Source organism: Pseudorasbora parva, chromosome 22 (assembly GCF_024679245.1).
Source record: "Pseudorasbora parva isolate DD20220531a chromosome 22, ASM2467924v1, whole genome shotgun sequence".
Taxonomy (NCBI): domain Eukaryota; kingdom Metazoa; phylum Chordata; class Actinopteri; order Cypriniformes; family Gobionidae; genus Pseudorasbora; species Pseudorasbora parva.
The window spans coordinates 33,666,515-33,899,265 of NC_090193.1; the positions used below are offsets into that span (position 1 = coordinate 33,666,515).

Sequence of the window (232,751 nt, forward strand, 5' to 3'; positions counted from 1 at the left end):
TGAGCTGTATGCCAAAATCATCAGTATTAAAACAATAAAAGACCTGAAATATTTCAGTTGGTTTGCAATGAATCTAAAATATATGAAAGTTAATTTTTTATCATTACATTATGGAAAATAATGAACTTTATCACCATATGCTAATTTTTTGAGAAGGACCTGTGGGACATGTTTTTTTAACTGATATTTTTATTTTATTTCTTTTATTTTATTTCCCGTATTTATTTCAATTACAAAAATTAAATACTATTTAATAATTAATTTAAATGTATATATTCATGCTTGTTAAAATACGCTAACTTAAATAAATGTAATCATTTAGTAAATACATTATTTCTTAAAATTATTAACATGAACTAATGCAAACTAACTGAAACTTATTATAAAGTGTCACAAAATTCCATAATTTACTGCTAAATGTACACTCAAAAAGATCTTTCTAACAATAAAGTACAGATCAATCTTTTTTCACGCATTTGTTAATCAGCACAGACAACATTTTCCCTGCAAATTCACTAAAAAATTAAAACTTTTACTTTTACTTCAAAATTAAAAATATGGTACACTTTATTTTACAGTGTCCTTGTTGCATGGCACATGTCCTTACCATAGTAAAAACAGTAAATGATGCATCCTTAACCACACCCTAATCCTACCCTAACCCTATAGTAAGTGCATTTTCTTAAAAATAATATTTGTATATAACCAAGTTTTATACTGGCCCTCAAGATCCACTTTCCTGCAGAGTTGAGCTCCAATTATATAGTTTAACTAAACTCTGCAGCAAAGCCCTGCTTTAAACATACATTTCTAATCCCAAGTCATTAGAACACATTCTTAGTTTAGTTTAAACACTTTTTTAATGGAGAACTGACAAATCTAATGGTAAAAATCCTGAGCAGTTTGAAGCCCCACAACGACAGACTTTTTTCTGTGGTATTTTGTCACCGCCAGGCCCTGTGTGAGTCCCGCTTGGCAAGTTATCCCACGTCAGAGTGTCTGTGCTGCTGTTCTGTCCACCTGCATAGTCAAACGTCAGCTCTTCGTATCTTTCTATATCTCGATTCGCAAACAGAGCAAGTCTGGGCAACAGTGAGTGCACTCGTACAGGCAACATAAGCAGGTTGGGCTGGCAGGAGTGGTTGATGAACCTCCCCACATTGCCTACCGTGATGGGGTCCACAAACATCTGGCTGACCCTGTCCCCTCCGCTGTGCTCTTGGACAGCGATGATGTAGTTCATATCTAGGGGAGTCTGGGAGAGCTGGCGGCGCTGGGCCTCATGAGGCCCGATTATTTCCCCGGCGTACTCGCATACGAATCGGCCGCAAGGGAGGCGTTCGAGAGCCTCCACCCCCAAACCCCTGTCCTTGGTGCTGAAAACACCCAGGCGAACTTCAACGCCATTTTGAACGACGCGGTTCTGGCAGGAGTCACTGCAGGCGCATAAGGCGTTGCATTCGAAAACAGGCCTGCTGTGGCCAACGTCCTCTTGCTGTTGGTTCAGACGTCCCTCGCTGTCATACGTCTGGCCGAACCTCAAGCAGGGGCAGCTGTCGGGCAGGCAGGACCGGGCTCGACATGAGCATCCAGGGAGGGTCAGCGCACTAGGGTCAAGGTCACAGCCTGGTCCTTGTACATTCTCTGGCACATACTAAAGGATTGACTCAGGTTAAGACTTACTGTAAGCTGGAAATCAGTGTGAAGTATGGGTAAGTGCTGACATCTAGTGGCGGTGTGAATGAACTATTCATGCCGTGTAAATCTCATTAAAGTCAAATTAAGAGCTGTTTGTAGCCACTGTTAGATTACAAAATGATGAAAATGTCAATAACGTTATATCTTTAAAGACTATACTGTAAGGTGAGTAAAATATTTTATCAACGTTACCTGAAAGTTGGAAAAAGCCTCTTTGGGGATACTGTTCTCAATCAAAACAGGAACATTTTCGACTCCGCCACTCATATCCGGCCTGTATGATCGCATTGTGTCTTTTTTGAGCATTTATGTATGATTCTGATGTGAAAGAGAACATTATGGACTTGGGGCTTGATCATTGATATACACGGCCATATGATAACCGGAACCGGAAATGCTACTAAACACGCGTAAAAGCTCAATGCAAAATAAAAGTCCAATCGTAAAATATAAAATAATAAACAAAAACAATAAAATAAAATAAAATAAAATAAACAAAAGCAATAAATAAAGCAAATTAAAATAATAATAGCTCAATCATGAGTCATTTTCACCCTGTAGTGTAAAGGCGGAAGAATTTCTATTATTTTCATTGAGGGCGTTTTAAGGATTTTATTGGTTTGGACTCTATATCAATTATGATGTTCATGCAAATGTTACTTTGAGGTGAATTAACGAAAAGTTTAAGGACGGTTAAGGAAGCAAATTGTATATTTAATAAAAAAACGCAAGTCGGGGCTGAATTTGATAGATATAAACAAAGATAGAATAACGTTGTTATACATTTCAGAGAGTGAGATGCTATTAAATGCAGTTGTAACCGATATTTTAAACAGCGTATCCATTTATTCTAATGTCCCAATTGCGATATTAAATCAGTTTTGTATGCGTTATGTGAATTTTCCTTTTTGTTGGAATATTTATATAATATTTGAGACATTATACCATTAATGTTTCTCACACGCACACACACACACACACACACACATATATATATATATATATATATATATATATATATATATATATATAAATGTTAATCTTTAAAACGTAAGTACATTTTGTTCAAATATTGATATCAATGTCACTATCAAAAACAACAACAAAAAAACAATGTACATTTAACAGTTTTTTATTTTTTTTATTTAATGTTTAACCACAAAAACATTTAGACATAAAATTGTGTAACTGGAGAGAAGCACTAAACACTTTAAAACAGTCTGATTGGCACGTTAGTGCTTTCCATCCACTTCCACCTCTAACTGGCATTTCTCATGATGTTTTGTTGCATGATAAATGTACAGCAGGTAGCAATGTACTTTAAACACATACTTTTGTAATTTAACAAGAACAGAATAGACTCTGGTAAAACACAGGAGCTAAAACAAAAATTAGTTATCAATAATAATAAAAAACAAGGCATTATGTCTGTTTATCCATGGTGATTTCAATCTGTATTTGTATGACCGTATATTTTGCATGGATTGTCAAAGACAATCCAACAGTTGTTTAACAGCTGGCCAGAATCAAACATAAAAACATAGGGCTGTTTGCATGAACAAGCACCACAGAGACAGTAACAGGTTGCCTGACAGATTTTTTTAAAAAATGGGAGGACCAGATACAGCATAACCTCAGCATGAAATGAGGAAGAACCAATATCTGTTTATAGCATAGACATCATCACAATGGTCCCATACTGAAATTAACTGAGCCAACTAATAGAAATTTAGGTTGAATAATTAAAGTAAATAATAAAGACAGGAGGTGAGTGTTCGTAGCCATCATCTTGTCCTCGGCGGCTACCGGGACAATGTTTAAGTCAAGGTTTCCCCTTTTGTGACCTAAAGAGACAAAATGGAAAACAAATCAGGGGTTTAATTCAAAGGATTTTTAAATAAGAGGGTCACAAACTCTTGTTTTTGACATTCTAAAATCATAAAAACATACTCTGGCTTCAATGTACTCAATCCTCCTCTCCAAAGCAGTCAGCTTCTCATTCAAAGTGGCTAAACGGGACCTGCAGGACATATCTGAAGAGAGAGAAAGAGAAAAAGAGACATTTCAGTATTAGGAAACATGAGAATAGCAATAATATAGAAAAAGTTTTCAATTATTAATGTTAATAAAAATTACAAAATAGCATAAGTATATATCTGATGCATAATAACAACTCAGAATAGATTTATAAATAAATAACTTATTTGTTAAATTTGTGATTCATATCATTGAAGTGTACTGACACTGAAACTGGGGATGGATATCAAAACAAACCAATGTCTCTGCATTACGTTAACGTTAGCTAACCAAACGCGTCTGGCCCTTTACCACACGATTATTAAGGTTTAAAATGTGTATATAGCCATTGAAAGATGCACATTTCCTTGTATCAGTAAGCGAAACCATTATTTAAACACTATATTTAATGTAAACGTAAACATGGACGACAAGACCAGCATCAGACCAACACAACGCCCTAACGTTACATGTTTTCCTGGTCATTAACGTTACACTACGTTATTTATATTTCTAATAAGCCCCGTCTTCAAAATGCACACTCTAATTTAATACGGTATGATTTGTCCCTAAACGACATTACATTCAAAACCACTGAACTAACCCACATATTTTCTACATTTAAAGCAGTCGAATGACCCACTGATCTCGATTAGCATGCTAGCGCGATGAAATGCCGTAATAAATTAAGCTAAATTAAACGATTGCCTCGGCTTCTCCGTCTTACCGAAGGAATTGAGGAAATCGGCTATTTTCTTAATGCTGCTGGTGATCACTTCGATATATTCACGGTTCGCCCAGTCTTGGTGAATTTCCCTTTGCACTGGATCCTCCTGTCCGGCCATCGTGAGCTAGTTAGCGTTAGCCGCCAAGTATGTATCGCTGTCGGTCTGTGTGAGAGGAAGGAGCAGCAGCGCCCCCTGATGGACAAACGGCGAATCACAGTTCATTCTGGACATCACGGGCTAAAGAATGTTGGAGAGTTGTAATATGAAATCAAACACAAACATGGAGACTGTATAAGCCTGTATTAACCTATATAAAGATGGATGGCAAAATAAATAGACTATACACAAACAGGCATAGAAAATGTTATATAAAATGTTGTTTTCTGGCTTGACTAAAATCTCTCGAGCTTTGAAATAAACTAAACTAAATTAAAAATGGTTGTATTTGTATTATTGCGTGATATTCGTAACACTTTAGAATGCAGCCAGCGCGTGTGAACGGAATAAACGGAAAATGAACTGATTACAAAAAAAAACATAAACAGAAAAATAATAACATTCCGATGCACGTTATTAACAGACATTCAATTCCTCGGGTACAGCAATATTCATAACGAATCAGCCTTCAGCCCACTGAACAACAAAGTCTATCTGGAGAAGAACTTCCTATTCAGAGCAGGTTAAGATCAATATAATTATGTATTATTTATAGGCTATTAACATTTTCGACCGATGTTAAGTGTCCGACCGTATAGATGTGTTACCTTTTTAGCAAAGATTATTTTTATTAGGCTACCAGGCAGTAATATAGTAATAATTATCTTCAAAGTCTTTGAATGGAGCAGTGTTATATCGTGATAATAGCCTACCATCTTTTTTTGGACATATTTTTAAGATTATGCCACTTTTTTTGTTGTTTATCGTGTAAAAATGTTTTGGCCCTTTGACCTGTATTGTGCAGATACAGTTCACTAAAAAAGCACCACTTGCCAATATAGTAGTTTTCAGTGTGAATTTTGATGAGCTGTATGTGCTTATTTTGTAACATATTGTTCCTAATTAATTTAAATCAATAGAGACATGTCAACCAAGATAAGAAAATGTAGACGAGGCCTTGCGGCAGCTTTGGATCAGGCAGCAGAAGAGGTTCCCTATGGCTCATCGTCGTCTCCAGACAGTGTCTCTTCTCAGCATAACTACAGCCTGGTTACAATATCACACAACGACACATATCTATTTGACCACTGGACAGAGAGGCCAGACTACATGTGTTTTAGGTGCGTATACACTGATACATGTGCTGCAGCTGTCCTGATTGTCATGTCTGCCACTAATAATTAGGCCGTGTTCTATAAATAGGAAGGAAGACTTTTTATGCTGCACACAGTTTGCAAAGATGCGAGATCTACATGGGCTGCTCGGTCAGTGATTTCACCAAGGGTCAAAATCATGTCAGGTGTGACAGTCATGCCAACTCTTGTGAATAATCCCCTCCTCTATTTTCAGACATACAGATCTTGGAGGATCTCGTGGCAAAGCTGGAGTTTGAAAATGAGCTGAACTGCGTCTGCAGTAGATCCTTCCGGAGTAAAAACCCTGAATCCTCAGAAAATGCTAATAGTGATATGGAAGAGGGAGGTACAGATCACGATAATGGAGAATATTCCTTCTTGCTGGACACGATTCTTGAGATTGAGCGGGACGGTGACTTCCCTGCTGACTGCGATGTCAGTTCTTTGGAGCTGGATTTACATTTAGTTTGATGATCTCAAGCATTTTATGTTATACTTTCCTGTTCCGAGGGAATTAGATCATTTTTAAAAGAAAATATGTGCTTTAAAAATGTGTATGGTACTCATTGGGCATTTCATAACGTATGTTTGTATAGCAGAGCTCATAGAAATACAGTATATGCATGTCTTTCTCATCTACTCCTTGTTTAGATTATTGCTTAGATTATCATAAAGGATGCATGGATCTATACACTGTATAAAATTATTTACACTCTAAAAAATGCTGGGTTAAAAACAACCCAAGTTGGGTTGAAAATGCACCGACCCAACAATTGGGTTGTTTTAACCCAGTGGTTGAGTTGTTTTAACCCAGTGGTTGAGTTGTTTTAACCCAGTGGTTGGGTTAAATGTTGCTTAGGACAACCCAATTGCTAGGTAAAAACAACTCAACCATTGGGTTAAAACAACTCAACCACTGGGTTAAAACAACCCAATTGTTGGGTTGGTGCATTTTCAACCCAACTTGGGTTGTTTTTAACCCAGCATTTTTTAGAGTGTAGAAAAAAACTTACCTGGTTGCATTAAAATTTTGAGTTCATTGAAATAAAATTTTGAGTTAATACAATGAAATTTTTTTTGAGATTCAACAACCTTTATTAAAATATTATTAAAAGATTTTGTAAGCATATTGGGTATTGTGTGTGTTTTATTTCTGATGACACAGTGAAACATGCCAAATAGTGCTATTTACATGATTTATCAAATTTTTAATGTGATTTAGATACAATAATATTTTGAGTTTCTAATTATTAAACAAATTTCTTTCATTGTATCAACTCAAATTTTTAATTTCAATAAACTCAAAATTTTCAGGCAACCAGGTTACTTACTTTTTTAAGTTAAATCAACAAAAAACAGCAAAAAATGTTTACAGTGTAGTTTTTTTTCTTTGTTATTGTTTGTTTTTTTGTTTAATATGTATATACTTAAAAACTAAATAAAATACTCATGTGTCATGGGCATTGGCTTTAAAAATATTATTGTTGTTCAGAATGGTAGAAATATTGCTATTAATCTATACAATTTTCATTATTGTTATAATATGTATAATACTAAGAAAATACTCATAGGTCATTGGCTGTAAACGCATTGTCCAGTTTACTTAATCATATTATTTTTTATCTACGCAACACAACTGTGTTTCTTTTCTAAACGTGAAAATGATTTTTGCTGAAACTGTAGTTCCCAGCATGCTTTGTTTGGGACTTCACTCTAAAAATGCTGGGTTAAAGACAAACCAAGTTGGGTTGGAAATGGACAAACCCAGAAATTGGGTTGTTTGAACCCTAAATGGACCCATTCAAACAACCCAATTTCTGCGTTTTTCCATTTTCAACCCAACTTGGGTTGTTTTTAACCCAGCATTTTTTTAGAGTGTTGATGTGAAGACTAAAATTGTGGAACTTAAGTGTTATTTTATGTTTTTTGGACAAAATTATAAAGAATATGCCATATTCGTTATGTGTTATTGCTGGCTAATATAAAGCTAGTTAGTACAGTTTTATAAATCAGACAAGTGACCACAAAAATATTTTAAAAAACCAAAATAAACTTTGATTTGATTAAAGAGGCAGGGTGTCAAGTCCCCCTCTGCACACTGTTGTTACCGAGTCATATTAAAATCATTTTTAGACTACTCAATTGGGTTACTTAAAAATGACTTAATTCCATGATGTTGAAGTTATGTGCAAAAAGTATGTATGTTTAACTTAATTGAGTCATGTTGAACCGATGTAAATGACTAAATCATGTAAATCTAACACACCTTTTTTCAGTGTATAATATATATATATATATATATATATATATATATATATATATATATATATATATATATATATATATATATATATATATATAATACTCATGGGACATTAACAGCAAATTTTATTTTATTAAATAAAATACTCATAGGTCATTATAGGAGTAAAAATATTACCTTTTGTTCAGAATGGTAGAACTATTTCTATAGGCCTATGTAGTTTTATTTTTCATTATTTTTTGTTATAATATTGTTATTTATAAAAGTAAATAAAATATTCATGATCATTGGCGATAAAAACTATTATTTTTGTTTAAAATGGTTACTTTTGATCTATACAGTTTTCACTACTTTTATTTTATTTTTTGTTATAATATCTGCATATAACACTAAATAAAACGTTTATGTGTCGTGGGCATTAGCTGAAAAAAAATATTTTTGTTCAGAATGGTAGAAATATTAGCATTAATATAGTGTTACATTTTTATTTTATTTTCATTATATAAATTCTCATGGGTCTGTGGTGAGGTAGGCGAGCGAGACGTGGGAGTGAGCGAGAATGAGCGTCACCTCTGCGAGGCACACCGGTCTCGAGTCCTCTCATGAGGGAGCTCGGAGGCATGAAGGACACCAGTGAAGGACGAGAGGACCAGGCCTGGACTTACGTTGTGTTGTGTGTACGTTTTATGTGTGTGGACTGCCCGCGTTATTCCCATATCAACGAATTGCTGCAGGGTCATAGCAGAACATATATTTTTTAAAATTTTTAGAATAGGAGACATTTTCTATAGATTTTTATTTTTAATATCTATTTATTTTTTGCTGCAGATTTTGGCCTATAAAAATATTAAACAACAATGAAAATAGTGTGTCATTCTGATTAGGTGAATGTCTATATTCCACAGAAGCATGACATGACAATACTTCAGTGTTTTTTTGCTTGGTCATGCTGACACAGGATTCAGATTTCTGCTGATTATTAAAACCAATATTATTTAGAGTATAAATAAGTGGGCATTATAACATAGTACTGAACTTTTTAAAAAGGCATGCACAGTTGGGGGAAATAATCTCATGCGTGACTTGAAAGACAAATGTGGAAGTGAAAATGTGTCTTATTAACTGCTTCTGTTTTTTTCAGTGTTGTAATGTGAAATAAGGAACAATGGGATTTTTTTAAATGTTTATTTTCGTTTAACAATTGAAAGATAAAACCTGAGCAGTGCAGTTCATGGATAAAATACAACTATTATAATAAACGTTTACAGTTACATCAGAAACTTCCCTCAGAAAGGTTTAGGAAGCATCTTCATTAGATAAACAGTCTAAAAAACAGTCACACTTTAATCATGTCTGCACAGTCGGCCTGTATCAAACAATTTTATTTTAGAAGCAACGGCTTCATTCGATATGCAACGGACGGTCTATCTTGCACGGCCAGGTTTACTTCCCCCTTTTAAGAAGCTCTTTGATATCCGCTTCAATGTCGCTGGTGAGGAACCTTCTGCTGTACCGCTTGAACGGTTCCCCGTCCGGGCCGATGAGGAACTTCTCAAAGTTCCAGGAGATGTCATTCCTGCACACGGGACTCCAGATGATGCATTTGGGATCGCCCATCAGGGACACAGCGTCGTCACTGGGCTGAGGCAGCTTCTCCTTCAGGAACACAAACAGAGGGTGGGCGTTCTCACCGTTCACTTCCAGCTTCTCCAAAAGCTGAAATTTGGGCTCGAAGCCATTTCCAGGACGGACGTACTTCAGAGACCGCAGGATTTCATCATTCTTGCAGTTCTCCTGTTAAGTGATTAAAATTGCACAATATGTTATGCAATTATGCAGATAACAGCATATGAGCATGAAATCAGTTAATAGTCAAGTTTGTCCATAGCAGAGGTCAGCAACCCTTTGAGATTGTGAAATATTTTTATCAAAGCAAATATCAAAGCATTATCAAAGCAAACTGCTGAAAGCTTTCCAGATATACAGAAATTAAGAAGATAAGAAAAAGAACTACGTTTCTTATGCTTATCAAGCTTGAATTTATTTGATCAAAAATACAGAGAGGAAGACAAAAAGAAAAAACAGTAGGCTAATTTTGTGATATTATTACTATTTAAAATAATGGTTTTCTATTTGAATATACTTGAGTATTTTATTTAGTATAATAAAAACATATATATAATAACAAAAAATAAAATGAAATGAAAACTGTAGATTCAAATGAATATTTCTACCAGAACAAAAATAATATTTTTACCACCAATGACTTTCACAATATTACACAACTTTTACATTTCACAATTCATTTTAATTGCTGTTTTAATTTTTTACAGGCACATTATATATATATATATATATATATATATATATATATATATATATATATATATATATATATATATATATATATAAATGTAAAAAAAACTGTTAAAATGAATATTGCATATTTAATATATTTTAAAGGGATAGTTCACTTTAAAATGAAAATTCTGTCATCCTTTACTCACCTTAGAGTTTACACTTAACTGGAGCCATTGACTTCCACAGTATTTTTTTTTTCCTACTATGGAAGTCAATGGCTCCAGTTAAGTGTTTGGTTACTGACATTCTTCAAAAAATCTTCCCTTGTGTTCAGCTGAAGAAAGAAATTCATACAGGTTTGAAACAACTTGAGGGTGATTAAAGGATGACAGAATTTTCATTTTAAAGTGAACTATCCCTTTAAGTAGTTAAAATATTACAAATATTTACAATATATAACCAATATATTGTTTAAATTTAATAAAACATATTTTTCACAAATATTAGGCTAATACATGAAGAAGAAAAATATATAAAAAGAATGTATCTGATCAAAAATAGATATTAAATGTATCCTGTAAATCATCAAAGAGTAGACTACAGACAGACAAAAAATGAGTGGCTGGGGAATGGCCCATTACTGTTGGAAGTCTCACCTGATGTCCGAACTGGTTGCAGGGAGCGCCCAGAATAACCAGCCCCTGGTCAGCATACTGGCTGTGGAGCTCGTTCATCTGAGTGTAGTCCCTGACTGTTGTGCCTCAAAGCGACGCCACATTTTCAATAAGCACAACTTTACCTTTGAGAGACGAAAAATTCAGGAGGTCTCCTGACAAAAGCTTGGCGGACAGATCATAAAACTTCTTCATGGTCCCTGCCATGCTCGAACACGCCGTTTACTCTAAAGTTCGAAAAGCGAAACTCTGTTTTATCAACGAACCTTGAGTTGAACCTTGAGTCACAGGAGAGGGAGGGAACTGCGTAAATACAATTCAAGGAAGTGCATGCGGGGACAGCATGAAGGTAAACAGTGTTAAACACCGCCATCTTCTGTCAAACAACGGCATTCTTTCCGTACAAATGAACGTTTATGTTTTAATTTGAACTTCAGTCCGTGTGGACATTAGCGGTAAAAATAGTATGGTAATGATAGAAGAAATATTACTTCTAATCTATACAGTTTTAATTAAATGTTTTATTATAACATCTTTTATTCTACTTATTGTACTAAATTAAATAGTAGGCTAATGGGTAATTGGCTGTAAAAAAAATATTGTTTTTGTACAGAAGGGTAGAAATATTAGGCTACTATTAAATTAATAGTAATTTTTACCATTCTGTACAAAATTAAAATGAAAAAATGTATAGATTAATAGTATTAATCTATACATTTTTAATTTTATTTTTATTATAATATATATTATATATAATTATTATAAATATAATAGTCATGGGTCATTGGCGGTAAATAAAATATTATTTTTGTTCAGAATGGTAGAAATATTACTCTATACAGTTTATTTATTTATTTATTTATTTATTTATTTTGTTAGAATATCTATATATTTACAATACCAAATAAAATACTCATGGGTCATTTGTGGAGCCGGTGATCGAGTCTTGAGACCGGTTCAGTCCAAGTGAACCATTAATTCAGTTCAGTCCGGTTTTGTGAACCGATTCGATCTGTTCATTAAAATTATCCTAGAAAGATTCATTAACAAATTGAGTCCCTATTTATTCTCTTCTGTGCAAATTAATAAAATAAAAAAGAAACATAAAAAGCTTAATATAAACAAAGGACAGCCCAAGGTAAATACTTCATAAAAGTTACAGATCTATCACATGTCTAATTTGCGTGTTCAGTTGGTTTTTACATGTATGTTTGCGTAAAGCCAGTTCGAACCAAATAATAAATTAATAATAATAATAATAAATTTTATTTATAATGCACTTTATATTAAACAAAATCTCAAAGTGCTACAGAATTTAAAAAAAAAAAAAAACAATGAACAACAATAAATAAATAAAACCGAAAAATAAAATAAAATAAATTAAACAAATACCATCAACCCATCGGAATACAAATGTGAAACATTTAAACTATTTCGAAAACCTTTCTTTATTAAATTATGAATGACTTATATATTTTTTAAATGTGTTACTAACGTTTTAGACACGACACTCGCTTTTATTTAAGCGGTAATAATCTCCCACCCGTGTAAGTAGCGAATGGTTGCGTCCAGGAAGCTCGAGCGCGACCCGTTCTGTGTATAAGGAAGTGAATCTGCGCTTCTGAGTGTGTTGAGTGCCATCTTCAACTAAGTTTTGATTTCTAGTCAAATCCTCTCATCTGAGTCAATTTTATATGTAACCAATGCAGTCGCTCTGCAAAACCCACACAGCCTGGATGGTTTGCTGAATAAATGAACTAAAGAGTCTGTTATTTTCGTTAAAAGCAGCTCTTAACACTTTAACTCACAATACAGCACTCAGCTGACATGTGGGAATGGCAGATTTTAAGTCTCATAGGCTTTATCTGTCTAGTCCTTTTTCTCATAGCTGTCAGTTATATTTTGTATTCTGGACTGACCAGTGAAATTCAAATCAGGACTGGTTTACCCCCGGTCAGGAGCATCACTATAGCCTATAAATACAAAGTTGGACCTTATAAACACTCTGGGTCACTGTTCAAAGAGAGCTGCAGCATTGGACCCAAGCTGTCCTGCATTGGGATCTTCTATGATGATCCAAAGAAGGTGAGTAGACTAGAATGAATGAGGACACTAGTGTACCTTGATGGGGATTGTATGATTGATTGATGGGTATTGTTTTACTTCTGTAATGATTAATTGTAATGTTTCACCGTTAAGACCAAACTAAGTGTGACAGGTGAATCGGTGGTTGAATTACAGCAAACAGTAACTGATTCAAGATAAGCTAAAAGATGTACTTTTTTTCCATTTATGAATGTGTGTGTGTGAGTGTATTTGTGTGTGTATTTGTGTGTATATATACGGTACACTATACACACTTTATATTATATATATATACAGATCAGGCATAACATTATGTGAAATGACCATATATTGTTCTAAAGCCACGTGTTGCCGCTTTTGGCGTTGGACAGGGGTCAGCATGGGCACCCTGACTGGTCTGCAGCTATGCACCCCCAAACACAACAAACTGATGCACTGTGTATTCTGACACCTTTCTAACAGAACCAGTATTAATTTCTTGAACAATTTGAGCTACAGCTCCTTTGATCGATCAGACCACACGGGCCAGCCTTCACTTCCCACGTGCATCAATGAGTCTTGGCCATGACCCTCACCACTGTTTCTTCCTAGGACCACTTCTGATAGATACTGACTACTGCACCCCACAGAAGCTGCAGTTTTGGCTGCAATTTGGCCCTTGTCAAACTCGCTCAAATCCTTACGCTGGCCCATTTTTCCTGCTTCTACCACATCAACTTTTAGGGAAAAAAATTCACTTGCTGCCTAATATATCTCACCCAACAGGTGCCATGATGAAGAGATAATCAAAAAAAAAAAAAAAAATATATATATATATATATATACACACACACACATGTTGTAAGTGTTAGCACCTTACATTCAGGAGAAAATACTGCACGTTAATTGCATTGTTATTTGAGCTGTATTAATTTGCATTAATTTTTGTATATTGCAAAGATAGTAAAATCACCTGCAGAACACATTTAAAAGGTACATAGAGTACTTCAGCTTGTTATTCCCACAGCCTTTAATAACTCTCATTATTTCTGACTAATACACACATCATGTGTAAATAACACAATTATATTAGTAGCTGTGAAGTCTGAGTTGTGGCTTCAGAGAAACCTGCGCTTCCTGTTTTTCTGAACGCTCAGTATGCAGAGATCAGCCTCAGCACATCTAACACATTACACATGCATTAAACTTTAATTCCCTCATGAAAGTAAATGGGTTCAATTAGTTTAGTGAATTAATTTCATTTAAGTTTGCTGTTTAGTTTGCTTGGCGCTGTAATACATAACATTTCGACCGCCATCTGTGTATGAATTGGTGAATGTGAGGCAAAATGTAAAGCGCTTTGGATGGCCATAGGGTCTGTTGAAAGCGATATATAAATGCAGTCCATTTACCATTTCTCCTTAAGTAGGCAAACCACTTACAAAAGTCTCACGAGGGCATTTTAGAGAGTATTAAAGATTTTATGCACACTTTCTGATATTTGTTCTATTCAGGTTTATCCATTTATAGCTATTTTATTGTTTTTTTATATTGAAAATTATAATTTCTATTAGCAAATGTCCATAGATATTTGTCCTCATACACCACTAGATGGAGGTGTTGATATATATATATATATATATATATATATATATATATATATATATATATATATATATATATATATATATATATATATATATATATATATATATATATATATATATATATATATATATATAATGTCATGTTCTGCTCTAATGTTTATGCTTTTGACCATGTGGGGGGTGTGGAATATGTTTGTATGTTCTGATCATTTTATATAATTAGTTTATCAGTTATTGTGTGGCTCTTTTCGCATATTATCTCATTTTATCATATATAATCATGATAAATGTTGGTACATATTCTATTTTGCCTGCTGTGCACATTTTATTGTATCACGCTGTGTAAATGCATCATTACTAAAGCCATAGAATTAGTCATGGCTATTAAAACCCGTTTTGACTGATTATGTTTTACATGTATTTGTGGCAGAGGTGCTCTTATACCAAAGTAAAAAGTGGTAACATTAATGGAATAGAACAAAAACACTTAGCTTAATGTAGTTCCAAACCAGTCTGACAAGACATTGAGGTGCTTTGATGATAAATTGAAAGGTTAAGTTGATATACACCAGAATGACTCGTAAACAAATCTTTCCAACCAGTTTTATTAAGCGAATCAGCCAATTGATTCTCAAGATCTTACTCAAAAGAATGATTTACTCATGAATCTGGCATCGCTCCTTTTAAAGCTTGAATGTTTCAGTTCAACTTCAAAAGTTTGGCATTCTTTTTAATTGCTTGGGAAAGACCACATTAATCCAAAATCTTTCTTGTTCCAAGAAGAAAATCCTCTAAAAATGAGACCATTTATGTTTCACATCGGAAAAAAACATCGCTACAACTTCTGAAAGTGACCAGCAGTGTTTTAGCAACAAAAAAAAGTCACAAATCTGACAATATGATTTTAACATCAATGTAAACAAACAAAGAATGTAATGCCAATACTTAAATACGAAAAACTCTTTGCTTGACTTGGTAATATTTATAATCAACCTAAAACTTAACATCAAGAACATCCAGGCAAACAAAGACTCCTGAACTAGGGGTGGATGATTATTATTATTTTTTTTAAATTTATTTGTTATTAATAATAACATCTAAAAACAGTAGTCTTCACATGAATTAAATACACACTGATGCATAATAAAGATAAAAAAGGTTATTCAACCAAGAGCACAAGAGCACCACACAACTTCTTTTGGCAGGTTTACTTTACAACGGCAGGTTTACTGTATTAGCCACCTGTCACTTTAAGATCTAATGCACGGATCCCATTGACACACATTTGGTTTCTTTTCCCAACTGATATCGTTCACTTAAAGCATAACCAACATGAATACTTGTCAAGAGAGCCGATATAACTGTGTGTGTGTATACTATATTCACAATGTTGAAGTTGCCTATTAAAATCATTGAGATATTGCGTGCCGTTGCGATATGCATATTACGATATGTACATTTGCGATATTTCGATAATTTATATATTGCACAGCTCTAATTCTGATGTTGTCTGTCTTCACAAATAGTTGAGAATGAGGATGCAGAAGTAGCCGATTCAAAACGGTTTAGTTTTGAATTTAGAAAAAAGCACTGAGGTTATTATTGCATGAACCTGAGTATGGACCTTTATCCCAGAATGTCATAAAGAGGAAAGCAGAAAGGGTAAAATCTGTCAGAGTGGATGCCCAATACATGCTCCGCTTGACCTTAGTAGCCTTACACTTTTAGGGAATATAAATGAGCTCATAACACAACTTCTGGGACTTTTCATCTGACCTTCAGTGGCTCCAGTTGCCCCATGGGTTAAATTAATTTTTCATGTTGTTTAGTTCTAAAAAAGTTTGCAACAGTGGGGTTTTGGAATGTATTTATATTTATCTATTTATGCATTTATCTGGCAAAAAAAAAAAAACTCAACAGAAGCTGTTGCAAATGGAGGTTCAGTAAATATCTATTTTTCTGTAGCAGAGGCAGAGCAGAAACCCTCCATTCTGTTCGAGAAGATACTCAGTTTGTGTAGGTTGACGGTGTTGCTGGAATTATTTCTTGGCTCATTTGACAAGAATATCTCTTGGTTTTCCTGTTTGTGCACAAGACCTTCTTGATGCAGAACTTGCATCATCACATTTCTCACACTTCCAGCCCACCTTTTTCTCAAGCGGTCAAATCCGTTTTCATAGCGCTAATGTGTACTCAACCTCCCACCAGAAAGCCCTCCTGGAATGGAGTCGGACTCTTGAGTGACAGCTCGGCCTTACTTTCAAAGCCTCATTGTCACCGACAGACTGTTTTTTTCCTTCCCCAAGTCTCCAATTAGCAACTGTCCAAAGCTCCACGCATACAGCCATGGCCAAGTCCTGATCCAGTTCAGCTAATTGGCATAATGATCTCAACTCGTTAAGAGAGGAGCCTGGGGTGCTAAACCCGGAGGTCAGAAGCTCCCAAAGGCTGCTGATACAAAGTAGAGAGAGGCAGGAACAGGATTGGAAACAATGAACTCCTCTGGGATGAAAGATTTTTCCAAAAGGATTGGTGTGACTGCCCGGCTCCCTCAATTTCGAATTCACTGACTGCTACTGTAGTCTGCAAACCCTCAAGCTTTTGGGAACTTCCTCTCATCAGGCCAAACAATGCGGTGGAAGTGGAAGCCCATGGGTCTGAAGATGGTTGCCATGGATAAGAAGAGCCGTGAAGACTTCTTCACATGCTGGATTCTGTGAAGGGCCATGAAAGGCATTCCAGTCCCTAAGTGACGGAGAGTTTTAGGGTTTGCACTTTCTCTGTTCTCTATGTCGGCTTTTTGAGAGTCAGTCAAAAAGATGAAAAGGAAAAAATAGGCACAGTTGATATTTGTGGCGAAGGCTTTTAGAGTAGGTGATGGTGACTGCAGAATTGTAATTTCAGAAGAATTTCTGCTGGATGCTTTTTGGTGCTAGCATTGCCCATTCCATAGCACAAGAGAAGGGATTTCCAATGGTTCTGTGATGGTCTATAATATTAAGACAAAATTTGATGACATATGTCAGCATGTTCCAATACTGCACTATCAGAGAAATGTCCAAAAATGTTATATTTAGGACTCTTTACCACATAAGGGTACATATGAGTAGCTTAAAGGGTTAGTTCACCCAAAAATGATAGAAAATTCTGTGATCATTTACTCACCTTCATGTCATTCCAAACACTGTTACTAACTAAAAATGATTAAAAATAATGTTTCGTAAAAAAAACCAAAAAACTTTTAGTTAAACCTAAAAAAACAAAATGCATCATTTGGTTGATGCGTTAAAATGACATACTAAAATTACTAAAAACTAAAACTGAAATAACAAAATGGATGCTATATAGAAATATATATTAAAAATAAAAAGTAATCAAATAAATGACGAAAAGCACAGCAGAATTAATAAAAAATGAATGTAAAATGCAAATTGAAAATGTGAAAACAAATGTTAAAAATAACAATGGTTCACAAACGTTTTGACTTTAGTCCCTCTGTGGAACACAACACCTATATTTTGAAGGTAATTGGGATTGAAAACAACCATTGACTTTCATTAAATGGACAAAAAAGTCCAGCAGGACATGATTGATTAAAGAATTTGTGGGTGAACTATTAACCTGTGAACCTTCAATGGTACCATTAGGTATTAATTTTCACCCTTTAAAGTACAAAAGTGTGTCTTTGAGGGTACGTCCCCAATGCTAAGCTAAAAGTACTTTTTTTTTTTTTTTTTACATATTTTTCTGGCAGTCTGACGTACTGTTACTCAAAAGTTTGTATTTTAAAATCACCAATGAATATGGTACACACTTTTCAAGCTCAGAAGCACATTGTGTGTTCTGTGATACCAGGAAGTTAACTACAGAATTTTGATTGACGCTAATTGTATGTTCTGTCTTGCTGAGATGCCTTTAACTCATGTCAAAGATAGGCCCTAACTGAGGGTTTTCTGTCCTCAGTGACTGAATTATTTGATGAGCTTGATAGCTTATTTTGATCATCTTTACAATCATCTTTCTCTCCTGATGAAGACTGACTTGAAACAGAAAAGATAATTTGCTAAAACAAACTTCCGTTTTCAGTAAGGAGATTAAGCATCCTGTTGTCAACAGACGTCTTAAAACAGAATTCCAACTGGCTCTCGCCATCAAAACTATTAGTATTTTCGCTGCGTCCTGGCTGTCTGAGGATGGCAGGAACATGAAAAGGCAGTCCACTGTGAAGATGCGGATAGCGGCAGTGACAGCGAGGGGGAAGGGAAAATGCGAGAGCTTTTTAAAGTGCATCTGAAGTGATGAATAAATGAGTCTGCCTTCTAAGGTATTTTGGAGTCGATTTCCCAGAGGACTTCTGCAACACCGTAACCTCAGTGACATTTTCGCAAATTTGCCTGAAATGGATTTGACTGCTGCTTGACAAGTAAAAACGACAAAAGTAAAAGCGAACCGCTACGCTGACAGTTACATATGCTCATCAGTACTTCTGTCTTTCTGTCAGTTCAGTGTCTTGAATTATCTTTTATCGCCATATTTCAATGTCTAAAAGCTTTCTTTTCAGATGTTTACCTAAGTCGGGACTAAACATGCCACCCTACGGTTAACCCTCCTTCCAGTATCCACGTTGCAACTCCTCTTTTCAAAATCTGTATGAGTTTTTACAGCTGTCAGCAGGAACAAATTATTTTTGTAGTATGACTTACTGGTATTTTGATTGGTAGTTTGTTGTAATGTGTGGTGTGATGTTGTGGTTAAGACTCAGTCAAGACTTAAGCTGATGATACAGGGGGTAACTTTTTGAGCAATGTTGCTGAAAGATGTTGCTTGGGCACTTTCCCATTGAGAATGGGCAACGCATTTCTATCTGGATATCCAAAAAGAAATGTGTCGCCCATTCTCAATGGGAAAATGCCCGCAATATTGCTCAAAAAGTTGCCCCGTGTATCATCATAAAAGTCATTAGGTTGCTGCCTGGTTTGGGGCAGTCGTGGCCAAGACAGTCAGACTGGTAACTTGAAAGTTGCCGGTTTGATTCTCAATACAGGAAGGAAATAACTGAGGTGCCCTTGAGCAAGGCACCAAACCCCAATAACTCCTCGGATGCCAGTTCTGTTAAATCTGAACAGATTGTGAAATTTGGTTGCATCACACATACGGAAAATCTTCACAGAGTTTCATCTCAAACCTGCACATACTACAAGATTTGAAAATCATGTTGCATCACAACACTACAAGATTCTTAAGGTTATCATGCCAGATTTAGTACTTCACAGGGAAACGTATGTAAACAAAGTGGATACTGCACTGCAGCAGCTTGCTGTATCAATACTTATTTTTTGTAAGGAGAAAAAACTAAAGAAGAAAGTCTTTTGAGGAGACATTATAAAGGCAGTCATGTTATTGCCACATTTCAACCAGCCATTCCTCCATGTCCGATTGTCTACCGGTCCCATACAGCTGCTTGTTGTATTCCAACACCAGCTTTTAGCTTTTCCAGTAAAAGAGTGCATGTGTGGTAAGATATTAGTAGCTGAACATTTAATATTTGACCATTGTTTTACAATGGATATGTTTAACAACCCACAGTAACATACAGTGGTGCAAATTATCAGCTATTTTAATGTAATTTCATCATTTTTAATTGAAAAAATAATTGAAATGACGAGACAAACCTTTAAAAAAAATTGACCTATTAGACACAAACGAGTGAAATAATATTATTTTTAAAATTAATAAAATAAATTATTACTAAAATAAAAATATTTTATTATTTTTAAATAAAATATTATTTGCAAAGAGGTTAAATGGATTATTTCACTACTATATAGGCTATAATTAGACCTAGAACTTCTTTTACTTTTCCTACTACTAATTTATTTAACTAAATCCCCTTTTAATACTTTATTTCATTTCTTTATTCTTCAAACATGTGTGATATTGTCGGTGCGGCCCCAGATTGGGAGGTCACATTCCAGATAATCACATTCCAGATAATCCTGACAATTTTGATGTTTCCACCTTATTTTGCAATTTAGAAGTAAGTATTTTCTTTGAATATGCAAGACTTCAGATTAATTAGCTGGTATAGGTAAATAACTACGATAAAAACAAAGTGCAGTAAACGATAAAACTTTGTTTTACCACATTTTCTCACATTGACAAAGAAGCGTTTGCAGTAATTTTCGTCAAACTTTTAAATCAGAAGTAGTAGGCATCCCCAAGAGTAAAATTACAAAATTTGAAAATCATATAAAAAATATTCTTTGGAACGATGCATTACAAATTAGTGACCTGGACAAAAACGGTACAATTATGACGAGAACCATTGAAAAAAATTATTTAAAAGTGTACACAACCCTTAAAATGTAGACAAAATAGTACATCCTAACTATGGCTAAATTCAGACATGTATTAACTAATGAAAACGAGAGATTTTGCTTACAAAAATACAGACAGATATTCTAAACTTTAATAAAGCAGTGAAATGAGAAAGGTGAAACCAGGCTATTTTGAGCAACTAATTGCAGAATGGGGAGGAAATAGCTCATCTCTTTGTAAGTGCATTGACAAACTTTTCTTAACAAGAAGGGAAAACCATTGTTGGAGCTGAATATAAATGGAAGACTTAGTAGCACCAAAATTGCTAATGAATGTAATATATATATTATCTGTGGAAGAACTTGCTATATGTTTTAAACCTGTACAATTGCCTTAATATGCAATAAAAGACACACCTCATCCTTTTATATCTCTGAGGTTGATGAAGATAAGATACCCCAAAGTATTAATCAATTCAATAATCCAAGAGGTTATTGGAATTTGGAATAGATGCAGAATTTGTTTATATATATATATATATATATATATATATATATATATATATATATATATATATATATATATATATATATATATATATATATATATATATATATATATATATATATATATTAGTGCTTGTTTGCTAAAGCCCTTGGTAAATTTGATAAATTCATCTATTAGAGAAAATAAATTCCCCTCAGATTGGAAAACTTCTATTATAACCCCAATTTTCAAGGCAGGACATATCAACTATCTAGAAAAATAGGTCTACTTCACTCTAATCAGTTTGGTTTTAGGCTTTAGTATTCAACAGAAACTGCTATCTCGCAGAATTTATTAAGGGAGCTTTAGATAATGGTAATGTGTTAGGCACAGTATTTTTAGACCTTAAAAAGGCATTTGATACTGAATCATGAAATACTCGTGCATAAATTAAATCTGGTTAGTTTCTCTCAGCAGGCAATTGGTTATGAATTAATTGGTTTAGATATTAAAAATCTCGAGATAAGTGTGCTAAGATACATAGTTAAAATCATCTTTAAAAAACAGAGATGGGTCAACCTCTAGGGACAATTTTAGGCCCACTGTTGTTTTCCTTATGTCAATGATTTAGCAAATTGTTGTACAGAAACTAAATGTCAGTTAAATGCAGATGACACAGTAATTTATGAATCAGCACAGACTCCACACTTAGCTGCAGATATATTAACAAATTAAATGACTGGTGTGTCACAGTGGCTGCAAAAACAGTTTGACATCAAATTGTTTTAATTATAAGAAAGGAAATTAATGGTTTTATAATTAAGATCAATCAAAAGCAATAGAGGCAGTTAATGAATTTAAATATTTAGGTGTTATTTTAGATTCTCAATTATAATTTTATGTGCATGTAAAAAGGTTGTGTAGAACCATCAGAACAAACTTGAATTGTTTTTAAATGATTAGGCCATATGTATCCCTATCCCTCCCTGATAGAAGAGCAACTTTGACTGAAATAACCACTCATTACAACCGAGGTATGCAGCAAAGCATTTGTGGAGCCACAACACGCACAACCTTGAGGCGGATGGGCTACAACAGCAGAAGACCCCACCGGGTACCGCTCATCTCAACTACACATAGGAAAAAGAGGCTACAGTTTGCACAAGCTCACCAAAATTGGAAAGTTGAAGACTGGAAAAATGTTATCTGGTCTGATGAGTCTCAATTTCTGTTAAGAAATTCAGATGGTAAAGTCAGAATTTGGCGTTTAACAGAATGAGAACATGGATCCTTCATGCCGTGTTACCACTGTGCAGGCTGGTGGTGGTGGTGTAATGGTGTGGGGGATGTTTTGTTGGCACACTTTAGGCCCCTTAGTGCCAATTAGGCATCGTTTAAATGCTGTACTAAAATGGCCCCACAGTCTCCAGATCTCAACCCAATAGAGCATCTTTGGGATGTGGTGGAACGGGAGCTTCGTGCCCTAGATGTGCATCCCACAAATCTCCATCAACTGCAAGATGCTATCCTATCAATATGGGCCAACATTTCTAAAGAATGCTTTCAGCACCTTGTTGAATCAATGCCACGTAGAATTAAGGCAGTTCTGAAGGCTAAAGGAGGTCAAACACAGTATTATGGTGTTCAGCAGTACAGCAGTAGTGTGTGTGTGTGTGTGTGTGTGTGTGTGTGTATATATATATATATATATATATATATATATATATATATATATATATATATATATATATATATTGTGTATGTATGTATGTATATGTTTGTGTGGTTGTAACCAGTTAGATTGTAACTAACCAGGGACTGGAGCAGCAAATCAGCCTATATGTGTGGAGCATCAGCTGCTTGAAATTGTAGCAATGTTTGCCTTTGAAAAAACTGTTGACAGAACATGGTCTCTGGCAGTTCAGAGTTTTTATTGTTGTGGTCTCATTTATTTATAATATAATTCTGTGTTGGGAGAGACTTAGTCACAATCTCTGTCAAAGCCTCTGAGCAAATGGAGGCTTAGTGACAGGCCAGTCTGTTAGAACACACTCCCCGTGAGCAACACCTGCTGGGAGTGCACCAGGAAACAAGACCTCCCACAGACCTGGGCTGCAGAATGCTCCAGCTGTGAGTAGACTACTTAAGAATTATGTTATGCTGTAGAAGGATCAGAATCGATAAGCACTGTGATATAAACACCAAACAATGGCACATATGAAAGAGAACTAAAACCTTCAACTCATCTGGTTTTCTGACTGATGTTTTACCTGTCTGGCAGTGCAATTTATTCCTGGAAGGCTCGGCAGGAGGCCGAAAGTGACCCAGAAGACTATGAGATGAATGAACGCTTTCCTCCAGTTTAAAAGATGGATGTTCTGGAAATTGTTGTAGCCTCTTTTCTATACAGACCTTCATCTGTCACAGTCTGCCTTCAGCGACCTAGCCCTCTTCTCACCGAATCCTCAAGGGTCCTGAACCCCAAGCTGAGACTGGGGCGTACAATCCATCTCAAATTTACCCGGCGCCCTCATTTGCAAGCGTATATACCTTCGGTTGGTAAAAAGCAAGAGGCGTGCATGAAAAGTGTTGGGCATCCGTCCACAGTGGTCTCGAAGCTGCCAAACACGTATCAACTATACACATCTCATCAAACTACAGCTTCGTTGTTTTAGGTTTTTTTCATCACAATGCCACCTGCTCATGCAACTCCATCTAATCCTGTATTTATATGCTTTTTTCAGCCATGGCTTTGTTTATACTCATTAAGCTAGCTTTTCCTATGTGACTCACTGAATCATGGACGCTCCCCGTTGTCTTTGAACACAACTGTGCAAGCAAGAGTGAGGGAGTTCTTCCTGCTTATTTGTTGCATAAGATAAGCTATATGAGAGGTGTATGGCTCTTTTTGCTGATTATTGCAGGCAGCTGATGGGTTTTAATGAGTTTGGGGAAGTTTTTTGTGGATATGCTGTTTGGAAAGATCAGTGTTTGTTGGCTAGAGAAGTGTTCATTGGCTTTGATGTAAGCCTGCTATAATCTCTTCTTAAGATCACCATTGCTGCATTTATTTGATAAAAAAAAAAAACAATAATATTGTGAAATATTATTATAATTTAAATTTAACGGGTTTCTATATGAATATATTTGAAAATGTAATCTATTCTTGTGATGCAAAGCTGAATTTTAAGCATCATGACTCCAATCTTCAGTGTCACATGATCCTTCAGAAATCATTCTAATACACTGCTTTGGTGATACAAGTTGAAAACATTTGTGCTTTTCAATATTTATGAGGACACTGTGATGCACTGTGAATTTTTTTTTTAATTGTGTTTACTGTTACTTTTTGTTTAGTCATACATCCTTGCTGAATAAAAGTATTAATTTAAAACAATACAAATATAGTTTGATATGTTTTAGCTGGCTATATAACCTGCCAACAATGCAATGTTTAATTTGAAATGATTTATACTATGACAATACTATGACTGTAGCTCAACCAGTAGAGCGTGTTCTAGCAACGCCAAGGTCATGGGTTCGATTCCCAGGGAAAGCAAGAACTGACAATAATGTAAAATGTGTACCTTGAATGCAATGTAAGTCGCTTTGGATAAAAGCGTCTGCCAAATGCATAAATGTAAATGTTTAGGCATTATTTACTGTATATCTTGCAGTGCTTTTTTTTTTTTCTTGTCATATGTTTACTTATTGTCATGGTGTCTTTTTCCTTATTGTCTTCATTGATGAAACAAAATTAAGTAATTCCAAGATTTACACAGGTTCTACACACTAAAAATGGCTGGGTTAAAAACAACCCAATTGGCAACTCAGCCCTGGGAAAATATTGGACAGAACACATGCTGGGTTAAATTAACCCAGTGGCATTTTAACCCAGCAGGCTGGGCTGTTGAGAAAACCCAAAATGTAGTAAATTTTTACCATTCATGGATTTGCTACTCTGGGTTATTCTTGCTGGGTTGTTCTTAAATTTTCTCCTGTGCATTAGCCTACTGTAAAAATAGACAATCATGAAAGAACAAATGAAGAATGCATGTTTAGACTGTTAAAACAATCATTTTTATTGCTTGACAAATGGTACAACACGTGACCTTCGAGTGTCTGTGTTCATGATATGACAGTTTTCTCAAATGAAACGTAAATTCTCATGTCCTCAGTCACAGTGACACGGCACACAGAGACGCAAAACATGGAAGAGTAATATTTAAATAGTATTTAATACAGACACTGGTATATATTCGGCTACATTCTGGAGCCCTGTGTGACGCGACTGAAGGCAGATGCGGGACCGAATATAGTGTACTTGTGAGTCGATACTATATTACAGATAGCGTCACATTTTTTTAATTTCAGTATGTACTTGGTACCGAAGTGACATCCCTACAAAAAACAATGTTTAATTTTCGTAACGGGATCATGGGTTCCGTGTAATCACAAACTGTATTAATCTATCGTCTCACATGCCTACCTAAACTAACACGAGTCAGTAACGTTACATTGCATCGGATTCTGAGGTAAAACTTTTCTCGTCTTAACAAGCTTAAGAATTGTTGCCGCAAAGAAAAGAAAAAAGATAATTATGCTAATTAAAATGATTATTAATGAAAACATATGAACTTATCTTAAAACATCTGCAACCAGTGGATTTGCCTTTTGCATTGTCCTTTCAAAATGACAGTTTGGGAGCGAATTTAAAACGAATCAAGGTGGGAAGCACGTGAAACAACCAAGCGCTGGGTAGAATCAACCAAGCATTTCAACCCAGCAGGTTTAACCCGACTGGAAATTTGAAACTACCCAATGGTGTTTAAAATGTGATCAAATAAACCAACAAAAATTACCCAACAGTCTTAACCCAGCATTTTGGGTTAAAAAACAACCCAGCATTATTTAGAGTGTACTTTACGAAATGTGTGTTTGTGTTTGTTGTAGGTTCCACCACAGAAGTGTCGCTGTGCTGTAGGCAGTATTTTGAGTGAAGGTGAGGACGGACCCAATGAGGACCAGCTGCAGTTGTATGAGAAGCACGGCTTTCAGGTTTTCTCTTTCCCAGAGGTTACACATGTCGTCACAGCCTCCTTCCCTCACCGAACCCCTCTCTCTGTTTTCCTGGGGGTGCAGAGGGTCTATCCACAACTGAACTACTACATCAAGGTAACTTCCTCTTCTTTATCATTCACCAACTGCCTGTTCTCGAAAAGCTTTACCAGTTCTCTTGAATGTTGTGTTTGTGCAGTAACTTTGCCTAATTCAGGTGTGATTCTTTTAAGTCGTCCCTATAGTGTGATTGATTTTGACAGCGTTCTTCCGCATCCTTCAACATGATTGGTGTATTGGTGCGTAAAGGTTGTGAGGGAATGAACGCTTAGTTTGTCAGTGTCATTGTGAGGGAATGAACGCTTAGTTTGTCAGTGTTTCTGGCCTCTATCTAGAGGGATGGAGACAGTAATTATTAAGCAGTAGACTTAATCATAGCAATTAAGGACAAAGAGAGAAAAGTGCAGGGGATGAGGGCAAAAAAAAGCAACAAATGAGAGTTGCAGGACTGTGAATTGGGAAAGAGGTAAGTGGAGAGATGGTGCATAAGGACAGAAAACTTTGGTGTTCAGTTGAAAGCTGTTTTGAAAAGAGCTCAGCGCAAAGATTCACACCCAAGAATTTGGGGACGTGGCTTGGGGCCCTGATATACTCACAGCAAAGTTCTGTTTCATTTAGGGGTAAAACCAAGTTTGAAATACCTTTGCAGCGTTATACTGTTAGCAAATATCCCTGAGAGCAGCATTTAGATGAATACGTAAATATCTTTCCTTTCAAAAATGAAATTAAGACAAACAAAAATGACACCGGTGCAAAAACAGCCATTAAGAAAGCATCTGATCAAAGCGATGTACATATGTTTGCACCAGCTCTTTAAGTCAAGTCACAACACAAATATTTGTATAGCACTTTATACAATAGATTGCTTTAAAGCAAGCAGCTTTAGAGTATTAAAGGATTAGTTCAATCAATTAGTTTAATTAGTTCATGTTCAATTCAAAGACATGCACGTCTTGGATGTCATGGGGGTGAGTAAATTAGCAGGAAATTTAAATTCTGAAGCGAACTAATCCTTTAAACATGAAAAAAATAGTGTCTGTCGCTTTCATTTAGAAATGCATAAAAAGCATCTCTGACTTTTTTACTTGTTCTGCCTGGATTCAACAGAAAAAATGAACCAGAGAACATTTCCACATCAAGGACCAATGGACCAATTAGTAGTTTGCCGAGCAAACTTTTCTGGAAATTTGGCTTTGGTAAGCTGTTTCGAACTCCTGAAAGACTCCAAGTGAACTTAATTTTATCCTTCGTTCTTTAATTTCACTTGAAGTATATCAGGGCCTAGGTTAACTTGCATGCTCTAGTGTGGTCATTGTGGTCATAGTCATTTTCCAATAGCACCCCCCCCCCCCCCCCCCACCCCGTCATTTCCTGTCCTCTCACAACTCTAAAGGTGTGTTTAAACTCGTAGTACTGTTCACTACAAGTCACTATTCCGGACCAAAAAAAAACAGCAAGACACCTAACCCCGGCTGCTCCCGACGAGCTGGATGGTGCCTTACATGGCTGACATCGCCGTCGGTGTATGAATGGGTGAATGTGAGGCGATATGTAAAGCGCTTTGGATGGCCGTAGGGTCTGTTGAAAGCACAGTGGCAGGAATCCCTCCGTCACGGGCACACAATGAAGATGTGCTGCGAAGTCTTTGGTCCATCAAACCGCACCAGAGTTCGTTTGGAAGCAGAGAGAGACCCATCTTTTCAGCGGCCTCAGTCCATGGATGGCAGCGTTCTTACGTGTTCAAATGAACCATACTAATAGAGAAATCGCACAAGGGTTTGTTTTAATCAAACCAAACTTAAATTTAAACAAACATGCCAAGTGTGACCACACCGTTAATTGAACTGGACTTAACTAAACTGGACTTTAAAAAAAAAATCACTGGCACCTAGTCACTGGCTCATTGCTAGGGCGTTGCTAGGTTGTCAAGGTTTTTAAGGTGTTTTTAATGCCATCACATTTTCTCCATATTTTTGGCACCATCTGTGTGCATGTATGTATGTAAGAGCCTCCTCAACTCTCCCTACCATCTGCGCTAATGCAGCCTCAGCGTGAACGCAGCCATCAGGCTCATGCTCCTGTCTCCTCTAGCATTAAGGTCTGTCTGCTCAGCTGCTAGATAACTTATCGCCTCCTGTTTGAGTCCTTCCCCTTGGTTTTTTCATGCATGTGTCTACTTTCTGTCCCTTATAGAAATCTTGATATCATCAGCTTGCAGTTCTAGGCTTAAGAAAGTCTGAAGAACATTTGTGTAGACCAGTTGGAGTTAAATACTGACATCTATTATCTCAACCACTAGGGATCATCATGATATTAGATTATTCCATCTGTTTGGAGATTGTTTCATTAAATTAGGTCTAAGACCAAGCTTCAGATTGTTTAAATCCTCTTTCACATTATTCCAGTACATATCTGTGGTCTTTAAAGGGTTAGGTCACCCAAAAATGAAAATGATTTAATTAATTACTCACCCTCATGTCGTTGGACACCCGTAACACCTTCGTTCATCTTCAGAACACAAATGAAGATATTTTTGTTGAAAGCTGATGGCTGAGAAAGGCTTCAGAAAGGCCTCCATTGGCATTCAGTACATTCCCATTCACAAGACCCATAAAGGCACTAAAGATGTCGCTACAAAGTCCATCTCACTACAGTGGCAATAACTTTACGAAACAACGAGAATAGTTTTTGTGCTCAAAAAAAATCAAAATAATGACTTTTTCCGCCAAGTTATTGTCTTCCGTGTAGGTCTCGGACGTGAACTCACGCGATAGCGGCGCTCCTCCTCTTCCGGGTCATGTATTGAACAGCGGATATGCATCATATTCTCGCGCATGCGTCGAGTCCACATAAATAACTATATATATAATGGATAAGGTTGTTATTTTGATTTTTGTGCACACAATAACTATTTTCTTCGCATTGTAACATTATTGTACAGCCACTGTAGTGAGATGGACTTTGTATCGATGTTTTTAGTGCCTTTATGGGTCTTGTGAGTGGGAATGTACTGAATGCCAATGGAGGCCTTTCTGAAGCCTTTCTCAGCCATCAGCTTTCAACTAAAATATCTTCATTTGTGTTCCGAAGATGAACGAAGGTCTTACGGGTGTCCAACGTCATGAGGGTGAGTAATTAATGATATAATTTTTGGGTGAACTAACCCTTTAATGTATCTCGTGTTGTTTGGTTAAGTGAAGCACTTAATTTTTAGATCCCCCAAGAAGATATATTTATGCAGTGGTACGTTTTTGAAGAAAAACGGATAATGTATTTGTCATTGAATTACATGTCTGAATAATCAATCAATTATTAACGTTTGCTTATTAACTCTGCAATCATTCAGTGTTGTTTGTCTTGATTGAGTGCAGCAAGAAGTTAGCCGTGGAATAATGGAGGATTTTGCGTGTGCGTGATGTCTCAGAATTGAGACGTGGATTTTTCTAGAAAGGTGGGCTACAGACGAGTTGGGGATAGTTCACCCAAAAATGAAAATTTGATGTTTATCTGCTTACCCCCAGGACATTCATGATGTAGGTGTGTTTGTTTCTTAAGTAGAACACAAATTAAGATTTGTAACCGTTGCTCATATAATGCATGTCAATGAGGTGTAGTTCTACGAGAGCCACTATGAGAGTAAAAAACACATAGACGTACAAATCCAGATTAACTCTGTGGCTTGTTGCAACACACTGATGTTGAGACATGAAATGATCGGTTTCTGCTATGTTTTATGTTTTACCTCATATCAGACGAATCTCATCTAGTATTCCCTGGCGCCATTACTTCCGCCGAAGAAGGTCAAAATACCTGCGTGAGCATAGAAATATATTTACGTAGATTCCTCATTTGACATTAGCACAGGCACAAATTAGGCACCTATATATTTATCTATGATCACGCCGGTATTTCGACCTTCTTTGGCGGAACATCAATGTGTCGCCACAAGCCACAGGGTTTAATATGAATTCGTATGTCTGTGTTTTTTACTCTGACAGAATTACACCCCAATGACATGCATTATACGAGCAACGGTTGGAGTAATAAATCTTCATTTGTGTTCTACTGAAGAAACAAACACACCTACATCTTGGATGCACTGGGGGTAAGCAGATAAACATCAAATTTTAATTTTTGGGTGAACTATCCCTTTAAATAATTTCTATATTAGGGTGACCAGACATCCCGGTTTTCCCGGGACAGTCCCGTATTTCCGCTCTCTATTTAGTGTCCTGATTAATTGAGAAAAAAAACACCCCAGTGACAGAGTTTTCAGCAGTTTTGTTTTTTCTGAACTTTTGCTCTCAGAAAAAAAACATTTGCAAAAACATATGTCACTGCTGCGGTAACCTTTCAAAAGGGTCACCTTTTTTTATTGCTAAAAGATGCATATTATTAGTACCTTAAAAATGCATTTTATTACCTAGAGTGTAAGTGTATAGTAGTACCTAAAGTATACATATTAGTACCTTTGAAAAGGTACTGAACTGATCGAGTAACAGGTTTTTTGTACCTTTTTTTTCTGAAAGTGTTTCTGAAATCTCATTTTCACCAATGACATCTAGGCTCATTCCCATTAACACATATTTTTACATTTCATCTTCCCCGATTATAGTCCTTAGCTTTGGCAGCATGCTAGCAGCTAAGAATTTTAAAATATAAATAAAAACTACTTGTTGCATAGTCTGTTTCTCTGTCAAAGTCTTTGCTTCAGTATGCTGTCGTGTAGCATGTTCAGTTGCTTTAAACAACATCTGAGGCGAAAAACTGATTTGAATCAAACAGAGATTCAGATACAGCATGCCTTTGTTTATGTTACATAACACAATTCATGCAGTATATCAACATAGATTGCATATGCATCAAATCACGAGAGACCCGCGGATACCCGGCCCTAATCGACACCTAGGAGCCTGCCAAACTGTTTTTTTAAAGCGCCTACATTCGTTCTGCTCTCTTGAAGCTTCACAGGCGCCGTTTTCAAAGTCACTCTTAAATATATCTTTTAGAAGCGAATTTCCATTTTAAACAGCCCTCTTTTTACTTCACCAACAAAAGGCAAATATTTCTCGTCATGAATAATCCATGGCCGAGGCCGTCTGTCCGTAGCTTGTGTGGGCTGCAGATGATTGAACTTTGCGTATAGTCAGAATGAGTAATTTGAAGGCAGTTGGTGATGTGAGACGGAAGGTTGGTCCTCTCTTGTTCGTGGGCAGATTGCACAGAGACGCTGCTAATTCTGACGGGGACAGTATAAGGGAATCCCTATGGCAACCAGACCTGTTCCTGGAGAGGTTGTTCAAGTGCAAACCTTGTTTTGCTTTCTTTGTGTTTTATAATGTGCAGTAAAGTGACATTACGCTATCGCTTACCCATGCATGCATGACCAGAAAATAGAATTCTTCACTCTTGATTTAACAGAATTGTGCATGCTTTTTGGTCACAGTTACTTGCGAAGGCAGACATCACTGTACTGTTCTTAAGCTTAGGGTTTATGGATTTAAACAAACCTATAATACATTTAATAACATAATCTTTTCCATGCAATTAAATGAAAGCTTTTCAACACAGAAGAATCTTATTGAACATATTTGTTGCTGTGTTGTATGATTTCATGTTGTTACACATACACTGTAAAAATATATTTTTTTTAAAGTTGTAATTTTTAAGTACAATCAACTTGGATGTTTAAGTAATTTAAACTTAAATTACATTAAACTGACTTGTAACTTAAAAAAACAGTTGATGCGTTAAAGCAATGTTAAAAAATGTTTTCATGACATATATCATTTTATATAGTGTATAATGAAAATGTTTTTTTTTTTTTTTTAACTCTGATATTTTTCTGCCATATTTAAATGCATAACTATATATATACTTTTTTTTTATCATTATTATTAATGATTAAACAATATTAGTGTCAGGACATTATGGACAGTTAAAATTATTCATACCAATGCAAATATATTCAGTAAACTAAAACAAAATGCAAGTGTTAACTGTGTTATTATTTACATAATAATAATAATAATAATAATAATAATAAATTATCACATTGTTGAATTTTCTCAATAGAAAGTATTTTAATTAGATAAATATATCTTTTAACTAATAATTTTGCATTCACTCTAAAAAAAAGCTGGGTTGAAAAAACAACCCAAGTTGGGTTGAAAATGGACAAACACAGAAATTGGGTTGTTTGAATGGGTACGGTCCATTCACTGGGTTCAAACCATTTGTCCATTTTTTAGAGTGTTGAAGGAGGGATCCAAGTATTTTTTTGCTTAAAATGTTATATTATCTATAGAAAATGTAACAACAAAAGAAAGTTTATAATGAAACTCACCACACACGGTCTTACTAGACATGCGTGTCTGGTGTCAAATTCAAGCTCATATTGTCACTTAATCCCAGACAACCCATTAACAACAGTTTCTGATACGCTGACCTGAGTTTAGCACTTCTGGGAATCATCACACCCATCAGACATCCTGACAGCATAGAGAACAAGCTTTCACATCAATCGTATAACTCACACATGTCACGAAGAACCCCAGCGGTCCTCATCAAAAGGCAGGAAGGGCGAGAGATGGCAGAACGTGTCTGGAGATCATTATTGAATGAATGGGATCAATATTTGGTCAGTCTTAGCCTTTCATTTTCTCTTACGTGAGTACACAGGAGAAACGACATCTTTTTTAGACCCTGCTTGCTTCCCTGTTCTCCTGCTGGTCTGTATTGATCCAGGAGGTTCAGGTTACCTGTGATAAGATAACACTTCATGCTCATTATGACATGGCTGTTTCTAACCTCAGTCCTGCCATTTGATTTCTTCTCGAAACACAGCGGTCATTCATTGATCCAGATCAAATCTAAGATATTTGTTATTATGGCCAATTTTGAAGATTGTTTTGTACTTTTTGACACTGCAGTGCCTCTGAAAAGTTCAGTGTTTGGTATAATGCCCTCATTATACTTTATTTAAAACTCTAAGTTGATGTTTTGTTTGCTGGGATAGTTTTAGTCATAAGCACTGAAAATCATAATTATTTTAATATTCCATTGTTTATGTTCAAAATGTTCTTAGTGAGAATAGATCACTGAGCTAGGTTGTTTTTAGTGTTGCAGAAGCCATAATGAGGACATGCTTGCTGTTAAATTGGCCCGTTCCAATTTTGGGAATCTTTAAAGTAACAAGCACATATTCTACATTGAACCTTCCTAATTAAGGTGTCATTATTAAAATTGCGAACTGTGAAAATCACGACTTAAGTAAAGAATAAAGTAAAACAAATGCATTATTATTATTGAATGTTCCACTAAGGCACTGTGTACAAATTTAAAGAGGGGCTCTAATGCTATTTCAAGCATTTTGATTCATTTACACTAAAAGAGTTGGATTCTCCTGCTAAACATGGCCAAAATAAAATAAAAATAAAAGAGTTGGACATATGACTGTGCCAAAAACACTCCTTCAGGATTCAAATAAGTTTTGGGGAAAAAAAATATTCAGAGTTTGGCCCTGTATGATGTCATAAAGGCCAGAATTCCTTATATGGGCACTTCTCCCGGATGAGTGTCTTTAGCTCCGCCCACTGCATGCCTCCACAAGCTCGGCTGTTTTCGGAAATAAACGGTACAGTGTATCTGTCTTTTATAAATATGATAAAACTAAAGACTCTTCTGAGATATGAAGGATGCAATACTACTCTATAGGTACTCAAGATTAACATGAGATTAGCAGAAACTGTGTGTTATGTACCCTTTAAATGATCAAAAAAAATGCCAAATAGCATAATAGTGATCCAGTTGCAATGTGGGAAATATTTTTTGTTGGACCAGCCAAAATTCTTTCGCCAAAAAATGTGTGGTGCAAATCTAACACCTCAGAAAACACCACTTACTGTGAAATATGGTGTAGTTAAGCATCATGCTGTGGGGTGGCTTTTCACTATCTGATACTGGGTATCTTGTTAAAACACAAGGAAGGACAAATGGTGAAATATCCTGGACATTTTTTGCAAGATAACCTAGATAAACTGACACTTGGGCGAAAGTTCGTTATTTACGCTGATGAATAGTGGCTGACAGACAATCCAATTTGAGAATCTGTGGCACCATTTGAGATCTCCAGTGCACAGGTGACATTCGGATAACTAGAACAACTGTTGCAACATGAGCCAAAATTACATCTGAACTATGTTAAGCGGTTATATACTTGTCTCAGATGATTTAATCAGAACTCCTGAACTGTCAGAACCGAATACTCCAGATTTTGTAACATACAACGTCATATTAAAGGGTTAGTTCACCCGAAAATGATCCCATACTTACCCTCAAGTAATCCTAGGTGTATATGACTTTCTTCTTTCAGCCAAAAACAATTGAAGTTATATTAAAAAGTATCCTGACTCTTTCAAGCATTATAATAGGAGTAAATGGTAACATAAAATCATCCATCCATCATAAAAGTAATACATACGTCTCCAGGGCCTTTGAAAGAAAAATATTCATATTTTTAACTTTATGAACTATATACACCTAATCCTATAGCCCTAGCATGGCTTGATGATTAGGAAATTATGGGATCATTTTTATTTTTGGGGGAACTAACATTTTAAATTCAAATCAACTGGTTAGTTTGTCATCATTTACTCACCCTCATGTCATTCCAAAGCTGTATGAATTTCTATCCTCTGTTTAAAAAAAGATGTAGATTTTTCTCTACAATGTATTTAAAGAGAGTACACTTTCGTGACTATATAAGTACACTTTTGAAAGTGCACTTTAGTCAAGTTTTACCTTAATGTACAGTTTTGCTTTGTTGACTAACACGCTAATGCACATGTAAAGTACTTGATTAAAATCTTAACTGTTATTCAAAATTACATTTAACTAAATTTAATATATTTTGAATGTATTAAATTGCAACTCCATTGCATTACACAAATTACAAATATATTTGATTACACTTTATTTTAAGGTAATGTAGTTAGAACATTACAACATTTACTTATAGTAATAACTGTAAATTATGCATAATTGCTAGTAAGTAACTATAACCGTAACTCAATAGTAAGTACATGTAGTTAATTAATATTACTCAGTACTTATTTGAGTAAGTACAATGTAACTGAGTCCCCTCAAAATAAAGTGTAACCATATATTTAAAAACATACTAGTTTCAACAGAAATTACATTTTATACCAGAAAGGCATGTCAGTACATTTAGCAATACGCTTTAACCATATTTCAAAAGACATTAGAAGTAATTATGAATTTACATATCAAGATGCACTTTAATTAAAGTTCACCAAATTGCATTTAATATAAATTTAAACTATAATATATTTTCATTTAATTTAAATTAACATCAAATTAAATATCTGGAAAATTACATTCATTTTGTATTTTAAAAACCCAACATAACCTAAATTAGCAAAACACTAGTAAATCTTCCACTTAACAGCAATCTTGCACACACTTAATTTTAGCATTTACTCTCCCTTTTGAGTGTCATGGCAAAGCAAAATAGAAATCTCAGCCCTGTTTCAGTTCAACTTTATCTAATTAAATGAAACAAGGTCATAAAACTCAAAATAATGAAACAACTCAGATTACTTAAAATGTGTCAGTTTTGTGAACTCAAAAGAAAATGAAAGTTAGGTTACAGATTATATATTTAAGTACTGAGTAATATTTAGAAACTAAATGTACTTACTATAGGGTTAGGGTAGGATTAGGGTTTGGTTGAGGGTTTGTTGCATGTAATTATGCATAATTTACAGTTATTATATGGTAAGTACATGTAACAAGGACACTAAAATACAGGTTCTAAATACTCATACAATATTATTAGATTGAACTACTTTGTTAAATTTAAGTTTACCATTCTCCAATCAATGAATTATTTTGAGCATTAGGGTTTACAGAATAACGTATATTATTTCCATAATAAGCATTATTTTAAAAAGTATGTTAAAGTGTACTTAGTTTTCACAGGGATATAATAAAACATATTATTTTATTTTCCCAGTGTTTTCAAAATCAAAATTATCATAATTAAAGACAACAACGTTTGAAGAAAAAAACCTCTCCATAAACAAGGTTGTTGCATGTAATGTCGTTTGTGGTTTCCTGCTTTGATTGGTAGGTTGTCATGAACTCAAACTACTCAAAATTCTTGATCGTGTGGGCAACTGTCTGCCTTGTCATCTGTAATATGTATTGCAATGTCTGATCGATGGTACATCAGCATTGGAATGTCAAATACTTTTGCTCTGATCAGAATTTTGATATTGTTCCCATTGTACCACCGCACATTTATGTCTATCTAGCTGCTTTCACTCTCTATCCTACACAACCAAAATGGGCATGAACTTCTTGGACCAGGAGAAATGCTCTTCCAAATGCCACAGTGACATTTTAGCTCAAAAGCTCCCTCTAAAGATTATTGGAGAAGGATGACAACACGAACCAAACCTTCCCGCTGTTTGCTCATGAAAAAGCTTTATGTTTGATCATCTCTATTGTCACGCTGCAGGAGAGATGCAACATATTTTTTCGCAGCCTTTCCTCAATCTTCACAGAGGTGCACAAAATGTGAACATCTGAACAAGGAAAAGTTTAATTAAGATTAAATTCCCATCCAGAGTATGTTATTGGCATCTGGTTTAGATAGAATTGACAACCGGGTGTCCCGCTGTGTGTTTTCACAGTCTCAGTTGCCTGGTTTCTTAATTAGCTGTTTGGTATTTCAGGTGAAGGGGTGTCATATTAGCAGAATGTGTGATTAATTTTACACAAGCTACTTGTCTATCCTGCTCCCCTCTAAAAAAAATAAAGCAACATTTCCATGTTTTTTTAGTTAAAGCTACACTGTGTAACTTTTCTTTGTTTATTCTTAGCTAAAACACTTAGTTCTTTCAGAAATATATGTGCTCATTAATGTATATTTACTTCTTTCAAGCTATAAAGTATTCTGGTAAGTTTATAATATGCCATTGAAAATACATACGGGTGAGGGGTTCGAATGCCGGTCGTCATGTTGCCCCTCCATCTTGAAAGTACATTAGCCAAAGAGAGACATACCCGTAAATTCAAGCTTCGCCTTTCGCGTTTTAACACTCGATAGCACCGTGTCGAATGTGAAGAGGGGATTGCCATGTTAAAGGGATAGTTTACTTTGAAATTAAATTTTGAAATGTTTTAGCTTACCTTATGGGCATCCGAGATGTAGGAGTATTTGTTTCCCCAGTAGTTTCAATTTTGATCATTTTAGGTCAAACCGTTCTTGTCTGTGCCTCACATAATGCAGGTCTATGGTCACCACCTCAAAGAGCATACACAGAGAAGTCCAAATTAAACAATCCCCCATCGTAAGTACACACTGATGGCCTAAGACATGAAACAAGCGGTTTGTGTGAGAAAACGAACAGTATTTATATCCTTTTTACCTCTTGTACACTACGTCCGACTGATCCGAGGGCGCGCGTGCGTGTTTCCTGTGGTGTACAAGAGGTATAAATACTGTTCGTTTTCTCACACAAACCGCTCGTTTCGTGCCCATGAGGTAAGCTAAAACATATCAAAATTTAATTTCAAAGTGAACTATCCCTTTAATCTTGGACTAAATCGGCCACTGTAGGAGTTAAAACGAAATCGGAATTGAGAGGAACAGAAACTATTATTCACTGGATGGTCATATACCTTTACACCGCTAGATGGGGGAAAATATCACACAGTTTAGCTTTAAGCATTTTTTGAAATAGAACTTTTGGCAAAAAATTTACAGATTTTCAGTCTCAATTGTTACAATGTCAGTCATATAAATGTGTTACCTGCTATGATTTCTATCTTTTAACTTGTCAGCAAAGGTATTTTGAGAGTTCCAGGACCATATTTTCCTCTTTTTTTTTTTGTATCCCTGCTCACTGACAGTCAGATCGTGCTCAATGCATCATGGGTGAAAAGGGAACATCACAGCCCCTTTTTTCTGTTGCATACAGCCGAGTTTTGTTAAAAGCCCATCTTGCCAGTGTTGAATTTCCCCTTAAAGTGCCGTTTGATCGTCTTATTGAAATGATGTGCACTTAATGCGTTTTTAATAATACCCTTCAATTGGTCAATTGGTCAGCTGCATTGAAAGTCTTACGGCCATTGTATGAAATTGAAGTCTACCACTATATTAAATAACCATAATTAGTTAACTTTATAGATTTTAAAACCATTAACCAATCAATCAATCATGGAACAGCTTTGAAGGTGTTTCAGTCTATAGAGATCATCCTTGATGAATAATTTATATAATCTCCAAAAATTCTGATTATTTATTTATTGATGTAGAACTTATTTCTTTTAGTAAATAAAACTTAGTCAAAAACTATCTATCTATCTATCTATCTATCTATCTATCTATCTATCTATCTATCTATCTATCTATCTATCTATCTATCTATCTATCTATCTATCTATCTATCTATCTATCTATCTATCTATCTATCTATCTATCTATCTATCTATCTATCTATCTATCTATCTATCTATCTATCATTTACATTGCCAAAGCATTAATTACACTTTATAATAAAATATAACATGGAATGCAGATGAAATGCTGTCTGTCTGGACGTGTCAGAGGAAACATCTTAGCCTGCATGAAACAAAGAGGTTGAGACCCACTGATCTCGAATGATCCCTCACAATTGTCTTGAACGAGGTTAAATGGATCATACTAATATACACTTACAGAAATACTTTATGATTATTAAGTTGTTTAGTTGGTCAGTAATCATATTTATTCTGACTGAAAAGTGTCTGTTGAGTAAGGATGCTGTTCACAAGATTGTTAGAGGTGCCCTCAGCATCCGCAGAGGCTGCTGCACAGCTGTTGGACTTGAGGGCATTTTTGGGCACCCTGCAGGCCTGAGCCAAGATCATTGCTGTTAAAGGGCACAGACGGATACATGGAAAACCTGAAAGGTTGACTGGATAGTAGGTGTGTATGTATTCTGTGTGTATTGACATTGCTGGCCTTTACCGCTGCCAGTATTTGTGTGTTTCCCTGTAGACGGTCCACTGCCCACTCAGCCATATGGCCTTCCTGACCGCGAGCCAAACCTGATTGTGACCCATGACTAGACTCTCTGATGTGGCTGAGAAGACGTATCACGCACACACATCACGAGTGTATTTTTATAGTTTGCTTCCAGGTGCAGACAGAGACACTTATTATTAATTTGTGCTTTGAATCGTTTGTTTGTTTTCTATTCTTTTTTCACCAGTTTTCGCTGCCCGTGGCTTTGCTGTTCCCCCCGTGTCATGAAATATTCATTAGTTTACTTCCTCTGTCACCTTATATTCCTTGCTGAATCATTAACACTCATTACTCTAGAGCATTGAATATTTAAATCAGGCAGGTGGGCTTTTTACCCTTAAAGAAAGCCACTGTGGTTGTACCATGCACTTAATGATTACCATAATAATGTACCATGGTATTTAGGTTAGTGATTGAAATAAGATACATTAGTTTTTTGGTTTTTGTTTTAAATTGCTAATTGGGATATGATGTTCACATTTTAACATTGTTTCTTAAAAAAATAACTTAACTGACCACAAACTTCTGAACAGTAGTGGTCTACAGCTATTGCATATATCATATGTTGACATTTTGATAGTATACTCTCTAGTTATGAAGTGGAAGTGTCTAATAAAGGTAATAAGATCATTCTCTCCAAATTGTGACATTCATATATGTCAGATGTAATTAAAAATCTAGGAAGAGTTGAGAAAGCTTATGTAAAATGGGTTCCTGGCAGAGTTAGGAATAGGGCTGCCGTGCGTGCGTGTGCGCGTGTGTGTGCGCACGTGCCTGTCGGGACTGTGCTATATGAGACATTGGCGAGCGGTGGATGTCTGGTCAGGCCACAAGAGGGACGCCAGCAAGTCCCTCTGCCTGGCCTGTTCCGTTCCAGCAGTTCAAACATGACTTTTGTCCCAGAACCTGGGGGAGTCCAGGAACATTTGCGGGAGGTAAATGTCACATTTGAATATGATTGATCAGTCCTCTGTGCGAAAGTGGCTGAGAATTAAGATAAGATGAATCCGAAATTACTACGGGGAGGGGCGACAAGATGATATTTGCATGGTTGTGGTGCTGAAAATTGATTATTTTTAGTTTTTGAAGATTCAAGATGCTGTTATTATCATCATGCATTAAATTACAAGGAGGGTGAATAATCTTTCTAAACTCGAAGCTGGGGGCTTATTTTGTCCAGCTTCCCTCAAGGGGTGTGTGTCAGTCAAGCTGAAAGAAGTGTTATAATTCAGGACCCAAGGCCAGTAATCTACCATCAGCTATTGCAGGACACATGATCAACCCTGAATTAAAGAGGTGTCCGTCGCATCTGCAGTGACTGTGGAAGGAGATGCTAATGTGGCACAAACAATAGAGAGAGTCCAAGCTTTTGATTAGCTTAAATATTTTATGGTAGATGAATGTATTTTTTGGGGTATGTGCCTGTGTGAGGCGATAATAGATGAAGCGAGCTAGCTCATATGTGTCGAAACGGCGTGCTGGAGGTGGTCAAACTGTGGCTGGAGGAGTGTGTGTTGAAAGGATCGTATGTTTGTGTGTGTTTGTGTGTGTGTGTGTGTGTGTGTGTGTGGTTATCGAGGTGTAAATGAAACAGCACTGACCCATGCAGCGAAAATGAACTAGGGGTTCACGGCTTGTCCTATTAGTCTGGTTGTGGCTTTCCCCCCCTCTGTGTTTATCGTTCTTGCACTTTTTCCCTCTGGTTTTCTCTAGCCAGATCCCAGCTGGATCAGTCACACCTCTAGAGTGTTGACCGGATTCCTGTACATTCATTTTAAAAAGCTAAGAGGATTTTGGTATTCTTCCTGTGTTCCCAACCACAATCCACATTAGTACTGCTAAATATTCTTCACTTTTTTTTTACATGCATGTTCACCTTTTGGGCCTATGGTATGAAACACATGGCACAGGTGTCTGAATCCACTTTTATTTTTAATATTTAAAAATGTTTGAGTGGTGTTGAGTAAAAGCAGAGTAAAAAGCAGAGTATATGCATGTTGTGCACCCGCCTATAGGTGCATATTACTAGCGTGCCCTTTAAATAACACACAAAATACTTTGCTATTGACTTTAGACCAGGTTTTTGTCATAGACAGTAAAAGAAATGGACTGAGCTATCCCATTAACGTCAACGGTGGAATGTGATGTCAGTATAGGGGCACTCACTTCCTGATGGCTGAGCGAACTGCGCAGGCTCAGACTGAGCTTGACGACGTAGATGTGACGTGAGCCTCCTGTCTGACGGCTGTAGGTCTTCTAGTAGTTGTGGAAAGCAAAAGCTGAATCTTCTCCCGTTGCTTTTGGCTCACTATGGGCTTCTCCCCATTCTTCCCCCTTGACTTTATCAGACTTTATGTCTACACGTCCCCCCGACTGTCTCATAGACAGTAAAAGATTGCCTGCGAGCGTCTCCTCAGGTCTATACGGTAATTTCTCAACTGTGCGACAGAGTCGCGTTGGTTATGACGCAATCGTTAGCCTATTTTTACAAAAACAGCTTATGCGGGGCGATAGTGTAAGATACAAGGTAGCGGAGCTTTTTATGCATTGTCGTGTTTCTTTAGAAATAAACAATGGACAAATGGAGTCTTTAAACGCCTCAGATGTAAAGTTATTCACTGTCAAAGTGACTCAAAAATGAATGGGAGTCAATGGGATGCTAACAGCAGGTGATGGCTCGGTTAGCAATGGCCGCCCCTAGGGGTGGAACGCTTTCCGAGCGCTAGATTACCCCCTTGGTTTTTGTTGGAATATGTGCAGTCGTTTTCAGTTCCCCAAAATAGCAACACGCCAACAATGCGCCTGAACACAACTCCTTTTCAGACCAGCACGCCCATAGGCAAACAGATGGGCGCGAGTGCATTTGCTAAAATGTGCACATTTCAAAAAATGTGGCGAATGGACCTGAAAATGATAACTGCGTTGGGCTAAAACTAGCAAAAAAACACGTGTCGGTTTTACATTATATTTTATCAAATAAATCCAGCCTAGGTGAGCATAACAGACATGTTTTATAAAACATTAAAACATCTTTCTGCCCCAACTAGTGTAAATAATGATATCCAGATTATGTTTCTGTTCTTAGAGATGATAGAGGGAGGAGCCTGTAATTGTGTACAGGTTGTAAACAAATTCAATTCAATTCAAACTTTATTGTCATGTGAACCGGAGACAGTCGTCACGCGGTACAATGACAATCTTTTTCTGTGAATCCTCCCAGCAGCATTAAACATCAATTAAACAAATAACAAATGACAAAAATAACAAAGAAACATACAACAACAATATATGTGTGTACATGTGTTCAGTGCAAAATCCGCATAGGTAGGTTGTCCGTTATGTTGGTTATGTTGTGTGTGTGTGTGTGTGTGTGTGTGTGTGTGTGTGTGTGTGTGTGTGTGTGTGTGTGTGTGTGTGTGTGTGTGTGTGTGTGTGTGTGTGTGTGTGTGTGTGTGTGTGTGTGTGTGTGTGTGTCCAAATGATTAATAAGCAGTGCAACAATCCCCTATTAAGGATGAATAGGTAGATATTTATTTATTTTCAGCAAAGAAATTTTCCAGACATACTGATTAACATCCACGAATACAATATGTCCCTTCTTTTTTATTAATGTCTTTGATGTTTTAATTCAAAGCCTTCTAGTTGTTTCTTGTATCATCAAAGTTCCTAAAACATTTGGGTTTGTGAAAGTTGACTTTAAGATTCTCAGCGTTGTTTTGTCTCGGTAAGGTCACCGTGATCTTTCATGTCTAGCCTTCCTTTACTCAAAATCTGACCTTTCTATTGTATGAAAAATAACAAAACCGGTTTTTAGATCCAAGTCAAAGCAACTTTGAGGTAGTTGCCTTTCATCTATGGTTAAGAGAAATTTAATTGCTGGGGTTGATTGGAGGGCTTCCCCATTAGCAAAGTAGGCTATTGTGAGTTTGAGTAGCCCATGTTGAAGACTGGAATTGCTCAGTAATGATATGCACTGATTCCTTGTCTTTCTTTCAGATAAAAAAACAACAACTCTCTAATGATGGATTTTCTCATAAGATCTGTGTCTTCGGATGCTTCCCTCTCTCCCATTCCTTTTCTCTTTGGAATATCAAAGGATCTAATCTCCATGGAAATCTTTCCGAACGTTTCCTTGGTAACCATGGAGTTTCACATGGTTCAGATTTTCTTGTCTCAGTTTTTAATTTATAACTTTTATCTTTGGAGGTTGTGAAAGTGAAAATGAACGCAAATTTCAGTACCATATTATTTGATATCCACCGACAATATTTGGTGCAGCCTCTCCTGGAAAGAGGCTAGAGCCTCTTAGAGTAAAATGTCATGTTTGATGCACACTTTGGGAAGATTTTGGACAACGTAATGATAAGGTATCTTGTAAGATCTCTTCTTTCAGGCTGTTCCCTAAAATTGACTTTTATCTTGTCCTATGTGAAATATGAACACCTGTGTTTTACCTTCTCTTGGATTACGTCCGTTGTTCCCTAGAGCTCCTGGGATGTTCCATTCATCATGGAGAGTGATTCTACCATTTCCCAGCAAATAAGAAATGGTCTGAAACACATACTTTTTTTTTAATCGTTCTTGTCATACTGCCTATTTTTCTATACTGGTGTATTTGCAAGTCCTCCTCTTTTTAAAAAAAAAATTACAAAGTGGACCCTGCCAAACCAGTGAACCTCTCCTTCAAGATAACGCATGCAAATTTCAGCTTTCCTTCTTGCCTCCTGCCAGGGGATTTTCGGCCAGACCTGTAATGAAATTTAGGAGCAGTGGACTGTGAGTTTGGAGTCTCAGGAGCTTGGGGGAGCTTAGAGGAGGAACCAGAACCATTTAGCTTAAGGAAATGGCTTTAACAAAACCGAACACTGACACGTCTTTCTCGGGTCAGTGATTTACAAGGAAAGACCAATTGAATGTATTTAGCAAGCGCAAATAGCCCGCACTAATCTGAGAGCAAGTTTCTTTGAACAAAGTTGTTTGTGAAAAAAGGATGAAGTGAGTTCTTAGTCGCAATATATTATAGACAGCATTTTAGGCAAAAACGGGCAGATATTTGTGAGAAATGTAAAAAAAAAAATATTTTCTTAGCAGTAGATAATATTTACAGTATGCAAATAGATGTATATGATATTTACTAAGTGAAATATCATACTAAGTGAAAATAGTGATATATGCAATATGTGTAAATAGTGATTAGATAATATTTATACTTTATTTTGGCAAATACATACACCATGTGCAGATTTATCAGGCACGTTGATTTTGGACTCTTGAAGGACCAGCACCACATCCTCTCGTACCACTGTTTGAAGAATTCATCTTCCAGAATCTGGCCGTAAGTTCATTTTTAGTCCGTCTCTGCAAAACAAACTTCAGGAGATTAACATTAAATTGCTGTTATTTGGGAAATTTTGTTCTAATAGCTTCCACACTGCACAGGGAAGCTTTATTTGAATCATTGAACTAGTTTTACAACAAGTAAATTGTCAGTAATAAAATAAGAACAAATAAACAAAGAGCAAACAATAGCACAAATACAATATAATAAAGAAACAAATTTTAAAAAAAAGCTGGTGGGTCCGACAGTTCAGATAAGAAATACTAAACTGTAAAAAAAAAAAAAAAAAAAGTGTTAGTTTTACTCAAAAAAGTAAGTAACTTGGTTGGCTTAATTTTGAGTTTATTGAAATTTTAAAAAATTGTTGATACAGTGAAGGACATTGATTAAATAAATAGAAACTAAAAATAGTATTGGATCTGAACCACATACAAATTGATAAATCATAAAAATAGCACAATTTGACATGTTTAACTGCGTCATCACAAATAAAACACACACAATTAACCAATATGCTTACAAAATCTTTTAAAGGTTGTCGATTCTCAAAAATGAATTGAATTAAAAAAATTTAAGGCAGCCGGTTAACTTTTTTTTTTAATACTTTTTTTTTACAGAGTACTGAAATGAAAGCAATTAAATGCAAAATAACACTGGATAGTTTTCAATGTATAAATTAAATAGAGATTAAGTTTCAAAGGTTAATCAGTCAAGAGCAGTGAGTGAACTGATTTTCTCTGTCTTTTTGTTTTTGATTAACATGACAGACAGCAGCAGGTTTATTAGGCTGCTGTCACTTTAAGGGCTTATGCACTGATCCAATGCACTGTTACACATTATGAGTATTCTCTCAACTTCTTACATTCTAAAGCAGACTTTATTTACCTGAATACTCAGCAATTTTGTCAAAATAGTACATTTGATCAAGAAAACCTTACCTTTTGATTTTCTTTTTATGAAAGTGTCAAGATAAGAGAATCCAAGACCGTTAAACGTATTTTTAGAGATTGGCAGATAATGGTGATGGTTGTCTACTGCTGGTAAAAACACACTTGCTGTCTTCCCCAGTATTTTCAGTGACGTCTGAGAGTTGTCCACCCCATAATTCTGTAGATTACTGTCATTAAAGGAGGAGGACAAGAGCGGGTGTCAGAAGAGAAGAGTTCCACTGGACAGCAGCAGCAGTCTATTACGGAATATTGGGATATGATGCGTCTGGAGAAAGAACAGAGGACTGGTTTAGGCCGTGTGCGGTTTGTGTGCGCACAGAATGTGGATCCTCTCAGATGGTCTAAAATCTTAAGATACAATGAAATATTTTATTTGTCACAGTTTTGAGGGTGTTACTATGTAATTTCTATGGTGTTGCTCTGTGTTCCCCAATATATTATTGGTAGTTGCTAGGAGGTTACTAGTGTGTTTTTGGTGGTTAATTGAAAGTAGATGGGGTTTTCTGGAAAGTTGCTAATAGGTTACTATGGCGTCAAGGAGGTTGTTAAGTTGCCTGCGTGTTTTGCTGGCTGCTTGAAGGGTAACTGGGTTGTACTAGGAAGTTGCTAAGAGGTTACTAGGGCGTTCAGGGAGGTTTTTAGAGTATTCGTGTGTTTTGCCGGCTGCTTGAGAGTAACTGGGGTGTTCGGGGCAGTTGCTAGGAGGTTACTAGGGCCTTCAGGATGGTTGTTAGGTTATGAGTGTGTGTTTTTGCAGATGCTTGAGAGAAACCAACACAGTCTCACTCCCTACTCGTCAAATGTCTGACGCATCAAGGGGACCTGGAGTCACATTTTAGCGCACGGGGTACCGCTTTAGCATAATTTTGTAATGAGCAGGGTGCTTTATTCATTTAATTTGTTTGCCTAATGCGTCCGATTAAGACGCATTCAATTCTTTGCATTTGTAAAAGTAAAGATGATTTTATGAATATATAGGCTACTTTTATATTTTGGAGCAACTAACCTACCTCCTACCCTAAACCTACCCACTTCTAAACAATATAAAACACATAACAGGCAAATCAAAGTACATGTCACAGGTATTTTTTGCAAAGACTGACCAAAACGGTATAAAAGTCTTAAATCATGTTGGATTCCAACTCTTCTGAAGTCATACAAAGTCTTCATGTAAAGAACAGAGTTCATTTTAATCGCTGATTTAATCGCTGAAAATGATGATCCTGCTGCTCCGTGAATGCACTCTTCATATCTCATTCAAATGATACACACGACTCTTTAGCATGAAGCAGTGGGTCACAACAAGACATACAAGTGCCAATGAAATTTCACAATCAGTTCTGATGTAATGACGCAATAGGTCACGAGACATACGAGAGCCAATGGAATTTCACTATGAAATCTGACGTAAAATTTCTTCGGGCGGCAATTTTTAAAGGTCCCATGGCATGACATTTTTATTTTATGAGGTTTTTCAACATTAATATGAGTTCCCCTAGCCTGAATGTTGTCCCCAAGTCACTATAAATTTTGATCGGTGTAAAACGAGTTCAGGCTGTCTTTCTCTGCCTTTGAGAAAATGAGTGCTCAGAGGAGCTGATCTTGAATTCTCCTGTTATGACGTCATACCAGGAAAGGTTACTGCCCCTTCCTCTGCTTTGACCAGAGAATTAGTAGAGAAAGGAGTCAGTTTTATCAGTGGATGTCAGCACTGCACAGGCTTTACCATACGTATTCAACAGCACCGCCACAAACAGTGAGTAACAGTGTTCAGTAATGCCTGATCTGGGATCAGTGAGTTCTGATGTGTAGCTAATCATTCAAGTTCACACAGACTTTCTTTCTAAATCGTTTAAAACTGTCAGTCCTGCAGCTGGCCGTCTTGATGCATCAGTGAATCAAGCCAGTGACTAAAACCATCAACTTCATGTCGTTTCTGTTAGCAGCATGAAACCAATCTGTTATTTAAATGATTAAACTACAGAGAGCACTCAAAGAACACTCTTTATAATGTTCGGATCGGTCAATCACACGTTTGAATGACGCTGCTCATTATGCTCAAGAGAAGCTCTTACTGTATTTATGTCGATGTCGTGTTTGTTGTTAGCTGTGGTGAAAGCATTTTGTGAGAGAAATAACGTTGCAAAGTTAACTTGTGTTTATTCAGATCTCTTAGATACAAACAAAATAAACTCGCGCTCTCAAAAACTAGGTACAATAACACTTCCTCAGCAATCTTTCCCCAGCTCCGTTTCTCTCCGTCTCTCCTGAGTAAACCACGCCCCCTCCGCACGTAAATGCAATGTATTTCAAATGCAAAGATTTAGGCCAATCACAGCTGTGGGTGTTTTCACTGAAGACTCACAGCAGACACGCCTCTTGAAATAGAGCATTCTAAACGGAGGGCTAATATCAGTATATAAAAAAGGCCTTTTATTTCTAAATTATGACATTTTTTGATGTAAAAACCATACTAACAATATAAGTACACCCCAGGAAACAATATAAAACAATAAAACAACCCATGCCATGGGACCTTTAACATTTTATGTGCGCATGATCTTTGGCAGATGGAGACGCTGATCGCTTTTGGGGATTTCTTTTACACAATAGTTTGTCCTCTGAACGCTTTGAATATTTGTACTTTTTGAATAAATTGTGCATGCAGTCGTATCTGCCTATATTCTGTGTTTTATATCATATAATACACAAATTGGTAGGTTTAGGGATGGGATGGGGTTGGGCTACATGTTAAAACGTGTCTAACTAACGTAAAGAAAAATAGATGTAAATACTCCAACATGTCATTATGGCAAAATCATAACCCAATATATAATTTCATTATAATGATATGCCCAACGCATCTGTGTATGACACCAAAGGTTTCTCATTGAAATCAATAAAGCACCTTGCTTGTCGAAAAATGCCACTAAAGGGGTACCCTGTGCGTTAAAATGTGACGCCAGGGTCCCTTGACCATGCGTCAGTCATTTGATGAGTAGGGAGTGAGAATGTGTTGCAGAAACTGGGGTGTTCTGGGCAGTTGCTAGGAGGTTACTAGGGTATTTAGAGTGGTTGTTAGAGTACTGGTGTTTTGGTAGTTGCAAGTTGCTTGAATATTACTCTGTTCTGAGCAGTTGCTTAAAGAGGGGATATAAAACATTTGGGCAGCTGCTAAAAGCTTAGTAAACACTAATACTAATATTTTTTTGGCTGCACCATTGTTCATAAGGCAGAACATCTAGTCATAAGCTCTCTGTAAAGTAATGCATAGTAGCATAATAGCCTTAACCTATGACGTTTACACTCAATGATCCAATAGCAGAAGTTGTTAAATGCTGTGACTTTCAGTTTATCCATCATTCTAACTTTTACTTCACATAGCTAACGGAAAAAATAAGCTTCATAACATAAGTATTTTTATATGTAAATAACATTTTAAATTAATAAGGCACAAAAAATAAAAACTAATACAAAAAACCCCCCAAAAAACTAATGAGATTTATCATGACATGCACAACCTAAGCGCTGTTTAGGACAGATTCATGTGGAAGAACCACTAACAAAGTATCTAGTCACATAACTTTCACATAACGTATGTCGGGTGAAACAAGAACGTATTGATGCAGTTCAGTCAGCCTGCTATTTTATTCCAACTGTTTGTAAATATTTGTTTATGTCTAGTTATGCTTCGACTACGTTTGTGCAAAGCAAAACTATTTACTAGTGTGAACTGTGTAACTTAGTGCCTATTTAAGTCAAAACTAGGCTAAGTTCAAACTTATGCAGCTGGTGCAACCGGCCCCAGTTTACTAGTGTGTTTTGGGTAGTTGCTTGTAGGTTACTGTTCAAATCTACCTTAAGTTTAAGCCTGAGCAAGCACCACGAATTAATGTTTGTTCTCTCAGACCTCCGATAGATTTCTTTCTGATTGATCTGTGACATTTTCACTTAAGATGATATCACCTCTGAGAATCTTCTACAGAGGAAAAATATTAGTTCGGCAAAGCAGTTTAGACATGATTAGGCCATTCATCTCAAACAGTAACACATCCATGAAATATGGAAGATCAGGGATCACCCATCTACATAATTGATTTTAATAACAAAGACATAAACCGTTCCAGAATCAGCACTTCAGAAATGTGCTGACCTTTTTTATAGATTTTGGTTTGTTGCTGTTCTTGGCACATTCATCTCTTTGTGGCACTTTCAGCCCACGATGAATGCACTGTGGTTACCCAAGACAAAGCACATGGCGATGTATGTGTGTGTGAGATGCTAGTGACAGGAAAATGTGTTTAGAAACAGTACATTTGTACGTTGGACCATGAGGTCTTGTTTAGTCCTAAATTTATCCTGAACACTTTTGTTTATTTTTCCAAAAGCATGTGGTATATATTTGGAAAGGGTTTTCCTTTACAGACTGACGTCCCATGAGATGTTTATCCCCAGGCAGGGAACTTACCAAAGAAAAGAAAACACTCCTCCATTCTCACATGAAAACCTGTGGCATGTGTGGGAGAAATAAGGCTATATAAATACATCAATAATATTTTATTTCTCACAGGCATTCTCTGTTGGTGGTGGCCCGATTGAACTCCTGCTTCCTTTTTTACTTTCCAATTTGTGTTTCTGGGATTTTAGTATCAATGCTTTATGGAACAAGTAGTTTGCAGCATTTTTTTAATAAGTGGTTGTACACACAATCGACTGTTTCTTTTGCAAAAGAAAAACAACACCTTTCGAAATGCAGAGCCAGTTTGAATTGCAATGGAGGGACGTCCCAGACAATTCTAAAGCTATTCAATCACCAAGCCAAATATTTGATGGGCTTCTCCAGCAGTCACCTCAGGGGCCTTTCCTCCTTGTCACTCATGTCTTTTTGTAAATAGCATGGATTCTCGCTCCGCGTCTTATCTTTATTCTCTCATGAGATGTGCCATCCCTGGAGACACTGAAAATAGTGGGGATATTTTATGCCAGTGGTCCATCACTATAAAAGAGTCTTTCTCCTTGAAGGAGCAATATGGCATTTTGTTATTAAGTTAATTACCATTTTGTTGCTGCCGGTTAAATGTGTGATCTGTGAAAAGGGTAATCTGGTTGCACAATCAAGTTCTACAAGAGAAAAAAAAATATATTGCTCAGAGGTTCCTTTTTTTTAGCTGAAGCGATTTATTTATACTACTGTACCATTGAGACATTTGGGGTTCAGCAAGATTTTTAAAATATATTTCAGCAAGGATTCAGTCATTTGATCAAAGGTGACAGCAAAGACATTTATAATGTTACTACAGATTTAATTGGATGAGAAATCATGTTCTTTCTGCGTTTGTTGACTTTTGACTGCAGACATTGGTAACGACAGTTAAGACGTGAGGTTATAGGCTCTGTTTCTCAGAAAAACAACAGGATTTAATTTCTATTAAATTTATTTGCTTTTTATGGGAAGCAGTGGATATATTAAAGGGGTCATATAATGCCATTTTTGTTAATATGTTAAGTTAATATGATTCTTTAATGTCTAATTGAAAACTTTGTAATATACTTTAAAGGAGTACTTCAGCGCTGGGAAGATGAATCTGTATTTAAACTGGGTCGTTAATGTCGTAGAAATGTGAAATTATTTTTTTATTTGGTGCTTTCTAGACTGAGAAAAGACAGAAAATGTATTTTTGTTTCATGTGGATGAAAGACAACAATTCCCAGAATGTTTCGCTGCCCTACGAGGCCACTCCCAAAGCTACCGCTACTAGATTACTGAATCACTGATCACTTTCCCACCGCGACTGTGTTCATTTCATAAAATCAGTTCAGTTAGAGAACAGACACTACAATTAAAAACTGAACTTGTCTGTTCAACATGTGATTCAGCCGCTGAGGGAGTGTCACAGCCCAAAATGCTGCAGGAGTCAGATTACATTGACAGTCATGGGCGAGCTCGTGATGAGAGTTCGACCACTACCAGAGGTAGTTGAAAACGCTTTCGACCGGTTTACTTTTGTAGTGTAAACGTGGTTGATTGGGTTCAAACAGCCACAAAAGATCTCCGCCTACTGACCTAATGTATAAACATTATGGGAAACACACTAGCCAGATGGGATTTGAACAATGTTCTCTCACCATTCCAGATTTCAAACACACACTCAGAGTGTTCAGAATGGTCTTCTAGATATCAGAAAGATGCTGCTCTCCTTATGTTTTTCAGTGGTCTCCTAGTTTGCCCATTAGATTGAAAGATCTGAAAAAACTTGTACATTTACACCCCCATAGACCCTGCCCTTGAAGAAATCAGGACAGATGTGGTTGAAAGCCGACGAGAGATGGATTAAAACACCCGGTGTGAATGGAGATGTCTCCCTCGTCTACTTGTGATCCAATCGAACAAAAGCGCAGCTTACGAGGAGTAAACAGGGCCTATCACGTCTCTTTCATAGTATATCAAAGCACACATTTGACACCTTTTCATTAGGACTATGCCCGTCCTTCCATCCAGATCAGTATTTCTGTGATTCTTTGAATGAATGAAAGCCTGGAAACAGATCTCAGGGCACTCACCGAGTTCAAGATCCTTTTCATAGTTGTAGAAAGGCAATCCTTGCTTATCATACCCTCCGCTACTGTTGAGAAGAAGAAAAGTGGAAGGCATTTCCATCATGCCCTGGTTTCTCTTTCTGTCTCTCTGAGTCTAGCGAGACTGAATCTATATGAGGGAACGTTAATTAAAAGTATATACAGAGAAGAACAGCGGTGTGAGATAGAACCTTTCCTCTTGAATTTGGATGAGACACTTTGACAGCTTTTCATCTTCGTCTCTGGCTTACCCAGCCACCCCTCTTCTTTTCCTCTCCATCTGTTTTCTTTTCTTCTTCGAGTTTGCGATGGAGCCTTTTCTTGCTCTCTGTTTTTTTCTTACATTCCCCTGTCATTAATTTAGTTTTCTACATTGTTATTGTACACGAATATCCCATGTCTCACCTTGAAATGTCAGTCAACAGTTGAATTTAAGTCATATACTTATTTAGCACTAGTTAATAGCCCACAATTAAATGTCTTAGAAGTAATATGGACTACTTTTATGGTAATTTAATGACTTTTTTGTCATTTTGAAGCTTGATAGACTCTAGGCTTCTAGACTGAAAAGAGTGACTATTCTTTCAAATATAGGTATTGTTCAAAAATTCACCTTTTGTGCTTCTCTGAAGAAAGAAAGTAATACGGTTTGGAATGACATGATAAAAAATAATGACTGAATTTTCTTTTTTGCTATGAACTATTCCTTTAAATCACATTTGCTTTGTACTGTAGAGCTGAAGGAGCTACCACAGGGTTGGCGGCAATAGAGCTCAGCAGCAGATTTCCAAAAGTAAAAGTGCCAAAGTATAATATATTTTGATAAAAGTTAAAATTTTGATAAAAGTATTAAAAAGAGTATGATTTACTTCACAGCTCTTTATGGCATTAGTAGCTCTCTGATTCCTCTATAACCCTTGTCTTTCCCCCCAGATTTTTGGCTTTAAATTTATATATTTAGGTTGATTGGTTTGGTTCTCCTTATTGAGGAGTTTTTGAAAACTCTTTGGGGAAAAATATGAAAAATACAAACCCAGGCTTCCTCAAAACGGGACGGTAATTTTATGGGACCTATTTTAAGGATCTAAGCACATGGTCTGAAGCACGTGGAGCATGTGCACTTAGGACGTGTCCAAATCCACTTGTGCTAGTTTAACGACGGAAAAAACAGTCTGCGCATGGTCCAACAGGGTTGTATCTAGGCTCTTAACGAGTAATGGGTGTGCTTTGGGTGTAACATGCAATAAACCAATCAGAGTCTCATCTCCCATTCCCTTTAAAAGCCCTTTAAAATGTGCACAATAATAATCTTTAACATTGTTTATTTGTAATATTTGGCAGGGAGCAGAATCTCATTGAGTTTGGCACAGATTGTGGTTTTGGTCTATACAGCTAATTTTGCCCTTCATGACAACTGTGAGGGGGTGATTTTTTATTTTTTTTCTCATTTGTTTGCATTTTATAAAGCCTTAAAGTTCTGCATAATTAAGAGCGTGGCCACTTTGATTGACAGGTGGATAGCCATTTATCCGCTGTCTGTTAGTCATGGCGTCACCTCAGCTCCGACCACGTCCCACTTTTTTGCCCATTTTCTGTTATCCGGGCGTGACGTGTGATGACGCGCTGCCAAGATGGCGACGGCCAGCTCGTCTCTACTTTACACTTCAAATCTGCACTTCAGAATCCTATGGGTGACGTCACGGACACTACGTCCATATTTTTTACAGTCTGTGGGCAGAACACACCTCATTTTCAGACCAGCAAATGGATGATCATAGATAAACAAATGGGCGTGAGTGCATTTGCTATTTAAACAACGTGATGTGAAAATGATAACTGCGTCAGGCTGAAACTAGCAAAAAACAGTTGCGTTGTGCCTGCCGTCGCATTGCTCCGGGTGTGTGATAGGGCCCTAAAGGTCTGCATTAGTAGGTATATGTTAAAACAATGGGAACCATTGGGATCAATGGCTGATTCTTTGAGGGAAAGGAATGATAGGAGAGACTATTTATTATATGATGATGGTGGATATGAAACTTCTTGCCCTTCAGCTTTGTTTTGATTGCAGAGTGTTACAAGAGACTGTAAGCTGGTTAATTATCTGGAATCAATAGTTCAGCCATAAACCAATTACAAAATCCCACTAGTGAGACCAGGACAATACATCAGCATTTTAAGTTGTACTAGATGGACTTTTAAAAAAAAGCCAAAACTTCTAACAATGATAAATTAACCAAGGTTTTTTCTTTTTCTTTTTTTAGTGTAGATCCTCTGCCTAATTTCGTGACTTAAGAGTTTGAATCAATGACTGAATCAATCATTGTTTAAACTTGCTCATCTGTGCATTTTTTCCTTTTTCAGGTCTTGAGGGACCGCAAACAGTATGGCACGGATACATTGTTTATGAAATTAGAATATTTATAGCGTTACGTAATCCCCCAGTTTCTAGTTCCGTCTGCCTCCTGTCTCCGTTTACGACACCAATCCTCCAGCTTTGTTCGTGGCGGCGCACGTCAATCATCTGTCAGATGTAGAATAGCGCCGTGTCGAGGAGATCAGGGTTTCAGATCAGGCCTTTTCCTTTTCAGACCTTGAATTTGTTTGTGAGTTTAATGGTAGGAGCAGCATGTATGCTAATGCTAAAGGCAGGACAATGGGGCGTTATTCAGGTAAGAATGAATGTGTGTTTTTGGTAACACTGTAGTTCACTTTGGTCCAATTCTCACAATTATCTAGTTGCTTGTTAGCATGCATATTACTAGGATATAGAGTGGTGCAGGTATAAAATCACTTTGTAGGTCAAACGCAGAAGCGAGTTAGCATTTTAGCAATTCCGGTTCTTTCGTCCCAAAGTCAATGGCATTTTTGAATGGGGTTTAGTTTAAATGGCTGAAGTAAGGTCTGTGGTGAACACAAGCTCAAGACACGTCCACATTTTATTCTACGACATAAAATACATCAATATTACCCCACACATGATTTTTTTTTTTTTTTTTAAAGCTACACTGTGTGATATTTTCCCCCATCTAGCGGTGTAAAGGTATATGACAATCCAGTGAATATTAGTTTCTGTTCCTATCAATTCCGATTTCGTTTTAACTCCTACGGTGGCCGATTTAGTCCAAGATTAACATGGCTTCCAGTTTGACCTCGTTCATGACTGCCGCTTTTCTGAGTGTTAAAACGCAAAAAAGCGAAGCTTGAATTTATGGGTTTGTCCCTCTTTAGCTAATGTACTTTCAAGATGGAGGAACAACATGGCGACCAGCATTCGAACCCCTCACCTGTATGTATTTTCAATGGCATATAAACTTACGAGAATACTTTATTACTTGAAAGAAGTAAATTTACATTAATGAGCACATATTTTTGAAAGAACTAAGTGTTTTTAGCTAAGAATAAACTAAAAAAGTTACACAGTGTAGCTTTAAGCTGTTATGTGTTTCTTGAAAAAGACAGTTGCTAACAAGTGGCTAAATAGAACTTCAGAGGCTGTTGAGGAGATTAAACGTCATCACACCAAACAGGTTAAGACAGTTCACTTTTACAGCCTTGTTCTGCTTATAATTGTGCTCTTATAAACCAGTCTAACTCAAACGTTCTGGGAAAATGCTTTGATATTAAAAACAGAAAGTGTTGTCTCGGAAGCTTGATGTTGAAATCGTGGGTCTGTGGTGTCTGTTTATAGCCTACCGTCAGCTTTTTAATTCTGACATTTAGGCTTCAAAATTAATACAATTTGCATTCATCTGTAATAATTATCTTGATGGACAAAATGTGGAAGGATCTCAAAGATGATGCTAACTGCCGGTTGGCCTACAAAGTGACGTTGCCACTTTATTGGCTGTTTATTAATACTTATAAAGCACATATTAATGCCTTATTCTGCATGACCATTTTCTACACCCCTTAATCTTACCCAAGACTTAATAGCTACCAAACTACATATTAATAAATAGCAGTAATTAGGAGTTTATTGAGGCAAATGTAATGGTTAATAGTGAGAATTGGACCCTAATTTTAAGTGTGACCATATTTTTACATGCATATCTATCATTTTTAGAGAGAATCTGGGTCATAATTAAGCTAAAAATCAGAATTAGATTAGACATTGCAGTCTGACTGTGTCATACAGCTGTTGAAAGCCTTTGTCTGTGAGGAACAGATGGTGAGATATTAAGTAAAAGTGGAAGAACAGAGACATCCCTAATGTGCCAGACTCTTTAAGCACATGTAGACAGCTAAACGTAGGGGGGCTCTTTTTCCAGGGGAGCTGTTGTCTGACTTTTGTTTGTGATTTCTACAAACTAATTCATCCAAATATAATTTTTGTCTAACCTGGTGATCAATCATCTTATATTTTTGCACTTCAAACCTGTTCCTGATTTACATATTCAACACTTCACTTTAAAATATTCATCAGCTTAATGAATATTGATGTAACATTTGACTACTGTGAACTACACCCTGCCTGAAGTTAAAGCAACACATACTGGCAACAGTTTGGACAAAAGGTTTTTTTTAAGGGTTTGGAAAGAATAGAGTTATCAAAATTATGCTTTTAGGATGTCTCTGACACATGTATTTTACATTCATACATTTGGTAGACACTGATATCCACAATGTAGTGTGGATTCAGGTTGATTTTGATACTTTTTGCCATTGAAATCCCAAAGTAGCCTCTTTTTGTTTTTTGTATATTCCTGGTTTGAAAATGTCTGTTTCAATTAGTGTGATTTAGTGCTCGTAAGATTTTAATGAAAAGATCACAAGACAGATTTGTCTGAATAGGAGGTTTAACAACTCTGTTGGGGGCTCCTTAAATTTGATTGAAATGAAGCACGCTTTGAAGTGTGTGTGTGCGTGTGCATGTGCGCGTGCATGTTCAGAGTAAGTGTTAAAACCAGTGAGGAATAAGGGTAAAAACTGAGGAGAGGAAGGAGGAATATGAAGCGTCAGTGGGTGGACACAGCTCTTTAATCTTAGTGTCTATGGATAACCTGCTTTTAGCTTTTCAACTTTTCCTTTTATTTGCTCTCTTCCTTCCAATTTTCCTCTTGACTTTTGATAGCATACAGCTAGCTAGCCATTATCGCACAACAAATCAGCATCTACTGAAATAAATAAATAAATGCACATTAAATGTTTACTAGAGTTCAAATTATTATGAGGCTGTCAGGATGGATGATGGACGGACGGATTGATGGATTTTTTTTCCTAATATGCTGATTTGCTGCTTAAACATTTTTTATTGTTATCAATGTTAAAAACAGTTGTCAACAGTTATCAATGTTAAAAACAAAATTAATATTTTTGTGTGAACAGTCATATAATTTTTTCTGAGGATTATTTTATGTAAAGGAAGTTCAAAAGAACATATTTATTTTAAAATATACGTCTTCAGTGCATTTAGTGCACAAAAATGTATGTATTTTGTAAAAGTGTTTTGAAAGACATCCTATATATCATATATATACTGTAAAAAATTGTTGGTTTAATTAAAAAAAGTAAGTAACCTGGTTGCCTTAAAATTTTGAGTTGATACAATGAAGGAAATTGGTTAAATAAATAGAAACTCAAAATATTATTGTATCTGAACCACATAAAAAATGTGATAAAACATGAAAATAGCACAATTTGGCATGTTTCACTGCTTCATCACAAATACAATTAGCCAATATTCTTACATATTTAAATAAAATTTAAATAAAGGTTGTCGATTCTCAAAAATGTTCATTGTATTAACTCAAATTTTTAATTTCAATGAACTCAAAAATGTAAGGCAACCAGGTAACTTATTTTTTAATTTTTTTTACAGTGTATTTATTTATTTTGTATCAAGTAGTTGGATTGAAATAACTTTTATTCAAAGACTTTTATTTTATTTTTTTATCCTTCTGTGTGTCTCTCTCTCTTAGGAAAGAAAATTGTGCGCACATCCCTTTCTAGAGATCTACCGAGGGAGGATGATCCACTATATGAGTCCGCTGGCTCGGCAGGGTGATTTCTATGTTCCTGAAGTTAGAGAGGCCAAAAGATGGTTACTGGGAAAAGAGTCTGACGAGGACAGGAGGACGGACATCACAGGTATACCAATTATTCCTTTCCTATTGATGCTTTTGTATCTAAAGTAACTCACAATACACAGAATAAAGGAATTAAAGTTTAACAAAGGTGTCCTTTTGGTTATCTGCATACTTGTTTTGGCTAAGAACTGACAAGACAGTCTAACTGACATGTAAGCTACCAAGCATAGTTTCTTCGGGTTTACCATGACTTTAGTACAAACTTGTTGCCTCCCATCTGAGATTTGTAACCCTCCTACTGTTTATTGAGCACTATTAGTAGCCTATTGTAAATTTAACAAGTTCAGTGCAACCAGTGTATTCCAGTGTTTTAATATGCATTAACCACCACCTTATGGAGTTTTGATGTGGACGCGTCATATTGGCTGAACTTACCTACACCTGCTCTAGTGATAATGAGACACAATCTGTGTGCGAATGGCGTATTGCCCTGGTCAGACCAAAGCCCAGAGGTACCACCGAGCAAATATGAAACACGGGTGAGCTGTTTGTGAGGGGTGTGTTGTCTACACCAGCTGTCCTGGACTGTGTGTGAGTGCCTGTTCCACCTGTTAGTCTGTTACCTTGAAACAAACACATGATATTAACTATAATATATGATAGAGGAAGAAGATTAAAGCAGAGAAGACGGAAGATTAAAGGACAAATGTGAAGCCTGGCTGGTGTATTGGGTCTAAATGTGCTACTAAATTGAATATGTTTTAAAGCATGTCTCATTCCTACTGTCCTGTTCAAATGCATGTTTGATCTTCCGTGCATTTCCTGGGAATCAAACCCATGACCTTGGTGTTGCTAGCAGCAGGCTCTACTATTTGTTACATTACACAGACCCTCAAATCAAGCACAAAGTTAGCTGCATTTGGCTTATATCTTTAGAAACTAACATGAAATCGTCTCAATCAGAAAACTCGTTGAAAGTGCCCTATGCAAATAAAGTGTTAACAATATATTTTCAGTATTGGTTTCTAATAATAAAAATATAATAAAAAAGCAACACAAAATACTGTTTTATAAGTGTTTAAGGAATAAGTTAAATGGATGGGTCCTCCAAAAATAAAAATTGCCCTTGAGCGAGGCATCTGCAATTGTTCCCCACAGCGAAAATGGCTGCCCACTGCTCTGTGTGTGTGTGCGTGCGTGCGTGTGTGCGTGCGCGTGCGTGTGTGTTCACTACTCACTGCTCCTAAAATTTGTACGCTAACTAGGATGGGTTAAAATCAGAGGACACATTCGAATAGCAGAGGGTTACCAAACTTTCTAGTAAATGCACGAATGTGTTGTTCACACAAGCAGCGATGTTCTGTCTTTCTTCTTACCAGTTAGATACCATTCACACATCAGTACCAAAATACTGGTAAACTCTGTGATGCCAATCATTAGAAATGACCTTTAAACGCTGAGCTGTTTTCTTCCTCCGCCTTGATGAGGAGAAGCACTTTAGTTTCATCATAGTTACATTTTGTTACTTCTGAGCGACAACCTTTATGGGATGATCAAGGCATCCATCTAGTGTATGTTTACATCTGAGAAAAACAATTAAAAGCAGCAGAACTTAAAGGGATAGTTCACTTTGAAATAAAATTTTGATATGTTTTAGCTTACCTCATGGGCATCCGAGATGTAGGAATATTTGTTTCCCCAGTAGTTTCAATTTTGATCATTTTAGGTCAAACCGTTCTTGTCTGTGCCTCACATAATGCAGGTCTATGGTCACCACCTCAAAGAGCATACACAGAGAAGTCCAAATTAAACAATCCCCCATCGTAAGTACACACTGATGGCCTAAGACACGAAACGAGCGGTTTGTGTGAGAAAACGAACAGTATTTATATCGTTTTTATATAAATAAAACAGACAAGAACGGTTTGACCTAAAATTATCAAAATTAAAACTACTGGGGAAACAAATACTCCTATATCTCGGATGCCCATGAGTTAAGCTAAAACATATCAAAATTGTATTTCAAAGTGAACTATCCCTTTAACATAAACGGCTCCGACAGAGCTTTATGAATGGCCCAAAGCAAAACTTCTCAGTACGTTCTGATCTTGTACGTCATGCTGGTATTTTACTGGTGGAAATGTTACAACTTCTCATAACGGGAAATTGCAAGAACTGATTTACCACTATTTTTGAAAAGGTCTTGGTCACACATGATCTCTAAATGGTAATTTACCAGTAAACACTGTTTTTATGCAAGTATGTATTTTCCATATAGAAATAAATGTATTGTACTTTTCAGGGTTCCTACGCAGTATGGAATATGATTTGGGTAATTTCCAGGTCTAGATAAGTATGGGAAAACCGTACAGAAATATATTTGTTTCCAGACGATTGCCCCCATTCAGTTTTCTAAAAAATAAATGTCATAAAAGCAGAGTGTTTTCTTAGCAATAGTTTTAGTGGCCCTTTAGGGTTCACACTTGGTGTGTTTGGTTCGAACATATAAATTAATCCAAAACAGGACATGTCACAAAATGTGACCCTAAAAAGGACCGAATGCTTACGCATATCTGTTTTTCTTGGCATATTCACGATTTTTTTCCCATCACAGCAAATCTTTGCTTGTGTGTGTGATGGACAGCTTCCTGCCACTCTTTTGATTCCTTTACACATCTTATAATCTCTTCACAAGTTCTCAACTGGTCAAAATGCCATCATATGTAGGCTATACACAAACAATGAGCGTGTTTATCCCAGCAGACAGCATTATTTTGGAGGTTTGGTAAGTTCCGTCATGAAATATACGTAATAAAAGCCGACCAATCAGGTTTTGAACATATCCCTACTGTTTTACAGTGAGGAAAATAAGTATTTGAACACCCTGCTATTTTGCAAGTTCTCCCACTTAGAAATCATGGAGGGGTATGAAATTGTAGGTACATGTCCACTGTGAGAGACATAATCTAAAAAAAAATCCAGAAATCACAATGTTTGATTTTATAACTATGTATTTGTATGATACAGCTGCGAATAAGTATTTGAACACCTGTCTATCAGCTAGAGTTCTGACCCTCAAATACCTGTTAGTCTGCCTTTAAAACCTCCACTCCATTTATTATCCTAAATGAGATGCACCTGTTTGAGGTTGTTAGCTGCATAAAGACACCTGTCCACCCCATACAATCAGTAAGAATCCAACTACCAGCATGGCCAAGACCAAAGAGCTGTCCAAAGACACTAGAGACAAAATTGTCCACCTCCACAAGGCTGGAAAGGGCTACGGGGAAATTGCCAAGCAGCTTGGTAAAAAAAGGTCTATTGTGGAGCAATCATTAGAAAATGGAAGAAGCTAAACATGACTGTCAATCTCCCTCGGACTGGGGTTCCATGCAAGATCTCACCTTGTGGGGTCTCAATGATCCTAAGAAAGGTATCAGAAGTCAGCCTAGAACTACACAGCTGGGACCACCGTTTCCAAGGTCACTGTTGGTAATAGACTAAGATGTCATGGTTTGAAAAAGCAGGGTTCCCCTGTTTAAACCAGCACATGTCCAGGCCATGTATTGTGAGATTTTGGGGAACAACCTCCTTCCCTCAGTTAGAGTATTGAAGATGGGTTGAGGCTGGGTCTTTCAACATGACAATGACCCGAAGCACACAGCCAGGATAATCAAGGAGTTGCTCTATAAGAAGCATATCAAGGTTCTGCCGTGGCCTAGCCAGTCTCCAGACCTAAACCCAATAGAGAATCTTTGGAGAGAGCTCAAACTCTGTGTTTCTCAGCGACAGGCCAGAAACCTGACTGATCTAGAGAAGATCTGTGTGGAGGAGTGGGCCAAAATCCCTCCTCAAGTGTGTGCAAACCTGCTGAAAAACTACAGGAAACGTTCGACCTCTGTAATTGCAAACAAAGGCTACTGTACCAAATATTAACATTGATTTTCTCAGGTGTTCAAATACTTATTTGCAATTGTATCATACAAATAAATAGTTAAAAAGCATACATTGTGATTTCTGGATTTTTTTTATTTTTATTATGTCTCTTACAGTGGACATGCACCTATGATGACAATTTCAGACCCCTCCATGATTTCCAAGTGGGAGAACTTGCCGAATAGCAGGGTGTTCAAATACTTTCCTCATTGTAATAGACCAGGACTAAATGGTCCAAGCGAACCAAGCGAACCGAAACTGTGTGAACAACACACCCTTAGTGATTGTCGAACACGACTGAATAAATTCAAGGTGCACATTTTCATTACACAAAGCTCTTTGTCTTTTACCATAAGTGACTCTCTTTTGAACTTTACTAAACGAATGTGTGTGCCACTTGAACAAGCAGCAGATAAAAGAGCAAATAATAATCTAAATCTGAATGTACTTTGCTGTTTGCAAACATCATTCAACATCAGCGTCAGAGGGGAATATAAGCAGCTTATAAAGAGTTTTAGGTTTCATCTCATCATGTAAACTCATGTTATCACTTCAAGAAAACCAAATAAAACAGAGAAAATAAGAATATTTATAGATGACTACTATATACCAAATGTAATGCTGACATGTTTATGTTAAATATGATCTTCAGAGAGGAAATTAGAGTATGGAATTTACACTTGTATTTCTGTCAGTTTTGTCTAACTGCCATCCTAGTATTTATTTGTGCACACAACATTATTCTGAAAAAAATGACACTTTATTGTGTGAAATGGTTTTCGACTTTTTTTTAATGAGCGGATGTCTGCCAGCAGTGTGCCTGTAGTGACACAAAGTGCAGAGAACAGATGTGAACAGAAGACGACAGATTTTCCAGTCCTTGATTTTGAAGTACTTCTGGTTGTCTCCGAGCAGATGTCTGCGCCGTGTTTTGAAATTGCCAGAGAAGTTTCACTGCAGTTGTAATGTCAGAAATGACTGACCGTTTAATTATTAATATGCACTATCATCTCTTTTTGAAGATTGAGTTAAATTGCAATAATTTGCAAAAAATAACTTTGTCATGTTACAGCACTGTGTCAGCTATGCATTCTAAGCAGATATCGCAGACGATGTTGTCAAGCGGTGTTTTAGTTGTCACGCTGAAGAAATCGCTGTGTTTTGCTGAAGTGGTATGAAGCTGACCTTGCTGCTCAGATTTGAGCATTCAACATCTGTTCCCCTGTGAAAGATGCTGTTCACGAACGGCTACAAAATGAGTTTTGTCAAAGCGGCATATTGCACTGAAATGCGCTTTAAATGGCTGGGGCTGTGTGGGTGAAGTGCCGTCACATATGGGAAACCAAGGGGAATTGTAACACCTTAAATTTCTTTAATTACAAAAGAGTGAGGGCCAATAGCATATACTCGCTAAGGTTCTCTCTTTGCTTGAGAAAACGAATTGCATTACGTTGTGAGAAATTTACAACAACAACAAAAATTGATGTATACAAATTAGTTTTTATTTTACAATTCTTTTTCTTTGAATCCTGTTATTAATACCTATTTTATTTATTGCCATTAATTATCAGTTAATGGATTTTAAGCTCTGGTAGCAGATTCTGTGAGGTCGAAAAATATGTGACACTGGTTGCTAGTAAAATAAATAAATAAAAACTGTTCTTGATTTATCAGCTAATACCACTTGCAGTCCAGTTTAACTAGGCACTAAATATGCAGAAATAATGCCACGTAGTAAGTATTCAAATTAAGCCATTGTCTTTATTTTTAGTGAAATCATCTGTCATTTCTATGTAAAAGAGGCTCATTATAAACTATAGATTGTGCAAATTCAAACCTCAGCATTATTTGAATGGTGCAGTTACTACTAATTTCTGCGGAAAATCAGGTGGTAAACAAATTTTAAAAAGTGATGAGCACATATTTGCAATGCCCCCACGCAGCATATCCAACACCAAGTATTATTTTGAATGAGGGAATCCTGAAATCCCAATTAAATCATATATCAACTCGGCAACAAAATCTGACATTAACTGTTACATGTTTCTTTAGCTCAAATAGCGCTATAAAAAGCTTATTTTTCAGTCGCAGGTTTTTATGGGAACCAGAGCTTCTAACGGCAGCTGCAGTGAAGCAAAGTATTTGCCAAGCAGCGATTGGCTTTTTAATTTAGAAGGCGAGAGATGTATTCTGCCATATTGTGTGTTGCAGTTTCTCCCATTCAGAATAGGAGTGGTCCTTGTATATCTATAGCTTTTGGCCCATTTCATCCTTAATTCCCAACTCCTAAAAAATTAATAGATTCTGTTTTGCTAAAAGGAGTCGTCAAAAATTCCAGTCTTACTTCCTGTTTCATACCTATGTAACAATTTAACAAATTTGCATAATGGGAGCTTTTGGTCTTCATTGGCTGCCCATAAACAACATCTAGTTTGCCCTGCCCTCAAACACTGTAGTTGGAGCTGAGGTCTGGAAGAGTTTGTTTCAGGTTGCTGACATGTCGTGAAGATGCTTTTTTTCTAAACTTTTCATGCAGTTCAAAAGGACGAGGACTCAGATTGACACAAAAAAAAAGGAAGGTTTCATTTCCGACACGCATTGTGAGAGGTAGACCAATCACAACAGACTGGGCCATTTGACCAATCAGAACAGAGTAGTTCCACAGAAAATAGGAGGTTAGAGAGACTGAATATTCAAATAAACCGTTTTCAGACTCGTTGAGAAATTAGGAGATGTGCAATGTTTATTATGAGATTTTTGTTTTGGACATTGCATGAATGTAAACCTATTGCAGCCTCCAAAACAAAATTAGGAACCTTTAAAATGGCATAATAGGGCACTTTAAACCAAGTGTTTAAATGTCTTTAAATATAAATATTTAAATAGTATGATTACTGTTGGCACATAAATGTATAAATGCTCGTAAATACCAAAAGACAGCAGGTACATTTGTAGTAGTTTGGGTATAGTAGTTTGAGCAAAATATATAAAAAGTTAGTTTCCGAGCAGCCTCCGCTACGCATGCTGATGGCATTTGAAGGACACTTTGTTCTCTCTCTCCAGCACCATCAATCTCTTCATCTTCATTCCTCTCTCTCTTATATGCTCACTTCCCTGTCATTCTTCACTATTCCCCTTTATCTAGTCTGTCCGTCCCTACTTACAAAAATGCCACATTGACAGGAGGAGCAGGAGGCAGATAAACACTAAGTGAACGGTCATCCAATAGACACACAAAACATCCCTTCATCTTAGAAGCACTGACATAAGCAGAAAAAAAGCTGAGACGCAGGCGGTCCTGACACGTTTGTCACTCCGCCACGCTGTGGGAGCGTGTGGGGTCTCCTTCACAAGCAGCATGAGCGCACACACACGTCTCGGTGAAACTCACCTCTCTCAATCTGTTAGTCTGTCTGTTCTCTCTCTCATACTGTGTGTGTGTTTGTGCGTGTGTGTGTGTGTGTGTGTGTGTGCGTGTGCGCGTGTGTCTAAAACTCCTGATACAGAATATTAATGAAATGCCTACAAAACATTTTGCTTTATGCCTCAGTGGGATGTATTGAAATTTGTATTGTGCATGATCATTTCCTCAATTTTTACACACTTTATAGTTAGTAGATTGTCCGACGTGGACTATCCAAATAAATCAAAATAAAGAGTAACAGTATCAGTCATTTATTTGAATATTCGCCGCACTATCTCTCTCTCTCTCTCTCCCTAAAAAAAAAGTACAAAATTGTACCGTTTAAGGGTACATTTTTGGACCTTTATGTCAGGGGTAGGCAAGTTCGGTCCTGCAGAGCTCCAAGCCAACTAAGCCACCATAGTATAAAACTCATGGCTCCCATTGCAGTATATTGCAATGGCCACTGTTGAGTTGCATACTCTGATTATGGGTATCTGTGAGCGTCTAAAAAATGTTTCCCCTTAGAATGTATTTAAAAATCTAAAGTCTGATCTTTGGGTTTCTTCATGACAATTTTTGTTGAAACGCTTTTCATTTGAACAGTTTAAGTGTTTTGTTAACACTGTAACAAAAACCACAAACTCACATAAAAAGCCAGGAGTCAATCTGCCCAACTAAATGAAACACTGATCACCATAATGGTGATCAAACATTTTCAATAAAACATCAAAATCTAAACCTGTTGATTCTCAATAAGCGCTTCTATAGATGTCTTTCAGTGTTGGAGCCAAAATCTGCAGGACAGCGACTCACTATGACCCAACTTGCTCTAAGTATGTCATTGTACCTTAATAAAGACCAATTGTATACCTTTAAAGGTACAGTTATATTAATTTTAAAGTAATATTTACATTTTATTTAGGCTTTTGTCATAATTTTAACAATAACACTGGTGTAGCATTTAAAACTTTACTTGTAAGCATTTTTTTTTACAAAATAGTATAGAATTTGAATTTCAGCAAATAATTGGTTGTGATCATAATAATTATTGGATTATCAGCATTGGCCTGTTTTTTAGTATTGGTTCATCCTCATATTTCAGTGTTCTTTTTCATGCAGAAAAAATAATGAAAATCTAGATTTGACTTTTGTAGAGAATATATTGAGTGTGGTCACCATGTTACTGTGTGATTTTTTTTTTTTTTTTTTTTTTTTTTTTTTTTAAGGATGTTCAAGGTGTTTTTTGCATCTTGCTATGCCGTTTCTAGGGCGTTCTGAATGGTTGGTAAGTGGTCAGATGAGTTTAGTCACATAAATTATTTAGACAAGTGCTATTACTTTTCTTAACAATCAGATGTGCAGTTTCCTCCTGGTAGATGATAAAACAGCTTAAAAAATGCATACGGAGGGATCCTGAGCTCTTTTGAAATGTTCAGTTAACAACCAACTTGTAATTTATGCTAAAAGAGCCTAGCAACTACAGAAACCTAGTTATCTGCAAAGGTTTTTGTTCACACACTCCAATGCCAACACGTGCAGTTCAACACAAACACTCCTCATCTCCTTTCCACAAGCACAACCGCTAATTAGTAAGTAGCACCAGTGCAGAAACAATCTGGAATTGCTGATTAAACAGTAGGGAACGCGTGTCTCATTTTTTACTTGATGTTATACAAGCTTTTGTGTGCTAGCCATACAGGAGACGCTTTCATTTGCGGAGGTGCTGCTTGCTTACTGTGACACTATGGCGAAGATAATCACCTTTTGTTTTTGGTGTGGCCGTGTAAACACACAGGTGCTGATTCCCACAGCGAGTGCAGTTCTGTGAGCCGGGACACCTCACCTGCCCCGTCCACCACCAGGACACACTCGCACGGAGACCAAGACAGACACTGGGACTTTGAGCGTGTGGAGAGATGCGACACCTCCAGCGTTTCTTCCTTCGAGGAGCTGGACCTCGACTCGGACAGGACGGACAGGTGTGAGCACACACCTTCAGACCTCACAGGAAGTGGCAAAAACCACCTGCAGGCCCAAGACAGAGAGATGATGGTTGAGGAAGAGTGAGAGAGCGAATGGAAAGAGGATTTGTGGGTGGTTTTAAAGGGATAGTTCACCCAAAAATGAAAATTGTTCTTGTAGTTTCAAAAGCTGAATTAGTTTTTGTAGAATCTTTACATACTCTTAACAGCTTTTAAAAGTGGTCCATATGATTGTTTCCTAGCAGTGTTATTTTAGTATTATTTATATACTAGCATAGTATTTATTCATATTTTAAATGTTTTATTTCATTTTTAATTTGAGTTTGAGTTATTTTGTAATAAAATATGTATTCTAATATATCTTTTTAGCTTTATTTTCGTTGACATTTTTCATACAATGTTATTTTTTTATTTCAGCTTAATTTCAATTAACAGAAACAATTTTTAATAGTTTTTGTTAACAATAAAAATATTGATTCTAAGTCTTCTGAAGCCATTTGATAGGATTGTGTAAGGAGTAAAATAATCAATAAATGGCGTTTTAGTGGGAAATAGTTTTTTTATCAGTGAATAACTGCTTTATTTTGGTCTGTTTCTCATAGAAAACTATAAAGAATATATTAATTATTTTTATGGTGATTTCTTTTTTTCTTTTTCTTTTTTATCCTTTTTAACACTTGACAATAAACTGCTGAAATTCTTCTATTCAACTACAGAAAAAAGAATGAAGTTCAGGAAATAATGACCATTTTCATTTTCACAAATGAAGATTCTGTCATCTTTTACTCACCCTCAAGTTGTTCCAGACCTCTATGAATTTATTTGTTCTGCTGAACTCAAAAGAAGTTATTTTAAAGGATATGGTTAACCTAACAGTTGAAATACCATGGAAGTCAATGGGGTCCATCAACTGTTTGGTTACCAACATTCTTCAAAATATCTTTTTGTGCGTGCGTGTTCAGCAGAAGGAAGAAATGCATACAGGTTTGGATCAAGTTGAGGGTGAGAGTTTTCATTTTGGGTGAACTATCCCTAAGTTACAAAGTGTTATGGTGTATTTGTGTGTAAAAACATGCTTCCGTTCATTAATAGACAAGAAGGGCTGGTTTAGCGAGGACTGTTTTCTTTAGCAAAGGGAATCGGCAGGTACAGAATTGTGTCTGTAGACAAATAAATTGAGCCAGGTAACCTGAATATCTTGAAAGCATCTTCATAATTTGATTTAGTGCATCCTCATTAGTATTTCAGTGTTTGTTTGTTTGCTTGTTATTAATCGTAAGTTCCTAATGACTAAAGTTAAACTGACATTGATGTTAGTGATTATTCAAGTGAATCTATGTTATGTTATGTTCAGCTTTCAGGTATTTGAGTCTAATTTATTATTTTCTATCTTCACTTCCTTCAGTAATTACTAATTTGCGCCCAAAGATACTCCCAAAACTGAAGCATTATGTGGCTGGAATATTGATTCATCAAAGCCATATGTTTATAGACAAACCAAATCTTTATTTGCAGCAGAAACTGACATTTCCTCAATCGGGACACGATTGCAGCATCCAGCACTTGTTTATTTGTAGTTTGCATTTTAAAAGAGTTTGGAGCACATAATTACATGATCATATTTTATCATATAAATGGTATTTGCCTATGCTTGATTTTCCACTGAGTTTACAAATTACACTTTATCAGTGTATTTCTAGTTGTTACTCTATAGACAATTTCATTTTTGTTCCAGGTTGTGCAAGTTCTCACAAATTTCAAAATAAACTGAATATACTGTTAGTTTAGAAAAATGTACTATTTTATACCTATGTCTGATTAAAATTTGTAATGATTTGTTCTGTTGCTGAGCAACTTAATAAACTGTTTTAACAGAACTAACTGGTTCTTATTTTTTGTAAACTTTTGGGGGTGTATGAATGTTATATTCGCTCATAATACTGCCAATGTTGTTTTAGTATAATTTATAAACTGTAATTATATGATAGATAAGTTTTGACTACATATGTTTGTTTTTTTGCATTGCTTTAATTCTTCAAAATAAGTTAAGCAATGCTCAACTTTTTGTCATTTAAGTTGACATAACTTAAACATCCATGTTGCTTGAACTTAATTTAAGGCAGCAACTTTTTAACAGTGTACAGTTATGTAAATTATTTATATTTTGAATTAGCTTTTATATTTTTTAATTTTAGTTTTAGTCACTGTGCTTTTGTCATTTTTACTAAGTTTATTACTATTTTTATTTTTCAATATTCTCTTTATATTTTTAGTTTTAAGTAATTTTACTGCATCACTTTAACTTTTAATTCTATTTAAACATTTTATTTTCATCTTTTTTTAAAGGCACAATATGTAATTTTCCGCCGCTTTAACACAATAGCGTTGCTTGCTGATGCCGAGATTGAGCGCGGGCAGAAATCATGTTCATGGATGAGATTATTAACTGCTGCTGGAGCGATTGCTAATGAAAGACGAGCGCGACACATGCGCGATAGCAGCGGAGCTTTTATTATGCCACAGTCGCCACCTTTGCTTTTTCCGGTCAAGCATATGTGGGGTAGCTCAGCGCTGTTTGATCATATTAGATACATTTGTGTGTGTTGAAAATGGTGTTATAACGTTGCTCTGTGCATTCACTCGGCAGCTACTATACGAGACACTCTTTGCACGCTACAGTAAGCTAGATTGATATTAGGCATGGTAAAAATCATGGTAAATCAAGAAAACAAGATTTAAACAATAAGACTAACTGTGTTGAGCTGTAAAACAATGGTTAGCTTTCTGTCAATGAATGATCCAAACAATTGTTCCCTTGTCTAATAAAACATTGAATATATTAAAGTGTCTGGTGTTTCCATGATTTCCATAGACACAAAATATAACTAGAAATCGAGGGTAACGGGTATGATGTCATTGGTTTGTGAAAGGTAAAAAAAAAAAAGATTCCTCTGGATTTCAACATAATTGGCTAATGTAAGTAGACAAGTCAACAAAATGTATAATTCTTCATATTGTACATACCATGCCTTTAAGTTACGTCTATTAACATTTTTTTTTATAGTTTTAGTTTAAGGCCCTGCCTAAAACTCTGTAGTGACTCCAAAAAACTTCAGAACTTTGATATCTTGTTTCTTTATTGCCCTCACAGACACACACACACACAAAGTGTCTGTCGGGAGTACTGTGTCTTTACTGTACTGTAAATCCCTCTCTGTATTATGCCTGGTAGCTTTCTTTGTTTTCTGTCAAATCAAAACAATTGCTTGGTCTCCCAAGAGATCCATTTATGTTGTGTCTGTGCATTGAAGTGCCATGTACACAGAAAACTTCAAAGTGTCATTGTAATCCACATTGTCGCTGATACTATAGGCTTTAATTGAAAATAATAGATCACAACACTGCCTCTTGAGACAGTTAAAGAAGTTTTGAAAGCACAAAGGGTCAAGAGTATAAAATACTCCCACTTCTTTCAAAGTCTTGTTGGAGTCACCACCAAATCAAAATGGTCTATTCTTGTTTTTTATGGACTGTTCGGGTATTTGATATAAAGTATTTATTCCGTGCACAACAGTCTTTTTTTAAATTCATGTGCCCTCGTAATCTTCAATCAAAATACACTGGCATAACATTATGCCTAATACTGTGTTGGTCCCCCTTTTGCTGCCAAAACAGCCCTGACCCATCGAGGCATGGACTCCACTAGACCCCTGAAGGTGTGCTGTGGTAGCTTACAGAAAGATGTTAGCTGCAGATCCTTTATGTCTTGTAAGTTGCAAGATGGGGCCTCCATGGATCGGACTTGAGGTCTGGGGAATTTGGAGGCCAAGTCAAACACCTGGCGGGGCGCATTATACTGCTGAAAGAGGCCACAGCCGGAATACTGTTCCCATAAAAGGGTGTAAATGGTCTGCAACAATACTTAGATAGCTGGAAACTTGTTAAAGTAACATCCTAGGACCCAAGGTTTCCCAGCAGAACATTGCATAAAGCATCACACTGCCTCTGCCGTCTTGCCTTCTTCCCATAGTGCATCCTGGTGCCATGTGTTCCTCAGGTAAGCGACGCACACGCACCCGGCCATCCACCCAGCAATCCCCAATGTTGCCGCTTTCGGCCGTGGACAGGGGTCAGAATGGGCACCCTGACTGGTCTATCGGCTATGCAGCCCCATACGCAACAAACTGTAATGCGTTTATTTTGTACTTTCTATCAGAACCAGCATTAAAGTGTGATGATTTGAGAAATCAACTTTCCCTTGAGCTTTTGCTATATAAAAGGTCATGGTAATATAAGAATATCCTCTAAGTTTCAGAGCTGAAAACTTCCTTGTTAGTCGAAGAAAAGCTTTTATAGATCAGGCTCAGCAAACGGTCCTGTGCTTTATACTGACGTCAGTGCGCGACGAAACACCGCCTCTACAGAATCTACAGCGCGTCTAATCCAAGAGCCACGCCCACCGACTCATGGAGGGCAGCTGATCAACAACAATTTCATGCCGAGAAAGATTAAGATATTGCGCTATTCCTGGTTGTGGAAGAACAGAGTCGCTGAATAAGCTTCCTTCTGATCCTAATATTAGGAATGTGTGGTTGAACTTTATTTTTAATGAAGCTCCAGCTCATGTGGGAAAAACATATTTACTTCAGTTCACTGCGAGATCGTTTCTGAACAAATCTCCATCGATGCAGGATTTGGATCCGATAGGAATGGTGCAACACACCGATGTGAGTAAAACGTGTGTTTATATGTGATAGTACTGCATTGTTATAGATCGTTTTGCTTATGTGTACGTGTCTATCTGAAACATACCTTTAGCACGCTGGACAGACACCTATGGGCCGATGAATCTCTATTCTCCATTCTTGTTCTGCTATTCTCACTCTCAAGTTGACATCTGAAGGGTGCGCTTATATTGTCCAATCTTGCGGGCTATGTGAAGTATAAAAATAATAGTCCAATCAATCCACCGCGGGTGGATGAAAAATAAATAAATCATTGTGTTTGTTTGATAAAGACATTTACGAGCCCTGTGATCGAGAAAATCATTCCGGTTGCTGCTTCTTCCTTTATTCTCTCCTCTCTCATGTCACTGAACTGACAGCGGAGCTGAAGCTCATTAAATATGCAAATCTTCTCCAATGCTAGCCGTGGGCGTTTACTTCCAAGTATCCAGTGGGCACGCCCATCAAAACCAGCGTTCAGGAGAGAGCCTCAAAACCAGTGTAGAAAATAGCCTATTACTTATTGGTTATGATGTTTTTGAATGTAAAAACCACACGAACATCATTAGTTGACCTCAGACAACAGTATAAAAAAAATGAAAAAAGCGGTTTCATGACACCTTTAACTCCTTGAGCAACAGCTTCACCTGTCATAATGTTATGCCTTCCCCTCACTCTTTCAGCAACCTCTCTTCTGTTCACTGACGTGAGGGCGGAGATCAACCAGTAGCAAATCACAACAATTCAATTATTTCCCCATTGACAAAATCAAGTCCTGCCCTACATATTTTCTTGTTTAAGAAGCCGTTTCACTTGGATATGCATCAAAATATAGAAAAAGCACTTTACGTTTCATGGCAGTATGCCAGAGAAAGTATATACAGAATTTCAGTCTCTCTGAAAGTAATATGTTTATTTCACAGACAGAAAACAACAGAATATCTAATTATCAAGTTTCAATGTTCCTCAACTAAACACTAATAATCTTCCAAGATTTAAAGCCGTGATCTGGAATTTTGGAAAATATAGTGTAGTTAATGTACCTCGTCCCTTTGCCTGTGACTTTGATTGATTGATAACTTTTGACCCTTACAAATTTACTGACCCAAACCTGCACAGCATCAGCAATTAATTTGTGTAGCATTTTAGAATGCACTCTGACTCAATTATTATGGCTGACCTATTTATAAACTTCACTTTCATGCTTACTTTACCTCCGAATATAACAAATGGATGTAATTTTTGCATGAATGCATCACAAGCTTGTTATTTAGCATATCAATAGACGGTTTTACATGCTGTTGCATCATACAAACCTCGAAACCGTTTTTTCCAGAGGGCTGACCAGCTTTCAGATTGATCTAAAATTTGACAGAATTATATTTCTGTTTTAGTGGAAAAGTTTGGTGCAATTTCTGATAATTATATCACAGAATCCTTGCACTCCCCAAAACTATTTGTCTGGATTGCTCTGCCATTATGATGTTCAACAGACCTCTGTTTCAAGGCAAAATTGGTCCCTTTGTGTTAGAGGTGGTTATTATATAATCTATTGCGAGTGTTTGCTGCTCTAATCACCACTGTGGGCATGTGCATTTCTCTCCACCGTCCTCTGAAAATATCCAAATTACTTGTGTGTATGGAAGACAAAGCAAGCTTTGTGCTCCCGTCGGTGTGTGTGTCTGTCCATCAGTGACCAACCCCCTCCTGATTCCCCTTTAATTGGTTGAGAGTCTGGGAGAGCAGAACTTGGGCAGCGCTTGAGGGGTCTTAACAGTGTTCTGGAACTTGGATGTTAAGGACTTCTGCTGAATTATACTTGCAGTATCTCAGAGAGCCATCACCAGTACATTAAGTTTCGTTCTGTAATTATACCTTCACTTGTGCCATCTCGCACAGATGAATAGCCTCATCATTAAAAGCTCTTTCTTAATAGTTTGAATCCACCCTGCAAATCAGAACCTGCAAGTGGGCAGCATTTCCATGACTTAAATGTAGCCTAAATGTAATTAGATTTCTATGCTTGTAACATTTGTAAGGCTATAATTCGCTGCATACATTTGTTGTTGTTTATTTTATTTTATAAATACAAGCACTTTTCAAGCAAAGCATTAATCAAAAAGAAGTTTAGCCTATGTTCTTAGATTTTTTAAAATAATTTTATATTTTAAAAAATGTATTATATATATATATATATATATATATATATATATATATATATATATATATATATATATATATATATATATATATATATATATATATATAATTATATTATATTAATGTAATAATATTATTTTTGCTAATTAAATTCACTATCCTGTCCTTTGCACTGTAAGCAAGAAAAAAACAAACATCCAATTATAACCCGCCTCTATACTTACGTCATTAAATATCCACGCCTCGAAAATTTCCAAGAAATTCGCATAGTTTGGTTTTTAGCGTCTGAGGGGAAAAATTGCCTTTCTTTCTGTGGTTTGTCTGCTATTTTCTTTTTTATCTTTTTGTAGTTTCAGGCGAATAGAGTGAGTTATGTGGCCACATTTGCTGCGTGCTAGCAGACAACCAATCATAAACTGCCGCAGTGGTTGCCTCATTAAATATTCATAAGCATAAGTCAAAAACGGTCTCGCGATTATTTTGTTTTAACCGTCTAGGCTAGGGTTTTAACGTCTGAGGGGAAATTGTAAAAAAAAAAAAATTCGAAAAAAATGTTTTTTTTTAATTTAATTATTTTATATATTTGTTTTTTATATTGTAGTACTGTTGTATATTCAAAACAACAGTGATTGTATCTTACATGATGATTACGTGACAGCGATTCGCGTGCTTAACGTCTTCTTAAAGTCAACTAGATACCGTGTGAAATTCCGAAACCTGTCTGCTAATTATAGGCTACTTACCAAGTATGAACAACACGGCACAAAGATACCATTTAAGCTACTCATTATTAAATGGGTATTATTAGGTAAACAATTTAAGCGAGAAAAGCGCTGTTGACTCCACCTATCTTCACAGAAGAGAGAGAGAGAGAGAGAGAGAGAGAGAGAGAGAGAGAGAGAGAGAGAGAGGGCTCAGGGGTTGTTGTTTCACCCAAACCTCACGAATGCACGAAGCGCGAACCCTGAACACCAACATCCATTATTTGAAATTAAAAGATCAAATCGTAGGGAGACCAGCCATTTGTTCCTGAGGCGCCACTTAATATATCTTGGCAATATTGTTCAATAAAAATCCTCTTAAGTTTCAGTAAAAGACGTTTGGAAAATCGTGACCGAACCATGGATCCGTGGAGATTTAGTTTGAGTTTATTAAACCTCTCACGATGGCAGGTGTGTGGACTGAATTCTTGCGCTCTCACAAAACCCTGAGACTGAGGAGAAAGCACCGAACTGACCATTAAGTGGACTTAGCTGGTCTGAAGAAGGTGTTTGTTGTGCACGTTGCTTTTAATGAGAAGGCATTCATCTTCCGAGTGATTTACGCTGTGCACAGGTAAGATCTTCCTCCTCATCCTCGTCATCATCATCTGCGCTTCATCAGGTCTTTGTTTCAGCACCGAGGACAGATCCAAACACCTGCACCTGTGGGAACATCATGAATGGACGCTGATTTCTCACCGATTCCAAAGCTAAATCAACTTTGCATCCTTAAACAAGTTGCACAAGGTGTTGAATTTCTGCCACATCAATTTTTCACAGGTAAGCTAGCAAGCCTTTTTATTACGCGCAACACTTGGCTGGCATTTACGCGCAGTTTGGTCCATTTTAAAATCATTTGCATGATGGAAATAGCAGACTAGCTGTGAATACCACCACAGAGGAAGTGTTTATTGTATTAGAGAGCAATTTATTTCATGCTGCAATAATCAGAGCAAGTTAAAGTGCCGGAGAATTGGCTTGTCGCGCGCGTGCACGGATGCTTTGGCATTTCTTGAGCACAAACCTGTCGTGTGATAGAATGCAAACAGGTCAGGCTTGCGTTTGAATGACATTGAGATGCTGCTTCTTTGTTGACTATAAATGCATCTGATATTTGAGCACAAAAGAAATGTGATTGACAATCTCACGCGCTCAACTCTCTGATCAACTTATTTTACCTCTTACAGAAACGCATCACAAAGAGAGAGTCATTCAGTCATTCAACATTACGCATTATGCAATATAATTGATTTTGGCTTCGAGATTTATTCTAGTATTGCACATTTAGGTGAGCAATAATTGTTTATTTTATACTAAAAATGTCTCAAAAATGTGTGTTCTGTAACCCAGTATATTTGTGTTTAATATTCCATCCAGACAGATGTTGCCCAGAAACATTTTCAGACTTGTTGAAGCGTTTCATAACGGTGCTTATGAGCTAGATTTCTTTAATAAAGTGCATTAATTATGCCAAGCAAACATTCAAACTGTTTATAAAGTCAGTGAATGTGGGTTTTGCTGATCCCAGATCAAGCCAGAGAGAAATAACGAATACATGTATTCATACTCGCATGAATAGCATAATCCTTGCCTTTCAACACCTTTCAGATTTCACAATCTGGCCATTTAAATGGCATTTTCTTGTCGAGGAGGAAACCTCTTGGAAAACTTAACACTGACACTTTGAATCTGAATAGTGTAAAGCATCCATAGCAACTCATAGAGCCAAGCTGATTGGACATGCTGAGATAAACATCTCATAGTTCATTTACTCCATGTCTGTGAATGCCTCCGTCCTTGGCAAACTAACCGAGCCATTCAACTGGTCTGGATGTGCTCCAGAAGTTATCAATGAAACCAAAGCGTGTCTTAGGACTGTATATTTAAGGACCTTGTGTGGGGAACAATACTATTATAGAAATGTAATATTTTTTTACTGATATATGCCAGGTATTAAATGATTTATACTTTAAATTTATCAGCAGTCAAGCTGATGGTGAGCCCAGACTGGTAAAATCCCATCTGGTCTCTCAGTGTACACATAAATTCAGCCAAAACAAGAGGATCAAGGGAACTAATTCTCCCACAAGCTCCGAATTCCAGCATTATAATGTGGTTTCTCTTACACAGTTATCTATAGATTTTAATGGCCAAAATAACCTGGGGTTAGAGATGGGGTCCATGCTCTTAAATCAGATTACACTGAAAAAAAATGCACTGAAATTAAGCCCTTTAATCATAATTAGCATGGCGCGACTTGATGGAAAAGGTTCATTCCCTATCAGATGTGAGCATGATTTAACTGTTTATATACTGATGTGATCATTCATTTGTAATTAATTATATAGGTAAATATATATATAATCATAATTATAGAGCTTGATATCATCGTCACATCTGAGCAGATTTGTTGGACTGTAGACTTTATTAAAGTTTTAATTTCTCACTATAGATAGTGCAAAAGTCTTAGGCATGTTAGTATTTTCACCACCAATTAAAAAAAAAAAAGATTTATTTATTTAATTTGTTGTTGTGTAAAAAGAAAAAATAAGTGTGCATTTCCAACCATTTATTTTGCCATTAATTGTAATAATCCAGTGAGATTTTAGTATGCACAAGGAGTCTGACAACAGCCGGTATGATCCATGCGGAGATCCGATCTCTCCATCATCAGGTCCTTCTGTGACAGATTAAATCCAGAGACAAAAAACAGAGACAGATTAAATCCAGAAAAACAGCTGTAACGTCTCTAAGACGCTTGAAGAAACCGACCTAAAGTGTAAAAATGGTGTAAAGTGAGGATGCTTTCAAAAATAATATCATGAATAGAATTTATTGCAAAAAAAAAAAACTTCTATTAACTAAATCAAATCAAAGTTCGGTGTGATCACTCTTGACCCTATTTTAAAGCTCTGAAGCGATGGCACAGGTGTACTTAGGGCATTTCCGAATCGACTTTTTCTCGTTTAATGACAGAAAAAAACGGTTGGCACACCAGGAGCATGGTCCAAAAGGGTTGTACCTAGTCTAATTCATAAATGTGTTTTGGGCGTAAAATAAAATTAAACCAATCAAACCAATCATCTCCCATTCCCTTTAAAACCCAGCTGTGCATGCAACATGGCATGTATGTGCATTGTGCACCCGCCTTTTGTGCAGTCGCTAACACAAAAAATACAGTCGTTTTCAAAATAGCAACTTGCCAACAATGTGCCTGAACACACCTCCTTTTCAGACCAGCACACCCACACTGTAAAAAAAAAACATAATGGCTCCAATTGAGAATTTTCTAGTGACTGATTACACATCTACATTTTTCAGTTGGCCGAATTTAAATTCTGTGAATTGATGCAATTTAAAAAAAAGAAAAATGTAGATGTGATCAGTCACTTGAAAAAAAATTTGAAACCTGATTTTGTGTTTTGCGGCAACTGAAATCGACGATAGTGCAGTATTTTTGTGTTAAAGGGTGAGCTAATAATATGTGCCTATAAGAGGGTATTAGACTACGCAACACGCATATTTATTTAATTTAGCATTATTTAATAGAAGTTAATTGATCAATAAAATCTGTTTATGAAATTATTTTCTCACTTTACAGATTTTTCCTACTGACATACAGCAAAATATATAAATTACTGGCTTAAAAACTTTAAAAACTTTTTTTTTGTGAAAATACTAATGTGACTTGTCATTTTGCTCATGCTTTCTTTCTATTTTGTGATTTATAGAGCGCTGATTGCAGCGCTGTGCCCCTGGAGCAACCTTGGTTGAAGTGCCTTATTCAAGAGCACAGTAATGATGCTCCTTTAAATAACTCTTCAGTTAACCTTCTTCTCCTAAGTTTCAAACCTGAGACATTGACTTTAAAGCTACACTGTGTAACTTTTTTAGTTTATTCTTAGCTAAAAACACTTAGTTCTTTCAAAAATATGTGCTCATTAATGTTTATTTACTTCTTTCAAGTAATAAAGTATTCTCGTAAGTTTATAATATGCCATTGAAAATACATACGGGTGAGGGGTTCGAATGCCGGTCACCATGTTGCCCCTCCATCTTGAAAGTACATTAGCCAAAGAGGGACATACCCATAAATTCAAGCTTCGCCTTTCGCGTTTTAACACTCGATGGCAGTCATGAACGAGGTCAAACTGGAAGCCATGTTAATCTTGGACTAAATCGGCCACCGTAGGAGTTAAAACGAAATAAGAATTGAGAGGATCAGAAACTATTATTCACTGGATGGTCATATACCTTTACACCGCTAGATGGGGGAAAATATCACGCAGTGTAGCTCTAAAATCTAAAAAATACTTTATGTATTTTTGGGAACATTATGCAGCTTTAAACGTATTATTCAAGTGAGACTACCATTGTTTTACTAATGCACTAATGTCCAGACCTCAGTTCATTACCATGGGACCGGTCCATTACCTTGACTCTTTTCTGTTGTCCAGCGAACAGAGGGTGCCTGTTGCTTCCATCTGTTCCAGAGGAGAAGGAAAAGCCATGATTGGTTTTTAATGTCATTTAAATGTTTTTGTAGCTTTGGTCAACTGCTCCTTCTGTTGTTAGACATATCTATAACCCTTCATGTTGTTTTTTAGGACTGCGAGATGCCAGTACCCGTTTTACACACCAAAATCAGATTGATACCCCATGACTTTTCATGAATCTTTGAAATACCATCAGTTCAACTATCACAAAATGTATTGTATGAAAAAAAGATCAAGTATAATTTCTCTGCAAATATGTGTCAATCAATAACTACAAACACACATTTGGTCCCGAACCAGCCAGCTCGTGAATCAGAGTTTAATGAAGGCTAAATCTGTAGCCTTGTTATCATTCTGGCATAGGGTCTATGCTTGGATGTTTATTTATTTATAGTTACATTTTATATTTTTGTCTTCATGGAAAATAAAAAAAATCTCACAAATCAGGGATTAAAACTGTATTTATATGCCCTAAACAACAGACCTCACTGAAAATGAATAGAAAATAAAAAGTGCATATAATAGTTAGATTGACATAGCTGAAGGTTAAGCATCTCTTTCCATTGACCATTTGTTTAAAACCTATTTGTAAAAAAATAATAATAATAAATAAAATAAAAAAGGAACACTTTCGTTTTTAAAAAAAGCATTTCAAGCCCTATTTTGTACCTGGTTAGTGCAATAATAAATATGACCCTTGTGTCAATCAAAGGCATATTGTTTTAGAAAGATAATATCTTAGAGATACATTAAAGATTAGACATTATTATTCTGATCAAACCTTTTACCAATTGTATATTTTTTCCCTTGACACACTTGAAGATTGAGGGACTCGAACAGTGCCCGGCATTACAAAGAATAACTTTATTAGATTGCTATAATCATAACTCAGTTTAATGCACCTATGATAACAAATCTCGTTTTAATTAGAATACATGTATGCATCTTTATCACAGTGCCTTTGCCACCCCAATCCACCCACTTTTTCTTGTTTCCATGGTAACAGAAGTTAAGGAAGAGAAACCTAATAAACAAGATGTTGCCTCATTACGCCAACAGGAGGGTACGGCAGGGGAAACACCGGTAACATACATGCTTTGTCTTAAATTAAATCTCACATGGCATTTTTGAAAAGTTAGAGGTGAAGCTGCCCAGTGTCCAGAGGCTCAGAGGAACATCTTCCTCACATTCAAAAGATTATATTTATCTAAGGCAATAAAATGATACAGTGTCTAGTTTACACATACTGTATTGTTAATAAATGATACTTAATGTCTTGCTATTGGAGGAGGGTAAACATATTAATGACTCAGAGAAATTGGAATAAAAACAACATTTCAGTTTAACATGTGTTAGATGTTATAATTACTTGCTAGCTAAGAAAAGCTTTATTATTATTTACTAATATTTTTTTAAAACAATTATCACTAGCAATTAAAATTTGGCACGTAACTCATCCTTAACCATATGTGCTACAGAAGCAAATGATACCTCAAATTGTGTCGCTTGTTGAGGCGATATATGCTGTTACTCTTCAAAGCAATCTGACTTACATTTTTTTTACATTGGGTTTACATTGAATGATGAGTCATATCTAGACACCTCAGGCCTCATTTATAAAATGTTGCGCAGAAACCGCCCTACATTTGATAGGTTCTCAAATATGCAAGTGCGTGATTCAGAGAACGAATGTATGCACACAAAAATGTGCATACATGCGTACGCCTCTCTTCCAGATGTGAAATCTATAAATCGCAGATGAGCCTGAACTTGTGTTGTCTGGCTATCACCAGACCAAACTCACTATAGGAGTGAACATTGGTCTGGGGAGTCTGTTCTGTATTTTCTACTGCACAAGAGGCGTGATCACCGAGCATTATTCAAATGACTCTGTACGCAATTGGATAGTCCTTCAACCAATCAGACCACAAGAGGCGGGATCAACTGCAATGACCCATCGCTTCTTTATCCGTCATCGTGTTAAACCCGCCAAAAGTGCGCCGGGTGGATAACCCAGTCTGTGATTGCCATAGTGAAAAAAAGCATGCTAAGTACACTACCGACTAGAGTAATTTTCGGTGTGTTAATGACTAGTTAAAGGGTTAGTTCATCCAAAAATGAAATTGATTAATGACTCACCATGATGTCGTTCCACACCCATAAGACCTCCGTTCATCTTCAGAACACAGTTTAAGATATTTTATATTTAGTCCAAGAGCGTTTGAAAGTGTATGCACACTATACTGTCCATGTCCAGAAAGGGAAGAAAAACATCATCAAAGTAGTCCATATGTGACATCAGTTAGTTCATTAGAATCTCTTGAAGCATCGAAAATACATTTTGGTCCAAAAAATAACAAAAACTACGACTTTATTCAGCATTGTCTTCTCTTCCACGTTGTTTTCAAACCTCAAATAAAGATTCAAACGGTCATGAATCTAATAATCTAATTTTGTACTTAGTATGTTTTAGTTGTAATTAAGTTGTGTTAAAGCATAGCTTTAAGTGTATTTAGTGTACTTTTGTGTGCTAAATTGGAACAACTTTAAGTATACTTAGTACACTTTAAGTATAGGGACTAATTACATGCTTAATTAGGGATATTAAATGTGCTTTATTTGTATATTTTATTTGTGTTAAGTATATATTATTTGTATTATAAGTATACTATATTCGTGTTATAGTATACTTTATTTGTATTATAAGTACATTTTGTTATAGTATACTTTATTTGTATTATAGGTATACTTTATTTGTGTTATAGTATACAAGTAATGCTATATATAGTTAAAAAAAATGTCTCCAATTGAAAATTTTCTAGTGACTGATCACATCTAAATTTTTCAGTTGGCCGAATTGAATTTCTGTGAATTGATAGAATTTAATTCACAGAAATTCAATTTGGACAACTGAAAAATGTAGATGTCCAAATCTAAATCACTAGAAAAGTCACTAGAAAAAAGTCACTAGTCACTAGAAAAATTTCAATTGGGGCCTGAGTTTTTTCAGTGTACAAGAAACAAAGATCATTTTATATTTACATCTCACTTCTCTTTTTGAGGATTAAAATACAGGGTACAGCATAAGTAATGCCAAGCATCAATAAAACAAACAAAAAAGGAGAACTATAGCTCAAACAAGTGTGGGAAAAGGGCTCTTAAAATCATATGCCAAGTGAAAAATGTGTAAACACACATCTTTGCAACTGTGTAGTAGACAAGGAACGGAGATAGTCTGCCATCTCTGAATTGAGATGAAAGCTCTATCAGTCTGTATGATATGTAGTTGCGAAAGACTTTCCTATCAGCTGAAATTATTTATCGTTTCATCTTTTCATCCTCTTCCCTCAGGTTGTAATTTTTCATAACCTAAAAGATGATATCCATCACCTTTGACACCTTGAGAAAATTACGTAGTCACTGGGAGTTATTGATGTATCTGAATTAATGAAGCTAGAAAGCGGAGCCTCACCTCTGAAATGTTGAGTTCAATCAGGATGAATAACTATCTAGACATGCCCGCCTCCTCATTACAAGCACAAAACCTTGTGAAAATTACATTTCTTATGTAATATTTGACTGTGAATTATATGCTTCTGATATCAGATGTATTAATCATGTAAAAACAGTGCTGTATTTTTGCACTATAAGCTGTAAAGTCAACGAGTCAATGATATTCGTATCTATTTTTCAGGTGCTGAGAAGATATCGAGATGTGTCCACAATCAGCGGCAGACTTAGTAAATATTTCAGCCAAGTAAACCGCACAGGGTAGCTATAAGGGTTCTTGACCTCTCATAAACCCTGACATGGCTGGGGTTACGCACATCTTCCTGTTCCTGTTAATTCCTCTGGCCCAAACGAGTCCCAGGTACACCCCACCCCTGGCCGGATCAAAGCGGGAGATCATCATAGATGGAGACCTGGTGATCGGAGGGCTGTTCCCTGTGCACGAGAAGGGCGAAGGGACGGAGGATTGCGGTAAGATCAACGAAGAGCGTGGGATCCAGAGGCTGGAGGCCATGTTGCTGGCGCTGGACGAAATTAACCAGGACAAACGAATCCTGCCCGGCTTGAAGCTGGGAGCCCATATACTGGACACCTGCTCTAAAGACACGTATGCACTAGAGCAGTCGCTGGAGTTCGTGAGGGCTTCTCTCACGAAAGTGCATCAGCCAGGGTTCATCTGTCCAGATGGGTCGAATCCTGTGCCGGACGAATTGCCTCTGGCCATCTCTGGTGTGATTGGAGGATCATATAGTGATGTTTCTATACAGGTAAGGTAGAGCGTACATCGATCTAAACACTATGCAAAACAACCCATACTGGAACATCTAAATAAAAAAAATCTGGATTACAAGATGGACAGTCAGCAGGTTTTGACTCTTAACCAATAGACCTGGCACGCCACCTTGAACCGGCTAAAAAAACACATCTTAACCACCTTCATAATGCATCAGGTCATTTTTGACCAGGAAGAGATACATAAAATATGAATAAATGCATAGTTTGTAGTATAGTAGCCAAACTTTGTAAAATGAGCCAAGATTATCCAAAAGTGCATAGTTCGTTCGTTCGTTCGTTCGTTCGTTCGTTCGTTCGTTCGTTCGTTCGTTCGTTCGTTCGTTCGTTCGTTCGTTCGTTCGTTCGTTCCGTCATTCATTCATTCATTCATTCATTCATTCATTTATTCATTCATTCATTCATTTATTCAAAAGATATAGCCTGTATTTTTAATGCATTATGAAAGGGTGTTAGTTTAGTAACATTTATATACTATTATAGTTTTTGTTAATATTTTTAATTAGATTTTATATATATATATATTTTTTTTTTTCATTTTAGTTATAGTAATTTTGTTGTGTTTTGTAATTTTTATTACCTTTTTTCTTTAAATACATCTGCATACTTTTTATCAAGCTTAATTTTTTTTTTGTTTTAATTTATTTAGTTATGTATTAGTTATTTAGTACTTCAACTTAAATTAAATAACGATAAGAAATGTTGTCAATAGCTGAAATCAAACGCTTTATATATATATATTTTTTTTATTTCAGATTATTTTTATTTTTATTTAAAATAATGATACATTTTTTTTTTTTTAGTTTTTAGTTTTATTTTTAGTTTTAGCTAAAAAATAATATTACTGGAAGGTTTAGGTGGTAAAAACATTTTTTTTTCTTTGCAGAAGGTAAATCTTGAAACCCATCAAGAACATTTCCAGTCAAAAAAAACAAACAAACAAAAAAACACTCAAATAAGAAATGTTTTAGGACCATTGTGTGATCATAAAATTAAGCACATTCAAAACTTAACAATACAAAGCAAACACTGTGCTATAATATTTAAATGACTTGGCTTATGAATATTAAGATGATGTAACAATCCCTCAGTACTTAAAAGGCAAGTAGACACTAGCAATAGTAGATTACCCCTTGCGCATGTGTTCAATCCATTACCAGAGTAAACAAAGGCTGCTGATTGGTCTTAAAATCGTTGTTTTCTACACTGTAAAAACATATTTGTTGGTTTAACTTAAAAAAGTAAGTAACCTGGTTGCCTTAAAATTTTGAGTTTATTGAAATTAAAAATTTGAGTTGAAACAATGAAGGAAATTGGTTTAATAAATAGAAACTCAAAATATGATTGTATCTGAACCACATAAAACATTTAATAAATCATGAAAATAGCACAATTTGCCATGTTTCACTGCATCATCACAAATAAAACACACACAATTACCCAATATGCTTACAAAATCTTTTAATAATGTTTGAATAAAGGTTGCCGATTCTCAAAAATTTTCATTGTATTAACTCAAATTTTTTATTTCAATGAACTCAAAAATTTAAGGCAACCAGGTGACATATTTTTCAAATATTTTTTTACAGTGTACAACCGGCTGCAATTTTCAATTTGCACAAAGGCATAACTCTTTTCAAAATAATGTGGGTTCATTGCACTATGAAAAGTGGTTTCTACGCCCCTGCAAATACATTTTGTTCAGTTTGTTGTCTGAATAATCTCAGACTATCATTAATATAGTTTCTCAACTTTCCAAATGTTTATTTGCATTCTCACACATAGATAAGGTTATGAAATACGATCAGTAAGTGTTATCACAGCAGTAAGCACAACATACCGAGGAAGCACTTCTGACCGCGTCTCTTTAGTTACAGTACACTCAACTCCTCCCTATCAAACCCAAGCAACATATACACCCGCCCGTTGCTCTGTCAGCACAATAGCTTCCTCCGTACAGACTGACCTCCTGAGCGAAGCGCCCAGGGAATGCGAATCTACAGCTTGTTAATTACGGTTCTCTACCTTTAGGCAGTGATTAGCATGAGATAACTGAGCGCTAATTGCCCTACGCTCATGTTTTATATGGTTGGAATCGTGGCTTAATTGTTACATCAGCTGTGCTGGAATTTACATTGCTAATCGTACACACACATTGGAGACAGATGGTCGTGATTTTAAGCTCACTAGTAAGATAGATGCCAAATGTTGGGGGGTCATTTAATGAGAAATAACATTTTCCCTGATAAAAGAGTTATAGATAAAGGCGTTCAACATAATATGAGAACATACTGAATGTAAAAAAGGGTGTCAGAATTGTACCTTTAGGGGTACAGCAGCTTGTCGCTGGGGCAATACCTTTAAAAGGACAACTTTGTACCATTTTTACCACAAAAAGGTTCATTGTAGTACCTTAAGGTATGCATTTGTACTCAAAGGTACTAATATGCACCTTTTAGGAGTAAAAAAAGGTACAAAGATGTCCTTTTAAAGGGACTGCTCCAGCAACAAGCTGTTGTACCCCTAAAGGTACAATTTTGACATCCTTTTTTTCTGTGTTGGATTGTTACATTGTCAGTATATGTAAAAGAACAATGTTTACCTGTTCTTCGTCTTACCTGGACTGAGAAATTCATGTTTATTTGTCAGTAAAAGTCAGACTTTAGACAGCTACAGGGCTTTTGTGAAAACTGATTATACTTTTAAAGTTTTGCATCCCTGCTTACGGACAGTTGGATCAACATGGGTTTATTAACAGAACTAGATTTTTTTTAGAAGGCTAGGTTTATCACTGAAAATTGTATATCATACTTTATCTGCTCTTTAAACAGCATTATGTAAAAAATGGAAAGCTATGGCAACAGCGTTGGGCGGAACTGACAGAACAGCAGTTTCTTGCAGTTTTCCCCTCCGATTGGCCTAAAACAGCAGTTTGTCGTCACCCAGTTTTTGAAATGTTGACTACAAACATCAGTGTTTTACAGATTTTCTCTTGCAACGTTCTCTCTGCGTTACGGTTCTTTGCAGCCTTTAGCTTCTGCCTACACATACTGGATCCTTCACTGCAAACCTAAATAACTCATGCCCGCTAAACTTTTACTCTTTGAATTCCTGCACCTGGGAAGTCAACATCATTATGACTAAAAATTTACTAAGAAGTTTTCCTTCTAAAGGAAGGTGGTATTTGACTGGTCAGGTGTATCCATAGAGACGGAGCTTATTTAGGCCACGCCCACACCGGGGGGGGGGGGGGATCCAATGCTCTCCATTGCCTTTGTATTGCGTGAAATGGTCGCCTTGTCTTTTCTTATTTATAACAAGAAACAGAACAATGTCTAAAAGCTGATATGTGACAAGGTGTGCAGCAAACAAGCCAAAAAACAAGCTTTTAAGGAGAAAAAAGTGCATACAGGCAATAAGACATGAAGCTTCCGCAGGAAGAATGGGTCCATTTTGGGATCCTGACACTCAGCATGTCTCAGTATGCCTACATGTGCAGTAAACATTTGGTCAAATATCCAAATGTCAGTTTTCTATATAATATTTCCTGTCGCTGATTACTTTCCCCTCCAGTGGCCGCAGTTCTCAGTGTAATATAACAAGTCGCGCTCTGACTCAAGTGCCTGTATCCACTTTTGTGTCCTTAAACGTTCGTTTTTTTTGGCTCAACAACTTATAAAAACTTCTGGCTTTTTGTTCCTGGGTTTTTTAGCTTGTTTTCTGTACACCTTGTCACATATCAGCTTTTAGACATTGTTTGTTTTTTTGTAATAATTCAGAAATGACAAGGAGGCCGCTTCCCGCAATAGAAAGTCAATGGAGACGGTTGGTTTGTTCCCAAAATCAGCAAATCAGCCAATCGCTATGACATAATTCAATGACTAATAAAATGGCATTTACAACCCTTCCGATTGGTGCAGAGAAACCGGAAATGAAAAAATAATTTATGTTAATATTAGCATAAATTTATCTTTTTGTCAGTCAACAAATATATAACAAAGTGTGGACCTTTATATAAGGTGGCCTTAACTACTATGTACTAACATTTGAATTAATAATTTGATACAATGCACTTATTGTGTACATACATGGTTTTACATTGCACTTACATTTTTTAAAATACCTGCAGGTAATTACATCTCTAATTAATTTCTGTAGTTACATTTGTAATTACACTTTTGACACTTCCCTTACATCTAACCCTACCCTTAAACGGACCCACAAACCACACCTGTCCCTAACTCTACACTGTAAAAAAAAAAATGTTGTTTTTTGTTGGTTTAACTTTAAAAAAAGTTCGTAATCTGGTTGCCTTCAAATTTTGAGTTTATTGAAATAAAAAAATTTAGTTGATACAATGTAGGAAATTTGTTTAATAAATAGAAACTCAAAATATTATTGTATCTGAACCACATAAAAAAATTGATAAATCATGTAAATAGCACTATTTTGCATGTTTCACTGTGTCATCAGAAATAAAACACACACAAGTACCCAATATGCTTACAAAATCTTTTAATAATATTTTAATAAAGGTTGTCAAATCTCAAAAAATGTTCATTGTATCAACTCAAAATTTGTATTTCAATGAACTCAAAATTGTAAGGCAACCAGGTAACTTTTTTTCTAAATAATTTTTTACAGTGTATGTATCTCACCTCATTATCAACAAAAGTGTTTTGCAATACAATTTGACCACAGTAGGTACATTGTACGTATTTTTTGATGTAAGTACATAGTAGTTAGGACCACCTAATATAAAGTGGGGCCCAAAGTGTTTTATGCTTTATAAACATACCAAGAAACTGATATGCACACAATATATTATGCAGAGAAATACACAAACATCTCAGTTTTCCACTCTTGTGGGAAGGATGTTGCAGCCAGCGACAGCAATTGAAGATCTCACAGGAGCTCCTCCAACTGTGCTGGCCAACAAGGCCATGCCAAAGCCCATGCCACCTGTCCAGCCCTGGGGTGAAAGAGCTTTGAGGGGTCTTCAGGCAGCCTGGAGCTTGTTCAGCCCAGTGCTAAATGAGACGCTCTTGGCAGGGAACCTAAAGAAGCATGACACGACTGAACATGAATATAAAGGAGATAACGCACGGGGTAGCACATGTCCTCACTAGTTTTCTCACACCTGTTTTTCACCCATTGCCATCTGGATTGTGAGACGGAATCAGGGCTGACATATTACCATTCATCGGTTGGTACAAAGCTTAATGTGTGTGTGTGTGTGTGTGTGTGTGTGTGTGTGTGTGTGTGGGTAATGGCGACGGGAGGCAGAGCTATATCGAGTGCTGGAGTGGGTGGTGGTGATGAGATTGGCAGGCTATCCTGCTAATTTCGTGAGTGACAGGTCCCTAGAGAGGGAATAAACAAAATCGTCATGGTTTAACAACTCGCAACGCTGTCATTCTTGATAGCTTAATTATCTCATGGTTAAATTGAACTTCAAAATATAATGCACATCATTACAAGCAAACATCTTGGAAAATGTGGATTTTATTTGGATATTAAAACAAATAGTTACGCTCACACAAACATTTCTTTAATTTTATTTAATCACCTTCATGTCAAACCTGTTTTTAATTGCTTTTGTCAATGACAAAGCTCCAATGCAAAATAAGCTCCAAAAAGGCACCATAAATGTGTCATGAAAGTAGACACTTCTTCATTTCTTTTTACGTCATATCATTTGTAGTGACATGAGAAAAGATTTTGCGAAACTCTGAATCAAATTGCACCTGCTGCTCAAAATGGTGTAAATGCAATGAAAACTCGCAAACATTCTCAATGGGGAGTTTAAATCCAACATAAAAACAAACAAATTGCAAGTTTTTTTGAATGTGTAATTTATTATATGCAAGCTACAAATGATCAAATACCATTAAATATGAAGTCTGTGTTCTTTTGTTAATTTGTATGGCTTGGTTAAACAGGACAATAAGAGACAATTACATACTGATTTTCCTATTAGTAGTTGATTGTCTCTTATTGGCCTGGTTAACCAAGCCATACAAATTACCAAAAGAACACACATTATACAGACTTCATATTTAATGGTAATTGAACCAGGACAACAAGAGACAATTAACTACTAATTTTCCTATTTATTATACAAATGCGTCATTAAAAATGTCTGCAAAATTACAAAGCTCCTTATATAACCATATAGACTCTGGTTTATGGGTTCACTGAGCTTATCCCCAGTTGAAAATCACTGAAATGTTGACATTTTTTGAAAGAGTTATGAAAGAATCGACGTGACTTTGGCACAGATGAATCAACTGTTTATTAACTGAAAATCTCCTTAGAGTTCATTAGTGATCTGGCGATGTATGAATTGTGGCTGAATCAGAAAATTTGGGCTCACAAAACTAGTCAAAATGATTCATTCACAACCAGATTAATCAGGCTCTCAATGTCAACTCACTGGACTGAAAGATCATCTGTGAATAATGGCATAAATGTTGGTCACACAAAGCTATCATATGACTTTAGAATGACTTATAAATAAATACCACGTGATAAATGGGCCTCATTTTTGGTGCTTTTGCATCCTTTTTGAAAGCTTGAAAAATCCCGTCCCCATCGTTGTTCATTTGTGATTGTTAAAAATGAAGGTTTAAAACAACAATAGGGTGAGTAAATCATTTGGTAACACTTTATTTTAAGGTAACAGTTACACGTTACTATATGTACTTACTATAGTATAGTAAAAAAAACTAACACGAAAACCAAACCCTTAAATATGTCAAAGGGTTAAAGGGTTAGTTCACCCACAAATGAAAATTCTGTCATTAATTACTCACCCTAATGTCGTTCGACACCCGTAAGACCTCCGTTCATCTTCGGAACACAAATGAAGATATTTTTGTTGAAATCCGATGGCTCAGAAAGGCCTTCATTGACACCAATGTCATTTCCTCTCTCAAGACCCATAAAGGCACTGAAGACGTCATTACAAAGCCCATCTCACTACAGTGGCTCTACAATCATTTTATGAAGCGATGAGAATAGTTTTTGTGCACAAAAAAAGCTTAATGAATCAGCGTATCGATTAATGATTCAGATCGCCGAAGTCGTGTGATTTCAGCAGTTTGGCGATTTAACACGCGATCCTAATCCTGAATCGATACGCTGATTCATTAAGCTCTGAGACTTCAGGAAGCAGTGCTTTGAAATCGGCCCATCACTATATAAGTCCTTATTTACTATTTTACTATGTACTACCTACTATTCTCGTCACTTCATAAAATGATTGTAGAGCCACTGTAGTGAGATGGGCTTTGTAGCGACATCTTTAGTGCCTTTATGGGTCTTGAGAGAGGAAATGACATTGGTGTCAATGAAGGCCTTTCTGAGCCATCGGATTTCAACAAAAATATCTTCATTTGTGTTCTGAAGATGAACAGAGGTCTTACACTGCAAAACATACTTTTCTTACTTTTGTCTTGTTTCTATTCAAAATTTCTATAAATTCTTACATTATGAAGCATTTACTAGACAAGTAAAAAAGTATTGATGCCGAAACACTACTGACTTTGTGATTGGTAGATCGGTGGAGGGCGGAGCTTCAGGCCAAAACACAACATGACAACATCAACATCAGTTGAGGGCTGCAACAACAACTTTTAAATGACAATATCCTGGCCGGACTACTGTTGTCAGTGATATAAGTATTTGAAATTTACATGATTTCTTAATGTCTGTGACATATCAGGGCCATTTTATGATTCATTGAAATACATTCCTTTAAGCAAAAACTCTCCTAATTTTAAATGATTTTTTCCCCCAAAAAATAAGAAAATTACTTTTGCTTGTCTAGTAAATACTTCTTGTTTTAAGACTTTTTATTTTAGATATTTGGACTAGAAACAAGACAAAAATACTAAGTAAGAAAAGCATTTTTTTGCAGTGTACGGGTGTCGAACGACATGAGGGTAAGTAATTAATGACAGAATTTTCATTTTTGGGTGAACTAACCCTTTAACCTACAATCGTAATTTAATGTTTTTGTCAGATTGCACTAATTAAAAAGAAAAATAGTTTGTTGAGATTTTGTGTATGTGAGACATTTGGACAGTTTGGCACTTATTGGGGAATGCGTTTGATAATGCCAACCAATCAATAGCCACAATGCTCCTTTCATCGCCAGCACATTTTCTCTCCCGCACAAGGTGACGGAATATATTATCATATTTCTCCAGCACAAAATGTGTGTGTGTCAGCACACAATTATAAATAATAATAATGACATGCATTCAAAAAAGTGACAAAATGGTATCCTCAGGTGCTGTGTGAGATTAGGAGCAAGTATTATCTGACTATTTCATGCTTGTGATTCTCTTAAGATGTGGAAGTTGTTTGCCAGGAGTCACAGTTTGTTAGTGTGTGTGTGTGCGTGTGCGTGTGCGTGCGTGCGTGTGTGTGTCTCAAGGTCACTCATTTGGAGATCTCCACTGTGGTCTGAGACACTGAAAATGTTAATACGTTGTAACTGCATGTGGTGTTCTTGGGATGCCAAAACAACAGACAAATAAGGCTTATAATTTATGCCATATAAATGCCAAGTCATTTGCATTTCCCACATAATTAAAGAGAATTAGAACTAAATTATAATTAACACTCAATTAAATAAACCAATTTCAGACCACTATCTTTTTTTACTTGTTTGTCCTGTTAAGTCATTTGCCGTTCTCTAGTTCCTACCATAGACTGAAGACACTGCTGGCTCTGTAGCACTTGGTGAAGAAGTGTCCTGGGAAAAAACAGATGGTGTTGTTATGTGAGTAGGAGGCTGGGAGAGCTTGAAAAGGGGTTTTGCTGTCACAGAGCATCACTTGACCATCACTTGACCCTGTTTAGCCTTTCACTTGGGTGTGCAGATCACATTCAGGACCGGGTTGAACACTTATTCATTCTTTTTTTACATCCCTCTCAAACTCAACAGATAACGGACGCTTTGGTTTGACCAGCTTTTGAAAACCATTTGGATTGGATTATGATCTATTTAATATGTAACAAATAAGAATTAAATGTCAGCAGGCACAGCTAAATGTTGTCTAACGAAAATGTGAAAGTTATTTGCCCCTGAAAAAACTAGCAACCATAATGCTATGTGTACTTTTTGCCTGGGGGTTGCTATAGTTACTAAGATGTTTTGTTGTTAAGACATAAGATTAGATAATTGCTTGGTTGGTTGCTAAGCTGTTGCTAGGTCAGTGGTTCTCAGCTTTTTTTAATCCGAGCTCCCCATTGAGAAAAGATAATAGATATTTCTTGTGCTTCTGCTGCTCATTTTCAAACTTAATTTAAAGATGTGTAAAAATCAAGCGGCAACCTCCCGCGATCTCTCTTGAAGCCAATACGGAAGTAATGTAAACTGTAATTCCTTAACTGGCCACTAGAGGCAGGCTCCAGAAGGGAGCAGAATCTCATTGAGCCCCATGTTAAAATTCTCAACTTTAAAGCAGAAAAAAACATGTTTACAGCCTGGTACAAATTGTGGTTTTGGCTTATAAGGCTAATTTTGATCTTCATGACAACTCTGAGGGGGGTGAATTTTTTTATAACTCATTCGTTTCCGTTATATTAAGCCTTAAGATTCTGCATAATTAAGGGCGTGGTTACAAGTGGATAGCCATTTATCCGCCGTCTATAGTTATTGCGTCACCTCAGCTCCGCGCACATCCCGCCTTTTTGCCCATTTTCTGTTATCCGGGAGTGACACGCGTTGACTCGCTCACAAGATGGCAACGCCCTGCTCGGCCATACTTTAAGCTTCAGAACGGCTTATCAGAATCCTATGGGTGACGTCACGGACACTATGTCCATATTTTTTTACAGTCTATGGTAAAAATAAGTAAATACAATTTTTGGGATTCAGGCTTTATGACCAGTGAATTTACTTTTGAATTAGAATTTTCTTTTAACCAACAAATAGCAATTTCCACCCAATAAAATATTTTAACACTTGCAAAAGCATGGCATGGCTTATTAAGATTTTACTAATCTCCTTACTTTTCCAGAAATTACAATTTTACAATTCCTTTATATATCCAGGTTTTCTATGTAAGACACTGAACCCTGTTTCTTAAAATTGATAGTTGTCTTATTTAAAAGAAGAAGGGAAAAAAAGCCTTTTTTTAAGATTTACCCAATTTAATAGTAAAATTCCATCAAATTTAATTGAATCCTTACGATAATACTTCATTTTACTATTAATTAAATTGTGTAAATCTTTTAAAAATAACAAGTGTAGATGGTTAAGGGTGTTCTGGGTCATGCTCAGATGTTGCTTACTGGCTCGAGTAAAAAGAAGCTCATGTCTCTATGATACACTGGCATCCAGATATGACGTGGGATCCTTCCTCCAAAAACAATGTTTGCTTTAGTCTGACTGAAATCGCATTTTCAAAGTGCACTTTCAGTGGCAATGACAATGTCACGTTTTGCTGCTTTTTAGAGTCTCGCAGGAACTTTATCTTTATGCCATTATGATTTGCAGCAAAAACCTCCCCTTAGAGTGGGGAATGCAGCGAGGTCTGTATCTCCATGTTCCGCTGCCCGGGTATAGGGCAACAGTACTCACACCAGAGTCAGAGTCCCTGTCAAATGCTTCAGCTGTGTTCTGGCAGTTTCTGCTTCCTGAAAAAAAAAAGAATGTGTTGATAGGCAAACTGGAATATCAACATCTGCTCGAGCTTCTAAAGCGTGGCCAGTGACGTCTAAGAGGTGTTGAAGACTGCATTAGATTTCCAGCTCTCACACATTAACAACACAGCTTATTTAAATCTCTACTTTTCTAATGGGTGGGTGGTATGCCAACTCCTTTGTAAAATGTTAATACCAGGAGAAACACAGGGCTAATTCAATGTCAATATAATTTAAGTAACAACGGATGCTTATTTTAGTTCCACATTCCACTGATTTTCTCACTTTTGTTTACGAATTAGCCTGACAATTGTCAAATTTAGAAGAGGTGAGATGCCAAACTAGCGTTCTTCCTCTTTGGAAAATTGCACTTGTCTAAATGAATCAGATTTCCTCAATTTCACCTCTTAGTAGACTGTCTGCTCTCCCTCAGGCTTGAATGAACTGAGCTTTTTAAGTGTGCTTGTCAGAAACTGACATGTAAGTGCACCACCCATCAGCTCTAACATCTGCCAGCTAAGAGCTAAACCCAACAGCTACAACCAAATAATTCAGTTCAATTATTTAATCAAGCTATCCACCTTATTGGCCCAAAAACATGTCAGGCTTCTATGTCCTTTACTCCTCTTGTGATAATAATTAATTAACATTACAATAGAAATAGAGATTTTATGGACTACAACTTTGAACAAAATTTGGGTAACACTTTAATTTGATGGTCCCTTTTGAACATTTTGTTGTATAAGTAACTTTGCAACTAGATGTCACTAACTTAGAAGACATGTACGTGCAATGTCACTTAGAGTCAACCGAATGTGTTAAAAAATATTTTTTCAATGTCCTCACATATCAGTTTTTGAAGGTGTCATGGCCTGAGGAAAACTTTCACCATATCTAACATTATCATTTTGTCTGCTAGCACAGTTATCTTACGTGATCCGAATTAGGTCTGTCTGAGTCCCATGAAACTATGGCCTGAAACGATAAGCTCAGATGAGAGAGATAGGAAATCAGGACAGAGGTAAAAGCTGTATCTTTCCCCCCTCCCACACTCAAAAGAATGTTATGGGACATCCTGCGCTTACCAAGTTTGCAAAGAGCATCTGTGGGTCACAGACTCACTGGGAAACTGGGGTTTTACATTTATGGCTGAACGGTGAAAACAAACCTATTTCAGTGACATAAAGGGCACTTTGCGCTGTGTATTTAAATGGAAAAACTTGCATCTTATTCCATAACTGCCCACAGTCCCACATAACCTGATAAATGCATTGAAATGGCATTACACCAACATTCATTTTAAACTGACTACTTTCATTCTTTTCAGAGCAAAAAGGATGTAAATTAGGTTCATTATAGATTACCCCATATTCAGGAAACCCAGCACTATTTGTCAGGGGCAATTACCATTGTACTACTGCGACCCATAGAAAGCTGGCAGTAAACAGAAATTAAAAAGAGATTAACATTTGCTACAATTTACATAATGAATGGATGGTAAAATAGAGTAGATAATGTGCATTTTCCTATTTCCTTTAATGAAACGGCTACTAAAGTTAAATTTGCTACATCTTGTGGAAATCTTAGGTCTTTGTAAAGTGTGGTAACTTGGTTGCATAAAATGGTATTATACAAAAGTGTTACTGCCTAATGATCAATTATTTTTCCTTTCTTTGCAGGTGGCAAACCTTCTTAGACTCTTCCAGATCCCACAGATAAGCTATGCTTCCACTAGTGCCAAGCTCAGCGACAAATCCCGTTATGATTATTTCGCTCGAACTGTCCCACCAGACTTCTATCAGGCTAAAGCCATAGCCGATATCATACGGTACTTCAACTGGACCTACGTTTCCACTGTAGCCTCAGAGGGTGACTATGGTGAGACGGGGATCGATGCGTTTCATCAAGAAGCCAGAGTACGCCAAATCTGCATCGCAACTTCAGTAAAAGTCAGCCGCTCAGTAAACAGAGGAAATTATGAAAATGTTATTCGCTCACTTCAGCAAAAAGCCAATGCCAAAGTGGTGATTCTCTTCACCAGAAGTGAAGATGCAAGGGAACTGCTCGCTGCCGCGGCCAGGATGAACGCTACCTTTATTTGGGTGGCCAGCGACGGCTGGGGAGCGCAGGAGAGCGTAGTCCATGGAAGCGAGAAGGCCGCTAACGGGGCTTTCACCATTGAGCTTGCCTCATACTCCATTAGGGAGTTTGAAGACTATTTCACCAAGCTAACACCAGAATTGAACACACGGAACCCATGGTTTAGGGAATTCTGGGAGCACAGGTTTGGCTGTCGTCTACATGAGCACGGCTGCGCCAGTAATAGCCTGAGGAATGGGTCGTTTAAGCCAGAATCAAAGATCATGTTTGTGGTGAATGCAGTCTATGCCATGGCCTATGCCCTGCACAACATGCGGCAAGCTGTGTGCCCCAATACCACAAAGGTGTGCGACGCCATGAAGCCAGGCAATGGAAAGAGGTTCTACCGTGAGTTTATTCTAAAGACTAAGTTTGATGGTGAGTAGAATTGAGAACTTTCAAGTTAACGTTCAAATATCTCCTCCCAATCTATGACGAAGCTCTTCAATCATCTACCTAAAATTGGATCTAACCGATAAGGCTTTATACATTGAAACTTCATTTGCCACAAATTCATTATCAAATTATCATAGAGCTCACAAAAGATCTTCATGAGAATGCAGTCTCAGAGAGGATATTAGTTTGACAGACCTTGGACAATATGCTGATTTACTGTATGCGGTTTCAACAGATTTAAAGGGGTACTTCAGTGTTGGGAAGATGAATCCGTATTTAAACAGGGTCATTAATGTAGTAGAAATGTGAAATGATTTTGGAATTTGGTGCCTTCTAGACTTAGAAAAGACTAAGAAAATGTATGTTTGTCTCATGGGGATGAAAGACTACAATTCCCAGAATGCTTCGCTGCCCTACGAGGCCACTCCCAAAGCCACAGCTACTGGATTACTGTGGCTAAGTTAGAGAACAGACACTACAATTAAATACTGAACGTGTCTGTTCAATATAATAATCGTGTCGCCGCACGAGTGTCACAGCACAAACACAGAAGGAATCAGATTACATTCGTCGTGATGAATGAGCTGAAGGAGCTCTCGTGAGGAGAGCTTAGGTAAACGCGACCACGCTCGCAGCATATACATTCACAGCGCGTGTTCAGTCTGGCGCGTTTTCAGTTCATGCCTTTGGAAGCTTAACTTTTATAGAAATTCATTTGAGAAGTTAAAACACTTAAAATGCTCAGCATAGCTCCGTTTACCTACATGAGTGCCTGTAGCTGCGAGCTGAGCTGTGAGTGAGATCTCTCATCCCCCATGCGCGGGTTGAAAACATGTGGAAATGGCTCCCTCTGCTGGCTGTAGTCTTTAGCCTTTGGCCAAGGAATTTTTCCAGAAATAAAATGCATAAATCTCTTCAATCATTCGAACACAATCATTTGAATATACTCCAGGGTTTCTACTGATACAAAGCCATATGCTAATCGCTGAAGTAACCCTTTAATCTTTCAGTTTAAATGTTGAGAAATTAATCTGAGAGATTAGCTACTATTACATCAGTAATATTAGTTTCTGAATTGAGATGAATTGCACATTAACTTTAAAATGAATTAATGTTGCATGTACTCTGTCTGTAAGCTGCTAATAAAAGTTCTGTAATGTTTTTGAACCTTTTTCAGCCCCTTTCAGGCCTGCTGACACTGAGAACGTGGTCCGCTTCACCTCATTAGGTGACTGTCTGGGTCGCTACAACATATTCCACTACAGCCAAGAGGAAAACAAGTTTCTCTACCGGAAGGTAGGCTACTGGGCACAGAGCTTAGTGCTCAATACCAGTCTGTTGCCTTGGGCTGGTGGAGCAATTCCTACATCTCAGTGCAGTGACCCATGCCAACCCAATGAAGCTAAAAGCATGCAGCCTGGGGACGTGTGTTGTTGGATTTGCATCCCATGCCAAACCCACCAATATCTTCTAGACGAATTTACCTGTATGGACTGTGGATTTGGAGAATGGCCCCTTGCTAACCTGACAGGGTGCTATGAGCTTCCGGAGGAGTACATCCACTGGTCGGACGCATGGGCAGTAGGACCCGTCACCATTGCCTGTCTGGGGATGCTGTGTACACTCGCTGTGGCTGGGGTTTTCTTACAGAACAACGACACTCCGGTGGTGAAAGCTAGCGGTCGAGAACTTTCATACATCCTGCTACTAGGTGTACTCCTTTGCTATGCCATGACCTTCATTTACATTGCCAAACCTTCGCCGTTTGTGTGCACCCTGCGACGTCTTGGCCTTGGCACCTCCTTTGCTGTTTGCTACTCAGCTTTGCTGACGAAGACCAACAGGATTGCTCGGATCTTTGGAGGGGCAAGAGACAGTGCCCAACGACCACGCTTCATCAGCCCTGCCTCTCAGGTAGCAATCTGTGCCGCACTGATCTCTGCCCAGCTGTTGGTTGCTCTTGTCTGGCTGCTGGTTGAGGCACCTGGGGTGAGGAAAGAGGTGGGTCCAGATCGAAGAGATGTGGTGACTCTGAAATGCAACAGCCTGGACTCAAGCATGCTGGTGTCCCTCACCTACAACTGCATCCTCATCATCCTCTGCACCTTCTATGCCTTCAAGACCAGGAAATGTCCAGAGAACTTCAATGAGGCCAAGTTTATTGGCTTCACAATGTACACCACCTGCATCATCTGGTTGGCCTTCCAGCCCATCTTCTATGTCACGGCCAGTGACTACAGAGTAAGTAGGAGACATAGTTCAAAGTTCTGTCTTTTGTAGTGATATCATCTATTTCAGTGGTTCTGGAGTACTCCCAAGAACACACTTTTTGGATGTCTCCCTTATCTAATGCACCCAGGATTTGGAGTGTCTACTTGTGAACTGATAAGTTGAATCGTGTGTTGATTAGGGTAGGGGTGTCCAGTCCTGCTCCTTAGCTCTAAACACCCCTGTCTCGGACAATCCTGGAGACCTTGATAAGGTGGTTCAGATGTGTTTAATTAGGGTAGAGCAGAACTCTGCAGGACAGTTGACCACCAAGAGCAGAAGAGCATTAGCGAGACAATGAGCAGTGTTGAGGATACTTCATAACTAGGGGTGGGAACCACAGAACTATTTTACATAGACACGCTTCTTAAAGGCACATAAAATCAAAAAGCAATGATCAAAGTATACATGAAACATTCCCTTCCTTTTTATGTGCACAATTCTTAGCCAGAACAAGCTGCAAAATGATCCAGAATGTATGACAAGAGTGAAAAGTCTGGCTACACAAGACTGTCTTTGAGGTTTATGCTAAAGAGGAAATGCTTCATGAACCTCCACACAATGATCCAAACAGATATAGTTTCTTCTGAAATGTAACAAAAAAAGTATTTGATTTTATTATACTATGTAGTGAATACCTTATTACCAAATGGCAAAACATCCTTGATCATGTTTGATTCGAAGATTTAGCGTTTAAAGAAGACAGAAAGCAGTTGAAAGATATGCTAAAAAATGTCATATAATGTTTTCATATAAAAGTTTTCTGCAAGTCATGACTGCAAACATGAGATTACTTTTAGAGCTGGCCTCTGGCTCGCATAACCAGACAAAGTCAGTGTGCCAGCTCAAACATTCAGTGATGTGAATGTCTAGTCGATATTGTGGCATTATCTGAGGGATGAGGGCTGCCTGTCGCATGTTATCAGGAGGCTCTTATCGCTGTGGGGTGAGAGATGTCAGAGCTCTGTTAGTGACACGGTAATCAAGAATGCCCCCTGGCTGAGGGTGGCAATCCCTGCACTGCAGCAACAATTCTACAACACAAACACACCATCCACAGAGAATTACACCAGTTATTATACCAGAGAATGATATCAGTTTGGTGCTGTCAATATCAGTGCTGGAGTGCTATGTAGTATCAGCCAGTTAACCTTTGGAGGGAGAGGAGATGGGACAATACCTAAAGGTTAAGTGTCAGGAAAAATATTTATTTTACCACTTATGAAACAAAAGTTGTTGTTTTTTTGCTTGAGAGGTTCTCTGTCTGAATAAACTAGAGATCCTGCTTCTGGAGACCAAATGTCCTTCAAAGTGTATTTCCAACCTGTTTCAACACACCTGCCTAGGATTTTCAAGTGATCCTGAAGACTTTACGCATGTTCAACTTGATCTGCGCTGGGCAGACCGATCTGTGTATGACATCAAAGTAGGCTACCACAAGAGTGAATCGAAAGCTATCGCTCTCGCAGTACTTTGATGTCACACACCATGGGGTGTCAAATCCTGCTCACTGTCCTGCAAAGTTTAGCTCCAACTTGCCTCAATACACCTGCCTGGAAGTTTCTAGTATGCCAAGACCTTGATTAGCTGGTTCAGGTGTTTTAATTGGGATCAGAACTGAACTCTGCAGGATGGTGGCCCTCCAGGAGCAGCATTGGACACCCGTCATACACCGGTTGATCTGCGCAATGCAGCTGTAAGTCGAAAACACCTAATGATTAGCTGGATCGATACTCTACAGGACAGTGGTTCTTCAGGTACAGGGTTAAAGAACACTGAAATAAACAATAGGGAAATTATTTCTTATATTAAAACTTCATAGCTTGCCAAGCATAGCAACTTTAAATTTTTTTTTTTACAAAATGTCTTGTAATCGTTGATTTATCCACATTTTAATATGCCTCTGGTAAAAGAGCTTTTTAGATGTATGCCAAGGCTTTTTAGATCGGGGAGAATCTGCGATCTCTGACCCAGTTCATTCACTGGCTTTCATGGCTGCAATACGTTGTGTTTTTTGCCAACTGGCAACCTGTGGTGTCAAAATACTATTGGTAAATTGTCAGTGGGCTGGATCACTCAGACCAAAACAAAAAGAGACATTTCAACCGGGGGTCCATTCTTTGTACCTCGCTTAATACATCTGAGATGATTTGACAGATCCCAGATCCCTTTTAATTGTGAGAACTGATCTCTGGCTAATTTGACTTGAATATGCAGATTTAATTAAAATGTCTGGAACAAGTTGTCTGAGATTACTGCACATTTTTGTGTTCCCTGAAACCACAATTAGCAATGCAGATTGGCTGACGAGACAGCAATGTAATAACATTAAATCATTTTAAAAAGACACCTGATGAAAAACTTGACAAATTTCTGGACCTTTATAAGGAAATAGCCAAGCAACCAAAACGACAAAAAAGTTATGATAAATTAAATGTGCACTTTGTCACACATTACATACAGCACCTTTAAACCTGGTATTACCTAATATTACTTGGACATAATATTATGTTAACGTAGCATATTTCCTACATTTCTGCAAACATGGCATTTGTATGCTTTAGTTCAGCCAAAAAAAAAAAATATATATACCTTAAAGAAACACTCCACTGTTTTTAGAAATTTGTTTTTAGGCTTATTCAACTTCTTTCCTCCATTAAGATATGAGTGCAAATGCATTTTTGTCTCAGTGCATGCATTGTTTTAGTTTGGCAGGGTCACCGCTAGCTTAGCATAATGAATGGAATTATATGTTGCCAGCTAGCATGTCCCGAGTAAAAGTGATCCAAAAACAAAAACTTGTATTAAAACAATGCATGCACTGAGAAAAAAAAATGCATTTGCCCACTAAATGTAGTAAAGAAGTTGAATTAGCCCTATTTCTAAAAATGGTGGAGTGTTCTTTTAAAACCTGGCATTACCTCACTGTTTGAACATATGATAATAATACCATATTTTTGGACATGTATCGCCAATGCATTATTTAAAGTACCAATGTAAATACCATGGTAGATGAATTTAGTAATCACTTGGTAGTACAATGGTAAATATCAAAGTGCTAGGATATTATCTTATATCATTATTTTACAAAGCTACCAACTTAAGGTGTGCCAACTCCCATTTAACCTCAAAGGTTTTAAAGGATTTTTTAAGAGGCTTTTGGTCCATGCTATTTTTTTCCTTTTTAATTTGCAGTGAAATCTGACCATGGCTGATGCTCATAAGATTCACATAAAAGTTTTTAACATAGTTGCCCAAATACATAGTAATAAACATTTGCGAGCCAGTATCTGAACTCGTTCAAACCGGTTCATCTCTGTACAGGTGCAGACCACAACCATGTGCATCTCCGTCAGTCTGAGCGGCTCTGTGGTGCTCGGCTGCCTCTTTGCCCCCAAGATCCACATCATCCTTTTCCAGCCGCAGAAGAACGTGACCACTCTGAGGGCCAAAGAAAACCGATTCTCCACAGCAGTCACCGCACCGAGCTCCACCTACTCACAAGGTAACCACATTCACTCCTAAAGCTTGAGCTAAGGGTTATCGGCCACTTCTTTTATTGCAATTATCTTATTCCACAGCTTCAGCCTCTACTATAGTACCAACTGTGTGTAACGGGCGAGAGGTGGTGGACTCCACGACGTCATCGCTGTGAAGACGCGTTTAAGCGAGATGGGGCCAATTTTTTATCACATCATCAAAATCAGGAGTTGAATGCAATTTCTTAGACTTTTGCTCTTTATTTGATACTCAATTCTAATATTTGGAGTTTATCTCATGATCTTATCCTGGACACCTGTGCATCATTTTTGATGGTGTCCCAAATGATCCTGTGGCCACCTCTATTTTGACCAAGCATGTTTTTGTCTTTCAGTTTCACAATAAAGCTATTCTTTATGATCGAGCTTGGAAAGGACAAAGACCATTTTAAATGTGATTATAAATCCATGTGCCAATGTGTTAGTGTAGTAAATTTAAAGCCACTTGACAGGAATGGAAGTTTTTTTTTTTTTTTTTAACATGATGCTGAAGCTAGACATGGCGATATGTGCTCGATTTATGTACACTACAAAAGATATTGACTAATTTTAAGTAATGTTAACAGTAGACTTTGTTTTCTCAGTCTTTATAACTGTATTTCGTTGGTCTTCAGCAGGCATGATAAACGAATGTTTCAGTCTCGTGATACATCCACAGGACCTTGATCACCAATGAGACTTGCACATAATATATTATGATTTATTTTATGTACCCCAGGGTATGTGATTTTAGATGCTGTATTCTCAGTAAATGGGACACTGTAACCAACTTCTCGTTTTAGTTTGGTGGTAAAATAGTCCAATTTCATTTGGAGATGAGTTTGTCTTTTTAGTGCTGTGGTAAAAAGTATCACGTTTGGTCCTCATGGATTAGTTTAGGTGTCATTGCAAGATGGAAAAACTAACTATATTATTATGTATTTCCCTTTTTTGAACTTGCATTTAATTCTTAGTGGTCAGTTTTGGAGAAAAAAAAAATGTAGGTAACAATACAGATGTTTTAATGTGAATTTTGGTGAACCGGTCAGTGTTATACTTGTAATATATGTAAATAAATTCTTTTTAAAAAATAAAATAAAACAAATCACAGAAGTCTTCATTTGGCTCTCATGTTTCTCTTCTAACCCTCTACCAAATCAATAAAAATGCATTATTTCATTTGAGTTTAACATGTACAGACTCACAGAGCACAAATTTGTTATTAGTGGTAAAGCTTTTGATTAAATTTCTATGGTGTTTATCCGTTTCGCTACGCATCTGTTGAACTCTATATCTAGACATAAGCAGGGAAACAGGTTAACACAATAGAAATGTAATCAAAAGCTTCTCTTTTACATCACATTTGAAATTTAAAGAAAACAAAAGGTAACCAAAAGTCCTATTTCAGGCTCCGTCATTGGACCACTTCTTGCTCTTTAGCTTGTCTTTTAAGAGGAATGATATACAGTCCATTCTTTGCTTCTTTTATTCTCCACCATCGGCCCAACCTGAAAGAGGCAGAACCAGGACAGTCAACATGACCAAATGTGTAAATGCTGCACCAAAGACCAATTCTCTTCACATTAGTGCCATCTAGTGGAAGTAAAATATTACTGCATAAAATCATGCCTTGAAAGTGCATCGATTGATTAAATATTTTGTAAAAACTAAAATACAAATATTAATATATTATACGTTAATAAAAAGCTATCCATCTACCTTTAAGTAACCTTTAGTGAACTCAATCTTTTTATCAATACCACTAATAGCTCTTCTAAATCTTCTACAGAAGTTCAAACACAGCATATTCATATATTATGTGAAGGATATGGATTCATGAAGGCCAATAATATCATTATGATAATAAAGATTACTGATATTTAGAGACAAATGGCTGTTGCATACTTCCCTACTATATAGTAGTCCAAAAAAGTACACTTTATTGCAAAAGTATTGGGACACCCCTCCAAATCATTGAATTATGGCGTTCCAATCACTTCCATGGCCACAAGTGTATAAAAGTACCTAGGCATGCAGACTGCTTCTACAAACATTTGTGAAAGAATGGGTCACTCTCGGGAGCTCAGTGGATTCAAGCGTGGTACTATGATAGGTTGCCACCTGTGCAATAAGTCTACTAAATACTCCACAGCCAACTGTTAGTGGTATTATAATAAAGTGGAAGCAATTGGGAACAACAGCAACTCAGTCACGAAGTGGTAGGCCGCATAAAATCAGAGTGGGGTCAGTGCATGCTGAGGCGCATAGTGCGCAGAAGTCGCCAACTCAGTCATTAGCTACAGACCTCCAAACGTCGTGTGGCCTTCAGATTAGCTCAAGAACAGTGCATAGAGAGCTCCATGGAATGGTGTTCCATGGTGAGGAACTGCATCCAAGCCTAACATCAAGTGCAATGCAAAGCACCGCAGGATACAGTGGTGTAAAGCATGCTGCTACTGGACTCTAGAGCAGTGGAAACGTGTTCTCTGGAGTGACCAATCACACTTCTCTGACTGGCAATCTGATTGTTGAGTCTGGGTTTGGCGGTTGCTAGGAGAATGGTATTTGTCTGACTGCATTGTGACTTTACAAGTGTAAAGTTTGGTGGAGGGGGATTATGGTGTGGGGTTGTTTTTTAGGGGTTGAGCTTGGCCCCTTAGTTTTAGTTAAAGGAACCCTTAATGCTTCAGCATACCAAGATATTTTGGACAATTTCATGCTCTTAACTTTGTGGGAACAGTTTGGGGATGGCACTTGATGGAGTTTGGTGGGGAGGAATTTGACTGGCCTGCAAAGTCCTGATCTCAACCCGATAGAACACCTTTGGGATGAACTAGAGCGGAGACTGCAAGGCCTTTTCTTCCAACATCAGTGTCTAACCTAACAAATGTGCTTCTAGAAGAATGGTCAAAAATCCCCATAAACACACCTCTAAACCTTGTGGGAAGTTGAAGCTGTTTTAGCAGCAAAAGGTGGGCTAACTCCATATTAAACCCTACGGATTAATGATGGGATGTCATTAAAGTTCATCTGCATTTAAAGGCAGGTGTCTCAAAACCTTCGGCAATATAGTGTAGGTCCGAATTCACAGTACTCATAGCCAGTATGCACCTACTACTTCCTGTGAGATTCTGAAGTGTACATACGATGGACACTTTATTATCCCATGAGGCCACGGGAGAGGATTTGTGAACGGTAGTGAAGTGACAAATGTAGCATGTCCAGACTGGATTCAAACTACACACATATTATATAGAACATACTTTTTAGTGGCCGTAAAGTAATTACCTATTCCAAATAAGAAACGAATCTAGAGAGGATGCGATTTCAGACATAGTGTTGAAATATACCAGACAAATAAACAACCACCAATAAAATGCATACAAAATTGCTAAATTTCAATTTACTAAAGAATATTTGAAAATAGAAAATGTGCACTACTGACTGACAAAATGACTGTCGATTTTGCAAATGAAATCAATAAGCGGATGCAGAAAAACACTTCACCTGTGCTCCTGTCCAACTCCCGCCACAAGAAACTTCCCGGAGTTTGAGAACTTCAGACTGTTCACAAATCCAGTCTAAAAGAGAAACGATAAAAGCTTATTAACATTCATTATACTGAAGCTGAAGGAACACTTACTGTAAGAGACACACATCTGACAGGCACATAATCGCTGTGTGGACATTGTGTAGTTGTGAAAAATAGTGGTATTATGAACTGATCCATTATTCATCCTCTCCAGATGAAGTGTGCTGCTTTATCCACACACACAATGGGACGTGATTTAATAGCAGACGGACCATAACCCGTCTAATAGAGCCGTATGGATCTGCACCGCTCACCACGGGAACGCTGAAGAGCGGCTCCAGGCCTCTGAATCCCTGCCCACACTTCCACAGCTGCACCGCTGAATTATGGGAGCCTGGGGAGGGACAACAATGATGTTGATGGTAATCAGGTGTTTGGAGAGCAGTCTCGTATGGAAATACAGAAGGCGGAGAGCTTTGTGAACAAGGTCAAAGTGGAACGAGGACAGATTATGATGGTAATATTTGTACTTGAGGGTAATCGTTGTGTGAGAGACAAACAAGCAAATGAGAGTTTGTGGGCGGCTGTAGATTTAAGTGCACTGGGTTTGTTGCCTGTGAGCGATAGTTGGTGTTTTGCGCATGTGTGTGTGTGTGCACCTGAGGCACCTGATGCCACGGTGTCGGAGTTGTGTAGCGCCGCCACGGACGACACCCAGTAGGGCTGCTCCAGACCCGCGTTGCCATGGCTACCGTGGGCTTTCTTCAGTGTGGTCACCGGCTTCTTCTTATTAACCGTCCAAACAGAAATGGAGCTGGATAAAAACACAGCAGGGGGACATTTCATCATCAAAGCATTCAAGCATGGATTTCCAAAGTTTTTTGACAACCGAAATCCTTTGAGCTAAAATATTAACTTCAAATACCCCCTGAGATTTTCAGTTAATATTTCAGTAATATAGCAACACATTTCACAATGTATTAATTCGTTTTATAGAGAGATATCATCTCAGGATAATTTAGCTGCTTCTACAGAGCAAAAAAACAGCATTCCTTTAACATTATTTTCCTACTATTCTATAGTATTTATTTATATTTTGAAGTAGTTTTTTAAAATATATTTTTATGTTTAAATGGTCTTTTTTCTCAGTTTTAGTAATTTTAGCACTTAAACATTATTATTGCAAAGCAATATTTTACATAAGTTTTTAAAGATTAAGCTTTTTATCTAATATTTATTTATTTATTTCAATAGCCAAAACAACTGGTAAAAGCATGAGTAAATCAATGATAGTTTAGCATACTATAATTATGCTCATTATTAATGAAAGTTATGCTTATACATTCTTATTAATTCATTAAAATAAATTATTATTAATATTATGCACCATTTCAAAAAACTGGAAGAGTTAAATTTAAACAACGGTTTTGTCCAGAATCCCCACCAATACATTTTTAAATAGGGCACTATGAGGGGACAGTCATTGGTAGCGGTGTCCGAAACCATAGCAGACATTTTTGACTGCACTCAATCAATCCCACAATGCACCACAACAACAAGTGTACAACCAATGTACACTTGCGGATACCCATAACCCACTCTCCAAAGCACTTGTCCAATGTGGCTACAGCGTAATGTCTCACAGGGATAAATTCCTATATAATTGGTTATTAAATTGTTTAAAATGTATAGACAGGGTATCTGCAGGTTTCACCAAGTCAAATTTAAGACTTTTTAAGACCTTTTTAAGACCATTATGAATAAAATGTAAGACCTATATCACGCAATAAAAAAAACATGCATAGGAAATGCAGAATCACTCAATTACGCTACTTATTTTATATTTTATTATAACTAACAATTGCTTAATATAAGTAAAAAGTTTTCAAGTAATTACGTAATCAAGTAATCGGTCAGTAATAAAATTTATACTTATAAACAAATGACAATAGGACAAATAAATACAACAAAGATGTATATCTACAAAGAAGAACACCCACCCGTTTTTAGAAATAGGGCTTATTCAACTTCTTTAGACATTTAGATATGTGGGCAAATGCATTCGTCTCAGTGCATGCATTGTTTAGTTTGGCAGGGTCTCCGCTAGCTTAGCTTAATTAGTTTGCTTTCACTTTGAGAACTTACTAATGCGCCGATCCAGTACTTACTGACACGTCCCAAACTTTTTAACTCAAATCAGGATATAGACATATGCATGATGTGTATATTTGATCGTTCAAGAGTAACGTTAGGCTAATGAGCATAGAAATAACACATTCAATACACTCGCGCGAGCGCTGACAGGCCGCAAACACACAGCCTGACATCGGAGTTTGGAGTTCACATCACTGTTATTAACTCTTTTAGTGCAATCGGGAATATTATACTTTTATTTGGTCATTAAGCAAGATGGTGAGAAAGATTCGCCTTCGCGTTCACGATCGCGGAACTCCAAGAACCGTCAGACTCAGCTGAAGAATAAAATCCGTTTTATGCGTCTGTGGGGTACGATCAGAAAGAGGCTCGTGCCAATAACACGAAAGCTGATTGGCTGCAATAGAAGTGGCATGCTTGTCTAATTTGTAGTTGTAATAGAGCGAACAATAGTTGGTCTAGCGAAAGAAAGAACTACAAACACCACGGAACTAACACACACACATACACACACACACACACGTGCTCGCGTGCTGCGGGAGGCGAGAGCGTTTCAGTGAGGTAGCGTTACATGGACGTAGGAAAATTAAGACCTGTTTAACATTATTTAAGACCTAGAACGCAATGCTTCCGCGAATTTAAGACTTTTTAAGGCCTTATATTTTGATTTTGAAATGTAATACTTTTAAGACTTTTTAAGACTCCGCGGGGACCCTGATAGATAGTTTCCATGACAGAGTTCAAGATAAATCTTTACATTACTACTGGAGCGGCCAGTTTGCTAAATGTCAAATGATTATTAAACAGCAGGCACAAATTATGCAAAAGCAGCAGCCCTTCTTTTTTCTCGTTTTCATTCGCTCCTTTAAGTGGACTATATTAGTGGACTAATGTAGGGAATAGTGAATAAAAGTATAGGGGCGATTTCAGACACAGCCCAAGTCTTACCCATCATCTCCACCTGTGACCATGTGTTCTTCATTAATAAGCTGGACACAATCGATGGAGCCCCTGCAGACAGACAGAAGACATGGATAGAAACATCATTACATAAAGAAAGGTGAAAAGATTTCATCCTTAGATACTGTCAAAGCAGCCAAGCCCAAGCCCTGCTTTACTGGTTTAATAGGGAAAGTTTTGAAGTCGTAACATAAGAACGGTCCGTCACAACTACAAACTCACTCGTGTCCGTGAAAGACGAGCTGCGATTCTTCTGCAATCTTCCACACTCGGAGTGTTCTGTCTCGTCCTCCCGTGGTCACACATCGCTCTCTGCTCAAACAGTCCAACCCTGTGATCATGTCCTGATGGCCGAACCTGATGAAGAACCTTGTGAATAACGAGCAAATACAGTTCTTTTTTTTATTATAATCATCAGCTGGTGTACCTACAGGGTTTCTACATAAGCGTTCTCATCCACACTCCACACTTTTATCGAGCGGTCATGTGACGCGCTGTAGAGGGTGTGAGTCGCTCGTCTAAAGGCCAATCCCTGTGGAGGAAGCAGTGAAGCAGAAGCGTTTTGATAAATTCAATCAAATGAGTACAAACAGCAAGTAAATGAAATATAAGCCAAAAGGCAGGGGTGTCTAATCCTGTTCCTGGAGGGCTGACGTCCTGCAGAGTTTAGCTCCAACACTCTCGCCTGGAAGTTTCTAGAGTCCGAAGACCTTGATTGGCTGGTTCAGGTGTGATTAACTGGAGTTGGAGTTAAACTCTGCAGGACAGTGGCCCTCTGGGAGCAGGAGTGGACACCCCTGATCTAAAGTCATTGGGATTCTTTAAAAACAAACTCAGGACCTGTAGATGTACTCACCGATACAGCGCCTCTGTGTCCTGTAAATGTGTACTGATGTTTACACGTCATCGGATCCCAGATCATGATGAGTTTATTCATGTCCCCACTAGCCTAGAAAATAAAGAAAAACATATCTATTAAATTGCATCCAATATGATGTTTAAGTGAGAAAAACTATAACAGATTAAAAAGCAAAAATAACAGTAAAATTATTACAATTACTCTAAAACGATGTAATCCACAAATATTAAATGATTAAATGCATATATGATAATACATAGATAGACACTCAGACTACTATTCAAAAGTGTGGGGTCAGGCAGGCTGTATACATTTTGTTTGAAAATACAGTACAAAGTAAAAACAGTAATATTGTGAAATCTTTAAATGAACAGTTGTCTATTTTAATCATTTATTCCTGTGATGTCAAAGCTTAATTCTCAGCATCATTACTCCAGTCTTCAGAGTCACATGATCTTTCAGAAATCATTCTATCATTCTATGTTGATTCGCTGCTCAAAGAAACATTTCTTATCATCAATGTGCAAAACAATTGTACTCCTTAATATTTTTGTGGAACCCATGAAACTTTCATGAATAGATTCTTTAATGAATAGAAAGTTCAAAAGAACAGCAATTACTAGAAATAAAAATATTTTGTAACATTATAAATGTGTTTCAACTTATGATCAATTGAATGCATCCTTACAGCTGAATAAAAATAGTAATTTCTTTAACAAAGAAATTATGTTTTATATATAGGCTACCGGTGTGTGAGTGTGTGTGTGTGTGTGTGTGTGTGTGTATGTATGTATATACATGTTACTGTATACAAATACAAATTCTTCCAAGTCCAAAACATTTACTGACCTTATTGAAAACATTAATGCATTTCAAATCATTATCTTGGGAATTAATATACTAGCACATGGCAACAAAAATAAACCAGTTTATTCTAAGGCCGGAGACACACTGCAAGCGTGGCATTTATGCTGCGTGTCAGCCGCGGGGCGGCTGCCTGGCATTTTCTCTGTCTTTGCACACCAGAAGCGTGTCTGACGCGGCGCTGCTGCTGGTATTAATGTACAGGGAAGCCCTATACTTCATGTTAAATAATATAAATATATTGCCTATTGATACAGCAAAGACAACGTCTGCAGTAGCCTATTGATCATACATATCTATGGCATTGACGGCAAAATAGAATACAGAATATTTCGTTCTGTATTGACAGGTTTAATATTTCATATCGATAATTATGTGTTTTTATTATTACAATTAGGCCTATATCTGCATTTATGTTAACCTACAGACTTTCAAACATGAAAATGTCATTTATTAATATGTATTCGTGTCAAAATGGCATATAAACATCTTTTTGTGTGTTATTTTGCCTAGAAACGCTTCCAACACGCTGTTGTGTCGCGTGAAAAATAGGCGTCTCTTCTATTTGAAGCATGGACCGCGCGTGAGCCGCGCGTATGACGCAGGCAGTATGCAAGCTCTAACCGGTTAACACGGGAGCCTAAATAAAAACGGACATGCCACGCAGCCGAGACGCTCACGGCACGCTTGCAGTGTGTCCCCGGCCTAAGGTTAAAATTGTAAGTAAACTTTATTTGACAGGAAAAATATAAATAATAGGGTTGGGTATTGGCAAATTTCACAAATCGATTTTGATTCACAAGCTTGTGATTCGATTAGCTTCCGATTCAATTATTGTACAACATTGCACATTTTCTCAAAGAAAAAAACCCTCAAATAATGATGGAATTCAGTTGGTACTACATTACTATAACATTGAAGGTTAAAACGGACTTATTTGTATACAAACACTTAAATTACACAAGGAAGTTTTAATAATAATAGAGTTATAATACTAACTTCATAATGACAGTTATATTTCTAGTCAAATTGTTTTTTAAAATAAACATTTAAATGGTTGCTGTGGTACACAAGTTTAGCAAAATGCTCTTCTTTAGAGTTTTTCTAGCTGACTAATGAGTTTATGGACACTGAAGATGGTTTTTCTGTTAAAGCTGTTTTACTGACGTCTTTCCGTGGTTGAAAAACACTGAACGATTACATTAGACATGACACGGATTTCGGCATGTTTTACTATATCTTTTAAAATACCTTCAGAACATTCATTCATGTTTAATTCACTAAATAATAAATAACTGAGGCGCTACAGTGATCCGTCACGCTACATTAAACAGCGCCAAATAGGGTTTTTTTGTCGTCATAAAATGGACATCATTTGAAATCTGAGACAAAAGTAATAAAGCACAAAGCTTATTGTGATTTATAGGCACTGCAATGTTCTGTGCATTCATCAAATGAAAACAGAAAAGACTAATCCATTCTTGGGATATGAGAATCAATATAGGTTCGTAAAATTAGAATCAAATTAAAGGGGGGGGTGAAACACTCAGTTTCAGTCAATCTCATGTCAATCTTGAGTACCTATAGAGTAGTATTGCATCCTTCATATCTCCGAAAAGTCTTTCGTTTTATTATATTTGTAAACGAAATATGGGCTGTACCGAGTCTTTCCGGAAAAAACCGAGCGCCTGGAGGCGTATAGTGTGGGCGGAGCTAAAGAATGACATATGCGCAAAGCGGTGACGTCCTCAAGCGCGGAGAAACCCATCTCAGCTATCTCAGCTAATAGATATGATCCAGAATCTAATTCGGAGGCTGAAATAGAAACAGCAACAGCAGGACGTCCGTCTCTGTGGTAATTACTGTATTTAGAGGCCTGTCAACATGACATGATTCGGTTTATGGACTATTGTATGCGACCAAACCTTAGTAGCAAGCAAAACGGTTTTGCACGTCAGAGGAGTGTAACGTTATAAGTTACATAGAACAGCAATGAAGTCCGTTAGTGCATTTGAATGGCGAAGCACGCGATCGTGTCGTTTACTGATGTTTACTCACGCGACGATAAGCACAGCACAGACATTTGAAGCAGTTTTACTTACCGGCTGCTTCCAGGACCGAACCTTTATCGCTGGGACGGCTCCGTCAAAAACACACTTCTTGGAGTGTGGAGATCCACTTTGCGATGCGACTGAAGCATTTCTGCGTTCAAATCGGTTCAAATGCAGCGCTGCCTTCCCGGAATGCTGTGCTGAAGCGTTGAAGTCGCCTTAATGTCAAAGTGGAGGAAAAAAGTGGAGCGCGGCGCGGACTATAACCGACATTAGTGTTCACGGACGACTGGATCTGCAGCTGAGAGAGTGTTTACAGCGTGCATTTCCTCTCTCGCGCTAGTGACGCGCGCGCGCACCCTACCGGGAGAAGAGCCCGTACGGCCCATACAAGGACCTTCCGATCTTTTAACGTCAAGTAGACCCATACTCGAAAAAAACTCTCCGAAACTTGTGAGAAACCGGAAGGAGTATTTTTGACACAGAAATACTCTATCAAACGTCCAACATTAGTTTTTGAAACTTTGACTATGTTTAGGATGGGAATCCAAGTGTTTAACAGTGTAAAAAGCTCAGTATGCATGAAACAGCATTTCACCCCACCTTTAAATATTTTTTACCAAGCCTTAATAAAAAATATGACCCAGTGAATCCAAGCAGACCGACAATAGCGTCTCTCACCAGGTATTTCCCATCAGATGATATGGCTATACACAGGACGTGAGCGGTGTGTCCCACGTGACGGTCCTCCGTTCCCTTCCGTCCTCCCGCCATCTTGTGCACCTTCTTTCCACTCTCCACGTCCCCTGCAGATCATACACATCACTCATTCACGAGCACAAGCGTCTACTCGATCGAAAACGTAGAATGTTAAAGCAGCGCGCAGGTGACCTGTCAGACTCACATTTGATGATTGAGCAGTCTTTGCTTGCAGAGAAGATGAACTTCTCATCTGGGGTGATGACGAGACATGTGACAGATAGTTTGTGTCCTCTCAACAACCTGATCTCTGCTGGGTCTGGAGCTATGAGCTAGAGGGGATGTCATCATACACAGGAACTAACAGTGGCAAATAAAGATATAGCATATGCACACACAGCAGCTTATGAAAAACATCACTCACGTCTTTGGCTATCAGTCTTTGCAGTTTGCCTTTCTGTTCAAGCTGTGGAGGATGAATCAATCGGGTGATTAGGGAGGACAGGGACAATTTGTTTAACATTGGTAATAATTTTATGCACAATACACACACAGTGAAAAAAATACACGCAAAAAGTGTGACATCACATCCCGCTCTCTTTCAGCTCAGGTTAGAGAACAGATATCAAATGACAAGTTTGAGAAGAAAGTCAGCGGATTTACCAGATCCTCCTGCAGTCTTCCAGCTACGAGATCCGCTTCAAATGATTCTTCTTCAGCTTTCTTGTCCTCTGCCAATAATAACAGCACAGACAACACGGGTTGAGAAAATAGTAGGAATGTGGTGGTGATGATGATGATGATGATGATGATGATGATGATGATGATGATATTACACACCTTCCTCTCTCAGCTGATCCAGGTATAGTTTGGCCAGGCGAAGTTTCTTCTCTTGCGGCGTCTCCTCGATCTCGTCGTCTTCATTGTCCGGTTGTTTTCTGCTTGGATCAACTCTGCAGAAGATATATATGATATATGTGATGGCCATATGTGATGTTATGTTTGTTCTGAAGAACATGACACCACAGCACTCGCTGCATTAGGTCAGTTAATGAACTTACCTTTCATTTTCTGAGTCACTCGATATTTCTTCATCCACTCGTTTGTTGAACTTTTTTGATTTCCCTTTGCCATCATCTGCATTACTCTAACATTTGATATTGATATGTTGTTATTTTTTAGAACATAAATTAGCACAAGCATCAATTAACACATTCTCTTTGCACTCATCAGAATATAAACCTACCTTTCTTTTTAAATCTCCTTTGTTGGAAGCCGCAGAAATGACTTTTTTCTTTATAAAGAAAGACGACATGACGACGTTTAGAACTACGTGTGTATAAAAGTAATTAAGGAGCGCTTGAATTTATTTTTCACCACTTGCATGCCACTCACATGGCCACAAACACATGCTTCCTGTACTTGTTCTTCTTCACTGGTGGTTAACGTGTGTGATGGCGCTACAGCGCAGCTTAACGGAGAGACGAAATATTACAGCGACCACTTCAGATCAGGTCCTGCTATATATAATATATATATTATTCTATATATAAACTGCACACTGTGTGAGTGAAACTGATATATACTGAGTGAAGAATAATACTAATACATAAAAGAACACACACACATGCAATAAAACAAGACAACACACACACACACACACACACACACATGCAATAAAACACACTACAAATAATAATATGAATAAATATAATTAAATACAAATATGCAAATATATAAAACATGTATAACAATGATACATTAAATAATATACAAACAAATAAACATGGTTACTAAAACTGCATAATTCATTATATTACTAATAAGAATACACATTTACACATAAATAAAATGCACACATATATGCAAACATATGCAATAAACACATATGCAACAAACACAGTATAATACTATAATCATGTATTATAAATAAATAAAATGCATGCGTCCATATACTGTATATACAAACATATACTTTAAAAACACACATAATAATACATTTCACATGTATTTAATTATATGTTAACAAGTTTATTTTTATTATTATTAAGTATAAATTTGTAGCTAATATTTAATTTAATTTTATTTGTTTGTATCAGGTTTGGGTATATGTGTGTATCTTTATTGTATTTTAATAGTGTGAGTAACTGTCGCCACCGGTGACTTCCCCATGCAGTCCTAGTCAGCTGGTCCTCTCTCTCTCTCTCTCTCTCTCTCTCTCTCTCTCTCTCTCTCTCTCTCTCTCTCTCTCTCTCTCTCTCTCTCTCTCTCTCTCTCTCTCTCTCTCTCTCTCTCTCTCTCTCTCTCTCTCTCTCTCTCTCTCTGAATTCACCTGCAGCTCTCTGGCTCCTCAGTGAGGGGAACAGACACACTGTAATTACTCTGTCCACAGATGATGCAGTAGAGTGTCCTAATGGACTGACCTGCACATCATGTACATCTGCCTCTGTAATGGCTTCCGCTTGTCTTAAGTGCAAAAAGCTCGGAGCCAAACACAACTCTAAAGCTCAAGCTCTCCACACCACAGACAGAGTGAGAGCTGGATAAACTCCACCGACTCCAAAATGACTGATCGACAGATCCAGGATTTTGGAACATTTAATGATGATTGACCAGACCTGGTTGATGGACTTCAGGTGAGATTGTTTTATTGTCATTTGCTGTACTTTACTGTTTGTTTTCAACATTCAGTCTATTGCTCTAAAAGTGCTGTCTCATAATTTGTAGTCCAAAGTGTTAAAGGTTAAAATAATGAATGGATTCTCATTAAACAACACATTTTACGATTAATCATATATGCTGGACAACTACAGAAATGTTTCAATGATAATTAATCACACACAAAGCTGTTTTTGGTTATTTAAAACCACAAACAATGTTAAGCACAGAATCTGTGGCAAATGCTTAGATTGCAAATGCAAATGGAACTGCTTAGTTAACCTTTCAGATTTTTTATTTATTTTTATTATTATAACACATTTATCAGAACTTTGAGTGTATGATGTGTGGTTGTGTGCTTAAGTTAAACAGTACATTTGAAAAGCAGGGCACCTCTTTCATAACCCATAACCAAAATCCTGCACATTCCACATCTGTTTATTAGATGACCAGACAATCTCGGATGAGCAGAGAGATTACTGGCTGAGAAAACATGCCAGGATTAAAAGTGGAAGTCACTGATTTGACTGAATCAGGGGGGGCGAGGGCTGTTAAGGTGTTATTTGCTGTAATTTTCATCCACTTTTCACCCAGAAACCTCTTCTGAAGTTATTTTTTGCTGTTAAAATGGAGGTAGTGTCAGGTCAAGGCATTACCAATCCATCAAGAAGAAACAAACTGATTAACTCAAAGCATGTGGGAACATTCTGTGCGGCTGTAATAGGGGTGATGTAATCCAGCCGCTGTGCTTTTTCATGCCAAATTACTCGGCAATCATTTTCTAGCCACTATGGACGTGTGCTGATGACAAGCTGTGACTATAAAAGATTAGAGATGCTTTATGATTATTGGCATGATGAAATGACTGGTGGAAGCGTTGCTGGTCAAAACAATGACACTTTTTAAAAAATTACTGTCATCTTTAATGCTTAATGGAGAGACATTAAGCATGAAAGGTTTTTGAAAGAATTCTCCTATGTTTGTGGGATTCACATCCAGGGCACGAAGCTCCCGTTCCACTACATCCCAAAGATGCTCTATTGGGTTGAGATCAGGTGACTGTGGGGGCCATTTTAGTACAGTGAACTCATTGTCATGTTCAAGTAACCAATTTAAAATGATTTGAGCTTTGTGACATGGTGCATTATTCTGCTGGACGTAGCCATCAGAGGATGGATACATGGTGGTCATAAAGCGATGGACATGGTCAGAAACAATGCTCAGGTAGGCCGTGGCATTTAAACAATGCCCAGTTAGCATTAAGGAGCCTAAAGTGTGCCAACAAAACATCCCCCACACCATTACACCACCACCACCAGCCTGCACAGTGGTAACAAGGCATGAGGAACCATTTTCTCCTTCTGTTTACGCCAAATTCTGACTCCACCATCTGAATCTCTCAACAGAAATCGAGACTCATCAGACCAGGTAACATTTTTCCAGTCTTCAACTGTCCAATTTTGGTGAGCTTGTGCAAATTGTAGCCTCTTTTTTCCTATTTGTAGTGGAGATGAGTGGTACCCGGTGGGGTCTTGTGCTGTTGTAACCCATCCGCCTCAAGGTGTGTGTGTTGTGGCTTCACAAATGCTTTGCTGTATACCTCGGTTGTAACGAGTGGTTATTTCAGTCAAAGTTGCTCTTCTATCAGCTTGAATCAGTCGGCCCATTCTCCTCTGACCTCTAGCATCAACAAGGCATTTTCGCCTGCAGGACAACCGCATACTGGGTGTTTTTCCCTTTTCACACCATTCTTTGTAAACCCTAGAAATGGTTGTGGGTGAAAATCCCAGTAACTGAGCAGATTGTGAAATACTCAGACCGGCCCGTCTGGCACCAACAACCATGCCACACTCAAAATTGCTTAAATCACCTTTCTTTCTCATAATTGCATTAATGAGAAATTGAACAGGTGTTCATAATAATCCTTTAGGTTAGTGTGTATATCATAAGAGTTTGTGATATAGCTGGTTTTCTAGGCATTACAGTGACTCTACAGTAAGTGACATCAGTGAGATGATGTCTGTGGCTGTGAGAGTGACTATGTGCACAGTGACGTCTGTGGTGTGAGCGCATTGTCGTGATGTGCAGGTGACAGTGAGCTCACGCTAACGCTAACGCCAGAGAAACCCCAGCAGCTGCAGACAAACAAGTGAGCTCATTATGCTCCGCTTCAAAAGGTTAGAGCACCACGAGCACCATGAATTATTCCAACTGATCAAGCCTCCCTAGCTTTCTCAATGTTTAGTCCAAAAAAGAATCACGACAATGCACTGGACATGTTACGCTTATAACCTGCTGATTTAGAAATGTTGCTAAATGATGCAACGGATGCCATTTTGGACACAACAATGATAATACCACTGTATTCTTTGACATAGTTTAAGTATGGTACAATATATACAGTACTATACAGTACATCTGACACATCACTGAACACTGTACCATAATACACTGACCAGCCAAAAAAAAGTTGTTTAGATTCAAATAGGCAAATGCTTAAGTTGGATCATTATTCCAGTGATTGCTTCTAACATGCTATATGTTTGGCAGCATTTCTCCTAACCCTAAATGATGGAGTGTAGCTTTTCATTTCTTAAACAACCATGAAGGATGGAATTGATGGTTATAACCTTTATTTTGATCTGCATCAACAACAACAAAAACTATCCCTTTAATGCACCTTTAAATTTGTTGTTTTTGATGTGTTCAAATGTAGTTATACTGATTTGTGTTTCATATCATTCTTTCAACAGCGCTGACCTTTGACCTCCAGCCAATGAGTCCCCGTTTCTGACTGGTGGAAGATGGAGAAGCCTGCGTTTCTGCTTTGTGTTGGGTGCGCTACACTGTAAACAATGGAGGTGTCTGGATTAACTCCGGCAGCAGAGCTGAACGAAACTGAACTTAATGAGACACTGAGCCATGGCCACCCTGTGCATCTGGCTCCCAGCATGCAGTTAGGGAGCATGTCCAACCCTCAGTCTCGTTTGCGAGACATGTCGGGACTCGTCGCCATGGTGACACTTAATGCAGTAGCACTACTGGCCAATAGCGGAGTACTCTCCGTAGTAGTGAAAGTGCCCCACCTCCGTAAGTTCAGTTTGGTGTGTCACCTCTGCATTGTGGATTTGCTATGTGCCGCCCTCCTCATGCCTCTCGGCATCGTCTGCAGCTCGCCCTTCTTCGCCGGCGTCATCTTTTCCGTACTCGAATGCAGATTGTACATATTCCTAAATGCCTTTCTCATATCTGCCTCTATCTTCACGGTTACTGTGATCAGTATCGAACGCTACTTCTACATTGTGCATCCCATGAGGTACGAGGCTAAAATGACTCCTTGGTTATCCGCAGCCGTGATGGGATTCGTCTGGGTGGCGTCTACTTTGCTGGGACTTGCTACCGTCTTCGGATGGCCCAGTTATGGAAGCAGAAGCTCCATTGCCGCGACCCATTGCTCTCTTCATTGGAGCCACAGCGGACATCGAAGAGTATTTGCTATTTTATTCTGCACGGTTTGCTTTTGCGTGCCAGCTGCCATTATTATTGCCGTCTATGGGCATGTCTATAAAGTCGCTCACACGGCTGCCCGGGAAAGAGGGCCGATCCCGAGCTGGACGATGGCGACCGCTCATCCGAAGCCTCGGTCTGACTCCGTCAACAGCCAGACCACAATTATCACCACCAGCACGAGCATCCGCAGAAATCCAGTATGTCGCAGGAAGAGGAGAACACTGGTCGGTGGGAAAGCGGCACTTACTTTAGCCATCATCGTGGGTCAGTTCCTGCTCTGCTGGCTGCCTTACTTTGCCTTTCACCTGCATCTGTCGCTGGGAATCTCCCATAGTACCTCAGAAGAAGCTGAGGGACCCGTCACCTGGCTGGCGTATTCAACGTTCGCGGTGAACCCGTTTTTTTATGGCCTGCTGAACCGTCAGATAAGGGAGGAGTTGTGTAAGATGCTCTTTTGTTGCCGGTCAGCCGGCAGGCCAGTGCGGCCCTCGGCGTCTGGCCATGAACGTTCAGGGCACGAAGACTTTTTTCACTTTTTGCACAGGAGCGGTGACAGGGACGGGGTTAGATGCAGCTACCACATGGTTACACCAAGGAGCACGCTGGAACAGACTAGTTTTAGGATACCGGGGCAAATACCAGAAGAGATCAACTAAAGTAATATTCATTGAGGAGTTACTCAAAAACATTCCAATTTATAATCATTTAGTTTTTACCTTACAAATTATGGCACTTTTCAGTTTTGCTTAAAGTAGGGATGCATGTTATATACCACCATATCGGTATCGGCCGATATATATTCATCATGACATTACCGCTATCGGCCCAAAAACATTTGGTGGATATATTAAAGCCTATATTTAATGGATGGATTATTTCCTTCTGCTGAGGCACTCCAGATGCGCACTGTTCGCCGTGACGGTTTTGAATCACTTGAAATATGATTTGGAATCACAAGTTAAGTGCAGCGTAAGTTTTGTCATAGAGGCTGCATAAAATAATACTGAGAACATTATAAATGTGTGCTTGGGACATGGGTTTTAATGGTAAGACTTGTTTTTGTAATTAGGCCCTCAAAAATTATACTAAAAGTTTGATTTATTTAGATTTGGATATCTTCCAATATATCGGTTATCCGCTTTCAAATATAAAGAAGTGTCGGTAATCAGGCAAAATCATGGATTCACTTCAAAAGGCCTTTATTAACCCCCTGGAGCCATGTGGGTTACTTTTTATGATGGATGGATGACTTTAAAGGGATAGTTGACTTTGAAATTAAATTTTGATATGTTTTAGCTTACCTCATGGGCATCCGAGATGTAGGAGTATTTGTTTCCCCAGTAGTTTCAATTTTGATCATTTTAGGTCAAACCGTTCTTGTCTGTGCCTCACATAATGCAGGTCTATGGTCACCACCTCAAAGAGCATACACAGAGAAGTCCAAATTAAACAATCCCCCATCGTAAGTACACACTGATGGCCTAAGACACGAAACGAGCGGTTTGTGTGAGAAAACAAACAGTATTTATATCGTTTTTACCTCTTGTACACCACAGGAAACACGCACGCGCGTCCTCGGATCAGTCGGACGTAGTGGTGTACAAGAGGTAAAAACGATATAAATACTGTTTGTTTTCTCACACAAACCGCTCGTTTCGTGTCTTAGGCCATCAGTGTGTACTTACGATGGGGGATTGTTTAATTTGGACTTCTCTGTGTATGCTCTTTGAGGTGGTGACCATAGACCTGCATTATGTGAGGCACAGACAAGAACGGTTTGACCTAAAATTATCAAAATTGAAACTACTGGGGAAACAAATACAACTACATCTCGGATGCCCATGAGGTAATCTAAAACATATCAAATTTTAATTTCAAAGTCAACTATCCCTTTAAAATCTAACGTACCATTGTCATTATAAAGCTTGTACGAGCCAGGATTTAGTTTACTATATTTTTTACTTTTGGTGACTGGTTGACTGAAAGTTCACATTCAAATCTGAATGGCTGACAATAAGATCAGGAACATGCATTCAGAAAGCAAACAGAGTTTACTGACTGGCAACATGGCGACAACCAATGAACAACAAATGCCTTTAATCCAATCACAACTTTTCCTAGTGGTGACTCCGCCCACATGTTTACAAGCACAGAGCTGATTGGGGTTTGAATGGCATTATGAACTGAAATCACTTATTTGTTGCCTAAACTTTTAATGTAATCAAGCATAACTAACCTTTAAATAAAACAGTCAGGGTAGATGCCATATTTAATTCACATACAACATTTGTTGTAAAAATGATCTCCAATGGACTTTTTATTTATTTATTTAAATGAACTTTTTGAGTAATACAGAGAATACTTTTTCCTAATGTATTTCTACTGCAGTATTTACTTTCTTTAAAAACCGAGTAACATAAATGACAAAAATAACTTGTTTTGAATCAATTTATACATATTTATTTCCATAATGCAAAGGAGGACCTTGGCTATCTGCTGCATTTCTTTTCCACTGTAGATATCACACAAGATGACGTGACAAAGGCAGATTGTTTTTCTTTGTTCAATAAAGACATTAGTCACAGAAAGCTTGATGGATACTGATTCAGTTCAGTGCAGCCTGTGTTGCGTTTACAGCTCATTGTGCTCATTAATGTGGACCGTCTCTTATTTCGAATAGCGTGCTATATGGAGCCACCCATTACATCACACTGTGTATTTATTTGCCCTTTCTTTATTTATACAAAACAATGTGTCCATTGCTGTCTTTTGTTGTCATGGAGATGGATAAGAGCTGTATCTATGTTTTTATAGGAGGATGGTACTGTACATAAAGCTGCTTTCTTGCCATTGTTTATTTATATCTACATCTTCATGCAGCCTAATTTACTTCACAAAGTCAACAATGGCCTAAAGTGTAAGACACATCACTATCATTAACTGAATATTATTTATCCGTTATACACTACCAATCAAAAGTTTGGGGTAAGTACGATATTTTTTTCTTTTAAATTGTTAATGATAATAAAGACATGTTTAAAAAGTTTCTATTTCAGTAAATGCTGTTCTTTTTAACTTTAAATTCATCTAAGAATCATGACAAAAGTGTTTCATGGTTTTTACAAAAATATGCAGCACAATGGATGGTTTTTAATATTTATTGAGCAAATCGTCATATTAGAAAATAATTTTTGAAGGATCATGTGACACTGGTATTAAAGCTTGTTTCCACCACAGAATGAAAAATTCAAAAAGGTAATTGCAACTTTTTATCTTACAATTCTGATGTTTTTTTTTTTTTTTTCATGATATAAAGATCCAATTGCGAGATAAAAAGTCAGAATTGCGAGATATACACCCACATTTGCGTTTATATCTCGCTCGCAATACTGACTTTATAACTCAGTTCTGGTCCGTATGGAACCCCGTTTCCGCCATTAAATTAAAAAAAAAGAAAGAAGAAATTTCGACTTTATATCTCAGAATTCTGACTTTATAACTCGCAATTGTGAGAAAAAATTCAGAATTCTGAAATGAAAAGTCGCAATTTCTTTTTTTCTTTTAGTTTTAAACTTGCAATTGCGAGTTATAATGTCCAATTCTGAGGGTGGAAAAGTATTTTTTTAGAATTCTTAGTTTATATCAATTACGTTTTTATTTGTTTAATCTGTGAAGGAAACAAGCTTTCACAGAAAACAGCTCGTAGGCCTATTTTTAGTCCAAAAAAATGAAGCCTTGGTGAGCAGAAGAGACTTCTTGCAAAAACATAAAAAAAACAGTAATAGCTCAATCTCTTAGGCCTATTTTTCTTGTTCTCATTGAATTTCCGTCTATTTATGTTTAAGGAAGATACAAATTTTCCTGTGACTTATAAACGACTTATAAACGAGTTATAGAACATATAAAATCTGTCAGAGGACAGCTGTTTATTTCACAGCAACATATTTAAACAGGAGTAAAGATGGTTTTAGCTGAATTCTGTGCCGTTTCAGTTCAGCTCTCAGTCGATCATTTGAAACCATGTTTCCTGTAATTATAGCTCCATATTTTAGGGTCATATTTTGTAATTCTAATGAGGAGATTTGAATGCAGATTAGACTTAACGGATAAAGCAAACCAGGGCAGTTTAGTTTTAAATGTGATCGTCCAACCGCACAATCCGAACCGAGCAACTGGAGAAAATGCCACAAACTGTGAGATTAAACGACCATGGTGATTAATATGAGAGAGAGCTTTCCCGAATGAAACACCATGAAGACATCTGACCATGATAGTACAGACAAAAACAGATGATTAAACGGGTGGAAAAAATAAGGCCAGCTATAGTACCCATATACACTCAAGAAAAAACGTTGAACTCATCAGTAAGCAGCCACCTAGCAGCCAACCAGATCACCCTAGCAACCACATAGCAACACCCTGGCAACCACTCACAACACCCTATCATGGCAGCAAATTTTGCAAAGGCAACATCACTCACATTTCTTCAGAAAATGTAAAATCAAGTTAGCTACAAAAAGATTTCTGTTTTCTCAAAAGTCAAAACCAATACAAATCAAGAATGAAATTAACGTGAGCGTGAACATTTTGAGGATTTATTGTTATGCATTCAGCGTTTAATGTGAGATTAGCTGTTAGGTTATAAGTGTAAAATCGGCAAGAATTTTCCAAAAGACAAAAGAGGGGCTGGTTATTGATCCCCCATGTGTGTGTATGTGTGTGTGTGAGTGTGTGTGTATGTGTACTTATTTATATTACATTGTGGGGACCCACAATTTAATATTAACCAGCGGTCCCCAAAATGTAAATGGATTTATAAACATACTAAATTATGTTTTTTTGAAAAATGTAAAATTGCAGAATGTTTCCTGTGATGGGTAGGTTTAGGGGCAGGGGGATACAATTTACAGTTTTTATGGTATAAAAACCATTACGCCTTGGAAAGTCCCCACAATTCACAAAAAACACAACGTGTGTGTGTTTGTGTGTGTGCGTGAACATTAAATGGCAAAAAGCAGTTCTGTCTAGTTATTTACTAAAGGGGTGTTTGCATGCAATTTCACTTTTTTAACTTTAGTTAGTGTGTAATGTTGCTGATTGAGCATAAACAGTATCTGCAAAGTTACAGCGCTGAAAGTTCAATGCAAACGGAGAAATTGTCTTTTAAAGTTAAGGCAGTTTATTGCCTACAAAAACGGCCGGTTTGGACTACAACGAGCTTCTTCCTGGGTTGATGACATCATAAACCCTTGCTAGTCACCGCAGATGTGACTTCGGCCCGTGATGGTAAGGAGCTGTGTTATAAATGTGATGGTTTCCGGACAACCTGTGCTTTGCACTTCAGCTAATAAAAATACATGAAACTACATTTGGTCAGCTAACCAATCTAAGACCATTGCGTTTTTTGGAGGGATGGGCTTCATAGAAGCAGGAAGCAAATGAGCCGTTCAAAGGACAGTGGAGACAGTGGTGTGGAATAAAGGTCAAATATAAGAAAATAAGGCGTTTAAAAAAAAGAAAGAAGTATTAAGACATGTTAAACTGCTAAACACAACCAAGACTAGAAAATAACCACGGAACCAGCCCTTTAAAGGCGCAATATGTAAGATTTTTTGGATTAAAATATCCCAAACTCACTAGAACACTTTTGTTGACTTGTGTACTTACATTATCCAAAAAGTTTTCAAGAATACTTAAGTCCAGAGAGATAAGTAATTTTAACCAGGACACAAACCGTGTCCGTGCGTCGCCCATCCATGACATCATTATTACTCTTGTAACTACAAGCGTTACTCTTGATTTACAGTTTTATTTAGTAGAAACCTTGGAAACATCATTTCAATCTAGCTTATTGCAGTATGCAACAAGTGTCTCATAGTCGCTGCAGAGCGAACGCAGGGAGTAACATTATAACATAACTTTCAACACACTCAAATGTATCTAATATGATAAAAGAGCGCTGCGTTACTGTTACCTCACATACACATGAGTGGCATAATAAAAGCAATGCCTTTGTTTTGAATAATCGCCCTCTAACGGCAAAAAAATTACATATTGTGCGTATTGTAATAAGTTCTTATTAATAGGCCTAATTTGAACCTATTAATAAAATAAATACTTGTTTTTATTTTAAAACGGTTTACGTTTTATTTGAATTTTAGATCATATTTTAGTAATTATGTTGTGTGTAATATTTTTAAATGCCTGTATAGTTTGTTATTGTTGTTGTTAATTCATCAAGTTAAACTAAATGAAAATGAGAAAGGTTACTTTGGAAACTAGCTGAAATAAAATGACATATTATATACTTATATAAGCTTTTATATTTTATTTCAGTTTATGTTTATTTCAAGTGACAGAACCTGTTTTCATGGGTTTAGTTTACCATAATAACCCAGGTTCTATCAAATACCTACTTCTAAAAATCTAACTTCTAAATGTTTTATATATTTTGTTAATAATAAAATTAAATGTTTTGTTATATAATAAATATAAATATATTTTTACTCCATTTTCTTGGAAGAGGAAGTCTTTTCAAATACATATCTAAGTTTATTTTGGTAACTTTTATTATCAGCCCCATAACTATCAGATACTCGTTCACCAATAATGTCCAAAGAGTTTAATATTATAATCATTGGACCAAATATACAAGCGCAATACTACACGCTGATCTAACTAAATACAATCAGTGCTGAAAATCAATGCTTCCATTCTATTAAATGTCATTCCGTTCTTGACCCACAGGTTCTTATAAGAGCTCTTCTAAACTTACCGTCTGCCTTTGACCAGTCACTAATGGGGTATTTATAGCTGATGTATTAGTAGGGGCTGGCATCTTCCCATTGGGGCCTGTTTGGGAATGCCTGCTAGGGCACGGTCACTTTCCTAATATATCCTATATCCCTGTTTCAGCTTCAGGACTGCACTCCGGCTCTCCATTCACAGTGTATACCCGTAAGAGTGTGTGAAACTGTTAATGCGTGTTTTGATGCTGTTGGTGACCCGCTTTATGACTTAACGATCTTCATATTGATGACGGGCACCATGATGCAGAGTACGGACGCAAGGGAAACTGAGATCGACCTGAGGGATGCAGGGGATGGAGAGGACGACGAGGGACAACAGACGTGGAAGACGCAGCTGGAAACCGTCCTGGAGGAAGAGGAAGAAGAAGATTTGATCTCTACACAGAGTGACACCAGGCCTCTTATCAATGAACGGGACCCAAGACAGATAAACGAGTGTCTTAAGGTAATCACTTCACCAGACTACAAAATGTTTTCATTGTAGCACTCTGAGTCTTTAGAATGTCCTTTTTGATGGTGACAGAGACTGCGGTGGAGCTTTGACCAAGAAGATGCTAAATCATGACAAACCCCTGTTGATAGTGAGCGTTTAGACTACAGTCTCAAAATCTCCAAGCCATCAAATCTTGTTTTCCAGTACAAATATCTAAACATTATTAAGTCAAAATACATTTACTTGAGAAAACATGATTTAAATATTAAGTTTTATCCTGAAAAAATCTGTTAATGGGGTGGAAAAAAAAAACTTAATTCAAAGGGACCTTAATTGAAATTGTTACATTTAAAACAAGACTAAATATGACATTTAAAAAATAGTATTATTACTACAAAATATTATTATTTTACCCCATTGACTGATATTTGTCTTGCCAGATTTTTTTTTATGGCTTGAGATATTATTTCTTGCTTTGTTTTCAAAAAGCAAGCCTTTTATTTCAAGACATTTCCCTTAAATACAAGTTTTGATCGCTCATAGGCCCTATTCCTAAAACCTTTGCATTTAATGACATTTTGGTAGTTCGATTGGGCTAAATTAGATTGAATTTACTACTCTGATGCAAAGTAAAGAACATTATCTTGACATTGTAGACAACCACAGCTGGTAGCAGGAGATGGATTAGAAGAACATGTGTGAATATCTTCAATGATGTGGACAATAATAGCAACCACTTCTTGAATGAGATGACCAGACTAATTACACAGCTAACGTTACTAAAGACTTACAGTAGTTTAAGGGCTACTGTAGCATTATTTATGTAATGAACCATTGCTAATAATAAATTGCTGATTGCACTATTTAATTTGAAATACTTGAAGAGGTTAAGATACATACCAAATACTATACTGTACACAGAAATAGGAGGTGGACCATTCAGAAATAAATAGGCTACACTCGGTGCTGTAGTAATAATGCCTTCAAGTGCATTAGGAATTATCGTATACTTGCTTCCTAATAATACAAAAAAATCGCGATAGTGGGAATTTCCGACAGCGCGTGAAGACAAGTCCCACCTTTCATTTAAAACAGCCAATTAGCTGAGCTCATTTGTTTTAGAACATGTATAATGCACATGCGCCTAATATGAGCTATAAAAGCTAAATGTATTATTTATTGCCATTGTTGTCATATTGGCAATGCAATGTGGAAATAAGTGCAGCCAATAAACTTGGCCAGCTTTATTCCTATTCATTATATCCTATTTAAACTTAGAATAATGTCTGAAACGAAATCATGATTTTTAACTACTGTCAGTTTCATTAGATAGTAAAGATTAGCATAGCCAGTTAGCTTAGTCGGTTGTCTTTCCCTTTTCAGAAGCTATACATTTAAATAGAGAAACATGTCTAAAACGTACAATCAAAGCTAAAAGAAGAATGATTTATTTGGGGATTTAATGTAGGCTATGTAAGTAAACGTTAAGCGTATAGCCCAAATAAGTTAAGCCAACTTCTTTCCCTGTTTGTGTACTGTATACTGTGTAGCGTATTTGAATGACTAAAATGAATAAAAACAGGGGCAGTTTCCAAGATGGCTGTCAGGTGACCTGATATCATTAAATCGATATAAGGCGAATAAAAGATTCTACTTGACTAAATGTTCTCTTTTGGCAGGTTAGTTTTGAGGATGTGATAGCAGAGCCGGTGTCTGTGCGCAGTGGGGATCGGGTGTGGATCTGGAGTCATGCTCTATTCGAAGTGTCCAGGGTCTGGTTTTACCGTATCCTCACAGTTCTTCTGGCTGTCCCGGTGTCCCTCATTGCTGGGCTAGTGCTTGCCATCCTCAGCTTCATTCACATTTGGTATGAGCAGAACACTTGCTGATTTTAACCAAAGCAATATTGCATTACTCAAACCCATGACCCTGCCGTTGCTAGCATAGTATTGCACATTATGGAGCACTGAATATTATTGGGAATGCAGCTAAAAAGATTGCATTTGGTCTTTCATGCCAAAATCTCCAGCATTATTTCCTGTGTATAGTTATGAAACATGCTAAACACAAACCTTATAAAGAATTCATGGGTAAATTTGCTACCCGGAGTAAGTAGACATTTTATTAGATTGATGTATTTTCAGTGAAGAGAAATGCTAAGCTTTCACCTTTTACTCTGTTTTAGGTTTTTTACACCATGTGTGCAGGTTGTCTTGATAAACACTGGATGGTTGCAAACTTTATGGAGCAGCATTTTAGACATAATCATCCTACCCTTCTTCCAAAGCATAGCCAAGTGCTGCAGAGGGATTAATGTTGTTCTCACGCGGGAATGAGAAACATTCACTGGAATCCGTTGAATCAATTCTAATGGGAATTCACATTGAACTTTTGGGCAGATGTGTGGCCATCTGACTCCTGGTGCCTGATGTCTAGGGGGACCATGCCCAAATGCTAAGCGGGATGAATGATAACTCACTGCCAAAGACTGCCAAGAAAAAGATATTTGGTAATGCATGAAGGTTGCTTATGTATGAATGTATTTTAAAGGGATAGATCATCCAGTAATGATAATTCTGTCATTTACTCACCATCACGTTGTTCAAAACCTATATGACTGTCTTTTTTTTCTTAGCACCTTTTAAGTTCCATTAAATAAATAAAGCAATACAGGTTGGGAATAACATGAGAGTGAGTAAATAATGACGGAGTATATATATATATATTTTTTCTTTTTTTTTCTTCCATTGAACTAGCCCTGTGTGTTTTATACAGACTTATCAATATTTTCTTTTTGTTAAGTAATATCTTAATTTCCTACCAAAAGTGCTGCAGCTGGTGCGGGTTGATAAATCCTGCCTTTTGGCTAATGATTATGGTAAATCATACGGCTATTATCATCTATTTTGTATTCTGATGACCTGCTTTGCATTGCATTGAGGACATGTTGTGTGTTCTTTGAAGTATTCTCAATGTCCTTTCATTAAAAAAAAATGATCAATTGTTCCAAACTATTCAGTGAAATGGCTCACTCTTCATATGCTAATTTGAGGCCACCAAAATAACAGCAAGGACTGATTCAGTTATATAACGCACTTTGCTGTAAACAATTAATCTGCTGTAGTCATTTTAATCTGATTAGCTCCAATGTAGCACACCCTAGTGTAAGGGAGATCAGACCCATGCGCTTCCCAAGTTCTCAAAATGAACATGCAAAAGTCTCTCTTGGTCTTAAAGGGATAGTTCACCCAAAAATGAAAATGTACTCAACTTAATATAATTCTAAACTTGAATGACTCTTCTGAGGGACATAAAAGAGTAAATGATGACAAAATGAAAATGTTTGAGTGAACTATCACTTTAACTCCAATAAGACTCCAGTAGAGCTCAGGGTACAGATGCATCATGGATCTATAAATAATGGCAATCAAATGGGTGTGTCTGTTACTTGGCAAAGGAAAACAAACATGGCTTGACACACCCCAAGATAATGTTTAGATGCTAAAAATAGATGCTAAACATATCAGTATAAAGTTTCATTGGATGTCTAAAATTTAAGTTTAAAAAGCAGCTTTTGCAATTATGTACAGAATGTCAACCTTTATTTTCATATGAGGAAGACACCAGTAGAAAATACAAAGAGATAACTGAAGGTTTTCAATAAAGGGAGATGTTTCAGTGCGGGAGGATGTACAAATGGTTGGTGGATCAACTAAAAGCGCAAGTGCATAGAAAATAGTAACATTTCACAGTCTGATCCAGTAAACTTAAAAACAACCAGTGGCACGTCCCATAGAACAAAACTAAACTGAAATTCACATTTTTGTGATTCTTATGTTTTATCATGTTACATTTTAATTAAATAAAGAAGAAGTGGAATGAAATGCCTATACAAATTATGAATATACATTTGACCCGAAAACGAAAAAAGTCTTTCCTCATAAATACAGCCTTGTGAGATGGTTTAAAAACTCAAAAATCTCAATATCTCCATGTTCTGCCTGGCAGTTTTGGATAACTAAAACAATCGCTCAGTCTATACCAGAACGGAAATCAAGCAAAGTATAAACAAGGCTTAGGGGAAGTCAAAAAAACGTTTGTTGAAATGAATAGGGTCTCATTTTTTGTTTTTAAACGAGTACAATGGACCGAACTAAAACATGGAGGAAAGGGTAGTTATGCCACCTGAATCATCTGGCCCACTGTGTCCTCTTCGGCTTGATCCTGCTCAGATTTCTGGAAAAGGAAGATAAATAAAGATGAAAATTTCATCAACATGGCATGCTGTAAGGGGGTGACTGGTGTTCAGTGAACTCTTACCTGTTTGTACAATGAGAATTTTCTGCTAGTGATCAAATTGTCTGATATATACAAAATATTATTGACTGACTCAACTACATTTCAAACCATCTATGAGATTTATTCATCAGTTATTGAGCCTAAAAAATATATTACATTTTATATGCAATGCTTTGCACAATAGAAAGTGAATAATTAACATGGGGGGAAAAACTGCAAAGCAATACTAACAAAGTATAAATCAAGAACAATGGTTTATTTGCATAAAAAGGGCATATATCATCAAGTAACAAACATAACTGCAATGCAAATGCATATAAGAGCCCACATACAGCCTGCTGTAAGAAACATAAAACAGCAAAAGCAATAACAAAGCCACAGCTCAGGGCAAAGACAGAAGAGCGTTGAAAGGTGCAAGCCAAGCCATACGTCACAAATGAAAACAGATCATTTTGAATGGCTATTCATATCGGTAAGATGGTAAAAGGACAAATAAACACAGCATGATACATCTTAGCATCCAGTGAGTTTCACAAGCAGTTTACAGCATGGACTGACAAACGGCAGAAATGCAGACAGAACAAAGACGTCAAGGTTGAAGATTTCCCTTTAAAGTAGAAGTTAAACATTTAAGACAAGAAACCTTTAACATTGACAGGGTAAAATGTGCTAATCACCCATGTTTACAGCTGAAACTTTTAAAAAGAAGCCGTTTCCAATTAGCAGAGCTCAAACATAATATCTTTAGGCTGCACACTAAAATGTGCAGCTAAATAACAAAATGAATAAAGGAATTTAAAAAGCTGCAAGGAAGCATAGCAGTTACAAACATGGGCACTAAGTTGTACATTGTATTTACTTATACTATAGAACATATATACTAATATCTTAGTATGCATGTTCAGTTTAACTAGTTGGAAATGACAAAAACTCACAGACAGAGACAGTTCGGACATGAATATGTCACAGACGCATGAGGTAGCTCAGGCACAGAGCCGCAGCGTATGGATGATCTAAGTTAAATTAGGTGTATATAGTGAGTTCAGTCTCTTGGATGGGACACGGGCTGGGATTGGATAGTTTACCCCAGAGGCGGGGCAGAGGTGGCTGGCCAATGAGAGCTGAGCTCAAGCCCCTCGCTCACCTTAAGCGCCTGCATGGCCATTTCTTCTTTTTCCTTCGGAGAAAAGAAGCGTCCACCATCTCCACGCTTCCTGGCCATGGCGTGACGATGACGGGACTCGTGCAGGTATTTCTGGAAGGGGATGGTGGAGAAAACATATTGAATAGATGGTCACGGTACAGGAATATTCGCATACACGCTGTGTTGAACAGGAACCTGTCAAACATTATGTATATTTTTTAATAAAGTCAATTAAATGATTAATAAAATACAGAAAATTCTGATTCATAACCGTTCGAAGCATTGTTTTGAAATCGACCATCACTATATGTCGTTATTTATTTATTTTGTGCACAAAAATTATTCTCGTCACTTCATAAAATGATTGTAGAGCCACTGTAGTGAGATGGGCTTTGTAACGTCGTCTTTAGTGCCTTTTATGGGTCTTGAGAGAGGAAATGACATTGGTGTCAATGAAGGCCTTTCTGAGCCATCGGATTTCAACAAAAATATCTTCATTTGTGTTCCGAAGATGAACGGAGGTCTTACGGGTGTCCAACGACATGAGGGTGAGTAATTAATGACAGAATTTTAATCAACCCTTTAATAATAATACCGCATTTTATAGCAATAAATGCTTAAGGTTTAGCTTGTACAGGCAAAAAAAAAAGTAAAATGAAAATAACATTTAAAGAAAATAAATAGGATATATTATATATTATAATGTGTATAGGCCAAATGTAATTTTTAATAAATAAAATTATAATAAAAAAGTAAAGAAAATAATTAATCAGAACTACTTTGCTGCTCTTATGATGATAAAAAAGATCAGAGGGGATGCAATGGTTAAATCAAAACGAATGTCACATTGCAAAATAAATTAAATATATATAATGAGTCATATACAGTATATTATATTGGTCACTGCAGATAAAGCATTAGTTATTGCAGTAAAATTATACATACTCTTCTCTCTTTAGGTATTTTGCCCTCAGCCTCTAGTTTGGCACGGGCTTGTCTCCTTTTGAGAATCCGGTGATACTGTTTAGCGTTGACGTACAGAGGTTCCTCCTCCAGCATCTCTGCTCCAGGAAGAGGAATGCGCTGCATGGTGGGAACCGAGCCGCCACCCCCTGGGACCATCTGATTCAATTATAAAACAAACACACACGTTAGGAAATATGACCTAAACAGATCATCTGCATAGCAAAAGGTCCCTTTGGTTCTAGATCAAAGGGATTAGAAATGCTCACCATGACCATTCCCCCAGCATTGACCATGTTTCCCGCCATGGGAAGAGTGACTGTCACTGTGCCCTGACCAGTGTTTGTGGTGTTTGTGTTGGATCCAGCTGAGACTAACTGAGCTCCTGCCAACGATGAAGCTGGAATGGTGATCATTCCTGGACGGGGGGAAATAAATGCATATTGTATGACCAGCTTGAATAGCTTTTTACTGCTTAAAAGTGCACAATGTTTATGGGTTAGTTTTGTAGTGGAGTAGCAGTGTTACCCTGCTGCAAGATGGTCCCATCTGCATTAACAGGCTGGTAAACGATGGTCTGTCCTTCAGCGGTTTGAGCCACCTGCTGACCCTGTACAGTGATCTGCTGCTGACCCTAAAATATACAAAGGACGAGTGTTTATTTAACATGAACTTTATTAATAACGTGTATTTAACTGCAAGAGAGTAACTTCTAGCAGGTACACCTTTATATTTGTTCAAATGTGTGTCAAAATGAAGTTAGCAAACCTGGAAAATATCGTAGGATACCTGGTTCTGTCCTGCAGTGACTGCCGTCTGCGGCTGTTGAATGATGATCTGTTGGGTCTGTCCCTGTTGACCCTGTAGCTGTAATGTCTGTCCACCAGGAAGCTGGATCTGACTGGGTTGTACCAACTGAATCTGTGCCAAATTGAATCATTCAATTAAAATTACATCCCCAATATATCATGGAACACTATATTTCTGTGGCTTTCAACCTTTTTGACTCCATGCACACAACAATTTTTGTAGGCTGCGTGACTTTTCCAATTGTTACCAATTTACTAAATAAGATTTTTATTATTCTTTAATTACATTTTCTACCTGATAAAATATTTTAGAGTTTGTCATAAATTAATATTCATTATAAAATGCCCATAGAGTTAAAATAAGGTTTCCTAATTTATCCAGGTTTTCCAAGACTGTGGGGAATCCTGGTTCTTTAAAGACAAAAGTGAAATTTACATAAGAAATATCTTGATTGTTTTTTGTTATTTTGTCTTATTTTTAATCAATACAAGTGGTTGAGAACCACTGATATAGCATTACTAAAATATTAAAATAAAAAGAGAAATTAAATAAGTTGAAAAATATTCAAAGCCCCACCCACCTGCTGCAGTCCCTGTGTACCAGATACTGGTACTTGCATGATGGTTTGACCTTGTCCTCCTGTCATGGCCTGTACCATTATGGGCTGCCCAGAGGAAGTGATGAGCTGACCCCCGCTGACTTGTACCATAAGAGGCTGCCCTTGGACCTTAGAAGAGGATGCATATCAAAATAATAATTTGTTTTATGTCAACTTTAAGATAATTTACCTCTGAGCTTAACACAGAATGGCATTAATATGGAAGCCCTTTGCTGCCACATAAGAACACAAATCAAGCTCTGGTAAATCTGAACTATGACCTACCCTACTGAACTGAAATCATGACAGTCTAAATGTAATAAATAAATTCTAAATGTCATAATTTCAGCTTTTTACATCATAATTTAGATTTTTTTTTATCTTATAATTTCATTTAGATTTTTTTAAGTCATTATATCATAATGATCTCAGCATTATGATTTAGTATGCAAATTTCTACTTTTTATGCTTTCATCTCATAATATTGGCTTTTTAAATTCTAATTAGATTTTTTTAAATCCTAATTTCCACTTTTCAAAAGTCATAATTTCCATTTTTCATCTCACAATGACAACTTAGTATGTCATAATTCTGACCTTTTAAGTCAATTTTAATGTTTTTGACATGTTGCGACCGAAATCATAATTTCATTATAATCTTATAATTATGATTTAGTATGTGAATTTCTATTTTTTATGCCAAAATTATAACTTAAATCTCATAATTTTGTCTTTTTATATCAAAATTTAAATCATAATTTCCACTTTTCAAAAGTCATAATTTTGACTGTTCATCTCAGATTACTTATAATTATGATTTAGTGTGTCATCATTTAATTTTTTTGTAAAAATTCTGATATTTTTAGTCAATTTCATCTATTGATGTCATAATTTTGGCTTTTTAAATCAAAATTTAAAAATGTGCATCATAACTTCCACTTTTCAAAGGGCATAGTTTTCACTTTTCATCTTACAATGATGACTTTTTGTAATAATTCTGATATTTAATTGTGTATTTTAAAAATAATAATTTCTATGAGGCAGAAATGGGCTTCCATACATTACAGGCATTATGAATATGAAATATTTCAGTTTGCTGTTTTATTACGACATACATTGAAACAATGCAAAACACAGATGCATGCAGTGCATGTGAATGCCCGAAATGTAAAAAGTTGGTGGTGCAGCTGTTCTGTAATTATTGGAGACTTTATAATGTAGTTTGCAAAACAAAGCATGCTAAAAACTCATGCATGTGGGTGTTTCTTCGACACTGATATTCTTGTTGTAAATCATAGTGAGTAATAAACATAAACTGAGACAGATGCAAAAAGCACAGGTCACAGATGTCTAATATCTTAACATTGCATTCACTCTCGGACTCAGATCAGAGGCAATGCGAGTTGAAATGGCATGCATGGAGATTTGGAGACAGCAGAGGGGCTCAGAGAGCCAACCACTACCTGAAGAACCTGTTGGGCTGCAGTCTGGCCTACCTGAGGCTCAGTCTGCAACTGCACTGCAGTCACTGTGCCCTGGGCCAGAGATAAGGGACTGTCACCATACTACATACTGACTAACGTGACTCGCAGAGATTAGTAAAAAAAAAAAAAAAAAAATACCTCTAGTATGCTTTATTACTACATATTAGTCAATGCATTTTTGCTGCAATCTGTAAATTTCACACATTACCTGTTGTTGGATCTGTCCACCGCTGGTCTGCACCACTATCTGCTCTCCACTAGTTGTCGTGGTGGTGGTGTATTGCTCCATGTTTGCTGTCTCACTTCTGTGGCTTATGAGCGATGATAACAAAATGGAACTTAAGTCTGAAAAATAGCAACAACATGTCGTTGCATAAATCTGATCTCTTATGCAACAGTACATGCATCTAATGAAGGAAGCTTAAAATATATTGCTTCACTGAATTGCTGGTTTACAACATACATTTACAACAACATACAAGTTTTTTTTATTTTACTTAACACCAGCAAAAATAAATGGAAATTAAAAAAATAAGTTGTTGTAACTTCTGGTATTATAGTATTACTCTAAATACATGTAGTTGCCTTTGTAATATTTATTGTTTACTAGAAGAAAAAAAGTACTAAAAAGTGAGAGGATTTTTTTTTCTTTTAAGTACTTTGGAGTAATTTATAAAAATAAATAATACACAAATAATGTGTACTACAGTATATTTTTTAGAGGGTTTAAGATAGAATCACTTTTATGATTATTCTTACTCTTCTTTAGAAATATGAAACATGCATACAAATAAAAACTAGACATTAAACATTTCTCTATGAACCTTTGTTGTGATTATTATAGTGTGATATTCATCTCTAAATATAATTTCGTCTTTGTGTTGAGGTTTGTGCATGCTTAAAAAAATAAGAGTACAATTTGAGAAAAGGGGACACTGCTTTCTGTTAATGAAAAACATGTTTCATATTTTTTCAACTTGATATTGTGTCTTCATTCTTTTTACACCGAGAAGCAAAAGAAAAATATGTATAACCAGATTTTATTCTGTACATAAAATATATGCATATCTCATCCTATTCACAAGCTATGCTGAATGACATTTAGCGCATATTGTGGTTGACCATGTAGATTTAGTACAGTAATATAAAAATAACATATAGGTAACGACGAGAAACCGATTAACTAAAAGTACAAGGAAAAACACGTTGTGTTTTGCTTTGGTGCTAGTTTTTATTACCATAAATTGATCAGTTTCACCCGTCGAGTGTTGGTATCGTCAGACGCTTTTGTTGTGTTGCAACCACAACGTACGTGTTTGTCAGACACGAAACTATTTCTCCGTTAAACAGCACATTTTAAATAAGACTACTCAATATTGCAGTGTTCATATCGTGTTAGTAAAAATATGATGGCTTGTTTTCCTTTGTCTAACATTGCTTGGCGCTAGGTTAGCACATCGATCTCCGTGTTCTCATGCACGAGCGTTTTCAGGTCAACCCAATTATTAAAAGCCAAACAAATATGGACACTTATTAACCGCCTTTTGGTTTATTACAACCCAAACACACACCTATAGGTTCAAATCGACATTTTAGACACTGGGAAAGTCAGAAAATACATAACAAAGACATGCGCAAAACTGGGCCTATATGAAACGCCAGTGCTGCTTAACGGAAAAACAACGAAAATAAAACCATTCCTCGATACTGTTTATCGTTTTAACCACGTAATTAAAGACATACACGTGCATGCCGTCCACTGAGTGGACCTTGACATACACAATCCACACTATTCCTGTTTATAATGATTTTAGTCATTTGGTTGGTCCGTCACACACCAATCCCCAGCTAACCGACCGAGTCCCGTCCCCTCCCAGCAGCCGCGCTCACTCACCGTCTTCGCCGCCGCCCGATGCACCTCTGATTGGCTCCGATAGCAGCGCCTGGAGCCCAATCACACGACGCGTCTTGCTCAGGAGCCAAAATGGCGCACTAGGAAAAAAACTGCGATGTTGCTCATACGCCCCTCCTACGACACAAAGATCACACCCCCTCACAACCCCTTCATTCCTCTGTCAGATGAAGAGCTGTGAATTAGGCAACGCGAAAAAATAATACAGAAATAATAAACAAGCCGAGTTACAAAGTAACGCTGCGGATAATAAATTATTAAATAAAATAAATTCATCCATGTAAAAATACAGCCAGTAGGATACATAAAAAACAAACACAAAATAATTACGTTAAGTAAACAATTACAAAAAATCCAGTGACCTCAGGACTTTTTTAAAATATTTATTTAATTAGAATATCATTTGAATTTCTAAACTGATTAAATGAAAGATCCATTAGAAAGTTTATTTTTTAGTTATTTATCAGCTTTAGTCCCACATACAGGAGGCCTACGTTTTTTTATTACATGATTTTATTTGGCTTTTCCTCTCGTTGCCATGATAAAACCTAGCTATTATACTTTTCTGAATCGAACTTATGCTATTATTATAGTGTTATGCATTTTGCAAAAATCATTGTTTTGAGACTTTTTTTTTATTTTTATCAAATACTTAAAATAAATAGGAAAAATATTATGGATTAGTAGTGGTCTTTGTCAATGTTAAATATTTTTAATGTAAGGAAAAAGCAAGACAATTTATACATATGTTTACAATACAATTTTATTCTGCACCTGCAATATTTGCAGCTCTCGTTCTATTGACATGACTGAAAATACAAATGCTATGCTGAATGACATTAGCCAACTGCTGTTTATTGACCTTGTTCTATTGACAAGTTTCTCAGTACAATGCAAAGTAGGCTACAGGATGTACAATATCCAACTTTAAGAATGTTTATGAGTAAAAGAGACCCAAAAAACCTCCCCACCTTTTAAAGTCTTCGTGAATTCAGTTCACCTTAGTGCAGCAGGGTCTAGAACCCCCGTTTGATTCAAGTTAATAAATGTGGACTTCAAAAAGATTTATTTTTATTGTTCTTGGCAGTCACATTTAATGGTACAGCATTTTACACTTTGACTCAAGAAAAAATGTTCATCTCAAACTTGAAGACTTATTATTCAACATGCAAACCATCAATGAAATGTGTGGTCCACTGTCATCTCTAACCCCTGAGGTATCTATTTTATTACCTGTGCAAAAAAAAAAAAAAAAGTATGAAAAAGCACTCAAATTTTAATCAGCTTACTGACTACAAATTAGCTTATTTATGAGTTGACAGTCAATAAAGTTCAAAAATATACATTTTCATATTTGATTAGGCTGCTAATTAGATGCACTTAATATTGTCGACATCCCAAATGAAGGATGAGTTGCTGTTTTGAATAAGAAAAAAGGTCATAGATAACATTAAACATTTTGTCTTGTTATTGAATATACATCTATCTTTGAATTAGCAACAAGGAATCAGACAGATTATTTTTAATGCACTTATTTATTCTCTATGACCCATTTTGTATTAAGATGATTGAAAACCACGCAATGTGCTGTTTCTCAAATCTTTTCTTGCATCAGATGACTCTGTACCAAACAGAGAATAGCATTGGTAAAACTAAAACAAAATAATTTATCATTAATCGTGCATAGAAGATATGCAAAGTGCAAAGTATATCTAAGCACACAGCAATAGCAAAGTGAGATTTGATTTATAGAAGTTTGGCTAAACTGGTTTTTCAAAGATCTAAACTGTAAGGTGTTAGTATAATGAAGTCTAAAAAACAAGTCTCAATGTATGACTATGGTCTAAATACTACAGTTAAACGCTTTTATCTGAATTTGCTCACACAATTAGGGAGCAGGCTATTTTCCCAAAATACTTCTAGTTTTAGACTGGATGAGAAAGAAAAAAAACAGACTTCTTCAAGGAGACTTCAAATACAGAAAATAAAGAGCAAAGCTGAAAATCCTTTGGTGACGTTAAATACCTGATGCAGGAAACCAGCAATGAAAAATAAACACAAGTTTAAATCACGCTCAAGCTCATGTCTGTGTATCGGTTATAGGCCTAAGTGTCAACTCACATACATTTGAAATGTATGGCAACAAAATCCCATCAAATCATCTCTCTTTCAGCAGTGGATCAGAAAGATTTTTTGGGACAATGCTTTTTTTCTCTGTTCCCGTCCTTATAGTCAAATCTTGCCATGTTGAACGCTGAATATTTGTCCCAACTACCCAGAAACAAACTGATTAGGCAGAATGTGTGTCATTATCTGGTAGGTGCTGGAATGCAAACACACACACACACACACACACACACGGGGTGTCATGGGAAGGGTAGGCATTGTGGTTTCTCTCTTAGAATTTGATAAAGTCTTATGATGATCCATGTGTGTGTCACTCTAGAAGGTCCTACAGATGTCAAAAAACATAATGACAGGATTAATTCAGTGACTGCTGAAATGAAACATTTTGTCTTTAGCAGTGAGTATGTACCTCATCTGAATCATCATGATATTGCTTCTTGCCAGCCTCCAGTGTGTCCAGGTCATCCACACCATCGATACTGTTAGCTTCAGCGTGCTGCTGTAATACAGAGTACCTGTGCACCAGGAACCTACCGAACACAAACAGGACTACAGATACTGCATATATGAACCAAATCCTACATATTAATAATAATCATTTAAAAACAGAATCAAAATGTAAACTATTCATGTACTGCTGTGTGTGATGTTTAGCAAAAGGGGCACAAACCTTCCTCCACAGACATATTTTTTGATGAAAATAACCCCAGCAACGGCACTGATCAACAGAACAGCGATGACCATGGCGATTATAAGACCTGAATTGAATGAATGATCCTCTGTCTGAGAAAAGCATAATGGGAAAGATTTTTTTTTGTGTGCCGATTTTCAAACAAGCATAACAAAATTTTCAGTTTCATGGTGTAAATCCACAGATATAGCATAACATTATGACCACCTTCCTAATACTGTATTGGAGGCAGGACCCAAGGTTTCCATTGCCCAAAGCATCACACTGCCTCTGCCGGCTTGCCTTCTTCCCATAGTGCATCCTGGTGCCATGTGTTCCCCAGGTAAGAGATGCACATGCAACCGCACATCCACGTGATTTAAAGAAACGTGATTCAGCAGACCAGGCTACCTTCTTCCATTGATCCGTGGTCCAATTCTGATGCTCACGTGCCCACTGTTTGTGTTTTCGGCAGGGGACAGTGGTCAGCATGGGCACCCTGACTGGTCAGTGGCAATGCAGCCCCATACGCAACAAACTGTGAAGCACTGTGTATTCTGACACCTTTCTATCAGAACCAGCATTAACTTCTTAAACAATTTGAGCTACAGTAGCTCATCTGTTTGATCGGACCACATGGGCCAGCCTTCGTTCCCCATGTGCATCAATGAGCCTTGGCCACCCATGATCATGTCACCGGTTCTCGACTGTTCCTTCCTTGGACCACTTTTGATAGATCCTGACCACTGCAGACGGAGAGCTGCAGTTTTGGAGATGCTCTGACCCAGTTGTCTAGCCAACATAATTTGGCCCTTGTCAAACTCACTCAAATCTTTACACTTGACCATTTTTTCCTGCTTCTAACACATCAACTTGAGGACAAAATGTTCACCTACTGTCTAATATATCCCACCCACTTACGGGTGCCATGATAATCAGTGTTATTCAGTTCCCCTGTCATAATGTTATGCCAGATCGATGTATATATACATACATAAAAAATTATATTTCATTACATTTCTATTTATAAAGAATATTGCATCAAACATGCATTAGCAGTTTCACAAAAAATAATCAGCACAACTGTTATATATAAATAAATAATAAATGTTTCTTGAGCAGCAAATCAGCATATTAGAATGATTTCTAAAGGATCATGTGACTCTGAAGAAGAGTAATGATACAGAAAATTCAGCTTTGCTTCAAAGGAATAAATCACATAATAATGATAATAATAACATATTACATTAGAAAAAAACGTTATTTAAACAAAAAAAGCTTTTACTATATTTCTGAAAGGTATAATGTGCATTCTGTTAATAAAATAAAAACCTACCGGTAGCTCTGACCTGAGCAAGTCACTGACACATTTCTTACTCAGATCGATCTCTTTTCGTTCTGGAATTAATCCTCCTTGACATTGGTCCCCGGGAATTTTCCGATAACTATGGTCATATAAAGTTAACACTTTGGGATATGTTTGGCTAAAAGTTTCAAGACATGCAGCATTTACATAGTTCTTTTGCAAAAGCATTCACTGATTATATTATATCACTCAGCTTATACATTACCTAGGACAGCAATATATGTATTGAAAAAAACACCTTACACCTGTTGAACACTTCAATACAACTCGGGTGATTTTGGAAACAGAGAGTGATTTGTTACCCGCTGGTCTGAAGCTGCGCTTTGCGTCCGTGCAGGCAGAACTCCAGTGAATGGCCAATAAGGTCAGGCTGCTCCACACACACAGAGCTGTTTTCCGCATGGTAGAACCCAAAGTCACTGCAGGAAATGAACAACACGGATCGGAATCAAAGACTGAATGTACATCATGATTAGTATAAATGACTGAATGTACTTTGGGTGTATTTGATAAGCTTGTATGTGTTTGTACCACTGAAAGTCAGTTAAGGTGCAGGCACATGTTGTTGGCTCCTTGGTCACCATGTAATCCCGGCCATTCCAACAGACTGAGTCCTTACGCAAACGTAAAAACCTTTCCTTGTATCCCAGTATGCATCCGTCAGCGGGGTTGCTATTATTGCTTGAGTGAGCGAGCCACTCTATGTAGTCATTATTCTGGCCTGCCGGATGATTATCTTGTCATTTCAGGGCAATGTCTACACATTTTAGAGTACTAATATAATACTAATATAATTCATATTACAGTTGTGCTCAGAATTAATGGCACCCCTGGTAAATATGATTAAAGGTGGCTGTAAAAATAAATCTGCATTGTTTATCCTTTTGATCTATCATTAAAAAAAAAATGCAAAAACCAAACATTTCATTGAAGTAAAAGAGTTGAAAATCAGGGGAAAAATCACTTTATGAAATATATGTTTCTCCAAAACACGTTGGCCACATTTATTGGTAATAAGTAAAATATCTCTGAAGTATATTGCCATTAATATGATATTTTTTAGAACGCTAGGGGGACTAGGAACATGAAATTATCTAACTATGATGTCTTGTTTCACAGGAGTATATATGAATATGAGGGAACAAAAAGGCCAAATTCCCTTAATCATTAATCTCAATGATTAAAACCATAGAACATAGTTCTGATGTGCAGCAAAAGATTGTTGTGCTTCACAAAATAGAAAGTGGCTGTGGGAAAATAACTAAACCATTGAAAATTCCCATTTCCACCAACAGGGCAATAATTAAGAAGTTTCAATCAATTAAAAATGCTACGAATCTATGTCCATGTTGTCTTAATGCACGATGAGGAGGAAAATTTGAGGGGCCAAAGACCTTCCAAGGATCACAGATGGAGAATTGCAGAGATTAGTTGAAAAAAACAAAAACAAATCTAACAACTCCTACGTCACCCCATGTTGTTTGGGAGGGATTCCAGAAAAATCCTTCTTGCTCATCCAGAAACAAACTCCAGAATATTCAGCTGTCAGACATGACTGGAAATTCAAAAGGGACCTGGTTCTGTGGTCAGATGGGAAAAAAGAAGCTTTTTGGTAGCAAACCCACCAGATGGGTTTGGTGCAAACGGATATAAAGTACCTCATGCCCACGGTTAAAAATACAGCTGGGCCAAAGTTGTGGGCCAATTTTTGGGCTGGAGTTCCTGGGCATCTTATTCGTATACCTGGTATCATGGATTCTAGCAAATACCAAAAGATAAATCAAAACCTGACATCCTCTCCTAGAAATCTTATAATGGTTGGATCTTCCATAAGAACAATGATCCAAAACAAATATGAAAATCAACACACAAATGTGTCATTGAGCACCAAATGAAGCTTCTGCCATGACCATCCCAGTTTCCTGAACATAAATAAAATAAACACAAAATACGTGGGGTAAACTGAAGAGAAACGCTAACATGGATCTGGGAATCTGAAGGATCTGGAGAGATTCTGTAGGTCTCTGATCTCCTGTCAGGTGTTCTGCAAACTCATCAGGCATTTTAGGAGAAGAATCAGAGCTGTTAAAATGAGGTTGCAAAAAGTATTTAATAAAAGGGTGCCAATAATTATGGCCAACGTGCTTTGAAGAAAAACATTTATTTCATAATGTGATTTACCCCCACTTTCAATTCTTTTACTTCAATGAAAATTAGATTTTTGCGAAATTTTTGATTAAAAGATCAAAAGGACAAACAATGCAGATTTATTTTTACAGCCATATTTGATCATATTTACCAGGGGTGCCAATATTTCTGGCCATAACTTTATGCTGGTAAAAGATGGGATTTAGTATACTTGTATAGTAGTTTATAAAGCGCTTTTTAGAAATTATAGTCCACTCACAGTCTCTAGAGAGCAACTGCCTGAAGTCGACAGTGACAGAAACCCAGTACTGATTCAGGACCGTTTCTCTGTAGCCCCACAGGCTGACATTCATGGAGCGGGCACCAGGTTCTGATGCCAGGCCAGTGAAGTATATTGGGTCATCGGTGAAATTATACACATGCCAACACTGACCTTCATCAGCTGAAAATCTAGTGAAAAAAACAAAACAAAATAATGTTAACATTTTTTACATTATTTGTTTGTTAAAAAAACAGCAACCAAAAAAACCCCAGTAATATTATGATTATTTATATATTTTAAAATGTAATTTATTCTTGTGATGCAATGCTTAATTTTCAGCATCATTACTCCCGTCTTCAGTGTCACATGACCCTTTAGAAATCATTCTAATATGATGCTTTGATGCTCAAGAAACATTATAAAAGTTGTACAGTTACATTTGATACATTTAATGCATCCTTGGTGAATAAAAGTATTACTTCCTTTCCAAAAAAAAGCTTACAAAAAGTTACAAAAGCTTTCTATTTCAGATAAATACTGTTTTTATTACTTTCTATACACTAATAATGATAGTAAATGATTTTTGAGCAACAAATCATCACCATATTAGAATGCTTTCTGCAAAATACAGCCTTGCATCTCAGGAATAAATTACCGGTATAATTTATGTTAACAGTTATGTTAAATGGCAGTTTGCATGTATGTATGTATAAACACACAGTAATGTTAGACAGAAAGCTCACTTGATCTGTGATATGGGGTGTGAGGGGTTGTGCTCCACTGCTACCAGCAGTCCTCCTGAATCCAGTATGGCGTAGTGATGGGGGCCTTTTAATGCCCGAAACCACGTGTAACCCCCGTCATCCGACACATACACGTCTGGAGAAAGCACAGAAACTGCGCCTCCCACACTCCCTGATGAAAGAGCAGATGGAAAAGAGCACAGAGTCAGAGAAATGCAGCATGACTGTGTAAACATCCTTTAAAACTCACAAATGTAAGATATAACAGTAAAATAATCCTCAAACATATGTAGAATTAATTATTACTAATTTACTTTAGTTCTGAAGCTTAATTTAAAAAGATGGGGTTTAGGTGAATGGCTATATTAGAAATCAGTGTTTTTTTTTTTTTTGTATAGGCCAGTGGCAACAATTATTTTCATAATTAAACAAAATAATAAATAAATAAATAAATAAATTAGCCACATATAACAGGCTGGTTAAAATCCACTGAATGTGAGTCAGTTCTGCCTTGCAGAAAGATATGTGATGGAGAATGTGGGCAGTAATCACCATGTGCCAGGATGAGTCCCACAGCATTGAGCTCTGAGAGGGGCTGCATGGGCACGTTCAGTTTCATAGAGATGCTGTAGGATGCGTGAATATGCAGACTACACTACAGAAGACAGAGACGCATATGATATTAACATGAAAATCACACGCATTGCGATTAGAGCGCTTATTCTCAGGACCAAAATTACTATTATGTCATAAATTTTGCATGACTTGAATATTAACCTCTTAAACACCAGGACCATGTATGTGATTTCCACCTGGATTTGGCCTACCCAAATTGAAAAGCTTCCCATACACACATACAGTGGTCTAAGTTCAAAATGTTGGTGTCATTTTACATGAAACCCTTTGAAGTTACATAAAACACTGCTTAAACATTAAAGTGATAAATATGTAGGTATATGTTGTCTAAGCTGCAATAACCCCCCAAAAAATTAAGCGCGTTTTTATTTATTTTTATTTTTATAAATTCATTTTTGAAATTGTGTAACTCAGGCCCTGTTTGCTCTAGGACCCTGCAGACAGTTTGGGCTGTTTCCACTAAATTTCAGAAAATAGTGGAAAAAAGACGTTTGTTTATGTCATGTTGTATGCAAGATTTATTCATATGGGTCTGAAGGGAGGACCCATTTGGGTAGGCCAAATCCAGGCGGAAATGGCACCAGTGATTTAGTGTAAATACATTACTTTGTCTAAAACAAAAAGTGCCAAAGTGACATTTAAAATTGAAAGTATATACATGACAATGTCATTCCTGTACGGGTTCTGTGGAATCATTAACATGCCCACAACAGAAGAGGCAACTTTAAATTATTGCGGTTTCACAATGCCAAGTGTTTTAGCTCAGAGAAAGCACTTAGAAATGTAAATGTATTAAGCTCCTCTGATGCAATAAATGCTGGACATTAATTCTATTTTCAATCTATCCTTTTATGGTCAAAGAGACCAAACATCTGCTGTTTTGTGATTTTGTCCTTAATGTTTACACAAAACAAATGCAGTACGCCAGCCTGTATTTATTGGCACATGACCATGACTTCTTTTGGTGACTTTAATAGAAACATGAACATATTCCATAGCACATAATGATGATTGCTTACAAGCAGTAGGAACAAACAGGAAACCTTCTGATTACTGGATATACTACACCACTCTACATGTGCTCCACGATTTATAACTAATTTAAAGAGTTCGGCTGTGCTGTCTATGTGCGGCTCTCACTTTGTCAGGGTGTTCGCTTGTGGAGTCACACGCTCCGTTCCAGGGTTTCTGCAGAGGTCGCCACCTTCCACCTTGATTAAATGTGATCACTGTCTGCACAGAGCCATCTGAAGAGGAAAGGTGCACATCAGCAAATATGAGATTTTTTATGAATGGATTTGTAGGATTACAGTCACAGCCTTACCCACGGCGAGCACACTGGTCATATATACGCCCCTCAGAGAGGTGATGTTGGTGAAGTCAGTGTCTCCGCCTGTAGTTGTATACAAATGGCGTTCCAGAGACTTGGAAAACACCGTGCCTCGGTCATCAGACACATATATGGTACCAACACCTGAGTCTGATGGAGTAAAAAGACATGTTAGTTCTGATGTCTTGGTTACAAATCACACAAAACCCCAGTCCTCAGAAGCGGATTTTGTCATGGGTACACTTCTACAGAGGTGAATGGGAGATCACAGCAAATATAATTTTTGTAAAATCTGTGAAAGCATTTCTATGACATTTTTTAAAACAGCAAAAAAATATTGAGAGATTGATTACAGCATGAAGAAAGACAGCCGTCACTCCCTCAGCAATTGTACTAGAAACACCCATAATTCCTTTTTTGTCATTTCCTGCCAAGGTAACATGACACAACACAAAGTATAGCGCTATACATGTGTATTACATTTACAAAAAATGAAAATATGAAAACTGTCACTCATCACTGTCCATTAAAAGGGTACATATTGGCTAGAATATATGAAATGATGTGCACAGTGCAGAAAATTAATGTGTGAATGTCATTTTTTGCCATATTTTCTAATATATTTTATTAGAAATATAATGTATATATGAAAAAAAAAATATATATATATATATATATATATATATATATAAATATTTTTAAAGTTTTACTTTTACAAAATCCAAACCAGTGTTGTTATTGTTAACTAAAACTAAAATAAACCTGAATTAGATTTAAAAAATTGTCTTTGCAACTAACTGACATAAAATAAGCTTAAGATTAAGGACAATTTAATTTTAAACAAAAATGACAAAAGTATAAAAAAACACACTAAAACAAACTAAAATGAAAACAAAATATTAACTTTCAATTTCAAAATATTAATAAATACTATAATGGCATATAAACAATACTAAAATAACACTGATCCAAACCTCAAGTCAAACTAACGAGCCTTGTCTTGATTGAGATTATTCAACATTATTATTTAATATATTGATTTATTTTGCTGAACAGTAAAACATCTGCTTCACCTCCAGGTTCATCAACGTGCATGAAGACCATATCATCGTTTGCAGCTAGAATGGAGTAGAACTGTTCATGGCCGACGGTGGGAAGCTGAGCCATGTCCCATGTCTCCCCCTGATCTACTGAGACATGAATCATGCGTGTGGAGCCCTGCAAAAGAACAGAAATGTTTTTGACATCTGTATGTGATTTCAACCTCACACAACACATACAGCTCTAGTCAAAAATCTAATCGGATGATTTGCTATATATACTGCCTACACAGACAGCTCACATCAGACTACCCACTTGGGCGGCTTTAATACATTTAAAAACATATTAAAATAAAACACAGGTATATTAAATTGTAATCATATTTCACAGTATTACAGTTTTTACTTTTTTTATTGATCACTTTATTTTATCCAATAAATGCCACCTTGGTGAGATTTCTTTTTGAATCTTAACAGAACCAAACTTTTGAACAGTAGAGTAAATGCATTTTTGATGTCTAAAAATGTTATCTAAGTGGGAAGCACAGATGGTTTTGGGTATCGAGAACTGGTTCTATTTTTCCCAGAACCAATGATTCAATAAAAAGCATGCATTCCGATTCCGCTTATCGGTTCCTGTGTGCACATTTTATTGTGATTTTAAACCACAGAACGGCTTCTCATAGCGAATAGTGCGCAATAATGAACTGAGTTCTCTCTCATCTTTTTGCACACTACACAAACAGACATATACACACAAACATATGTCAAAATGCAGCTCTTAAAGTGACAGCAGATTTTCCTGATTCCATCTATATGATAAACATTGATCCTAGAGAAAATGTACTCGCTGTTCTAGACAGAATAACTTTTGTATATTACCTATACATAATATATAAACTATATTTGTAATGTATAGCCTATATTTTATTAAAGTGCACTGTTATTTTACATTTGATTACAGTTTCTGTACCTGAATATCTGAAAAACTTAAATTGCAATTTTAGTGTTTATTTGTCTTTAATAATGCTTGAAATGTATATTGGTTAGGCTAGTTGTTTTTGCTATGGTATTTGTAAACCACAGGCAAAAGTTCCTTGTGTGAGTGTTCTTTAGCCTGTTGATTTTTGTTCATGGTATTCAGCCACAATAAAATGTTTAGCAATAAGATTTAGAATAAATGTGAATGACATATAATATTTTTTTACCTTATCGGAATCAGAATTAGGAATCGATAAGAATCGGTATTGTTAAAATTTAAATGATACCCAACTCTAAGGATGATACATTAAGATTTTACGAGAGCTTACCGAGGTGGTCATGACTGAGGCAAAAACAAAGCGTCCACCCAAGCCGAAGGAATAAATCCTGCTTCCAATAGTTTTAAATGTTCTACCAAAGTCTAATGATTTTCTCAATTCCAAGGTTCCCCGATCACCTGAGAGAGAGAGAGAGAGAGAGAGAGAGAGAGAGAGAGAGAGAGAGAGAGAGAGAGAGAGAGAGAGAGAGAGAGAGAGTAAGAGTGTAAGCAGGAAATATCCATCCATTTGCAGCATTATTCAAACAATGGTGCTTGTAACAAAGTCACTCACTGCAGGATCCATTGGGATTTGTAGTTAAGAAAATGGTATCATCAATTCCCCTGAAATGTCAAGCAAACATGATACAATCAGACATTTCCATCCATTCATACCGAATTCACCACTGCACACCATTCCTATACAATAAAGGACTGCTACTTCACATCTCTCAGTGTAAGAATTCAAGTGAGACCAGGATCATATTTATGAGGGTCAGGATTGTAAACCTCAAAGGAATAGTTCATGCAAAATGAAAATTTCTTTATAATGCATTTTATGGTGCTTTGGGTAATGAAAACAAAACCTCAATCATTCCGCCTAAGGAATTTTGTTTTTGAGCAAAAAAAGTAAATAATTCCGGGCCATGAAAAAAGCTCTAATCTAATACAAAGATATAAACAGACCGAAGGAAATATGTTCTTGTGTGAGAATCCTAACCTCAAACCAATGCACACATTACACAAATTTCATTTGACAATAATGAGAAATGAACTGTTATTAAAACAATTAAATCTAAATTAGCCCTAGGCAGCGATTAGATTCAAACCCACATCAAATGCACATTCACTAATCACAACGAAGAAAAATACTTTTGGAATGAATAACTCTAAACAAACAAATATTTCAAGATCTTTCTCAAAGCTCTGTACTATTTCTGGGAGTTGGGATGAATGCCCAGCTTTTCATCAAATGGAAAGCAAAGTTGTACTCGTGACATTAAGGGCCAGATTTACCAACAGTTTGCAGCAGGACAAACCCTCATTTGGTGTAAAAAAAAAACTACTGCCAGGACTTACTAAAGACATGCAGTGAAAAATGTGTTATTATGCAGCTGACCTCATTGCATATGCATTTGTAGGAGTTTTCCTTTCAGACACAACAATTATGAAAGAGTATTTAAATGAATCATGCAAGGTGATTAACTAAGGTTTGCTAGTCATTTTGCCCAAAAAAGGTGTCTTAAAGAGATCACTGGCAGAACTTTCCACTCCCATTAGCGATTTTTTGGAACTGCGCTCTCACACTAATTTGCCCTGTTAAGTAATCTTGGAGATTTATTATTTCTGAGTCACCCAGAGTTATCATATTTACCTGCCACTAAATATCACATTAAAGCAAACATTGTTACTGATTCATTTATGTACTGCATATCTACAGTGATACCATTTCACAAGACAAACAGCCTCATGGATCTTCCTCCAGTTGCCCCCGAAGTCCTCGGACAGCCATAAGTCATACTGAAACCAGAAGAAAACAGCGTTAGTGCACGTTGTTTTGCTCAAAACAGGAAGGAAATGTCCACGGTCTTACATTGGTGCTGTAGACCATGAGTATGTTGCTGTTTCTGGGGTTGTATGTGATCTGCATTAATGGATGGAAGGGAAGCTCAGAAGTCATGAAGCTGTTCCCGAAATCAACTGAACGGAAAATTTTGGTGACTTTCCCCTCGGTTAGATCACCTGTGAGGATCACCTGTGGGACAGTAATTAATAAATAAAAAATTACATCAGTGACCATTGATGTTATTGTTCAATTATTATAGAAGTTATCATAGGAAGATTTTTTTTTCGATCATACATGTCTATAAGAGATAATAAATTTCAATGCATTTGTAAGTAAGCTCAGTAAAGACACTTATAATGGAGAGAGAAACATTTAAAAGGAAAAACATTAAGCTTGAAATTTTGTTCAAGCACAAAACATTTAAAAAAAAATTACATTTCTGAAAGAAGTCTCAAGGCTGTATTTATTTGATTGCTTGTACACGCATCAAAAATTTCACTGCACACCAGTGCCCATAGATATTCCAGTGAAAATAACCTGTAATGTTCCTTTCAGAACAGTTCAACATTACAGCAGAGAAGTAAATAGTCACCTTTCCAGAATTTTCAGGACCAATTGCGATGCCAAACTCTGTCTGTATGAAGGTGTTGTTAATGAGGTCGGTGATGTCCTGGAATGTCTTTCCATAGTCTTCACTGACCCAGAAGAGATAAGAGGGAGTTATGGATCATGTGACATAATTAAACAAAACAAAAAAATGTATACAAGCAACATTTACATTGAGCAAATGCAGCACTGGAAGGGGAAGGATTCATTACACTCTATTGATCACGTTATTAAGGCAAGCCGTTGAGACAAAAAGACACATTTTTAGATTTTGGCCTATTTGACTTTTCATAACATGCTATTTCAGACTAGTGGAAAATGTACATTAAAGAGTGTATTTTATTGCTCTTTATCTATATTGTGTTGTGTGTATAGAATTGAATTACAATACAAATCTTTAAAGTATGTTTTCTAAAGTAACATTTCTCAGAAGTCGGAAATCGCCACTTCGGCAGCACCAAAGATTACAATTCTATATATATTCTGGAGGTTTTTACAGAGAGTTTTGTTAATATATAATTTGCCTGACTTTATAGAACATTTTATCCCTAAAAATTGTGAAAATGTATTTTTTTCTGGCTGTTGACCATATTTTCTGATTTATGGAGTGATGAAAAGTCCAAAATTCTCTCTGTAAAAAAACAAGTAAATTACAAGTCTTTGTCAAACTTGTAATGCAAAACATTTAATCAGTCAACTGGGGAAGTATGATAATCTCTATTAGTTTATTATTATAATTTTTTTTACCCTATTCATCTAGGGTGTTTTGCCTTAAAAACTCAAGAGCTTGGACACTGTCCTAAAGGACACTCTTACCTTCTGTACAGTCTGGACTGACCAAACCGCATGATAAAAAGAGGAACCTGGAATGTTGTCAGCACCAGTAGTACCTGCACAGAAGAGGGACAGAGAATATTATAGCACGTGGATGTGAAAGACTTAGAGTCGCTCAAAAACTCGCAGTGCAGTGAAGCGTTCAGTGAAGAGATTTAAACTCAGGCTCGGCCGAGATACTGCGGGACACATGCCTGGGCTTGAGAACAGCCACAATCTCACCCTTCACACTTAATTTATCCAGCCATCATTCAAGATCAGGCACTTGCTGCTTGCAGAGAAGATTCTGATTGGTCGGTGGCTTGTTCTCATTTAACTTCTGTCTCTAGCCCTTAAATCAACATGAAATGGTGTTTGCAACCCATTTTACTTTCATAATGTGACACATTTCCTGAGAATTAGTCCATACAGACTAGGTGATTTCAGTTAAAAAAAGGAAAGAAGTTTCAGAGGCAGAGTCATTTATAATATTTGAATGAAAGATTAAAAAGACAAACATTTTTGGATGAACCGTTTATATTAAGCAACCCATCAAAGGCAAGTTGTGTGAATTTAGTTCATGAATATTTGCTTTCAGGGTTTCAATATATGCTAGGGGACAGGTTTTCAAACTGGGGTCTGCAGGACAAAATTGAAAAATATATATTTTTAAAGGTATATATATATATATATTTGATGATTATGTGTAACTTAATTGAAACTTAGGGTAGGGTACAGGATATATAAATTTAGGAATGCACAAAATTAATCGATAACCGATAATACTATATACATTTAAAAGCCGATAGCTGATATATTGGTAGATAAATAAATAAAAAATTCACATTTTTGTATAATTTTTGAGAGCCTGATTACAAAAAACCTCTTTACAAAATTCTCACCATTAAAAGCCCTGTTTCAAGCGCACAATTATAAAGTTTTCATTATAATTTTATGTAGTCTATATGACAGACTTGTGCTGCACATAACTGTTTTGTCCTTTTCAAAGTGATTCCGATTATATTACAAGCAATCATCATGGCAAACTGTGTTCAGCTGAAGTGTCTCAGCTGAAGGAAATAATCCATTATTAATTGGTTTTAAATGGGCCGATACAGATAACATTAAAAATGAACATATATAAGCTAATTATATGTTGTTGTTTTTTCAATCATATGCTTTTTACAATGAAAAAGTCAACTAAAGGTTATTTATTTTATAAGATTCATGTTTCTTCTTACAAAAGAAAGATTTGTGGGAACACAAATGTGCCTGAAGAAAAGCTAGACAATTAGAATGATTTGTTAAAGGTGCAATAAGCAATTACCAGAATGGTGCTAACAATGACACCTCAAAAGTAGAAAAGGTGTCCCAAAAGACGCCACTCTTTGAAAATGTTTGGAGAGAGTTAACAGAAATGTATTCGAGTGTTGTTGTTTTTGGGTGAAGGCTGTGCTGGAGGAGTAATTACAGCTTGTACATGTTTTACAGCTGCACTTTGGTTCAGTTAGAGACGGATTCAGCCCCCAGTGTTGTTGGCCCTAAAAGACGGTTTGAGGTCTTGTCAAGCCAGGCTCTGAAGAGTCTTTCAGCCACTGAAGCTGTAATTCACTCATTCTCGTTTCACATTGATGTGTGATTGTAGGAGCCACATTCCTGCGAGTTAGATCATGGAGCCGACCACACAACAGCTTAGTAGATAAAAAACTTGGGTAAACGGACAATAACACTTTTTTTTTTCTTCTGCTACTAGTGGTTAGTAAACATAGTGGATTAGAAGGATCAAAGACTGTTGGTTCAAATCCCAAAATTTTAACCAGGGCCTGAATATTATGCAATTATCACATGTTTTTTTCAGGGCCGGGACTTGATTAAATTTTTTTAACTAATTAAGTAGAGGCTTTGTAATTAATTAATCGCATTTTAATTGCATATAAATATTTGACCTGAGAACAGTGAGAAGTAATTTTTCACATGGATTTTTAGTATACCATTGAATAATGACTGAATAAATAAGCTTAATCAACAAAATATTGTTTATTTATTTCAGTCCAGCAGACCAGTGCAATGTTTGCCATTAAGTGTAGCAAAAGCGTATTTGTGATATTTGAGGCTGGATGTGCTGCGGTGATACGCCAATTCCTTGTTGTATAGCTTGCAAACAACCATGCTCTTGTCGACGCTTCCATCCTTTCGTTTTTTTTAAAACAAAATTTCCCATCCACGGGGCCAAGCAAAGCGGTCTCATCAGCTTCTTCATTCATGTTCACTATGGTTTGTTGTTATCGTGAATGCTAGTTGGTGTTCCAGTTTAATCGGTCCGTCGAAACTCAGTCATTGAAAAACTTTCCGCAGTGCAAAAATAAGTGCGGTTAAAATTGTTATTTATTTTTTGCGTAATTAATCTTATTAATTAATTATATTAATAAAATAATATATTAATTATATTAATAAATCTTAATAATTAATTCATTAACGCGTTGAAGTCCCGTAATTAATTAATCTTAATTAACGCGTTAAAGTCCCAGCCCTAGTTTTTTTCCCCATGTTCACGTTCAACTTGGATTGTTAGCATTCATTGAGAAGGATCAGATGACCTTTTTATAGGACATCAGTCATTTTATGTTGGCAATTTTTCAAGCACAATTTTTTAATTTTTTGTCAAATGGTTTGATAGCCTGACAAGCCAGACCCACATCAAGATGTTTGGTCTGGAAACTCACCATTGACAGGGCTCAATCCGAGGGGCGGGATAAACAGTTGTCTTTCAAACTCCCTCTGCACGCGATAGGATAGCGCTACAACCAACCAGAGCAATGAAGGTGAAGCGGAGCTAGTTGATGATTAAACTTTCACCGTATCCGGACGGCAAAACTCTGAACACATTTTCCCTTCTTAAGAATGACTTCAGTGCCGTTCTTTGTTCTTTTCTCAGAGAAAAGCTTAACTCCAAGTCTTCCAGAGTCGCGGTCAAAGATGATTCAAAAGACCGCCGTTCGCTAGTTTCTGTGTTTACTAGAAGCACGCAAGCGCAACTCGGCCATCATTATGTTAAGCCCCACCCTCCGACTCTATACACGATGTGATTGGCCTGACAAGAGTTTGGCGTTTACAGCTCAGAAGTGTACTGAGAGTTGCTAGACGACACTCGCGGACAGATTAGATTTGCTGCCGCTAGGGTGCGTCTAGATTTCTAGGCTAATGGTTTGATGCTGTTCAAACAAAAATACAATGACTTTTCAATTTTGTTGTTAGTGGCTCACTAAACATTCTGCTGCTATTTTGTGGTGGGTTTATTACGAGTATAGTAAGTGACTTTAATTAGGCCACGGATTTACTTAATTACAAGAAACATCATCTGATGTGACTAATATTTGGTGAAGCATTTTCCCTCAAAATACCATTTTTCATGTCAAACTATATTATAAAGTCCTTGCATTATAGTATATGGTTTTTTTTATGTTTTTGAAAGAAGTCTTACATGCTCACATTTGTTCAAAATTAAATACAGTATACACAATAATATGTTCAAACGTATTTAAAGTTTCAACCGTTAGTTTCAGCCCGGTGAAGTTTTCATTTCCACATCCAGCACCAGATTGTTTAAATAGCAAATGCACTCGCGCCCATCTGCTCACCCATGGGTGTGCTGGCCCGAAAATGAGGTGTTTTCTGGTGTATACACTTTTCACTGTAGGATACAGCTGATGTGGACAGACAAAAATCCCATATTTTACAGAAACTTGCATTTAAATGCACTTAGAAATAGATACTTTTCATACTATGATACTGTATTCCTATATAATAAGTCAAATTCGACTCACCCCTGTGCCGTCTCCAACCCAGGCCAGTGACACCGAGCCACTCAGGTCATTGAAGTTATACTGGAAAAGAGACAGAGACATAATGAAGTATGATTGCAAATAAACACTTTAATCAAAATTCAGTAGACTGATGATACTAATAATCCCTACACCGACCAACGTTATCTTTTTCTTTAAAAAATGATCCAGCATAAATCAAAATAAATTCCTCTTTTCCACAAAACAAGCAAACAAAAACAAAAAAGGTCATTTTCATTAGCATCACTGCATTTGGGCTCTAAAATCAATTTTATTCTAATATTGTTCTCTCGCTCGCTCTTTCTCTGTCTAATGCAGGTTTGTTTTTAGAGCGCTTCTGTGGTGAAACTAAACACCACAGGCTTTCACAGTAGTCCACAGGGATGAGATTACAGGCTGGAATTGGACTAAAAAATATATATATAAAAAGAAAGAAAAAAGGAAAATAAAATAATAATAATGACTGAAAACAGGGCTCCAAACCACAGCTTTACATAGCTAAAAATAAAGAAACATCCAGTAAAGAGCAGAAAATACAAAGATAATATGAGGGAAAGGGGCTTGAAAAGGGAAACTGTATTGTTGTATTAAAGACAACAAACACCATTTTATAAGCTCATTTTTTTTGCAAACGTATTCATGTTTTCATTTGACGGTAAAACTTTCCAAGTTACTAATTATTTATTTGGCAGACATAAAGGACGATAAACTGTATGTAGACTCATGGCTCAGATCATTTGGAGATAATAAATCTGTTGATATTTATTTTAAAACACTGAACAGGATAAATGTCGTAGTGTCTTTTCATCAGGAGAAAAAACAGAAAAGCAGTATACTTCTCCATTTAGTCTCATTATTCTATCTAGGCTATATCACTATATCATCTGCTAAATAAATAACTGAATAAATGGTACTAGTTACAGTATGTTAGTAATGCCTAATAAAAGGCAATGTGCAATAAAAAGCAACTAAGCAAACATATTTACGGTGCTTAATCAGAAAAAGTCTGGTGATTCTAGGAAGAAAAACACAAGTGCTGGGATTTATCTGTCCACAGGGAAGCGGAACCATGTAGCGACATGCACAGAGAAACCACTGCTGATCCGACAGATGGCTGTGCCGCTGTCAGCCGACACACACAGCTAGGAAAGTGTATGTGTGAGTGTGTGTGTGTGTGTGTGTGTGTGTGTGTGTGTGTGTGAGTGTGTGAGTGTGAGAGAGAGAGAGAGAGAGAGCGAGAGCGAGAGCGAGAGCGAGAGAGAGAGAGAGAGAGAGAGCGAGAGAGAGAGAGAGAGAGAGAAAGGCACATTTAAGAGGACAGGCCCGCTGTCAGTCGAGTGTATAACCTCCCTTTCAGTTTCACCCGCTGGAATGCGAGACCCAGATGGTGTGTGTGTGTGTGTGTGTGCGTGAGGAACAGAGTGAGTGCCCCACATTTTCATCTGCCTCACACACTGAGAACAAGAGCGCAACTGATGTCAAAGAGATTGTGGGAGAGAAAAGGAGGGGAAAATAATAAAGAAAATCCAAGCACACATACACAGGCTCTGGTCCAAAAGCTAGTGAACTGCCTGGCTACTTGCTACATAGGCATTTGCCCCTGTTATGGAACATCAAAAGTGACAGATTTGGATGCTCTGCATTGACAGTAATCCCATGAGTTATGTGAAATGCACAGGAGACTCAATTCAATTGATTTTGATAGTGTTTAGTAATGCTAAACTAACAGCATATGTATAGAACACAGGCTTATTGAGTAAAATATAATTGCAGCGTTCTTATTTAAAATCATCTTACCAGACTCTTTTAGCTTGTTACTTACAATGCATTCTAGGATTACTTTTTTTTTGCTAAGTGCTTTCATAGAATTTGGCTTTATATAATGTTTTTACTATTTGGAACAGATTTTGTGTCAGGAGCGGTCATGGTGTCTTATGTAGGCAGTTCACTAGGTTTTGGAACAGAGCCACACATTCCTGGGTGTTTTTTTTGTTTGTTTTGTTTTTTTGTAATAATGTGGTGACAAGGTTGCAAGCAAAATATACATTAAGCATTTAAAATTAATTAACACAGCTTTTTACAATGGTTTCAATATGTCAATATAATGACAATATCGATGCAATTTATTTAGAAAGAGTATGTAGCTAGCCTAGAAAAGTGCTAGCCTAGAAATTTAAACGTACCCTAGCTGCAGAAAATCGAATTTGCATTTGTGTTGTCTAGCAACTTTCCATAGACTTGCGAGCTGGAAAAACCAAACACTGGTCAGGACAATCACATCGTGTATGAAGTGTGTGGGCGGGCTTAACATAATGACGGCAGAGTTGCGGAGGTTCTGCGTGCTACTTGTAAAGAAAGAAGCTGGCAAACAGCGGTCTTTCGATTTGGCTTTGGCCGCGACTCTGGAAGACTTGAAGTTAAACTTTTCTTTGAGAAAGGAACAAAGAACGGCACTGAAGTCATTCTTAAAGTCCTCAAGAAATCAAATTCAATCTTATTTTATTCTGTCCTGGCAATAGTGTTCTGAACCAAGCGCTGACAGATAGCTAACAGAAATAAAGCTCCATCACACGTTCTTCTTTTGTGCTTATGTGATGCACACTTTACTTTACTGTAAAACTGAAAAGAAACACAAATATACAAATTACAAAATGGTTCACAAAATACAATGGATATTTTTCTCATTCCCAAACATCCACTTACACATTTAAACAACTAAATAAACAACCGATATATATATATATAAATATCTATATATATATATACATCAATGATCAATCACATGCTTGAGGAAAAAGATCACACAACTCAATTAGCATAATAGCCGCTAGATCGCGCTAGCTTTCAGCATTAAACATTGATCCCTAAGCCTCTCAATAATGACCAGCTTTAACTTAACTTACGTAATAATACTACAGTTGTTGTTTAATATGAAATTTGTAACTTACGATCGTATCTACTCCAAGGATTAGACAGCAAACAATGACGTGGTTCTAAACGCTGGTCACCGAACACGAGTATCTTCTTCTACTGCTTTACGAGCTTCCTGTTGCGTCCTATCAAGCAGTGTGATAACATTTTTTGCCACTAGGTGTCACACCAGGACTACTTAAACAAATCCAAATACACTTACAAACAGAAACTAACACTGCACAGAACACTCCCCGCATGGTATAACTTGTTATACCACTATACATTTTGATTACTTGACAAAAGTAAGACTATGTCACAAATAGGTCTTAGATATTCTCTGACAGTGCCCTGCTTAGCAGTCTTTACCATGACCTTACGAATTTTTCCGTCGGACGAGGCTACCGTCTTTGTTATGAGACCAATTGGCCACTCACTGCGCTTCACTTCCCCATCCTTCAACAGAACTACATCCCCTTCCTGAACATTATCTCTCTCCTCTGTCCATTTCCTCCTTGGTTGCAAGGTAGACAAGTACTCCTGCTTCCATCGCTTCCAGAATGAATCTGCCAACATCTGGACTTGACGCCATTGATTTTTGTGCAGGTGACCTAACTCAAAGTTTCCTGGAGGAGCAGAAGCAACACTCGCCTTCTGAGTTAAGAGCATCGCTGGTGAGAGCACTTGAGGCATGCCCGCATCTGTTGAAATTGGGGTTAAGGGTCGGGAATTCATAATGGCCATGACTTCCGCCATTAATGTTGTTAAGACCTCATGCGTGAGTCTTGTGGGAGTTTTCATCAAGAGAGCATCCAGAATACGTCTGGCTATGCCGATCATTCTTTCCCACACCCCCCCCATATGGGAGGAGTGCGGAGCATTAAATGTCCAAGTACAGCCTTGATTCTTTAAGAAACATTTCAACTCGGTTGGGGATGAATCGGAACTGTCAATTTGGAGTTCTTTAACTGCTCCGACAAAATTCGTCCCTCTGTCTGAACGAAAATGCCTAACGGGTCCTCTGACAGCCAAGAAGCGTCGCAAAGCACAAATGAAACTGGATGCTGATAGAGACTCCATGACCTCCATGTGAACTGCCCTGGTACTCAAGCAACTGAATATGACAGTCCACCGCTTGTTCTCAGTACTGTTCCCTCTTGTCTTGCGTGTCACCACAGTGAATGGACCAAATACATCAAGACCTGTGTGTGTAAAAGGTGGATCCATAGAAACTCTGTCCAAGGGCAAGGCAGACATCTTTTGACTCTCCATTCTACCCCTTAGCTTCTTGCATAACACACATTTGTGGATAACACTTGAGATTAGTCTTTTACCATTGACAATCCACAAACCAGCACTGCGTATTGCACCCTCTGTAAAATGACGGCCTTGATGAGCCACTTGATCGTGGTAATACTGAATTAAGAGATCAACCACGTAATTGTTAGGTGGGATTATCAAGGGATGCTTCTCTGGTTCTGAGACATCAGCACAGTGAATGCGGCCCCCTACTCTTAACAACCCAATATCGTCCACAAAAGGGTCAAGTCTTTGGAGTGTGCTACGCTGCGAGACTTTACCATGCTTGGTCAGACTCTCAAATTCCTCTCTGTACACTTCTCGCTGTACAGTTTTGATTATAGTTGACTTAGCTTGTGAAATCTCCACATCTGAGGTTTTAGCACATTGATGCCACTTTCTGCATAGATTGTTAGATCGAGATTGCGAGAACGATCTTGCAATGTGAGTAAGGGTAGTGACAGCCCTCACTAAAGATCTCCAGCTTGAGAAACGTTCAAATCTGCTTGAGCCAAGTGACTGCTCTGTAATGTTAGTCATCTGTGTGTTCACCTGAGGGTGAATTTCAACATCCTCTTCTGCTCTGACAAGTCCATATGACGAATCTACACTACATGCTATAGGACCACTTTCCTTAAGAAACCCTGGACCTGAGAACCAGTTGGTTAGGGGTAAGTGGGCTGCTGCCACAAACCTAGTAGCATGATCTGCTGGGTTCTGTTCAGAACAGACGAAATGCCATTGGCTAGGTTCCGTGTTTTTTCTTATGCGTGCAACCCTATTAGCCACATACATGTAGAATCTTCGTGTCACATTGTGAATGTAACCAAGCACTATACGACTGTCAGTGTAGAAATGGATGTTGTTAAGCTCTGTGTCAAGTTCTTCCTTTATGAGCTCCATCAACTCAACAGCCAGAACTGCTGCACATAGCTCGAGTCGTGGAACAGTGTGAGCAGGGAAAGGGGCCAATTTGGATCTTCCCATTACAAACCCTACATGAGGCTTCCCATTTGAGTCTATTACTCTTAAGTACGCTACTGCAGCAATAGCTAAAGTAGAAGCGTCTGAGAAAACGCACAGCTCTCTGTGCTGAGCTCCAAATACTGATGTTGGAACGTAAGCTCTGGGTATTTGCAGTTGATCAAGCTCGGCCAGAGATGAAGTCCATGCTTTCCATTGGTCTCCTTTTTCTAATGGAAGAATGGCGTCCCAATCCTGTTGCATAGTTGAAAGTTCTCTTACTAGAGCTTTGCCTTGCATGGTGACTGGGCAGACAAACCCGAGAGGATCATACAAACTATTGACTGTTGAAAGGATACCTCTTCTAGTGAAAGGTTTGTGATCCTGAGAAACTCTGAATGTAAAGCAGTCCGCTTTGAGGTTCCAACTTATGCCAAGGCTGCGTTGGAGGGGTATTGGATCCTTATCAAAATCTAAGTCTTTGAGATCTTTGGCCCTCTCACTAGATGTAAAAGCTTCCATAACTGAAGCACTGTTGGAGGCTACTTTATGCAGGTTCAGACTTGACCTCGCCAACATTGTCTGTGTGCGCCTTAAGAGATCAACAGCTTCTCTTTCAGTAGGGACAGATATGATGCCATCATCAACATAGAAATTGCGGAGTACAAAATCCTTGGCGTCCGTTCCGCACTCCGATTCACCACGCTCTGCCGCTCGTCTTAGAGCGTATATAGCGACTGCTGGCGAAGGACTGTTGCCAAAGACATGTACAGTCATTCTGTAATCAATGATTTCCTTTTCTGCACAGTTGTCTTTATGCCAAAGGAAACGAAGATAGTTGCGATGCTGCTCTTTTACTTTGAAACAATAGAACATTTGTTCTATGTCTGCCATCACCGCTATCTTCTCCCTACGGAAACGCAACAGCACTCCTAATAGAGTATTGTTGAGGTCAGGTCCGCTCAGTAAAACATCATTGAGGGAGATCCCTCCACACTGCGCACTCGAATCAAAGACCACCCGAATTTTGTCAGGTTTGTGGGGGTGGTAAACTCCAAAAATTGGTAAATACCAACATTCTTCTCTGGATTGCAAGGGTGGAGCAGGTTCTGCTTGTTTGTTTTCAATCACTTTTTGCATGAAATCAAAGAAATGCGTTTTCATTTTTGGTTTCTTTAAGAGAGTACGCTGTAATGAGTTCAGCCTCTGCATAGCTTGCTCTCTGTTGTTTGGTAGTTGAATTCTTGGAAAACGGAATGGAAGTGGCGCCACCCAGTGGTTATCCTCGTCGACATACACCTCCTTGTCCATTATTTCTAGGAAGATTTTATCCTCCACAGACAAAGCAACTTTATCATCCTCTGGAGATAAGAAGAACACATTCTCCTTCAAGCACTTTGTATAGCTCTCACTAGATTTTAAACGTTTGAGAGAACATGGTGGATCAGGTAAGTATGACAAAAGAGGTGACTCCCCCCGTTCTACAATGTTGATGCCTTTTGTGCATGGAGAGAAGAATGAAGTTCGTCCATTTGGAAGTATGTTGGTCTTGTAAGCGTTCACACTAGACTGCCGATGAGTCCCATCAAGACAAACTTCTCCCACTATTACCCAGCCTAAGTCCAAGCGTTGTGCATAAGGTGTATCTTGGGGTCCATTGTACTGCTCACGCACTTTGTGTACACTAAGAATGTCTCGTCCCAAAAGCAGAAGCATAGGAGCGCTAGGATCTAAAGGTGGGATTTTCTCTGCCACCGCAGTGAGGTGAGGGAAATGCAAAGCTACCTCAGGCGTAGGAATCTCAGATCTATCATCTGGTAAGGTGTTGCACTCTAACAAGGGCGGAAGAGCAACTACAGTTTTCCCATCAAGCGACTCAATTGAAAATCCACTTACTTTCCTCCCCGCCGTGGACACAATGCCTGAACACGTCTTCAGTGTATAGGGGGAAGACCTGCTTACGATGTTGAACAGATCAAAGAACTGTGACTTTGCCAATGACCTATTACTCTGTTCATCCAGTACAGCATAAATACATTTGGCTTTTTCACGTTGGTTAGAGGGATAAACCTTTACGAGACAAATCTTCGAACACGACTTGGGTTTATTAGCTTCTCCGCAAATCTCAGTGCACTTGTTGTTAACCTCGGCAGTGTCTTCCTCTGTTTTTTTCTTGATTTGGTCTGCTGTTGATACCGATGCTTCAATAGACCACGGAGCAGGACCCGGATGCATGGCTGCATTGTGTCGGTCACTGTCACATTCTCTGCACTTAACAGATGCTCTGCAGTCTCTTGCAACATGCTTAGTGGAAGCACAACATCTAAAACAGATGGACTTTTCCTTCAGATGAGCTTTTCGTTCGTCTAGGTGTTTAGTTCTAAACGTGCGACACTTATGAAGTGGATGAGGCTTATTGTGTATGGTGCAAAACTTATCTGGATCTACATTCTCATCTGGGTTTCCGTCTTTGTTTGGTCGTGCAGCCATTATTTCAGTTTTCTTGACGAAGACAGATGTTCTGTTATTTGACCTCACAGCTCCATCAAATTTTGAGTTGTTCAAACGGCCGGTTGTGGCGAGTGCAAAACTAGGATCGTTTCTAGTTCTTGCTTGTCTACAAACAAATTCGACGAAGAAGCAGAATGGAGGAAAATACACATTATGGTCCTCCTTATACCTGGAACCTTGTGTAATCCATTTGTCTTGGAGACTGAATGGCAGCTTTTCTGCGATGGGGTTAACTCCCCTCGCTGTATCAAGGTAAGCGAGTCCGGGTAAACGACCACTCTGCTTTGCAGATTGCAGTTCAAGCAACAAGTCCCCAAGATCTCTCAGACGATAGGTGTCCTTGTTTGTGATGTGAGGGAAAGCCTCAAGTCTCCTTAACATTGCCTGCTCAATGACCTCTGGACATCCATAACAGTCTTCAAGGCGACACCATATCATTTGCACTCCTAAAGCAGGGTTACTGACATGAACGGATTTAATTCGTTTGGCATGTTTAGATGAATCAGGACCGAGCCATCTGACGAGAAGGTCAATCTCCTCTCTACTAGTTATACTGAGTTCACTGGTTACAGCTTGAAAAGATGTTTTCCACGCCCAGTAATTTTCCGGACAGTCATCAAATTGGAACAAGCCTGAACTCACCATTTCTTTTTTCAACAAATATGTAGTGAAGTCACTAACTTGTGGTGGTGCTGGAGTAGAGCACCCAGCTGGGACTTGAGAAGGTAGGCCCGATTCACGCTGCATTCGTACTGGATAGTTTTGATGCCGTACTTCATCAGCTCCATCAAATGGCTCAATTTTTACATTTGAAGGAAAACACTGAAAGTCGTGTTGAATTTTCTGTTCCTGGCTCATAGGAATTGTTTCAGCATTCGAGTCCTCTTTTGCCATTGCACAATGAGAAGTAATTGAGCCTGCAGCATGACTCTGAGTCACATAACTTGCATTCTCACTTGCATGTTGGGAATTAGGAGCATTTTGTAGCTGTGAGTATTTCTGCACATACTCTTTGGTGCGTTCAGCTCTGCTTGAGATGAACGATTCTTTTCCTAGGTCGACACTGGCTTCATCTTCTCCATAACCCGCAGCTTCGTAAACCTCTGCCTCTGTAGATGCTGCTACAGCTTCTTTCTGCAGTTGTAACACATATAAATCAGCTTCAACCTCTGCTTTTCTGCGTGCTGCTTCCGCTAGTGTTTTCTGTTGATGTTCTTCAATTTCAGCTCTCTCTCTCATAATGCTGGCTTCCTTCTCTGCATAAGAGGCTTTTACTTTGTATGATGCTGCTTTAGCTCTAGCCGTGGTTGCCGCTACACTAGCTGAAGATCTACTTGAACGATGTGATCTGCTTGACCGTGATTTTGTTTCAAGAGCTTGATCAGCTTCCTTGAGAGGCTGTGACTCATCCATCTTGATATTATATTAACTGTCAGCTGGACGAAATCAAGTTTGTTTGTCCTCACCCGCCGTGCAGACGATCTTTTACTATTCTGTCCTGGCAATAGTGTTCTGAACCAAGCGCTGACAGATAGCTAACAGAAATAAAGCTCCATCACACGTTCTTCTTTTGTGCTTATGTGATGCACACTTTACTTTACTGTAAAACTGAAAAGAAACACAAATATACAAATTACAAAATGGTTCACAAAATACAATGGATATTTTTCTCATTCCCAAACATCCACTTACACATTTAAACAACTAAATAAACAACCGATATATATATATATAAATATCTATATATATATATACATCAATGATCAATCACATGCTTGAGGAAAAAGATCACACAACTCAATTAGCATAATAGCCGCTAGATCGCGCTAGCTTTCAGCATTAAACATTGATCCCTAAGCCTCTCAATAATGACCAGCTTTAACTTAACTTACGTAATAATACTACAGTTGTTGTTTAATATGAAATTTGTAACTTACGATCGTATCTACTCCAAGGATTAGACAGCAAACAATGACGTGGTTCTAAACGCTGGTCACCGAACACGAGTATCTTCTTCTACTGCTTTACGAGCTTCCTGTTGCGTCCTATCAAGCAGTGTGATAACATTTTTTGCCACTAGGTGTCACACCAGGACTACTTAAACAAATCCAAATACACTTACAAACAGAAACTAACACTGCACAGAACATATTTACTTTGTTAGCACATATTACAGGTCTTAGGGTGAACAATTAATCCGTGCAAGTTAATACACAGAAAAAAAATGTTTGCTGTGGTAATCTTTAATCAAATTCTGAAAAGTTACCTCCGGTCTAGAAACGGCGTTCCTTCTCAGCTAATGTCAGTTTGATGGCTTGAGTTTTAAAATGTGTAACCGCTCCCTTCTACCGTTCATCTGCTATGAGCACGAGATGCTGGAGACGAGGAGCGCTTAGGTAAAACCCTGCCCTCTATTCAATATTCAGTTTCACTTGAAAATACGTCACAGCACTGAAGAAAACTCACTTGCTACTTCTGGTTAACTGGGACTAAGAAGGGAAGATGTGTTCAGAGTTTTGCTGACGGGAAACATCGAAAGTTTAATTATCCAAAATAAAAGTTTGTTTGTGTAATATATGCGTGTGTACTGTGTATAATTATGTATATAAATATATATTCATTCATGTATATATTTAATACATATTTGTATACTATATATATATATATATATATATATATATATATATATATATATATATATATATATATATATATATATATATATATATATATATATATATACACACAAAACATCAAAAGGCCAATCAACCATGGAAGTCAAAACTGAGTGCAATCAATACATGATTTTAAAAAGGTAAAGTCTTAAAATGCTGCCTATGCATTATGTTTTGGCACAAAAAAACACTCAGAACTGGAATAAATAAAGCAAAAACTTTATGAAGAATCCCATCCACCCATATTCAGATCCATTTTCTAATATTTTACGGTGCATATGGACATGTTTGTGGAAGGAGGCCTCGCATCGCACTTGTTTCTACAGATCACAGCCTCTCTTCATTTCTGCAATTCCAGCCAAACCCCTGGAGATCAATGACCATGTCACAGAACACTCCGCTTCTCACTTCTCCTCAGTGATGACATCGTTTTAACTATTTTTACACATTTACCCTTTTTTCTCTTAAAAATAAGGCGTACAAGGTCCAGGGAAGCAAAAAGAACCGCAGCATTCTTGAAACTCACTAGCGTTCAGGCCCAATGGAAATTTGCACTCTCACAATCCAAAGTGTGAACAAAAGTTTCCATGTTACCAACCAAGCCAACGTCCTTCTGATGCAACCCACCTCAAAACAGACCCTGAATGGTACATGTGTTCTAGAACAGCAAGAACAAGACTTCTAAAACACCTGCTTAAACTCCACGGCCAGTGTTCTTTCTCAATAATGTGTCTTTGAATAATGGATACAGTGGTTGCCTCTCCATTCCTTGCCATATTTAAACCAGAAGGAAAGAAACATGCTGACATCTCTGTACTGGCCAACAAAACAGGCTTGCCAAGAATGGCCTGCACCACGCCAACCAGTCTTCTTCAATGGGGGATTAAAGAGTGACGAGAGAAGACATTGTGAGCATACTTCAGTTTGGAGAAGACCAAAGTACACATGACTCAAAGTAAGGCCCTAAACAAACTCTATGGCTCTGCCCTGAATGCAGCCCAATACACTTATTGTTCAACTTTAAGTCCACACATTGGTGATGTAATGCTTTATAGATTGCTGGACTGGTTAGTGCAACCCCGGGGGAACTAGGGATTATGCAGAATAAAAAATTAAAATAAAATAAATTTTGGCATAGTATTAGTGTGTTTGTGTGTATGCGAGTATGTGTCTGGCCTAAGGCAATGGTATGGTACACACTTCTTATTGGTTGTGTGGTAATCCTGGCCAGGGATTCAGACTCCTTGAATCCCTACAACCATTAAAGGGCTTGAAAACTGGTCACAGGTCAACGCTGGATTACTAAAGTCTGTTTTCACAAAGTTGAGTGATACAATCAACTGATGGTCTAGTGGGGATATTTGCAGAGAAAAGCCATCCTGCGGGGAGAGAGTCGAATGATATTAAAGCATGTCTGCTCCGTTAAGACTTGGAGAGGCCACCTGAGCGTGAGGCCATGGGGCCCTTGAAATCCTCCAGAACAATAACATTCAGACACAGCAGACAGGCTTTTCCTGGAAAAAAAGAAATCTCTTAAATATACTGTTCAATGGCAGAAATGTATAGAAACTTCACTCCTACTCCTTTCCATAGTCTTAGCTCAACACATCCCCTCCAGTAGACATGTTAGAACCACAAGGAACGTTGTCCGGGCTGCTTTTCTGGCATCTCCCCAACCATTTCGGAAAGGACAGAAAATGTTTTCTCTGTACATTCTCCCCTGCACTAGGAAGGGGAAAAATCTGGACATCTTTCCCTTGTGTTGAACTGGTAAACAGTCTTTGAACCCCATGTCCAGCCAAAAGAAGCTTTAGACACGATCCAAATGGCTTCACAGTCTGAGGACCAACAACAAACATGACTTCATTTCTAGACAGTACATTTTTTTTATATGGGTTTAATAAGAGACACGACTCAAGTCAGTCTCAAAATAAGTGCTATTTAGACAGGTGGGTTAATGCTAACACGTGATTCAAAAACATGCACAAAAATATCCTGGAATCAAGATCCTAAACCATGTTTTCCTAACTGGAAAGCCACGCAGAAATGGGTAAGAGGTCAGCAGTTCGTTAGATGGAGCCGTGTTTGTGTTTTCATTGGACTCACATAAATAACTCCCTACTGGCACAACTTGGATTTAAACATCCAGAGCGGAGACTTAAAAAGTCTTCCAGCCTCCACAAGAGCATCTCAAATTATTCAAACTCTAACTTCATCCACAAAGCTGTTTGAACATGTGTAACGGTATAAGTTCACGGAGACTTCATTAAAAGAAACTACAGGCAGTTGTTAAAAAGACTTTATTGTGAGCTCGTAACATTTCTAATTGCTCTGGCAGGTCATAAATTCCACCGGCAGAAGTCGATCAGCAGCCAGTTTTCACATCGACTGACCACAGACTCTTGTGCAACACTGTGGTTTGTTGCCCATTTTGGACTGGAACAGAGCTGGAATATTATACTTAGCTCTGCAAGCATCCTAAATGTTGCTTTTTAGATCATAAACACGATGCTGCTTCAATGATAACAAATTCTATTTTAATTATCAGTAAATCATTGGCTAAATAGTGTTCATTGCAAGTTTTGTTGGATATCATTAGACACAATAAATTGTGACAGTTTGTGACAAATTTTTGACAGTTCACCCAAAAATGAAACCATCCAAGGTGTATATGACATTCTTCTTTCAGACGAATACAATCGCAGTTATATTAAAAAATGTCCTGGCTAATCCAAGCTTTATAAGAAGTGAAGTGATGCTTTTGTGTAAGAAAAATATACATATTTATCACGTTATAAAGTAAAACATGTAGCTTCTGCCAGACCCCCTTCCGTATTCAACTTACAATAAAACTGACACAACGCATGACGTTGGACATAACATTCGCATTTGAACCGGGAGGCGGTACACTTAGATATTTTACTTTATATGTTTTAAATATGGATATTTGTCTTACAAAAACCCATTGCTTCACTTCAGTATACCCTGAGCCATGTAGAGTATGTTTATGAGGGATGGATGAGGGATTTTTTAGGCTTCAAATTTTGGGCTCCCATTCACTGCCAAATCTATTGAGACCAGAATAATATAGACTTACAAAAAGTAAGGATGCATCAAAATTTCAGCAACCAAAAATATTCAGCTGAATCAATGATCAAAGATGTGGTCGATGATTTCAACCGAATTTGGCCTGAATATTTTCGATTGCTGAAATTTTAGTGATGTTTAAATTGTGCTTTTCTGATGACACATTTAGCATCTATTTTTTTGCACACAAAGTAGATAAGCTACAACAAGCAAACAGGAGTGACATATTTCCAAACGACCAAAAAATATGCTGGAGTAGCAATATGGAAAATTTGTTGAAGCATTTGTTAAGTAAGGGATAATGTACACCGAGCCGGTTGTGATCGCAGAATAAACACCGACAGAGTGAACAGGACCCCGACAGAGCGGAGGGGTCTTGCATCACTCTGAAGGGGTTTATTCTGCGACAACAACCGGCTCGGTGTACATTATCCCGCTTATTACACGGCTACTAGTCTCAAATAAATAATTAATACACACAAAATATTGTCTTGAGATTCAATATTTTATTAGCTCTTCCGCAAAGCTTCCGCAAAGAAAAACAGTTCCAACCTGCTTTAAGCCTTTATCTATTGCTGAAGATTTGCCATATGCCCTTGCTAAATGTTGAAAATGAATGCTGAAAGGGTTAGTTCACCCAAAAATGAAACCAAGCCTATGATTTACTCACCCTCAAGTTATCATAGGTGTATATGACATTCTTCTTTCAGACAAATACAATCGGAGTTATATTTAAAAAGTCCAGACCAACGTTAATCCAAGCAGTAGTTGTAGTTGTGTTTGAAGTCCATAAAAAATGCAGCTGTCCGTCAAATAACGTGCTCCACACGATGATGGATTAATAGAGCCTTCTGATTCGAATCGATGCGTTTGTGTAAGAAAAATATCTAGCCTATAATAAAAACGTTATAAAGGAAACCTGCCTTGAAGTCTTCCATTGTAACCCACGGCTGTTTAAGCCACAAGATGGCGCCAGCGTTAAGCATAGCAGTAGTACCGGTCAAGATAACTCGTAGTACCCGTATGAGCGGTTGTTATCTGGAAATAACATACCGCTGGAATGCGCGATTGACCAATCAGAATCAAGTATTTCATAGAGCCGTGTAGTAAGATGAAATATCGAAAGGCTCAGGAACTTTATTATGACGGTTTTACTTATCACATGAGAACATGACAAACTAAACTGCATAACACAAATGAAGATATTTTTGCTGAAATCCAATGTACTCAGAAAGGCCTCCATTGGCAACAATGACATTGACATCAAAAGGCACTAAAGACGGCGTTACAAAGCCCATCTCACTACAATGGCTCGCAAAAAAACAACAACTAAATAATGACTTATATAGTGATGGCCGATTTCAAAATGCCGTTTACTGAAGCTTCAAAATTTTATGAATCAGCGTATCGATTCATGATTCGGATTGTGTGTCGAACCGCCAAACTGCTGAAATCATGTGACACCGGCGATCCGAATCATGAATCGATACTCTGAATCATAACTGTGCGAAACTTTGTTTTGAAATCGGCCCATCACTATACAAGTCGTTATTTAGTTATTTTTTGGGCACAAAAACGAATTCTCGTCGCTTCATAAAATGATTGTAGAGCCACTGTAGTGAGATAGGCTTTGTAACGACGTCTTTAGAGCCTTTTATGGGTCTTGAGAGAGGAAATAATATTGTTGCCAATGGAGGCCTTTCTGAGCAATGTCTTCCGAAGATAAACTAAAGTCTTACGGGTGTCGAACGACATGAGGTTGAGTAATTCATGACAGAATTTTTTTTTTGGTGAACTAACCCTTTAAGGTTGAACCATTGGAGTCACAACAATGTCTTCACTACCTTTCTGGACCTTGAAAGTTTCAATGACGTTGCTGCTTATGGGTGGTTCAGAGAGCTCACCCGATGCATCCCAAAAATCTTAATTTGATTTCCAAAGAAGAAAGAAGGTCTAACAGGTTTGGAACGACATGAGGGTGTGTAATTAAAGACATAATTGTCCTTTTTGGGGGAATTAACCCTTTAAAATAGCAATGTTGAGCGGTTTGGATGTACATGCTATGAAATCCCCACTTCAAGAGTGGCCTTATATAAATATTTTAATCATAATAAAGATTCAAAACAGCCTCTAACAAAAGGAACTTTACAAGTACTGTTGGCAGGAACTTTACAGAGCATGTATTCATGTAAATTGATGTTCAAGAAAATCCAAACAGGTGTTAAAAGTCCTGAAACTGAATTTAACAAGGAGAAGTTTCTGAGAGATGTTGCCTTTAAATACTTTTCCCACTGTTGTCATGCCTCGAGCCTTTTTCCCGTTTCAGAAACATTCCTTTCTTGGAGGAAGCATTTCACTTCAACACTCATTTATGCTGGACGGAATGTAAGAGGACGAGAGCCAAAAACACTGGCCATAAAAGAACTGGCTCTGTGCGCTTTCTTAACAACAACAGTCTTTCTCTATCAGCACTTAGGCTAAACTCATGACTGATTGCCTTAGCTTTCCCTGAAATCTCAAAGTGCTCTGTATTTGGATAAATAGAGGGGATGCTTCCCACAGAACAGGACTGATATGAAAGATATAGATTGGCATATATGTAGTGTATCGTTTACCAATAATGCCTGCCCAGCAAGAGGTCACACCAACTGCTGGTAAAACATAATTGATGTGCTCGGGGGAGAGGGTTAGATAGGAGAGATACATATAGAGAGGCAGCATGTTTACTGATTTAAGGGTTAGTGATCAGCCATGTGCCGCTGTAATGAATGAGCTCTGACTAGATCTAGTTAAGCAGAATCACCTGACCCTTCCGTACATAAATACAGGAGAAACATCTCACATCAGACAGCACATCAAGAGGATAAATGCATTTGTTCTCTTGGCATAAAGATAAAATCTCTGGAATGTCTTAAAGAAAAATCAAACAAAAACTGGCCCATCGAATTATAAGGTGATACACGCTGAGGGATGTTTTCATTAACCACCTGGACAACTTCACAAACATAATTTTAATTTAGAATTAATTCCATTAGAGACATGAAAGCCTTACGATGTTAGTGTGGTGAGGCAATGAATGCTGTGTGGCATTTGAAGAAAAAAACGACTGAAAAATAACATTCACTTGCTGAGAAAGGTGATGTAGGTACATTATTAGGTAATCTCAGACCTAAGGCCAGTAGTATGATCTCACCTTTGTGATTTATGGTCCCTAGAAATTTAGAAAGAGCTTCCAAAGAATTATACTTTCAGAAAAGGAGAGAGAGAGAGAGAGAGAGAGAGAGAGAGAGAGAGAGAGAGAGAGAGAGAGAGAGAGAGAGAGAGAGAGAGAGAGAGAGAGAGAGAGAGAGAGAGAGAGAGAGAGAGAGAGAGAATACTAACTTTAACAAGTGTAAAGTAAAAACGGGGGGGGGGGGGGTCGTAATAAATACATTTAAAAATAAAATTATATGCACAAAGCTTTTCATTATATTAGGCTAGTTGAGGGAAATGTATCCTCAATTCTACATTCAGAAAGGTAAAGAAAAAAGCTATAACTTTAACAAGTGTAACTAGTCAAAACAGGGGGAGAAAGCATTCAAACAAATATTTAAATTACACGATTTTCATTATACATTTCATTATCACATTTGAGCTGTGATATGAGTGTAACGAGTAAGAGATGTTTTGACCTACCGTATGAGTGCTGTTTTTTAACGTAGAATCATAGCCGTGCAGTGATTCACACTGATTTTGTGCGGATTCTTCACTCCTTTTCATCTTGCCATGATCCGGCTGTAAATCTCTCAAACTGAGCAGATTTCGTGATTTGTGACTCTTAAGAAACCTGGTTTGCTCACTCCTAGAACTGCTGGGTCTCTCTTCAAAGTCCATGCAAAAAGCCACTGAGAATAACACAACCAAAACATAGCAGAATACGCTGCTCATGGTTTCCGTTTAATGTGCACAAAATTCTTCTGTCTAAAAATCCATAAATAGCAGGTTTATTGGTAAGAGAAGAGAACGTGCAGTGTTTACACTCTGACGCATGTCTGTAGAGAAGCCGCTGTTCGCACTGCTAAACTCAACTCCCGGATTGTTCAAGATTAGGATGGCCCGTCCATTAGAAACGCCCATTTTCATGAATATTAATTAGGGCCCGCTGACGTTTCCTGGTAACCTTTTGCCATAGGTTTACACTCCAAAGAATTAACATTAATATTGATTAGAAAATAGCGACATTACCCAGCAATTTACCAATGGCGAAGGACTAGTTTATGAATATTAAGAGACAAGCATTCACTATACAAGAATTGGGTTAACCACGCCTTCTGTTGACCAACCTATCTTGCAAATTATGTGGAATCTTCCGAATTAAAACGACAAAAAACGTGTTTGATTATTTGCCGGTCTTAATGAGCTGTGAAAAGTGGTAAAGTTTTATTTGAACGTCATCCTTACCTTTTTTATTGCATTAATATTATTGTAAGCCTTCATACTAATAACATTTGATATTACAAAAACTGTCTTATACATTCATTTATAATCACTGTATATATTATTTTTTACTTTTATTGAATACATTTAATTCATAAAATTTCACTGTATATTAAATAACAAATGATTGTTTCTACATATTTTAAACAAAGGCCATTAATAAAATGAATAGTCATGAAATTGACCATTTTAACTTCCCTGTACAAAGACCTAATATATATTTATTTATATGTACATATATATTTATTTATAAGAATAGATTATATTATATAATAACAATTGCACTTCACACAAAAAATTGCATTATATTCTCACTCACTCTCACTCAATTTTGGGAATTTGCATGAAATTAATACTGTTGTACTTTAATAAATATTCACAGCATATGATGCTGGATGAAATCTATAACAGCATATGCTATATTACATTTTCTTTTTTTCTTTATTAACCTATAAATGACTCATAAAAGAAAAAAACAAACACATCAGTTTTTCAACAACAGTTTATTATCGCACTGATTGGTAACAAAAAGACCCCCCCATTTAATTCAACTACAAGATCTGCTGTCCTGTGCTTGTACAGAACTATAGAAATTTTGGGATTGACAGAGAAAAAAAATGTATAAAGACTCAATTCCTGTCTGAACAGGCAAACCGTAGGATGCAGCCAGAGTATTACTTATGCAATTGCTGTGTGATGATTCACACAAAATTACACTGGATTTTTCATATTGAGCATCAGTTGGGCTTAGTACAGCTCTAGATATCCTTGATGACATCCTCAAGCTCTTCTTTTGTGTACATGTGAAAGGTCTTGCCGGGCTCTACTGTGGCAAGCTGCAGGCAGAGAGAAGGAATATGTCAGACCTTCAAATACTTTTAAATGAAATTATATTTCACATGACCAACACCGTGTGAGTGGAAGTGCTTTGTGCATTACCTCAATGTTAGTGGCATTGAGTTTCTCCTCCATTACTTGTTTCAGAATGGTGAGAGAAGACTTGATGGCATCCTTTAACGTCATGGACTGAAAAAGATAAAGAGATATTTGATGAATGTTTAGTGGGGAAAAGAAGCAACAAGTACAGTGTGAATTGTTCTTCAAAGAAATTAGCTTTATGGAGTAGGTTTTTGGACACCGACCACTGCTTATTAGATTGCAGGGTCACATGGGTGAGTCTGGTGACTAAAGTTACACTAGTCGAGGCATGACATGCTGGAATTGGAAGATGGGTAGGGTGGATTAAAAAAAGGGACCCTTATTTCTGGAGCACGTGGCTCGATTTGCTGCTGTTGGAACTCTCAGGAGAAACACTTTTCTCTGTAAGAATATCATCTTGAAATAACCTGGCTGTGGCATTACGGATCAGATGGCTAAATTAGAGCCAGCGCAAGCCCTGTTTTGGTGTTAAAAATGTTTTACGTTGAAAAGGGTCATTTTTGTGGCTGACCTTATTGCATATGCATTTGGAGGAGTTTCCCTCTCAGACGCTAAATGTATACGAGGTGAGTATTTAAACGAATCATGTGAGCTGATTTACTAAGGTTTCTCATAAATTTAATGGTGTTTGCAGCATTATTTACCTCCCAAAAAAGCAGGTCTTAAACCAGACACTAACTGGTAGATTGCGTTGCTCATTATGGAAATTATCCGGCTGCGTCAGTGTTCTTTAATTCAGTAGACCACATGCAGAACTTTTCATCAGTGCTTTTTTGGAATTGGCCCTTAAGCTATCTTTATTTGTATGTTTTCTGAGAGGTGTACCTTTTACTTGTCCATGAGAATTGCTGTTTTCTCTACTTGCTTTTTTTGCCTACCCCCAAGACATGTTTGGTGTCGTTTTAAAGCACAGAATTACAACTTTTTAAATTTTCAGAGCGAATTCTCGATGGCATGAGTCTGAACCAATGAAATGTGATTTTCAAACTATTGCACACAAAGACGCCTCAGACAGCGCGCAATCTCGATATACATATATACACAGATTACAGCATTTCAAAATATCGGTCTTGGCGAGTACATTATCCGTTATATCTTTACAGAGGATGTGAAAATAAACTAATTTTTGAAAATTTGCTCATTGTGACTCGTTTTGCCAGCACGGGTCACAAATAGAGATGAAGAGGAGAGAGTGGGTAAACAAACCTTGTGGTAAACCTCCTGCAGAGAGCTCTGAGCACCTTCAGATGCTGAGCCAATAGCCCTGGCATCACACTGGACAAAAGTGCCAGAAGGATCCATGTGGTATCTGAAGAAGAAGAAGAAAAAAAAAAAGAAGTTCACACTTTATTCGTGCCTAATAAAGAAAAGCTCAGGTATTCAAAACCTATATTCTATAGGTATCCAACCTAAAGGTATCCATATATTCATATGGAATATTTTAATCATTATAAATGTTTTTGGTACTGATTTATTCCAGAACTACATGATTCAGAATTTTTTTTAATAATAATAAATCTGTTTTGTGACTTCAAATTAAAATGTTCTTTAAAAATGAAAGAAAACTAGGTATACTGTTCTTGTTAGTAGTAGTAGTAGTAGTAGTAGAGAGAGATTTCCGTATTATTTCCAAATAAAATATTTAACATTTGAATTATAATGAATATAATAATTCTAATGTTTTTAAAGCTCATTTCTTGTATAACTGCAAAAAGCAGGAAAAACAAATCTCATTTTTCTTTTTTGTATGATAAATATTGTAATTCAAATTAAATTAAATAGCTTGTTAGTAGAACTGCACAATTTGGTTTAAAAATATATATAAATCTGTGATTACACATCAATATAACTAATGTTATAATATTATTGTTAATAAAAGAACAGTACTGTGATTTACTCCAAAATACGCAGCAAATACACTTATATTATTAAATAACCACACTTTTTTTGAAAACCGATTTCTGTTTTATTCCAAGTAATCATGTATCACTAATTTATTCGTATAGATTCGAATTTCAAGTTTAAGTATAGATAAAGGTAATTCTTCACATTATTATTATTTTATATCTATTGAAACAAATTGTTGCATGGTTACCTAGATAAATATTGCAAACAATATTAAAAACAAAAAGAGTGTACTTACAGCTGAGGTCCTTTCTCATCCACACCACCAAAAAGCAGAGCGACACCAAAAGGACGGCTCTAAAGTTGGAAAAAGGGGGACATTTGTATTCAAACCACAACTAGATATGACCGTCCACAGTGAACTGAAAACAAGCGCAATAAAAATGAAACCAGACGTCTCATACCATAGCGCCAGGGTCAGCGTCCTCCTCTCCAAACTGCAGAGCGAGGTTAGACACGGCCTGCGTTACGCTCTCCACCGTCATCGTCTCATTGTAGGTAAACCAGTGGTTCTGCAGACACACTAGAATGCTTACAATACAATCTTTTGCATTAGGAGTGCCACATGTACACAATTAATAAAGGAGACCCACTGGCTTTGGTGACAATACAGATTATGAAGAAAATTTCACTGACCTGTGTTTCCACTCTTGCTTTGTCAATTAGCGTTTTTGCATCAGCTATTAAACCACTCATGGCACAGCCTATATTGAGAAATGAACACGATCATTCACAACTAGCCTTATCACCCTTAACCTCACAGAGAAAATATAATATAAGAGTCTTACCAATATGAGTGTCGATCTCTACAATCTTTTCAATGCTGCTGGGCTCCATCAGAGGAGAGGTTATTCTCTTCTCCACAGCGAGACACACTCCCTCCGATGTCTGAATGCCAATGGCTGTGGACCCCAACTAGAAAGACACACAAAGCAAATTAGCACCGACATCTACGTCTTAAAATATGAGGTTTTAATAAGAAGAAATATTATACACCATTTATTCTTATTAATCTGGCAGACAGTGTTTGTAAAATTTGTATTGAATATACTGAAAAGAGTTACCTTGATGGCTTCAATAGCATATTCTACTTGAAAAAGCCTTCCCTCTGGTGAGAAAGTGTTTACTCCTCTGAGGAAGGAAACATTATTTTAATATGATACAGTAAGCATATTTAGATCTATACCTTTCATGCACTTTAATAAACTGCAAAGTTATTGTATAATCCAAACAAAACTGAAAGTGAAAGTGAAGACGGTGACACTACATGCTTTGAAGAGATGTGTGTAAAATTATAAATATACATATATGTGTGTATAAACAGCCGTCACTGACACCACAAGCATGAAACACAAATGATGGAAAGACATTCAAAGCACTGAAAGCATCACGCATAAAAAAGGTCATTCTCCATCTCACCTGTCATATTCTGATCTTGTCAGGAACATTTTGAAATGCAAATCTATAAAAATCGATATGAAAATGTTAAAACAGACCTGGATAATCAAACTTTAAATGAAGTGAATTAGCACAAAACAAGAGCTAGCTATGTAAGCGGCGCGATGTTGGAGTTCATAACCAATCAGAGACCGGCCCCCCTTCCCCTGATTGGATGATTTTTAGATGAAAGGCAGGACTTAGATTCAACTGTCTATTTGATTGGCCGAACCACCATTCACTCAATGACAAGGCATGTTTAATTTCAACCAAGTCATTCATAGGTGAGCTTTAAAAATACCCCCAGCGTATTTATTTTAATCTATGCACTTTTAAAAGCCCTCAAAAGAATCAATGAGCAGTTTGCCCATAAAATGTGTATACATTTCGTTCTTCATTTTGATAAAACCATGACAGAACACATACACATGAGCATCTGCCGTTAGCTAATCGATTTCCTATTAAATAAACAACACACGGGCCGTTAAAACAACTTTATACAACATGCTCTGTTGTTTCAAATGGCCTTGTCTGTTGATCTGCGATTTGCTGCAGCAGAGCACAACAATAAGTACATTTCTTACCTTCTGCAGTGGAGGGTGAGTTTGCGAGTTTCAACAGTGCAGGAAGTGTTTATAGATAATCGCCCGACGAAAACATTCAGGACAACTTAGGTTCCTACCCCGTTGAATCAATCGTAGAAGTCTTTTGCAAAACTTTTTTTGCTACTTTAATTAATGCCACACGAATAAGCCCACTTTTTATGTATAGGATATTTAAAATAAATGCTTGTATAATATGTTGTTCTTTACATTCCAAATTGTCATTCTGAGCTAACACACTGGCCATGAATGTGAGCACACATGACCACGATATGGTATATAGCCTATATATATATCTCGAAACAAAATAATTATTTACAAATAAATGACACTAAAATGTGTACAATGAAATTATTACCTAAATTAAATGATTAAACTTAATGGGGTAATTAATACCTATTCAAGTTATTTAAAGACTGAAACTCAATTTTCCAATAATTTTTAAATGCCACAAAATTGTAGCCTGAGAAGCCAGCTCCCTGACCCTTAGCGCGCACGCATGGAGCGTTAATAAACTTGAAGGATTTTCTGCTTTTTTACGTACCTCTATTTTTTTCAGTTTAATATCAAATACAGTATTGTTATTACTGCTGGTACTTATTAAGTGTTTTTACCCCAAAGTATAAAATAGGTGATTTTAGCACATCCAAAATACATACATTAAAACATAAGAAGCCTAAAGTTTAGAAGATGACCATATTTCTGTTTTTTAGGTATTTATTTAGAGAACATTATCAATTTCAACAAAGGGTCAGGCAAACCTAATACATTTGCTTTTTATCTTTTAATAAAGATTCTTGTTTTTGTTAAATATTTTAAATATTTATTTTCTATTTTATAAAAGCATTTTAATCATTATTAAGCCTGTTTTATGCATGTGTCTCTGTTCCTGTGGGATCTGGCAACTCTGCGGTGCATTTACGTGTGTGTGTCACTTTAAGAGAAAGTTGAAATCACGTGTTTCACTGTAGAAAGTTTGACAAGTTGATCGACACAAGTCCTCTGTTTTTCCCGCTAGCGAAAACCTTGAACGTCATTGTCCTGTGTCCTCTTTTTCTCTTAATAACGAAAGAGGAAACTATCCTGGAGTCGAAGTCTTTTCTGTTAGCGACAATATAAAAACACGCCCAAAACATGGAAATCTTACAGGTAATAAACTAACACCCGTTTGGTGGTCTTCGTCTTTTCCGCTCAGGAACATCGATTGAAGGATTTCGTCTTTATTCTATCCTTTTACAGAAAGTCACGTCGGGTTTTAGTCTGGATTTGGGACCTGTGAAAGAGCCACTGGGATTTATCCGAATCCTGGAATGGGTGAGTGAGTTCCTGCGATCATTCAACATATCCAAATGTCACATTGTATATCTTTGATATAACGTTCATTATGGCAATTGATGCATTGTTGCAAAAGTCTTTAAACGCGGTATTATGCGATCATATCCATGTACCTTTACACAAGATGATACAAGTTCGCTTCAGTCACATATGGTGCTGTTGTTTTGTCAATAAGGGGCAACACCCATGTCAATATAATGCCAACTGGACCAGTATATTGATTAATCTATAGATATACACATTTTTACATGTGTCATATGATAAGGATTGTGCTGTAGGAATCTTCTCAAGCATACAAATATATGCAAATTCACACAAGTCCTGCCTTGCACAGTGTCTCTTGAGAATTAAATGGTGTTTACATTGCCAACGGTAGGAGCAACCAAGATAGTCCTGTTTGCCACACTACCATTAAGGGGATCCTATGGTGGACTTTAGACTAATACTACATTATACCACTGCAAACAATGGAAAATCTAGGCTATAAAGGCTATAAAACACACCTACCTGCAGGGTTCTCTGCCTGATGTGGGTAACTAGGCCTCGACTCACTCTCTTGAGGTCATTAACCTACTAAGAAATCAGGCTGGATATGAAATTAACTTTTTGATTCAGTCTGATCTGATTTACGTGCTATCAAGTTAAGTTTCGATGATCTAGAAAAGAGTTATATTAGATTCTAGAATGTGTACGCTTTCTTCGGAAGGGCATTTACACTACTTTTGCATGGCTTTTGAGGTAAATATATATTTGTTTGTCCTCAATTTAGTCGTTAACTAGACTGAAATTCAATCCAGTTGGTCTGATTATAGTTTAGAAGTCCGGAAGTTGAAGCTAACTTACACAAATATCAGTGTTGATATGTGACACTATACCTGCATAAACACAGACGTTAATATCCGACAGCACTGATGCTAGCCAAGATCATTTTTAGAAGTAATGTTGTATGTACATAAAAGAATCCCAGCTGCTGTTGCTGAAATAGCATGTAGTTTATTAGATATTCACTAACAGGACTGTTATGTAGTTGACCAGCCCATGCAGGTGCATTGATCCTTTAAAGTTGACATGAAACAGAAATCGCAATAATCTTTGCTTTACCCAGTTTATATATCCATATCCAAGTAAAACAGCTTTTTGAACAAGAAAAAATATCGATCTCATGTGAGTGACAGGTTGTCCCGTCCTGGAGCCAGTAAACACGTCATTAGAGAAGAGAATAGTGATTGGAAGACGATTATTTTCTGCAAACTGGTTCTTTTGGACAGTTTGTTTCATGCAATTATGTCACTTATTTGCAATGCTATTATTAAAGCAGCCAATAATGATGTGAAACGCAGATGTTTTACATCTATAGTGAATGAATTAGTGGTTGTGTTCACACTTGGCATGTTTGGTTTGATCCTTGAGCTATTGCTCTGTTAGTGCGGTTCATTTGAATAAGTGCCTACCGAACCCTGGTGCGCACCAAACAAGTGGGCCAAGACTGAAAAAGATGGGTCTTGGTCTGCTTCCGCTTTAAATTAAATATGAATGCAATATGGACCAAAGACATGTACAAGACATGTCTTTTTTCAATGTCAAATGTTTTTTTCTTATCATTGTCGCAAAGTTGCCTTGCAGCAGATCTTATGAGTTTGTGTATGAGATGGAGGGATTCCTGGCACTGTTCTGACTCCTTTACACATTTTATAAAGTCTTCATGACTTCTCAGCTGGTCAAAATACAGTCATATATAGGCTACACACATATAATGAGTGCATTTATCGCAGAACACAGCATTGTTTTGGATGTTCAGTAAGTTCTGTCGTGAAATTAATGCAATACAAGCCAACTGATAAGGTTGTGAACATATCCCTACGCCTTATGCCAAGCAAACTGAACTACAAGTGTGAATTACATAAACCATGAAAAACCATTTAAAAAAACCTTTTGTCAGCAGGACACCGGCTTTTTTTTAAACTGTTTCCTCCGTTCAGAGTACTGGTGACTCAGGAACTGTTGTAACCATTAACTGACTCTTAAACTGCTATCAGTATACTGCTGTTGACTTGAAAACTACTTCCATCAGATCACTGCCATATTTCCAATGTATTTTATTTGTTATACTTTATGCTTTTCCAAAATCTTACAGAGAGTGGCAGAGAGTTCTCAGCATATCTGACATATCCGTACACTTCTTAGTTCAGTGTAATGCAAGGCCGTAATGCAAGGACCCATTTTTAAAATGTTTATAAAGCATAAAGAAACAAAACAGAGAACAGTCTAGAACAGTCTAGTTGGAAAAATAATACTTTAGGGACTATTTGCAAACAATATTTGCATTAATTTGTGTCAAATATTTTACTAGTTCCGAGATTTATTCACTAATGTGAACAATACATAAATTGGCTATTAACATTTGAAATCACTAGTGGTCTGGTGGTAAAATTACTGTAAACCGTGTCAAAGGTTCCGGGTTCTAATCCAGTCTCATATATTTTTTTTCTTCTTCAATAAAATCAAAGATGTTCACAGTTCATGATTGTATATTAAGAGCATATTAAAGGTTTAGTTCACCCAAAAATGAAAATTCTGTCATTAATTACTCACCCTCATGTCGTTCGACACCCGTAAGACCTCCGTTCATCTTCAAAACACAAATGAAGATATTTTTGTTGAAAACCGATGAAAGGCCTTCATTGACACCAATGTCATTTCCTCTCTCAAGACCCATAAAGGCTCTAAAGACGTCGTTACAAAGCCCATCTCACTACAGTGATTCTACAATCATTTTATGAAGCAACGAGAAATATTTTTACTGAGCACAAAAACTAATAACGACTTGCATAGCGATGGGCCGATTTCAAAACAAAGCTTCAAGCGTTTATCAGCGTATCGTTTCATGATTCGGATCACATGTGGAACCGCCAAACTACTGAAATCACATGACAAATCCAAATCATGAATCAATATGCTGATTCATAACCGTTCAAATCTTTGTTTTGAAATCGGCCCATCACTATATAAGGCATTATTTCGTTTTTCTTGCGCACAAGAACTATTTTTGTCGCTTCATAAAATTATTATAGAGCCACTGTAGTGAGATGGGCTTTGTAACGATGTCTGTAGTTATGGGTCTTGAGAGAGGAAATGACATTGGTGTCAATGAAGGCCTCTCTGAGCCATCGGATTTCAACAAATATATCTTCATTTGTGTTCCGAAGATGAACGGAGGTCTTACGGGTGTCGTAATTACATTAGGGTAAGTAATTAATGACAGAAAATTAATTTATGGGTGAACTAACCCTTTAAGAACAGATTTGTGTGAGTGTGTGTGTGTGTGTGTGTGTGTGTGTGTGTGTGTGTGTGTGTATATTTTTTGTGTGATTTCACCGGAAATAATAGTCTCTCTCTGCAACGGCATTAAGCGATTGATTGACGTGCTCGTCTGTGTGTAAAGACTGTGCACAAGCCAAAAAAGAACACAAACCCCACCTACTTTGATTTTATTAGCCATCTCAATCATTTTGACATTGACGAGTACTGTTAGAGGCTAATCAGACTCAAATTTGATTCACTTTTTTAAAAACCTTTTTATCATCCCACCAACAACATACAGAGCGCTGAATAACGAAGTACAGCAGAATTTTTTTTTAAAATTTGCAGCAGTGCAAAAATTTCAAATATTGGGGGGGATTTGTCTATGGTGGTTACGGCCCTGGTGGACTAACTGAAACGCTGAATGAGTTGCCAAAAACCGGCTTCAAAGGATCATATACTCCTGGATATTGGTTCATTTTGAGGTGGAGTGTGTGTGAGGCCCTGTGCACACCTGGTATAAAGATGAATTTTGGTCGATCTGATCACAAGTAGACGAGGGAGACACCCATTACACCTGATGTTTTGTCCACACCTGTCTCTTTTTGTCCACTTTTAACCACTTTTGTCCTGATTTCTTTAAGGGGAGGTTCTATGGGCAGGTAAATGTTTGGGTTTTTTCAGATCTTTTAAGCCAATGAACAAAATAAGCTCACCCAATTTATACATGAAAACCCCTGGAGACAATAGAAAAACATACAGATAGCAGCAGTTTTCATTTCTGCTCTGACAGCTCAAAGACCACGGCGAACGCTGTGAGTTAGAGACCTGCACACCCGCTGGACCCGACGCAATAATGTGGTGCGGGACCAGATTTGATGGGAGAGTGCGGACACGGGCAGATCTCTACTGAGAGTGTGTGTGTTAGAAATCAGGAATGGTGAGGAAAGATTGTGCTTGTTACATTTCATCTTCAAAACAAACTTGGGTCTTTAGCCAACAGAGTTAAAATCCCATCTGGGATTTATCTAGCTAAAACCGCTTTAGACCAATTTACACCTCTATTTAGCGCCGTCACTGTGACCCGATCAACCAAAACGCATCTTAAGACCAGTAAACGGGGCCTCAGGCAAAATTATTTTGATTTAAAGACTATGAGGGCACATGCATTAAAAAAAAATGATGTGCATGAATAACTAGTACAATAAACATTGCAATATTCCATGAAAAAACAGGAATGGTCCATTTTTATTGCATGGTGACTTTAAATGTTGTCTAGTCCTTTGTTTCTTAGCAACACCTTTTTTCTTCACCTGTCAGGTCTACGTCTCTTTCGCTTTTGCCAGACCCTTTGTAAACGTGCACTTTGCACACAATTTTGCTTTGCCTTTGCAAGTCATTATAATTGCAAACATGCAAGGTGGTAGACAGAAGAAAAGGTGCAACTGAACACTATAATCTGTTGTACAAATCCTTTGTATGGAGGTGGTGGAATTTCAGCAACTTAATCCAGGTGTTGTTTATAAGTGGGGACACATTTCCTCACAAACTCATTTAGGTTAGAGATTACATTTGGAGATGTAGACCAGCTGAATTGGACGTAGGAAATAAATTGGTGCTTCTTTAAAGGAACACTTTACCGTTTTTAGAAATGGGCTGGGCTTATTTAACTTCTTTCCTACATTTATGTGGGCAAATGCATTTTTGTCTCAGTGCATGCATTGTTTTAGTTTGGCAGGGTTGCTGCTAGCTTAGCTTAGCATAATTACTGGAATCCTATGTTGCCAGCTAGCATAAACACTATGCCTGAGTAAAAGTGATCCAAAAAAACCCTTCCTAATTACTTCTTGTGGCCTGCATATTCACAACGAGTACAAATAGCGATGCAGATTAAGGAGTTAGTTCACCCAAAAATGAAATTTATGTCATTAATTACCCCACACCTGTAAGACCTCCGTTTATCTACGGAACACAGTTTAAGATATTTTATATTTAGTCCGAGAGCGTATCCAAGTGTATGCACACTATACTGTCCATGTCCAGAAAGGGAATAAAAACATCATCAAAGTAGTCCATATGTGACATCAGTTAGTTCATTAAAATCTCTTGAAGCATCAAAAATACATTTTGGTCTAAAAATCACAAAAACTATGACTTTATTCAGCATTGTCTTCTCTTCCAGTTTTGTCTTCAATCCTCAAATAAAGATTCAAACGGTTATGAATCAGCTTTTTGATTCATGATTCGGATCGCTTGTCAAACTGCTGAAATCATGGGACATTGGCGATCCAAATCATGAATCAATCATAATTTGTTTTGTTTTTTTGATCACTTTTACTCGGGACATGCTAGCTGGCAACATAGGATTCCGTTCATAATGCTAAGCTAAGCTAGCAGCAACCCTGCCAAACTAAAACAATGCATGCACTGAGACAAAATGCATTTGCACAAATATATTAATGGAGAAAAGAAGTTGAATAATCCCCATTTCTAAAAAGGTGGATGTTCCTTTAAGGTGTGGCATTAGTTGTGTAAAAGTGCTTGGATGTGGAGGAGGATATGGCTTGTATGCATTCATAAGCATTTTTTTTTCTCAAGAATGTCCTGAATTGCAAAAAATCTAAGGAAACGGGCGGTTTGACACATTATTTACTTGTAAAGCAAGAATGTCAGCCACTCCCTTACAAAAATCAGCATGTATCCGCAGTGATGTTTTTGCTTTTAACAACCACAACCCAGTCTCCCAGTAATAGTACAACAATGGAGATGAAGTATTGGTCGCTAACAGGTATATCGACCTCTGATCATGTTCACGATGCTAGCAGGGACTGTTCATTCACACAAAGACACTCTTTAATAGTCACTTGCTGTGTGTAGGTGTGCATTCCAGTGTGAACGTGGCATCGGCCCACCATGTGGTTCTGTTTGGTGCCAGGCACCCTTAGATGCTCGCTGTGCTTCTCTGTGCCAAGCACCTGCACCACACGCTGACCAGGAATGAAGCCAAAGTCTTGACGGGGTGAAGATCACACACCCACTCTTCAGAATGCAGAGTGATTTTCACGGCAGCAAAAATCTGGCTATTTTTAGGTGCAATACAGACCATCGTGTCTCATAGGATCAGATATCTGGTTAAATTAAAGAAGAAAACAATCTAGATTCTGTTGGAAAATAGACTGTAAGTCTGTTCAGATTTATCTTGTTTTTCACTTTAAACATCATCTGGCATTTTCTGTGAATTGTATAAAAGCTGTCAAGAATTGTCTGTCATATTTAAAAAATGGAATAGGAAAATGGAATTCTATTTCTATTTTTCGTATTTAGAATTTTTTTATTTTAAGAAATTAAATAAAATATATTAATTCACATAATTTATATTATTAGGCTTATTCTTAGGACCATTGTAATATTTTGCATTGTGACATATAAGGGTTATTAATTTTAAGTGGTTTTGTCATATTTATTAGTTTGTTTTATTAGTGTGTCTTGGAAAATAACTTAATAAAATTAAATAAAATGTTTAAATGTTTAAGCTTCTCATCTAAATATATTTTATATTATATTATAATGTGTTTTATTTTATTTAAAGATATAGTTCATCCAAAAAAATGTATTATTCCACAATTTACTTATCTTCATGCTTTCTAAGGTGTTTACGACATTCTGATTTCAGACGAATACAATTAAAGTTATATAAAAAGAAAAAATGTCCTGGCTAATCCAAGCTTTATAATGGCAGTGAATGGCAGCCCAAAATTGTAAGCCCAAAAAAGTGCATCCATTCATTATAAAAGTACTCCACACGGCTCCAGGGGGTAATAAAGGCCTTCTGAAGTAAAGCGATGTGTTTGTGTAAGAAAAATATCCATATTTATAAAGTAAAATAACTAGTGTAATGCCTCTCGCAGTTCAAATCACTTGCGCTATGTCTGACGTCATCGTTGCGCTAGTTGCACTTTTTTCCTAAGTTGAAAATGGAAGGCGGTCGACCTTTATAATGTTTTAAATACAAAAACCCAACGATTCACCTTTTATTAAACCCTGCGCTGTGTGGAGTACTTTTATAATGGATGGATGCAATTTTGGGGCTTTAAATTTTGGGCTCCTATTCACTGCCATTATAAAGCTTGGAAGAGACAGGACATTTATTAATATAACTCTACTTGTATTCGTCTGAAAGAAGAATGTCATATACACCTAGAATGGCTTGAAGGTGAGTAAATCATGCGGCCATTGTCATTTTTGTATGAACTATCCCTTTAAAGGTGCACTATGTAGTATTTTTGCAGTAAAATATCCAAAAACCACTAGGCCAGTGTTATATATTTTGTTCAGTTGAGTACTTACAATATCCCAAATGTTTCCAACTATTTGTAAATTGTGAGAAAATTGCTATTTTAACTAAGGACCGGGACGTTTCAGCATAGTGTTTGAGCGAGTCGCCTGTCAATCGCGTCATATCTGCGCTACCCTCGGTTTTATTCTGCAGAAGCGCTTTACTCTTAGCAGTGTGAACATGTCACAGCAGCGCCGAGCGAACGCACAGAGTAACGTCATAACATTATTTTAAACACACTTAAATGTATCTAATATGATTAACAGAGCTGCTTTACCTTATAATCATGACCGGAAAAAGCGGAAGTACGCGCCTGGCGACTGTGTCCCGTCCCGTCATAATAAAAGTCCCCATACTCGCGAGCTGTGTGTTTGTATAACAATCGCTCCAGGGGCCGTGCTCAGCTCCACAACACTCGGTCCTGCTCTGCTTTACACTACAGTAACGTTAATAACCGCATCCATGAACATGATTTCTGCCCGAGTCCTATTTTCTGTTCCACAGAGACACTTCAGTGATCAAATAATCCTTGGAATTCTTTAATATATAGCTAAAATGTAAAAGAAAGGTTAAACTTTAACTTGGTTTGAATATTTGTTTCGTTTCCACTGACTGAAGCTGTGAGTAGAGCTGTCGTGAAGGGATAGTTCACCTAAAATTAAGTCTGAGTGGTTTAAAACAATATGAGAGTGAGTAAATAATGACAGGGTGAACTTTTGTTTTGAGCATTTTCCCATTATTGCTCCGGGGTTACAGCCTAGCTCTTAAAATGTTTTCTTTATCATGATTGCTATGAATCCTGTCACTTTACCTTTCACAGAAAAACCTTAGAAATAGGGGGAACGACTGGCTCTTAGAGCACTGAAAAAATCGCCAGCAGAGTCTATAAATCAGAGCTGCACTACTGTAGTTATTCTCACCAATGTCTGCACTCTGCAGAAGCCACTTCCTGTGTGGAAGTGGGGCGTTTGTAAAAGGAAAGCAGTGAACCACACGCCAGGATATGTGAGAGTCAGCAAAGGGAAAAGTCAGAGAAGGATCCAACACTCAATCCATTTCACTCATATATTATTTCACATGATCACTGACAGCTGGTTTAAACTAATGTTGAATTCTTGTTTTTGAAGTCTTATTTTTGCATATGATTGGGCTGCATCTATTACTTTTGATGTTTCAGTAAATTCTGCAATATTACTTGATTTCTGGAATAACAAATTTTAAAATCCAGATCCTATTCTATTGCTCAAAATGGAGTTTAAATATATATTTATAATAATGATCATACATGAAGTTCTTACAGGAAGTTGCTGAAAATATTTTATTATCATGATTGTTGTGTTTTCAGGTTTTCTCCATTTGTGCCTTTGCCACCACTGGTGGTTATGTTGGATCCACTGTGGCAACTATTACTTGTGGTAAAACCGATGAGGTTACTGCTCATTTTGGATATCCTTTCAGGTAAAACGACCACATTTCTATTAAATTTTTATTTTTTATTTTAAAAAGGTGTCTTTTTATCCATGTTAAAATGGTGCCCAGTTGTAAGTCATGAGTAATGAGTTAGCCATTTGTATTTTGTAGAGATGCACTGATACTAAATTTCTCTGTTGATACCTATAACTGATTGTTTAGAATGATATCTGCCAATATTAATACAGGGTAATGCTGTAAACTATACAGGGAACCCTCTCATTTCGTACACTGCTATAATATTAGAGGTTAAATTACTGGCAGATCGGTGCATCGCTCTCATTTTGCCTAACATACAAAACTTGTTAACATGTGACTTCCACTTATCAGGCTCCCAAGTCAACCATATGATATTATTCACTGCAATGGGACCAAGAATGTTACCTACCTGCAGGGAGATTTCTCCTCCTCGGCTGAGTTCTTCGTCGCTGTGGGCGTCTTGGGCTTCCTGTATTGTACTTTCACTCTTATCCTGTACTTGGGCTATCAGCACATTTACAGGGAGTCTAACCGTGGCCCCACCATTGTGAGTCATAAATCATTTTTTTTTTTTTAAACATTGAGTGATTGTGAGCATATCAATTATTATAATTGTCCAGTTATGTAATAAAAAAACAGTTTTTTCTTGTATGTACTTGTCATGAATCAATCAGAATCAAAAGCAAAGGGTTAGTTCACCAAAAAATGTAAATTCTCTCATTAATTACTCACCCTCATGTCATTCCAAACCCGTAAGACAAACGCATTCATTTTCGGAAGCGCTCTCTGAAGCTTCCATGAAGACAGAATGGCTATAGTTTTGTTTAATTATGGTTATAACTTATCTTGTCATCTTCTCAACATGGCCTCACCCTCTTTGTTGCATGTTCCCGGGGACAGGGTTTATGTATATTTTAGGTTCACTAACCTGGGCTACCCGTGTTCTAGTCCCTACCAGCCATTTGTTGTAGTCCTTCATCGTTCGACACACTTTGTTCATCTTCGGAACACAAATGAAGATATTTTCGTTGAAATCCGATGGCTCAGAAAGCCCTCCATTGGCCGCAATGACATTTCCTCTCTCAAGACCCATAAAAGGCACTAAAGACGTCGTTACAAAGCCCATCTCACTACAGTGGCTCTACAATCATTTTATAAAGTGACGAGAATAGTTTTTGTGCAGATTTCAAAACACTGCGTCCCGAAGTTTCGGAGCATTATGAATCAGTGTATCAGCGGATCGCCAAAGTCACGTGATTTCTGCAGTTTTGCTGTTTGACACACGATCTGAATCCTGAATCGATATCAGAAAGCAGTGTTTTGAAATCAGTCGTCACTGTATAAGTCGGTATTTAGTTTTCATTTGCGCACAAGGGGTCTCAGAAGGGTGCTCTGCTCACGACTGCTCCCCTTTGCGGTCGATATGCGCACTTTCTATGCGATACATCATTAGAGTCATAGGAAGATCGCAAGTGTTTAGGGTACCATTTAGAACAGACCCTACATGCATTCATGCAGGAACTTCGAAGCTTTGCGGACCTTTTACATTCACGAACAGCTATATTACACACTGCATGAAAGGTAATATCTGAAAAAGCATAATAGGAGCACATTTTAGGAGTTTTATGTACATTAATTTTGCTCAAAATTCACTAATAAAAAGTTTCATAGAAAACAAGTATTCATTGTAAAGGCTGTACTTTTTGTAATTGACACTTCTGTCAACTGTCAAAGTGTTTGTGTCTGTTATTCACATTTTATCATTTGATTTTCTTTCAACTGTTGGACTACTTTTGTGCGTTTTGTCCTTTTGACAGCAACTTGTATCATTTTCACGTACAATTTTAACAAACAAGGGTTGATATCCCAAACTTTCATCTGTTTATTCCCCAGGATCTGATTGTGACCGGGATCTTTGCGTTTTTGTGGCTGGTGTGCTCCTCAGCCTGGGGGAAAGGTTTAACAGATGTCAAGTATGCTACTGATCCTGCTAGAATTGTCAAGAATTGTATGCCTGATATATGCGATTTGAAGAGCTACCCTTCAATGGGCCGTCTCAATGCCTCTGTGGTAAGGAAAATTACTACCCGTTAGTTCTGCTCTCATTTACGAAAAAAAATAATAATAATAAGCCTAGTTAAAGGCACAATATGTAAGATTTTTGGATTAAATATCCAAGAACCACTAGAACAATGTTATATGTTTTGTTGACTTGATGCTTGCTTACATTATCCCAAATGTTAAAAGAATGTTTAAATCCAGAATAATAAGCAATTTTAACAAGGACACAGGCCGTTTCCATGCGTTATCCTCGATTTCATTTTGTAGAAACCATTGAAACAGTAATTATTTAATTAAAATATTGTTTCATTAGACAGGTGAGCAACTGTTAGGATACATTCATTAACAGAAGACTAACATAGCTAGTTGTATTGTTTAAAGTGTTACTCCCCTCCCCTAGAACATTACCTGCCCCGGAGCAGGTTTGCCATGGAGTGTAAGTTGTTAAAAGCCTAACCACTTTCATGGTGCCTAAAGCCCAGGGTTGGCTCAAGCTAAAATTAACCACACCTGGCTAACCATCTAAACCCTCTTCATGGTCAAGGCCCCTGGGTGTTTGGTTAAAGTTAGTAAAATTAATTGCACCACGATTAAGAGCTAATCTCAATGATCTGTAGGAGAAAAGTGTGTTTCATTGTGATGACATTGTCCTTCTTATGCAACTAATTTATTTGAAAGCATAAACGAGCAGTTGAAGCAGCACTAAAAACATGTTTCTCTTTTCTGTATCTTCTAGCTTTTTGGATTCCTAAACCTGATATTGTGGGCAGGGAACTGCTGGTTCATCTACAAGGAGACTCCATTTCATAAGCCAACCAATCCGCCAGCCAACGCAGAGGAAGGAGTTTCCACCTCCTAAATAGACAAGACGGCCTCCTTCCTCTCCTTTCCATCCGTTCATCAAGCAGAGGACATCATCATTTGTTCATGCTAAAGCTCTGTGTCTAGCTTCATGCATTGCGGTTCACTACATTATAAATGCTATAAGCTGAATTCATCATTTCTTCATGGATTTTTTATTTGTATTTTAGTGTCTGTTTGATGGCACTGTCAGATGATTTTGTCAAGCAGGTCATCTGAAGCAAAGCAAAAAAATAAACCAAATTTTATTAGATAAGTAGCATTTCTATTGCAGCTTGCACAGTAACTTGTGTTCTAGGCTATTGATGTTTTTCCTTTTTATTATTTAATCTAATTTGGTATAAAGATGACCTGCTGCTCAATAACTCTAAATCTCCACTACAATCAGACATCTTGAGAAACAGAAGCTCTTATGTGAGCACTAAACACTAGCGCACTAATATCTAGCTCTAGACATTTAAATCTTGTCTTTACTTGTAGTTTGTAAAAACTATTTATTGGTTTAAGTGCCTTTTCATTTACGTTCATGACAGGATGTTTTTGCACACACAAAACACCTTTGACAACTGAGTCACCTTTCTTTTGTCAGAAAAGGGCAAACTGAACACAAAACCATTTTGTTATCAGTCATAAAGCTTCTGATATTTCGTCTATAACCTTTATTACATCCTTGTGTGATTTCTCTGAATTTTTGAAGTGGTATTTTGGTAATAAATTACTACACCAAAGGCCATATTTCATTTGCTATCAGGAAACATGTTAGCTATTTAACACTAGTCATTGTTTTAACAGAAGGAAACACTTGTTTCGTCATTTTTCTACTGTTCAGAGTAGTAATGTCATTATTTGTATTTGGCTGTTTGACTTGACACTGTAAATGAAGCATCTGAATCTGAATCACATGGGTTGATGTGTATATTTACAGAAAGAACATTTAATTTAGTGCATCTGTGGCATGTTTTACCATCTTATTTTTTTTACAGAAAAATACATTTGTGGGGATTGCATTCAATTTAATACTAAAATATAGAATAACTGATTTGTCTGTGTTCATCTTATGTTCTGTGAAAAATTGATTGATATTTGTTTGATTTTAAATTGGCAATTTAAAAAAAAAGATGTATTCTTAAGTAGTTATTTTAATCGTAAGATTAACTTTCACTGCAATATCTTTTTTTTTTTACTCAATTACCTGGTATGTCAACATAGCTAGAAAAAGTAGACCTAAACACATTCAATTATTAATATTAATGATTATAGTTGTGATTAAACTAAATAATCACATGTCTCATTTTTGTGCTGGAGCAATCCTCAATTTTGGTTGTGACTTTTAGAAAATATAGGCCTGAATTTTTGTTGTTGTTTTTTGTATCTCTATGCTAAATTCAGAAGGAAAATGTCCACAGTGGCTGTTTGCAGTTTTCGTTAGTATTAAAAGAGGAGAGCTGTAAATATTGGTTCGTGTTTTATTTCTAAAAGGCTGCTGTTTACTACATAACCACAAGATGGCAGCACTGTAAACGCAATTAATCCATCAAATTAAATCACACTCACAAACTCAACTAAATCACATTACACGAGGACAATAAACGTGTGTAAATTTGAATCCTTGAATATGGTACTGACTAGAATACCAAGTAATGGAAAAATGTGCCTTTTACTAATTATTTTTGTTTTGCACGTGGTTAGTCATCACGACCATATGGTCACGACACAATTTTTTTTTTTAATAAAATACAAAATAATTTCATGTTTTTACATTTATTTATTTATTGCACAAAGTGCAATATTTCTATTTAATTTTAGTTTAATGAACCCTTTGTGAGTGACAAATATGTATTTGCATTGCTAATTTTAATATGTGTACAGTAATAGTGAAATACGTCAAAAAAAAAAAAACCAGCAATGATGCAAATAAAATTAATATTTAAAATTACATGGAAAAAAAGATTCTGCATTTCATGAACAAGTGCGCGCACACGCAGGTTCCCTCTCCGCCCACGGGAGCGCGCAATGTGACGTCAGGGCCTTGCCGCGCAGTGATGATGGCGGTGCGTGAACGCGCAGTTAAAGTAATGGCTGCTCTGGAACGGCGGGTGCCTTGTCTCGATGATTTCGTGGGCCAAAGCTGGAGCGTCTGGACGGAAAGAGCCAACCTGACAGCATCGGAGGGTGAGTGAGCACTTCGTCGCCGGTATTTCTCCATCCACCACAAAAAAGTCTCACGGATGTGCTTTATTTTTCGTGGAAAAGGCACGGCATCCCGAACCATGTTACCCAAACAAAGAACCTGCCGGGTCCTAGTGCCGGCCGGGTTACGCGCTTGCGCTCTCTCTCTGATGAGTGTCGTCATAATAGAACGTGTTCCGTGTTCGTTTTGTCTGGAACTTCAAATGTAACAAACGCACTCAGTTTGAAACCACGGATCTCCTTCTGTCGACGGGCACATGGTCAAATCAGTCAATAGTGCTGGAATCATTTGCAGGTAGTTTTTATTTTGGCCCCACCCACAGAAGAGCTTGTGCTTCACAGATGAGCAGTTCATGGCACAGATTGCATTGTACATTACACATTTTAGGGAATAAACCTTAAACAGTTGTTTAGATATCATATTATTACTCCCATTAAACACCACACTGTGCATAATTCAATACATGTCCCTGTTCTCACAGTTTTTACTCAGTATAGAGCATTCAAGACTGGAACCATTCTGGACCAAATATAGTCTACCTTAGAAGAACCCATCATAGGTCTGAATATTGAAGGGGATGCCTCCTTAATGTTTATGGCCCTTTGAATTTTTAGTTTTGAAGGTTGGATGTATAAGAGTCCCATACCCCATATATGCACTGGTAAAGTGTTGATTGATATTGCTATTATAATGTAATTTTTTAATATACTCTTTTACTACACTTCCTCCATCCATTTTTCATAGGGTCCGATGGAGATGAATACAGCAAGAATGGCAAAAAAACGACGGAAACCATGACACTGAGGAAAGAGGGTAGGCGTTATGTACTTTCCTTTGATTTCACAGGTAGACAGTGGTGAAATGAACTCATTTAGTGATGAACTGATATATACGCTTATTATTTTGCTGTTTTAAGATGATCAACATTAATAAATGTGATGGTTCTTCCTCTCAGGTCCAACATCTATAAACATTCTTATAAATGTGTAATAAAGAAGTAAATGCCATATTTTTTAAATTCAATATCAGTTAGTTAAAAACCAACAGTTATTATAATGTTATAGGGTGAACTCCCAATTTAAACAGTGCAGTTTGCCTAAATTCATGCTTTCAGCATTTTATCATCCATCAACCTCCCTTCTCTTTCAATTTTGTCTTAACTTAAACCATTGAAATTCCCATTCCAACACACTGTAATTCCGTCCTTGTCTTATAATTTAAACCACGTATAATTTTTCTAAAAAAATTATTTATATCATTTATATCAAGCGTATATGTCATAAAAATAAAAAAAACCTCAAAAATTTGAGTTTTCCAATTATGACAAAGAAAGAAGTGGTCGACCTATATTTGCTTTCTTTAAACAATACCAATGGGGTAGCTATGTCGATACGCACAATATTTGACACATGAGACATACTAAAAATTGCTGACATTGAATAAATGCTTATGATATGAAACCAGTGGTACACAGACTCTAACATATCTTATGTGGTTATTATCAAACTGTATAGTCTGTATAATTTCATTTCATTTATTTATTTATAAAGCACAAATAGACACAACAAAAGTTGACCACTGTGCTGTACAAAGAACAGTAATAAAAATAAGAATAATAAATAATAATATTAACAAAACAATAAAGAGAGAAAAAAAAATACATCACTAAATTTAAGCTTAAAAAGAAACCATGAGTTATAATGAATGGAATGCTTGATTTAAAAAGTAAGACTATAATTTATATATCATACTCAGAATTGCTGAAGTTATTGGTCAATAATAATTTTAAAAAATACTCACAGCCCAGTCTGTTTTTTTTTTTACTTGATTGTGCATGCAGACATTGCTTTTGACCAATGACAATAACCTTAAGATAATAAATGTTGTGTTTTGTAAAAAAATAAAAAAAATAAAAAATTTAAGTAAAACATCTTTCGTTTTAATTAAAGCATCATTTAGTTATTTGTATGATAATAGTGTGAAATGTTTCTGTTCAATTTAACCTCATGTTGGTCATATTAGACGGTTACTAGTATGAACTACCATGGCATGTTTAATTAACTTAAGTCATTTTTTTTGTAATGTTTTCATTCATTCTTTCAAAAATTCTGTAGGTTGAGTTTTTGAACGATGCTAATTCTTCCCTATTGTTTGGTCTGCTTCTGCAGATATGTCAATCTTCGGTCATTATCCTGGGCACGATGACTTCTTCCTGGTGGTGTGTGGACACTGCAGTCAGGTGGTGAAGCCTCAGGCGTTCGAAAAGCACTGCGAGAGGAGACACGGCCCTCTGGGTAAGCTCTATGCACACCTCCGCTCCACCCCACCTCCGCCTCAGCAGCAAAGACCTCGCCATGGACACACCCCACCCTCCCACGGAACCTCCTCTTGGAGTGGCAGGACCCAGAATGTCGGACCCCCACGGGCATCTCCGCAATCTCCCTCCACGCCGCCTCAATTCAGACACTCAAAACCCACGAAAGATGGAGTTTGGTAAGATTAATGAATCTGATCTTGCTATTTTGTTTAAGAGAGAGTTTGCCATATGATTAAAATTTCCGGCCCTTCCGTCATTCTAAACCCGTAAAACTTTAGTTTGTCTTCGGAACACAAATTAAGATATTTTTTTTTAAATCTGTTAATGTCTGTCCGTCTCTTGAAAGTCAATTCATCCAAAACTCTGACCTTCAAAACGCTCATAAAGGGATGTATGTTCTTTCCAATCACTTTATACAATGAAAAGTTTTCTTAATTTAGGCTTCTATTCACATATAAACATTGATCCGCAAACAGAAAACAGAAACTCAACCGTACTTGCTTGACGCGCAAGAAAAAAACTCATTAGTTCCTGCGGAAGCAAGGCTAATAAAAGCCTAAATTAAATATGTTCATCATATTAAGTGATCGAGTCTCTTCAGAAGACTTGGATTAAACTAGATTCATATTTATTTTAGGGCTGTCAATCGATTCATTAAAAAAAAAAGTAATTAATCACACTTTTGTTGTGATTAATTGCACACTTATCGTACAATTTAAGCATATTCCATTTATCTCATTAAACGTTCATTTTGTCATCGTTTGCTATATCCAGTTTTAAGGGTGATTCAATCATCAATGATCATGGGTGACTCCAAAAGAACACCAAATAACCAAATATAAGGTGTCCATATAGTTCTAGTATATAATACGTTTATACACGCCTAAGCACCCATGACAAAAAAATTACAGAAAAAACTTTGCAGAAGTCAAAGTGTATAGTTTGTGTACAAAGCAACAACAATGAGGTTGTTCTCATTTTAGACAAGTCGAGCTGCGCTACCGAACATCAACCTCTTTGACTTGACTGCATAAACATATGATTACCAAACACTAGGGCTGTAATCAACCAAAGAAAATATTGGTCAACTGAAGTCCTGGAATTTTCAACTAAAAATGACGTTAGGGAATTTGTTTTTTAACTAATTAGCTGCGTGTGGTGCGCAGTACTTGGTAGCCTTGTTGTCTGCCTAAATTAGTTATAAATGAACATAATAAACTAGTTTTGAAGTATATTAAATAGTTTTTGACCTGATTATTTTGCACTGAAATGAGTCGCACAATCTGTCGGCTCTGACAGCATTGCATCCCGTGCACCTGCGCAATATCATAGATTATGATTTCTGAAAATATAGTACCATGTTGTCAACTAGTGATGTTATGACACAGACTTTTGAGGAATATGCAACATAATTTGCCATTTTGTCATATGTATTATAATAACTGACAGACACTAATTTCAGCCGCTCTCTGCAGCTCGAACATAAGAGCTCAGCTTTACGGCTGAGACACAAATAGACTATTAACTTAAAGGGGTACTTCAGTGCAGGAAAGATGAATCTGTAGTTAAACTGGGTCATTAATGTAATAGAAATGTGAAATTATTTTTGAATTTGGTGCCTTCTAGACGTTGCCACGTGAGTCTCACAGCACTAACTCAGATTAGGAGTCAGATTACATTTAATGTCATAAATGAGCTTTCGTGATGAGAGCTGAGGAAATCGCGACCACATTCGCAACGCATGTTCAGTCTGGTGCGTTTTCAGTTCATGCTTTTGAAAGCTTAACTTTCACAGAAATTAATTTGAGAAGTCAAAACACTTACATTGCTTAGCATCCGTTTAAATTAATGCCTGCAGCTGTGAGCTGTGCTGTGAGTGTGATCTCCCATCTCCAGGTTGAAAAAATGCGGAAATGGCTCCCTCTGCTGGCTGTAGTCTTTAGCTTCTGGCCAAACATTCCAAAGATGATGCATATCGTCAGTTTGCGTCACGGGAGGAATTTTGGGGGATATGAGGGGGGGGGAAGCACAATCATTTGATTATACAAAGCCATATGCTAATCGCTGAAGTAACCCTTTAAAGCTTTTACTCTTGAACATAAAAGCCACGTCTTCTTTAATAAAAAAGGAATATTAAGCTAGGTCAAGAGCAGAAACGAAATAAAGTGCAGAACTGAAAAATAAAGTATAGCCTCAAAACTACTACAAACAGTGGGCACGCATCGCGCAGTAGGTTCCAAATAAAAACTAAAATACTATTCCATTTAGTTATAAAACAATTATTACACTACAACATTGAAATATGGCAATTCTGATGTTCATATAGCCTAACGTTACTCAAAACAGACGGGGCAACCTAACGCAGACAAGTTAGCTTACCGTTTTTAGGTGATATGACATGTTTGTCATCGAGCTGTGATTATAAAACTGTTGCTTGCAAAATGTGCATTCAACTTTTTTCCCCCCATTTTCTATTTAAATTTTACGAGAAATACACGAGAAATGGTAACCGCAGCATGTAGTAACCTAACCCTAACCCCCCCATCACAAACAGAAGCCGAATCTGGTTAAAGAGTTAGAATGGAAATGTCCTCCTACCAGGGTAACGGGTGCTTGTAGATGCTCAGTGTGCGTTAAAAGAAGTGTTAATTGCGTTAAATTATTTTGGCACATTAAGGACGTTAATCGCATGTTAGCCCTAATGGATATATTTTATGTTTTGTGTGAAGAGACTTTCAATGGAGAGACTGAAATTTCATCAAAATGTGTGTTCCAAAGATGAATGGAAGTCTTACGGATTTGAAGCAACATTTGAGTAAATGATGACCAAATTTTCATTTTTAGAGTGTCTGAAGTGTAAGAATCTGATCATTTGTGGCTGTTAGCAACATACAACCTCTCTAATTCAAAAATGAATACCTTTTCCCCAGGCACTCGCCTTCAAACTCGAGTCATTCAGAATCAACTGTTTTTAAGCAGCCCCCTCCCATCGAATCCACACGGAGCTCCCCTCCCCCTACTCACAGAGACCCCCCATGGCCACACGGAGGGCCGTCGCCCAATCGGCCTTCCTCAACTGAGAGGCCTCAATCCCAGAGAGGCGAGGCTGCCTCGGCCACTGTTGCCTCCGGACACCTCCGTGGGCAGAGGACGTACAAGATGGTCTCTAGTAAGTCTTGACTGAGGCTCATCATAGCCATCTCTCCAAATTATACCGGATTTATTATAGACCTTCTGTAGCTCTGTTCTGTTTTCCGGTTTGTATTTCCACAGCATGTAGGCGAGATCTTACGGATTTATAAATGAACAGCTCATTTTAAAATCTTCCTAGTCCACTGACATTACAATGCTCACGATAACTTTCCTTAACTCAACAATAATTAAATCCATTTCACATCATCTAAAAGAAGACAGAAGTTACAAACAGAAGTTATGAAACAAAATTAGACGGCTGCACACTTGTTTCTCCGGCGCATAAGGTCTATATACGACTTGCATTGGATAATTAACACTTGGCTACGTTTGCATCCACATTTTCAAAAAAAAAACGTTCTGTGTGCATCCTGCTGACTACTTTGGGTGTACAAAGGCTGCATCTTTTTTGTTTAGTTTTTTTTTTTGTGGTTTATGGCATGCCTAATTATTAATCTATATGTGTAATCAGCTCACAAAGTCATGTGATAGGCAGTTCCTAGAAGAGTAAATCCAAGCATAAAACGGAAAGGTCCTTGAATGCTTTATGGAATTAAGGTGAAACCAAATACAGTCATGTGAAGAAATTCTGTGGTTTCGCGTATCAGGACCTAATAAAATCATCTGATGCTTGGCAGGGCTTAAAATTAGGTAAATACAACCTCCAATGAACAACAACACATGACATATTACACAGTGTCATGGTTTATTTAACAAATACTAGGCCAAAATCAAGAGAAGCCACCATGGGTGGTAAAATAAATGCACCCTTACTGCTACCATAGGAATCAGGAGAACCTGTTCGGCTGCACCCCCACTTTAGAAAAAAATCCTAAGATATGTATACTCAGACTAAAACAAATACAGTTCATGAATCCTTTGCACTAAAAGCATAAGTATGGTCTCATTTGAAAGCAGATACTTGACAGTTTACTGTAAAGTCAAAATCATAAAAAAAAATTATAATCAAAAATAGCCATATAAAGTTTTGTAAAGTTATTAGACATGTATTTGTATGAAATATCTTTATGAAAATAAAATTGAAGTTTGCCTTGGAGCAATCTCGAAATGCACTACAGCTAAAGCCACAAGTCTGACCAGGTTATATTTCAAATCTGAAGATAAGTCTAAAACTCTGAATTTTATTAAATTATTTACAAGATCATATCATGTGATTTTATTTTGCGGCCGATTTATGGCTCTAATTATTATGATGCCTTCACGTGCTCTCTGAATTATCATAAATACGAGTTTCCTAGGTAAAAATTGCACATGAACTCTCATTTCAAAATTTGAATGCGGTGAGCTCGTAATTACGACTTCAGAAGTGGGAATTATCAAATTTCCGATAGCACTTGAAGGCGGCATTAATTACTAACGACTCTATTCAAACTCTTCTTTTAACCTAATTTCTAAATCAGACCTCTCACTTCACCTTCTCTGTGACTCTGTCAAAATTATTTCTTGCAAATAAATATTTCAGTAGTTTTACACTTACTTAATTTTATTGTAAAAAAAAAATGATTTGCTCAGTGGCAGGTGCATCTTAGGGCAAGCTAGCATGTTAGCTTAGCACACCAGCAAAACTATTATGAAACCACCCAACATGGCATAAAGAACACAGACCCACCATATATTGTCGCGATTGTGTGTTTATTGTCTTCAAACGTGTCTATCTCCATGTTATAGCGATCTCTGGAAGGTTTGTTTATGTCAGGGAGTTCCTGGTGGTATGTTCTTCTTCAGCATGTGCCATATATGGACTGAATGTGCACTAGTACAGCTTGCCAGCGCCCTCTGGCTGCCAGTATGAACTGAAAACAGCACATCACAGTCTACGGCGCTCATAATGATACATCCGCGGATTTTGGATAAAGATTGAATAAATAATACTTCTCTGTATAGAAATTTGACTCAAACATGTGAGAATCTATCAATATTTCTCCACATCTGCACACGTTTGAACTAAAAGCCCTGAGGGATGTTGTTTTGTCGCGAGTCTTCATGACGACCACAGAGGAGTTTTTTATGAATGGGAGCAAATTACTCGCATATTACAATCAAAAGGTACCGACGCCGATTATCATATTAATAACTCCTGGCACATATTAACACATTACAGGTTGTTTTCCATGTCCGCGGGTTAAAGCGATTATTATGTGATATATAGACCCATGAATGCGAATTTAAGGAGGCAACCCCCTGCTAAAGACCAGGGGCCTATTCCACAAAACTAGGTTTAGGGATTAAGCCAGGATATCTTGATGATCTTGTCATCTGTATGCAAAATTTAGTACACCGCTGTCGTGTAAACATACCCTGAAGGCACACTCACACCAAGAAAGATAACAATAAAGAAAGATAACTGTATATTAGTAGATAAATTGAGCCAGGATCACCAAGATATCCTGGCTTAATCCCTTATCCTAGTTTTGTGCAATAGGTCCCAGATTATTTTTTCACGTCCTGTTACATAAAACAATAGAATTCAAAAGGGTACTTTTACTTTTTTCATGTGACTATATACATAGTATATGATTTTTTTTTTTATTACTAATATATCAATGGCTCTCTTAGCTTCTGAATTTAAGTACCATCCATCCAGTATAGACCACCTAGGTCCAAAAAAATCATGCATTTGTCCGTAACTTTTCTTGTGTTTCTGCAGAAAAAGAATGTGACCTCGACAAGCACTGTGGTGTGTTGGACCCCGAGAGAAAGAAAGTTTGTACTCGACTTCTGACCTGCAATGTGAGTTGACCACCACTTCATCTAACATAACCTGTTATCAGTGTGCAAATCATTGTTATCAATTTCCTATTCATAATCGACATGCATTAACTACTGATCTTTATTCAGGCAGAAGCAGAACTGTTACATTTTACTGTCCTGTAGTAGTGAAAGTGTGTCTTGCCATCAGAGTGTTGAAGCCCTTCACTGGACGCTGGTTTCAGTGTGTGTAGATGAACAGGAAGTTCAGCTGACCTGACTAACAGGAAATGGGGAAGGGGTTACAGGAAAAGCCTCTTCATTTGTGAAACATGGCTTCAAGTTTTTGTAAATTCAGCAGAAATTGTCTGTCTATAGGGTTTATATTATATTATATTGTATAGATGCGTGTGTGTGTGTGTGTATATATATATATATATATATATATATACACACACACACACACGCACATACATACATATACATATATACACACCTCTTATATGAAGGTTTTTTATTTTTTTACTAAAATATTGTATTGCATAAGAAATAATTCACAGGGACTTGCATGGTCATTTTTGAGTGATACTTAAACAGTATTTGGGTGATAAAATATTATTAACTCTTTAATACCCGTGAGTTATGAGATGAGCGATTGTGAAGCTTGCTTTAGGAGTAATAAAAAGCACATTAAATTGCCTAATAAAAAGTGTATTCAAATCATTGAGGGTGAAATTGAATTGTGTAACGCAATTGTGAATGTTTGATTTATTTATTACGCATAATAGAGGAACGTAGGTACTCAAATCAAGGAAGAATTTGTCTTGCTTTACAGCTAAATTATGTTTTTCAAATTCCAGGTCATGGTGCTACAAAGGTGTTTTATAAAATGTTTTTGCCCATACATTTAGAGAAACACATTGTTTGTGTTTGTGTTGTGCAGTCATCAGGGTGAACACTTCCTCTAAATTATTTATTCAAACTTCACAATCCCTTAAAGGCTTTCCACTTAATATTCTACAAAAGCCAAAACCACAATTCCTGTCCTCATCAGATCAAACCAGTTAGCATATGTTTTATGAATGAAAGTGTGTTGCAGGGTTTCAGTCCAAAAAAAACCATCATCATCATCTCTCCTCCAGATTCATTCCATTCATCAGCGCAGGAAGGTGCAAGGCAGAAGTAAAAACTTTGACCAGCTGGTGGCGGAACTGAAGATGAGTTCGAAGGCTCGTGATCGTGTATCTCAGGCCCCGGAGAATTCAGCTGCTCCGACTGTAAGCCCAGAACCTCCCAGAGATGCACCTGCACCGCCTCTCTGCCGGAGACCTCTGACCAACAGCCCTGCATTTAGGTTAGAAACATTGATTAAGTGGTTCTGTGTTTTTTTTTCTAGGCTTGGTTGTGTTTATGGGGAGCAGTATAACATGTCTTAATACTTCTTTTTTTAAAACGTCATATTTATCTTATATTTGACCTTTATTCCACACCGCTGTCTCCACTGTCCTTTGAACTGTTTGCTTCCTGCTTCTATGGAGCTCATCCCTCTGAAAAACACAATGGTCTTAGATTGGTTAGATGGCCAAATGTAGTTTCATGTATTTTTATTGGCTGAAGTGCCAAGCACAGGTTGTCCAGAAATGCCACGGCCCTTACCATTACGGGCAGAAGTCACATCTGGGGAAGTGTTTATGCTAACAGCAAGGGTTTAGGATGTCACCAACCCGGGAAGAAGCTTGTTGTAGTCCAAACCGGTTTTTATAGGCAATAAACTGCTGTAACTTTAAAAGACAATATCTCCGTTTGCATTGAACTTTCAGCGCTGTAACTTTGCAGATACTGTTTATGCTCAAGCAGCAACATTACACACTAACTAATGTTAAAAAAGGGAAATCGCATGCAACCACCCCTTTAAGAAAAATCTCTCTCTCTGACTTTTGTGTTTTGCGAGTAGTTACCTGTAGTTTTCTTTAAAGACATTTAACTGTGTGTGTGTGTGGCAGAACACCCACATTGTCTGAAAGCGTGGAGGAGGATAATCCCCATCCGGAGGATGGCAGCACACGACCGCACTCTCCTCTCATCCAGGCCCACATCTCAGGTGATGAGAGCGAAGGAGAGGGGAACGATGACCCCGCAGACTGGCACTCAACTCCATGGCATCCAAAACCAGCCGCGGTACAAACAAACACTTACACCATGTCATCTAGCATTACTATAATGATGTAATAAGAGTTATAGAAGTAGTTAAGGGCGTGTCTGCAAAGAGTGGCTTATGTTTGTCAAGAGTGACGAAAGGCTGTAAGGCAGGGCTCCAGACTGCGACCTTTTTTTCCTGTTGATGCGACTAAATTGTTCGAGGTTGCACTGGTGCCTCCACCACGGTACCCAACTGATAAGAGCTGACATTTGTTATATATGAGAAACATCAAAAGAAAGCGGAACGGAACTGCGCTACTTATTTGAGCTGCGCTGTGCAGACAGTTTATCGGCTTTCAAAATAATAATTTTATTATATTAACTGATAAATTATCCTCCTGCGCCACCCAATCAGGTGCTGGCACTACCATCTGTAGAACTTAGTGACGTTGCTTCCATTGCTCTCCAATGTTAGTCTGGAGCCCTGTTTTAAAGAAAAGCTTATGCAGATGGTTTGGGCGTGTTTTATTTAAAGGACCTCATGTATACACTGCAGTCGCTCAGAATTAAGTACATTTGGTGGAGATTTTTTTGTAACAAGTTATCCGGTGCATACAAATATGAAACAATCACACAATTTTTAGTAAATGATGTCCATTGTCTGTGGTCTTTTTTAATACTAGCTCTTTATACAGTCTATATTTTTGAAAGGAAGAGTATTAGTGTTAATACTTGACTTTTCCCCCATAGCTTTGTTCATTTGGGAGTCATTCTCTGGGTCACGGTGTTTTCACTTTTGATCGACGATTGCACCATCTACGGTCTGCCATGAGTGTCATGGTGGAGAACCACCTCAGCGCACATCTGTGGAAGTAAGAACCTCGCTATCATAACCTTATGATGGTCATAGATGCAAACAGTGTGGTCATATTAACAAAAGCAGCCACATAATACTTCACCCTGATACCAAAAGGAAAATATAAGAAATGATAATATGCATTGTGAGCTGAGCTTGTTTTTGTATGTAAATTGGGGAGATTTTTTCAAATTTGCGTTACTGTAATGGAATCTTAAATTAATGTAAAATTTAAATTTTAAAGTATTTATTTATTATGGTACTCTTTATTGTACCAACTTTTTCTGATTTTAATAATTAACTGTATTTCAGGAATGAGAATCATCATTGAGGTTGAGAATCACAAAGCCAGTCACAAATATGTTCAAGTAATATTTCACCCTGATATCAAAAGGAAAATATTTAAGGAAATTTCTCAAATTTGCATTAGTGTAACAAGAAAAACATTTACATTATATCATTTTTATATGACTTTTATTTAAACTGGAAAGTATTTATTGTACTGCCTATTGTACTACTATTTATTGTAGGGACTACTGGAAAGTATTTATTGTACTAGTGTTTTTTGTGCTGATTTTAATAATTGTAATGCATCAATGAGAATCATAATTGCTAATGGAGTAAAACACCAGATGATACAATAATGATGCAATAATAATAAGGTTTTGGGTGAAATGTGCTAAACGGGTTAGTTCATCCTGAAATTAATATTAAAGGGTTAGTTCACCCAAAAATGAACTTGATGTCATTAATGACTAATGTTGTTCCACACCCGTAAGACCTCTGTTCATACAAAAGGAGAATTTAAAAAAAAGTTCTGCTTGTGCTCGTCCATATAATTGCAGTGAATAGCGGCATCATCAACAACAAAAAAACGAAACGCATCACAGAAGGATCTTGGACACATGCTGTATATTCAAAGTGTTCTGGGAGTTGATAGGGTTTGGTGGAAAAAAAAGTAATATAATGTATTATTTAATGAAAATCCTGACCTTGGCCACTGGTCTTCTGTGCTTCACTGCCCGTTCTTATTGCCACAGTTCTCTCTGACTCGCCCAGAAAAACAAACAATCTATGCACTTTCTTTTCTGAGGTTAATATAGCCGTCATGACTCGTGTTTGTCGTTATAAGAAGTTATCGTGTTTACATCTGTCAACTGTAATTCTGACTATCATCAGTTCCTGTCTGGAGATTTGACTCTGAAGAAAGTACACCGAATTTTTTTTCTTTTTTTTCCGATTTGTCTATTCATTAGGCTTGGGTTAATCTTGATTTCTTGCAACTTGTGTACTTTTTCCTGGCGAGTCCAAGAGTCTCGAACCATAGAGTCTCGTGAACACATGCTGAGCACAGAAGACCAACGGCCAAGCTCAGGAGTCTCTTAAAATAATACTTACACACATACTTTCACCAAATCCTATCGAATACACCATAAACACATGGATTATATGACATGGGATATTTCTGTGATACATTTGCATCTTTTTTTAAAAGCTTGTTGTCAGTCGATATTCACTGCCGTTTATATAGACGAGTGCGAATGGCATTTAAGAAAAAGAAAAAAAGGGGCCTTTTGTGGTCTGAAGAAAGAAGGGCATATAGCATTAGAACAGCACCAGTGTGAGCAAATTAGGACTTAATTTTCATTTAAGAAATATCCCTTTAATTTGAATGAAAATACACAATGTCATTTAAGTTTTGGGGTAAATGTGAGCAGGACTTGTTCTTGACACGTCATGAGATTCACTCACAGATTATGTGCTCGGAAGCCTCAATGTATTTCTTCAAGGTAGCTCTAAGGTTAATCTTCATTAGTTAAAGCTCTTCAGACCCTAACAAAACCTATTTATTTCTGTCTTTAGTCCCTATACTGCATGTGAAAAGTGAATGTTCTTCTGAATTTATTTATTTTTCTTCCCCTAATTCCTTCTCTTGCTCACAGAAAAATACCTCAAGCTTCAGATCCTCATTCCCAGAGCCCTCCAGCCAAGCCTGCAGCTGTTCCTGCCTCTCCTTCCTCCATTTCCCAGCATTCCAAACAGAAAGCAGGAAGTCACAACCCGACTTCTCTCAAGACTTCCTTCTACTCTTCCCATGGACCAGGCAAGGAGCCAAACCTACAGAGTTCATCCACCAGCAAGGCTTACGGTCAGTCCGAGAACTCTACGGGCAGTCAGTCCACATCTCCATCTTCTAAACTCGGTCGAGCTCCTGCTCAATCGGGCCCCGGTCGGCCCAAGAATCCGGTCGGCCGCCCCAGCAAACAGCAGCTGCGTCTCAGGGAAACAGAGCGGACGTCCACGACGGACTCCTCTGCGCTGCGCAAACGGAAAGCCTCTTTCCAAGAGTCGGACGCTGTCAGCCCGGACAAGAATTGCATGTCCCAGAATAAGGGGCGGCCGCTCATCAGCAAAACGCCACCGTCAGCCTCTCACGGACAAACTAATGGCTCGCTTTCGCCTGGAAGCAAGCCCCGTCCCCAGCTCACACCCTCGGATTCCCACGCGCCCTCCTCTTGGGCCTTTAAGAGGACTCACCCCCCAGCCCATCATTCGGCGCCGGATGCTGCCCCGCACAGCCGAGGAGTGGACTCAGGACTGCACGGCAGGGTGGCCAGCTTTGATCACAAAGGTTTGGGGAAGAAACGCAAGAGCAGCGGCTCCTCGCCGACCTCCAAACCCCACCGGCTGCCCACCTCCCCTCATTCTGGCTTCTATCCCTGGAAAGAAAGCAAGGGGACGGGACTCTCCATAGGAGGGGAAAAGAAACTCAGCACACAAAAGGTAAGAAAATGTTCAATTTTGTTCATTTTTAATATTGCTTTCCACTGCAACACCCAAGCTATGCTATGGGCCTAAATGAAATTTACCAATAAATGTGTATAAGTTGCCCAATATATGCATGCATGAATTGCACATTTTGCGGACACCATTTTTGTCCAGGCATAAGAAAATATGAACATATGCCAAAAAGAGAGAACCAACAACATATAAGTGATTACGCTGTAGTCATTAAATGCTTTTACCTGTGAGCTTTGTTTTTCTGTGCATTTTTTAAAATTCTATGCATAACCTGTTGATGTACTAATTTTTTGCCAAATAATTTTGCCAAATAAATACCTTTTTAACCAAGTTTAGTGTTTAGTTCTTCCCTCGTATTTAAATTATTTAAAATTAACATTTAAGTTAACGTTTAATTAAATGTGTAGGGTTAGGGTGCAATTCAGTTAATTCCTCTTCCTGTTATTTAATTTAAAGTTTTTCTAATTTATTATGAATAATAGTGTAATAGTAATTATGCAATAGTGTCTTGTAAGAATGCGTTATGATTATAAAAAGTGATATTAAATTAAATATTGATATTATTTTTTTAAATATATATTTTTTGTTTTACCTTCTGTTCATCAAAGGATCCATAACCATAGAACACAACTATTTTCAACATTGATAGGAAATGTTTCTTGAGCAGCAAATCAGCAAACGGTATTAGAATGATTTCTGCAGGATCATGTGACTGAAAACTGGAGTAATGATGCTGAAAATTCACAGGTTAAATTACATTTTTTAAAATATTCAAGTATAAAACCGAGACTTGCTTGCATAAGCGATATTGATTTTTATAAGGAGTTTGGGTATAATATGGTTTATCATATTAATTGCTTTGTCTCATTTTTCTGCAGCCAAAACTGCACCACTGAGAGTGCCAGCCTTACAAGCCACTAAAAGAGCGAGCCCTACGAACTCTACCATATAGAATTATGGACGCAGGACTCCGGATGTTTGATTGACTGTCTGAATTGTGTATGTGTGTGTGCGCATGTTTAGCTACTATGAATGTCTGTCTGTCTGTCTGTCTGTCTGTCTGTGTGCGTGTATGTATGTGGACGTGTATGAAACAAGATGGGGGAGTGAATTTCTCTGTGAATTCAGAAAATACCTCAGAATCTACTGAATAATGCTGCTACGTAAATGTTGTTTATAAAATGGATTAAAATATTCTTTATACTCAGCACTATGTTTGTCTATTTCACTCAATGTTTTGTTTAAAAAGACTTAAATTATGTACGTACATATGTGTATACATACACATATATACATCATGTATGTACACACAAACATAATTTATGTTCATGTATATACAAACATGTACTGTATGTATCTATACACAAACATACATAATGTACATGTTTGTGTGTGTGTATGTATGTGTATATGTATGTATTTAGTTATAAGTCTTTTAACACCACTGAATGAAATTTATATATGGATGTATGTTTTTTTATTTATTTATTTTCTTTTTTTTTATATAGTTATTTTAGTTGTGTTAGTTATTGGGCCTAAAAATTAAATCGTCTTGAACGTACTTTTTTTATTATTATTATCTATAGCCAGTGATCATGAAAAGCTGGAAAATAGTGTAAATCCATTGGTCAGTGGTGTGAAACCCTGTACTTGAGAGCATTACCCCCTTTCTGCCAAGGGCACGAACATTACAAAAGCTGGTTGTTTGAAAACGGGTTACCGTTTCGCCTATAGATGTCTCCTGCTCTGTTTTTACACTTTTAAATGTCCTGCGCATCCATTACACTGGCAAAAGCTTCGCTCACAAATATGAAGTAGATTACAGTTACGTATCATGTACATTTTGTAATATTAAATAGGCTATGCCGACGTTCCTGGTTACTGTCCAATGGAGAACGCACGTCTCATGAATATTAATGAGATAATTCTAGTGTTGCTTGGTAGCCTTCCAATCCCAATTACGTGGTTCATGAATATTAAGAGCAATCCTTTACCGTAGTAGGATCCCTATTCAGGAAATACTGTCACAACTACCAAACAGGAATAACTGCTTTCCTACCGCAAGTGTCTTTTTAAAACTAAGAGAGCTGAAATGTAATGCGTTTTGGTTCTAAAAGCCCTGGATCAAAATGTTTTGTGACGCTTAGTGGTAATGACACTTAAAATACATTTTCTGTTGTGCAGTTCAGGCTTAAATGTTAATATCTGAGTGAGTTTCTCAGCAATGCCGCTCGGGATGCGCTCGTCTTCGGATGTGGAGTACAGCGCGGTTGGAGAGGGGCTCGGGATGCGGGACTTCTGGCTCTATGTGTGGCTGCGCAGAATGTCTGTGGTCGCTGCGCACACAATTTCACTCGGCCTGTTCATTATCATAGCCATACTGTCCAGACCAGGAACAAGTGAGTTATTTCACTTCTTTTGCCTGTATTTACATGTGTGATACATAACGTTACATATGTATACAGATGTTTCTAGTCTGTAGCAGTAGCCTAACATAGAATAATAATGACATACGTAAGGTGGTGTAGAAAAAAAGCGATACATGTCCAAGGGTTTGCTAACGTTAGTACTATGGCTCACTTAAAAAGTTTTCGTAAAAATTAATAAATAAATGTATTTAAAATTACTATATATTTATTTAAAAAAGAATAACATGACACATAAAGTTCCTGACTAATAATACATCTTCAGACCTTGGTTGAAGAATATAAGTTTTTGTATGAATGAATGCCACAACGAAACAAGATGTACCTTGGTTACCATAGTAGCCTAGTACTGCGTTTTGCAAGTGCACTGTTGTATTTTTATAGTAATATATAAAAGGTTTTTGGACATTTTACCATGTTTTTAAATATGTACCATGGTGAGTACATGGTATTATATATATATATATATATATATATATATATATATATATATATATATATATATATATATATATATATATATATATATATATATATATACACACACACACACAATTCTATAGCTGGAACATGAACTAATGATGTTAAGCATATTTAAGGTTATGTATTGATGAAATAAGAATTAATATAATGTTTTTAAATATCTTGCTGTGTTGTTTAATTTCAGGTCTCTTCTCTTGGCATCCCTTCTGCATGTCACTTGGGGTACGTTTTTATATATTCAAATACACAAGATATACAAATAATTGTTTTAGCCAAATAAAACATATTATAGTCACTCCTGCAGTTTTTAATAATGCAGTGTCTCATTGACGTTCATCCTCTCAGGGAATGAATAAAATATGTCTTTTGTTAATAATGAATAGAGTGTGGTGAAACACAAAGACAATGGAATTAGCCTCAGCTGCTTTACCATGAGAGTCTGATTACACTGACCTTGATGATGACAAACATAACACATCGACTTCTGCACTAAAAATGAGGTGTGATCAGATCACATGACAGAGGTCATTCTCAGAATCTGACTCATGTACACTTCAGTAACAGTCCATTTTCCTTCCTTTATACAGAAGAGTCAATAAGTCATCATATACTTTTTCCCCTATCATTTATTGTAAATTTATCATAAATTAGGTATCAATCGAAAGCTTAAACACTCAAAATTAAACATTGTTGTAAAAACTAAAAATAAATAAATGCTGTTCTTTTGAATTTTCTATATTATTTAAAGAATCCTGATAAAATGCTTCACCATTTCCACATTAGGCAGCAAAACTGTTTCCATCATTAATGATAATCATAAATGTTTCTTGAGCACCAAATAAGCAGAATGATTAGAATGATTTCTGAAGGATCATGTGACGCTAAAGACTGGAGTAATGGTGCTGAAAATTCAGCTTTGATCAAAGGAATACATTTCAATTTACAATACATTCACATAGAAACAGTTATTTAAAATTGTGATAATATTTCAAAATATTACTATTTTTACTGTATTTTTGATTAAATGCAGCCTTGGCAAGAGACTTATTTCAAAAACATCAAACTTTTGAGTGGTGTTGTGTATTGAACTCTTTCCAAAAATGTGTGTTTTACATGGCATCCCCTTTAAACATGTCCTCTTTTCTCTCTTGTAATAGTTTTGCCTGTGTATGACAGAAGGGATCCTGCTTTTCTCCGCTGAGGGCAACCCGTTCTGCTTCAAATCCCGTAAGTGGAAGGTCAACCTGCACTGGTTCTTTCAGGCCCTGCTGCTGGTGTGTGGAGCTACAGGATTCAGCTTCATGGTGGCCAGTAAGAACATAAAGGAGCATTCGCACTTCACTTCCTGGCACAGCCTGCTGGGAGTCACTACGATGGCTGCTACTGTGCTGCAAGCGATGTTTGGCGTCTTACTCCTGTTCCCCAACCTCATCAGCACTTACTCGTTTCCTCGGTGGAGGCTGTATCATGCCACCTGTGGCCTGGTGGCCTACCTGCTGGCCACAGTCACGGTCATGTCAGCCATGTTTACAGACTGGTTTCAAGCCTCGGTCACAGGCGTAATCTGGTATATCTTCCTCCTCCTCCCACTTTTTCCCGCCTCAGTGGTGATGAACCAAATCACCAGTGCCTTCCTGCCCAAAAAGAAGATTACTAGTTGAAAACTAAAGCCTCAAATTGGAGCCTTATTTAGGGATCTGGAGCGTATGTGTAGAATAATCCTTAGTGGGAACAAAAAACAATTTACTAAATGTTCCTGCAAATTATTTATAAAATGTCCATACGCACAAAAAAGGTTCCTAAATGCATCACTGTTTTTAAATCACACTTATCGTCATGGCTAAGCATATTATTTCAATATTGACAACTCTTAGAATAGACTTAAACGGCATTTATTAATAAGAATGGTGTGCATAGGCTTAGTCTTGTCGGACTAGATCTGCTACGCTACTGCGTGATTGATGGACACTGCTGAAACTTAGGGAGAACCAAATTTAGACAGGTGGTGCTGGGGAAGGGGGAGGGCTTGGAAAATTCTCATGCACTTTTGAAGCCTAAATGAAATGGCAGCTTGACGAAATACGAAACACTCCCCGATAACGAAAATGGGCAAAGAGGCGGGACGTGGGTGGAGCTGTGGTGCCGGTTGCTGGCAATCAACCTGTCACTCAAGTGGCTACGCCCTTAATTATGCAGAACTTTAAGGCTTAATATAAATGGATGAATTATAAAAATAAATTAAAAATCCCAACCCCCTATCACCCCTCACAGTTGCCATGAAAGTAGATGTTTATTTTCCCTGCTGTAAAGTTTGATTTTTAAATATGTTGGGTCTATGTGATTGACTCCCTTTTGAAGCCTGTCTAACTGCGGCCAGTTGATGAATTGCAGTTTAAGTCACTTATGTGTTGGCTTTAAGAAAGGGAGGTTGTTGCTTGGTAACAATGGAATTTGCGACCATAGTTGACTTTAGGAAGTGTAGTATATCAATTGCCCAAATGGTCTGCTTTAAGAGAACCAATCAGCTTCCAAGATGCTGATTGCTTAATATAGCATGAACAGCATGAAACAGCACTACTCGGAGGATGTGAGGATGTATGATTGCATTTTAAAGCAGCACTTTTTGAATTTAAATGTGGTACACTCGCATAAGGTGTTGGCCCTGTCCCAAATGGCACACTTTATGTGTACTTGCAGTCTTTTAAGGTTAGTCAGTTATACTTAGTTACTTAGATCCTCAGTCAGGTTTTGTTGTATTAACGCGTTAGTTCTGTTGGTGTTGGCTCGACGCTTGTTTGTTTGTCAGGTTGTGGAATGTCTGAGAAGTGACATACTGTAAGTGTAATCTTGTGATTGTTCGTATTGGTTGGCGTCTGTCAGTGCAGTGTTAAAAAGCAGTTGAGATGGGGCCTGCAGTCAATTGTCTGGCTATCTTCAAACCAAGCTCAATCTTTTAAGAGTGAACATTGGCCTGGGGAGTCTGTTCTGTATTTTCTACTGCACAAGAGGCGTGATCAACGAGCATTATTCAAATGACTCTGTATTCAATTGGATAGTCCTTCAACCAATCAGACCACAAGAGGCGTGATCAACAGCAGCGACATCGCTTCTCTATCCGTCATCGTGTTAATACCGCCAATAGCGCTCCAGGTGGATAAGCCAGTCTGTGATTGGTTCCTGTGAAACTGTAACAAAGCAGTAGAAATGAATGTACAGGTTTCCAGACTGAGCTGCAGATCAGGCTGGGTTTGCCCAGTCTATGCAGTCATACTAACAACATAGAAAAGGCTGTTTAATTCTACATAAGATAAGATGACTATTAATGTTCATCCAAACCAGGTGTCCCTTTAAAGTCCAAACCCACTGAAGGCAGCAAAAAGTCCAAATGAAGAGCACTTTCGCCTAAAGGGGTTGATCGTTGGGTCATTCCCTCGAAAGTAAGCAACTTAAGGGGGTTAGTGAAGTGTATATAGTTATTTTAATGATGAGGTTAATTTTCTGTTTATAATCACGCGATCCTGCGTGTCCTTTTATTTGCTCTCGTAAACCCAAGGACTATGCACTGAAAATATAGAGCATATTTTCAATATTTTCATAATGTTTGTTAATTGAATGTTTTACATTCATAAGTATGCCGACTACTGATGTTTTGTTATTAAGGACATGCTTGAACATTGTAAATGAGTGATTCTATATTTGCATATTTTTATACCCTAATACAAGCAATGTTATGTGTTTTTATGTTTTTACTACGCACTGCTGAATAGGGAGCCTCGTGGCCCTCTGGGAAAAAGAATAAAATGGCGTTTGCATCGCAAGAATATACTTATTGTATTACAGTAAACTTGCAAATGTTATAGGGAAATTATTGTTGTGTTCTTCTCTTATTTCAGTGCCATCCTTGTGAGTTTGGCATTGTTTTAGAGAGCTGTAGTTCAGTTTGGCCATGTTGCATTTGATTATGTTCCTTCCTCCTTGTCTGTATACTTTCCTGAACAACAAAGTTATTTTAATGAAGTTTTTTTTTTCTTGCTTTGTATGGACCGCAATGAGGAATATTTTACTGAACTTTCCAATATTTATTTTTTATTATGGCTGATGATAAATATGTTTTGTGTTATTTTAAGAAAACCGGTACGCTTCAGTCTATATAAGACCTAATATTATCTGCTTCCAATGTAAACCAAAAAACATAATTTAAAAATGATTAGCTGATGCTGTTCTATTGCGCTTATTCAGTCTGAACAGTAACATGAGCAGATTAATGTGGGTATCTGATGCTTAGTTCAAAGCTTTATTTGTTAAGTCAGTATCAGTATATTTCTTTGCATTATGTGGCGCGTAACTAGAGATTATTTGTTGGTCTCATGTGTTCATATATGCCTGTATTATTTATGGGCTGTATTCTAACAAACACTAGATGAGTATAACGGTTATGTGCTGTGTTATGGACTCCAGACTGTTCACTGTATTGATTTGACAGTGCAAGTTTCTGTTGAGCCTACGGTTTTTCTTATGCACCTGCACAATGTGATCAGGTTGTAAGATTTTAAAGGTATGCTTCTATGAATGTAGAATACAATGACTCAGGGTTGTCTTTGAATTATGGGCATATCAACTACAATACTGTATGAAACGTATTTGAGGGTTGGTGTGATCTTTTTATGAACAGTAAATGATTGTTTCTACTCAATGCTTTGTCAATTTCTATAAAATAAACATAAGCATCATTTACAAAAAATACTTTTTTTCCCCTGCTATTTATACTTATTTATACATAGTAAATACACAAACCTTCTCGTGATTTATTTATTATTGCATTTATCAGATTCATACACAGATGTAGAGATGAAATGTTAAATGGGTAGTTCAACCAAAAAAATAAAATAAATAGCCCACGAGTTATTCACCCTCAAACCATCTTATAGTATAATAATAAATGTCCTGGCTCTCCTATATAATGCCCATGAATGGGAGCCCAAAATTTGAAGTCCAAAAAAGTGCATTCATTTTAAAGTACTCCACACGGCTCTGGGGGGTAAATAAAGGTCTTCTGAAGAGAATCGATGGGTTTGTGTGAGAAAAATATCAATTTTTAACATGTTATAAACTAAAACATCTAGCTTCCAGTGGACCGCCTTCTAATCCAACTTATTTTGAATTGCGACCCGTTACACTTTCTTTGTAAGTTGAAAATGCTTCGTCAGTTTTTAATATGCATTTTTTTGTTACACAAACCTATCGCTTTACTTCAGAAGGCCTTTATTAACCCCAGGAGCCGTGTGGAGTACTTTTTTGGACTTCAAATTTTGGCCAATTTTCCTTGCCTTTATAAAGCTTGGAAGAGCCAGGACATTTTTCAATATAACTCCGATTGTGTTCCTCTGAAAGAAGGATGTCATATACACCTAGGATGACTTGAGGGTGAGTAAATCATGGAATCATTTTCATTCTTGGTTGAAATCTCTATTTAAACAGTCAGCTTGGTCGCAAGTTATTTTTACTCAAGACGGGCTATTTGCACTTGGTGTAAATAGACACTCTGTGAGAGATTAGTAAAGCGTTTTAAAATGGTCCAAAGTGTCATTTACCATCAGAAACACTAAAATCTCTGAACATGATGCTTGATTGGAGGTAGATACTGTGTTGTAAAACCAATTCAAAGTGTTTTTGCTTTTAAAACCAGTTTGTGCATGTCAGAACATGTTCAAAAAAATAAATAAAGACTCCAAACGTCATAGTTCATACGGCAATACAATCAAAACAGTTTCAGATTGTATTGAAGACAGACGTCATCTTGAGCTATTTTTAACATGGATTTTGTATGCTTGTGTACGCATAGCCTCTTCCAGCAGAGGAAAACAAGCCAAGTGATCCAGAGACTGAAGCCTGCACTCATTAAAAATCGTGCATGCTTGTACAAAAAAAAAAAAAAAAAATGCCATGAAGGTTAAAGCCTTTAGTACTTTGTGTAATCCAGTGAACACTTATCCTGCCATCTCAAAGAGAAATCATGATCATCATAGCCCATGTGCTTCATTGAGCCTCTTCACAGATGAGTGTGACTGTGCCGTTCAGTAGATCCTCCATGCTCACGGCCACGATCCCAGAGCCGCTGGGAGTTTCCTGTTGATCACCCAGAGCAACGAACACCTGCGGTGACCCCTCAATCCGGGATTGGTCGAGGCTAATCACTTGCTCCGCCTCTTGATTGGCTGTATCCTCACACTGAATCACCTGGAAAGAGCCGAGAAAACCTCAGTAAAGCCTCTTTTGTTGACAAGGAAGAACTGTGCAGTAAATATGGTTTAAGACATAACACAACATAGAAACTTTGTTTTTTCAGGCACAGCTCAATGTTGAGATTTTGGGCTATTTTGCTTCTGCAACTTTTCTTCTTTCAGACTAGTGGAAATCCAACATACCCATCTGAGTGTTTATTCAATTGCACCATCTGTTTGCATCTGTAAATTTAAAGGTGCAGTATGTAGTATTTATGAAGCTCTATTGACAGTAATGTAATATAATATACATAATGTGTATGTTTTTAGTGGTGTATAAACTAAAGACCTTATATAATGAACCGTTATGTTTTTATTACCTTAGAATGATTCATTTCTCTCTATACATACCGTGGGTCCCCTTACAGTCAGCATTTTGCGCCATCGTGTTTCTACAGTAGCCCTAAATGGACAAACCTCTCTACAGAGCGCTAGCTACTCTCTGCTGTCTCAGATGACATCTTTGTCCTGTGTCAGCCACGTTGACAGTATTTTCAGTGATAAAAATAGATGCCCTAATCTGTGTCAAAAAAAATGCAGTAATCCAACGTTCAGATTTCTGCTGATTAGTGTACATTTATTTAAATGATGAATAATTGGCATATTTAAATATAACATTTCAGAAAACTAGTAATACAAGTTTTGTAAAAACAATGTTGTCTTGCCTTAACCATTGCAAATATAACAGTGTATTGGACATTTCGTGCAAAACAGTATGATCCTGATATAAAAGGTTTTGATGTAATATGTAAATGTTCTGCAAAAATACCAGAGCATTAATCTTAAACAACATAAATAAGATGTACTTCGATTAATGTTCACCTGTTGTGTTTTGCAACTATCTTTTAAGTTAAATGCACACAATATGTTGGGGCATTTGCTGTGAAACCTTGATATATCAAGTGTACCTCTCCTTTTTCAAATGTCTCCATGCTTGCTTTGATCTCTATAAGCAAAGAAGTTTCACTAATACAGGCTGTCACCTGTTGATCCTGTACCAACATGTTTGTTTAAAGCATGTTTTGCCTGGGTTAGCTCAATTGTTTGGAGTACACTAAAATGGTGGTGCAAGCAGCTTTCAAAACTGCTGCTGTTACGCCTTTACCTAAAAAAACTAACGTTGATTTGGACAGTTTTAATAATTTCCATCCCTGAAGGCCTTTTTTAACCCCCCAGAGCCGTGTTAGTTACTTTCACAATGGATGGATGCACTTTTTTGGACTTCAAATGTTGGGCTCCCATTCACTGCCATTTTTTTTTTCATGAAATCCCATTGTATTTGTCTGTAAGGTGCCCACCGGGTGCGTAAAGCCGGATCTTTAACACTTAAAGTAGATGGCTCTATCTTGGCATTCCAAACTAAATAAAAAAAACTTGGGGGTGATTTTTGATGCTCACTTAAAATTTGACCCTCATGTCCCTAACACTTTTAAAACGTCATTTTTTATCTCAGAATAATTGCAAGATTGCGCCCCATGTTATAATATTCTGTGCCAGAAAAATTGTGATCAAAATATTAGTTTTCTCTCGTACTGATTATTGCAATGTTTTGTTTGCAGGGGTCTCGAAAACTACCCTAAATAAATTGCAATATGTCCAAAATTCCGCCATTCGAATCCTGATGGGTACCAGGTCTAGAGAGCATATCATTGCATACTCTTATTTTAGTATCTCTACACTGGCTGCCTGTCAGGTTTCGTATAGATTTTAAAATTCTGATGCTTACTTATAAGGTTTGCAGGGTTGGCACCACATTATTTATCTGAACTCTTAACGGTTTACACTCAGTTTAAGGCGGTGTGATGTCCGCTCCTCTGGCCTTCTGACTGTTCCCTCAACTCACTTCAACTCTATGGGCGTTTTGCTTCAAAACTCTGGAGCGCTCTTTAGAATGAGATTAAACATGACGAATCCTTTAATGTTTTAAATCCCTTCTTAAAACTCCCTTTTTTGTGATTTTGTAGTTTTTTAGTATATTGTGTATTTAGTATATCTTGTATATCCTATGTTTGACGTATGTTTAGTATATTGTTTTTATTTCAGTCTTTTTTTACCTTTACATTGTGTCCTTTTTGTAAAGCGCTTTGAGAAGCAACATTTAAAGGCACTATTTAAAATAACGTTTTTTATTATTATTATTATTATTAAGTCTATATTAAAGGAAATTGCTATAAAAGAGTAAACAATAGTCCTTTAAACTCTAGATGCACTGCAGATTAAATAAATGCACATTTTCTCATTTTGACATGGGTCATTGTGGGAGGTTTGTGGCGTCACCGTTTGAGAACTGGAGGCCTGTGTCTGTGCTTCCTCTTGCATGAGCTGCAGGTGCTTGGACAGGAAGTGCTGCTGGAACTCGGGCTCTGAGGGGAAGTGGAGAGAGCAGACCATACAGCTGAACACAGAGCTGGCCTGACTCGACTGTCCGCTGCACACGTGCTGCTGCAGCTCCTGCTCGCTCGTCAGAGTGCTGTCGCAGTTCACACACTTCCACAAGCACACTTCTAAACAACACACACACACACACACACACAATCAATACTAGTACATCGTAACTGTAATGAAGAGTAAAAGTATCAATGGTTATTTAATACTAGCTCAATGATCATTCCTTGCCTGTGTGATTGGTTATCTGGTGTTTTAACAGACTATTTCTGTTGCTAAATGTCTTGTCACACTTGTCACACTGCAGCAGAGATCTGATGGGTTTGTTGCCCTGGGCAGAGACGGTCTCAGGGTGGGCAGTGCGATTGTGGTACCACAGACCGGAAAGCGTCTGAAACGGAAACTAAATGTTAACCATTTTTTATTAGTGTGCTTGTACTGTCCTTATTTACTGACCTTGTGTGTGTTAAAATAATTGTGTTTGTGTCATCATAACTCTTTATTTCTGTACTTTGCTTAGAGGACGATGTTATTGCATTAAACAAACAACTACAGTGGCCCTAAAATGTATTTTTTACACTTAAACTACACATAAGACAGGCACACTTTTCAAGCAAACCTTAAATAAAATAATCAATATCTAAATAAATAAATCAAATAAAATAGTTGTATTGTAGAGAAATAATCATTTATCAACAAATCAAGTTTACTGTTCTTGCCTGATAGGACTTTTTGCACATCTTGCAGCTGTAGGGTTTGTTGCCGTCATGAATGTTCATGTGTTTCTCCAGATTGGCTTCGCTGTTGAAGATCTTGCTGCACTCGAGACACTGGTGCAGCTCTTTCGGATGCACCTCCTGGATGTGCTGTCGGAGCTCGTCCAGGGAAGAGAAACTCACCCGGCATTTCTGGCAGTCATGAGGTTCCGTAATGTCTAATGGGACAGAGAAGTAGTTTAGTTTGTGTTTAATTGAGAGGAAAATACGCTACGGTCAAAAGTTTTAGAACGGTACGATTTTTTTACGTTTTTAACGACACAGTCTCTTCTGCTCACCAAGGCTGCATTTATGTTTTTAGAAATACAAAAAAAGCTGTAATATTGTGAAATATTATTAAAATGTAAAATAACTTTTCTATTTCAATATATTTTAAAATGTCATTTATTCCTGTGATGCAAAGCTGCATTCTTCAGTGTCACATGATCCTTCAGAAATCATTCCAATATGATGATTTACTGCTCAAGAAACATTTATTATTATTATTATCAATGTTGAAACCATTGTTGAAAATTGTAGGATTCTTTGATGAATAGAAAGTTCAAAAGAACAGCATTTATCTGAAATATAAAGCTTTTGCAACATTATAAATGTCTATACTGTCACTTGATCAATTTAATGCACCCCTGCTGAATAAATGTATCCATTTCTTTAAGTTCTTTCCCCAAAAAATAAAAAAATTCCTACCGACCCAAAACATTTAAATGGTAGTACAATGTTACAAAAGCTTTTTATTTCATATAAATGGTGTTCTTTTGAACTTTCTATTCATCAAAGAATCCTAAAAAAAAAACTTTTTACACAACTGTTTCACCATTGATTAAGCTTAGAAATCTAGACGCACCCTAGCGGCAGCAAATGTAATCTGGCTAGTGTCATCTAGCAACTCTCAGTACAATTCTGAGCTGTAAAAACTAAACTCTGGGTGGGCCAATCACATCGTGTATAGAGTCGGTGGGTGGGGTTTAACATGATGACGGCCGAGTTGCGTTTGCGTGCTACTAGTAAAGACAGAAGCTGGTGAACAGCGTCAGCGGTCTTTCGAATCAGCTTTGGCCGCGACTGAAGTCATTCTTAAGAAGGGAAGATGTGTTCAGAGTTTTGCTGACCAGATACGGCGAGTGTTTAATCATCAACTAGCTCTGCTTCACCTTCATTGCTCTGGTTGGTTGTAGCGCTATCCTATCGCGTGCAGAGGGAGTTTGAAAGACAACCGTTTATCCCGCCCCTCAGATTGAGCCCGGTCTATGGTGAGTTTCCAGACCAAACATCTTGTTGTCTTGATGTGTCAGGCTAGTGACACTGGAGACTGGAGTAATTATGCTGAAAATTCAGCTTTGATCACATGAATAAATGACATTTTAAAATATATTCAAATATATTTTAAAACAGCTATTTTATATTTTAATAATATTTCACAAAATTACAATTTTTTGTATTTCTAATAACATAAATGCAGCCTTAGTGAGCAGAAGAGACTTCTACCGTTCTAAAACATTTGACCGATAGTTTGTATCGTGTGACTCATGTAGATGTGCTTACTGTGAAAGTTCTGGAGATGGACAGATAGTCCATTCGCTTGTTTGAAGCCTTTCCCGCATTCCCTGCAGACATACGGTTTGTCTCCCGTGTGTGTGCGGACGTGACGGGTCAGTTCGATGGACTGTGCGAATGAGGCTGAGCAGTACTGACAGCAGTACATTTTACCTGCAAATGCAGAATTTGCAGAATGTTGTCATGCAGGTTTTCAAACAAAAGCCTGATATAATAATTCAAAAAACAATTATAAGCCATCCCACCCTCTGCATGCTTCTTCTTAGTGTGGTAGGACAGGGCGGCGGCCACAGAAAAGCTCATGTCACAGTGTTTACAGTGGAAGGGTTTTTCTCCCGTGTGTAGACGCATGTGGTTCTTCAGGGATGAGGTGGCAGCAAACTTCGCCCCGCACTCCTCGCACGCATACGGCCTCTCCTCAAAATGTTCAGTGCGTTTATGATACAAAAGACCTGAAAGGTAGAAGTACTGAAATCATAAAACACTGCTGATCTGATTTGTGTCTAAGGTTCATTTTATGTCCAAAAATGTTCTCAGACCTTAAATAAAGTAATGGTTACACTTTATTTTAAAGGGAAATAGTTGCATTGTACTTATTCATATAAGTACTGAGTAATATTAATGTACTTACTATAGACCAGAGTTACAGTTAGGGTTAGTTACTTGTAATTATGTATAATGTACCGTTATTACTATAGTAAGCACATGTAACTACAATTGGATTTAATTACACGTAACATGTAACTACTTCACTTTAGAATGAAGTGTTACCAAAGTAATTAACAATTGTTATTTTTTTATTGCATTTTTGGAGATGAGATGCAGTTTTCACAACATTTTCACATTTCATACAAGATTATGTCATGATACTTGATATACATTTTGATACTATAGCAAAAACTAATGTGCTAATGAAAACACTTCATTTTATATAATTATTACTACTAAAAATACCAGCAATAATTTGAATATTAACTCTATTATTATTATTTTTATTACTAGTAGTAGTAGTCTTAAATAAACAAGGGTTTTCATTAGCATATTAGCTTGATAATAATAATAATTTTATTATACATTCTTATTAGTAATTAATTATTATTTTTGTAGTTAATAATATTTACAATTAATTAATAATTAACAATATAACAACCCTTATATAAGTATTTAGCTTCAATAACAACAGTATAAAATATAATAAAATTAATATTAATACATATTTTTATTAAATAAACAATTGTTTTTATTAGTATATTAGATTATTATTATTATTGTTATTAGTCCTATTTATTAGTAATTAATTAATTATTATTGTTGCAGTTATTATTATTTGCATTCAATTCAGAATAATAAAACAATATTTATATTAGTATTTTGTTTTAAAAACAACATTTATTAACATTGAATAACAACATTATTGTTACTATTATTATTAATCAATTAGTAATTAAATATAAGTATTTATATTTAACTAACTTTAACAACAATAATTATCATTATTATTATTGCTGCTGTTGTTGTAATAAAAGTTAAATATAAATATTATACTACTAATTACAAATTAAATTAGAATAATGCCTTGTACAAGTACTTTTGACATCATAATGGAGACAATAAATTATTATTAAGAGATGAAGAATGACATTAAGCATGTTTCGAATCTGCGTCACCTGTATGAGCACCACAGCTCAGTAAATCTGGAGCGCATGCGTTAACAACCAGTGTTTGAGTCTTTAGGACGATCATCACCAACCTGAAGAGTGTTTGAAGGTCTTGTCGCACATATCACATGATACTTGTTCTGTTTTCTTCTTCTTAGCCGGGGGGCCACCGTGGGCTTCCATGCAGTGCTGATGAAGGCTCTTGAGCGTTGGAAACGGCATTGAACACTCGGAGCAGCGCTGCTCCTTCCCCGGTGCAAGGGCACAGCCTTTCCTATGCTTTATCAGACGGCACTTAAAGTCAAACGTCTTTTTACACCACTCACAGCGGTAAGACACAGGCACAGCCTTCCTTCTGCCTTTTGTTTTGGAGTCTTCCCCATCATCATCCTCAGAGTCTGCAGTTGATCCTTCTGGCTCAACTTCTGATTTTGCAGGACAGTCAGAATCTGACAGAGGCCCTGTTTTGAATATAGATAAAACGTTAAGGTTATGATTTCCATCAGATTGACATATCATCACATGGAACGAGAGATCACTGTTCTGTAAAGTCCTTCACCAGTGTGTTTGAGGTGTTTCGTGAGAGTGGTCAGCTGTGGGAAGTTCTGCTGGTTGGCTGACAGCAGCTGGCACAGTGAACTGGCAAACTCTGAGTCACGACTCAAAACTCTCTCGACAGTCTGCTGTACTGACTCCAGCTCACCATCGGCTCTTCGACAGCTCTGCAGAAACTAGGACACACAAAAATAATGTTATGTAATGTTATTTTTTATTTTATATGCTGTATATTTACACAAAAATATATTGGAAATACAGTGTATGTGACTAGTGTATTATTCATTCATACACTGAAAACAAAAGTGTAGATTTTTTAAATATGCATTTTTGACTAATATTACCCACAATCCCTTGTGTACTGCAAGGAAAAAGGACGTTGACTCTTTGACAATGAGCAATGAATGCAAGTTCATAACAGCCACAGCAATGTCTTACTACATACTAAAAGTATGTACTTTAGCAATGAATCATAATTACAATATACACCAGCCATAACATTATGACCACCTTCCTAATATTGTGTTGGTCCCCCTTTTGCTGCCAAAACAGCCCTGACCCAACAAGGCATGGACTCCACTAGACCCCTAAAGGTGTGCTGTGGTAAAGATGTTACAGGCAGATCCTTTCAGTCCTGTAAGTTTCGAGGTGGGGCCTCCATGGATTGGACTTTGTTCAGCACATCCAACAGATGCTCTATTGGATTGAGATCTGGAAAATTTGGACATCACCTCAAATTCGTTGTTCTGCTCCTCAAAACATTTCTGCTTTGTGGCACATTATCCTGCCGAAAGAGGTCATAGCCACCATGGAATACTGTTTCCATGAAAAGGTGTACATGGTCTGCAATAATGCTTAGGTAGGTGGTATGTGTCAAAGTAACATCCACATGGATGGCAGAACCCAAGGTTTCCCAGCAGAACATTGCCCAAACCATCACACTGGCTCCACTGGCCTGCCTTCTTCCCATAGTGCATCAGCATGGGCACCCTGACTGGTCTGCGGCTATGCAGCCTCATACGCAACAAACTGCGATGTACTGTATATCTGACACCTTTCTATCAGAACCAGCATTAACTTCAGGAGCAATGTGAGCTACAGTAGCTCATCTGTTTGATTGGACCACATGGGCCAGCCTTTGCTACCCACGTGCATCAATGAGCCTTGGCCGCCCATGTCACCGGTTCACCACTGTTCCTTCTTTGGACCACTTTTGACAGATGCTGACCACTGCAGACCGGGAACACCCCACAAGAGCTGCAGTTTTGGAGATGTTTTGACCCAGTTGTCTAGCCATTATAATTTGGCCCTTGTCAAACTCACTGAAATCCTTATGCTTGCACATTTTTCCTGCTTCTAACACATCACCTGTCAGTGGTCATAATATTATGCCTGATCGATGTATAAATGTGTATGTAAACTGCTTTTGTGCACAATTTAGTAGCATGTAGTAGTATGCAAATTGAAGCATGAAAATTAGGACGCAGACAATATTTTTAATATATATAAAAAAATGTATATGAAATATTTTACATAAAATTTTACCTCAGCAAATTTCACTGTTCCATGATCCGTTGCGTCCAAACCCTGTTCTAGCACGGTGAGGTCACTGATTGTTTCCGTGATGAGTGATTTGTGCAGAAAAAGCACATTTATATCTTTAACTTAAAAACAAAACAGGTACACAGAGCAAAGGGGTTAACTGACATAGGATTTTTCTATTGACCAAAAGCAGTGCTGATGTAAAAGCTGTTTGTAACTCACTGGTTTGGAGAAGTTTTTGTGCGTCTCGTTTCTCCTTGACCTCCTGCATGAGGAGCCCCAGCTCTGGACTGTGTGTCTGTGTCCACATGAGAAGCCTCCATACAGTCACCGCCTGCAGTGAACCGTCCAATCCTGCAGATATCAGCCTTTCAACCACTTCGCCATCTCCTTTTCCTCTGAGCAGGGCTTCAATACACTGAATGGACACAAGTCTATCAAAATGGTTTCCTTGCATTTAATCCACTTCTAGAAGGTAATTTTGTAATGCAACACAGGTACCTCTCTCTCATTTGCAGGCATGTCAGGACCCATTTTAAGGCTCTGTTCAATGAGCTGAAGGTCCAGATTAAGCTCGATGAGTCTGTTTTGATATAGTCTCAACAAATCTATCCCACTGCTGTCTTCTGCTGTGTTACCTGAAACAGTAGCAGCAGTCATCGAAGAGTTAGCTGAAGGAATATGCTGATTGATAAAATGGATCAGAGATTTTTCCTGTGCATACCCGTTGCGTATTTCAAGCCCTCCAGAAGCTGAAGCAGATCGGAGAAGCTTTCCTTCACCTCATGGAGCAGCATCAGAAACGTTTCTTCTCTTATGGTCTTCTCTCTGAGTTTACATAACAAGCTTTCCGCCACTTCCACAGATGATGGGGCAGAACAGCACTGCAGCACTGCCTTAAGAAGAACAGACACATACACTACCGTTCAAAAGTTTGGGGTCAGAACGTTTTTTTTTTTTTTAATTAAAGAAATTAAAACTTTTTACAGGATGCATTAAATTGTTCAAAAGTGACAGTAAAGAATTTACATTGAAAAAAGATTTATATTTCAAATAAATGCTGCTTTTGAACTTTTATTCATTAAAGAACCCTGATATTTTTTTTATCACAGGTTCCTTGAGAATACTGTTTTAAAAATTGATGAAAATAATAAGAAATATTTCTTGAGCAGCAAATCAGCTTAGAATGATCATGTGACACTGAAGACTGGAGTAATGATGCTTTGATCACAGAAATAAATTACATTTAAGATGTATTAAAACAGTTATTTTTAATTGTAATAATATTTCCCAATATTACCGTTTTTACAGTCTTGGTGAGCTTAAGAGACTTCTTTTTAAAAACAAAACATTAAAGACGTTACATACATGAAACATTTGAATGTAGTATATATATATAACAAATGATAGTATAATTAATGCGTGTCACTGTATTGTTTTATATAGAAAACTGTAGACATAAATGTACCTCTTTTTCCATATCACTGGAACATCTGTTCACTGCATTGGTCAAAAGCTCGGAGAGGTTGTTGACACTGGAGAGGTGATGAGATAGTTCTGACACATGGTCTAAAAGCCCAGCAGAACACTGAGCACCTGCTGCAGGATCTGTGGGTAAACAGATCACATGACAAGCTGTACAATCACTCAAAATCAAGCAAATTCTGCGTTGAATATTTAGCCGGTTTCTTATCCTTTTAACCCTCTGAAATTGTTCACATGTCAGTCAAATTTTTATTTATTTATTTATTATTATTTCAATTAAATGATTGTACTATATTTTAGTCAGATAATATTTTTTTTATTAAAAAACATATATTTAGGGGATTTTATGGTACTAAATATTTTTTATTCAATAGTTATAATCCATTTATTCAACTTTTGAGTAACTTAAATTGTCATAAATCTTGAACACTTTGGAGCACAGACTTAGTTTGGTCTCTTTTAAAGACAGCAGATTATTGCTGAAGTGAAAAAAGTTTTTAAAAGGTGACTGAACAGCACCAGAGTTAATATCCCATGATTCATTTCACTTTCACCTATTTCAGCTTACCTTTTGGCTCGGGGCAGCTCTCATTTCCCTGCTCCTCCAGAGCTGATCCTGGATCAGGATTGAAACATTTTAGGTGTTCTGATAAAGTAAGGACTGTTTGAGCTGACAGAACTCTCTCAACTTTCACAAGATTTAGCAACCGCTGGTAAACCTCATCTGCAGATGGATCTCCTCTGAAGCTCTCCAGTATGACCTGCAGAAGATCAGCAGATCTGAATTGTGAAAATGAATCCGAAATGCTTCTTTAGATCAACATATGTTAATTAATATAAGTGAATTATCAGTTACATACTATGGTGGCCAAACTATTAGAATTGTTGTTTTTTGTAAATGTTTTTAAAAAAAAAGTCTCTTATGCTCACCAAGGCTGCATTTATTTGATGAAAAATACAGAAAAAACAGTAATATTTTGGGAAATGTTTCTACTGTAATATATTTTAAAATGTAATTATTTCTCTGATATCAAAGCTGAATTTTCAGATTCATTACTTCAGAAGTCAATCTAATATGCTGACTGAATGCTTAAGAAATATTTATCATTATTGTGAATGCTGAAAACAGTTGTGCGGCTCAATATTTTTGTGGAAACCATGATACACACACACACACACACACACACACACACACACACACACACACACACACACACACACAAAAATCTAAACTTTTATTCAACAAGGATGCATTAAAATGATTACAGTGCCAGTCAAGACATTTATAATTTCAAATAAATCCTAAAAATATTTTACGTTTCCACATAAATATTAAGCAGCAAAACTGTTTTCAACATTGATCATAAAAAAAATCATTATTAATAATTAAGCCCTAAATCAGCATATTAGAATGATTTCTGACTAGAGTAATCACTGCTAAAAATCCTAAAAATGTATTCCATCATAGGAATGAATATTATTTTAAAATACATTAAAATAACATAATTAAAAAACAGTTATATAAATTACTGGTTTTACTGTATTTTGATTAGATTTGGTGCGCAGAATTTTTCAAAAACATTTTTTGTACTATTTTACCTGCCGCTCATCTGTGGAGACTGTATCCCAGATCTCGAGAACCTTAACATATGGCCGCCCACTCTGTAGGATCTTTTTGATACCAGCTTGATTTTGAGAGATCCGCTCAACTGCACTGTCCTCTGAACACAGAAATAAACATAATTCATACAAACCACTTGAATGAAGTTATCTCAATCCTTTTTATCAATCGTTTACCTTGCAAACTCTTCTTCTCCCTTTTAAGCTGTTCTGATTCAGATTGGTCCTTGAGACAGTCATGTTTTATTACTTGAGAGTCCATCGACTCTGTCTTAGTTTCCATAGACGTCTGTTTCATGAGGTCAGTGAGAATGTTTTTACAACCAACAGCCACATCAAACATCTGCAGGCTGTCTGCGGCGGCTATGAGCCGGGTGAAGTTGTGCTTGCCGGGTGGCAGTTTACCAGTGTACACCATGTCCAGAAGAGAGGAAAACTCTTGAGAGGATAGTAAATCTGTGTCGATGGAGATGCTGTCAGAACCTTCCAGAACAGACTTAAATAACATACTGGAGGCCGCCAGCACTAGCTTGTGAGCGGGGTGTGGAGTCTCGCCCACCAGGATGGAGCAGTCGCAGAACTGCTTCTCCTTTCGTAAAGCATGCAGTTGCTGCATAAGCTGTCGACTGTAGTTTGGGAGCTCCATCTTGGACCTGTAGAGGTGGAGAACAGAAGAAAAATGTAGAAAAACATTAGTTCATTCTTAAAACAATGTGGCAATGGGCTAGGGAATATTGTTTTCCCTTTAAATTAAATGTATTTCTTTCCCCACTAAAATGTTTTCCCCCTTGTTTAAGGATACACTTGCTTAATTTCGAAAAAAAATTAAGAAAACAAGATTTATTTAACAATAAATATTTAATATAATTAAATGTATCTTGTTTTAAGAATGTAACTGTGTGTTTATGCTTAAAACTAGAAAAATATAAAAAATATTGTCAATAGGGTAAGAAAAATAATATTTCACTCTTCACATAAAGTAAATTTTTTACCCCACTAACATTTTTTCCCACAGAACAAAACAGACAACATCCTACATGTCTATTTCTTCTCAGTAAATTGATATAAGATTTTTTGGTATTTGTAATACTTTTTGAAAAATGTATTTTTTTTATTTTTGTTGCAGTGTGAGCCTTATTGCTTTGGTGGGTATGTTTTGAAATAAAAATATCAGATCAAAAGTATTTGATTTCTTCACAATGTGCTCAAAGATGTCCCAAACATTATTTTGAGTGAAATATTCCTTCCCTATTCATAAAGTACAAGAGTACTTTGACAAAAACATACCTTTTGCACAGTGACAATATTTCATATCATCTCATATCATTCATATCATCTCATATATCATAACTTCTCTTAAAACATACAATTTTTTTAGACAAATAAAAAGTAAACAAACAACTTTAGTTGTGTCTTCATAACTGAAGGGGAGATATTTTAGCCTGTTTATTCCAAGTATAAGATAAGGAAACAAATGTACACAATATATAACAATTTAGAAGGCAGTAATTTCAGGATTTTTATCTTCATAGCAAGAACAAACCAGGAAAATAAGAAATATTTAACTATATAAGCTAAATGGGATGCCATAAACACATGCAATGAGGGACATTCGGTGTTCGGCTAAGCTGACATGCTATCTAATGCTAATATAAAACGTAAAAGCCGTAAAAAAGTACAAATAGCACATTGTTAGAGGCAAATTATTGCCTCACACAGCACACCACAACTAAACACTTCCCCTTTACCTTTAAATTCAAAAGATCCGGCTCTTTATTTAAACTCCTTCGAAGGACAACATTTTGCTTCGCAATAAAGATTCGGCCAAAAACAGTGCGACACTGCGCATGCGCGTAGAGATTTGCGAGCCAGAGATAATACAATGAGCATGCGCGTTAAGATTCGCGGTACCTTTACACGCATGCGTATAATGAAAAGCAGGTTTTAAGCATAGACTGTAAAGAAAGGGTCATTACAAATACTCCTCCATAGACAGCAGTCCCCAAGTCACGTACATTCACCCCAAACGCTTCGCTGACTGTATGTATGAGTAAATGAACGACCAAGGTTTAATTTATTTGAAATAAATACCTATTCATGTATGAAAATTCCCTACCCTTCATTAAATTTGAGCTGTGTATTTCCTATTTT

At 37.1% G+C, this 232,751-nt stretch overlaps 15 protein-coding genes across 24 annotated transcripts; 7 read left to right on the forward strand and 8 right to left on the reverse strand.

Moving 5' to 3' along the window:
* Nucleotides 1-514: 514 nt before the first annotated feature.
* setmar (SET domain and mariner transposase fusion gene) lies at nucleotides 515-2,080 on the reverse strand. Its single transcript, XM_067431984.1, has 2 exons — nucleotides 1,891-2,080; nucleotides 515-1,654 (listed from the first exon to the last, which is right to left on the reverse strand). The coding sequence occupies exons 1-2, from the start codon at nucleotides 2,002-2,004 to the stop codon at nucleotides 860-862; spliced, it is 909 nt and encodes a 302-aa protein (XP_067288085.1). The 5' UTR covers nucleotides 2,005-2,080; the 3' UTR covers nucleotides 515-859.
* A 734-nt stretch (nucleotides 2,081-2,814) lies between these two features.
* On the reverse strand, nucleotides 2,815-4,624 carry brk1 (BRICK1 subunit of SCAR/WAVE actin nucleating complex). The gene is made up of 3 exons (XM_067430988.1): nucleotides 4,442-4,624; nucleotides 3,649-3,731; nucleotides 2,815-3,542 (listed from the first exon to the last, which is right to left on the reverse strand). The coding sequence occupies exons 1-3, from the start codon at nucleotides 4,557-4,559 to the stop codon at nucleotides 3,516-3,518; spliced, it is 228 nt and encodes a 75-aa protein (XP_067287089.1). The 5' UTR covers nucleotides 4,560-4,624; the 3' UTR covers nucleotides 2,815-3,515.
* A 4,400-nt stretch (nucleotides 4,625-9,024) lies between these two features.
* Nucleotides 9,025-11,282, reverse strand: gpx1a (glutathione peroxidase 1a). Its single transcript, XM_067431583.1, has 2 exons — nucleotides 10,955-11,282; nucleotides 9,025-9,791 (listed from the first exon to the last, which is right to left on the reverse strand). Exons 1-2 carry the CDS (start codon nucleotides 11,177-11,179, stop codon nucleotides 9,441-9,443), a joined length of 576 nt encoding a protein of 191 aa, XP_067287684.1. The 5' UTR covers nucleotides 11,180-11,282; the 3' UTR covers nucleotides 9,025-9,440.
* Nucleotides 11,283-12,572: 1,290 nt separating this feature from the next.
* LOC137058548 (testis-expressed protein 264 homolog) lies at nucleotides 12,573-69,711 on the forward strand. Its single transcript, XM_067431839.1, has 4 exons — nucleotides 12,573-13,057; nucleotides 26,401-26,622; nucleotides 58,444-58,612; nucleotides 67,689-69,711. Exons 1-4 carry the CDS (start codon nucleotides 12,800-12,802, stop codon nucleotides 67,958-67,960), a joined length of 921 nt encoding a protein of 306 aa, XP_067287940.1. The 5' UTR covers nucleotides 12,573-12,799; the 3' UTR covers nucleotides 67,961-69,711.
* A 5,975-nt stretch (nucleotides 69,712-75,686) lies between these two features.
* Nucleotides 75,687-103,794, forward strand: grm2b (glutamate receptor, metabotropic 2b). 2 transcript variants are annotated; one of them, XM_067432326.1, is made up of 6 exons: nucleotides 75,687-76,300; nucleotides 83,711-84,293; nucleotides 96,657-97,494; nucleotides 98,690-99,753; nucleotides 103,105-103,285; nucleotides 103,362-103,794. In XM_067432326.1, the coding sequence occupies exons 2-6, from the start codon at nucleotides 83,826-83,828 to the stop codon at nucleotides 103,433-103,435; spliced, it is 2,625 nt and encodes an 874-aa protein (XP_067288427.1). In that variant the 5' UTR covers nucleotides 75,687-76,300; nucleotides 83,711-83,825; the 3' UTR covers nucleotides 103,436-103,794. The 2 variants fall into 2 exon arrangements, with proteins under 2 accessions (XP_067288427.1, XP_067288428.1); XM_067432327.1 differs by having other exon boundaries at nucleotides 75,687-76,094.
* A 620-nt stretch (nucleotides 103,795-104,414) lies between these two features.
* Nucleotides 104,415-115,866, reverse strand: rrp9 (ribosomal RNA processing 9, U3 small nucleolar RNA binding protein). Of its 2 annotated transcripts, none has more exons than XM_067432328.1 (15): nucleotides 115,664-115,866; nucleotides 115,479-115,564; nucleotides 115,258-115,370; nucleotides 115,081-115,148; nucleotides 114,842-114,883; nucleotides 114,623-114,749; nucleotides 114,400-114,524; nucleotides 110,801-110,893; nucleotides 110,376-110,476; nucleotides 110,167-110,301; nucleotides 109,933-109,995; nucleotides 107,490-107,644; nucleotides 107,145-107,224; nucleotides 106,806-106,879; nucleotides 104,415-104,806 (listed from the first exon to the last, which is right to left on the reverse strand). In XM_067432328.1, the coding sequence occupies exons 1-15, from the start codon at nucleotides 115,730-115,732 to the stop codon at nucleotides 104,713-104,715; spliced, it is 1,425 nt and encodes a 474-aa protein (XP_067288429.1). In that variant the 5' UTR covers nucleotides 115,733-115,866; the 3' UTR covers nucleotides 104,415-104,712. The 2 variants fall into 2 exon arrangements, with proteins under 2 accessions (XP_067288429.1, XP_067288430.1); XM_067432329.1 differs by having other exon boundaries at nucleotides 107,499-107,644; nucleotides 115,664-115,865.
* A 906-nt stretch (nucleotides 115,867-116,772) lies between these two features.
* On the forward strand, nucleotides 116,773-121,821 carry si:ch211-213o11.11 (probable G-protein coupled receptor). The gene is made up of 2 exons (XM_067431328.1): nucleotides 116,773-117,053; nucleotides 119,829-121,821. Exon 2 carries the CDS (start codon nucleotides 119,931-119,933, stop codon nucleotides 121,239-121,241), a length of 1,311 nt encoding a protein of 436 aa, XP_067287429.1. The 5' UTR covers nucleotides 116,773-117,053; nucleotides 119,829-119,930; the 3' UTR covers nucleotides 121,242-121,821.
* A 5,649-nt stretch (nucleotides 121,822-127,470) lies between these two features.
* cav4a (caveolin 4a) lies at nucleotides 127,471-131,014 on the forward strand. The gene is made up of 3 exons (XM_067431671.1): nucleotides 127,471-127,839; nucleotides 129,507-129,694; nucleotides 130,013-131,014. Exons 1-3 carry the CDS (start codon nucleotides 127,621-127,623, stop codon nucleotides 130,161-130,163), a joined length of 558 nt encoding a protein of 185 aa, XP_067287772.1. The 5' UTR covers nucleotides 127,471-127,620; the 3' UTR covers nucleotides 130,164-131,014.
* A 393-nt stretch (nucleotides 131,015-131,407) lies between these two features.
* On the reverse strand, nucleotides 131,408-139,164 carry nfya (nuclear transcription factor Y, alpha). Of its 6 annotated transcripts, none has more exons than XM_067431743.1 (9): nucleotides 139,019-139,164; nucleotides 137,333-137,469; nucleotides 135,624-135,770; nucleotides 135,023-135,154; nucleotides 134,762-134,867; nucleotides 134,503-134,651; nucleotides 134,216-134,392; nucleotides 133,271-133,381; nucleotides 131,408-132,063 (listed from the first exon to the last, which is right to left on the reverse strand). In XM_067431743.1, exons 2-9 carry the CDS (start codon nucleotides 137,411-137,413, stop codon nucleotides 132,004-132,006), a joined length of 963 nt encoding a protein of 320 aa, XP_067287844.1. In that variant the 5' UTR covers nucleotides 137,414-137,469; nucleotides 139,019-139,164; the 3' UTR covers nucleotides 131,408-132,003. The 6 variants fall into 6 exon arrangements, with proteins under 6 accessions (XP_067287844.1, XP_067287842.1, XP_067287841.1 ...); XM_067431741.1 differs by lacking the exon at nucleotides 131,408-132,063 and adding an exon at nucleotides 137,104-137,175 and having other exon boundaries at nucleotides 132,362-133,381; XM_067431740.1 differs by lacking the exon at nucleotides 131,408-132,063 and adding an exon at nucleotides 137,101-137,175 and having other exon boundaries at nucleotides 132,362-133,381.
* Nucleotides 139,165-139,781: 617 nt separating this feature from the next.
* sort1a (sortilin 1a) lies at nucleotides 139,782-174,985 on the reverse strand. Its single transcript, XM_067431423.1, has 20 exons — nucleotides 174,604-174,985; nucleotides 157,466-157,525; nucleotides 153,645-153,718; nucleotides 152,815-152,917; nucleotides 152,250-152,411; nucleotides 152,103-152,176; nucleotides 150,951-151,000; nucleotides 150,669-150,796; nucleotides 149,392-149,536; nucleotides 148,313-148,468; nucleotides 148,129-148,235; nucleotides 146,905-147,007; nucleotides 146,353-146,524; nucleotides 145,607-145,797; nucleotides 143,731-143,920; nucleotides 143,502-143,618; nucleotides 143,170-143,278; nucleotides 141,834-141,946; nucleotides 141,573-141,693; nucleotides 139,782-141,488 (listed from the first exon to the last, which is right to left on the reverse strand). The coding sequence occupies exons 1-20, from the start codon at nucleotides 174,853-174,855 to the stop codon at nucleotides 141,474-141,476; spliced, it is 2,442 nt and encodes an 813-aa protein (XP_067287524.1). The 5' UTR covers nucleotides 174,856-174,985; the 3' UTR covers nucleotides 139,782-141,473.
* A 903-nt stretch (nucleotides 174,986-175,888) lies between these two features.
* On the reverse strand, nucleotides 175,889-180,384 carry psma5 (proteasome 20S subunit alpha 5). Its single transcript, XM_067431065.1, has 10 exons — nucleotides 180,270-180,384; nucleotides 179,668-179,710; nucleotides 179,313-179,379; nucleotides 179,037-179,163; nucleotides 178,885-178,952; nucleotides 178,653-178,760; nucleotides 178,487-178,545; nucleotides 177,550-177,652; nucleotides 176,344-176,430; nucleotides 175,889-176,240 (listed from the first exon to the last, which is right to left on the reverse strand). The coding sequence occupies exons 2-10, from the start codon at nucleotides 179,694-179,696 to the stop codon at nucleotides 176,163-176,165; spliced, it is 726 nt and encodes a 241-aa protein (XP_067287166.1). The 5' UTR covers nucleotides 179,697-179,710; nucleotides 180,270-180,384; the 3' UTR covers nucleotides 175,889-176,162.
* Nucleotides 180,385-181,238: 854 nt separating this feature from the next.
* sypl2a (synaptophysin-like 2a) lies at nucleotides 181,239-195,081 on the forward strand. Its single transcript, XM_067430905.1, has 6 exons — nucleotides 181,239-181,436; nucleotides 181,527-181,601; nucleotides 190,604-190,716; nucleotides 191,059-191,254; nucleotides 192,601-192,777; nucleotides 193,505-195,081. Exons 1-6 carry the CDS (start codon nucleotides 181,422-181,424, stop codon nucleotides 193,625-193,627), a joined length of 699 nt encoding a protein of 232 aa, XP_067287006.1. The 5' UTR covers nucleotides 181,239-181,421; the 3' UTR covers nucleotides 193,628-195,081.
* A 439-nt stretch (nucleotides 195,082-195,520) lies between these two features.
* On the forward strand, nucleotides 195,521-211,042 carry atxn7l2a (ataxin 7-like 2a). 2 transcript variants are annotated; one of them, XR_010900519.1, is made up of 11 exons: nucleotides 195,521-195,801; nucleotides 196,565-196,633; nucleotides 197,989-198,313; nucleotides 201,068-201,306; nucleotides 203,998-204,080; nucleotides 205,181-205,392; nucleotides 206,042-206,216; nucleotides 206,928-207,049; nucleotides 208,977-209,817; nucleotides 210,444-210,582; nucleotides 210,714-211,042. XR_010900519.1 is itself a non-coding variant. In XM_067430904.1 (10 exons), exons 1-10 carry the CDS (start codon nucleotides 195,567-195,569, stop codon nucleotides 210,729-210,731), a joined length of 2,319 nt encoding a protein of 772 aa, XP_067287005.1. In that variant the 5' UTR covers nucleotides 195,523-195,566; the 3' UTR covers nucleotides 210,732-211,042. The 2 variants fall into 2 exon arrangements, 1 of the variants encoding a protein (XP_067287005.1); XM_067430904.1 differs by lacking the exon at nucleotides 210,444-210,582 and having other exon boundaries at nucleotides 195,523-195,801.
* Nucleotides 211,043-211,828: 786 nt separating this feature from the next.
* cyb561d1 (cytochrome b561 family, member D1) lies at nucleotides 211,829-214,780 on the forward strand. The gene is made up of 3 exons (XM_067431474.1): nucleotides 211,829-212,234; nucleotides 212,929-212,966; nucleotides 213,902-214,780. The coding sequence occupies exons 1-3, from the start codon at nucleotides 212,060-212,062 to the stop codon at nucleotides 214,403-214,405; spliced, it is 717 nt and encodes a 238-aa protein (XP_067287575.1). The 5' UTR covers nucleotides 211,829-212,059; the 3' UTR covers nucleotides 214,406-214,780.
* Nucleotides 214,781-218,252: 3,472 nt separating this feature from the next.
* Nucleotides 218,253-232,447, reverse strand: zbtb40 (zinc finger and BTB domain containing 40). Of its 2 annotated transcripts, XM_067431591.1 has the most exons (17): nucleotides 232,349-232,447; nucleotides 230,778-231,253; nucleotides 230,580-230,701; nucleotides 229,549-229,741; nucleotides 228,964-229,103; nucleotides 228,220-228,391; nucleotides 227,997-228,133; nucleotides 227,718-227,913; nucleotides 227,499-227,617; nucleotides 225,958-226,129; nucleotides 225,491-225,859; nucleotides 223,986-224,192; nucleotides 223,729-223,893; nucleotides 222,130-222,344; nucleotides 221,642-221,801; nucleotides 221,303-221,529; nucleotides 218,253-218,981 (listed from the first exon to the last, which is right to left on the reverse strand). In XM_067431591.1, the coding sequence occupies exons 2-17, from the start codon at nucleotides 231,244-231,246 to the stop codon at nucleotides 218,781-218,783; spliced, it is 3,264 nt and encodes a 1,087-aa protein (XP_067287692.1). In that variant the 5' UTR covers nucleotides 231,247-231,253; nucleotides 232,349-232,447; the 3' UTR covers nucleotides 218,253-218,780. The 2 variants fall into 2 exon arrangements, with proteins under 2 accessions (XP_067287692.1, XP_067287693.1); XM_067431592.1 differs by lacking the exon at nucleotides 232,349-232,447 and having other exon boundaries at nucleotides 230,778-232,334.
* Nucleotides 232,448-232,751: the final 304 nt, after the last annotated feature.

Excerpts from the sequence above, each read along its gene's own strand:
- cyb561d1 (XM_067431474.1), top strand. The coding sequence starts at position 212,060 with ATGCCGCTCGGGATGCGCTCGTCTTCGGATGTGGAGTACAGCGCGGTT. Across the intron at positions 212,235-212,928 it reads ACTGTCCAGACCAGGAACAA|GTCTCTTCTCTTGGCATCCC; the intron begins GTGAGTTATTTC and ends GTTTAATTTCAG. Across the intron at positions 212,967-213,901 it reads CCTTCTGCATGTCACTTGGG|TTTTGCCTGTGTATGACAGA; the intron begins GTACGTTTTTAT and ends CTCTTGTAATAG.
- sort1a (XM_067431423.1), bottom strand. The coding sequence starts at position 174,855 with ATGAGCAGCGTATTCTGCTATGTTTTGGTTGTGTTATTCTCAGTGGCT. Across the intron at positions 152,918-153,644 it reads CAGTCCAGACTGTACAGAAG|TGAAGACTATGGAAAGACAT; the intron begins GTAAGAGTGTCC and ends CTTCTGGGTCAG. Across the intron at positions 151,001-152,102 it reads GCTGTTTGTCTTGTGAAATG|GGGAATTGATGATACCATTT; the intron begins GTATCACTGTAG and ends TTGACATTTCAG.
- cav4a (XM_067431671.1), top strand. The coding sequence starts at position 127,621 with ATGACGGGCACCATGATGCAGAGTACGGACGCAAGGGAAACTGAGATC. Across the intron at positions 127,840-129,506 it reads AGATAAACGAGTGTCTTAAG|GTTAGTTTTGAGGATGTGAT; the intron begins GTAATCACTTCA and ends CTCTTTTGGCAG. Across the intron at positions 129,695-130,012 it reads CTCAGCTTCATTCACATTTG|GTTTTTTACACCATGTGTGC; the intron begins GTATGAGCAGAA and ends ACTCTGTTTTAG.
- atxn7l2a (XM_067430904.1), top strand. The coding sequence starts at position 195,567 with ATGGAAAAAAAGATTCTGCATTTCATGAACAAGTGCGCGCACACGCAG. Across the intron at positions 196,634-197,988 it reads CATGACACTGAGGAAAGAGG|ATATGTCAATCTTCGGTCAT; the intron begins GTAGGCGTTATG and ends CTGCTTCTGCAG. Across the intron at positions 205,393-206,041 it reads ACCAACAGCCCTGCATTTAG|AACACCCACATTGTCTGAAA; the intron begins GTTAGAAACATT and ends TGTGTGTGGCAG.
- brk1 (XM_067430988.1), bottom strand. The coding sequence starts at position 4,559 with ATGGCCGGACAGGAGGATCCAGTGCAAAGGGAAATTCACCAAGACTGG. Across the intron at positions 3,732-4,441 it reads CGATTTCCTCAATTCCTTCG|ATATGTCCTGCAGGTCCCGT; the intron begins GTAAGACGGAGA and ends CTCTCTCTTCAG. Across the intron at positions 3,543-3,648 it reads TTGAGTACATTGAAGCCAGA|GTCACAAAAGGGGAAACCTT; the intron begins GTATGTTTTTAT and ends TTGTCTCTTTAG.
- grm2b (XM_067432326.1), top strand. The coding sequence starts at position 83,826 with ATGGCTGGGGTTACGCACATCTTCCTGTTCCTGTTAATTCCTCTGGCC. Across the intron at positions 84,294-96,656 it reads ATAGTGATGTTTCTATACAG|GTGGCAAACCTTCTTAGACT; the intron begins GTAAGGTAGAGC and ends CTTTCTTTGCAG. Across the intron at positions 97,495-98,689 it reads TCTAAAGACTAAGTTTGATG|CCCCTTTCAGGCCTGCTGAC; the intron begins GTGAGTAGAATT and ends AACCTTTTTCAG.
- LOC137058548 (XM_067431839.1), top strand. The coding sequence starts at position 12,800 with ATGTGGGAATGGCAGATTTTAAGTCTCATAGGCTTTATCTGTCTAGTC. Across the intron at positions 13,058-26,400 it reads TCTATGATGATCCAAAGAAG|GTTCCACCACAGAAGTGTCG; the intron begins GTGAGTAGACTA and ends TGTTTGTTGTAG. Across the intron at positions 26,623-58,443 it reads AACTGAACTACTACATCAAG|GAAAGAAAATTGTGCGCACA; the intron begins GTAACTTCCTCT and ends TCTCTCTCTTAG.
- setmar (XM_067431984.1), bottom strand. The coding sequence starts at position 2,004 with ATGCTCAAAAAAGACACAATGCGATCATACAGGCCGGATATGAGTGGC. Across the intron at positions 1,655-1,890 it reads AGGCTTTTTCCAACTTTCAG|TATGTGCCAGAGAATGTACA; the intron begins GTAACGTTGATA and ends TCAATCCTTTAG.
- si:ch211-213o11.11 (XM_067431328.1), top strand. The coding sequence starts at position 119,931 with ATGGAGGTGTCTGGATTAACTCCGGCAGCAGAGCTGAACGAAACTGAA.
- rrp9 (XM_067432328.1), bottom strand. The coding sequence starts at position 115,732 with ATGTCGTCTTTCTTTATAAAGAAAAAAGTCATTTCTGCGGCTTCCAAC. Across the intron at positions 114,884-115,080 it reads GAAGACTGCAGGAGGATCTG|CTTGAACAGAAAGGCAAACT; the intron begins GTAAATCCGCTG and ends CATCCTCCACAG. Across the intron at positions 110,477-110,800 it reads GACACAGAGGCGCTGTATCG|GGATTGGCCTTTAGACGAGC; the intron begins GTGAGTACATCT and ends CTTCCTCCACAG.
- sypl2a (XM_067430905.1), top strand. Across the intron at positions 181,602-190,603 it reads TTATCCGAATCCTGGAATGG|GTTTTCTCCATTTGTGCCTT; the intron begins GTGAGTGAGTTC and ends TTGTGTTTTCAG. Across the intron at positions 192,778-193,504 it reads GCCGTCTCAATGCCTCTGTG|CTTTTTGGATTCCTAAACCT; the intron begins GTAAGGAAAATT and ends TGTATCTTCTAG.
- psma5 (XM_067431065.1), bottom strand. The coding sequence starts at position 179,696 with ATGTTCCTGACAAGATCAGAATATGACAG. Across the intron at positions 178,761-178,884 it reads AAGCAAGAGTGGAAACACAG|AACCACTGGTTTACCTACAA; the intron begins GTCAGTGAAATT and ends GTGTGTCTGCAG. Across the intron at positions 176,241-176,343 it reads TCAATGCCACTAACATTGAG|CTTGCCACAGTAGAGCCCGG; the intron begins GTAATGCACAAA and ends CTCTGCCTGCAG.
- nfya (XM_067431739.1), bottom strand. The coding sequence starts at position 137,413 with ATGGAGCAATACACCACCACCACGACAACTAGTGGAGAGCAGATAGTG. Across the intron at positions 137,176-137,332 it reads GTGGACAGATCCAACAACAG|GGCACAGTGACTGCAGTGCA; the intron begins GTAATGTGTGAA and ends TCTCTGGCCCAG. Across the intron at positions 135,771-137,100 it reads CCCAACAGGTTCTTCAGGTA|GTCCAAGGGCAGCCTCTTAT; the intron begins GTGGTTGGCTCT and ends TCCTCTTCTAAG.
- zbtb40 (XM_067431591.1), bottom strand. The coding sequence starts at position 231,246 with ATGGAGCTCCCAAACTACAGTCGACAGCTTATGCAGCAACTGCATGCT. Across the intron at positions 221,530-221,641 it reads CCAGATAACCAATCACACAG|AAGTGTGCTTGTGGAAGTGT; the intron begins GCAAGGAATGAT and ends TGTGTTGTTTAG. Across the intron at positions 218,982-221,302 it reads AGGCCTCCAGTTCTCAAACG|GTGATTCAGTGTGAGGATAC; the intron begins GTGACGCCACAA and ends GGCTCTTTCCAG.